Source organism: Pinus tabuliformis, chromosome 1_1 (assembly GCF_031772625.1).
Source record: "Pinus tabuliformis cultivar Carrire ecotype Pingquan chromosome 1_1, CPIR1, whole genome shotgun sequence".
Lineage (NCBI taxonomy): Eukaryota > Viridiplantae > Streptophyta > Pinopsida > Pinales > Pinaceae > Pinus > Pinus tabuliformis.
In genome coordinates, this window is record NC_142297.1 from 468,476,473 (window position 1) to 468,764,830 (window position 288,358).

A 288,358-nucleotide genomic window follows, 5' to 3' on the forward strand; every position below is an offset into this window, starting at 1 on the left:
TATGGATGATTGGTCAAGTTGGAAAAAATAGATGGACTTCTATTTTAGATCACAGCGGTTAGACTGCCAAGTCTAAATATAGAACGGTCGAATATTATTATCCCTTAATAATATTTGGACTATAAACATTATCTTATTCTCTTGGAGCACTTCAGGATGAGCTATGGATGTGGCACATGCAGATCCCAGAAGGAATCACGTGGTAACCTATGGGATGACTGAGCTATTGCATGAAGGACTTCAGGGATTGAGTTCTGTGGAGTTGGAGGAGCAGTTGATGGAGTTGTGTTCAGTTTGACTTTGTTAAACTAGTTGTATTTAGTCTAACTGGCAAATAGACTAGAGATGAGTTGGGTGAATTAGTTATTAATTAATTCACTAATTATTAACTCATAATGCAACTAAAGAATACATCAGTTAACTCAGTGCATGCACAGTTCAGTGGAGACAAGTGTTAGAGGTAAGTGAAAGGGTGAGACAGCTGTCAGTTGTGAGTCAGTTGTGCATGAGATTTGCACACAAATCATGGATTGAGTATGCCAATGACAATTGCGTGGTATATGCCCAGTGAGATAGCTTGTGCTCACGTGATTTTCTGGTATTGTGCAATAGAGGCAGGCAGAGCAGCGGAGGAGATTTGAACCAGTGATTGGAGCATATCTGAGCTAGTTTGTGTGTAACAGATGGAGCTGGTACTGATTACTTGCAAAGAGTATTGTACTATGTATTGTTACATGTTCTCAATCAATATAATATACAGATAGCAGGGTTTTTAGCGAGATGCTTTCCCCGGGATACATACTGTGTTGATATGTTTGATTGATGCTTCTATGTGTGCATATGATTGTTTTGTTTCCGCAATATTGATGATCAAAACGTAGAGGAGATTATGTATTATGCAGGTTCTGCAAATAATGTATGATCGGGATAATCTCTGTGAATATGTGTCATATTATTCTAAATTTCTACAGTTATTACTGCTAATTTCTTGCAGTCAGTTTCAACCACCCAACCGGGTATTTTCAAACTTTCATGTACCAAGCACATAATTTCCATTTGATTCAAAATAAATTGAAATAAATTCACATCATACCTCATCGGTGGCCTATCAATAAGGTACACTTGCGATTTTGTTCACTTCCTACCACAACAAGTCAAACTAGTTGTTTGATCAAATCATCATTTATAAACATATCACATCTAGTTAGATCAAAACGCAACCATCATAAATCACAAGTAACCATCATAAATCATAATCATATACCACATGCATAATTAAAAATTAAAATAAAACATTGATACTTATCCTTCAATCGATCCTTTACTTCTACCTTTGTCCTTTGTCCTTTTCGTACACACACCAAATCAGCTGCCACACTTGGCAAGCACCCAATACCTTTTCTTATCTTCAATCACATACACATACATAAAATGTACATCACGCACATACACCCACACATGCCATAGAACACCACATAGTACATGTACCTACACCTGGCATACAACACAACACATACACCTACAACCGATATACAACACAACACATACACCTACACTCGGTGTACACCACAACAAAATACATATGCCTACACCCGGTGTACAACACAACACATACACCTACACCCAGTGTACAACACAACACAATACATATACGTACACATAGTACAACACAACAAATACACATGTCATGATATCATGACTACATAATGCACATACACAGTACCACATGTGTGCAACAAAACATGTATGACATACGCACCATACCACATTGTTGACGGTGTTGGACCCGCCAACATTCAGGGAATCCCCCCGGTATGAAGTCCCAACTAGACTTCACACTGTTTGGTGTAGGAGTCCCATCTGGTACGATGGCCCGATTGTCATTGTCTTAAAGATATGCCTTAGCTCTTGCTTGTCAGCACGTGAGAGTGGTCTTCTTTGTCTTTGAACAATGAGTTTCATGTGCCTGGTGAGTTCTAGTGTTAATTGTGTCAAGGTTCTTTTACTAGAGGGAGAGGGTGGAAGTGAGTCTCTAGTCGAAAGGGAAGAGTCCCAACTCTGTCAGAGACACACAACATAGCAGGACATGCACAACTTCCGGCAAAGTAGTCCACACGGATGCGGCAGTCACAAACACACAATGAATGGATAGCATGTACAACACCCAACAGAATAGTCCACGTGAGTGCGATGGTCGTTATAATAAGTTTATGGGAATGGTTATGTCTAGTGTCTGGTGAGGTAGCCCACACGGGCAAGACAATGTTAATAACTTATAAAACACATTTTCATAAGCATATGTATTAGAACAACCGAAATAGTTCAACTGTCTTAACACAGGTTAAAGCAACATGCATTACAAGTGTTCAAAGAATAGTCTTACAAACAATTACAATACATGTGTGAAAACATGATGGACTGTTAACAGGCTTTTGAATTAAGTGAAAGTTCCAAGACACATCGGTACAACATACATCACTAACCCCGTAAGCGAGGTGTTGGAGCCACTGCTTGCTCCTCAAAGAAAAGATTACAGACTTAAGGCTATGTGGGAGGAGCCAAGGTGAAAAAGTCCTTTGCATGTACAAATGAGGGATATTTATAGCCAAGGGTAAAACTAGCCCTTATGATTGTTCGACTTCCCTCGTGACTGTTTGACTAACATGACTCTTCAACTTTGTATGACTCTTCAGATTTACATGTGGGTCTCTTGGACTTCCACGTTACATTACACTGATTTACAACAGTATGGCCCATAGTAGTGATGTGGCTGAGATAACTCATGACACGACTTGACGCGACAGTGCTAGTTTGTTCATGGTATTGGAGGTGTCCATGTCAAGCTGCAATGATGTTGAGTGATCGATGTGCTCTTGGTGTTTCATAGTTTCATCTCCGCATGGCAAGGTGTGTAAAGTCTTCAATGGTCTTGGTATTTTCTTGATGTTTGCATGTGCATGTTCCTCCTTCGCTTGTACTTTGACATGCTTCATGTGTTCGTCTGTTCACAAACAAATATCCTTGCATGCATTCCTCATTCGTTCATTTGCGAAACAATCTCCTCGCATGCATTCCTTGTTCGTCCGTTCGCGAACAAATCTCCTCACATGTGCTCTCCTTGTTCATCTCATTCATCGTCGCGTCATGTCTCATCCATGTACCTATATCTACAATCACTCATGACGAGACAACATCAAATCCAGAAATCTCCTTGTCTACCATGATGCATTATCTTTCTCTTTGGAATGAAGGTGACCAGGAGAAAGGACAGGGCTCTTGAAACTACACAAGGCAGATTTCAAGGCGACATGCAAGCTCTGGGCACCACCGATGAAAATTGGGCAGAGGTCACTGGGAGACTGAGATGGGAAATTTGGATCAGCAGTGACTATCTGCGCGATCTGGATCAGATGGAGGGTAGATCTGCACAATTTTTTGAGGGAAGCATTGCAGGCAATAGAGGGGTTGGCAGCAAAAACTGCGCAATTTCTTCGGGGAGCTGGCAGCAGGCTACAGGAGGCTTTGTTGGAAAATTTGCACAATTTTTATGGGGAGATGGCAGCAGGCTGCGGGAGTCTACTGGCAAAAATTGCACAATTGCTAGGAGGTTGGCCTGCTGAACATCCTTATGCAGTTTCTAAGTTGAGCGAGATGCTGGGCAGCTGGGTGACTGCTCATGAAAACTGCACAGTTTTCTGGGTGAGCAGCAGGCCGACTAACTAGGTGATTGGCTGGAAAAACTGCGCAACTTTTTTTTAGGGAGATAGTGACAGACACAGGGTGTCTATCTAGCATGTCTGCACAATTTCTTCAGTCAATAGAGCGAGTAAGCTTTGCAGCTTTTGCGCAATTATTTGGGGGAGTGAGTCCCACAGTCACTGCCCGGTCAAACTCTCTGGTTGACCAACTAGAGGCTTGGTTGATGTGCTTGCGGGAAGCACAAATTGAAATGGCTTGTTGGGAGACTTTTGCACTGTTCTGGGTGACAGTCAGTCTGGTCAATTCAAGGATTGCGCATTACAGGCTACCTGGGAGACAGCCTCAAGCTCTACACAATTCTAAGCAGTTGTACATGATCACTGAGGGCTGAAACTACGCAATGTAGCTCAGCAAAGGTCCGATTGTTGGAGGGTGATCCAATCGTTAGAATTTTAACAAAATGACTAAGTGTGTGAGTGAGTGAACTTGTGCATACATGACCTTGTGAACACACACTCAACATGACTCGACGACAGGACACCTCAAACCATGAAGACAATATATACTCAGTGTGACTGACCGAAGATGCGAGCAACAAGTGCGAGGCTTGTGATAGATCATTGAATGACCGCGACAATGCTTGCATGACAGTGCATACAACATCGTGTGTGAGTGTGATAGATGTGTACATGGCAGACACAACTCAAACACAACCTTCAACATCACTAGAATGAGGTCGCAAGCATGGCATAACAATCAACATGCTGAAGACAACAGTTGGTCGAACAAGTGAAAAGGAAGCAAGACATGTAGAAGAAACACATAAGATGACTTTTCGTGTTTGCACACATGCATGTTACTGAGGACAGGATGATATGACAATGACAAGCAGTCCTGCAAACTCAACTAAGAGGTGTACTTCGAAAGATGTTCTTTACTTACCATACTTACCCTCATGATGACCATGCATTTGACGAAGTTTGCATGCAGTCCTAATCTTTTCATTACTCGGTTCCTTGGTCCTTCTCCTCAACTCCTTGGGAGCGATTTCAACATGTCACCTTTTCCTGTAGTCTCTGAGAGGTAGCTCTACACAATTTCAGCGATAGTGATTGCTGTCAGAATGAGGCCCTAGGAGGCTCATCTGCATAGTTGCGGCATGCAAGACAAATAAGACAACTTCGACAACAATTGGCAGTTTTTAGGCTTAGGGCACTGCAGTGGGACAGTGGTCCTGGGAGGACACTTCTGCGTAATTTCTTAGTGCAGTGCAGCTGGACTGCTCTACGCATTTTTGGAGAGCAATGTTGGTTGGGGCCTCTGCAGGCTATGGGGTTTCAGCAGGCAAGGGAGGTTGGTGTCTCTGCACACTGTGGGGTTTCAGCAGGCAAGGGAGAATCTCGTTGGTTGCAGAATCAAAGCACACATTTATGGGAAGCTGGATGAGGCTAGGTTGCTTGGAAAAATGGCTAAGTGTGAGATCAATGAAACATATGTAAACATTGATAGGACTTGATTGTGATCGCACACAGACACTTAGTGACACAACGTAGACCATCCAGAATGCATAAGACATACTTTTGCTTGATGCAACAACCTTTGTGATAAGAGTGTGTGAGGTGAGTGTGAAACATGTCTATGTGATGACAACCACTCATACGCACACAATTCCCTTGAAGCAAGACAACATTCCCTTTGCATGACAAACAACAACCCCTATGCCCAAAGATGACACATGCTGCATAAAGATGAGAACGTGAACAACCGTTAAGATCAAGGAGGGGAGCTTGAAATCAGCATCTTACCAACAAGTGACCATGGCTGATTGATCACAGGATCCAAGGTAGGCTTCGAAATTTGCATGCAAGCCAAAATTTTGGAGGGTGGTTGTAGCTGCTACAACACACATATACAAAACACAACATGTACGACATGCACACAATACCACATGTACAAAATGTACACAATAGCACCTGTACTCAACACCACTTGCACGATGTTTACACAGCATCACATGTACATAACACCACATGTACATAGCACCACCGGCATAACATATACACAACATCACATTTACACGACACCACCTGCACAATGTGTACACAACATAACATGTACACAACACCACATGCACAACACCGCCTGTAGACAATGTCACATGTATAACATGTACACAACACCACACGCACACAACACCTCTTGTACAACATCTACATAGCCCCACATGTACACAACACGGTATGTACAACATGTACTCAACACCATATATACACAACACCATTTGTACAACGTGTACACCACACCACATGTACAAATCACCGTGTATACAACTTGTACACGACACCATATGTACATAGCGCTACATAAACGACATGTACATAGCACCATTTGTACCCATCATCGCATATGAAACATGCACACAACACTATATGTACACAGTATTGCACATGCAACACTCACACAACAACATATGTACACAGTACCACATACGCAATAGGCACACACCACCATATATACCACATGTACCGCATATACAACATGCACAACATATATACAATAGTGGTACTTCACATCCAGAGACCACAAAGACTCTACCAAGCAACCTTGCCTCCAATGTTCTTCCACTATCCATGCTTGTCCCAACCTGCCGCATATCACACTACTTTCGTTCCATTGATGTAGCCCTCAGCATTAATTGCCATAGAATAAATATAGACATAGTATAATCACATAATATCAAGTCATATCAACATGATACTGACCTCATAGATTTGTCAGGGCTACTCTTCCCACTTGATTCCTTGTAGGACCAGGAACCTTTTCATGCCATTCAACTACATAAGCAATCACTCCTCCGCAAGAACCATCCCTGACAACCTGTCAAACAATGGAATACATACATACAGGTATACGTACAAACACTAGCATAAAACAATCATGACCCCTAACAACCCTGTCAGACAACGACATACATACATACATACATGTACACATATATAGACATTAGTATAATCATAATCACAACACGATTATTAGATATCATAAGGTCAAGTTTAAGAGAACTTCCTTTATCCGTGCAATGCATGCATGATATTGAGAACAACAGTTCCCAACACAGCCAAGGCATATGATACCTTAGATCCATTCAATTTACCTTTCATGTTACCTTTCTCATAACTATCCTACCACCATCCATTTATCCCAATGGACCCAACCAATAGAACCGATTGTCATATTATTGCCTTTAGCTACCCTTATACATGCACCGATCTTCATCTGAGTCTTACATTACCTATTGGGTTTCATTCAACTCCCTCTATGCTCCATTAACTTTCTCATTCCCCAACCAATTCCCAAGACTCTCAAACATAAAAGGCAAGACCAAGAATTAAACAAGAGAAAACCATGAAAAGCCAATCGAAATATGACACCACAAGCAAAGTGATATGGCCATACACTAGACATAAACAAAACTGCAAATCAAGTGCAAACAAATCACAAAGCACCAAAAGCACAAGACTAGCAACAAACTGTTATGAAACCAGCTCAAGAAAAGATAGAAAAGATAGATCAACGTCTTAGAATTCAGCCTCTTCGAGGGGGCAACCTCCTTTACATTACATAAATGAACAATTCTTGGATGATACAAAGGAAAATACCTCCTTTCTATATGTAGGAGTCTAAGGGGTCATAACATAATCAGATACGACATAACAATAATAATGCAAGGGCACAATAATAATAATAGTGGGCTTCTATGGGGCACAAGAGTAACAATATGGGCATTGCATGGGTACATCAATATAATAAGTGGGTTGTACTAATAACAATAAGGGGTTACACTAGTAGTATAGGGGCCTAACATGCCCCTCTCCTTCAAAAAGCATTGTCCTCAATGCTTGAGAATTTCTTGATGCTTCTATATAAAATTCTTGTCCTCCCATGTGGAATCTTCAGCAGGTAAGTTCTTCCACTTGATGAGATACTTTGAAATTGATCGATTTCGTAGCTGTCGGGTTCTTGTTTCTGTAACTACTCCAGGTTCCAATATGATTTTTCCTTCCTCTTCAATAATTGGCAATATTGTTTGAATTGGGATCTTTTGCAGCTTTTGAATAAGTGGCCATACTTCTTTGTTGTTCTTCCATTCATCCCTTGATTCGTTTATCAAATCTGGTTGGATAATAGAAATAGCACAAAACAATGCTTCCACATCCTCATCCTTGAAGAGTCTTCCCATTCGGTAAGGTCGCCATTTTTTAAGTGCATGGAGTATTGCCAACATTTCCTTCTCTTAAATAGCTTGCTTTAGATGTAGCAGTAAAAATACCCAATCACCTACATCAAAATATTTTTCACTATGATGTTGATCTACCTGTTGTTTCGTTTGATTTTTCACCAAAGTGGCGTTATCCTTTAAAAGTTGGAGAACTTGTTGTTGATGCTTGATGTGATCTTTCATTGCTTGAACCTTTTTCTTCTTGATATGTCTTTCTATCTTTAGAGTTTGAGGAGTCGTAATTTCTTCCAATCCTTTACAAGATATGGTCGGATTCATTTCTTGACGCTCGATGTGATCTTTCACTTCTTGAACATTTTTCTTCTTCATATGTCCTTTTATCTTGATAGTTTGAGGAGTCGTAATTCCGACCAATTAATTAGAAGATATGATTGGATTCATTTCTTCTTTCTTGATGTGATCTTTCAATTCTTGCACCTTTTTCTTCTTGATATGTCCTTCTATCTTGAGAGTTTGAGGAGTGGTCATTCTTGCCAATAGTTTACAAGATATGGTCTGGTTCATTTCTTCTTTCTCTGGGATTGGGTCCTGGCATATATCCTCTTCTTTTGATGTTTCTTGATCCTTTTCTTCCTCCTCTTCATACTCTATGTAAAATAATTTCTTCTTAGCACCCTTATGACCTTTAGTGCATTTGCTATCACAATTGTAACAAAGCCCTTTTTCTCTTTTTTCTTCCAATTGTTGTGGTGTAACCCTTGTAGGTTGTGGAAGGCTAGGAGAAATAACACTTCCATATTTATAGTTGTGAGGGGTAGACTTCCTTATTGCCATAATTTTACTTTCCAATATGTCACAAAGCCCTTTTACTCTTTCCAATTGTTGTGGTGTTGCTCTAAAGAAGGTGTTGCTCTTTGTATCCTCATAATGTGCTATCATTTCCTCCGTGAGAATTGACCATGTAACAAGTTGTTTACGAGAACAAAGTCCTTTATACCATAAAAATTGATCCGGTTCTAAATATGAAGATGCAATACATACCTTTTGTAACAGTGGTACACCATGTAGATCAAAATATTGCTCCATCTGAAGTATCCAATTTACCGGATCCTTGCCATCAAACTTCCTCATCTTGCTTTTTCTTGATTTTAGGACCTCGATCTTGAAACAACTATAATTCTGTATTTTCATATATTTAAGTTCTGAAATTGCTACCTGTAGTAGCCCTCTATGTCCTATTTCCAATGCCACCAGTGTGATCCAAATTGGATTCTCCAAGAAAGAGTTATGCACAATCTCCCAAGATGACCTAATTATAGACCTTTCCAGAAGAGCGAAACTGTATGAAGTTCCACGTGTCAATTTTTCGACCTTTTGCTTTGAAAAAGATATACAAGAAACTATAGTCCGTCCTCTTTCTGTACCTTCTTACGAAATTTCAATCCTATGCTCAGAGAGAAAGTTATGACGATTTTCACCAGGTCACCTGTTTGGAATGTAATTCAGGAGTCTGCAAAAAGACCAACTTCCTCAAATCATATCTCCGAAAATATAACATGAAAAGATCTGAAATTTGGACCCAAGATCCAGTGTGATTTTTTCTCAAATGGGTTTTTTTTTGCAACTTCTGAAATGTCGCAGAAAAAAAGTTATAGCGAAAATGCCACAATGACCTGTTTGGAGCAGCGAAACCCTAGAATCCAAAGCTTTGATACCAAATGTTATGAAACCAGCTCAAGAAAAGATAGAAAAGATAGATCAACGCCTTAGAATTCAGCCTCTTCGAGGGGGCAACCTCCTTTACATTACATAAATGAACAATTCTTGGATGATACAAATGAAAATACCTCCTTTCTATATATAGGAGTCTAAGGGGTCATAACATAATCAGATCCGGCATAACAATAATAATGCAAGGGCACAATAATAACAATAGTGGGCTTCTATGGGGCACAAGAGTAACAATATGGGCACTGCATGGGTACATCAATATAATAAGTGGGTTGTACTAATAACAATAAGGGGTTACACTAGTAGTATAGGGGCCTAACACAAACACCAGGACTCAATCCCCATGGGTTCCCAATGCTTCCAAGGGAATCTCAACCTGATCCTTCTTCAAGATTTCAAGGTAGTCTCTTTTGCCATGCAGTTCCCTGCATCATTCTATCATAAACACATAATTGCCAATGCATAAATAAAGATAACAATATACCAATTACATTACCTCGTTGCTCCAAGCATGTTGCCTTGTAACTGAACTCCTATGCATATCATTTCTCAAGGAGCTCCAATTCCTTGACGAATCTAGCCATAAATGGAAACCAATTGTTATACATGTCAAATACATGTTCGTGAATATACCACATATCCACATAATGTCAAATAAAATCAATGTTAAGAAGACTTCTTGTATTCATGCAAAGCACTCATTCATTTGGAATTGTGGTTTCTAAACACAACCAAAGGAATTCTCACCTGATTCCTTCATTTTAACTTTTACCTTGCAGCAATCGAGTCTTACTATGTATTGTCACATCACCCAACCGTTAATTATATAAACAAATTAATTGTTACCTTTTCATGCTAATACCAAGCATGTTTCCCTGCAACTATTCACACATGTCAGTCACATGTTCCAAAGATCAAGACATCGTATCCATTAATTTGAAATCAACCTTTACCAAGACTAACAACCATGTCATAATCTACTCACAATCATTAGTCGTAATACTACAACTAGCACATACTTGCACTCAAGTACATATCTGTTGTCTCAACACATATCATGTTAGTACAATTGTCCTAAAACAATATCATTCCTTCATGCAATCTTATAAACGCACATACTCACATCACACAATTAATCAAACATTAAAACAGTCTATAAGCATACCATGTTAGATAAACCAAATAGACGACATAACAAAACTCATGCCTCAATGTATCTCAGGGTAGGCTATCACATCTGCACAAGTCAGTCCAAATTAGTATGCCACAATATCACAAATATATCAACTCATACCTGAATATCATAACCATAACCGTCTGCACAAGCCAATACATATTAGCAGATACATAAAACATCAACATCTTAAATGCAATGATCATAATCATCATGCATATGACTGCAATACATATAACAACAAATTAACTACCATGCATGATTAGCTGACACACGTGCACATGAATTCACTAATCAACTAGCATTTATCATGCATGTAACCACAACAACAATAGAATGTGTTAAAATTGGAAACTAGGGCCAAACTCCATGTGGGTCATCTTATTAATGGAAGCTAATATTTTTCTTGGATCCCTCTCATCGAGAGGTGTAGGATTGATCTAAAGATCATCTGATTCCGATAAGTATTCATGGAGATATGAATTTATTTGTGTTATGGGACAATTTGTCAAGGTCGGCCAGCAACCAAATAAACCCCACTTGTGCTCAACGTTTTAGTATAAATAGAGGTGGCCTTTAAGTCATTTTCAACACACTTGGGATCTCTTCCTCTCTACTTGTCTTTGGGTTTTAGTAAGAGGAGAGATCCTAAGAGATAATGTTTCCCTAATCTAGAGGGCAGAAGCCGGAACTGTCGAAACTGCTGGAACTATCGGGAATTCCGGAATTGCCGAAACTGCTAGGACAGCTGGAACTACCGGGCATTGTCGAGAACTGCCAGAATTGCCAAGAATTGCCAGGAACTACCGGGAACTATGGGAACAGCCGGGAACTTCTGAAACTACAAGGAACAACCGGAACTACTGGGAACTGTCGAGAACAACCGGAACTGCTGGAACTGCCAGAATAGCCGGAACTGTCAGAACAGCCAGAATAGTCAGAACAGCTGGAACTGCCAGAACTATCAAAATTGTCAGAACTACCTGGAACTGTCGAAACTGCGGGAACTTCTGGGAACAGTCGGAACTGCCAGAACTGCCGAAACAACCGAAACTATTGGAATTGCCGGAATTGCTGAGAACTACCGGAACTACCGAGAACAGTCGGAACTGTTGGAACTATCGAGAACAGCCGGAGTTTTCGGGAAATGCTAGAACAGCTGGAACAACCAGAATTGCCGGGAATAGCCGGAATTGCTAGAACTATCGGGAACTGTCGGATCATCTATCTCCGAAGGAGAGCAACATGCAAGGGACAACTAACTAACATTGGGACAGTTGTATGGTACTTAGCAAAAAATACACCAAGCATGCAATGTTATAGATATCATGCAACTGCAAGCATGCTAAGGACAACAAGCATACAAGGGACAATAAGCAAGCAAGGGACAACAAGCAAGCAAGGTGCAGCCTACACATAGGTCAATATGGCAACATGGTGCAGCAATTGCACATAATGCAGTACAATGATGGGTATAGTCATGATTAATGAAGCGTGATGAGATGCAACATAGTGATGATGGGTGCCACATGGTGCAGCGTGGTGAGGTGCAACATGATGACAAAATGCAGCACAATGATAGGTGAAGGAGTCACCTTGGAGAATCAGTTAAAGTCGCATGTCTTCAATTGATCTCATGTATCATCTTCCTAGAGATCATCTATGCTCTTATCTAGATAAGTCAAAGTGTTGACTTCTATTGTTAACGTACTATCTCTCTCTCTCTCTATGATGAACTATTGAAGAACATATAAGAAGAATTGATCAAGGGTTTCCCCACATTGGGCTTTGTCCCTGGCTAGCGCCACATCCTATGTCCTCTTGTCTTGGCTTGTCTTCTATGATTTATGTTTATGTTCTATCTGCAGTCTACTTTGATGTTGATGTGATTGCTAATCTATAAAAGATATTGAGCTAACTATGAAAATTGAAATAAATTGCTCTAAGCATAGAACATACCTAAAATTAACATGGAATCAAAGGTGAGGTGAAGACAATGCTCAAGCAAGAGTGAAAGAGCAATCACCAAAGACAGTTGGGAAAGGACAAAAGGATCAGTGGATTCCTCATCCCTCTTCAAATTCACCGAGGGTGAAGTCGAAGCAGAGAATATTATTAGAATGGCGTAGCGGAATTTTCTGATGGCCTACCTAAAGATCACTTCATTGGGAAGTCCAGATCTAAGGGTGGAAGGAAAGGCAGATGCCTCGGTTGCAATAAGTTCGGCCATTATGCAATGGAGTATCCGAATGGCAGAGACACATCTCTTGATGAAGATAACAATCATTCCAGGGAAATCTTCAATGATCAGAGGAATGACAGGTAATGCAGGTCATCAAGGAAATGACCGACTCTTCAGAGAAAGCAAGGAACCCTAGGTATGAAGAATCAAATGTTGTTTCTAATAAGATAAAGAAGTGTTATCTTGTATTGGCCCTCTCCTTCAGATTCTTTGGGAATCTGGCTTATTGATCGTAGTGCTTCAAGGCACCTCATCAGATAAAAGGGTGCTCTCTCGAATTTGGTAGAGACGGAAACAACTGTGGGATTATACTTGGAGTCAATGCCACCTATCCTGGAAAGGGTGTAGGTAATGTTACCCCTCAATTGAATGAGGGTAACTTTATTAATTTACAAGAATCTATTTTATGTATGTAATTGCAAGAAGAACTTGGTGTCCATCTCGGAAATGGAAGTCAAAGGTTTCAGGGTGGTATTCATTGATGGAAAGGTACGTGTTAAAAAATAGAATTTTCAAAGATGCTTTTTCTCATGGGTTCAAGGTTGCCAATTTGTATCAAGTTGCAGGATAGTTCATTGGGGATCATGTCAATTGACATATCACATCTATAACACCAGAGGTCTACCTATGGGCCCTACTCGACGTGAATCAAATGGTGATAGGGATGCCTGAATTCAAGAAGAGCATGAAGGTACATGTCTCAGATATACTGAAGGAAAATCTTATAAGGGGACCATTCCCCTCATGCAGCAAGTCCACAGGTTTGGAACAACCCATGGAGTTTGGGATTCATGATCGAGAATCTCATGTATACAGGTGGAAGAAAGCCCTCTATGGCTTGAAGCAAAACACCCTAGGCGTAGTATGAGAGGATTGATAGTTGTCTGATGAAGCTGAGATTCACTAGGAGTGAAATCGATCCAAACTATTACCCGAAGGTTGTGGAAGATAGACCTCTCATACCAGCACCTTATGAGGATGACCTATTTATGATAGGTGCAGACCCTCTCATTTGCAGAAGTAAGAGGGAGTTGGATTTGAGATGTGGAATGATAAACTGCAAGATTGTGACTACCTCGAGGATCTTAACTTTCAGAAGTTATATGGTCGTGATGTCAGACCAAATTTGGGAAATGCCTCTGAGTTTTATAAACTCATTTGCGTTGATGTTCTTGGTGAACTTCCGTCTGGACATATGTTTTGCAGTTAGCATGGTGAGCTCATATTTGGTTGAGCCTCATTGGATTTGTGCCAAGAATCTTCTGAGATATCTTCAGGGCACAATCTCTCATGGATTGAGAAACACTGCTGGAAATATGAAACTGCATGATTATTTGAATGTTGACTAGGCAGGCAGTGTGGAGGATCACTAGAGCACTTCTCAGTGCTGGTTCTCTTTGGATTCTACTTCGATATCATGGATGAGTAGGAAGTAGAAGTCGGTTGCTATAAGCACCGTTGAGACCGAATACATAGCTACGAGTATGATCTCGTGTGAAACTGCATGGTTGCAGAAGCTCTTAAGTGAGCTATTTGTACACACGATGAATACCACTGTGATTCTCTGTGACAACCAAAGGGGGGATTCAATTATTGAGGAATCCCGCATTTGATGATTGCTCTAGCAGATAGACATCAGATACTACCTTATCTGGGATATGGTAAGTCGATGAGCAAGGAGACTCCATAGCATTGAGACTGATGTACAGGTTGCAGACATTTTGTCAAAGCCCCAGGGAAAGGTCAAATCTGTGACTTTTCCAAATGACTTGGAGTCGTTGAGAGACCTTCTTATAAGGGTCCTGCATGTTGCATGCATTGAGCTCTGGGAGCTCTAGGGGGCTTAGGGTACTTACTGGAGCAACATACGACCATAGGGTGACTCACCCTCCCCTGGTGGTACGCTATGTACAAGATGACAGGTTCAACCTTCCCCTGTGATACCCCGTGGCGATTGTGGAATAGGATAATTAGTTCTCCTATGGGCCAGTATGATTATTTCTCCCGTGGAAACCATGGAATAGGATGATTAGTTCTCTTGTGGGTGGGATGATTAGTTCTCCCGTGGCAACTGTGAAACAGGATGATTAGTTCTCTTGTGGGCCGGGATGATTAGTTCTCCTGTGGTGACTGTGGGGCAGGATGATTCATTCTCCTGTGGATAGGATGATTAGTTGTCCTGTTGAGGCATCCTACCCATGCAGTCTGGGACTCATGGGACGTACCTCTCATCTGATCAATGAGCAAGGAAATGGGGTTAGGGACCATAGTAGTACTGTCGATGGACACATCATTGTATCTATTGTACTCCCTATGCTAGGATGACCTCCATTGATCTGGGATCAATGAAACTGATGTATGATTAGTATGAGTGGTTTGAGACACTCTCTTGTGATATTGATCTAGGATCAATAAAACTGACTTCGAGTCAGTAAGAGTGATGTGACACACTCTCTTCAGATGAAATTGACTTTGGGTCAGTAGAGAATGGTATGAGACATTCTCGATCAATTCTTCTTCTTCATGGTTCAACGTAGCAGAACTGAGCAAAGCAGAGCTTAGCAGAGCAGAGCAGTGCAGGGCACTGATGGCAGAGATAGTACAGTCGGACATATGGATCAGTGGATGGAGTTCTCCCTAGTTGAGAGGGAGTGTTAAAATTGGCAACTAAGGCCAAACTCCATGTGGGTAATCTTATTAATGGAAGCTGATATTCTTCTTGGATCCCTCTCATTGAGAGGTGTAGGATTGATCTAAAGATCATATGATTCCGATAAGTATTCATGGAGATATGAATTCATTTGTGTTATGGGACAATTCGTCAAGGTCAGCCAGCAACCAAATAAACTCCACTTGTGCTCAACGTTTTAGTATAAATAGAGGTGGCCTTCAAGTCATTTTCAACACAGTTGGGATCTCTTCCTCTCTACTTGTCTTTAGGTTTTAGTAAGAGGAGAGATCCTAAGGGATAACGTTGCCCTAATCTAGAGGGTAGAAGCCGGAACTATTGGGAATTACCGGAACTGTCGGAACTGCTGGAACTACCGAAACTGCCAGAACAGCTAGAACTGCGGGAACTGTCAAGAACTGTCGGAACTATCGGGAATTTTCGGGAATTGCCTGGAACTACCGGAACTGCAGGAATAGCCGGAACTGCCGAAACTGCAGGGAACTGCTGAAACTTCCAGAATTGTCGGAACTGCCAGAACTGTTGGAACAGTTGGAACAACCAGAATAGTTGGAACTACCAGAACTGTCGAGAACTGCAGGAATTGTCGAGATCTGCTAGAACTGCTGGGAACCATTCGAACTGTCAGGAACTGCCGAAACAGCTGGGAACAGCCAGAACAACCGGAACTGCTGGGAACTTTCGGGAACAGCAGGAACTACCGGAACTATCGGGAACTGACGGAGCATCTCTCTCTGAAGGAGAGAAGCATGCCAGGGACAACTAACTAACATTAGGACAGTTGTATGGTACTTAGCAACAAATACACCAAGCATGCAATAGCAAGCATGCTAAGGACAACAAGCATGCTAGGGATAACAAGCAAGCAAGGGACAACAAGCAAGCAAGGTGCAGCCTACACATAGGTCAGTATGGAAACATGGTGCAACAATGGCACATAATGCAGTACAGTGATGGGTACAGTCATGATTAATGAAGCGTGATGAGATGCAGCATAGTGATGATGGGTGCAGCGTGGTGAGGTGCAACATGATGATGAAATGCAACACAACGATAAGTGAAGGAATCACCTTGGAGAATCAGTTGAAGCTGCATATCTTCAATTGATCTCATGTATCAACTTCTTAGAGATCATCTATGCTCTTAGGCCAAAAAAATTACCATCGCAATGAATCCATACTAAACACATAAACAACTATCATGAATGCATAACAAACACATTCTGCCCATCCAGTCCCAAGAGTTGAACCATGTTATGATACCAATCTATAACACCCTATTCCCACACTTACCCAGGCTTCCCGGTCCATGGGGGTAAATATGTGACAAAGAGTTACTATGATATGATTCAACTCCCTAAGTATAGTTAAGGAAGTGGAATCGATGAATCGAGACCAAACTAACCTCCCTCGAGTGCTACAAGACCCCTAGGAGCTAACCAACTACTTGAGGTGCCCAACCCCTGAGCTAACTTGCTTTTTCACTAACTTGGGCTCTCGTTCCCACAAGCCTGCTTTCGAGTGAATGTAGTCTAATTTACTTAGTTATGTGTGAGTGACCCCGAGATCTAAGCCACTTTTTTAGGGCTAGGATCCAGACCTTTGACAATAACTTGATGAAACCCTCATAAATGATAAATAACATAGAGACAAAGCCTTTAACACAAAACTTGATCAAGGATTCATCCTAACCCGTCCTAACCATGACAGACATTTCGTCAAACACATCATGAACATGCAATGTATAGATCGTAATTACACATTTGAACATATGGATCTCATGCTTATCTGAGAATTGTCAAAAAGGTTTGATACCCTCTCACAATAACTGCAATATCATCTATTAGGTCATGAATTCATTAACCATTCATTTACTAATCAAAACATAATGAGAAACATAGCTAAATTCTGCCATAAAACCATGCTTATAACCAACATATAACTAGAATAATAACAATGATAGAACAATCATCAAAGCCACATAACAAGAAGTATAAATACTCATGAAATACAAGAGGAAAAGATATCTCATTAACATATGCAAATCCAACCAAGTGAGGGACTTCCACATACCACTTGACCATAGATTGGGCTTAACCAAATATTTCTTTCAACCAATCACCCTTGTGCCATATTCTAAGCATGAATGTGGGACTCACAACAAAACAACTAGGGCTTCCTCAAGCTAAACCGCATATATTATAGTTACCGATCAAGGGACTTCTAGTCCTAAAACCCTCATTTGTACAATCATTTACCGTATATCTTGCCATTATCAGTAAAGGGATTCCTAGGCCCAAATGATAAACATGCATTACCAAGCGTTACCACAATCTCGCCAAAACCGGTCAAGGGATCACTAGGCCCTAAACAAGCATGGATGCCTTCAGATTTCTTCACCAATACCTTGAGGAATTTTCCCATCTCCACGGATTTACCGTGTATCCTGCCATTACCAATCAAGTGATTCCTAAGCCCTTGGGGATTTTCCTGAGACCACCTCATCCGGTTCCAAAACAATCCTACAATCCAACTCAACCTAATGAAATAACCCCATCACATGATGGCTATTCAGAAATGGAAAGGCAAGGTTGAAACCACTCTCACACTTGGAAAAACCCATGCCAATGACAACAAGAGAACCAAATACACATATGCATGTACCATGCATGCCAAAACTAGCAAGGAAATCATACATGCAACTCGATACCTGCAAGTAATCATGTTGTAGCCGCTTGATCGAACTCTTCCTTTGCTTGATCTTTTCTTCCTTTTCCTTCCTCTTCCTCCCTTTCTCCAATTCCAGAGTGCTTAAAGAATGCTCTAACTGTGCAAGACTATGAGAGAGAGAATAAAGAGAGAGCTCCAAAACTAAATTGACAAAATGGTTGTGATCTGATCATCATAATCATTTTTATCAATGAGGCCTCTATTTTCCTTCAATTTCCTCCTCTCATGCAACCTATGACCTTTCACCTCCTTTTCTCCTATTTTCCTTTATTTTCATAAATAAATGCCAATTAATGTCTCTTTTCCTTTTCAAAGCCTTTTCCAATGCCTTTTCTAGTTTCCCTTAGCCATAATACACCAAATGAACACCCACTAGGTTTTTTTTCCCAATATTCAGCTTGGAATATGTGTCACATGACCATGATCTCATTTTTTTTTGCTTTTGTTAACTTTATTACATGAACTTTTAACCCGGGGTTGTTACAAATCTCTCCCCCTTAAGGGAACATCCTCCTTAGTGTTCTATGACACCTATGACCAGCAAGACCACTAAAAACCAAAACATACTGCCCATGGAGCTTTATAACACATCTCATTACAGTATTTACAATAATAGCCACATATACTTATACACATTTGCTTCAACCAACATATAAACATATTGTTTAAGGAGCTTTATAAATTTAGCTTGATACAATATTCACAATAATATACACATATGCACATTTGCTCAACCAACAAATAAAAGGATACGATGCTTGCATCCGCAACAAGGGAATCCAAAGGCTCACACCTCCACCCTCAAATTAATACCATGATTCACCTCTTTCTTAGGAAGCCCAAACTCCAATGCCAAAGTCAACCTCTAGCGCTATGATCCTTGCACTCCCTATCCTCTCAATGAACAGTTAATGACTCATTGTTCCAAGGCGCACTCCCAATGTGCATTTGATTCCATATAAAGATGTTAATAACCAAAACAAATCCATCGCTCGACCTTCCCTTCTATGCTACATAGTCCCTCAGGCAATCCGGTCACCACCTTCCGTGCAGTCACTCACCTTCCAAGTTCCCTGACATCCCCTTTCCCAAGCAATCAATCCCTTGGCAAGGTTTCCTTACGTTGGAAGGTCTAAAAACCAAGGCATATCCCTACCTCAAAACCATCATAGTGGTCATAACATGCTCATGGAAATCAATGGACACTATTAGGTACTACTGTCCCATAATGGCTCTACTCCTGAAGTCCTTTACCAACATATTGCTGCTTCTTGTTGTAATTTCTTGTAGTCAGTTTCAACCACCCAACCAGGAATTTTCACCCTTTCATGTACCAAGCACATAATTTTCATTACATTCAAAATAAATTGAAACAAATTCACATCATACCTCATTGTTGGCTCGTCAATAAGGTACACTTGCAGTTTTGTTCACTTCATGTCACAACAAGTCAATCTAGCTTTTTGATCAAATCATCATGTATAAACATATCACATCTGGTTAGCTCAAAACACAACCATCATAAATCATAATCATAATCATAAATTGGACCATCATAAATCATAATCATATATCACATGCATAGTTAAAAATAAAATAAAATAAACATTAATACTTACCCTTAAATTGGTCCTCTGCTTCTACCTTTGTCCTTTGTCCTTTTCGTACACACACCGGATCAATTTCCACACCCAGCAAACACCTGATACCTTTTCCTCTCTTCAGTTATGTACACATACATAAAATGTAAATCACACACATACACCCAGACACGACATAGAACACCACACAATACACGCACATACACTCGACATACAACACATACACCTACACCTGGTATACAACACAACACATACACATATACCACGTGTGCAACACAACACATACACATATACCCAGTGTGCAACACAACACAATACATACACCTACACCCGGTGTACAACACAACACATATAGCTACACCCGGTGTACGACACAACATAATACATATACGTACACATAGTACAACACAACGAATACACATGTCATGATACCGCAACTACACAATGCACATACACAGTACCACATGTGCATAACACAACATGTACAACATAAACACCATACCACATATACACAACACAACATGTACGACATGCACACAATACCACATGTACATAGTACCACCTGTACTCAGAACCACCTACACAATGTTTACACAACATCACATGTACACAACAACACCTGCACAACATGCACACAACACCCACATGTACACAACACCATCTGCATAACGTATACATAGCATCACATTTAAACGGAACCACTTGCACAATGTGTACACAACACCGTGTGCACACAGTACCACATGTACAACATGTACACAACACCGCACACACACAACACCTCTTTTACAACATGTACATAGCACCACATGTACACAACATCGCGTGTACAACATGTACTCAACACCATGTATACAAAACGCCATATGTACAAAGTGTACACCACACCACATGTACAAAGTACCGCGTATACAACATTTATACATCACCATCTGTACATAACACTACATATAGGACATGTACATAACACCATTTGTACCCATCACCGCATATGAAATATGCACACAACACTATATGTACCCAGTACCACACATGCAACATGCACACAACACCATATGTACACAATATTGCGTATGCAATAGACGCACAACACCATATATACAACATGTACATCATATATACAACAGTGGTACTGCGCATCTAGAGATCACACTGACTCTACCAAGCAATCTTGTCTCTAGTGTCCTTCCACCATCTATGCTTGTCCCAGCATGCCGCAAATCGCACTGCTTTCATTCCGCTAATGTATCCCTTGGCATTACCTACCATAGCATAAATATATACATAGTACAATCACATAATACCAATCCATATCCTCATGATATTGACCTCATAAATTTGTCACGGATACTCTTCCCACTTGATTCCTCAAAGGGGCAGGAACCTCTTCATGTCATTCACCTACATAAGAAAACATTCCTCCACAAGAACGATCCCTGACAACCTGTCAGACAATGGAATACATACATACATGCACACATATAAACACTAGAATAAAACAATCATGATCCCTAACAACCCTGTCAGACAATGACACACATACATACATTTAAACATATATGGATATCAGTATAATCATAATCATAACATAATTATCAGATATCATAAGGTCAAGTTTAAGAGAACATCCTTTATACGTGCAACACATGCATGATATTGAGAACAAAAATTTCCAACACAGTCAAGGCATATGATACCTCAGATCCATTCACTTTACCTTTCCTATTACCTTTCTCATGACTATCCTACCATCATCCATTTATGCAAGTGAACCCAACCAATACAACCGGGTGTCATATTCTTGCCTTCAGTTGCCCTTATTCATGCACTGATCTCCATCTGGGTCTTACATTACCTATTATTTTTCATTCATCTCCCTTCGTGCTCCATTAAATTTATCTTTCCCCAATCGATTCCCAAGACCCTCAAACATAAAAGGCAAGACCAAGAAGCAAACAAGAGAAAACCATGAAAAAAAATAGCAATATGACACCACAAGCAAAGTGGTATGGCCATACACTAGACATAATCAAAACTACAAATCAAGCACAAACAAAACACAAAGCACCAAAAGCACAAGACTAGCAACAAGCACCATGACTCAATCCCCATGGGTTCCCAATGCTTCCAAGGGAAAGCTCAACCCAATCCTTCTTCAAGATTTAAAGGTAGACTCTTTTTCCATGCAGTTCCCTGCATCATACTGTCATAAACACATAATTGTCACTGCATAAATAAACATAACAATATACTGGTTACGTTACCTTGTCACACCAAGCACGCTGCCTTTGTAATTGAACTCGTATGCATATCATTTCTCAAGGGACTCCAATTCCTTGACGAATCCAGCCATAGTTGGAGACCAGTTGGTATACCTGTCAAATACATGTTCATGAATATAGCACATATCCACATAATGCAAGACGAAATCAAGATTAAGAAGACTTCTTGTATTCATGCAAAGCACTCATCCGTTTGGAATTGTGGTTTCCAAACATAACTAAGGAATTTTCACCCAATTCCTTTCTTTTACCTTTTACCTTGGTGAAATCAAGTCTTACTAGATATTGTCACATCACCTAACTGTAAATTACATAAACAAAACAATTGTTACCTTGTCATGTTAATACAAAGCATGTTGCCCCGCAACTATTCACACATGTCAATCACATGTTCCAAAGATCAAGACATCGTATATATTGGTTTGAAATTAACCTTTACCAAGACTAAAAACCATGTCATAATCTACTCACAATCATTAGTCATAATACTACAACTATCACCTACTTGCACTCATGTACATATATGTTGTCTCAACACGTATCATGTTAGTATAATTGTCCTAAAACAAGATCATTCCTTCATGCAACCTTAGAGACACATACTCACGTCGTGCAATTAATCAAACATTCAAACAATATATAAACATGCCATGTTAGATAAACCACATAGATGACATAACCAAACTCAGACCTCAATGTATCTCAGGGGCGACTATCACATCTACACAATTTAGTCCTGATTAGTATGGCACAATATCACAAGTATATCAACTCATACCTGAGTATCATAACCATAACCATCTGCACAATCCAATTTAGATTAGCATGATACATAAAACATCAAGATCCTAAATGCAATGATCATAATCATCATACATATGACCGCAATGCACATAACAACAAATTAACTACTGTGCATGACTAGCTGACACACGTGCACATGACCGCACTAATCAGCTAGCATCTATCATGCATGTAACCACAACAACAATAGAATTACATGCAATGACATAATCATAATGCATATAACAATAATTAAACAATATACTTGCATACCCAACATACAAACTTGTATGACGATCTGCACTTACCCTCAGGTCTAGTGTTACAACCTCGCTTTGACGATCTGCATCTCTTACTCGATCTCGACCAACATATTAGCATCATAACCTACCAACAACATCATAATGCACGCATACCAAACACATCGACAACGACTATGCATGCATAACAGACACATTCCACCCATGTAGTCGAAGAGTTGAACCATGCTCTGATACCAATCTGTAACACCCTCCTCCCACACTTACCCAAGATTACCAGTCCACTGGGGTAAATATGTGATGAATAGTTACTATGATATGATTCAACTCCCTAGGTATAGTTAAGGAGTGGAATCGATGATCCGAAACCAAACCGACCTCCCTAAGGTGCTACAGGACCCCTAGGAGCTAACCAAAAACTCAAGGTGCCCAACCACTGAGCTAACTTTCTTTTTCACTGAATTAGGCTCTCATTCGCTCCCATGACAAGACAAGCCAGTGACTATAACCCTCCATTCGCTCCCACAAGCCTACTTCCCAGTGATTGTAGACTATTTTACTCAGTTTTGTGCCATTGACCCCGAGATTTGAGCCACTTTTTTAAGGTTAGGATCCATACCTCTGCCCAAAACTTGATGAAACTCTCAAAAATGATAAATGACATAAAGGCAAATCCTTTAACTCAAAATTTGATTAAGGACTCAACCTGACCCATCCTAACCATGACAAACATTTCATCAAACACACCACGAACATGTAATGTACAGGTCATAATTACACATCTGGACATAGGGATCTCGTAATTATCTGAGAATCATCAAAAAGGTTTGATGCCCTCTCACAATAGCTATAATATCATCTATTAGGTCACGCATTCATTTACTAATCAAAACATAATGAGATCCATAGCTAAAGTTTGTCATAAAACCATGCTTATAACCAACAACATACCAGAATACTGACAATGATAGAACAACCATCAAAGCCACATAATAACAAGATAAATACTCATGAAATACAAGATGAAAATAACTCTAATTAACACATGCAAATCCAACCAAGTGAGGGACTTCCACGTACCACCTGAGCATACATTGGGTTGAACCAAATCTTTCTTTCAGCCAATCACCCTCATGCCATATTCCAATCATGAATATGGGACTCACAATTAAACAACCAGGGCTTCCTCAAGCTTTACTGCATATCCCACCATTACAGGTCAAGGTATTTCTAAGCTCAAAACCCTCATCTATACAACCAATCTTTATCGTATATCCCACAGTTACTAGTTAAGGGATTCTTAGGCCTAAATGATAAACATACACTGCCAGGATTTACTGCAATCCCATCAATACCTTGAGAAATTTTCCCATTTCCACCCTCAAGCTTTATTGTGTATCCTGCCATTACCAGTCAAGGGATTCCTAGGCCTTTCAAATTTTCTTAAGACCACCTCACCTGGTTCCAAAACCATTCAACAATCTAGCTCAACCAAATGAAAGAACTCCATCACACCATGGCTATCTGGAAATGGAAAGGCAAGGCTGGAACCATCATCACACCTGGAAAAACTCATGCCAATGACAACAAGAGAACCAAACATCCACATGCATGTACCATGCATGCCAAAATTAGCAAGGAAATCATACATGCAACTTAAAACCTGCAAGTAATCCTGTTATAGCTACTTGATCCAACCCTTCCTTGTTTGATATTTGCTTCCTTGTCCTTTCGTGTCCTTCCTTTATCCAATGTTAGAGTGCTCCAAGAATGCTCTAAGTGTGCAAGAGTATGAGAGAGAGAATATAGAGAGAGCTCCAAAACTGAATTGACAAAAGGTTGTGATATGATCCTCATAAGCCTTTTTATCAATGACGCCACTATTTTCTTCAATTTTCCCTCAATTTCCTCCTCGCATGCAACTTGTGACTTTTCACCTCATTTTCTCTTATTTTCCTTTATTTTCATAAATAAATGTCAATTAATGCCTTTTTAAAGCCTCTGCCAGTTTCCTTTAGTCATAGTAAACCAGATGAACACCCACTAGGATGTTTTGGCCAACATTTAACTTGGAATACGTGTCATATGACCATGGTCTTATTCTTTTGCCTTTATTAACTTTATTACATGAACTTTTAACTCGGGGCTATTACAGACCCCTCCCCCTTAGGCAACACCATCCTCGGTGTTCTATGACACCTATGACCAACAAGACCACTGACCAAAACATACTGCCCATGGAGACTTATAACGTAGCTCGATGCAGTATTTACAATGACCACTACTGAAAACATGACAATGATACCATGTACTAGAGATTTATAACACAAGTCATTACAGTATTTACAATAACAACCGCGTATACTTATACACATTTGTTTCAACCAACAAATAAACATATTGTTTATGGAGTTTTATAAATGCAGCTTGATACAATATTCACAAAAATATACACATATGCACACTTGCTGAACCAACGAATAAAAGGATACGATGCCTGCGTCCGTACTAAGGGAATCTAGAGGCTCACACCTCCACCCTCATAGAAATACCATGATTCACCTCATTTCAAGGAAGTCCAAAAGCCACTGCAAAAGTCAACCTATATCCAATGTCCAACACTACGATCCTTGCGTTACCTGTCCTCTCAGTGAATAGTTATCGACTCATTGTTCCAGGGTACACTCCTAATGGGAATTCGATTCCATCTGGAAATGCTAATGATCAAAATAAATCCATCCCCCGACGTTCCCTTCTCTGCAACGTAGTCCCTCAGGCAATCTGGTCACCCCCTTTCGTGCAGTCACTCACATTCCAAGTTCCCTATCATCCCCTTTCTCGGGCGATCCATCCCTTGGCAAGGTTTCCTCACATCGGAAGGTTTAAAAACCAAGGCATATCCCTACCTCCAAACCATCATACCGGTTAAGTTGTGAAGTGTGACTTCAGTCACACTCAAGAATCATTCAGTTAACTGATCAATCAACCCAAAATAATTGATGCATGCAGAGAACTCGATTTACCTAGTTTAGATAAAGATTCAAGGGAAGTGTACTATTAGTTGTAGATTATTCCAATGTGTACAAGTGGTACATGCAATTAGAATAACAACCTAAAGGAATTGTGTAATTCAATTGAGGTAATTTCCTAATTAATATGGGCCTAATTCCTCAAGGAACAACGCAAGGAAATAAGAGCTTGGAGGGCTTGAAAATTGGCCAAAGTCAATAAGTCAGACAAAGGGAGAAACTATACACTTATAGGTTATGCTCCAGGTTTGAGCAAGAATATGTATTCATCTCTATTCTTTGGTTAATGCAATACAAATACGAAGGGATTTTGAGCGGTTGTTTTTCCCTAGATAAATCTCTGTGTATGTGTAATGTTTCCTTTTGCATGTCTATGATTTGTGTTGTAGATCATGAATTAAATTCGGCATATGATTATAGTAGCTTTAAGTCTTGTGATTTAGTAAATTTCATGAGTAGTTTCAAATCTACACATAATTTCTACGTATCATACATGCAAACTCCAAAATTGTGGCTTGGTGTTCAACTAGGAGATGGTTTATGGCGGCATGAATTTGATGTTGGTTTTGTGGTTTTTCTCCTTTTCTTTGCATCCTAAATGTAAATTTATCCTTGTGTCACCACTAACATTGGGAATTAAACTTAGAAAGTTCCCTCTTCCATTCTTTGGTGTGTTGACAAATAATTACCCTTTCTCCACTAAGGATATGTGTTCGATTCACACTTTTCTTAAACTATTGCCTCTTTATACCTTTTTTTTCTCCATCTCATCTAATAGTACATTTATTTATACTTTTTTCCCTTTTTTCCCCTCATCTCATCTAATAGGACATTTATTATCCTTTCACAGTAGTTTCACACCATTTTAAAGTATACATTTATTTCTTCCAATTTTGACTTCTATTGTAATCTCTTAGTTTGATAACTTATAATTTCTCCATGTCTACACTAAATAATTAGTGTTTTACTTACTTCCACAGGTTACCTAGACTAGTTTATCACATTATATATAATACTTCATATCTTGCCTCGGCTAAGTTGGTAGGTCTATACTATTATAAATATGTAATGGCTAAAAACTAATATATATAAATAAATAAATATATAAATCATGCCTGGAGCAACTCTCAAGCAGACATACATAGTCCTGCCTGGGATTGGACCACAAGACTTGTGGGGACCAAACCTCCCCACTTGACCGTCGGACCACATCCTCAGGACTATAACCTTTTTGGGGGGATTTGCTTCTTCCTGCTATTCACAAGAATCAAGGAAGAGTAACATAAACAACTCCCAATGGAACATTATAAAGGAAGCAACTCAAAAAGGAGCATCGTGTTAGTATATATGACTTGAACCTCGGAGTGGAAATTATCATTAAACTGTCCCAACCACTTGGACTACATCATATATAGATATATATAATGGAAAACTACTTATTACTCATCAACCTATTTATCACACTTATTCAATTAATATTTTTTATAATTATGATAATATAAAAAAAAATGACAATGGAAAACTCGTCCTTTCATTAAGTATAAAAAGGAGTATAGTTGCAGCATAGGCTTGAAATATATACCAGGCATATTGTTTTAACCAAATAAAACTGACCCGGTTTACAAGGAATGACAATGCTAGCAAAATTAAAAACTTAGCACTACATCATGAACATAATGAGGCGATGTTGACTATAAACTACAATAAGAGAATATCTACATAACCAGTTCCATGAGATATATGACCAAAATTTTGAGAAATGGAAACAAGAAATTCCAGTTTAATTTTTCCTTGAATTAAACTGAGAATTAGAATCGAATTCTATTCTCATATCAACTTGTAAATAGTTAATTAAGTTTAATTAACTTAATTAGCTTAATAATTTCGAGTTGGAAGTCTTTCTGTAGTCATGTATATGTTCTCCCTAAATTTTAGGGGTCCACTATGAGTTTAAATTGAGTTGGAAATTAGATCATTTAGTTTACTGAGTTAAGTTCAGTTATATTAGTTCTAAATTATTTTTGGAACTAATAGAGGACTAACAGTCAGTTGGTGCACTAGTGCATCCACTAGTGCTACTCCAGTTAACTGAAGATTCCCTCATATAAACTCATGCATGTCGATTCTGAGAAAGATCCAGTTGAGACTAGAGTGCAAGGAGAATGTATTATCAGTGGTATTATTTATTGGGGTGTAAATATCATGGATGCATAAGAGATTGATCCTATGTTCAGATTGTGCAGTTTTGGAAGCATGAATTTCCTTTAAATACGAGCTATTCATCCTAGGAATTATGCAAGGGATTAGGAGCTTGGAGTTGTTGAATAGGCTAAGGATTTAGCTTGAGCTAGCTAGTGAGCTGAGAGAGTCGAGCATACTTGTGCGGAATCGTTCTAGTGAGAACAAGCTTTGTATCTTCACTCATATTTATGATATATGCAATACAGATAGTGGGGTTTTAAGCAGTGGCTTTCCCAAGATACATCTTGTGTTATGTGCCATTGATTTGTCTTCTTCTTGTTCATATTGTTTTCATCAATCTATTGGCTTTCGCTAGTTGAAAGTAGAAGTAGATTCTTGTCCTGTGCTTTAGTACATTGCATGAGCTTTTGAATCTACAAGATTTTCTACACAAAATGTTAATCAAAGGATGATCAACCAACATCTAACAAAGACTCCCTATAGCATGAGAAGACAAGAGCAAATTGTCCTTAAAGAAACTAGATGAATTGGAGCTATTGGCAATAGGGAAGTTGAAGACTCTAGCTAGATAATTGGACTCATTATCCGGAAGTGGTTTATGATCAATTACCATTTAAATGTAAGAATTATCATGAATGTGGGAATTTGACTCCAAGGTAGCCAAAAGTGGAAGAAATCCGAAAAATAATGAGGAAAGATAATAATGGCTCCAACTAGAGATAAAAAAGGATGCCCCCCAACAAAATATAGCCACATGGACAAAAGAAGTAAATTGATTGGGAACTAAAGGCCCTCCCTCTCCAAAGAATTTGATTGCCAAAGGTGAAGAATTCTCCTCTAGTAAGAACAAAAGTTTATTAAGGAACCAATTTAATGCCCTCAATTAGGCAAACGAAGAAGGGGAAATCCTTGATCCACTACACCATGAGATCTAGTTGGTAAACTCCTATTGTGCGAGGTTTGAGGGACAAAATGACATGTCTCCCTCAAAGATGTTCCGACTCTAAAAAAATTAGCCTCGAAGGAAGAGGTTGCATTAGAAGAGGATGAGGTATTTTAATCCAGTAGAAACACCGAGTATCATCAAGGATCTTCAGTTTATGGATCCATAGATTAAAAATCATAGGGTGAAAATGTAATTTGTGAAAAAACACATAAGAAAGTTGACCGCAACACTAACGAAGATGTTAGAAGTGCACACATAGAGAAGGATAAAAACCTAGGCTTTCAATGGTCATTGGAAGTGGCCTTTTATACAATTCCTATATAAACCCAAGACAAGGACTTGGGGGCAGGAAAAAAAAGAGTGAAAGAAGGAAGGTGATTTTGCACCGACAAAAAAGTTGAAGGTCATAATGCCTCCACCTCTTCATACTTTTCTGAAGTGTTAAAGAAAAACTCATCCCCCTCCTCATTTGACGAGATGTAGGATTGATTGCAAGGAAAGAAACTCTAACTTCCATAAATATCCAAACTTCTTTGAATTACTGGGAGTGTCTTTTGATAATTCTTGATTATACTTTGTTTTTGTACCAGTTTGTGTGGAAGGCCCATATATGTAATTCCACATTCTGTCGGTTATGTGTTGTAAATTCCTAAACAAACCCAAGACAAGGACTTGGGGGCAGGAAAAAAAGGAAAGAAAAAAAAAAGGAGTGAAAGAAGGAAGGTGATTTTTCACCTACAAAAAAGTTGAAGGTCATAATGTCTCCACGTCTTCATCCTTTTCTAAAGTGTTAAAGAAAAACTCACCCACACACCCCAAGGAGAAGTATGCACTTGTCTAGGAGGTGAATCATGCAACATGGAACACTCATGTATGTATGCATGAGTAAAATAATTAGCTAATGGCAACCCAAAAGGGTTGTATCCAATGGTGGAAAGCAAGGAGTTTTTCACTGTTGAGCAATATTTAATTCCCATGAGGGTCTAGCCCTAAAGCCATGGGGGCACCTTGAGGCAGTGGTCGAACATGTGGTTACACCTAGAGAGACTATATTAAAAATGGTCTTTTGACTTGTGCACACATAAGTGGATCAAAGCCCACCCCCATGTCCTTTTTAAAAAAACACCCAAAGGTTTTGGATCCAATGGTGGAAAGTGATGAGTTTTTCACCATTGAGCAAGGTTCAATTCCTGTGAGGGCCTAACCTTGAAGCCATGGATGCACCTTGAGGTAGTAGACGAACATGTGGTTGCAACTAGAGAAACTGTATTAAAAATGGTTTCCTACCTGTGCACACTTAAATGGATCACAACCCGCCCCCATGTCCTTCTTTAAAAATGAATGTAGAAAGAATTAAAGAAATCCTAGCTTCCTTGTTGATGGTTTCAGGTTTTGAGGGTTTATATCTAGATCAATGGAGTCCAGATTTCGACCTAGAAAATTATGTTCCATTTGCTGTTCTTGTTTAGGTTAAATTTTCATATTTTACTCTTTACTGTTGAAATGAGGACACCTTTAGGAACATTGGAAATGCTTTGGGTCATTATATCATTTGGTTAGAGCCACGAGAAGATATGCAATATTGTGTAAAGATTTGTGTAGATATGGATCTTGATAAGAGACTCTTGATGTTAATAAATCTCTAGCTAGGTAATTGGACTCATTATCCGGAAGTGGTTTATGATCAATTACCATTTAAATGTAAGAATTATCATGAATGTGGGAATTTGACTCCAAGGTAGCCAAAAGTGGAAGAAATCCGAAAAATAATGAGGAAAGATAATAATGGCTCCAACTAGAGAGAAAAAAGGATGCCCCCAACAAAATATAGCCACATGGACAAAAGAAGTAAATTGATTGGGAACTAAAGGCCCTCCCTCTCCAAAGAATTTGATTGCCAAAGGTGAAGAATTCTCCTCTAGTAAGAACAAAAGTTTATTAAGGAACCAATTTAATGCCCTCAATTAGGCAAACGAAGAAGGGGAAATCCTTGATCCACTACACCATGAGGTCTAGTTGGTAAACTCCTATTGTGCGAGGTTTGAGGGACAAAATGACATGTCTCCCTCAAAGATGTTCCGACTCTAAAAAAATTAGCCTCGAAGGAAGAGGTTGCCTTAGAAGAGGATGAGGTATTTTAATCTAGTAGAAACACCGAGTATCATCAAGGATCTTCAGTTTATGGATCCATAGATTAAAAATCATAGGGTGAAAATGTAATTTGTGAAAAAACACATAAGAAAGTTGACCGCAACACTAACGAAGATGTTAGAAGTGCACACATAGAGAAGGATAAAAACCTAGGTTTTCAATGGTCATTGGAAGTGGCCTTTTATACAATTCCTATATAAACCCAAGACAAGGACTTGGGGGTAGGAAAAAAAAGAGTGAAAGAAGGAAGGTGATTTTGCACCGACAAAAAAGTTGAAGGTAATAATGCCTCCACCTCTTCATACTTTTCTGAAGTGTTAAAGAAAAACTCATCCCCCTCCTCATTTGACGAGATGTAGGATTGATTGCAAGGAAAGAAACTCTAACTTCCATAAATATCCAAACTTCTTTGAATTACTGGGAGTGTCTTTTGATAATTCTTGATTATACTTTGTTTTTGTACCAGTTTGTGTGGAAGGCCCATATATGTATTTCCACATTCTGTCGGTTATGTGTTGTAAATTCCTAAACAAACCCAAGACAAGGACTTGGGGGCAGGAAAAAAAGGAAAGAAAAAAAAAGGAGTGAAAGAAGGAAGGTGATTTTTCACCTACAAAAAAGTTGAAGGTCATAATGTCTCCACGTCTTCATCCTTTTCTAAAGTGTTAAAGAAAAACTCACCCACACACCCCAAGGAGAAGTATGCACTTGTCTAGGAGGTGAATCATGCAACATGGAACACTCATGTATGTATGCATGAGTAAAATAATTAGCTAATGGCAACCCAAAAGGGTTGGATCCAATGGTGTAAAGCAAGGAGTTTTTCACTGTTGAGCAATATTTAATTCCCATGAGGGTCTAGCCCTAAAGCCATGGGGGCACCTTGAGGCAGTGGTCGAACATGTGGTTACACCTAGAGAGACTATATTAAAAATGGTCTTGTGACTTGTGCACACATAAGTGGATCAAAGCCCACCCCCATGTCCTTTTTAAAAAAACACCCAAAGGTTTTGGATCCAATGGTGGAAAGTGATGAGTTTTTCACCATTGAGCAAGGTTCAATTCCTGTGAGGGCCTAACCTTGAAGCCATGGATGCACCTTGAGGTAGTAAACGAACATGTGGTTGCAACTAGAGAAACTGTATTAAAAATGGTTTCCTACCTGTGCACACTTAAATGGATCACAACCCGCCCCCATGTCCTTCTTTAAAAATGAATGTAGAAAGAATTAAAGAAATCCTAGCTTCCTTGTTGATGGTTTCAGGTTTTGAGGGTTTATATCTAGATCAATGGAGTCCAGATTTCGACCTAGAAAATTATGTTCCATTTGCTGTTCTTGTTTAGGTTAAATTTTCATATTTTACTCTTTACTGTTGAAATGAGGACACCTTTAGGAACATTGGAAATGCTTTGGGTCATTATATCATTTGGTTAGAGCCACGAGAAGATATGCAATATTGTGTAAAGATTTGTGTAGATATGGATCTTGATAAGAGACTCTTGATGTTAATAAATCTCTAGCTAGGTAATTGGACTCATTATCCGGAAGTGGTTTATGATCAATTACCATTTAAATGTAAGAATTATCATGAATGTGGGAATTTGACTCCAAGGTAGCCAAAAGTGGAAGAAATCCGAAAAATAATGAGGAAAGATAATAATGGCTCCAACTAGAGAGAAAAAAGGATGCCCCCCAACAAAATATAGCCACATGGACAAAAGAAGTAAATTGATTGGGAACTAAAGGCCCTCCCTCTCCAAAGAATTTGATTGCCAAAGGTGAAGAATTCTCCTCTAGTAAGAACAAAAGTTTATTAAGGAACCAATTTAATGCCCTCAATTAGGCAAACGAAGAAGGGGAAATCCTTGATCCACTACACCATGAGATCTAGTTGGTAAACTCCTATTGTGCGAGGTTTGAGGGACAAAATGACATGTCTCCCTCAAAGATGTTCCGACTCTAAAAAAATTAGCCTCAAAGGAAGAGGTTGCATTAGAAGAGGATGAGGTATTTTAATCCAGTAGAAACACCGAGTATCATCAAGGATCTTCAGTTTATGGATCCATAGATTAAAAATCATAGGGTGAAAATGTAATTTGTGAAAAAACACATAAGAAAGTTGACCGCAACACTAACGAAGATGTTAGAAGTGCACACATAGAGAAGGATAAAAACCTAGGCTTTCAATGGTCATTGGAAGTGGCCTTTTATACAATTCCTATATAAACCCAAGACAAGGACTTGGGGGCAGGAAAAAAAAGAGTGAAAGAAGGAAGGTGATTTTGCACCGACAAAAAAGTTGAAGGTCATAATGCCTCCACCTCTTCATACTTTTCTGAAGTGTTAAAGAAAAACTCATCCCCCTCCTCATTTGACGAGATGTAGGATTGATTGCAAGGAAAGAAACTCTAACTTCCATAAATATCCAAACTTCTTTGAATTACTGGGAGTGTCTTTTGATAATTCTTGATTATACTTTGTTTTTGTACCAGTTTGTGTGGAAGGCCCATATATGTAATTCCACATTCTGTCGGTTATGTGTTGTAAATTCCTAAACAAACCCAAGACAAGGACTTGGGGGCAGGAAAAAAAGGAAAGAAAAAAAAAGGAGTGAAAGAAGGAAGGTGATTTTTCACCTACAAAAAAGTTGAAGGTCATAATGTCTCCACGTCTTCATCCTTTTCTAAAGTGTTAAAGAAAAACTCACCCACACACCGCGCCCCCCACCCCCCCCCCCCCCCCCCTCTCCTTTGACAAGATGTAGGATTGATTGCAAAGAAAGAAACTCTAACTTCCATAAATATCCAAACTTCTTTGAATTATTGGGAGTGTCTTTTGATAATTCTTGATTATACTTTGTTTTTGTATCAGTTTGTATGAAGGGCCCATAGATGTAATTCTACCTTTTGTCGGTTATGTGTTGTAAATTCCTAAACAAACCCAAGTCAAGGACTTGGGGGCAGGAAAAAAAGGAAAAAAAAAGAAAGGAAAAAAAGAGAAAGAAAAAAAAAGGTGATTCAAAAAAGTTGAAGGTCATAATCCCTCCACCTCTTCATCCTTTTCTGAAGTGTTAAAGAAAAACTCATCCCCCCTCCTCCTTTGGCAAGATGTAGGATTGATTGGAAAGAAAGAAACTCTAACTTCCATAAATATCCAAACTTCTTTGAATTATTGGGAGTGTGAAGGGCCCATAGATGTAATTCCACCTTTTGTCGGTTATGTGTTGTAAATTTTGTCAAAATTTGCAAGTCTTATAATAGATTTACACATATAGGCATAATGGTTCAGATATTAAAGAAATTAGGCTTTTTGATCAACTAGGCATTCCAAGGAGTCATGCGTGTGAGTTAGATAGCTAGAAGACTTTTTTGTAATTTCTATTGCCACAATGCAATTTTTTATAAATATAATATTCTCATTATGGTTAAAAGAAAAAGAGTGATGAGTTAGTGGTGTTTGTAGAATTGGATTCCACTTGAGTGACTAAACTACAATTGATGCATAGCTCAAGGAGAAGCATGCACTTGTATAGGAGGAGAATATTCCCACCCAAGGAGGATTATCCAAGATGAAGTGCACTCTCTAGCTAGAAAAATGTGCATGTACACTAATAACTATGAAATTAACATCACTAACTGTTCATCCATGCATGGGTTGTCTTTGGCTTATAGTTGGTATTTATGCAATGTTGCAAATATCCCAGTACTTATTCATACTCATTTTCTGATTGCATGTTTGACAACAAATGAGCCTTCGTATCCATACTAGCACCTTTACCAATCTAGGAACAATTTTTTGTTTTTAAGTAAAGTCCCCTAATTTACACAATAACTTCATTTTTGACTCTAGTATTGACATCATTAATTGTTTCAATGTCATGACTTCTTATCTCTAAAACTAAAAAAATGAAGGATAAAAAATAATTTTCTTAAAATATTATTACAATACCATTTTTTTTTGAATTCAGTGTTTTGTGATCCATATTACATTAAGAAGAGTCTTTTCGGTAGAAATCACATAGGAGAAAATATTGCCAACGCATTTCCAACCAGCTAGTCTGGTTCATCATCACGACCAAATGAAGAAGCAGATCATGGCACAAACTTAAATAGAAGGCGATGTAGAGACCAAAATATCATATAACGACTAGTTTATGAAAATTAATATTTTAATAATGATTATCAAGATCAAATAATATTCCTATAATGACTAATATAACAACTAGTTTAATAACAATAATAATACTAATAAAATTAAAGAAAAATCTAAAGACGTAAATATTAATAAGAAACAAACAATCCAAGTCAACCAAATACAAAACATTGTAAAAAAAATAAAAATAAAAATAAATAAATAAATAAAAGTCAAGATTTGATTAATGAGTTAAAATCCTATAAAAAGAACTAAAATTAAAACAAAACAATATTTTTTTTTTGTTTTTTAGAAAGACCGATTTATGAAAAATAATATTTTAATAATAATTATTATAATTTATATATAAATTTTCACATATCAAAACTATAAAAATCTACAAAACTTTTTTTCAATATTTTAAAATATAAATAATTTTTTAAAATAATTTTTTTTTTTTTTTCAAAATAAAATTTACTAAAATAATTTAGTATTATTTTTTCATTTATAATATTACATTTTTATAAATTTATTAAAATTATTTTAATATTATAAATTTACTAAAATTATTTTAGTACAGATATTTCCTTAGTTGTTGATGAAGACTTCTCAGCATAGTGGGTTATGATAGTGGATTTTGCCCAATATTTCCATTGAACCCTTCACCCATCAAAAACTTTACGAATAATGATAATCAATTAATAACAAATCCCACAAACTCTTCATTAAAACTTTGGTCCACATTTAAACTCTGTCAATCCACACCCTAACTAATTTACTAATTTTTAATGGCATAAAATAAGTAAAGTCTATTTACTTATTATAAATTATTATGTTTATTAATTTCCATTTTATTTTTAAAGCCCTTCCGACTATTTATACCCTCTGGCCAAGCCAAGCCGTTCTTATTTTAAAGCTCTTTCCATTCCGCCCTTCTTACTCTCACCAAGCCGTTTGCAATTTTAATTTTCATTCGGAGGTTTCGCTCACAGCGCAGACGCAATGATGGCCAAAATTGTTTCAGTAGACGAGAATTCCACCCCAAATAACCCCAATCAGAATAGCCGGGAGAAAAGGATGGCCACTGCAGAGCAACTGGTTCTGGAGCTTACGATTCCAGAGCACAGGGAAAATGCTCTCCTCGACCTATCCAAGGTGCTTAACGTACACTATCTTATTTTTATTTTTTTTATTTTGAGATTTTAAATATAAGGGTTCTGAGTTTGAAACCATATATAAAGTGTATCTATTGTGAAATCATGGTTGTAAGATCTATTGTTTTGAGCAACTGTGGAGTTTCATTTGGTTATTTTTTCTTCCCTGTATCAGACCAAATTTTGTGGAAATATTAGGGTTATTAAATTGATTGTTTTGAGATTTTTTTGAAGCTTTTGGAAATGACAATATAATGTGGTTTGAGGGACTGCACGGAGGTTCTATTTTGTCAATCCTACCTTGTGTAACATGCTACCCTTCTCGTGGTGCATTTATTTTTTTGTGTTACCTTTGTTAATGGATGGTAAGTCCTGGAAGCACTGCTTTCCTGATTCCGACCTCCGATGATGAGCAAAAAAGTTTTCAAAAAGCATGGTAGATTTGAAGCAATAACTTGAAATATTAACTGTAGGATACTCCTACGTCATATTTTTTTGGATCATAAAGTGTCAGAATTACTGTGTCATTATTCTGTCGAACTGAATATATTGGTGGTTATGAATGCAATTGCAATTGATGACTTTAGTAGGACGTCTTTTTCTAGGATTTCTGTTTTTATTTTACTCATTTCAAAAGTATTATGAGTTTCTGTGTTTTTTTGGGAATCTACGTTTATATAATATTTTGATTTTAATCTCTCCCATCTTGGTAATATTAACAACTTTAAGTAGTTACTGGAGTATGCGGTCTGTATGTTTGTATATGATTTTAGCCTATGCAGAAAAGGCCATGAATTAGAAACATATAAACCTATACAGGAAGCAAGGGCTTGCTTGGTTAAACAACACTGTCCCAACAGATTGACAGATGGGAAGCTGTTTTTGACTGTAAATTTATTATTCTTGCATGTCGGATTTCAGCCAATGTAGAAAAACCCATGAACTAGAAACATAGGGAATTGCCCATATGATATACAGGAAATGAGAGTTTGTTTTATTAAACAATATTATCCCAGTAGAGTAATAACAGACGAGAAGCTGCTTTTCTTTGTAAAGTTAATATTCTTCGTTGTAGAATCTCAGCATATGCAAAAAAAGCAATCAACCATAAACATAGAAAATTTAGATCTTGAAATATATTTTGCTCCAAATTTCTCTCACCAACTTAGTAATTGAAACTACCACGAGAATCTCAGATTTGTGTGTTTTAGAGCTTGATAAACCTTCATACACACAATGTACTCCAAATTTTGACGTGCAGTACAACTGCTAAAGTTAGGATTATAATTAATTGCATAATAACTACTCAATTATTGTGTTAAGAACTCCAGATAACCCAAAAACACCCAAGTACAATAATCTTAAATCATATGTGTAATAGTGACTCCATTGACCTTTTATATATAGTAGTTCTGACTCATTGCAGGTAGATCTGCTATCAGGCTGACTACTGTCTAGTATTCACTTTTTTTTGATGACATGCATATCGAAGAAACCCACAAGGAACTTCTTCTCATTCTGATAATGGTACCTAGGTTAAACTTACCAGTTGTAGTTTGGACAAACTAACATGGCAGGGACATATAGTGAAACCCAGAATATTCATAGAGGCAGCCGCAGGTATTTGACCCCATAACCTCTTGCTTGTAATTCACAACACTCAACCACTGACTGACAGGGCTATTTAGTATTTTCCTGTATGTTTAACCCTCATATATACCCATTTGGGTCATTACATACAGCACAATAAGGTCTTTATTATATGAAAGTCGCTTTTTACAACTATTTAAATTTCATACTGTAAATGCCCAATACTATAACATTCTTACAAAATCATGAACATACCTACAAAGAGTCTAGAGTCTGCTATGTACCCATCTGTCTTTCCTTGGCCAGTGCAGTATTGAACTCAAACTTTCCCTCTTACAATCCATTTGAAATTTCTACCAGGGACGGATTTGTGGCTTAAAATAATTCTGAGTAGAATTCCAACTGCATGTGATTTCTGATGCATACTTTATGCAGAATTTATTTGCACCAGCATAAATCTCCATTTAAACTCGTTTATATTCGTTCAGTGATCTTTATATGCAGGGTTTGCACAAACACAAAACAACAAACAAATACTTCAACAATTACATATAAAATTGCACCATTTAACAATGGCAATCACATATTTTTATGACTAAACGCATGTTCATGAGAACTCATATATCATCTAATGCACCAAATTCCTATATAAATAGATTGAATGGAATTAAACATAGCAATATAAAATAGACATGAATATGATATTTTATTGAAACGTCTCCAAGAAAGTTGTTTTGTTGGTTGCCCCTAGGTGGGGCTGTGGGGCCACCAGGATGAAAAATCATTTTTTTGTTGCAATATTGAGCCAATTTTGGCGCCTACCATTGATTTGTCTGTATAAATTTCTAAGCACCTCAACCAACAGATTGATTAGTCACTGGACCTCTTCTTGTCAACCATTTACCAACATAGCTTAAGGATTCCCTTTTAGTGCACACATTCCCTGATTAAATCCATCCCAGCAATGATTAACAAACATGCGAGAATAGTACAGGTCTTGATTTTCTTTTGAGAGACTTGGGAGGTAGTGCAACCATAGAAATTCTCTTCCCCAACCTTTAGTCTGACTAAACAACAATATTCCCTTCTTTTAACCTGTCATTTATTATTTTATACAACTACTAAAACATTACGACTCTTTACTGATTCACACCATCTCTACCTCATGATCTATGGTGTAGATGGAGTATAGCAGAAAGCCAAAACTTTTGTGTTGTTGTCTCTTTTGTTTTGATAGCAGTTTGATGAAGTTAACAAACACATGCTAATAATGAAGTAATCATCAAGCTAATATATATTGTTTAAATGCTTCACAAATTGTTATCATGTAACGAAGAATCATCTTAAGTATGCATGCCCTAGATTCTTCAACATGGTATCAGAGCGATTGGTTCAACAGTCAAAGAAGGGCAGAAAAAAGACATGCCAACATCAAGATTCAAGTATAGCAAAGAAGATCAAGAACTATACCTTGATCAAACCCTAGATCAAAGGGTAAGTCTACAACAACAGTTTGTAAACACAAAGATGATCAAGGAGACAATCTACCGAAGAAGATCAAGGTCCAATAAACAGTTCACAGCTTCAGTCATCTTCAGCAAGGGTTTTGAAGGTCTGAAACAGCATTGGTGTCTCTCACACTCCACACCATGGCATGATCTCTGCATTACAGTGATTGATCTCTTCAGAGAGCAGCTCAGATTCCCTTTCAAAGAAGCAGATCAACTACAACATGATTTACATGAACAGGAGTCAAATCAAGATGCTGCGCAATCCTATCACATCATGGCAAGCAACCTCTAGTTGATGCTGCAAGGACCATATGTTCAAGGACTTGAAGAGAAGCTTCAAGCAAGGATCATATCCAGAGGAAACATCAATGCATCTACCTCAGCATCAGCCAACATGATGAAGGTGAAGATCTTGTCTTCACAATATCAAGTAAGTATCTTTTATTCTATAATCAAGTCTTGTTTTATTGACTTCATCAGTGCAAGAAGATCTATGGGTTAGACAGAGTTCTTGCAGTAGGATCCTTATGAAGAAATGAAGTCAGTATATTGAGTTCTCCTTTGAAGACATGAAGGTCCTATGAATTAAGAAAGGAGACATAAGAAGGTTACATAAGGATATACTATCTGAAATGCAGTAAAGAAGAATGAGGAAAAATCTTCATGAGATCTTAGCTACGAGATCTGGGAAAAATGGTGAGAAAATAATCATCATTGATATTGATAAGCAAGAAGGTTACCTCGATCAACAGTCTATGGTCTCTATGTCAGATAGAGAAAGGAAAAATGATGAGTCACATATAAGTGCAGGGAAAGTTGATAAGACAAAACAATGTTCTGGAAGAGGAACTCATATCGCCGGAAGGATGGAGGAAGCTGAGGAAAGGATCAGTGAAAGAGGGAGCAATGGATCTCCTATATGGATGAGATGGTATCCCTCTCAAAAGGATCCTATCAGAAGTCTCTGCAGATATGAACATAGTAAGATGCATCGTGGCATCATGGAAGCAAGAGCTCGTATGAAATCATGAAGAACATTGCTCTTGGGAATCTCGTTGAATATTGAAGGAAAGGAAGAAGTCATCAAGGTCAAAGGAAACATTTGCCAGATGGAGATATACCAGATTTTGAAGGATCTCTGATAGAGATCTCAGTGGAGGATCTCCTAGTTTGGGAAGGAAGCAAATGTCTCGTCAAAATTCCAGCTCTTGGAACTCATGAGATGGTGGTTCAATGACATGAAGAATGAAGCAGATCAAGGGATTGAAGAATTGTTCAATCAGGGAAGCTGCCGAAAGATACCTGAAGAAAAATAAGGTATGTATGATTGTACTTGTATTTGCATTTGATATTATAATGTCATGATATGTGGTTGCAGATAAAATGGATCAAGCATGATCAAGAAGAAAAAGATCTCCTCTGAAAGGATGCAGAAAGACAAAAGTCAGATTAGATGAAATCAACATAATATGTCCTCATAATGCAGTATGAGGTAGTTGATGACCATTGAAGAACTATGAGAGTTCCTGGGAATAAAAGATATGAGAATGGAAGAGATCGTGAAGCATGCAACCATGACGAAGGTAGTCAACATCCAGAGGATCAGGAAGACTTGACCAGGAAACCTCTCGGAATGATGTGAAGACTCTGATGGAAGTTTGAAAAGATCAGGACCCTTGACAACATATATCATTGGGAGATGTGTCAACATGTGTGCGGGATGATTGATGCCTACAAGAAGATGTCACTGAAAGAAGGCCATCACCAAAAGGTAATATGTAATTTGTTTTTGGTGTCTGACCTCTTGGTACAGTCTGGGTATGTGTGCAGGATCTAGGAAAGGAGAGTTGTGAAGGATGTCACAACTATGTACCTTGTGATCCATAGCAATCATTGTTGATGAAAAGTGAAGACAAATGAGTTGATAAAGGAAGCCCCAGATGTAAAGCCAAGGAGGATACTTTCCGAGAAAGAAGGAATGACATGATAGAGGAAAGTGATGGATGGTTGAACCCTACATGTGAAGAAATTGATGACATCGAGATCGTGGATCGTCAGTCAACTAGAAGACCCTATAAAGTATTGATGATAGAGTCCCTGTGTAAGAGGGAGCTCTGGGTGGTTCCTATGAGTAAAGGAACTCGAGCAAGTTTCTGAGTAAAAATAAACTTGGAACTCGTCCTTGGTTAAGAGGGAGAGTGAGACACGACATTCTTGTCTTCAGTTTGGAAGAAAGAATGGAGGATTGTGTAATCAACTGGCATCCGACACTCTTTGAGGATGTGGTAGGGCATCCAATATAAGAGTGGGCAAGAGGATTGATATTCTTGAGGGCTGGGAACCCAAGATGAGAAAATTCCTAGTAGGGCATACTCGAAGAACACCCGAGTGGGTATGACACTAAGAGAGACAATGATGATGTGTGTCTATCAATCATTGGTCTCACAAACATTGTCTGCTCTGATCTAAGTGAGAGATAGAGTTGTTAGTCAAGGCCTTGCTAAATGGAAACAATGTTGGTTGAAATGATGCTATAATAGATGGATTGCAAATCTGATTCTTCTTATGAGAAATTCTTTAGATTGAGAATGACCAAGTACCATTGTGAATACCTCCCTAGTTAAGAGGGAGTGTTGAAGAAAGTGTAACTAGGTTCGGTCTTCATAATGATATGATCTTTGTATTTGATGTAATAATAGAAAATAAATTATGTTTGTAATCTTGCTGCATGGGTTTCATGAGCAAGAAATGTCATTAGATGAAAGACTTCTTCTTAATGTATTTAGGATTTATTTCTATGTCAAAGAATCATGTCATGAGTCCATGTAAATGTATACAAGTCTTCATCAAGTGTAGTTACACTCGCATGAGGTGGAGCTGCAGTAGAATAAGGTAGCCGCAGTCATATCCGCAATGGAGCCACAATGGAGCCGCAATAAAGCAAGGTAGCCACAGTCAAGTGAGATAGCCATAGTCAAGAGAGGCGCAAAAGGGTATTGATTGCACCAATGTCTTGGGTTTAGGTGCAGTTATGACCATGGGTAAGGACGCAACAAGAAGTTGATATTCTCGGCATATCTATCCCAGTATAACAATGATCTAGCAGCAATAATGGCATACATAGATCTGGGTGGTACTCCTGTAGAAGACTAGACAGTGAACAACAGTGACAGAACTACTCTCTCGGCCCAATAACGATTATGTTAGATGTTGTCTCAATCATATATATATTACAGTCTTGCCGTAACTCTGAAGATGTAATGGGTTTCAGATCCTCGACATACCTGTGATGGGAGACATACAGTCTCACTAGTTATTACAGTATTCAGATCTAACGTAATGAAGGCTTGATGAGCTACAAGGTGCAACAACAAAGATCATAGTTTAGATCCTGACAGAACTGTAATAATAATAATAGATATGGATCATGACTTTGTATCTTTGTGGTCTCATGATGTCAAGGTACAACAATGATCTCAGATAAAGTACAATAGTAGTAAAACTATGATGCAACAGGGATGAAGATCATGGTGTTGCAGTACTGATGAAGATCACGATGATGATGACCTCTGTGGTGCAACGAAGATAGTGATCTCAGTAGTGACACGATGAGGATTGATGGCTTGGTCTTGGAGAGGCAGATTGTGTCAAGGGTCATGGTCTTGGTATTCGTCAATGGAATCTCTATGAGAAGAGTTTACCCATGGGTTTTTGTTAATTTTTGGTATGTTTTATCCTAGAGCAATTTATTTAAATTTTCACAGTTAGCAATCACATCAGCATTACGATAAACTGCAGATAGAACATAAATATAATATGCAGAAGACAAGCCAAGACAAGAGGACACAAGATATGGCGCAAGCCAGGGACAAACCCCACAGTGTGTGGGGAAACCCTTGATCAATTCTTCTTTAATTTTCTTCAAAGTTCAACAGAGAAAGAGAGAGAGAGAGATAATACATTTACAACAGAAGTCAACACTTTGACTTATCTAGATCTGAGCATAGATCATCTCCTATGACGATGAGATCAGTTGAATACATTCTGCTTCAACTGATTCTTCAAGGTGACGACTTCACCTATCGTAGTGCTACCTTTCGTCCATTTGCTGCACCTTACCGTGTAGCATGTATCATCATGCTGCTCATGATCTCATCACTATGCTGCGCATACATCATGTTGTACTCCAAGTCACTGCTGCATGTCACAGAGATCCATATACCAGATCTCTAATCCTCTTTTTCATCGCTGCTGAGATCCTCCTTATTTCAGCACCATTGGAGCCATCATTACGGAGATCTTCACTCTTGCTTCATATCAATGTGATCCACTCATTGTGATATCGATGCTTTCATTGATGCACTAAGACAGTCATTATTGAAGTCATCATTATGTGGATTGTTGCAATATATCTTTGTCGTCACTGTATATTTGTTGAGACAGTGAGTCTCATTACTGCTTTATTATGTAACCCTTGTCACTGTTATGCTGTTGAGACTATTCTCCACTGCGATGACATTATTCATAGCTCTTGGCATTGAGGTTGTGACTGCACCTAAACCCTAGGTGCAGTCAAACCCTACTGCAGCTCTTCTCTACGTGATTGCGGCTTCTTATCTCCATTGCAACGTATACCATATATGCGTATGACCTGCGTATATGTTCTGTAGAGTTGCTGCGTAAAATTTTCTCTTCATGAACTTTTATGAACAGCAGTATGTCATGTGGTCAGCGTGTATATATTCAACATTGGACAACGTTGATATATGTCATATGAAACAACGTGTATATATATGAACAACGTGTTAATTATTCCCAATGTATAAATGTCATGATCAACATTCCATGACAGCGCATAGGGTCCAACGTACAAGGTTTTGCATCCTCATAAGCCTGCGGCTTACTGCGGCTAGGGCTACCAAGAACAGCGTATTACATTTCTTCATTGTTGTGCGAACTTCCATACCTAACTGCTTTTCCCGTATAGACAGCGGGTTCCATATATCACTGCGTTTCCTAATTGTGGCTCCGTATATCTCGCATATGAACGTAACCATGAAGAATGCGGCTCTTCATCATCTGCGTGTAAGAATCTCCAGGACCTGTGTATCAATGACTAGCGTATAATGTTACTGCGGCTATCCTTCACGAGCGTATAATGTTATGTGGTCAACGTATTGAGTTTCCACTGCGGCTACCTGCAGCTATCCTTCACGAGCGTATAATGATATGTGGTCAACGTATTGAGTTTCCACTGCGGCTACCTGTAGCTATCCTTCACGAGCATATAATGTTAGGTGGTCAGCGTATTGAGTTTCCATTGCGGCTACCTGCGGCTATCCTTTACGTAACTGTGGCTACCCTTCACGTATTATCTCTATTGCATGTGGGTTCATGACTGCGTTATCATTTAGGGCATCATCTTTGGACCAGCGTGTGATTCTCTTGGTGTCTCACTCCTTCTCCAAAAACCCAAGACGTGGAGAGGAGGAGATCCCTCAAGAATTGTGTGTATAAAAGACTTCACATCCTCTCTTATTTATACTAAAAGCGTAAGGTTGAATAGACATGACGTTTTGGCTTCTAGAGCCTACATAAGAGCTGGTCGGCTTGATAATAATTACATAAACAAAATAAATTCATATCTCCATAAATACTTATCGGAATCGGATGATCTTTGGATCAATCCTACACCTCTCGACGAGAGGGATCCAATAAAATTATCAGCTGCCATAAATAAGCTGACCCACATGGAGTTTTGCCCTAGTTGCCAATTTAACACTCCCTCTCAACTAAGGGGAACTCCATCAGCTGATCCATATGTCCGACTATGCTATCTCTGCCATCAGTGCCCTGCACTGCTCTGCCCATCTTTGCTCAGCTCTGCTGGCTCTGCTCTACTCTACTCTGCTCAGCTCTGTTGGCTCTGCTAGCTCTACTCTGCTGGCTTTGCTAGCTCTGCTCTTCTCAGCTCTGCTCAGCGCTGCTGGTTCTGTTAGCTCTGCTCTGTTGGCTCTGCTAGCTCTGCTCTTCTCAGCTCTGCTGGTTCTGCTAGCTCTGCTCTGCTGGCTCTGCTAGCTCTGCTCTTCTCAACTCTGCTCAGCGCTGCTGGTTCTGCTAGCTCTGCTTTGCTGGCTCTGCTAGCTCTGCTCTTCTCAGCTCTGCTCAGCGCTGCTAGTTCTGCTAGCTCTGCTCTGCTCAACTATGAAGAAGAAGAATTGATCGAGAATGTCTCATACCATTCTCCACTGACCCGAAGTCAGACTCAGAGTGCGTACCACTGGTCCCAGACCAGTCTCAACCGACTCGAAGTCAGCGTCATAGTATGTACCACTCTCACTGGTTCCAGACCAGTCCTGCACTGACACGAAGTCAGTCACGGATTATGTACCACTGGTCCCAGACCAGTCTCAGCCGACTCGAAGTCAGTGTCATAGTATGTACAACTCCTACCATTGGTCCCAGACTAGTACTATTGATCCCAGATCAATGGAGGACATCCTAGCGTAGGGAGTACGATAGATACAACGATGCGTCCATCGGTACTACTATGGTCCCTAACTTCATTTCCCTGCTCATTGATCAGATGAGAGGTACTTCCCATGAGTCCCAGACTGCATGGGTAGGATGCCTCGACAGGAGAACTTAATCAATCCTGTCCTCATAGGAGAACACATCAATCCTGCTACAATCGCCATGGAGAACACATCAATCCAGGCCTCACAGGAGAACACATCAATCCTGCTACACAGGAGAGCAAATCATCCTGTTCCACAAGAGAGCGAATCATCTTGTCCCACAAGAGAGCGAATCATCTTGTTCCAGTGCGCACCACCAGGGGAGGGTGAGTCACCCTGTGGTCGTATGTTGCTCCAGTAGATTCTGTAAGCCCCACAGAGCTCCCAGAGCTCAATGTATGCAACATGCAGGACCCTTTTACAAAGGTCTCTTGATGACTCCAAGTCATTCGGGAAAATCACAAATTTGATCTTTCCCCCGAGGCTTTAGCGACCTATATATCATCTCAGTGCGATGGAGCCTCCTTGCTCATCGACTTTCCATATCCCAGATAAGGCAGTATCTGATGTCTGTCCGCTGGAGCAATTGTCGAATACAGGATTCCTCAATAATCGAAAACAGCTAAGAAATTCCGCAACCATGCAGCTTCATACAAGATCATACTCGTAGCCATGTATTCAGTCTTGGTGGTGCTTATAGCGACCGACTTCTGCTCCCTGCATCGAAGCAGAATCCAAAGAGAACTAACACTGAAAAGTGCTCTAGTGATCCTCCACACTGCCTGCCCATTCAACATTCGAATAATAATGCAATTTCATCTTTCTGGCAGTGTATCTCAATCCATGAGAGATTGTGCCCTGTAGATATCTCAGAAGATTCTTGGCACCAATCCAGTGAGGCTCAACCAAATATGAGCTCACCATGCTAACTGCAAAACATATGTCCGGATGGAGGTTCACCAAGAACATCAATGTGAATGAGTTTATGAAACTCAGAGGCATTCCCAAATCTGGTCCAACATCACTACCATATAACTTACGATCCTCGAGGTAGTCACAGGCTTGCAGTTTATCATTCCACATCCGGAATCCAACTCCCTCTGTCTTCTACAAATGAGAGGGTCTACAACTGTCAGAAATAGTTCGTCCGCATAAGGTGCCGGTATGAGAGGCCTATAATCCACAACCTTCAAATAATGGTTTGGTTCGGTTTCACCCCTTAGTGAATCTCAGCTTCATCAAACAGCTATCAGTCCTCTCATACTACGCCCGGGTGTTTTTCTTCAAGCCATAGAGGGCTTTCTTCCACCTGTATACATGAGATTCCTTGATCATGATTCTCAAACTCCTCGGGTTGTTCCAAACCTGTGAACTTGCTGCATGAGGGGAATGGTCCTCTTATAATATTTTCCTTCGGTACATTTCAGGCATGTACCTTCATGCTTCTTTTTGAATTCAGGCATCCTAGTCACCATCTGTCTCACAGACCTCCAGTGCTGAGTCAATGGACATGGTCCCCAATGGACTTCCTGCAACTTGATACAACCCTGAACTCAATAACATCTTTAAAAGATCTATTTTCAAACACGTACCTTTCCATCGATAAGTGCCACCTTGTAACCTTTGACTTCCATTTTCGAGATGGACATCAGGGTCAATCAGGTACATAAAAGAGATTTTGGGGTTCCTTGCTTTCGTGGAAGAGTCGACCATTGTCTTTGATGACCCACATCTCTGTCATTCGGGCACTCCTTCGCATAAGGGCCAAACTCATAACCAAGACATCTACCTTTCCTTCCTACCCTTAGATCTGAACTTCCCAATGAAGTGATGCCATCAGAAGTTTTGCTGCGCCATTCTAATAACATTCTCTGCTTCAACTTCACCCTAGGTGAATTATGAGGAACCCATTGATCCTTTTGTCTTGTCCCAACTGTATTTGGTGATTGCTCTTTCACTCTTGCTTGGGCATTGTCTTCACCTCAGCTCTGATACCATGTTAATTTTTGGTATGTTCTATGCTAGAGCAATTTATTTAAATTTTCACAGTTAGCAATCACATCAGCATTACGATAAACTGCAGATAGAACATAAATATAATATGCAGAAGACAAGCCAAGACAAGAGGACACAAGATATGGCGCAAGCCAGGGACAAACCCCACAGTGTGTGGGGAAACCCTTGATCAGTTCTTCTTTAATTTTCTTCAAAGTTCAACAGAGAAAGAGAGAGAGAGAGATAATACATTTACAACAGAAGTCAACACTTTGACTTATCTAGATCTGAGCATAGATCATCTCCTATGACGATGAGATCAGTTGAATACATTCTGCTTCAACTGATTCTTCAAGGTGACGACTTCACCTATCATAGTGCTACCTTTCGTCCATTTGCTGCACCTTACCGTGTAACATGTATCATCATGCTGCTCATGATCTCATCACTATGCTGCGCATACATCATGTTGTACTCCAAGTCACTGTTGCATGTCACAGAGATCCATATACCAGATCTCTAATCCTCTTTTTCATCGCTGCTGAGATCGTCCTTATTTCAGCACCATTGGAGCCATCATTACGGAGATCTTCACTCTTGCTTCATATCAATGTGATCCACTCATTGTGATATCAATGCTTTCGTTGATGCACTAAGACAGTCATTATTGAAGTCATCATTATGTGGATTGTTGCAATATATCTTTGTCGTCACTGTATATTTGTTGAGACAGTGAGTCTCATTACTGCTTTATTATGTAACCCTTGTCACTGTTATGCTATTGAGACTATTCTCCACTGCGATGACATTATTCATAGCTCTTGGCTTTGAGGTTGTGACTGCACCTAAACCCTAGGTGCAGTCAAACCCTACTGCAACTCTTCTCTACGTGACTGTGGCTTCTTATCTCCATTGCAACGTATACCATATATGCATATGACCTGCGTATATGTTCTGTAGAGTTGCTGCGTAAAATTTTCTCTTTATGAACTTTTATGAACAACGGTATGTCATGTGGTCAGCGTGTATATATTCAACATTGGACAACGTTGATATATGACATATGAAACAGCGTGTATATATATGAACAACGTGTTAATTATTCCCAACGTATAAATGTCATGATCAACATTCCATGACAGCGTATAGGGTCCAACGTACAAGGTTTTGCATCCTCATAAGCCTGCGGCTAGGGCTACCAAGAACAACGTATTACATTTCTTCATTGTTGTGCGAATTTCCATACCTAAGTGCTTTTCCCGTATAGACAGCGGGTTCCATATATCACTGCAGTCAAACCCTATTGCAGCGCTTCTCTACGTGACTGCGGCTTCTTATCTCCATTGCAACGTATACCATATATGCGTATGACCTGCGTATATGTTCTGTAGAGTTGCTGCGTAAAATTTTCTCTTCATGAACAGCGGTATATCATGTGGTCAGCGTGTATATATTCAACACTGGACAACGTTGATATATGACATATGAAACAACGTGTATATATATGAACAATGTGTTAATTATTCCCAACGTATAAATGTCATGATCAACATTCCATGACAGCGCATAGGGTCCAACGTACAAGGTTTTGCATCCTCATAAGCCTGCGGCTTACTGCGGCTAGGGCTACCAAGAACAGCGTATTACATTTCTTCATTGTTGTGCGAATTTCCATACCTAACTGCTTTTCCCGTATAGACAGCGGGTTCCATATATCACTGCGTTTCCTAACTGCGGCTCCGTATATCTCGCATATGAACGTAACCATGAAGAATGCGGCTCTTCATCATCTGCGTGTAAGAATCTCCAGGACCTGTGTATCAATGACCAACGTATAATGTTATGTGGTCAGTGCATTGAGTTTCCACTGCGGCTATCCTTCACGAGCGTATAATGTTATGTGGTCAACGTATTGAGTTTCCACTGCGGCTACCTGCAGCTATCCTTCACGAGCGTATAATGTTATGTGGTCAACGTATTGAGTTTCCACTGCGGCTACCTGCAACTATCCTTCACGAGCGTATAATGTTAGGTGGTCAGCATATTGAGTTTCCATTGCAGCTACCTGCAGATATCCTTTCCGTAACTGTGGCTACCCTTCACGTATTATCTCTATTGCATGTGGGTTCATGACTGCGTTATCATTTAGGGCATCATCTTTGGACCAGCGTGTGATTCTCTTGGTGTCTCACTCCTCCAAAAACCCAAGACGTGGAGAGGAGGAGATCCCTCAAGAATTGTGTGTATAAAAGACTTCACATCCTCTCTTATTTATACTAAAAGCGTAAGGTTGAATAGACATGACGTTTTGGCTTCTAGAGCCTACATAAGAGCTGGTCGGCTTGATAATAATTACAGAAACAAAATAAATTCATATCTCCATAAATACTTATTGGAATCGGATGATCTTTGGATCAATCCTACACCTCTCGACGAGAGGGATCCAATAAAATTATCAGTTGCCATAAATAAGCTGACCCACATGAAGTTTTGCCTTAGTTGCCAATTTAACAGTTTTCCTCTCCAAGAGGGGGAGGTTTTGGCCCTGGTAGAAAGCCAAAACATTTGTGTTTTTGTCTCTTTTGTTTTGATAGCAATTTGATGAAGTTAACAAACACATTCTAATAATGAAGTAATCATCAAGCTAATATATATTGTTTAAATGCTTCACAAATTGTTATCATGTAACAAAGAATCATCTTAAGTATGCATGCCCTAGATTCTTCAACAGTAACACCCCTAGGCGGGCCCACACGATGGGGCCCCATGCCTAATTGACTCAAGTGATAAAGTCTAACCTTGATGGACCCAAGGAGAATTGAACCCACACCTCAGGACAGAGGGCCAAAGACTTGGTTGGGGGGCTTCAATCAACTAGGCTACTCAATAGGGCTACCTAATTGACCTTGTTGCCCACTCTAGATTGCAAAAGAGAATCTGCCACCTTAGTAGAGATATGTTGCAACAATTGATCCTCTACAGGGTGTTGTTGCCACAAGAAATACCTCAACAAGACTCCTCATACCATTTGAGAGGATCTGTTGTCTTCAGTAGCCTCTTATTTAGGATCCGCGGTTACAAAGTAACCCCTAGAAGGGATTCATTGCTTCCGATGCTGTTATTCATGCCACAAACTAGGGCTTGCCATAAAATTGTCTGAGACAGTAAATTGTTGTTTTTCCATGGTATTGGAGATCTAGGTTAGGGTCTAAAAATCTCTGACACTGCCAATCCAAATACCACAACAAATTACTTTGCATAGTGGAATATAAACAACAATAAATCAGCACGTGCACAAATGTAGACAATTTTTTTACAATTTTCAACAACCCAAATTCATTATGTTAACGGACTGTAATACAACTGTCTAAGGCTCATGTACCACGGTTATTGGCCCTCATACATCCACTGATACAAGAAAACAAGCTAGGGTTTAATGTCACGAACTGTGACCACCAACCTACCTTAAACAGGATACAATATAACCTCCTAGCTGATCCAGTGCACTTCACAGCTGCATTGATCGTGCCCTTAACACATCTGCTCTGTCCTTTGGCTCTGATTTGCAGCAACACCATCTGCCTCTATCAATGATCCAACTCTTTTAGTTCATTAATCATGGCTCTAATCTGCCCTCTAGTTCATAATTTGTCCATCAATGACTCAACACTTAGGGTCTTCATCACGTGCCCACTTGTTGCTCCTTTGTCCTTCAAAAAGTCAACAATTTGGGACTTCTTTCCCACTAGCTGCGCAGTCCTTCAAGGACACAACTCTTAGGTACTTCTTCCCACTATTGACTTCATGTGTTGCTTGATGAAGACAAACTTAAGGCATGGAGGGCTACCCACATCTGCTGTAGATGTCCTTCTCTTACAAGCAATCTAGGGCTAGTCAAACTGTTCCCTTGACCTCCTTTTGTCCTTCAATGATTAGTCTTGAGCATCTCCTTTCTGCCTCTTCTAACAACTCTCTTTGTCCTTCAAGAGGTTGTACTTAGGGTTTGGAGCAAGACACTACAACCCTCCCAAAACTGTGCTTTTGGCTGCTCCAAATTTTGTCCTAAACTAGGACCTCCTATCTTCTAACAACAAAATCAATCTATGGAGAAGCATACCTCAAATTTTGAGGACTCTCCCTTTCTACTTTCAAGCTCAACTCTCGTGCTATCGCAGATTTGAAGCATTTGGTCTATTTAGGGCACTAGCCTAGCCCTTAACCAACCTCAAACAAGTCCAAACACTTTGTTGTCCGTTGCTAATAATCTTGCCCTTCTTCACTTCTACGTAAGTCACTTTAAGATGCTATTCCAACCCTCATTTGATCGCAAACCAACCCTAATCTAGGGCTCGGTCCTACTTGTAGCATTCCCGAAGATCTTGGCTTTGTTCCTCAGGTGAGACAACCTCAACGCATGCACAAAATTCTCTAGAATAGCCCTCAAACCTTACGGCCAACCTTTTGCACCACGTCAAACCTGCACAATTCACAAATTGACCCAAAAGCCCGTCCTCAATCACTTTGGCCTTGTCCTCTACGACTGCCTTTAAACTTAAGATGCTCTCCAAATGATTCGTTGCTCTTGGATGGTGTCTTTTGAGCCTCCGAACATCTTTTATTTATGTGATTTATGGGTGGCACAACTAGCCCTTTTCAAGGGTTGTCCTAAACCAAGGCTGACCTTATTTTTGTGCCACATGCACACTCAAAAATATTCAAATATTATTATCTCATTATCCACAAGACCTCTCTCGGTACTACAGGTGGCTCCTTGCTCTGTTTGGGATGCCCTACAATCTCCAAGTGCTAAATGTCCAAATCTCTCCTTAGTCTTGGCCCAACTCCTTTGGGTGCAAAACCCCCACACTTGGGGTTCTTAGCCCACAAGTGGCTTTGTGGTGCCAATTCCCCCACAACCCTATAACCTAGGGTTTGGAGTGCCTCCCAAGCTACCAATGTCAACCCTCCCTCTTAGCGAGGGAGGTACTTCCAACATTAGGAAATCTCCATCATCATCACTGATTACACTAGCCCATCTGGCATCCATCACTGCAGTAGACTCTGTAGAATGAACCATGTTATCTTGGTAGTGCCTCTGCCTTATCTCATATGAACATGAAGATCTCAACACTTCCATAGGGCTACTCCCTACGAAGCTAGACTCCCTTTGAGTTTACACGATCTCCACTAACTCAACCTGCTACTGATCTCATGTCCTACAAGGTCATTAAGAGTTGTAGTCGAACACAAGCTATCATCACTGCAACCTAGTCCTGCAAGCACTCATCCTCTTGGATCAAACACAAATCAGTGTTCCACGGGGACTCGCCCCCCACCCTAGGGGTCTAGTTTCCTCGCTCCCCCGCGCTCCGAGGACTTGGGGATGAGTAGGGGACGTTTCCCCCCGCTCCCAAAATGGAGGAAACTCAGGGGGACGTGCCAGGGAAACGTTTCCCTTCCCTGAGGGGGCGTTTCCAAAAAGGGGGATGTGGGGGGACGTGGGGGGGCATGGGGGGACGAGAGGGGGCGTGGGGGGACGTGGTACACCTTTAATGCATTAAAAACCATTTTTAATTTTTAATTAACTAAACGCTGAACTTAATCTTTAATTAAGGGGACAGAATTACATTCATGTATGACGTTGTTTGTAGATTCAATTTATGGTTGCAGAATCGGGGACAGAATTACATTCACGTATGACGTTGTCTGTAGATTCAATTTATGTAAAGTCATCCATAGTTTTGTTCAAATTTGATATAAATTCCCACATCTAGCGTCAATAGCAACCAATTACAATTCGAAAGTTCAAATAGTCAAAAAAATATTATATTTATACTGATTTTTTTTTATAAATTCGTACTTTCTACTTGAGGAAAATTGCAACAACACGTCTTCATTATTATGCCCTTCCCGACGCTTCCTTACTCATCCATAGTGTTCTGCTATCAAGTCCGAATTCATTAAGACACAAATATATGGGCTGGATTTGATTCCCCAATCCATGCTTGTCATTGCCAAATATATAGGCAACATCATTTGATACCCTGACCTCGGCGAGCATGAAATTGGACTGAGCAGTATATATATATATGCTGCAAGTGATATGTAACCGCAGTATATATATATATATATATATATATATATATATATATATATATATATATATATATATATATATATATATGCTGCAAATCTACAGACCTGCATATGCTAAGGAAGCCACGGTGCTCACTAACCTTCTCTCAAAAGTTTGACGGGTCGGAAACCATCTTTTGAATGGAACTTGGTGTCACTCAAAGCTATTGGATGTATGTCAACCACCTGCTGAATTATTATATGCATTATTAAAATAGTTATAAAATAATAATTGAGAGAATGGTTTTTTTTCAAGTCATTTCTATGGTTAATGGCGGTTTGTCCTCTAAGGATGATATAGAAAATAAAATGGTTTAGATTTTGATTTTCCAAAGCCATTCTTATACTAGTTTGTTAGGTTGATATGATTGATATAGGTTTATATTAAGGTTAATTTTTTGATAAGTTACACATTTATGTTTGTATTTACGTTAAGTGAATGTATATAATAGTGGTTGGAATATTTTAAAATATGATTTAATAAGTAAATAAATTTATTTTGTTTTTAATTAATTTTTTTTTAATTTAAATTTTTATTGAAATCATAATATTATTTAATTGATAATATTTTATTTTTATTTATTTAAAAAAATTGAATTAGAATTTTATGATGTTGTTACTATTCTCATGTCTATTCAATGTTATATATGCAAAAATTTGTATTTTCAATCTTGATGATTTGCTTTCCTAAGACATTGTTTTGGAATTAAAAAAAAAACAGCGTACCTTTTATAGTGGACTCAATTATTAATTAATAAATTATATTTTATATTTATAATTTTTTAAGACCCTGACGCTCCCCACGTTTCCTAAAAAATGGTAGGGAGCTTTTGCATAGGCCGCTCCCGCGCCCCCTCGTCCCGGAACCTTGGTGGAACATTGACACAAATCATGCACATCCCTCTAACCTCAGATATGCAACATCGTGATCCAAGGAAAAAGCTAACCTGCTAGCATCCTCTCCATCACATGAAGCAATCTCGCTCATACCAATCTCATCCATGCCAAAACAATCCTTGAGCTGTCCCAACGATCCATGGCAAATTAAAGGAATTCCATCATCAACAACCTGCCCTTCAACAAACTGTTGTTCACTAGGTTCACCACCATTCCACCAAAACTCCTAGTCAATCTCGGTGCCAAGCCAGTCATGACCACATCTCCACGTTTTTAGTTGAACCCTCTGCTCCATGTTCCAGATAATCTCAATTCCCTCTGAGTTGCTTCGCTGTGCACACTCTGATTCACTAGCCCTTCAAAATAGCTTTCATACTATGTTGTTTTTCCACGGTATTGGAGATCTAGGTTAGGGTCTTAGAATCTCTGACACGGGCAATCCAAATACCACAACAAACTACTTTGCAATATGAAATATAAACAATAGTAAATCAACACGCGCACAAATATAGACAACTTTTTACAATTTTCAACAACCTAACTTTGTTATATTAAAAACTGTAATACAATTGTTTAGGGCTCTCTTGTACTAGGGATAATGGCCTTCATACATTCACTAATACAAGAATACAAACTAGGGTTTAGTGTCACCAACTGTGACCACCAAATATACCTTGGACAAGATACGATCTACCCTCCTAGTTGATCTAGTGCATTTCACATCTCCATTGGTTGTACCTTGAACACATATGCCCGGTCCTTTGGCTTAGATCTGCAGCAACACCTGTCTGCCCCTATCAATGAACCAACTCCTTTAAATCACTGAACAAACCTCCAATTTGCCCTCTAGCTGATCACACATCCATCAATGACTCAACACTTAGGGTGTTCATCACTTGCCCACTTGCTGCTCCTTTGTCCTTTAAGAAGTCAACACTTTGGGACTTCTTGCCCACTAGTTGCTCCTTGGTCCTTCCAGGACACAACACTTAAGGACTTCTTCCCACTATTGACTTCATGTGCTGCCCGATGAAGAGAAACTTAGGGCATGAAGGGCTACCCACTTCTGCTGTGGATGTCCTTCTCTTACAAGCAATCTATGGCTAGTCAAATTGTTCCCTTGACCTCCTTTTGTCATTCAAAGATCAGTCCTAAGCAGCCCCTTTCCACCCCTTCTAACAACTGTCTTTGTCCTTCAAGTTGTTGCATTTAGGGGTTTGAACAAGCCACTACAACCCTCCCAAAAGTGTTCTTTTGGTTGCTCCAAATTCTATCCTAATATAGGACCTCCTATCCTCTAGCAACAAAATCAATCTATGGAGAAGCATACCTCTGATTTTGAGGATTCTTCCTTCTGCCTTAAAGCTCGGCTCTTGTACTACTACATATTTGAAGTATTTGGTTTGGTTAGGGCACTAGAACAACCCTTAACCAACCTCAAGCAAGTCGAAACACTTCATTGCCCCTTGCTAGTAATATTGCCCTTCTTCACTGCTACATAGGTTACTTTAAGACGTTGTTCCAACCCTCTTTTGGCCGCAGACCAGCCCTAATCTAGTGCTTGGTCTTACTTGTAACCTTCCTAAAGTTATTGGCTCTATTCCTTAGGTGAGACAACCTCAACACATTCACAAATTCTCTAGAATAGCCCTCAAACCTCACATCCAACCTCTTGTTCCACTTTGCATTTGCACAATTCACAAATAGACCCAAAAGCCAACCTCCAATCACTTCAGCTGTGTCTTCTACGACCGCCTTTAAACTCTAGATGCTCTCCAAATGGTTTGTTGCTCTTGGATGGTGTCTTTTGAGCCTTCAACCATCTTTTATTTATATGATCTATGGGTGGAACAACTAGCCCACTTCTAGGGCTGCCCTAAACGAAGGTTGACTTGGTTTTTGTGCCACAACCACCCTCAAAAATATTAAAAAAATATTATCTCACAATTGATAAGGCCTCTCTTGGTACTACAAGTGGCTCCTTGCTTCTATAGGGATGCCCTACAATCTCCAAGTGCCAGATGTCCAAATCTCTCCTTGGTTTTGGCCCAACTCCTTTGGGTGCAAAACCCCCACGCTTGGGTTCTTAGCCCACAAGTAGCTTTGTGGTGCCAATTCCTCCACAACCCTGTAGCCTACGGTTTGGAATACCTCCCAAGCTACCAGTCTCAACACTCCCTCTTAGCAAGGGAGGTACTTCCAACACTAGGAAGTCCATCATCATCAACGACGACACTAACCCATCTAGTGTCCGTCACTGCAATATACTCTGTAGAATGAACCATGCTATTTTAGTAGTGCCTTTGCCTTATCTCATATGAACTTGAAGATCTCAACACTTCCATAGGGCTACTCCCTCTGAAGCTAGACTCCCTCTGAGTCTACATGATCTCCACTGACTCAACCTGCTACTGATCTCGTGTTCTACAAGGTTAGTTCGAGTTGCAGTCGAACACGAGCTATCATCACTGCAACCTAGTGCTGCAAGCACTCATCCTCCTAGATCAAACACAACTCATGCACATCCCTCTAATCTCAGATATGCAACATCATGATCCAATGAAGGAACTAGCCTACCAACATATTTGTCCATCACATAAAGCAATCTCGATCATATTAATCACATCCACGCCAAAATAATCCTCGAGCTGTCCCAACGATCCATGACAAATCAAAGGAAGTCCATGATCAACAACCTTCCCTACAACAAACTGTTGTTCACCAGGTTCGCCACCAATTGACCAAAACTCCCAACCAATATCGTTGCCAAACCAATCAAGACCACATCTCCACGTTTTTAGTTGAACCCTCTACTCCATGATCCAGACAATCTCAACTCCCTCTGAGCTGCTTTGCTGTTCACACTCTAATTCATCAACCCTTCAAAAGTAGCTTTGATACCATGTTGTTTCTACCTGGTATTGGAGATTTAGGTTAGGGTTCTAGAATCTCTGACACTACTAATCCAAATACCGCAACAAACTACTTTGCACAGTGGAATATAAACAACAGTAAATCAACACGTGCACCAATATAAACTACTTTTTACAATTTTCAACAACCCAACCTTGTTATTATTAACAAACTGTAATACAATTGTCTAGGGCTCTTGTACTAGGGATAATGGCCCTCATAGAGCCACTGATACATGAATACAAACTATAAGGTTTAGTGTCACCAATTCTAACCACCAATCTACCCTGAACAAAATACAATCTAACCTCCTAGCTGATCTACTGCATTTCATAGATCCATTGGTCGTACCCTAAATACATTTGCTTGGTCCTTTGGCTTTGATCTGCAGCAACACCAATATGCCTTAATCAATGAACCAACTCCTTTAGGTCACTAAACATGGCTCGAGTCTGCTGTTTAACGGATCATTCGTCCATCAAAGACTCAACACTTAGGGTCTTCATCACCTGCCCACTTGTTGCTCCTTTGTCCTTCAAGAAGGCAACATCTTGGGACTTCTTGCCTACTAGTTGCTCGTTAGTCCTTCAAGGACACAAATCTTAGGGATTTCTTCCCACTATTCCCTTCTTGTGCTAGCCGATGAAGACACGCTTAGGGCATGGAGGGCGACGCACTTTTTCTGTAGATGTCCTCTTACAAGTCAAACTCATGTCCTCATCATCGTCATGTTGAATTGTAAATGTTTTAGTTTCTAAGTTCTAAAGAGATTCAAATCTTTGTCTCTATATATATATATATATTTTTTTTTTTTTTTCCTTTTTTTGTTGTCTTGTTTGTTTGTTTTTCTGTGTAATATATATATATATAGTAATAATTTGCATGTCTACATGTCATGAATGAGTGCTAGCCTAAGTCACCTGACACAATGACATAGAGGACACGAAAATACAAGTGTTCCGTGTTGGACACTTGTATTTCCATGTCTTCCGTGTCCTGTGTCATCTTCTTAGGTGACTTAGGCATGCACTCAATAATGACATGTAGACATGCAAATTATTAGAATTTAATTACATGCAATCCAAGGTGGAAGAACAGCATATCATTGAATTGGATGCCTGTTAAAGATGTGGTGAGGTACACAACTTATTTTTTTTCTCATGATCTTTTTGAGTTGATGCTTGATGGAATTGCCCTTTTTCTTGTTATGTAGATTACTAACACAGATTCTTGTATACATAAAATTTTCAATAATTTTATCCCTTCATGCAAAACAAATACGTTGAATATAGCTTGAGCTTTTGAAGTATTGTTACCTTTGGGACTTTGAGGAGTCCCCTGCCCCTGGTTCTAGATCCATGTAGTGTTGATTAAATTTTTTACCTTTCAAGCAAAAAACCTTTCAGTAGCAGGCCACCAAGGAAAGATAAAATGGTCTTGCCTTTATGATACATCCTGCTTGAGGTGTTTATTGTTTTATCCTCCCTAAATATATTCTTTTCAATTTAATCTCTTGGTCTTTTAATTATTGGTTACTTGTTTCCGTTACTTGGGTTTTCCGTTACTTGGGTTTCACTTAATTACTTCTTGCGGTGATTTGTAAATCAGTTGTCCCCATTCTCTATCTTTCTCATTTCCCTGTAGCTTCTGGGGCTAATTCAACATCAGCTATAGACTTTAGGCACTTTTGGACGGTATTGTTGCTTATAAGGCTCTACCCATTCACACTGACATTGTTAAACTCTATACTTAAGCCTTGTTTTGGAGTTCTCCTTATTGTATCATCTTCTTGGGCCTTCTTCAGCTTGTATGATTGTGAATGCTGAAAAGAGTCGATTTATAAGTTAACTGAGAATTGAGATTATCCTAGAAATTTAACTGCCATGACCAGAGTTCACTAAGATTTTGAAAAGTGACTTAATGTAAAGTACGATACAATTTGGGCAAAGGGCATACCATAAATGCTAATAAAAAGGTAGTCTGAGTTTGATTAAAGCCTTTACAATCACTGTATCTTAGTAGAATATTACCACGAATACATAAAGTTTGAACTGTATTTGAGGAAGGAGACCAAGTACATGTTGGATCATATAGTGTAGGGTTTTAATGCAGTAAGAGCAATGTGGAAGTCAAGCATAATTTGTGTTGTACATGTTCTTTACTAATGGCTGAAGAGACATTTTAGTCAAAATAAAAAGCTTAAAGAGGCAGATTGGCAGCAGATGCCTTCAAACCAAGGATGGAATTGACTTCCATGTAAATTGTAATGTTAAATAAAATTTAACCTACGATTATTAGTGGAAAGACAATAATGGGATTTAAAAGGAAACAATAACAAATCTTCCATCTGAGTTGTTTGTTGTAAAACTTGATTCTTTGACGAAAGCATACCCAAAAGATACCCTCTTTATTTTCTGCGTCACTTTTATTGTTTGTGACTCTTGATTCCTTAACCATTTGATGGGGCATTAGAAATTTGGAAGCATAACTAACATTCCTTAATTTTGTATGAATCTGAGTTATGCAATCATGTCATTCAAGGATAATAATTTATTATTATATATGAATCTTAATACGATATGTATATGCTGTAGGTTGGGGGGGGGGTGTTTGTATATTCTTTCGTAGACTAAACAGTCAAATTGCTGCACCCAGAGGGAGTCCTTGTGCCAAAAACAAGGGGGTTACATACATCAATTTGGGGTTTGGGTGGCTCATGGTCTTCAAATTAGATTATTATTATTATTATTGTCTTCAAAGATCTAAAATGATGTTATGCTTGTTTGAAATCCTCTAGCTGGGTTCTATAATGTTTTTGATGATGATTGGCCCTTTATCTTCTTGTATCTGGACTTCTGCTTTTGGCCATTTCACTTATTCAGTAGGTTGCTTCTTTTATCTTCTGGAAGATGCTTTGGCATGCACAAAGTTTGTCATTGATGTATCATGGTTTTGAGTTCATGGACCTACTTTTCTGGTCATTTGCTGACAATAATAAAATAATCTTATCTATATTATCTATAATCTCTTGATATTAGTTACTGTGGTAGAGTAGATAGTTTGATTTTTTGATATAGTATTGTAAGCCCAAATTTGTTTATTATTAATAAGTTGAGAGCATAATTAGCTGGACATGTAGCAATTAGATATTTTATTATGATATTTCAAAAAATTGACACCAGTGACCAGATGTATTCTTTTCACCCTTTGTTTACTTAAATATGCATTTTAAATTCCAAGCTGACATGGTTTGCATTTCTGCTAGAAACGTGAATTCTTTCAAGACCTCGCTCCAATGCTTTGGCATTCTTTTGGTACCATTGCAGCATTATTGCAGGTATAAGTCATTCAATTTTTTTCTTCTCAAAAGTAGTATCTTAGATGGCAGTGTACTTTAGAGCTTTTGCATTACAAACACTTTCATGAATAAGGTGTAATTCTAACTTGCAAGTCAGAATAAGGTGCGATTTCTGTATCTCGTCTAATTGCTTTGCAGAAGATCAAATTTCTTATTACTGAAGTCAATGAAATCTTATCTATTGATAAGTGTGTGTATATTTTCTACTATATAACTCATATGACATTTATATGAACAAGTAGTTAGCATCAAATACAATCAAGATAAAACATTACTGGAAGTTGGCACCTCTTCATGACCCTGTTATTTTAATACTGATCAACTTTACAAAGAGTCATATTTGAGGTCTAGTGAGGCTATAGAACTACAGTTAATGTCTAACCAAAAGGCCGTAACGCTAGCATATTTAGATAGACACCAAATGCAAGGGGATAGAAACAAACAAAAAGAAGTGCCATAGCATCCCCATTTGATTCAAAACTCAAAACACTCTCAAGAGATAAATTTATCACTTTTATCTTTTGAAGACTAGGACTTGTGTTAAAATTGGCAACTAGGGCCAAACTCCACATGGGTCATTTTATTTATGACAGCTGATATTTTTCTTGGATTCCTCTCTCCGAGAGGTGTAGGATTGATCTAAAGATCATCCGATTCCGACATGTACAAATAAAGATATGAATTTATTTATATTATGGACAAATTGTCAAGGTTGGCCAGCAAGCAAACCAGGCATATAAAAGGAGACCTCAAGTCATTTTCATCATCATCTCATCTCACATCTCTCTCTCTCTCCTCTTGTGATTGGGTACACATTTTTGGGTATTCTTCTCTCTCACACGTGCGAAGGAAAGGAGGACAGATTTCTGTTGACTGCATTGACCAGCATTGACCGAGCTGCAGGGAGGCTGTTTGGTTGTGTTGACCTCAAGCATTGACCTATTTTGACTTCGGTTTGGGTGAGGTATCTCTGTCCTAGCAGGCCGCAGATTTGGGTACTAAAATCGAGGCAATCTGACCTCTCTTTTGACCAGCGTTGGTTGTACTAGGGTTGGCTGCAGAGTTGACTTTTGTACCAGTTTTGATTGGACTTTTTCAGACTGTTTTGGGTTGATTAGACTTTCTGTTGGAGGCCGAAGTTGACTAGATTTGACCAAGCTGAAGAGAGGAATAATTTTGCCTTGTTGACTAGCGTTGACTTTTCTGGTTAGGGCTTTTTGCTGCTGTCATAAATTATCAGATTTGTAAATTGTACTATCTCTCTCTCTGCTGAACTATTGAAGAATATAAGAAGAATTGATCAAGGATTTCCCCACATTGGGGTTTGTCTCTGGCTGGTGCCACATCTTGTGTCCTCTTGTCTTGGCTTGTCTTCTATTGTTTATGTTTATGTTCTATTTGCGTTTTACTATCATGTTAATGTGATTGCTAAACTGGATATTGATATTGGGCTAATACAGAAACTGAAGTAAAGTTGCTCTATAACATAGAACATACCATTGTTACCTAAAATTAACATGGCATCGGAGCTGAGGTGAAGACAAAGCCCAAGCAAGAGTGAAAGAGCAATCACCAAAGACAGTTGGACAAGAACAAAAGGCTCAATGGGTTCCTCATCCCACTTCTCGGTTGAAGACAAGCTCCGTGAAAAATATGACTATCATGGATGGAAGATGTCTCTTGATTTGACCTTGGAAGAACAAGAAGTGTTGGATTATGTGAAGGGTAAAATCCCTGAGCCTCCTTCAAATGCACTGATTGCTGCGAAGACCAAGTACAATAGGGCTGAAGTCAAAGCAAAGAAGATTATCAGAGATTCCATTGACAAGCGTCTGGTGGCCTACATCTCCGAATTGAAGACCTCCAAGGAGATCTATGACAAGTTGATCAACATGTTCAAGGTTAGTGATGCTAATCAAATTTTATTTCTCAAAAATAAGTTGAAGGATATTAAGAAGGGCAAGGACGAGGATATTCAATCCTACTTCTTAAGGATCACTGAAATCAAGAATGATCTACTTTCGATTGGAGAGGTCATTCCTGACAGGGAACTTACTATGACTACCCTTGGAGGACTCGGAGTGGTATATATTTAGAACCATGATTCTCAATAATGATCGAATTCTAGGGTTTGAAGAATTGATGTTGAAATGCATTCAAGAAGAAACAAGAATGGTGGAGCAAGAAATGCCTTCTAATAGAAGCAACCCCATTGCATTCTTCGCTCATGCCAAATGGAGCAATAATGCAGGGTCTAAAGGTCATTTCAATGGAACACCTGGATCTAAGGGAGGAAGGAAGGGCAGGTGCTTTGATTGTAATAAGTTTGGCCACTATGCAAGGGAGTGTCCAAATAGAGGGGACACATCACATGATGACGATCACAATCATTCTAGGGGAAACTTCAACCATAACGATCAAAGGAATGGCAGGTACAATGGCAAAGGAAAAAGGAATGCTGGACATCAAGGAAATGGTCGATCCTCCAAGAAAGCAAGGAACTCTAGGAATGAAGAATCAAATGTTGTTAACAATAAGAAAAAGGAGTACTATCTTATATCGGTCCTCTCCACTACCTCTCCACCGAACACTTTGAAGAATTGGCTAATTGATAGTGGTGCCTCAAGCACTTCACCAGATACAAGGAAGCTCTCTCTAATCTGATAGAGAAGGAGACAAACTTGGAGATTATCCTTGGAGACGATGCCACCTATCCCGTGAAGGGAGTAGGCAATGTTACCCTTCAATTGAATCAAGGTAACTCTATTCATTTACACGAAGTACTATATGTCCTTGATCTTAAGAAGAACCTGGTGTCCATTTCAACAATGGAAGACAAAGCATACAAGGTGGCATTCATCGATGGAAAGGTACGTGTTTGGAAAAGAAATTTTAAAGATGCTTTTACTCTTGGGTTCAGGGTTGACACTTTGTATCAAGTTGGAGGAAGTCCATTGGGAGCCATGTCTTGTGACACATCTCTACAATTTGAATTATGACACTGGAGGTTTGCCTATCTTCATTATAAGGTTCTACCCGATGTGAGACAGATGGTGACAGGTATGCCCAAGTTCATAGTAGAGCATGAAGGTGTATGTCTAGGATGTGCTGAAGGTAAACTTAGAAGGGGACCTTTTTCCCCTCAAGTAATAGCAAGGCCACATATATATTGCAATTGATCCACTTCGACATATCTGGTATGATACTTGTAAACTCTATATTATCTCACCTTTACGGATGATTATTCTAGCAAGACCTGGATCTACTTCTTGAAATAGAAGGATGAAGTGTTCACCCGGTTTTGTCACTTCAAATCCTTGATCGAAAACCAATCCAAGAAGAAAATCAAGATATTGAGAATTGATAATGGGACTGAGTACGAATCAAATGAATTCCATGATTATTGCAGAGAAGCTGACATTTAGAGGGAGACTAAACACCATACACTCCCAAGCAAAATGGTGTCGCTGAAAAGAAGAATCGTATTATTGTAGAAGCTGTTCGTGCCATGCTTTATGATCAAGGGCTTCCGAAGTTCCTATGGTTTGACGTTGCAAATACCTCCGTGCATGTTCAAAACCGATACCCTCATCAAGCATTGGAATCCAAGACTCCTGAAGAAGTGTTCACTGGTAAGAAACTCGATATCTCTCATTTTAGAATTTTTGGATGTCCCGTATATTTTCATGTGCCGAAAGAGAAAAGGAGCAAATTGGGTGCATCAGGGAAGAAATGAATCTTTGTGGGCTATAGTGAAAATTCTAAGGGTTATAGAATTTATGTGGTTGGTCAAAGGGAAGTTGAGATAAGTCACGATGTCACCTTCGACGAAGATATGGCCCTCAGCAATATCTTCAAACTACTTATCCCAAGGAAGGACAAAGAAGTTGACACCGGAAAACAAAGTGCAAAAGAAGATGAAACGATGCCGAATGTTGATGAACCTATGGATCTTATTGACCCTCCTCGTCCAAGAGGAGACCCTCATGGCTTAGGGAGACTCTCGAAGATGTCGAGCGACATATTGCACCAAGGGGGACTTTCTGTGAAAGCAAGAAGCCAAACAGGTATCAAGGATACTTGACTGTCATGAGCACTATCATTCAAAATGAGCCTTCATCATTCGAAGAAGCCGTGAAGCAACAAGTATGGAAGGATGCTATGAATGAAGGATATGAGTCAATTATGAAGAATGATGTCTGGGATGTGGTTCCTAGACCCCAGAACAAATCGGTTGTCACCTCTAAGTGGCTTTATAAAATCAAGCATGGTGCTGATGGAAGTGCAGAAAAGTTCAAGGCTCGCTTTGTTGCTCGAGGCTTCTCTCATAAGGAAGGTGTAGGTTACGATGAGATATTTGCACCTGTTGCCCGACACACCACCATCCGCTCGATCATAGCCCTTGCTGCCTCACAAGGATGAAACCTACATCAAATGGATGTCAAGAGCGCCTTCTTGATGGTTCGATCAAAGAGGAAGTTTATGTGGAACAACTTGTTATCACTTCTCTGGATCTCCAAGGCTGAGGAAGAGTCCAATTTAGGTAACCACATACCAATATTTTGGCTTGGTAGCTAGCCCTACCAGGCCGGAGAGGGCTCTCTCCAAAGGATCACAACCAAGAGGGCTAGATGGATTAGGGTTTTAGGCTAGGTATAAAGTGCAGAGGTTGTTTTGATTTGATTTGATGGGGTTATTGCTTATGGAAAATGATGATTTGGACACCCTTGGGAAAAGACAACTCCCTTTGGCATTCACTTAATTTTTTGAAACATTACCCTTTCACTTGACTATTTCCTTTGACAAATTGATCTTTTGATGGTCTTTGAGAACTCTTTGAATTTGACTTTGCTTTAATGAAGTTGGCATATAGAGATTGAGTTGGCAGCTTAGGAACAATACTTATTACATATAGTGAACATAAAATTACATGATGAAATAAGCATTTCTCTTTACAAATCATCTTCACATGGTGAAGAGATGTTATTTGATCACCATTTACTTGCTGGTCTTATGCAATGGAATGGAGTTTTATTAGAACCTTGTAAACCCTAATGACCTAATGAAACCTTGAAAAACCCTAATAGACCTAATGAGACCTTGAAGGACTGAATTTGAAGATGACATGACTGATGTGATGGCATGATGTCATTAACTTTATGGACAATGGATACTCAACAAGGTTGAAATGAGTCAACAAGAAGTAAATTTCTAAAAGGAGTAAAGGAAACCCTAGTTCAACCTTCAGTGACCAAATTTTTGCGTGACGACCTAGGGGAATGACAAAAATTTCAGAATGGGACCCTAATATGATATGAAAAGAGGATTTTTGATCACCGATGGCAGTATCCAAATTCTCACACTAACACAACCTGAGGGGTTTGAGGTTCATGACCGAGAATCTCATGTATGAAGGTTGAAGAAAGCTCTCTGTGGTTTGAAGCAAGCACCTCGGGCTTGGTATGAGGATTGATAGTTATCTGATGACGCTGAGATTCACTAGAAGTGAAGCCGATCCGAACCTTTACTTTAAGGTTGAAAATGATAAACCTCTCATATTGGTACTTTATGTGGATGATCTCTTTTTGATAGGTGTAGACCCTCTCATTCACAAATGTAAGAGGGAGTTGGCTTTTAAATTTTAGATGAAGGACCTAGGACTGATGCACTACTTCCTATGGTTGGAGGTTTGGCAAAAGGCAGGAGAAATTTTCCTATCATGTTGTGAAGATATTGGAAAGATTTGGGATGGTGGACTACAAGCCTGTGACTACCCCGATGGAACTTAACTTTAAGAAGTTATGTGGTAGTGCTGATGTTCTTGGTGAACTCCCGTTCGGATATATTTTTTGCAGTTAACACATTGAGCCAATATATGGTTGAGCCTCATCATATACATTGGATTGGTGCCAAGAATCTTTTGAGATATCTTCGGGGCACAATCACTCATGCACTGAGATACACTGTCGGAGATGTGAGGCTGCATGGTTATTTTGATGCTGATTGGGCTGGCAGTGTGGTGGATTGTGTTGTAGTATTCTTTGGTTTTGATAAGATAGAATAAATTAGTCAAAAAATAAAAAATATTTTGAAAAATTGTTAAGTTAGGGTATGGACATAACAATATTGAAAAAAATGTTTTTGAAAATATCTTGATGATGATGTCCATATCAAAGAAAATGTTAGGTTAAATGTCCTAAAAAATCAAGACAAAAAGAAAATGTTAGGTTAGAAAGAAAAGAAAACAAATAAACTCTGAAAGTGAGCAAGTCTAAATGCCACTACTATTTTTTCACAAAATAACGGTTGTGTGCAGTTTGTCATAAATGCCACAACCCATGATAGTCAAATAGTTTAATCTTGACTTCTTCATGCTTTAAATTTGATGTTATAATTAGAGAATAAAGATCTGGCCAAATTGTTTAATCTTAGCAGATCAGTAGTTAGGTAGAGAATAATAAGGTGCTCATCAGTTTAATCTGAGCCCTTGGATGTTATAAGGTTAGAATTAGATAGTTTGCTTTTTAAAATAAACAGAAAGGAAAAGGGTTTGCTAGCTTAAATGCACCCATTAAGTGAAGAAAAAATGATAGGGTAAGTAGAAGAAAGGTTGCAGAAGTATGATAATTCATTGGACAAAATGTACATTTATCATGTTTTACCATATGTTTCTATGTCCATGAGGCAATTAACAAACCAAATGAAGGTCTACAAAATCAATTAACTTCCCTCATCTTCATTCATTCCTATATTTACTAATTTCCCCTTCCCACCTTCATATAATTCATATTCATTCATTTTCCATAAAAACCCCTTTTCCAAAGGTTAAAATCCTTTTTGCCTAGGAAAAGTGAAAACCCCATGTTAAATCTCCTTTTACCCAAAAACCCACAAAAAGATGTTTAGCCTAAGTATTGATGTATATATGTGAAAGGCAAATAATTCATGAAAATGCATTATACTTAGTGTATTTCACCTTTCCGCTCATATTTCATATTAACGCTAACTTAACGTATTAAACCCCTAAAAGTCTTTTCCCGTATATATTAACTCCTTTTATTAAAATATCCCGAAACCATTAGTTTTATTATAAAACTATGTATTCAATAAAACATCGCATATTGGCGGATCGCAAGCCTTTCAACATGAATGCACTCTCCTCCGCATTGCGATATGCAATGGACCCGGACCCGCCTCAAATTATTTCATAATTCATTGCCATTTCGCATCCGCCCCTCATCGCAAGTCCTGGCTGAAACAATAACCCTTCGCCGTTGTGATCTCTGATATGCGATAGGAACTCGGACCCGATCCCATTATTATCTATGATTTATTTCCATATCGCGTCCGACCCTTACGCATTCCTTGCGATGGGCCTTTCCTTCGCTAAACTGCGATTGCGATATGCGATGAACCCGGACCCGACGTCATTTATCCGCCCAAATTCATATTATTTCAAGTCCGCCATACCGTGTTTTGCAAAGGATTTCTTTGTTAAAATGTTTTTATGATTTAAACGAAGAATTAACCTAAACCTCTATTTAACCATAAAACCCTACTAATCTCAGTTTTTAACCCATAATAAAGCCCATACCGCCATAATTAATCGTTGGGCCCCTCTGCGCTGCTCTTTCGCTCCACCACCGTCCAATCACGTGCATTCAAATCCAATGACCCTCAACAATTTTAGGTTGGCTCTCTGTCCGAGCATTACCCACCCGAAAAGCGGTATTCCACTGACCTCCCCTTGCTACGTGTCAGGTTCAGATTGTATTGGGTGACCCCTCCCAAAACCACCCGCTCCTCCTAAGCAATGTGATGAAAATCAAAACCACCTGTGATGAAAATGACCACTGTTCACTTTGCGCCATATTTAAAAAAGAAAGATGTTTTTCCGTTTAAACGCAAAAATCATCATTTTTGCTTTGTTTCACCCGTTTACACAGTGAAGCCTTCATAAGCCTCTGCAACCAATAAAACCATTGTTTTACCTTTCGATACGCTCTGGATTCCTTCCAATATCCTTTCGAGCTTAATAAAGCCATTGATGTCCTTCTCTGTCAGCTATGTTTTCTTAACAATTTTTGTGTTTTGCAGGTAAAAACTCTTGTTCCAGGCTTACAAAGAAAAAGCCTGCATACAGTTTGAAGACAAGCACGAAGATCTTACTGTTGAAAAACTCAGTAAAAACCTGGAATGCACAGTAAAGGTAAAAAGGAACACAATAAAGGTTACTCAACAGTGTCAAAGGATATTCACAGAGTTTAAAAAATATCATATGAAAGATCAAATGAAAGAATCAACCAGGGTAAAGGATACAAACAATCAAGCAGCTTAAAGGGCAAAATATCAAACAACAAAGCTAACACAACCTGAATAAAAGGGACAACAAGAAGCAATTCAATAACTACCCCTATCTTCTTGCATGAAGATCTTTCATTTCCTAGAATAAATCTTAATCAGTTTTAGGATATTTTCTTAGTTTCATTATTGTATAAATAACTCTCTTCTCAAGTTGTTATGGGTTCAATGTTCAAGGCTCAGGGTTCATTACTTGTTAAGTTGCGACTGTTCATTCTACTTTGAACTTGGTTGCACTTTTGAAGGAATCTTTTCTAGACATTTGATGTACTCAGTCTTTCTGGAACCTTAATACAAAGCAGAGGATTCTGAATTTGGTTTTACACAGTTTGTGTTATCCTGTAAGTTTTTCCAGTGATCAATCATTATGTTTTTCTTCATATGCTTATGACTTATAAAGATATCTAGGTAGGAATAATTGTGTCTCAATTGATTCCTATAAGCTCCTCAAGTGATCATCTATTAAGAGAATGGATTAATGAACTATTTGTTTAGCTAATCCCCTCTAATCAATAAATCATTAGCATCTTTTGTAAGCTTAAGTATACTGCCTTGAATCTTTGGAACGTAGTTTAGAAGGTTTTCATACTTATGATTGTTCTGTTTTATAGTTTGGAAACTATGATAATCATATTATTTTCTGTCTTCTTCTCACCACTATTTGATCTATATCACTGTGTAAAGCTTTATAACAACCCTTTGCTAAGATATTAATATTATCCAAAGGATTAAGTATTTCAATTCTACATTTGTCTTCATTCATTGGTCTTCCAAAACTAAAACCAAAAATCCCAAAACAATTATTTTAGATGCTCTGGCATTGGTAGTTGACCTACTACTATCTTAGAGGTACAACAGATCGCAAGAGCACTTATGGATGCTGTTTTTCTTTGGGTTCTGCTTGAGCACTGTTGAGGCCGAATACATAGCTGCTAGTATGGAATCCTGTGAAGCTGTCTGGTTGGGGAAGCTCTTTAGTGAGCTGTTTGGACATGTGCTGGATACCACCGTGATCTTGTGTGACAACCAGAGTGGGATCCGATTATCAGAGAATCCCTTGTTTCATGATCGCTCCAAGCATATAGATATCAGGTACCATTTTATTTGGGATATGGTACAACGAGGAGCAATAAGGCTCGATCACATTGGGACTGATGAGCAGGTTGCTAATATTCTGACAAAGCCCCTGGGGAAGGTCAAGTTCTTGGCCTTCGGAGAATGACTTGGAGTCGTGCAGAGACCCTCTTGTGAGGGTCTTGTATGATATGGACATTGAGCTCTGGGAGCTCTGGGGGGCTTGGGGTACCTCTTGGAGTGATGAGCAACCATAGGGTGAGTGGTTCAACCTTCCCCTAGTGGTTTGCTATGTACAGGGTGAGTGGTTCAACCTTCCCCTAGTGGTTTGCTATGTACAGGGTGAGTGGTTCAACGTTCCCTTGTGATACCTCGTGGCGACATGTAGGCAAGATGAGTGGTTCATCCTTCTCCTGTTAAGACATTCTACCCATGCAGTTTGGGACTCATGGGAAGTACCTCTCATCTGGCCAATGAGTAGGGAAATGAGGATAGGGTCCATAGTACTGATGGACGAATCGTGTACTATCGTACTCCCTTTGCTAGAATGACTGATATTGATTTGGGATCAATTGGAATTGACTTCGGGTCAATAAGAGTGGTATGAGACACTCTCTTTTGATTGGAACTGACTTTGGATCAGTAAGAGTGGTATGAGACACTCTCTTTTGATTGGAACTGACTTCGGGTTAGTAAGAGTGGTATGAGACACTCTTTTATTTGGGACCGACTTCGGGTTAGTAGAGAATGAATATGATACATTCTCGATCACTTCTTCTTCTTCATAGTTCTGCAGAGCAGAGTAGTGCATTGGTAGCAGAGATAGTATGGACTGGCATATGGACTAGCAGATGGAGTTCTCCCTAGTTGAGAGAGAGTGTTAAAATTGGCAACTAGGGCCAAACTCTACATGGGTCATCTTATTTATGACAGTTGATATTTTTCTTGGATTCCTCTCTCCCAGAGGTGTAGGATTGATATTTTTCTTGGATTCCTCTCTCGAGAGGTGTTGAAATCATTGTGTTGTTTTCTGTGTGGCTGTCATAATTTTGTTGTGTTTTATTTCTGCAATTTCAACAGTTGTGAAATCTCTAAATTTGTGTTTTCAAAAGAATATTATTATTTCCAGGTTTTAGAATTTTTTTATGCCTGGATTTAAAACTAAATGCATGGAGTGATAAGGAAAACTGATAACCGGAGTGGGGGTTGAAATTTCTTCACATGCTAGGCTTTTTCCCACGTGCTAGTTCTTATTGTCCCAACCATCTTTTACATTTTGGAATTTTTGTTTTGTTTTGTTGTGGCCATGATATCCTCTTTTTGTTTCTTTTAGCTGCATGAACCTTCTAGGGAAAAGTTTCTGGGCCCTACTCAAGGTATGTGAACTTATGAATTCCAAATCCCCAAGAACTAATGATAAGCTGTACCTTGAAGAATGGAGGTTAGACATAGGACTCTTAATCTGGGATGGAAGGTGTTAGTTTTGATATGGGGAAGATGTAACACACTATCTCAATCATGGCTTTCCAGGTAGTGTCCCTCCTATAACACAGTGGTCCTTATGGGTGTCCCATTGGACTAGTGTCCAAGATTAACCCCCTGCTAACGTGAGAGAACAAAATTACAGTCAAGGTTTGTCAGTCGTCTAGATCATCCCAGTATCCATACTAAATGCCCCAAAACAAACAAGTACTTGATTGCAAAATGATCAAGGTATCTTTTGGATGGCTACCCACCTTCATCCAAGTGCTAATGCCGAATGAGTGAGAAGCACATAGCTGCTGTAAGTGGCGGAGGCGTATGACATATCATCGTCTAAGCCACCTTCATCCAAGTGCTAATGCCGAATGAGTGAGAAGCACATAGCTGCTGTAAGTGGTGGAGGCGTATGACATATCATCGTCGAAGGGTGGTTGGAAGGGGCTACTGGCTGACTGGCTGGTTGTCAAATGTAGGAGAAAAAATTCCTTCTATCGGGGTTACCCATTTTGGTGGGTAACATAGCCATGGGAGTATAGATCAAAGAGGGCAAGTGCATGCGAATGTAAGCAACAGGGGCTGCTCTGCATACCACAAATCAGCCTTATCTTGCTGATATTTATAGCAGAAAAGAACCTTGGAAGGCTATAGGTGCCATACTATTGAGGTTATGTCAATCTAACAAAAAATGGTTTATTATATGAAAGATCAACATAAAAACAAGAGAAATAAGAGGGATAAATTCTCACATTATCCTATCCAAATGACACGTGGTTCTTATGAAGACAATCACAACATGCTACAATTGTTTCCTAACACAAAACCAACACATTGCACACCAAAGCTACACTTCAAATGAAAATATACTTCCCATTCTCTAGTAGGCTCCAAGCATGTCATAGATAAATGAAATCCAAGGGGAGAGTTCATCAATCCCCAAAATCCCAACCATTACAATGGAGAGAGAGCTTCCTCTTTATAGAGTAAGTTTCTCCTCTCATACATTAAAATATTATCAAATGCCATGTCATAAATACCAATAAAATACTATCGTTGCCAATAAAATACTTTATCAAATGCCATGTCATAATTGTGTTGAAACAAACCCAACAGAGTGTGCCCTAGAGAATTGTGCCAACCTCTCTAAGAAACAAATAAAATGTTGAATGCCTTGAAATAATGAGAAGTAACCAATAAAGTAGGGTGCGCAAGCTATTAACCTTAATCTAGATACTTTAGATTAATTTACCCATTGACCAGTTAAATCAACCTGAATGAGCGTGCACAAAGGTTAATGCTGAAATAAAGCTATAGTCTTTGTCCAACTAGTCACCAACTAATTAATTCACCATGAACATGATTGCCAATAAGGAGTGCACCCTAAAGTGTTGTAACCATGTATACACAATATGTTCTCCCTAGCAAAACACCACCATGATAACTACAAAATATAAAGCCCAACCTATGGTGCACCACCACCACAGGATTATTACATCAAAAGTCACCATTAACTTTGTGAAAAGGTTAGAGCACCATCAAATCATATGAAAAGGTTAGATCACCGTTGATCTCTTGTTTGCTATTAAAGGCTCATTCTTCTACATTGTTATTTATTTGGGAACAGCAGTAGGGACTGCCATGTTTAGATTTATATGAACAAATGACATGGCATTTGTTGATAGACTAAGTGATGATCTAGTCAAGGAACATATGCAGATGAACTGAATAAGTGTTTTTCACTTATGAGAATGACTCTCAACACTAGCTTGCAGTTGCTGAGCTTCAATTGAGATATTTTAATACCACTAGTAGCAATCTAATACTTACATTTTATTATTTGTTTACCATTTTGGAAATTGACTATTCAAAATATTGTTGCAGGAAATTGTATCCATTTACCCCATGCTATCGCCACCAACTCTAACAGCAGGTGCCTCAAATCGTGTTTGCAATGCATTAGCTCTTCTTCAGGTTTTCTTCTGTTCTCTAAATTTTCTATGCACAATTTTAAAAATAGTATTTTTTTTTTGATGTTGATATCATTGAGGATGTGGTTGTTTCTACTTTGCGCAAATGTGATTCTCCTTTTTCATTACCATGAACTATTAGATACAGAAGTGGCTATACCTATCTAGGAGTAGGCACAACTATAAAGTTATTTATTTCAAATTTGTAATTAAACTCTCCTATTGATCCACATAGGTCCATTTCTTTAACAAATGTGGTAACTTTTCATATCACCATTGACGGGCATATTGAACCATTCCAATAATACTCAAACTTCTCAAATTCCCTTTTTTTTACTGTTGCATACATGTTCTTAATTGCATGATGTGCTTCTTCTGCTTGTTGCATTAATGCCTCTTCTAAGAAGCTAACATGGGAAGATGCATGGATTGAAATAAATAGTGAAAGGCACTATCGGTATACCATGCTAGCTATTATGCATTTAAGACTTAAATCTTTAGGCAAAGGAACTGGTCTTGAAATTGGGAAAGAAAAATGCTGAAATGCATTCAGGATTCATTAACACCTTTATAGTACAATACAGTGCTCCATTTGTAGGGGTTGTAGGATAAATCTATTGCAAACATGCAGGTTGTAGCCATCTTTCATATCAAATAAAGTAGGTTTTGGTCAAATTTAAAGGTTGCATTTCTGTTTTCATCCATTTGTTGTACTTTTTGTTGTTCTACAATCCAAGCATATAGTGCATTGCTGATTAAGGTGCCATTAATGTGGCTGCATCTAATTCCAACTACCTGGTCTTTTATCTTGTTAATTTTTCTTCTATTGTTCTATGCTGGAACTATTACTTAACAATATCCAATAGCATCCAATTTAACAATTTCCACTTTTAATTTAACCAATAACAGTAGAGCAATAGTAGATAGAACAATTATTCCAATGCACAATGAAAGACAGCCAAGAGACGTGATACAATAGTTGGTCAATGACCAGGGAAAAACCCTTGCAAATCTTCTTCTGTTAGATTGTCTTCAAATGTTCAGCAGAAAGAGTACATCATCCAAGAGTCAAAGTCAAACTTTGACTATCCAATATCTAATGTCAATATTCAATATCCAAATATGCCAACCAACTATTCAAATCAGAGACAAAAGAGAGAGATGAAGTTAACAATAATTAAATCTGAGCCTTTTGTAAATCTGTCTTGGTCAACAGTAGTCAACAACAGCAAAGTCAACCCTACCCAGTCAAGCCAACAGCTGTTAAATCATGGACAATTCTGCTCCAATTTAATTTGGTCAAAACCCAGTCAATGTGGCTTCTTTTGCTCGTCAAGGATCAGTCAAACAGCTCCAAATACTTTGGTCAAACTTGGTCAGAGGAGAGAGAAAATGTACAGCTCTGTTCTACCGTCAAACCTGTAGTCAACGGCAGTCAAACTCCTCAAAATGCCTCGGTCTTAGTGCCCAAAAATGCAGCCTGATGGGAAAGACCTCCAAGAAAATTGAAGTCAAAAGGCTCCTTTTGCCCCTTAGTCAATGCTGGTCAAACTTTCATTGTAGAAGATTCAACGCTGGTCAAAGGTGGTCTAACTGTTTCAGAATTTCGTCCTTCCTTCCGCACTGAATTCGGCCTCCTTAATTAGATCCAAAACCCAAGAAAACCAAGCCAAACCGAATGCTCAATCATCAAAAGTCAATGATGCCAAAGAGAGAAATCAAAGATGCCTCCAAACCCTTGCACATGTGAAGAAGAATAGAGCTGTCTTTAACTTGTACGAACCAAACAAATGAAGAAAGAAGAATGTGTGTTGTGATGTCCAAATGAGGCATGAGGGCACTTATATTTATATGCATCTTGAGGGGTGCCATTTTGTCATGAGATGTGTCATTTGACCCAAGGCCGATATTGACAATTTTGAATTTGCGGGCTTGACCTCAAAAATCCATTTCTCCATGTCCGATTTGAGTGAAATTTAGGTCAATTTTGGTCCTCTCGAAAAGAGGAATTCAATGCAATGATTATCTCCATCAAATGCGTTGTCTAAAGTGGAATTTGACCCTAGTTGCATAATTTAACACTCCATCTCAACTAAGCAGAATTCCACCTGTCAATATCTGACCATTGATCATAATGTCATCCTTTCATCATGTACCATTTCTGCTTGTCTCTGCTCATCTCATGTTGAACATTCTTGAATCCAAAGAAGAAGAAATGCTGCAGGGGAGCTCCAACTACCACCCTGCCTCTATCACCATCGAGGAGACTCTGCTACCACCCGGAATCATCATCATCATCATCATCGGGGAGCCATAGCTACCACTCGGAACCAAAGACAATCGCAAGACCAACATACCCCAAGCGTAGGGATCACACTCTATCCAAAAGTGAGATCAACTTACGGGAGGTAAGAATCACACTCTACCCTATTGTCACTGATCATCCATCTTAACCTTGAAGATCCAGATGGTAGAACACTTACATCCGCCAACTTGGGCGAGATCCACCTACTGCAAGGAGTATGGATCACACTCTATCCCAAGTCCCCCAACCCATTGGCCAGATGGGAGAGGTTATCCCACAGAGTGGGCAGGATGCTAACTGGGGCATACTCTGAATAGCGGAGATTCGAGGTCTCAACACCCTGGGAGCTCAACCAGGGGGAAGAGCACTGCTTAGTGTTCTTGATCAACCCAGACCCTTATTTGAAAGGGTCATCTCAACCAGTCCAAGCTGCTTTCTGAAGACCAAGAACTTCCCTTTCGGCAAAGCCTTGGTGAGGATATCGACTATCTACTCATTTGTTGAAATGTGGAGGAGTCTCATGACTCCTCTCTGCACCATGTCATGGATGTAATGTTATCTGATATCGATATGTTTGGACTTGTCGTGAAACACATGATTCTCTGACAAACGAATCCCACTCTTGTCATCGCAATAGATGATTGTCGTGTCAAGAACCTGCTCAAATAGCTCTGCAAAGAGCTTCCTCAACCAAACTGCTTCACAACTTGCTAGGCTGGCTGCATTATACTCGACCTCTGCAGTGCTAAGCGCTACAAATTTTTGCTTCCTGCTCATACATGATATCATGGTGGATCCCAGCCTAAAACAACATCTGAAAGTACTTTTCCTGTATATCCATGTAGTCTAACATCTCCAACAACATATCTCAATCCAAGGTCTTTCTACTCGAACTCGGAAGCCAACTCCCTCTTACATTCTAGAACGAGAGGGTCTTCACCTATGATGTATTAATATGTCATCAAATTATAATACCAAAATGAGAGGCATACCTTGGATCGTTTTGAAGTGCAAGTTTGGATCAACATTGCTCGTTATGAATCCCAACTTCATCAAGTAACTGTCGATACGATCATATCAAGCACGAGGGGCTTGCTTCTATCCATAGAGAGCTTTCTTCAATCAACATATATGGGTCTTCTTGTCATGAACTTCAAATCTTGGAGGTTGTTCAACATGCACTTCTTTTTGAAGGAAACCATGTAAGAAAGCAGTCTTCACATCCATTTGATGAAGAGTCTGTCCTTGACTTGCAGCAAGGGCTATTATTGAACGAATGGTAGGATATCGAGCCACCAGAGCAAATATATCATCATAATCCCCTCTTTTTGGGAGAATCTATGGTCTACAAACCTAGCTTTGTATTTTTCAATGCTTCCATCAGCCCCATGCTTGATCTCACAGAGCCATTTCGAAGTCACCACCGATTTCCCTTTTTGGTCTGGACACAACGTCCCATACGTCATTCTTCACGATTGACTCGTATTCTTCAGCCATGGCATCCCTTCAGACTTGTTCTTTTACGACTTCTTCAAAGGTATGAGGCTCAACTTGAATCATATTACTCATAGCTACAACATATGCTTGGTACCCGCATGGATTCTTGATTTCCCCGAAATTTCCACAAACAACAACATGTTTCTCGACATCTTGTAATGTGTCCTTGAGCTAAAGTGGTCTTTTCCTTGCAGGGGGATCGCATGGAGGAGGATCCAGAGGGTCCATAGGCTTCATGGTATCATCAACGATGTCCTTCTCAGATTTAGGCACAAAAGGACCTTTTAGAATGTCCATATCATCACTCTTGTCTTTAGGAGGAGGAGGAGGTAGAGGGAGGTCACTTGCTTTTCTAAGGGTAACATCTTCATCGAATGTTACATCCCTTCTAATTTCAACCTTCCTTTGACCAGAAATATTCAAATATATTCTAGATGCTCTAGAATCTTCAATATCCAACAAGCGTACCTTTTCTTCCTGTAGCTTCTAGCTTGTTTCGTTTGTCTTGTTTTCACTAGAGGGGAATGGTCCCCTTGACTTCTTTCCACTGGTGCACCCAAGGCATACTCCATCATGATGAGCCAAGTGAGCGCTTTTCCATTGATGAATGCAACCCTCATTCCTATATCCTCCAAGGCAGATATCGATACCAAATTCTTTTTCAATCCCAACACATGCATCACATCATGAAGCAAAATAGGTTCCCTAGAGTTCAAATGAAATTTGACAGAACCAATGTCCTTTACGGGATGGGTGGTATTGTCACCAAGAATAATGTTCAAATTCTTCTTCCTCGGGCCTCTTTACCAAATTAGAGAGAACTTCCTTATATCCAGAGAAATGAAGAGAGGCCCCACTATCAACCAGCCAACTATCCCAAGAATCCGAAGGAGATGAACTAGATAATGCAGAAATAAGAATATACTCATAATGATTAGTAGCATTACTTTCATACCTAGAGTTTCTAAACCTCTTTTGTGGATGATCGCTATCTTCACGATCATCGGGAGAGTCTCTTCTTCTTCTTTCGTTTCACCTTCCATCTCTTCTTTCATATGACCTGTTGTTGTTATTGAAGCCACGATTATTGTTGTAGGGACTTGAAAAGTTTCTTCATGGAGCATCTCTCTTTTCGGGACAATCTTGAGCATATTGACCCTTTTGATGACAATTGTGTAGAAATTTAATGATTTGCACCCTTAACCCAATTTACAAGTTTGCATGTGATTGTTTAGGCCCAACCCACACGTTTTATTATGCTATTATAAGTTTCCGTATGCATTTATTGCAAACATTAGAGAGTGCTTCTAGTAATTTTTCATTTTCCTATCAACTGATAACTAATGCAAAAATTATGCAAGCATTCAACCCCACAGCCTCTTGAGGAAAACCGACCTTCAAAGGAGGATTTTAGTGCTTGAGAAAATTATTAATAAGTACATAAAATAAACACAGTACTTATCTCCTTTTCTGCTGTAGCATCAAATGTACAAATTATGGAAATTTGTGCCAACTGAACAAATCAAATTTTCACAGATTTTTGTGCCCAGAGTTTCTGCATTTTTCCTCTGCTCAGCTCCTCAATTTCAGTGCCCAAAATATGCCTTGATTTCAGTGCTGAAATGATGTCTGTGGTTCCTCAAATTTCGTGCTAAATGCAGCATAACAGCTCCTCGAAAATTGTGCTTCCTGTAGTTGCTGTCCCTAAATTTGTGCCTCTAATTCCAAGCTTGGACAATGCTGTTTTCGCTCAAATTTTGTGCCTCCTGCCTCGAAATTCGTGCTGAATATTTGCTATTCCCTTGGTTTTCATGTTGCTGTTTCCTTGAAATTCATGCTGCTGCTGCTGCTTGTACAGTCTCCTTGGGATTCAAGCTCTTTTCTCTTGGCTGCAAATTCTCCTCATGCTCTCTCTCTAGTGTGAAGTGAAGAATGAGATCCCTTTTCCCTCTTTTGTCTCCTTGGAAAATATTGAATCCCTAAACCTTGGATCTAATGGTTGAGATTTAATCTCCAAATCTCAAGATGTGTGGTTGAAATCATTTCTCTCAAATGACCCCCCTCATACATTGATTCCATTGCTTAAAAGTCTCCTAGTAGTTTTTTCAAGTTGTGTACTCACTTCAATATTAGAAAAATACACTTCGTACTTTTCACATAAAGTCATTTATGAAGTACAAGTGACTTTAATATTAGAAAAAGTACATGGCTGAGATTTAATCTCCAAATCTTAAGATATGTGGTTGAGATCATTTCTCCCAAATGACCCCTCTCATACATTGACCCCATTGCTTAAAAGTCTCCTAGTAGTTGTGTACTCACTTCAATATTAGAAAAATACACTTAATACTTTTCACATAAAGTTATTTATAAAGTACGAGTGACTTTAATATTAGAAAAAGTACATGGTACAACGTTTCTAAGTACCTTTTCCACCCATGACATTAATATAACTCATAAATGTCACCAAGACAAATGTAATTAATGTGCTTACTAGGCTAAAATGGATAAAAGCCTAGTAACACCTCTCCTTGGTACTATTTTCAACACTTCCTCGGTAAATCATAAGAAGAGATTTTGTACCTTGGGCCAACAATAGCAATATCATCAACTGCGGGTTGGAAAAATGGATTGTTCTTAGCAACGCTGAAAGGAATATCACTCTAAAGAAGAAACTTGCCCAACAACTTGTCAACTTCTTCTTTCTCCCTTCTTTTAATAACTGAAGAGATAGATGGTTATGAACTAGGTGTGGTTCTAGGAACAAAAAATGATGAGGTAGCTACAAGGTTGGTTGTAGATGCTGATGGTGAAGTAGAACCAGTACCACTCTCATGTTCACCTCCCAATCCTGACACTCTACTCCCTGCTAGTTGACTCTTTAGAGCTAACTTGGACAATTTGGTTTGCTCTATTTCTTCCAATGATCTGAGGGCTCTTCGGATGATTTTTGGATTTGTATTTGTGGAAGGCCCTACCTCATGTCCAAGAACTTGTGCAAGGTGATACTTCAATCTATATACCCCCCTGTGATATGATGCCCACATAACTTGCAAGTCAAATTTGATCGGTCAAACCCTCTATCATGTTCACCAAATTCCCACAAAGGGTCCAATTTTCTTGGCATGTTTGTAACTTTGTTGAACTCTTGAGTTTTAATGTAAGATGAAGTTTGAATTTTGAAGTTGAACCTAGGGCACAAGAAAAGTTGCAAGTTAAAAAAATAAAAATAAAAATAACATGCAACATATTAAATTTTTGACCAAAAAACCCCTCAACTCAATGCAACAATAATGGCAAAAAATACACATTCAAACCCAAACAAAAATTATGGAAAAAAAGTAGGGCACAAGAAGAAATTAAACAAATCAATCTAACAATTAGGTTTTTGCATTTTTGACCAAAATAAACCCTCTCCACTCTATGCAACAAAAATGAAAAAAAAAACACAATCAAATCCAAACAAAAATCATTTAAAATAAATGGGTGAAAGAAACCCATGGAAAAACAAGAAAAAACAAAAAATAAATGGCCAAATTTGATGCCCATACCTGAAAACCACGTTTTGCTGAAGAAACTTGGTCCAAACTTGATTTTTTTTTTGCTTGGGATGCTAAATTCCTTCACTTTTCTCCTCTCTTGCCCTTGTAGATGAGTTCTCCTCTTCCTTAGCTCTCACTCTTGCCCTTCGTCTGAAAAAAATGAGGAAAAAAAACCAAAAATCCCTTTCTAAATTCGTTGCTCCGTGCCCCCATGATTTTTACGGGTTGGATTGCGATTTTTACTCTATTTTTTGAAAATAAAAAAATTGCTGAAAAAATCGGCGATGTTCGCAACGCTGATGGGATCTGATCCATTTATGGTGAGGCAAGATCCTTTTGGCAAGCAAATCTTGTTTGATCTGAATCCAAATGGTGGATTTGTATCTACGACATAGATTTGGGTATCCAATCTTAAGGTTCAATGAGGATTCCAACAACTGAAGTGCACTGAACTGAAGACAAGTCCACTAAACAACTATTGATGCTAAATGTCACCCCTTGAGTCTTGACCATGCTAAAATGTGTTGCGTCACTGAAATTTCAAAGTGCTTAGAATGTTTTAAAATCAAATGCCTATGTATCTCTTTATGTTGGGTATACCTAAAATTCTAGTTAGTGAGTCACCCTACTAAGAGTAACATTGTTAAAAATAGCACAACCTCAAAATCAGTTGAAACTCAAACCATAAGCAAATATCCCAATTGGGTCCTCAGGGATTTAAACGTGTAATTATCCTATCAATAGAACTTCAACAAATTGCAAAAATTAGAAAGTAATAGCTTTTCAGATTTGCCCCAAAATTGAAATCCATGCATATCTCCTTAAAGGATATGCACGACTATGATGAGATCCCAAAAAATATAATTATGCAAAAATTAACCTGACCATAGCCTTTTGGGATCTTTGACCTCCCATACCTTCTTCCAATACTTCATTGAACCCACGAGCATGGCACACCTGCTCTTTTGAATTATCTATCGACCTCCACCTGTGATGTATTGTCTCCTTGTCTATGAATAAGTTGTTCAAGACACGTCCAACCATCTATCCTTGAGTGACAAAAACATGCAACCATGTGCCAAGCCTGAAAATCGCTCCATGAACTATTGATGCTGTGTCAACAGACCAACTAACCAATCCATCTTTAAAGTTATAATATACTCATGAACCTTCGATTCCAAACGGTGAACTCTGTAACAATGAGCTCATCTCTAATGATGTCCATGAAGATATACTAGAGATCAACACACGTGTCAGGGAAAATTTGCTGTAAACAGGGCCCTTGCTAATTTCTTTAAATTTTGATCACTTTATTGCTTAGAGATTGCATTTCACCTGCAAACATGTCAAAATGTTTAAGCATATGATCAAACTTTTTCCACAATTTTTTGGGCATTGGAGGCACTCTCTAGCCTGTAAGCAAGAATGGGAGTGCTAGTGCATTGCCAGCCCCACACTAATACCTACAATTAACGACTTTCCAACATGTATACACCTTACCCCTTCCGGGATTGAACATGGGAACTATGAGGCGAAAATCCATATTCTTAACTGTTAGACCACTTATGATATACAAGCTTGTATGACTGCTGCTCTCATGTCCACTGATCTGGCAACAAACTAGTGGAAAACTAATTTTGAATGCCTGAGTGATATTAACTGTCACAGATATAAATTGTATGCATTCTGCTCCTAGTTTTCATTGTGTGAACTGACCATCACTGCTGTATAACTATCCTCCACCACAGAATAAACTCTAGCTGTAGACAGATTACTAATTTCGTGCTCCTAGGCATGTGTATCCCTGCACTTCTTCATTAATTGGCCAGAGGAAGAAATCAATGTTTTAACCAATGCACACAGACAGGATCATCAAAACATGGAATCTTGCCTAGATTTATGGTAAGCTGGGGTCTATCTTGACATTTTTGAACTGCTTTCTTTTGTTATGGCTTAGATTGTTTTCATGTGGATAGAAATGTTCATCACATATCACTTTTACTTCACTTATGTTATATGTGTTGGTTCTTTAAATTATTAATAACTTTCTAAGACATTCTATTGATTGTTTGTTTTATTTGCCTCTATTTGTCACTAATGTTATGTGGGTTGTTACTTTAAATTATCAATAATGCTCTAATTCATTCTGTTGATTGTTTGTGTTCTATTTGTCATGGATAGTGCGTGGCATCACATCCTGATACTAGAACCCTTTTCCTCAACGGTAAGCTTTATCAATTCCAATAATCTATTTTTGCCCCATGACATGTTGCACTGATTGATATGCTTATCTTTCAAAATGGTATTTTATATTATTTATTACAGATGCAAGCATAGCATTTTAGATGATCTCTATCGGCAGCTAAGAAATTTGATGTTTAGTAGGGAAAACTAGTTATGAAGAGAATTATTGAAGCGTTGGATTATATCTAGCCTTGTAGAAATTGGTTGAGATGCAGGACAATGGTTCTTTATCTTTCTAGGCCTTTCAAATAATTTGCATAAAATAGAAAATTAATAATCTTGAAGTTGTTCTGTTTCCTTGGAAATTTTTTTTTTACCATTTTTTAAAAATTTGAAATAGAAATAGGTAATGGTAAACTTTTATTATTCATTAATGGTTTTGACTGAAGTGACAATAAGGTTCTCCTTTCTAGGAAGGACTTAAAAAGTCTCATGATGGCCTGGGTATTTATCCATCATCATTTTTTCATTCCAGCATAAGGACATTATTTAGAAACCATGAAATATTTCCTATAAAAGAATTCAACCCGGGAGTTTTATGTTGAGAAAAATGGTACCAAGGAAGTGTTTCTTAGTGCATTGTCTTTTTTGCCTTGGAAAACACTTTAATGACCTTTTGTCATGGGACATTATGAGTTGTATTAATGTCATGAGGTGGTACATATGCTAGGTACCTTTTAATTAAAGTCACTTTATGTTTTAAATACGACTTTAGGGAGAAAAGGTACAAAGTGATTTTTGATATTCAAATGACTTTTATATTTTAAAAGTGAATTTATGAGAGAAAAAATGCACATGTTATTAAATTGACTAGGACATTAAGTGAGGGGGACTACATGAGAGAGGGGGTCAAGTGGAGAACTTGATCTTGTCTGTTGATCTCATGGGTTGAGATTTAATCTCAGCCCTTGATCAATAGGGTTAGGTTTTCCCTCTCTAATGAGAAGACAAAAGGAAAAGGCAAAGGGTTTTTCTCATTATTCTCATGAGACTTGAGGAGAGGAGAGCAAGGAGGACAAGTTTGCAGGTCTATGGAAGAGTTTGGAGAGCTGAGAAGAAGGAAATCAAATAGCACACTCAACCCGGAGTTTTCCAGAGCAGACTGCCACGTATCCCTAGAATTCCGGGCTGTTTTCTTGGGCCAAGCTTCTTGGATTTTCAGGCTGGATTTAAGCTGGAAAGTAGTGCTGGGCTAGGGGCTGAGTTTTAGAGAGTTTGCAGTGGCAATTTACAGCTGTTCGAATAGCCTAAATCTGGCATATCTCAGACCAGGGCCGAGAACCCAGAAAGAGACCAGACAGCGAAAATTTTAAGGTGTTTACAATCAGAATGTTAGGACAGAATTTCAGGGTTAAAGGCTGCTCTTCCAGCACAGAAATCAGAGCACTGTTGAGTGGTTTTTTTATGCACAGAAAACAAGGCAAAATCAGTCAAAGTTCATTACTGTATGAAGGCTTATTTTTCTATGTAACTTGGAAGTGACTTGAACAAGCTAAAAAGGGAATTCCACAGTGGGAATTCCACCAAAACTTGAGGATCACTAGAGGAGACAAAAAGGAAGCAGCAAGAATAGAAGCAGGTAGGTGGGACTGGGCTTAAGGGGAACACAGGGGAACAAAATAGATCTTGTTATCGTGTCAACTTGGCTAAATCAAAATCTATCTCGTCTGGTGTCAACAGGGTTAACATACCCGAAATAACGTATGTTAACAGCTTGTCTCAATCTCTTCTGGTGTCAACTTGAACTCAATCACTATCTCTTCTGGCACAAACTTGGGTAACATCGATATGTTCGTAAGGTAACAGCTTGTTTCAATCCCTTCTGGTGGTAACGATGGGGTCCTTTTTTCTCTTTCGTTTGGATCTAAATACATTGTGCACGACCAATAAAAATCTTCTGCATGACCAACCAGTTTGAATTGGTGATTTCGGGATACAGAACAAATAAAGGGGGGAGGCTAGGTTTGCTATTTATAGGGACACTACTATTTATCAATTATCCCTTGGAAAGAGAACAATTGCTCTTATTAGTTAATTATTATATTGTACTTTAGAGTCTAGACATCAAGTATCAAAGCATTCTTAATGTTGAAATCACCCTTAACCAACTTTAGATGCCATTCAATAGAATGCTCTTTCTTGAATAGTTTAAGTAGATGTTGTGCAATTGAGGAGACATGTATTAAATGTTCCTTCTTCTAAGGCCTGTTTATGACATGTTAGTTGTAGATATAAAAATAGCTTTATTAGACACATTTGATCAGGTCGTCCTTACATGTTTATTCTTTTTTTAATGCAGCTCATATACCTCTATATCTATATCCTTTTCTAAACACTGTCAGCAAGACACGACCATTTGAATACCTACGGCTTACCAGCCTGGGAGTGATTGGCGCACTTGTGAAGGTAAGAGTACAGCTTGAAATTAAATAAATAATTTTCTTATTGTCAAAAATTGTATGTATTTGTTTGCTTGTTTTAGTCCCATTTAAATTTTTTGTTTGTTTGGTTGGTTAACTGCCATTTGTGCTAAGAATACCCTGAGCTGTGCTTAATCTTTCAAAATCATATATGCTTAATATAGTTTCAAACTTGTCATCTCTATCAAGGATGCCAAGGCTCCTGCAATACTAACTCTAAGTAAATAATATATTGCGATTGCCCATGTATCTTGACTTGTAGTTAATTGCCCTGGATAAATTTCTGCGTGATAGCTAACTGTGGCATTCTAGGCCATTGGATAATCCTTGCTAATCTGTGATTTAGGTGGATAATATGAACACAATCAATTATCTTTCTACATAAATAATTCTACATTTCCTAGGAATGAATAAATTTCATACAATAGCATTTTGTGGCTTTTTATGCAAATTGAAAGATCCTCGCTAATCTGTATTTCACTTTTCCTACTTCCTATCATTTCTATGATTGTTGATACATTTTTTGATTGCTGCTGCTATTTTGTGATTTAGGTGGATGATACAGATGTCATCAATTTTCTACTTTCAACGGAAATAATTCCACTTTGCTTGCGAACAATGGAGATGGGAAGTGAACTGTCAAAGACAGTGAGTATTTACAATTCACAAAAGTTTCTATATTTAATCTAAAAGCTTGCAAATTTGTAAAAGAGATGATCACAACATGGCCAATGTAACTTTAATATGTTCAATCTACATCGTAAAATGTCTCTTGTGATTTTGCTTGGTGTTCGAGTCTAGTGCATGTTTGACATTTTTAGGCCTGACACATCCTATGATTTAGTCTAGTTTGAAAAGGACAGGGTTATTAGGTTTTCCACATTGATACGGAAAGACAGAGATGCTTGCTTTTGTATTCATGTTTGTGGAAATACGTCCTTGTGAATATAAGGTCTGTACAGAAAAAGGAGATGAAAAATAAGCAAAAAGATGAATCATGAAATGGTGGAAATCAGGAAAACAAAAGACCAACAGAAAGTACTAGGAAAGACTACGAAGGTGTTTCAGCAGCCAAGTAATTCAAATAGTTACTTTTTTTATTGCATTTCAAATAGTCACTCTTGAGTGTTCATTAGGAGCACCAGTTAGACCTGTTCATTGTCACAATCTTCATTTTTTAAACTCGAATTTAAGAGAACTCCTTGCAAAAAAATAACATGAAGAGTAATCACTATTTATGGTGATAATGAGTACATAGAAATTAAAATCAAAATAAGCAGCAATATGTTTATTGGGAACAACATTAGATGCACACTTGTATCCTATGAAATGAATCTAGGCACAGCTGGGGGTGGGGGCTGGAGAGGTGGGGATATATATATGGGTTTCAATGATGATCCCCTATAAGAAGAAATCAAAATAGGAAGCACTGTGTTAACTGGGAATGACATTAGGTGTGCACTTATATCCTATGAAATGACTCTAGGGACAGCAGGAATTAAAGTGTGAGATGGGTGGACAGATATAGCTTCCAATGATTACAAATGCAGGACTTTTTGGAAGGACATGACTATTGGTTCAAAACTAGGTGGATTAAATACTAACTGTTGCTACTCAAATACTCATCTAATGGTAAAAGTCCCGACTCCTAATCCTAGCAGGAGAGCCAAGGAGCAACTACTAGGCAAGCCAACCACTCTCACAAATTTACAGATTAATGCTGGTCTAGAAACTTGGCACATTAGGATCAAGGTTACTTGGAGGCGGGAGCGGGGAGTGACATTTTCAAAAGCTCTCAGGTCGGCAGTGGATTTTTATACAATATATATTTTGATGCATACATGTCAACAAAAGCATATATGTTTTGATGCATATATGTCAACAAAAGCATATATGTTTTGATGCATATATGTCAACAAAAGCACGTAGAATAAAGAATTAGATATAAAAAAACATAAAAACATGGATTAAAGTTTTAAACCATATAACATCAATCATCTAGAAGTTATAATCTTCATCAACCATGTCCACAAGCTAGAGGTTCTCATTTATATAGCATGTAAGGATTGCACATAACCAAAATAGCATCGAGTGCAGTCCATTTATGAATCGAAAATACATCAACAAATAGGCTCTAAATGGACTCTAGCATCCAAAAAAATCATACAACAAATAGCTATATATCATCAAAATCATTGCCTATCTTGAGATCTTTGTCATTAATATCACCCTCTAAGCAATTAACATAAGATAGAAAAACTGTAGCATGCCAAGTCAAGATTTTGCTTGAGTGGTGGGTACATTTTTAATAGGGTCATGATCAATGTTGCAGTTATTGTTATCCGGATATTATCGGCAAGGGAAAAAATCAGGAAGAAATAAAAAAAAATCGTAAAATACAAAAATATTCATTTTTTCCCAATTTTTTTAATATCTAAATCATCTACAACATAAAATAAATACATTGACACATAAATATGATAAAAGAACTAACATATAAGAGGTGTAATATCATTTCTAGTGCTACATCACACATAACAGTGAATCATGTCTTGAATAGTAAGTCCTGACTCCTGAGTCCCAACTCAGCCTCAAAATATCAACAAAAAATATAATAATGTATCTCATATCATGAGTCATAATGTCATATACAATGAAATGAACCAAATAACTAAAGTCTAATACCACTGATTTCCTCTGCCCCTCTTGTGAGAAAATGCAATAGCTTTCCCTTAACCTCTAGATGTAGATGCTGGTGGAGTTGGCAGTGGACTGTGCTGTGCTCTAGAAGTTGAAGAACTAGGAGCTACAAGAGGTAGACCATGTCCTCTACTGGTGACAGGGGTAGCCTGGGTAGGGTGTGCCACCTCCTCCTCCTATTGCTCCTCCTCATCAAAAAATATCTTAATTTTTTTAAAGATTTTTTTCGTAAAAATCGCGATTTTCTCAAGTTATAGCAATTTTTTGTGGAAAAAAATTAATGTAAAAGTCGGGCGATAATATCGCCAAACTCAAAAAATCCTGATTTTTCGATATTATTGCGATTTTCGCAACATTGGTCATGATAGAGGAGTTTGACAACCAATGTCGCTAACATCAAGGTACATAGAGGGCTTCGTGCTCTTGATTAAATATGAGTCCCATACCCTAGTACATGACAAAATCCAATGGGAACATTGCAATCCCCCAAGCCTGAAATATTGAAAAACTGATAAGTTTGCTAGGTTTTGAGTGAGATCTAAAATTCTACTTTCTCCATATCAAATCCAATGAGGTTAGAACCACTCTCAAACATCTTGAGTCATTTCATGGTAATGTCACTTTTACTTTAAGAATTTAACATTACCATGAATTGCGTATCAATACTAAGGCCATAAGCTTGAATATTAGGTTTTCCTACTCCAAAACTCTTGTTCCTTTGAAAAAAAATTGTGTTTGGAACATCTTTGTGACAAAACTTTTGTGAAAAAGATATGGAGTGATTTTTTTTTTTGGGAGCTCGCTCCTAGAGCGATTTGAGGGGGGGGGGGGGGGGTGTTGCTCCCCTGCAACCCTAGTTAGGATATTACATAACAGAATTAAAAGAAACAATGTGGTGTTAACCATGGTATATGAAGTCTAGAGCAAAAGCAAGATTGAATATGTATCTTTCCAAGTATTGAGAACTCATGACATAACTTAAATTGAAGTGCTTGAGCTTTTGATCAATTTAGGGTTTGAATGAAATTTATCCGAGTAAAGTACACAAACCCTTATCAATTAAAATATCAAACAAAGTAATAAATCATAGGATCTAAACAATCTACGTTAACATCTAACAATTGAAATCGTAGATTGTTAAAACAAAACCTAAAAATGGGAAAAGAATTGTTGGTTTTTTGGTTGGAGAAAAGTGATGGACTAGTGCCTTGGGCTATGGACTCTCTAGTTAAAATCCAAGTGAGATCTAGGATTTTAAAGGGAGATAATGTTGATGGCACCTAGAGGATTACCCTTGAAGTCCTATCTAGGGATGGATGGGGGAATTTGTCCAAGATGAATCCTCTTCCAGTACAACAAGGTGATCATAGGGAATGGTCAAGGCAAGAGGGAAGAGCCACTTGACATCCTGTGTTAGTGCAATGACTTAAAAAATCTAACGGTCAAGGGTGAAGGTAAGTATACCTTAGCGTTGCCTTCCAAATGGAGAATGTGGTAAACAAACACTGTAGTTGTTTGTACTCAAAAGTGAAATACACAAATGAATTGTAAATAATATATATACTGATAGAATAATAGGATGAATGAATGAATGTTACAATGAGGGGCCCCCTTATGAAGAGATGTCTCTTTAGAAAGACACCTTTACACCTTTACATTAATTATTAATTATTTTTATGTTTGTTACTATTGCCACACAATCTAGTAGGGGTCCCTAAGGAACAACTACTAGACCAAATGACAACAATGGGACAAAGTCCCACTGTGAACTCAATCAGTGTCCCCTACTCTCTATGGACTTTGAAAGATGGAAGGAGTCCTAGTATGGAGGAATTCACTTGTGATGATGTGATCAATGATAAGGTATGAAGTGATTCCCAAGGCCCATTCAAGGGGAGGCTCAATTAGGGCTCAATGTTTCAAGAGAAGCTAACAATTGTCCAAGAAAGACCTAGAAGGAAGACATAGAGCTAGGGTTAAGAGATATTCAATGATGATAGGTATGTCCCAGGTCAAGATTTCCAATGTGATATCAAACCTCTCTAGGAGCCTTACAAGATGATTTGTCACTCGAAAATGCAATTTCAGTTCACTAGAGAGAGTCCTAAAAAGACCTAAACAAGACCTAGGGTTTGAGAAATCGTGGGAGGAACTTCTCCAATGTGGTCACTAGGTCAAGATAAGATAGGGAAAAGGGTCTTGAATGCTATTCCTTTGAATTCTATGTGCAAATGACCCTTAATAAGACCACCAACCCAAGACGTCAAGAGGGGCTTCTAAAGATGCAATTAGGGCTTGAGTTTTCCTGCAAACCAACTGTGGGAATTTCTCTAAACTTGGAGAGTCACTAGAGGAGACACTAGTGCAAACACCTATCCAAATGAATTTGAAAGATCACTCCTCTAATGCAATTTGCAAGTGCCCCTAGTTGGCTGTCTAGGAAAGGGTTCAAAATTTTCGAATGGGACGACAAGAGAGATAAGGAGAATGTGACCACCAATTTTACTTGGATCAATGCATAATCCTTGGGCTGTGGAGTCTATGATGATTAAAATTTTGCCATAATTGCCTTGAAGGAGGCTAAAAAGTGATGCCCTAGCAACTACTCTTTAACATGTACCCAACCAAGACCTATGGAACTTTATGGAAGAAAATAAATTTCAACCCACTAGGAACATTCATCTATTGCCATACAATGATTAACATGTGCAATTGCCAATCAAATAAACTTTTGCAATGATATTCAATAAAAATAGGGAACAAAAAGCATTAATCAATTGCAACAATACCACACATTAGACATTATTTTAGAGAGATATTCTACAAAATAACACTTACAAGATGACAAGAGAAATATCCATCTATGGAACAAGAAATGGCTCCAAGAAAGAACAAAAAATTCATTCTCCAAAGATATCGAAATGTATCAATAGATGTTTCTAGTAGTCATCTAAGAAATGTGTGAAATTATTTCAAGAGAATAGTTCCAAGATGTGATGATGATTCTCTCACAAATGAGAGTTTCATCTATTTATATGATCCTCTAATATTTTTAATTAGCTTAAGGTGCCCCTAACATTATTTTAACTTGCAAAATAACATGTCCTTGGTGACAAGCCCACCGAGTAGCTCCTAAAGCGAAGAATAAACCATTGAAAGTGAGCCGAAATTATGAAATGATGGTGTAGAAGGGATGTTGGACAACTTCATTGAGTCCTTAAGGTGCCATAATGTGAGTGAGGGCTCCATGAATGATAGATAGGGGGTTGGCCCCTTGAACTCGAAGTAAAACATCATGTGGTGCTCCAAGTGGCTCTGGGCACAAGTAGTGGTTTCATGGGTATCTTGATGAGAAATAAGCTTGTAGGCTGCTCGAAATGAGGGCACAGAAAAAGTTGCTTTCCCTCCCATGTCTCAAAGATGAAACAAACCTCCTCTGAGCCTCAAATTAGCTGCCAAACCCAATATATACTACTAAGCCGGTTGGGGGCACTGCTTGTCCAAATACATCATCTTGCATATAATGTGGGGTAATTAACAAGTTGCTGAAGGTGTTGAGGCTTCCCATGGCATGAGGTAACGCTTTGTCACATGATGCAAACCCATGGCTCTCAACGCTTCCCTTACGAGTGTCAATACGATATCATTCTCCAAAGATATCGAAATGCATCAATAGAAGTTTCTAGTAGTCATCTAAGAAATGTGTGAAATTCTTGCAAGAGAATAGATTGATGAAGTGATGATTATGCTCTCACAAATGAGAGTTTCGTCTATTTATATGATCCTCTAATAGTTTGAATTAGCTTAAGATGCCTCTAACATTATTTTAATTTGCAAAATAACATGTCCTTGGTGACAAGCCCACCAAGTATCTCATAAAGTGAAGAATAAACCATCCAAAGTGAGCCGAAATTATGAAATGATGGTATAGAAGGGATGTTGGATGACCTCATTGAGTCCTTAAGGTGCCATAATGTTTATGTGAGTGAGGGCTCCATGAATGATAGTCAAGGGGTTGGCCCCTTAAACTCTAAGTAAAACATCATGTGGTGCTCCAAGTGGCTCTAGGCACAAGTAGTGGTTTCATGGGTATCTTGATGAGAAATAAGCTTGTACGTTGCTTGAAATGAGGGCACAGGAGATGTTGCTTTTCCTCCCATGTCTCAAGGATGAGACAAACCTCCTCTGGGCCTCAGGTTAGCTACCAAACCCAATATATATTGCTAAGCCAGTTGGGGGCACTGCTGGGCCAAATGCATCATCTTGCATATAATGTGGGGCAATGAACAAGTTGCTGAAGGTGTTGAGGCTTCCCATGGCATGAGATAACGCTTTGTCACATGATGCAAACCCATGGCTCTCAAACGCTTCCCCTACAAGTGTCAATACGATATCATTCTCCAAAGATATCGAAATGCATCAATAGAAGTTTCTAGTAGTCATCTAAGAAATGTGTGAAATTCTTGCTAGAGAATAGATCGAAGAAGTGATGATGATGCTCTCACAAATGAGAGTTTGTCTATTTATATGATCCTCTAATAGTCAGAATTAGCTTAAGATGCCCCTAACATTATTTTAGTTTGCAAAATAACATTTCCTTGGTGACAAGCCCACCAAGTAGCTCATAAAGTGAAGAATAAACCAATTAAAGTGAGCTGAAATTATGAAATGATGGTGTAGAAGGGATGTTGGACGACCTCATTGAGTCCTTAAGGTGCCATAATGTGAGTGAGGGCTCCATGAATGATAGACAAGGGGTTGGCCCCTTGAACTCCGAGTAAAACATCATGTGGTGCTCCAAGTGGCTCTGGGCACAAGTAGTGGTTTCATGGGTATCTTGATGAGAAATAAGCTTGTAGGCTACTTGAAATGAGGGCATAGAAGATGTTGATTTCCCTCCCATCTCAAGGATGAGACAAACCTCCTTTGGGCCTCAGATTAGCTACCAAACCCAATATATGCTGCTAAGCCAGTTGGGGGCACTACTGGTCCAAATGCATCATCTTGCATATAATATGGGGCAATGAACAAGTTGATGAAGGTGTTGAGGCTTCCCATGGCAAGAGATAACGCTTTGTCACACGATGCAAACCCATGGCTCTCAACGCTTCCCCTACAAGTGTCAATACGATCCTCTGGTGCGCTTGGGACCTAGTGAAGTTGCCAAACCCATGATGAAACCACTTGCCAATTCTGTATAAGATCCAATGCGTCTACTCACCTTCAAATACAATAATTCATTAGTGCATCTAAGTGAACCAACTTGTTAGTCAAGGGCACAACTGTGAAATTATAGTGGGTCTCCCTCCCAAATTATGGGCTTTGAGCATGTAGTGGTGTTACCTTCCTAGGTAGGAGTGGTTAATAAACAACCCAATTAGGTGTTCCCAACCCCTAAAGGGAAGGACATGCCCAAGGTATATCCTTCAAATGGTAGGTGTCATGTGGATGATGATGAGGTGGATTGGGACACAGGGGTCTCAAGGCCAAATGCCATGGGTTCAAGGGTGGTAATGATGAGGGATGTCCACATATTTGGGTGTATGGATGTAGGAGGGAGAAATCATGGTACATGAGTTACCCTGGCCTTTGTTTTTCCACCCTTCTCTTCATTTGCCTTTTGCCTATATTGGGGTATTGAGTCTATGATGATTTGAATTTTCGCCAGAATCGCTTTCAAGGAGGCTAAAAAGCGATGCCCTTGCAACCACTCTTTAACATTTAGCCACCCCAGATCTATGGACTTTTATGGAAGAAAATAAATTTCAATCCACTAGGAACATTCATCTATTGCCATACAATGAGTAACATATGTAATTGCCAATCAAATTAACTTTTACAATGATATTTAATAAAACTAGGGCACAAAAAGCATTAATCAATTGCAACAATTCCACACATTAGACATTATTCAAGAGAGATTTTAACAAAATAACACTTACAAGATGACAAGAGATATATCCATCAATAGAACAAAAAATAGCTCCAAGAAAGAACAAAAATTTCAACCTCCGAAGGTCTCGAAATGCGTTAATAGAAGTCTCCAATAATCATTTGAGAAAAAGTGTGAAATTCTTGCAATAGAATAGATCCACGAAGTGATGATGATGCTCTCACAAATGAGAGTCTCATCTATTCATATGATCCTCTAATAGTTTTAATTAGCCTAAGATGCCCCTAACATTATTTTAATGTGCAAAATAACATGTCCTTGGTGACAAGCCCACCAACGTGCTCATAAAGTGAAGAATAAGCCATCCAAAGTGAGCCGAAATGATGAAATGGTGGTGTAGAAGGGATGTTGGAGGGCCTCATTGAGTCCCCAAGGTGCCATAATGTGAGTGAGGGCTCTCTAATAAACCATACTATACCTATGCTCGGGGTTGATAGGATAAGAATACATACCTCATCATTATTAGACTTTGTAGGGTCAAACGAAGATATCCTTTTTCGACTGCTGTTCCATAGTTACAATGGTATGGGTTCTAAACTCCTTGGCGTTTGCATCAAATATCCTATGATTTAAATTTGGGCTACTGTGATGAGTTAGGGCTTTGACCTTCCTTAAGTAGACAAATGCTTTCACACCAGTTTTTTGGCCTTACGATGATTTGGTAGTTTTTCTTCAGGTAGGAGGGTAGATCTTGTTCTTTGATTTTTTGAACAAGGGCTTAATGAATTCAAGGTTGTGAGTGAGGGCTCCATGAATGACAAAGAAGGGGTTGTCCCCTTGATCTCTAATAAACAATACTATACCTATGCTCAGTTATGATAGAGGAAGAATACATACCTCATCAATATTAGACTTTGTAGGGTCAAACAAAGATATCCTTTTTTCGGCTGTTGTTCCATAGTTATAATGGTCTAGCTTCTAAACTCGACGTTTGCATCAAATATCATGTAATTTAAATTTGGGCCATTGTTATAAGTTAGGGCTTTGACCTTCCTTAAGCAAACCAATCCTTTCATACTAGTTTTTTGGCCTTATGATGATTTGGTAGTTCTTTTTCAGGCAGGAGGGTAGATCTTTGATTTTTGAACTAGGGCTTAATGACTTCAAGGTTGCTTATTCACTATAACCAACTGCTTTGATTTCAACCCTCTTTTTAGAGTGTGATCTCAAGAATGCTTCAACCTCTTAAACATACAGATTTGATAGTGTAAATACTCAATCTTTTTCAAGTTTCTCGGCCTTAGATTGAGGTTTATGAGGGATTCGTTATGAAGGCTAGAGTATGCATGATCTAGTTATAATTTGCAAGTTGACCTTATCTCAATAAGAACCTTGAACAAACTAGGTATGCGACTTAATCAAACAATATTCTCCTTTCCGAAATGATAGTCACAAGAATTTCAACCCTCCACAAACAAGTCTTTTGTTCTAATGCAAATTGACAAGGACTTTTCCAGACTTAGGCCTACTTAGGGATCCCTTAAAAGATGATCTCAATGCTCCTTTCTTCACCACATGTTTGATACCATATTGATTTTCTATTGCAATCAAGACTAGTACAATTTTTCAAATTGATAACTACTTCCAAGATACAATTAGACTTCATTAGCACTTTTCAATCACTAAGCAGTTATACATGAAAAATTTCAACCATTATTTTCTTCAATAGAGCAATAGATATCACAGTACACAATGAGACAAGAGGCACCAGAAATTAGGCCAGCGACTAGGGCAAAACCCACAAGGGGAAAGCCCATCAAATCTTTCCTTATGAGAGAGAATTTAATTCATCAAAATGTACATTAGAATATTCCAATCAAAACATCAATCTTTGAACTCAATATCAGTCAAAGGAGAGAGAAATAGTCAATGCTAGTCCACCGTTAGAGTCTGCAACAGAGGGCAAAATTTTAGCCTCTTCCTCAATCTTAGAACTCACATAAGCCATAAAATAACTAATGCCTCAGACTTGCATGATTCCAGAAAAGTTTAGTGCCACAAGTCTGTAAGGTTCCACAGAGGTTTAATTCCATAGGTCCGCACTGTTCCACGGAAGATTAGTGCCACAAGTCTGCACTGTTCCATAGGAGATTAGTGCCACAGGTTTGCAAGGCTCCTCAAAAGATTAATGCCATAGGGAAGCTCGCACACCATAGAGAACAATGCCTCAAAGAAGCTCACATACCACATAAAATAATGCCTCAGAGAAGCTCACATACCACAGAGAATAATGCCTTAGAGAAACTTGCATACCACAAAGAAGAGATGCCTCAGTCAACTAGCAAATGCCTCATTAGATGATGCAAATTCTGCCTTGAAGGAGAGAAAATAGGCTCAATATATAGTTGTTCGTCCATGCAAATAGATGTGTCTCCTGGGCAGGCTAACATGATCTAGAAGGGGGCCGACTTGAGCATTTGTGGGGTCATAAACCAAAATATAAATTCAAATTTTCTTCTTTGATTTGCATGATGAAAATACTCACTGAAGCTACCATTTTTCAACAATTTTGGTTGAAGAACTATGTTGCTAGGAAACGTGGGTGCGGGGACGGGGACAGGGACGGAGACTAGAACAGGGATTGCATTTTTGGAAACAGGGTGCGTGGGTTCGTCGGGTAATATAATAATATTAAAGTTTAATAACTATATTTTATAAATTATAAATTTATAATTAATAATATATATGAAATTTGAATTTGTATATTTTTTCAACTTTAAACAAGAAAACTTTAATGATAATCATTTAAACATGCACATCATTGAACATTCAACATTGACATTGAAATTTCAAAATTTATCACCAAAAAACTGTTCTTTTCAATCTTTTCCGTGTAACCATGACACTGTGACAACTATGTGAGAGAGCTCAAGGCTACTACTAAAACTGAAAATTCCAAATACATACTAGGATAAATGCTAGACTCAGCTATTTTGGTGAAACTTGGACAGATTTTGTCACACACAGGCTTTAAAATAACTATGCATCTTAGGTTCATTTGCAAGGATGCCTATCAATGAATCAGGCTGTGGTCGTACAGACCCTTCCTCCTACACAGCCAAGGAGTGTTAGCATTTCTGCCTCCTGCTCTAATTTCAAGACAACTTCTCTCATTATTGAAATTGCTCATTCTGGCTGGAGCTTGAGCTTGTAACTTTGCTTTGAATGTTTAGTCTCTCCCATATAAAAACACAATTTTTTCATAGGAGATTCTTCTCAACCTGATAGTGGTCTAGAATTTTCTTGATGTCTAATCATCCACCTACCCCATACATGGTGTGCTCTATGGTAAAGCAATCCCAAAAACAGTGGCAGCCTTACCTTTCCACAAAACATGCTTATCAGTCTTTGTTTCCCAATAAAATGCACAGCAGCCATTTGATGGCTTGAGGGATAGTTTGTCTTTGAGTGTGAAGCCCTGCCTGAATATTAATTATCTAAACATAAAACATCTTCGCAGTTTTTAGAGATTACTTGGTGTACAAGTCTGTAGAGACCATATATGATTTAGGCATATTTTACTAGTTTTAATCAGTGTTCCACGGGGACGCGTCCCCCAGGGTCGGGTGCGCGCACCCCTCGCACCCCACGCACCCGGGACGGGGAGTCTCTTGGGGGTGCGTTTCCCCACGCACCCTTTTTGGGGAGTCTCGGGGAGACGCAAGGGGGTGCGTTTCCCCAATGTGGGAGTCTAGACTCCCCAAGACTCCCCAAAAAGGGTGCTTCTGGGCGTCCCCCTTCAGTGTGGGAGTCTAGACTCCCCAAAAAGGGTGCGCCTGGGCGTCCCCCTTTAAATTTGTCTAATAAGATTTAAAAATTAAAAATTAAAAATAAAAAATTCAAAAATCAAAACCATTAAATTTTTATTTATTTTTACTAAAATTAAAACTAAATAACTAAAACTTAAAAGTCTAAAAAAATAATTAAAATTAAAACTAAATAACTAAAACTTAAAAGCCTAAACCTTAAAGTTAAAAGCTCATTTCATTTCAACCCAAAGTCATTTCCATTTCACTCTTAACTATTTTTGAGTTTGAACTTTGAAACTTTGAGTTATATAAATTTAGTGTTCAAACTTTGAAAATATACTAGTATGTTTTGCTTTCAATTTAGATTCTAGAATGATGAATGATGAATTTAGTTTTTAAATCAATGTAGATGGTAGAATGATGAACCATTGAATAATGAATGATATCGATCAATGTATTTGAATATTTTATTATTGATTTTATTTTTGTTTTTCGAATCTCATGGTATGTATGAATAATAATTAATTCAATAATGAGACTTGTCACTTGAGTATGTCATATGAATGATGTATGTTTAAAATTGAATGATGAGGATGGATCAATGATTCAAATTTCAATTGTCTATTTAATATTTTTATGCTTTCATTATTGAACAGTGAACAATGAATATGAACTTGAATTTTATATATATATAGATATACCTCGACGACTCCCCGCACCCCCGAAATTTCCCTAAAATTTGAGGGTACTCCCACACGTCCCCCTTGTGCGTCTCTCCGCACCCGCGTCTCCCCGCACCGGAGTCTTGGTGGAACATTGGTTTTAATATTAACATGATGTTATTAGAATGCTGTGGGAAATTGGCAAATTTTGATACTTAATTTAGCCATTTTCCAAAATAGCCCTTCGCCATTTAACAACATCAGCTGATTACAGCTTATGGCTGGTCTCAATCCTACTTTCTATTTGACCAAAAATGTCTGAACCTGTATGTGTGCATTTACAGTTTATAATTTGATGGTTATTTGGCTCGGGAATGAATGTTTCATTCCAAATTGATTTACAAGAATTCTTAAAAAACAAGACTTGTAAAAAACTTAAAAAATCGGGTGCGGGTACCCGTGCAACACAGGTTTTGATGGTAAGGACCGTGGAAGAATGTTCCATTCCAAATTGATTTACAAGAATTGATTTAGGGTTTTTTAGGTTCTGTTATAAGTTATTTTTTAAATTTCAATAAAAAAATTTATTTAAAAATTAAATTTTTAATATAGTTTTTTTATGAAGAACCCAAAGAACCCAAAGAACCCAACCCGAAGAACCCAAGCACCTGAAGAACCCAAGAACCCGTTAAAGGAAAAGAACCCAATTTTTTTTTTGAAGAACCCGGTTCTTCATGGAAGAACCCGGTTCTTCTGGGTTCGTCTGGGAAGAACCCGTACCCGAATCCGGTACTTGGGTGCGGGAACCCGGGACGGGTTCGAGAACCCCACCCCCGGGTGCGGGTACCCGTGCAACACAGTTGAAGAATTGTCTTCCTGAGGCAACAAACCATTTTTTTGAGGCAAGTGAGCGCTTGAATCTTAGTGGCTGAGGTAGGGAGGGTTGGACTAATCTTTCTGAGGTAGCGAACTAGATCTCTGAGGCAAGCGAGGGTTTAGATTTTAGTTTTTGAGGTAATGAGGGCTAGAAAGAATCATATTGAGGCAACACGTCATCTTTCTAAGGCGACGAGGGCTAGGAATAATCCTATTGAGGCAACATGTCATTTTTCTAAGGCCATCGAGTGTTGGAAAGAATCCTTCTCAGGCAACAGATCATCTTTCTAAGGAAAGCAAGAGTTGGAGCCTAGGTAGCAAGGGTTGGAAGAAGAACATCGATTAGTTGTTTGTGGTAGCGCAAGGTTAGCGGGCCGCATGAAGTTGAATACAAACCTACAACGTGTTGGAAATACTTGTGAATAATTGGTGACCCGATTTCTACTGCAACGAACTAATGATATTTCTCCTACTTGTTAAATTACTTGAACAAGTTACTTGCAATTTTCTGCGACAAATATTGAAATACATACATTGCAGCCTACACAAAATAAAATACTGCTGAAACTAAATATTGCGCTGGAGAGAAATAAACACACACACATACTCTGTTGTTTTTGGACAAATGTCCCCGGAAAAATCCAATGTAGGAAAATTGGTGTTGCAACTGAGGGTTTTATTATTATGCAGTGGTTTCTGAGTACAAATTGTTGGATGCCCAAATTGGCTATCCGATACAGTGAAAAACCGGTAAAGAGTTAGTGAGAAAAATCTCACACTGATTCGTGAGATCCAACACTGATCAGGGACAGGGTGGCTGGCCCCAAGCCGCCTCTGTGCAACTTCTATGTCACACTTGCTAGGCTATGCGTCACCTCCCCTTTTTGATCTGCCACTGTTTGGAAATTCGACCCTCTCGCCCTCTGGTCTCACACCTCAGCGCCTGGCACTAGATCTCGACTCTCCCAGCTGGATTTCGAACTCCCTCTGAAGCTCTGCGCTGCCTTTGCGTGGCACTGCGCTGCCTCTTTGAACTGCTCTATGCCTTCTCTGCCTTGCACTCTCTAGATCTGGAAAACTCTTCTCTAGACTACTATCCCTGCCCCTCACTGCAAGAAGATCACTTGATCTTACTCCGACAACTCAACACTGCTACTGTTGAGAATTCAATCTCTAATCTCTCATTCGATATGTTCTTCAAGTGCCCATTGAACTACTCCTCAGAATCTGTCATTGGAACTCCAACGACCAAGATTAAAACATAATCAAGGGCTAAGATGAAGTGGGAGTTGATCCTCATCTTCTTCTAAAAGATTCACACTTGATTTAATTAATACCCTTTAATTAACCAGATTTCTTAAGTTTAGACTTAGGGAACCTTTTAAAAAAGTTAATTATTTTAATTAAACCATCTCTAGGTGGAATTTTCCCAAACAGTTTTTGGGTATTGGAGAATGCATGTGTCTTAGCCTCTCTGCAAAATCTCGAGGAAAGAGCACATCCGATGCTACAGGAATCAACACTCCCTCTTAGCAAGGAATGTGCTCTATTGCTGCAACCTGCTGAAGCATCACTCTGTCTCTGCACCATTTCCTGCTGCACTGCTAATGTGTGGCTCTACTGCCCACCAACTACTATGCAACTTTGATATGAGTTGCACCTGCGTTGCTGACCCTGCTGAACTGCTATCAACTATTGCATCTGCATTGCGACCTTTTCTCCATTTGCTGCTACTGCAGCTGCAACATCTGCAACGAAAAAAATTCAAAATACTGAACCAATTGTGGTCAATATGATGCATCCGTCGTCTGAGTTTTGACTGTTGCTAGCCTCGGCACTGTCACTGAAGCCTCTGCACTGCTGCTGACTTTGCTCTGTGCCAACTGCACTGCTGCTAACTCTGCTTTGTGCCAACTGCACTACTGCCAACTCTGCTCTGCGCTGCTCAGTCTCAGACCGCTACTAGCTACCGCATCTGTCACTCTGGCACCTGACTGCACCAACTTCCACTGGTCCATCCTACTACTGCTAAATATGGGCTCCCGTAGCAAGGTCTTGATCCAAGATGTGGACTCCTCAAGGATCTTGCCCATCCTGTAGCTCTCTAGGGCTACAATTCCAGATCGCCCCACATCACCCCTGGAGGCATCTTCACAATCATGGAAAACTCTTCCTCCAGTCTGAAGGATAGCTTGTCGTTCTCAGCGGATGCAGCTTGCTAATCCTACTTCTCCTCTTTGTCCATATTTCTGAGATGACACTAAGTGCTGTAGTGGACCAGCTCAGCACACTTGAAGAATTTGATCTTCGAAATGTCCTCCTTTCTTCTGCGCTACTCCTGCTGCCCCTTTGATGCAAGGGTCACGTCCTCCTCTTCCTTCACTGTTTTCGCCCCATTGCTGCTACTGCCACTGATGGTGGCCTTCACTAGATCATGCCTCATTTCCTCTTGCTGCAACTTAGCCCATAAACGTTCCCAATTTGGTAGTTTTCTTTGCCTATGATACTTTGGATGAAAACTTGCCAATCTTCAGAAGCGCTATTCAGCGATAATCGTACAAAACCCTAAGGGTTGGGGCGCTGACCCTACTTATGCCAATTGGTCCCAAACATCCTGAAGCCTCGTAAGGAAGGTGTCTACACGCTCCCCTTTCTGCATCCTTGATCATCTCAACTTCTCCTCTAAGTACATCTTTCGTTGCTTGGAAGATCCTTCGTATAGCGTAGCTAAGGCTTCCCATATCTGTCGGGCAGTATCATTGCTGGCTTTATGGGATATTACATGATCTTGAACCTCGTCGAGAATGACCCTCTTAGTCTTTGCCATTTCAGCCTTGAGCGGATCTACATCGACAGGTACAACTACCACACTATTGACATAAGTTTTGAGATCATGCTTATCTAGAAGGCAGGAGATCCTAGCCTTCTAGATCACATAGGTGGATGCTCCGTCTAATCGATCTTGATCTCTCAACTCAACTGATGCCATCTTTCATGAAAAAATCAAACTAATCCCTGTTCTCCTTTGCATAGCCACTGCCCAACTGTTCACACTCCCTTCTGGAGTGAGAAATCCCGCACACAACTACTGCTGCTCTGCTTGGAAAATTCAAACTTCTTGGCTATAAGTCCTATGAGGAAGAAATTCCCTCAGTACGTGCTATTCTCTCCTGATGCTATTCTGCCAGCAATTGCTGCAAAATAATTGCGTCCCAGCTGAAGATCTGCTTTGCAAGGAAAATGTGTTGCTCCCTTCTGCCTCTTGAAAGCTTCGATCTGGAGAATCGAATCTCTGTCGACTCACTCGAAGAAATCAATCTCACTCAAAACTTTGACCTCCTTGGCCCAAGGAATACGCTGCCTCTGGGGTTTCGAACTGCTGCCAAGGCAGGTTTTGGAACCTCATTTTTTCCTTTCTGCTCTGAGCTTTCCTGCTTACGATATGTGCTATGGTACCATGTGAATAATCGGTGACCCGATTCCTACTGCAACAAACTGATGATATTTCTCCTACTTGTTAAATTACTTGAACAAGTTACTTGCAGTTTTCTACAACAAATATTGAAATACATACAGTGCAACCTACACAAAATAAAATACTACAAAAACTAAATACTACATTGGAGAGAAATAAACACCCGCATATACACTGTTGTTTTTTGGACAAATGTCCCTGGAAAAACGCAATGTGGAAAAATCGGTGCACCAACTCAGGGTTTTATTATTATGCAGTTGTTTATGAGTACAAATCATTGGATGTCCAAACTGACTATACAATACAGAGAAAAACTGGCAAATAGTTAGTGAGAAAAATCTCACACTGATTCGGGAGATCTGACACTGATCAGGGACATGCTCGCTGGCCCCACGCTCCCTCTGTGCAGCTTCTGCATCAGACTTGTTGGGCTCTGCGTCACCTCCTATTTTGATCTCCTGCTGTCTGGAAATTCGACACTTTGGCCCTCCGGTCTTACATGCCGGCTTCTGGCACTAGATGTCGATCCTCCCAGCTGAATTTCGAACTCTCTTTAAAGCTTTGCGCTGCCTCTGCGTGGCACTACGCTGCCTCTCTGAACTACTCTGTGCCTTCTTTGCTTTGCACTCTATGGATCTAGAAAACTCTCCTCCAGACTATTATCCCTATCCCTCCCTTGACAACCCAACGTTGCTACTTTTGAGAAATTTGATCTCTGATCTCTCATTATATATGTTCTCCAAGTGCCCATCAAACTCCTTATAATCTCTTGTTGGAGCTCCAATGGCCAAGATAAAAACATAATCAAGGGCGAAGATTAACTGGGAGTTGATCGTCGTCTTCTTCTAGAACATTCATACTTGATTTAATTAATACCCTTTAATTAACTAGATTTCCTAAGTTTAGACTTAGGGAACCATTTAAAAAAGTTAATTATTTTAATTAAACCATCTCCAGGTGGAATTTTCCCAAACGATTTCTGGGTATTGGAGAATGCATGTATCTTAGCCTTTCTGCAAAATCTCGAGGCAAGAGCACATCCGATGCTACAAAAATCAACAACACTGAGGGAGGGGGGGGGGGGTGGTTGAATCAATATTCCATAAATTTCAACAATTTAAAGATCATAGAGCATTAACCAATCACATCATGTCAAAGATACACAAAATTTATATTAAAAATTTATTTATATCTCGAAAGGAAGCTACAAATTCGAGTTTACTAGCTATAATTGGAAGGGCTACAATCCCCGTTTTACTAGCTCTGACTGGAAGGAGGGCGACAACCTCTTGAAGGAAGCTACAACTTTCTTGCCAGACACCTTTTCCACCCTTTATGATAAAAGATAGAACAAAAACCAAGTATGGTGACCTAAATACAATAACATTCAAACAATGCTATCTTGTCTAGGTCATTTACAATTTCAGGTTTGCGCCTTTGTCATGTCCAATTTGCAAGCTGTTGACTTTTAATATGCAATGAATAAAGATCTTCATAAATTATAGTCCACTGTGTATGTGCTTCCTTACTTACGGATATGCCCTGAATTTCTCCCTAGCTTTGCTCCAATCTCCTCTTCAATGGCTGCTTGTACAAGCTTAAGTCTGTCTTGAATAGGGCCTCTGTACAGACCTCAATTTGTCTCGGATATAAGGCCTTTTAGCAGTCTTGGACATCAAACCTTTTCTCCTTGAATTTAACCCTGAAAGGAAAAGGTAAAGTATGCACTTACAATCCCAAAATATCACAGGATGAACTGCTTTAGGATATGGCTTAGGTCTGCTTCAGATGGGGGTCAGATTCTACCTCAGGAACAAACTTGAAGGAAGCTAAATTTATGCCTCAGTAGGGACGAATTTGGGCTCAAAAAATGGCCTTTGATCATACTTGAGGAGACTCGAATTTTGCTCAAAAAAATAGCCTTTGATCAAACTCGTACATGCTCTCAACAAACCTCAGACAAGCGTCAGATATGTATTGCCTCAGGAGCTCAGATTGCCTCAGAAATTTGGATTGGCTTAGAATCTCGGATTGCCTCAAAAAGCAAGAGAAGGATGTGTCCAACGCTCAGAAAAGTTGCTTTAAAGGAGATCTCAGTTTCTTACATCAGATCAGAAAGACACATGTTCAATTAGCCTTGATCCTTGCTCTTCATATCTAGAGATTTCTTCTTTCAACCTCAGACTGCTTTATAGATGCAACGAATTCTTGATCTTTTGATGCTCGATGGGTAGGCTATTTATATGGTTTGGAAGGGGGCCCTATTTTTGAGCCAACCTGAACCAAAAGACATAAAATTTTCCTTTTAATAAGACACCACCATTACAAGAGCCGACAATAGAAGGATTAGGAATTAATTAATTATTTTGACCATGAAAATGAGGACAATCTTGATTGAATGAAGACTGACTTGAGCACTCAGATTTGGGTCAAAACAAATTTCAATATAGATTTTCTTCCAAGGGCAACTTGAATTATTAGATTTAGTATTCTTGGGGCATGAAATGGGGACACACCCATTCATGGCATCAAACTTCAAACTTCAATATCTCTGCAACAAGAGTACCCACAAGGCGTACTAGCTATGAAATGAAATGGCATGACGAGGGCTACCAATCCGGTGTGGTTTGATACACAAATTCATTATCGTTTGCATGCATATCATCAAACAATTGCTGGACCATTCACCCATTAACCTCAATTACGATTTCTTCTAACACACGAGCTGGCATAGGGTTAGATTCAAGGCAGCAAGTAACATAGGGAGTCCCGCTTAGGAATATGAGGCTGCGGCTGGTTGACAACGAGGAGCTACAGAGAAATTAGGGGCTGAATAACAATGTAGGTTAGCAACAAGGTCTGTTGGTGTGGTAACTATAGTCAGTAAGTCTAGAAACTTCATCCATGTTATCGGAAAAATTGTGGCTTTTGTAAATCTGATAATTGCTTGTTGAATTGGCTCTACTTGTAGTGTTGTTAGTGAAATTAACTGTTTGTGCATTCAATGATCATCATTGCGTTATAGATTGAAAAGGTATAGCAATATTATAAAATACAATCCTATATCTCAATTCAAATCAAGAAAGTGTTTCAGGCTATTTCTAATCCCAAGTCCAAGTCTAATCTCTCTGTGTCCTCCCCTACCCAGGGCCAAGTTTACGTCCCTTAAATAAAAGGAACTACTGATCTCATTGTTAAGATCTTGTCAAGAAGGAACATAAAATCCATTTCTAAACCCCATAAAACTCTTAAGTAAATATTCCAGTCAGCCAAAAATAAGTTTGACACCATGCTAAATTTTGGGGTTTATAAATAGAGGTGCCTTGCAAGTCATTTTAGACTCACCTCTTGTGATCTCTTCCTCTCCACTATTTTGGGTTTTAGTGGAAGGGGAAGTCCCCAAGAGGATACGCTGTCCTAAGAAGAGATTTGCCATGCCTTCAACCGCAATTCTGAAAGGGACTAGGACGCAGTCAAACGAGGGACTAGAACACAGTAAAGCAAGGACTTATATGCTGGTAGCAATATCCCTAAACGCTAAATTGAGGAAGCCCCACTTACAGTTAAGTAGAAGCCCAAATGCTATGCTAAATGAGGGATGCCCTAACTGTTGTTCTAATTGAGATTGAGGCACAGTCAATAAAGCATGCTAGATCCTATCGCTGTCATGGGGAGATCCTAATGCTGTCACCTTAATGCTGTCATGGAGGATCTATCCTTACCCTAGCCGCAATAAGGAAGTGTCTTAGCCACTGAAATTTGGCCGCTATCCTGGCCCTAGACGCAATCTTCTATCTGCAATCCTTGAATAAACCAGGCTGTAGTTGAAGGAGGGTTTTTATGTGCCCTAACTGTTGTCAGTGGAAGCCCTAACTGCTGTCAAAAGTGTCCTCAATCCGCTGTCCTAGGGAGAGACCTACTCGCCGTTACAATAGACCCTCAAATGCAACAAAAGGAAGACCCAGATGTGCACCATAGAGAGGTTTCTATTCAGGTTTTGACTGCTACCTCGGCTGGGTGCCCAGGTAAGTCTCATGGTGATCAACGTATGACATAAGGACGCAAGGAGGTCTGTGCTTGTATCATTCTTAGCATACCTGTAAATTAAAGACGTAGTCAAGATAGTCCTCGGATGGACGGAGCAGAAAACAGGAACTGTATCAATATGAATTCTGGGTTAGATTCATTCTTGTCATAGTCACAATTTGTGTGATATCAATCTCCTCATTTTTGTGTATAGAGCTTTATCTCACAGTATATGGATCTACCTCCTTCCTATATTAATATGTATATCAGTGATATCACAAGAGCTCTCGGTATATGTATATGTGTGTGTGTGTATCTATGCGCCTTCATGGTTTCTGTGCAATGAGAGGAAATAATATCACATGCATTTGTGATGTTTTGAAGATGTTGAAATTTCTAAGTATTACCCGTTATAAATTTTATCTGTATTCTCTGGTTTATTTCCCCTACTTGCTTAATTACTAACAAGTTATTTAACCATATAAACACTGAAATAAACACAATACAATCTCAACCATCTTCATAATAACAATTGAAAGAAATAGACAAACACACAAGTGACACCGTTATTTTTGGACAATCGTCCTCGGAAAAACCCAACTTGGGAAAATGGTGGAACAATTCTGAGGGTTATATTATTGTGCAGTCTTTCTGAGTACAACTGGGTGCCAAACTGGCTCACTCAACAGAGAAAATATTCTGCCAGTAATACCTCTCTATTCGGAAGCAGATATTCTGAAAGTCTGCCCCATGAAATCCTCTCCAGCACAATCTGAAGCTTTGCGTTAGCCCTCTTGGCCTCTGCGTCAGCCTGAGACCCTCTGTGTCATCCCTCTGAGGCTCTGCGCAGCCTCTCTGGCCCTCTGTGTCACTCCTACAGCCTCTACGTGGATGACGCAGGCCCTTCTGGCCTCTGTGCAGTCCCTGCTAGCCTCTGTGCAGTCCCTGCTAACCTTTGCGTGGCTCCCTTTGGCTCTGCGTCTGCCTTTGCACTAGTCTTCCGACACCATCTTTGCCTCTTTGCCTTGTACTCACTGCCCCTCGCTGCAACTCTGATCACTAATTCGATTTCTCTGAGCAAACCCCGCTCTAGAAAATCGAATAACTGATCACTCTGCTGCCTCTGCGCTACTGCAACCATCTCTGTGCCTTCCTGCACTGCTGCAACCACCTATGTACCTCTCGCACTGCTGCAACCCTCTCTCCGCTGCCAGGAACTACCTGCACTCTAGCACTGCCATGTCAATCCATTCACATCCGCTTTTACCGACATCCGTTATCCTGCTACCGTCTCTCGGGGTTCCCGTAGCCAGATATGATCCAAGAGTTTGGTTACCTCAAGGATCTTGCCCCTCATCTTCTGTAGTCCTCTTGAATACAACTCGATGTCTCTCCACTTCTTCTCTAGAGGTGCATGAGCACTCATGGCAACATCCACTGCCATCTCAGCTCCTTTTCTTGGACTCCCTCTGAGTCTCGACTTCCCTTCTGGAAGTTATTTCCTAGACTCCCTCTGAGTCTCGATTTCCCTTCTGGAAGTTCTTTCCAAGACTCCCTCCGAGTCTCGATTTCCCTCCTGGAAATCCTCTCCTAGACTACCTCTGAGTCTCGATTTCCCTCCTGGAAATCCTCCTGCCAACTATCGAACCACTCCTCTCCGATCCTCTTTACACTTGCAACAGGGATCTAGATTTCTTAGCTAGAAATCCCTCAAGGCAACGACTCCTTCTACCTTGGTTTTGCTCCGTTAGGTAATGTTCTGTCTTGGCATCAACAACACCCCACCAGCTTCACTCCCTGCAATCTGCTCACAGCTTCCTACGCCTTAGCAACTTAAGCACTGAGCCTCTAGGCTCTCCGCAATCCCGACACTGGTTCAATTGCTCCCTTGGCCACCTCTGTCAACCCTCCTGGCCTTTGCGTGGCTCTCCGTGAGCCTCTTCTGCCTTCCTCAACCTCTGTGCTGGCCTCTTTCTGGCTCGAACTGATGACACAGGCCCTCTGCATCAACCCTTCTCTGTTGCTTTCTGTTAGGAACAACTCCTGTCGCTCGGGGCAACTGTTTCTGCTGCAAATTCTTTGATTCAGCTGGTGCCTTTAGCTATCCGGTGATCTGCAATGCTCTGATACCATGTTGAAATTTCTAAGTAATCTGGCAGTAATACCTCTCTATTCGGAAGCAAATATTCTGAAAGTTTGTCCCACAAAATCCTCTCCATCACAATCTAAAGCTCTGCGTCATCCCTCCTGGCCTGTGCGCTAGCCTGAAACCCTTTGCGTCAGCCCTTTGAGGCTCTGTGCAGATTCTCTGGCCCTCTGCATCACTCCTGCAGCCTCTGCGTGGATGATGCAGGCCCTTCTGGCCTTTGCGCAGTCCCTGCTAGCCTTTCCGTGGCTCCCCTCTGGCTCTGCATTTGCCTCTCTGCCTCGTACTCACTTCCCCTCACTGCAACTCTGATCACTGATTTGATTTCTCTTAGCAAACCCCGCTCTAGAAAATTGAATGACTGATCACTCTGGCGTATCTCCAATTGACCCTCTAGCCTCCTCTTATACTTTTTCTGTTGAGCCTTCAACGACCAAGATTAAGTTTGAGTCTTCAACGACCGAGATTAAGTCTCTAATCAATGGCTAACATTAGATTTGGCTTGATCCATGTCATTTAGAACATTCTCACCCAGTTTTATATTAATACCCATTAATATTTTAATTTTCCTAAGTTTAGACTTAGGAACTTCATTAAAGATATTAATTATTTTAATATCTCTCTAACCGGGTGGAATTTCCCTAAACCATTTCCGGGTCTTGGAGATCTCATGTGCTTTAGCCTCTCCACCAATTTTCATGGCTAGAGCACATTCGATGCTACCCCAAATCAACAAAAGACACTCTCTTCAGCGTTGCTATGTGCTAGGCACCATAGCTAAGACTACCTTGGGGTTGCTATCTTAGGATTGTTTGGAGTTTGTTCAGATCAACCATTTAGAATAGTGATGGGGCCAGCGTGGTGTTGGATGCAACACAGTGATGGGTGCAACATGGTGTTGGATGCAACTTGGATGGATGCAACACAATGATGGGTGCAACATGGTGTTGGATGCAGCATAATGATGGGTGCAGCATGGTGATGGGATCACCTTGGAGAATCAGTTGAAGCAGTATGCCTTCACTTGAGTTCAGATCTGCTACCTCATGTGTCATCTTCTTAGAGAAGATCTCCGCTCTTATTTTGACAAGTCAAAATGTTGACTTCTGATGTATATGTACTATGTTTCTCTCTGCTGAACTATTGAAGAACATAAGAAGAATTGACCAAGGGTTTCCCCACATTGGGGTTTGTCCCTGGCTGGCGCCACATATTGTGTCCTCTTGTCTTGGCTTGTTTTCTAATGTTTATGTTTAATGTTCTATCCGCACTTTACTATCATGTTGATGTGATTGCTAATCTGGAATTGATATTGAGTTAAATGAAAAACTGAAGTAAATTGCTCCCCCCATAGAACATACCTAAAATTAACATTTGAACTGTGTTTTGCCTCCAAAAGGTTAGACAGGTAGTTCAGATCTGTTCGGTCAGGTTTTGATAATGTTGGTTGAGCACTCTTTTAATTCTAAACACCTCATTTGCTTTGATCAATCCAAAATCCTTGCCTCTATCCCTTCTTATAACTCTCAAATCATTAGAGAGGTTCTTGAGATCAAAAACACCGCAACAACTTCAGTATGAAAGATGGCTACACACTAAGCCATTCACGGAAGCTGGTTATCCATCAGCTCGCTCATTGATATGTGCCCCCACTTGCTATCTTCCTCTCCTTCCCTTTCTCTCCTGTCCTCTCTTTCTATTCCCTCCATGTTTATCCTTTTTGATCCTTCGGTTATATCAAATTTTTTCAGTAATCCTTTATTCCTTTTTAATTCTTTGAATAATTTCATCAATCTTGATCTCCTATTCCTTTCTCCTCCCCCCTTTTCATATATAGTTCATAATCATATCTAATTTCTAGCTCCTCATTGCCTCATTCCCCCCACTTTCCTTCTTTCCCGCCATGTATCCTTTCATCCATGCCCTCCTTTCCTTTCTTTTCTCCTCGATCCTTAGATTATACTGAGATATGTATATTTTTAGATAGATATACATGTACTTTTATAGTTCATATTTTCTTACTCATCTCATTCCCCTCTTACTTATTAATTGAATATCAATTTTTGGTTAAGTTTTACTATCTTGTCTCTCCCAATCCAAGTGCTCCATTTTATTCCCTATTTTATTTATTTTCAATTATTTAATAGTTTCAACCCTTTTGACTTGGTCACTTAACCTTTTGATTTGCTCCCTTAACCTTTTACCTTTAACAACTACCTTTTTTAATTTATTATTATTCCTTAATGGCTACTTTGAGTTCTTATCTAATTTTTTATTATTCATTGACGGCTACTTTGGTTTCTTCTCTATTTAAGGCTCCTTAGAACTCATTTGATATCATTGAGCTTTTTGGTCCTTGATGATGGGTGGAGTATCAACCCGAAATGTTGGATGGATTAGAAATCCTTTACACAGTTTCTTCCGAAAATTCTCTGCAACATGAACAACTGTGAAAATCTACACTCACTTAAATACAATCCTGTCATGTCCTTATTGAAAACCCTAACCCAGAATTTCATCCCAAGGTAACTTCTTAAGAAGGATATTACATAAATTTAGGATATACCTTTTATCCTAACCCAGAATTTCATCCCAAGGTCCTTGGATAAAAGTTATTAAGGAAGGATGCCCTTGATAACGAGTGGCAATCTGAAAGTGAGAGATTATTCATGGGAATTCTGTAAAAATTGATGTCCAAGAATGTAATTAGTTTGAGAACCAAGAAAGTCCTAGATGTGAAGGATTAGCAATTGCTGTTGGGTTGAGGAAACATCACTTACTTAGGTGGCTCTTCTAGAAAACTTGCAATCATTGCCACTGGTTATTGAGGGGACCTTGTGGATGGTAGTTGACCCATATGTTTGTTTTACAAATATGTAAATCCATGAATTGTATAACTTTTGAACATTTGTATTGAACGGAGTACAATCTTAGTAATATTTATTTGTGTTATGGTGAGGGGTGGCTTGTTAGGGTGGTAGCGCTCATAAATATTTAGAAGGCATTAATACTTGTGCCACATTATATGTTATATATGTGACCCATGTAATATTAGGTGTTGTGTTAGGTGGTTAAGCCTCCTTAACCACCTGGGGATATTATACTTTTTTAGTGAGACATATGGTGTATTAATAAAACTAATTAGTTGTTATAATTCTAATCTGAAATACTTGTTTACATTTGCTGAAATAGCTGAGCAAATTTGCCTGTTTATCTTGGAAGGAAGTTAATGGATTGACTTGCTCTTTAGAGCCCTTGTATTTAGAATGTTCAGAACCATTAATCTGACACTTTTTTCTGTTGAAGGTGGCAACTTTTATCGTCCAAAAAATACTCTTGGATGATGTTGGGTTAGCATATATTTGTGCAACAGCAGAGCGATTTTTTGCAGTAGGTCAGGTATTGGCAACCATGGTTTCATCACTTGCAGAACAGCCGTCCGTGCGATTGCTTAAACACATAATTCGTTGTTATCTTAGACTTTCTGAAAATCAAAGGTTAATCTCTCAAACTTATTTAATCCTTGTGGTTTGATTTTTGTAATTTTATTACAAAATGAATCTGTTGTATAGAAATATAGCAGATTGTCTATTTTCTTTGGGTTTGATTTTCTGTATGTACTAATGATTCCTCATGTTTTTCTGTACTCTCTTTATGTGATTAAACTTTTCTGGGAGGCTTATTAAGTGTCTTCTCTCATACCACTCGCTGCCTGGGATCCTTCCATGCTTTAGACCATTCCCGGTGAATAAGGGTTTGTCAGAGACTGCAAAGTTCTTAACTGCAAGTTTAGATTTGACTGTGCCAATGATTTTATTATGTAAATCAAGCACACAAAGAAACCAATATAACATGAAAGAATTTTCTGTATTGTATTCTTTAATTAGAAAGTGAAATCTCTCTTATATACGATTACAAGCAAGTTGAGTCAATCCATTGAGTAACAGAATAAAGTGAAATAATATGTTAAAGCATAAAATAACGTAAAGTAGAGTTGACCTTATTAATGCATATGTCTAAAATCTAATTGAACATTATATGCTAGTATTTACTTTAATACGTCCCTTAGTGGTCAATCTACTGACTACACCAAGCTTATCCTGAAACATAATATATTTATTGGGACACTAAAACTTGGTGAGAATGTCTGTAGTTTGGTCCTTTGTGGGACAGTGCTGCAGCTTGATAGGTTCCCATCCTCTAGAGGTTGTCTAATGAAGTGGCAATGCACATTAACATGTTTGGTACGTGTTACACTTGTCCCCTGTCACACACACCTAAGTTAGTATGAGAAAAGCCATTAACCCCACAAGGTGTGGTTGGTGGCAAGAACTAAGAGATGGGGCTGTCACCTATTTCCAACTCTCTTTGTTTAAGCTATCTCCTAGGTTAGCTAAGGGGGGTGATCCCTAAATGTAAAACTAAGTTAGAAAGTTTCTAGGAGATGTAAAATTTGGATTACTTGAGATTGTGAGCAAATAAAATGCGCAATATAACATGGAATGAACTTCAATAACCATCAACACATGAGATAATGATTAACAATATAAACCAGTGCCTTCAAATATTGCTTTAAGAATAAATAATACTTGCTCAAAATAAAATGAAGTGTTTCAAACTGAAACACAAGTAATACTGTGAATCAAACAAAAGATGTTAGCAAGATATGATACCAATGCAATCAAACAAAAAATGTTAGCAAGATATGATACCAATGCAAGATATAAAATATTCTTTCAAGAAGTGCCTTCAAGATTCATATAATCATTTACAAATTGAAAGCATCTATGGAAACAATATGGAGTTACTTGTAAAGGAAACAATTTAAACTTTACTTGCAAAAGTGAATGAAATGATACTTGCCTAAATAAGATAAACAAATTGAAACATTTGCATCAATGACAAGTACATGAAATCATTTGCAAATAAAATAGTAAAATGTGTTAGCATGAAATGCATCTGAACTAAAATTTGATGCAATTATCTTGGTTACTTTTAATCTAAAATGCTTAGTCTAAATGTGATCCTTCTTCCCACTGTTTTGAAACAAGTCTCTTATGTGAGTTGTGGAAGGGGTCCAAGAGAAAGACAACAAGGGATATTAATAATACCTTCCTTGGATAACCCAACGCATCGGATGCCTCCGGTGCTGCAAAGACTATGACTTTGACGACTACAAGGTCACTGTGTTAACTACATAAGAGGGTCAATGTACCTCAAGTTGATGAAAGGAAGGGGTTCCTAAGAAATCTCTTTCAACCAAGCTTATGTTGGAGGTAAATTATTAAAAAAAAATGCAACTATATTTAAAATGCTCAATATGTTATGCAAGTAAGGTTATAAGTGCTTTGTAAAAAATGGAAATGCTTCAAGTAAATATGCTCAACAAGATCACTTGGATAATTGCTCAAATTAATGCAAGATATGTAAGCTTCATAAACATGTAAGATTATAAGTGAAAGTATTTTGGCTTGTTGCCGTTTGGGTCTTAGAATTCCATTTCCATCACTTGGTAGTTCATTACGAATCTTTATATTAATTACAACCATTGTACTCGTAGCACCACATTGGTATCTGATAGTTCTATCACATAAAATATCATCAATGAATGTATAATTAGTAATTAGGCAATGTTCAATAAAATGTGGAACCACCTATGTGCATGTCATGTTATACCCACTAGCTGCCCTCACATTGAAACGTTCACATTCCTTTTTAGGGAATCAAGATGCTTCTCCTTACCACTACGACTGCATCAATGAAGTTGTACATCGGTCCACCATCAACCAATGCTATGATTAATTGTCCTCGTATGAAACCCTTGAACTTGATGGTGTAATTATTTAGAAAATCCAGAGAGAGAGGTGATAGTACCTCCTTCAATTCTTGGACATGGCTTCTTGTCTCCCTTAGCCTCCTCTAAGAATGGTTCTTCTCTAGAGCTAGGCTCCTTGCTTGGTGCCAGTGTTGTATCATCTTCATTGCCGCCATCAGACACTACTTCAATGTAGTGAATCTTTCACTTTCCCAAACATCTATGACCAAGTTCCCATGGTTCCTTGCAAGTGAAACATAGTTTCTTCCTCCTTAATTCATTTCGAGTCTCTTCATCTAACCGATCCTTCTTGGTTCCATCTTTCTGAAATGACTTCTTGTCCTTGTCCTTCAGAGGGATTAGTGGTTTGGGTGGAGACTTCACCTTTGGTGTTGCATCTCCCATATCTCGTGTCTTGATGATGGAATCATGCAATGTGGTATGTTTGAAAGCCTTGACCCACCCATGCAGTGGTTTGCCTAAAGTCTCTATGAAGTGCGTAACCAACCTCTGCGCATAAATATTCGTCACCATGACTATTATTTGTTGGAATTAGGAGATGTAAGACTCTGGTGTTCAGGTCTGCTTAAGTTGTGCTAGCTCTCTGAAGTGTATATGAGGATCCTTCTGGTCGAAATGGTCTACCAACCTTTGAGTGAAATCCACATATGAGGTTATGTTGGAGTGCCCCGAGGTGACCAATCCATAGGATCACCATTCATGTGCCAACCCTTCCAAGCGTAATGTGGCAAATTTGATAGTGTCTGCTTCCAACATGGGATTAAGTTGGTAGTAGGTATCTAACTTTTGTATCCAAGCCTTTGCTGAACACATAGATGATCCATCGAAAGAGAGAATGGATAGTTTACCTACCTTGCACATAAGATCATGATTATGTTGGCCCTTGGGTCAATTTTTGAGTTTGATGTTGCTGTACTCTTGAAAAGACAAGGCTTCCCGTACATTTTCCCCTAGTGTTGCATACTATCAAGAGTATTCTTCAAAGAGTCCATTCTATTCTGCTGTTCCTTGGGTTGCCATTATTTGAGTGTCTAAAACTTGAAGAAGTAAGGGTCTATGATTTCTTCCATTGGTTGTCCCTGTGTTAAGGATGTGCAAAGATATTGAAAGAGCCATGATTTTGGTTGCTTCTCCCTTTAGCAGAAATCATGTTACCTACATTTAGTCCATTAGCAACGTTGTTACTTATCTTGTTTAGATTTCCCATGACCTAGGCACAAAACAACATCATTTGTTGTTGCCCATGGATTAGCATATCCAATAGTTTCATGGGATCTTGTTCACCTTTGTCCTCCATGGCTAAATTGTGGATATCCCCCTTTCTTATGATTGTAATGTTACTCCTATTTTTTGGAAGCATACAATGCTCATATGCTCGCAAGCAGGTAGGATGCACAACTATGAAACCATTGTAGTAGTCTTGGAGAATTTACACCTTAGTTCTTTAAGAACCCAAGCAAATATTGGACCAAAAATAACAGTATCCTCTGCAACCCTTGTCGATGACAATTGAGATGCAACAATGAACAAATACGTGACATTAACAATATACATCATTTTGTAACCCTTATGGATTTACTTCCTAATGTAGTCATAACACTAAGCAATTGAGAACAATAGTCTGTTAGGAATTGTATTTCAGATCATTCACAGTTCATAAACATAAAACCAATCCTTCATCCATATGGGATTTGACCCACAATCCTTCAATTTTCTCACAACAATTGAAGTGCAAATAATTGCTAGATTACTAATTATTCTACTAGACTACTTATATGTCTTGACCTTATAACTAGCTACAAACATTAGTCCTCTAGTTGTGACTTGTCACTTGTTGTTTGCTGTCACTGACTCGGCCTGTAGACTAGCCCTTAATCCCTAGGGTGTGAACCACTCCTTCAATTACTTGAGATAACCTATTGCTACTTTGCGAAGCTACAAGAATGTGTTGTTATGTTCGTAGATCTTGAGTGAACTAATCAAAACCCTCAAGGTCGGCTGCAATGCCTGGATTTCTAGAGAATTTCCTTGAAGGTAGAACCATTGCCTTCACTCACAAATTTGGAAGGGCTACAGTGAGTTGGAGGAGATTTGCTGCCACTTATGATTGAACCCCAACCCAAAGGGGCCTCAAAAACCTCCCACACTGCTTGACAACCATACAAATATCTCATGCGATTGCTAGTAAATCCCTAAGAGAATCCTTTCTAGTTTCAGTCTTGTTACCATTGTATGAGCTGATGAATGACCTACCCACCTTGGAATGTTAACAACTCGGTCTGCTCAGATAATTCCTTCAAAACTAGTCACAGGTTTAAATAACAATCTTGGCTTGCCTCAAAGTGCTAGCCCTCACTCCACTCGTGATGATCTTTCACAATTTAGCATAGTCGAAAGATAATCGAGATATTTCCTATTAGAAAATCATAGAGGTCCCTTATTCCAAACCGCAAAATAGCCTTCGCTTGTAAGATCAGAATTTTGGTGGCCAATTAAACCACAAAAATAACCATCTTTTGCTTAGATTTGAATTTCATTGGCCAAGTAAACCACATAAATAACCTTCTTTTGCTTGGATTTGAATTTCAGTGGCTAAGAAGTTCTTAATCCAAACACCCACAAAGTATTTCGTCCTTCCTTTTCCAAACTAGGTAAGAGATGCCTCAAAATATTATGCTTCAATAGAATAGAGAAAGGGGGAAGACTAGCTATGGTGGGATCATCACCACTGAAACTAATCAAAGAAAGAAGGGGTCTTAAAACCCTCAAAGCTTTAGCTCAAAAAAGAAAACAAAGATATCCAACCAATCAATGATGAATAAAATGATTTCATCTCTCTCATATTTATAAATTCCTTATAGGGACTCTTTTCCGTATTTTAGTGAGAGGGGTTACGAGTTTAGCGACAATACTAGCTTCTTTCACCAGTTTTGCCCCAATTACCCCAAATTTACCCAATGTTGCCCCAAAACATTAGATAATGGGTTTCCTCCTTTATCATTCACTATAGCCTACGAGGTTTTATCTCCCTTGGGTAATTAATTGATAGAAAGAAGGGGTCTTAAAACCCTCAAAGCTTTAGCTCAAAAAAGAAAACAAAGATACCCAACCAATCAATGATGAATAAAATGATTTCATCTCTCATATTTATAAATTCCTTATGGGGACTCTTTTCCTTATTTTAGTGACAGGGGTTACGAGTTTAGCCCCAATACTAGCTTCCTTTACAAGTTTTGCCCCAATTACCCCAAATTTACCCAATGTTGCCCCAAAACATTGGATAATGGGTTTCCTCCTTTATCATTGACTATAGCCTACGAGGTTTTATCTCCCTTGGGTAATTAATTGATAGGGAACATTACAAAATGCATAAAAGGATGACTCTTGATCCGGTATATGCTTTGTAACCAGGGCTGCTTGGAAGTAGGAGTGGGTAGTGACAATTTTCAGAAGCTTTTGGGGTTGGGAGTGAATTTCAGAGGGATTTTTATATAATATTTATTTTTATATATTTTGATGCATATATGTCAACAAAAGCATTTAGAATGATGAATTAGTTATAAAAAGCATAAAAACATGGATTAAGCTATATAACATCAATCATCTAGTAGTTATAATCTTCGTCAACCATAACTCCACAAGTTAGAACATCTCGATTCTCATCAATCTTAAAGTTTCAAAATTTCAAAATTCAATATATAACATTTGTCATCACTAAAGTTGTACTTCTAACCATTACCAAACCGTAGCAAGGAATATCAAACATGAAATGAAACATTTCAGCTTTCACGAAGCATCATATTCATAATTCATGAATCATTACCAATGAATTATAATTGCCAACTTCAAACTTAAATTGTCATATATTGTTTACAAAAAATACCATAATAAATGTGAAAGAGTGAATAGAAACTAGAAAAGACAAGTAAATTAAAATTTCTTCTTGCCACGAGAAATTTCTAATTTCTTTTCTCGTGTTCTAGGAGCAATGGGAGTCTCCTCCTGCATAGTTGGATGACCACGTCTAGAACCAGAAGGCAAATGACCTACATGTGAGGCTACGGATAAAGGTGGCAGCAAATATGGTGCAGCTTGAGCATTTTGTTATGCTCTTGACCTGCGAGAAATTCTAGAATACCAAATATGCGAAGAAATACAACCCAAAACACAGAATAAAATGAGAAAAACAACAAGTATTTTATTATTTAGAGATGAAAGCAATGTTCACTTGCCTCTTTGAGGGGGCAACCTCCAGCAGAGCAGAGCTCAATTACAAAATAAGACTCGATGATCTTTCCCTTCTAACTATGACTATTTATAGCTAAATGACCTTCAACAACCTAATGGCTAGTGGTCCTTTGCATAACATGGGTTAACCACTTTATTTATTAATTATGGCCCATTTGCAACTCACTGTGGTCCCTTTCTTAAATGCGGGTCAACCACTTACAATTATTAATATGGGCTTTATTGAGTCTTTAACTAACTATGACTATGACTCGAACATATTGGGTTTATTAGATAAATAAAGGGGTTAGGGTTGAATGCTAACACATTGCTAGTTGATGATGGGGGTGGCATGGCTGTTGATGTTGTCGCTGACACTGCATCCTCATTGTTCAAAAGTTCTACTTCCAATTGTTCTAAATGTATGGATCCATTCTTCAAATTGTCCTCCTCTGGGGTTGTCCCAAGTGATATATGCTCTATCAAATCTAACCCACTTAGTGGATGAAGCTATAGGTGCTCCAACAACTCTTTGCAAAATAAGTATTAACCACTTTTTAATCACTTTAACTGCCAATATTTCCAAATTTCCGCTGGAGCCATACATGTTCCACCATTCAAGATGTTCCATTCTATCTCTATCATCAATTGCATGCAAATAACCAAACACTCCAGTTTGATAGAAGCAGTGTGGAAAAAGTCTGCAAAAAATCCCGATTTAATCCTAAAAATGCGATTTTTTGAACTAAACGATTTAATCCCCCGACTTTTTGGCGACTTTTTCACAAAGGAAAAAATTGCGATTTTTTCCTTATACTCTCGATTTAATCGGGAGTCGACCCAAAAAGACTTCCTCCCTTCCCAGGCTGCAGATAAAGAGGCCGCAAAGGTGAAAAAAAGTGTAAATTGAAGCTTCCATCCATGCATTTTCAAGTTATTGCATTGTATTGTTTGTCATACTTCTTGCGAGCATAGCAGTCTCATTTGTAATCTGTTAGTTTTGAGGTTAAGATATGTTTTTGTTTTCCAAGAAAAAACAAATCTTTATACTTCATATTTTTAGTTAGAAAGCAAAGTATACATTGGCTAAGCCTCTAGGCTTTCAGTGATCCAGACTCTAACAACCATTGCCCCTTCAAAAGATTACATAAGTACCAAAATGATAGGCATACAACAGTTTTCCGTAGAAATAACTCCACACCATCAAAAACATTGTTATAGTTGTTGAATGCTTCCAGGAGAAACAACAAAGAGGAGGCCATGAAGATCAAATAACAACAACCTATCCAGAAAAAACAAAACCAATGCCTCAAAAAGGAACCCATTTTTCAGACAGGAACAAAGTACCTATGAAATCTTGTGATAGCAAAGATCCTTCCTGCAATGAGAGCACGTTTTGAAAGGGAATCTTCTTTAGTGGTGAATTCCCTGTAAATGTGGGGAAAGGTTATGTATCAGAAGTGGATTTTACCTCCAAGAGTTTTTGAATAATAGATGCCAAGGCTAGGTTAATAATCTGACATCTACTGTTTTCTCAGAAAATAAGCAACTTGGATTCACCAAGCGTTAATTTTCACATCTACTGTGATACTCACTGTTAATTTTCATTGTACCTACCACCTGACACCTTATTAACCAAGCAGATTACAATCTACTGAATAAATGCATGACTTATTTCTTAATACAATTAGCAGAAAAAAAATTAAAAGGGGAAGAGGATCTCAGTGACTAATTACTTGATGACTTTTAGATGACTCATGATATACATTTATTATATTTTTTGTTGATATTTTGACTCTTGAGAGTTGAGACTTGGATAGGACTCAAAATTCAGGAGTTGATTCACTATTTTGATATGTGATGTAGCATAAGACTTCATATACATATTATATATTAGCTTTCTTTACATGTTTATGTGGAAATGCATTTATTTGATGTTGTGGATACTCTAGATGTTAAAAAAAATTAAAAAAATGAATAATTTTGTGTTTTTTTAATTTTGTCGACTTTTTCAAAAAACTCCCGACTTTGACGAGTTTTTCAACTTTTGGACCCTAATCTTGACTTTGACTTTTTCCACATTGGATAGAAGTATTTGCTTAATTTTCCACACAATTTGGCACACTCCTCCCTGTTAGGTGGCAACTTGTTTAATGCTAACATATATCCATTTTGTATCTCTGGATCTGTATGTGGCTTTGTCCTAACCCCACCTGTAGGTGCATGTTTGGCCAACTAAGATGGAGAGTAGTATTTTGGCGTAAGGATGTACGCCAAGGCATGGAGTGGAACATTAAGATTATCTCACCTTTTGAAGACATGTCTGTAAATATGATCAATACAAGATGGGATCGTTTGCCTGAACAATTACTTCTATTTGCCCTAACATGCTATCCATATGCTCATACACCTCCCTAATCACCGACGCATCTGTATCTGCAAAACGAATCATGTTATAAATGGTATTGGTGAACTACAAAACATTTCACACTTGCCCAAAACTAAACATCAAGAACAATGTCCTCCACCTCTAAAAAATATTTCCTATTAGATGCAGCTACAACCCTGTCCTTTAATATATGCCATGATTCACTTGATACCATGCTAGACAATGTATCTCTTACCTTCAAAAGGTGCTTGAAGGCGAGGTAATAACTAGCAAATCTAGTCTTTGCTATCTTCAATTGCTCCAACCTTACTACGGAAAAGGCCATGGGTAATGCTATGATTGGTAATGAATCTTGTCATTTTCTTGGCATTTTTGCACAATGAACCAATCCATTTGTATTGAGGTTCCTTTATTTTAATAATGTCATGCATCGAAAGGTTCATTGTGTGAACCAAACACCCACAACAATATTTGTTGGGTTATCTATCCTTAAAAATTGCTCCCGCTGCCTTACAATTAGAGGCATTATTTGTAATGACTTGGATAACATTGTATGGCCCAATACATTTAATTGTTTGAATTAATAGTTCTGCAATGTTGATGATGTTGGTCTTAAATTTATTTGAGTAGTCATGAGATGAAAGGAAGACTGCACGAGTAACAGAGACACCAAGAACACTTATCAATGACTTGCCTTTTACATTTTTCCAACCATTCGATATAATGGATATCCCATTTTCATCTTAAAAGTTTATTAATTTACCCGAAGTATTTTGTATTTTGGCTTTTTCCCGATCAAGTCCCATTGTTCTAGATTTGTCATACCTAGGGCTTTTGTATCCTTTAGGGGCATCATTGACGGCCGCAACCATTTCATGCCAATAAGGTGAGGGAAGAACATTGAATGGTATGCCACATGGAATGAGAAATCAAAAAATATTTGCATGCACATCATCCTACAACCTTGGTCAAGGAGTTCTGATATTGTTCTACGCCTTAAAGGGATGTATGTGCCTATGGTTGTGAATCCATTACCACGGGTGGGATGTTGATGGATTTCTTGCAATTGCTCTATGTGTGCTAATGTTGTCATGTTCAGCCTTTGATTTTTTTGATTGGTATTTTGCTTCCTCATGTGTGCTAATGTTGTCATGTTCACCCTTTGATTTTTTTGATTGGTATTTTGCTTCCTCCTCTTCCCTTATATATTTGGTTCTTTGACGTGTTGACACATTTGCACAGGCTTTGATTCCTATTTGTTTATTTCTACCCCATGCCATTTTCCCATCGAGATGCTTTCTGGCGCAGGTATATGAACCTATGTAAATAGATTTGCTATGGGGGCATAGAAATTTAGTGGTTCCATCCCCTTTTCGTCCTCCAAGCCTTGTAACATATTTCCACGAGGGTGTTTGGTCTACCCTAGTTTTCTTTCCATTATCTTAACTCCCATTATCCTCGTGCTCTTCCTCTTCGTACTCCTCTTCTCCAAGGTATCCGTCTCCAACACCCACTTCTTCATCATCTTGATCACTTATTCTACTTCCCACCACCATCATTAGAGAAACAAATGGAACCAACAAGATAAGGATAAGCCATATACCCATCATGGTTTCTTGAAGGTTGAGATTATTTCCTACAATAAAATGAGGGAGCAATGGGAAAGAGTAGGAGAAGAGAAGATGAACATCTAGATTCTAGATTCATTCAACATATTTTTACACAAATGTTACATGGAGAAAAAAAAGGATGGGATTAAACCCTACCACTTTGGCTCTCCTACAATCTCCCTTCAATTTCCCAAGCTTGCAAGCTCCAACAATCTCCGACAAGCTCCTCAAGCTCAAACTCTCTCTCACACATGGAACGCTCTCAATCTCTTCTCACAAATGAAATGATGATAATGGGGGAGGGGAGGAGGCCTTTTATTGTTTTTGGCCCGTCCCATTTCCCTCCAAAAAAGTCGCCCTCTCTCCCTTGGCTGCACGTGGGCTTTCATGGCGTGCGGGCCACTTTTTTTAAAGGGAGTGATCGCTCTCGTATTGCTCCTTGCGACCTTTAAAAATCACTCCCAGAGCGATGGGGAACGATACGGAAGTGATCACTCCCTCTCTCGCTACTTGGAAACCAATGAACAATTTTTCTTTACCAAAAGTGCGCTATCGAAATTCCCTCCCAAACAGGAGCAAATAGGTAGTGTACTCCTACTGTTGCTCACATAACACTTATGATTGGAGTGCACTTCAGGAGAAGATTCTTGGGGGGGGGATGCTCCCCCGTAGCCTTGTTTGTAACATGATATTGTTGGTTTGGTTGGTGTAATATGTGAACTAGTCTTGCTTATTGGTGAAATGATGTGTTGAACCTGAATCAATGAACTATGTAAATGACCTGGGTTAATTTACTTTTGTTGTGGCAATAAATGTATAGAACGCTGACTCCATATTTCTGCGACATAAGCATCTTGATGATGTTGAATTTTGGTAGTTGCGATCAGTATTCCTCAATTACATTAGCCCACAAAATTAAAAGAAGCAAAAAGTCAAATTTGTGTTCAAACTAGCTTTAAAATAAAAGGAGAAAATTTAAATTTTGAATTTTGAAATTGCCTCCAAAAGTCCAGTCGGCCCAACTAAGACACACACCCATTCGGGCTTCTTAAACGACTATAAATTGGTATTTGATCTCACCACTTGAGAGACAATTTGAATAACTTGCATGAAGCATCTAATCTTCTACTAACACGTGCGAAGAAGTCTAGGAAGAAGCCGAGTTTTTATGAGGAAGAAATTCTTCTTAGGCAATTGAGTTTCTGAGCAGTAGCAGGAGGCCGAAATTCGACCTGGGTGTGGGTAGTTGACCGCAGGTTTACTATTGGCATTTGACCTCACCACTTGAGAGAATTCAAATAATTCATAAGAAGCATCTAATCTTTTGCTCACACGGGGGAAGGAGTCTAGGAAGAAGTCGATTTCCTCTGAGGAATAAATTCTTCTGAGGCAACCGAGTTTCTGGGTAGCAGCAGGAGGCTGAAATTCAGCCTGTGTCAAAGTAGTTCTTCCTAGGTTAACTAAGGCTATTTTTAGACAATTTGACTAGATTTGACCTGTGTTAGTTTTGGTCTTGTTTGACCTAATTTGACTCAAAAATCAAATTATATCTCTTGTTGAAGTGAACAATTTCTCCTAAGAAAAGGTTGCTGGGTTTTTCCCTAGTTAGAATTTTCTCAGGGTAAAATGCTGTATCTCTTGTGTTTGGCTGTCTTTTTTGGACCCTGCTGTCATTATTGTTTTACTATTGAGATTTTCTATGTGTAATTGCTTAATGATAATATGGATTAATTAAGAAATCATTGGAAAGTAATTATCAGACTACATCTTGAAAAATCAACATGGTATCAACATGAGGTTTGAAGGGCAGCTAGATCAGAAGTGTGAGCAACAATCTATCTTTGCAGTTCGATGATCAAATTTGAAAGGCTTTGTGGTGGAAGCGAATGAAGATTGTTGCTTTAGTTATGACGAAGGTCAAGTCTTATTATTGATCATGGCTACGATGCCAAGAATAATGTTATGGTTTCATTCAGATGCAATATAATAAGACTAGTGGTTCTGTCGAAAAGCTCAGTTCTATTCATTCCATTGAAGTTTGGATTTGGTTCAGTTTGATTAAGTTTGAATGGGTTTGGCACTGGCAGAAGGCCGAGTTTAGTCATTGTTCGTTTGTTTAGTAGGATGTCGAAATTAATAATTATCAGTTTATATAAAGCGTTCAGTGGTTAAGTTCGAAACCTGGGATTATGGTCGTTGATCCGCGAACTTGTTAATACGGTATGGCAGAGTTAGTTGGTGTATATCCAGTCGATAATTTGGTAGAGGTGTAGTTCATAACAATAAGTTTTGGTTCTAGTTGGTTTCGCTCCCATGATACCATACCTGGTTACATCTGGTTTCATCAACTCGTGCGGTCTTGTTGTGATGAATTTTTGTTTGATTTTGTTTTAACTGAAGCTCATTTGGTGGAAGGACTATGGTTTTCTCTAGTAATATATACATAGTGCAACACTGTTGTATATAATTAATGAACACCACATAGACACACAACATATGGAAGTTTTATAATTGGTGGACCGAGCCACGTGGATAAAGTGTGGTGGCTATGACAATAATGTCCCAATAGCAAGGCAACATAACAGGTCTCTTGTTTGGCCATGCAAAGTCTGACACATAATTTTGTTGATTGATCGACGTGGTGGTCTTTAGGTCACGAATATAATCCAAGAGGCACTAGCTTTGTTGACCTCCATTACATAAACTGAGCTTTGGATTGAAGTGTATTCTTACGTGGTAAGTCATGCATTTTAGTGTCATGAATTAACACAATGGTGCCCTAGCTAACTAGTGGACCAAGGCATGTAGGTGCAGTATGATAGCTACGTAAAATATGGACTGTTTTCACGTTGAACTGAGGACAAAACTCAAACAAATAATGGAAGGTTGATTTAGCCACGTATAGAAATGTGATTCGGCTTCAGATTTAAGTTAGTTCACATTACAAGAGTAACTTGGAAGGATATTATGACAAGTGACAATGCGTAACACATTGGTGAAGTAGGCTCGATTCTTTGGTGGGAAAAGGTTAATTGTATTTTTATTTTCGGGGAAAATGCAAATTTGTCTAATGATTAACATTATCTGGTGACTGGTGTCAGAATCCAGCAAGTCACCTTGAAGGCGCTTGGTTATGTACAATATGTATAACATTTATTTTCCTACATGGTTTACTATAGTTATTTTTGACTTATGGCAGTGATATTTATCCAATTTGAAGCTCGAAGGAAGCTGGGCAATTAGGGCTCAGAGTTGGATGTAGTGAAAGGGGGTTTGACAGTGTTACATATCTTCAGAAGCAAGTTACTCCAGAACCAAAGGGAGATGAGAAGTCGTTTATTGATGTATTCATGCTTGTGTGATACAAGAATTAGAAGACTTGAAGGTTATGATATAGAAATCCCTAGGGTTTGTGAATAAAATTCTAGAGCTAGACCTAGAATGTTGAAAATTGATGAATTCGTTGAATGAAGAAACGCTAGCTCATATAATTCATGCAAGGAAGGAAAAGAAAGTAACATGCATTAGTAGTTGATGATGAGGACAAGGATGAGCATTTCTAGATTGATAAGTTTGCAGATGGAGAGTGAGTTTAATTCCTTAACAATCCTCGGATCAAAAAATAAGATAGGTCGAAGCATATTGAGATCATGATACCACTACATTCGAGATATGGTATAGAAGGGAGCAGTGTAATTCAAGGACAAGCTTGGAGTGGTTGAGGATGCTTCCCTTGGTTAAAGGGAGTGTTGATGTTATAGCACCAAGGGGTGGAGATTCTCCCTAGGTCAAGGGTATTGACCAGGAGCCATGTAATGTGGCTAGGTAGATTGGCCAAGATAGCATCAAGGCCTAAAGTGCTCCCCTAGGCAGGGGTTTCCTGTCCATATTGCCATGGATTTTGGCTAGTGGGTGACTAGATCCATTTGCAAAGGGTATTTGACTAGTGGGTGACTAGATGCCTTTGCATGATACTAATGTTGGATGTTTTCCACATGGTTCTAGAATAGAACATGAAGTGGATGAATTCATCGACATAGTTGAGGTCATTCAACCTTTTCTTGGGATGGAGAATTTTTTCAACAAGAGAACATCTGAAGAAGTCAAAATGAATTCCTCCTTAGTTGAGATGGGAGTGTTGAATTTTGGTAGTTGTGGTCTGTATTCTTCAATTACATTAGCCCACAAAATTAAAAGAAGCAAAAATTCAAATTTGGTTTCAAGTTCGCTTCAAAATAAAAGAAGGAAAATTTAAATTATGAATTTTGAAATTGCCTCCAAAAGTCAAGTCAGCTTAGCTAAGAGACACACCAATTTAGGATCCTTAAACCACTATAAATTGACATTCAACCTCACCACTTCAGAGACAATTGGAATAATTCACAAGAAGCATCTATTCTTTTGCTCACCCATGCGAAGGAGTGTAGGAAGAAGTCAAATTTTTATGAGCAAGAAATTCTTCTATGGTAGTTGAGTTTCTTGGCAGCAGTAGGAGGCTTCGGCCTTGTTCGGGCAGTTGACCAATAGGTTAACTAAGGCTATTTTTAGACAATTTGACCATATTTGACCTATGTTCGTTGCTGGTTTTGTTTGACCTAATTTGACTGGAAAATCAAATTGTATCTCTTGTTGAATTGAACAATTTCTCCTAAGAAAAGGTTGTTGGGTTTTTCCCTAGTTAGGGTTTTCCCATGGTGAAATTTTGCTTCTCGTGTTTTGCTATGTCTTCTTGATCCTATTGTCATTATTGTTTTACTGTTGAGATTTTTTATATATAATTGCTTAATTGATGATGGATTAATTAAGAAATCATTGGAAAGTAATTATCAGATTTGAAGGTCTTAAAAAATCAATAACTGAGGCCCTCCATGTTGATTTTTCTAGCTTGGAAGGTACTTTTAGCCATGTGTCTTGGCTAGAAAAACCTTGATTTTCTTCTTTATGAGCTTGCATGCGACATGCAGAGTGTGCAAGTGAGTTGCACACATGCAAATGTGTTGCATGTGACATGCATGAGATATTCATTTAAAGCAAGCTAAATTTATGACTTGTACTTGAGTTAAAGTAACGAAAGCTAAAGGTAGGAAAGTTAACCAAGGTTATGTCACTTATTTTCAGTTAACTTGACAAGCTAATTTTTGGTGCCAATCTTAGCTTAGGAAAGCTATAAGGTTAAGTCACTTATCTTCAATTAACTTGACAAGCTAATTTTTGGTGTCAATCTTAGCTTAGGAAAGTCATAAATTGAGCTAAGTGTTGAAGCTAAGACACAACAACGACACAAGATTGAGAGAGGCTTCTTAGTGAGCGTTTCCAGGTCCAAGAAAGTGCAATGAGGCTTGTGATCAGCGTTGTATTTTCTCAGTTGGGCCATTATCCCAAGATGGGAGCCCAAGTAAGTTTTGTGATTAATTTATTAATGAAGAATTGTTGATTGGGCAAAAATCTATCTATGTGTATGTGATTTAGAGCGAGTAATTTTGCTTTTGCTAAATATTTTGGTTAGGAATCTAGTTGTGTATTTGTTTAGTTAATAATCACTGTGAATTGAATATCGGGTGCTAGGCTCGGAAAATTTTAACATGGTATTAGAGCCCCGACTTTGAGTCGATCTCAGAATTATAGGTGTCGGGTTTGCGCATCGTCAGAGCCCGTTTGGTTGGGATCATAGAAACCATAATTTTTTTAAAGGGTTGAGAGGAATTTTCTTTTTATAGGGGCAATTTTTGAGTAGAAAAAGGGGGGATGATTCAAAAAATAGGGAAAAGAGGAAAAAGAGGGCACATTTTAAAAAATTAATAAAAAAGGGTAAAAATTACTGTTGGTCAGTGGGGTTTGAGATTGTTGGGTTGTGTTATATTCTTTCCACGACTAGCCCCTGTGGTTTTGTGCATGGATTTCACACATGGTTTTGGGCGCGATTTTTTGTCCACTACCCCCTTGTCATCTCCCTATGTTGAATCCTCAATGCCATTCCCAACTTTCCCACACATGCCTCTTAGTCCAAGTCAAACTCAAGGCTAAATGAATCCTCTTGCATTCAACACTGGAGGTGGAAACATAAACACCTTTTTTGCTTCGCACACAAAACTCGGTTCCCGACCTACCATAGATACCACTGGTTGGAAAAAAAAATATCCATAGTCAGGCAAGGAAGACCATTGCTAACTTTTGCTTCTATTCTGACATACCTTTCCATTGTGCCAGAATACCTTATTGGCAAGCTATTATTGATGCAGTTGTTGTTGCAGTTCCAGGGTTCAAAGCCCCTTTATCAGAGAGCCTCAGGACAAATTTAGAGAGTGTTGAAGATGTCATGCTTGTGCTATCTAGGTTTCGTTCATCATGGGTAGAAACAGGGTGCACCATCATGAGTGATGGATGGACAAATCAGAGGAATAGAACTTTAATAAATTTCCTTGTATCTTGTCCAATAGGCACAATGTTTCTCAAATCAATGGATGCCTCAAACAAGGTTTAGATTGCCCAACTTATTTGTGAAATGATGGAGAAGTTTTCAAGAAAGTGGGAGAAGAACATGTTGTACAAAATGTCACCGATAATGCAACTAATTATATGGCTGCTAGTAGACATTTTGAGATTAGGCACTTGATTATTTTTTGGACATCTTGTGCTGCGCATTGCATAGATTTAATGCTTGAGGACATTGGTAAGCTTAATTGGATACATGAGGTTGTGGAGAAAACAAATCCATAACCAAATACCTATACAACCACACTATTGTCCTAAACACCATGAGAAAATACACCGAAGGTAAAGAAATTGTTCGACCTGCAGTGACTAGATTTGCAACAAATTTCATATCTTTGCAATCTGTGGTTGAGCAAAAGATAAATCTGAAGAGGATGTTCTTGGGACCTAAGTGGATGGCATCTAAACATTCCAAGGCTATTGAAGGCATTGACATTGTTGCACTTCTGTTTAATGATGGTTTCTAGAAAGATGCCAAAGAGATTATTGTTGTGACAGAGTCCCTTGTTAGAGTTATCAGGTACTTCAAGTCTTTTAATTTTTTAATTTTTAAAATTTCATTTCAAGCTTCTTTTTATTCTCAATGTTTCATATTTCTTTAAATTTGAAAGCTTGAACTTTAAGGATGGTTGATGGTGACAAACTTGCTATGGGTTACATTTATGAGGCGATGGATCTCGTAGAGGAGGCCATCAAAAGAAGATATGAGGATGGGGAGGCAAAGTATATGCCTCTTTGGGACATTATTGATGCACGTTGGGATAGGCAATTGCATGCCCCCTTACATGTTGCTAGGTACTTAAACCCACAATGTTTTTATGATCAGAGAAAATTTAACGAGGATGGGGAGGTTGGCAGAGGACTTATGACATGCATTGAAAGGTGCTTCCCTGATCCGGATTTTCAAAGTCGTGTCTTTGCCCCACTACAAGATTATAGGACACCGGCTAAATTATTTGCCTATAGCAGTGCTATATGAGAAAGGTCTAAGATGTTGCCAAGCACCCTTTGAGGCTTGAAGGCTTCATCAATTCATTAAATTTGTTTAAACTTTATTTTGTATGTTAAATGTTTTATTAAATTTTGTTGTCTTTTTAAGTTTTTACTATTTAGTATTTAGTACTTCTACTCACGAACCCTTGCCACTTGCTAGGTCTTTGGTGGCAAAACTTTGGTATTGATATGCCAGATTTGAAGAGATTCACCATTCGAATCTTAAACCAAGCATGTAGTGCTTCAACTTGTGAGCGCAATTGGAGCATGTTTGAAAAAATACATTCTAAAAAGTGCAACCGATTGACACAAAAGCACTTAAATGACCTTGTATTTGTCCATTACAATCTACAACTTCAGAACAAGAAAATACTAGGTGAGAGCCTGAATTTGAAGGTTTCATAATCTGATTTGCACTTTAAAGTTCAAACTCTAATTCACATTTCAATGTCTCGACTCTCATGATAGTGACAAGTTTAGATCATTAACCAATCGATCTTGAAGAGATAGATCTACAAACTACAAATGCAACAAATTGGGTCCAATTAGAGGAGTCTCCTCCTTTAAAGCCTACTTGACATGGAGACTAAGTTGCACGATATAGGGAAACAAATACGAGTTTCCAAAACGAGTACGGGTATGAAACGTGACCCCCCCCTCCCCCCCAAATTTTGGAAACGGAGAAACACAATATATATATATATATATATAAGGACGTTTAAGAAATATGTGCAATCATAAAGCATACATGATACATAATAATTTATTACATTATGATTAAATTGTCTAATGTCAATGCATAAACTATAAGTCTCTAAATTTACATCACATTTACTCAAGAATGATCACATAATGAAAATAGTAATATCCAAAATCAACCATGAGAAATTTCTAATTTCTTGTCTTATGCTTGATTGGGAGTCTCCTCTTGCATAGTCGAACGAGCTTAGTGCTCTTGATTAAATACAAGTTCCATACCCTAATACCATAGGTGCTCTTGATTATTGGGAGTCTCCCTTGCATAGAGGGTTTGGTTCTCTTGAGTAAATACAAGTTTCATACCCTAGTACATGACAAAATTCAATGGAAACATTGCAATCCTCCCAATCTTGAAATCCTGAAAAAATGACAAGTCTGCTGGATTTTGAGTGAGAGCTAAAATTCTACTTTCTCCGTATGAAATCCAATGATGGCGAAACCACTCTCAAACATCCGGAGTCATTTCATGGTAATGTTAAAAATTTAAGTAAAAAGATGAAAATGAAAGATAAAGTAGAATATCAACACTACGGCCATAGGCTTGAACATTAGGCTGCCCCACCAAAAAAAAATGTTTCCAATCTTCAATAGCTCCCACGATCACTCCTGAATTGGCAGGGAGCGAAAATAAAAAATTAAAAACAAAAAAAAGAAAAGAAAAGAAAGCCACTTTATTGCTGAAACGTGGCTGTACGACTTGGAAACATGTTTCAGGCTGTACTGGGCCACGTTTCCCGCACATGAAACATGCCAGTACGGCCTGAAACGTGTTTCTAGGCCGCACCAAATGCGTTTCCACGTTTCCATACTGTTTCTGCCTAGAAACGGGCTCAGGCCCAATGTTTCTTGCAACATTGCTTGGAGAACTTTGAGAGTCAAGCAAGCCAAGGAATGGGAGGAATCGCTTCTAGTTTTCACTCTCAAGAGTCTTAAACTCTAAGTTATTGATTTTTTACTGATTCGTATGCTGTTTTTTGTAAACTTTTAGAAGCAGATGCTTCTGGTTCTATGTAGTCATTGGTTAGGAGTTAGGACTCAGTACTTTGGATCATGTTTGGACTCATAACGTATATGAGATATTTATTCTTTCATGATATTTTGGACATCTATTGATATTATACTTATTCTTTCATGATATTTTGGACATCTATTGATATTATACGTTGTTTGGACATCTATTGATATTATGAAAAATGTTTTTTGTTTTTAATTCAATATATGTGTATGTTAATTTAGGTTGTCATTGATGTCAATAGTTGATCGTTGATATAGCAGTGACTAGATGGCAAATATTCTTGAAGATGCAAGAAGATGACTACAACTCTTGTTTAAGTTGATGAAGTGTCAATCATGCTTCTTGATGACATGTCTATGATAAAAGACTACATAATGACTTATGTGGAACATAAACATGATGACATGCCCTACCTCCAATGATCTTCATGATGACACCACATGATGGCAGACCTCCAATATGTTGAAGGAAACAAGGTGATGAAGAAGGCAATCAAGGACATGATGGTGTCCCTACATTGAAGAAGGCAAGCATGATGATGACCCTACATTGAAGAAGGCAAGGACATAATAATGATGACCCTATGAAGACAAGGACATGACAAGGACAAGATTATTAACGAAAGAATCACCATGAAGAAGCCGTAGACATTATTTCACCTCCTTAGAAACATAATCTCACCATGAGACCTTCACCATCTTAAAGAGCATAATTTTTCCTTAACAACGAGCTTTTACTCAGCCCGAAACTCCAAGCGTTTTGGGAGAAATGAATTTTTGAAGTCAAGTTATTAATTCTGGACATGGAGCCAAACTGTGCTAGAGTCCTCATGTTGGCCTCTCTTCCAATAGACATGACTGTTCATTATGAGGCAAAACATGTATATATAAGGCTTCAGATCTATCATTTCAACCATCAATTCAGTCAAGCAATTTTAGAGAGAAAGGGCTTGGATTTGAGGTGAAAAAAGGAGAAAAAGGACAACGAATTATATCTGATTTCGGCACCTGCTACAGACCTCTGCTCAGTCCTTATTGCGGACTGAATTACAGAAATTGCAGACCTGCAATTTCGGCCAGCCACCACAGACCTGAAAGTCGGCCTTGTATCCTTTGAAACTCAGCGTTGAGGCCACCTGTAAAATTTGGCCTGCAACTCTGTGCAACCTTGGTCAAGTGGAAGCAGAATTTGGGCCTGCAATTTTATCATTTTCAGAGTCTCGCCATCTTAAAGAGCATAATTTTTCCTTTCCAACGAGCTATTACTCAGCCTGAAACTCCAAGCGTTTTGAGCAATGGAGCCGAACTGTGCTAGAGTCCTCATGTTGGCCTCTCTTCCAATAGACATGACTGTTCATTATGAGGCAAAACATGTATATATAAGGCTTCGGATCTCTCATTTCAACCATCAATTCGGTCAAGCAATTTTAGAGAGAAAGGGCTCGGATTTGAGGTGAAAAAAGGAGAAAAAGTACAACGAATTAGACCTGATTTCGGCAACTGCTACAGACCTCTGCTCAGTCCTTATTGCAGACCGAATTACAGAAATTGCAGACCTGCAATTTCAGCCAGCCACCACAGACCTGAATTTCGGCCTTGTATCCTTTGAAACTCAGCACTGAGGCCACCTGTAAAATTTGGCCTGCAACTCTGTGCAACCTTGGCCAAGTGGAAGCAGAATTTGGGCCTGCAATTTTATCATTTTCAGACTTGTGGAGATTAGATTTGGCATCAGAACTTGGCTTGTTGAAACCTATTTTGGGAGCAGTGAATTGTACAGTAGCCCTAGTCCTCTCTTGTGAACCAAGCTGAGTTGAAGTAATTTTTACAGTGATACTCCTTGGAAGTAGACTTTGGGCTTGTTGGATTTGTTGGGCTTATTGGGGAATAGCAGAACCTATAATTTGTTGGGTCCTTGTTGGAGCAGCCTCTAGTAAATTTGTTGTACAGATCTTGAGTGTTTTGGAAGGTTTCTTTGAAGGAGTTTTGGAACCATTCTGAAGACATTCCTTAGCATTACTTGGACAGGTCAGAGCAAACGTTTTGGACGATTTTGTGGGCATTCGGAAGAGAACTCTGGGACGTTGTTAAAGCATCCTTTGAAGCTATTCTTGAAGACCTTATCAAAGACAATTTGAAGATACCTCGCTGGAGCATTGTTGACTTGTTGGAAGACTGCTTAAGCAATTTATTAGAGACCATTTTGAAGATCAGTAGCTGAAGCTTTGAGCATTGCTTAGAGCATCTTGAAGACTTATTACTGAAGGCTTGTGGAAGCATTTATGAAGATACTTTGTGAAGATAGATCTTGAAGCAGACATTAAGACTATCTTGAGGACATCTAGTTAGAGCTAATGTTGTTGAACATCGATCTAGAAGCTGCCTTGGAGACATTAATGAAGACCTCATAATTCATTGATAGAAGTCCTCATGATGTGAACTTGAAGAAAATTGTTTGGGTGACATGAAGAGCTGTGGAGATAGCTTCTAAGAATCATGAAGTTGTCATTGATGAGCTAAGCGAGGACATTTTTTAAGGCTAATTTGAAGTTATTGTCAAGTTTGTTGAAAAAGTTTTGGGGAGCCTTGAAGAACCAGTGAATCTATCTTTAAGAACTGAAGCAGTGGGTTGGAGCCCGTACCAGTGAAAGGGTTGGAGCCTTAGAGGTTGGTGCCTCATAAAGATAAGGTTGGAGCCTTAGAAGATAGGGTTGGAGCCTGAGAGGTTGGAGCCTCACTAAAGTCCAAGTAGGTGCTTGGCACATCCTAGGTTCGAGCCGGGGCGTCTTCTTCTAGGGCTGGAGCCCTACCTATATTGTACTTGATTCCTTGTAAAGATTATATTAATAAAATAATTTATTTCTATTGTTCATATTGTGTTCTAAATATAAGTGATATAACTGGTACAAGTAACAATTGAAAATAAATACTGATTCACCCCCCCTCTCAGTATTTCCAACAATGTATATTTTTATTTATTGAATTGACCATTTTTCTTGATTTTTTGCCGATTTGATTAAAACTCTTCGCTCTTTTGCCTCGCCGATTCCGAGTTTGGTAACATTGGCCAAGATGTCTGAAACTGACATTGTTGCATTATACCTAACCAGGATCACTCAGATTAGAGATGACTTGGCAGTAGTGGGGGAAACCATTCATAGTGAAGAATTAGTTAGATTAAATAGATTTCGTTCAAAATGGGATGGCTTTGTTGATTGGATCTTTGCACGGGAAAATCTGCCCAGTTGGGATAGATTGTGGGATGATTTCGTACAGGAAGAGAAAAGGAGACATTCCAAAATTGTAGGCCAACATGATCAACATAGCTCCCCCGCAACATAGCTCCGGGATCACTAATTTGTTTGCGATTTTAGGTGTTATATAATATTTAACTTCTGCGGGAGAAATAGAAATAATAATATCTTTTCCTACGAGAGTTCCCTTAATCTTAAATAGCGCTTTACCGTCTTTGGGTAAGTTTTCTGGGAATCTTGTGGCCTCCATTTCCTTATTAGGCTCCATTTTGCTTCTGAGATGAACTTTCTTCAATTTCACCCTTCCCTTAATATTAGTACCCTTCAACTATTGGATAACTTCAAATAACCCTTTTCCTAATTCAAAACCTGAACTTTTAATGACTCAATTTTTTTTTTTTTAAAGTTTAACTCCCTTTCTTTTTCACCTTTAATAGTTTTTTCCTTGAATATATATATATATATATAATTATAATGTTTAATTTTTTTTTCTTATATATTTTATATAATTAGATACACTATATAATATATAATATAGTTAAATTATAATTTATATAATTATAATTATTAACTTTTAAATTTCACCCAACAACCAATGTTAACAAATGGAATGAGTCACATGCCGGTTCAAAATGGTGCGGAGGTTGGGACATAACAGTCAACGGGGTCGAGTGAGGTCATATGACGGTTCGAACGGTGCCAGAGGGTTTGGATGGCCCGCATATGGTGTCAGACGACGATTGATTGCGATAAAAGTTTGACACGACACACAAGCGTGGAGATAGGCGTTACGATGACAGGGCAGGGTGTCGGTTGGTTAACAGAAACAGATGCAGCGGAGGGAGAATCAGAGGGAATGGATAACGATGGCGTGGAATTCCAATTGGACAGTGGCTCGATAGGGCTGGGACGACGAATGTTATGGCGGAAGTCGATGTCGAGAGTTATAGCGGACAGAGACAGGGACATGATCGAACAGATGGGTGACGAAACAACTTCAGGGTGGAGGTTCGATGGATATTGCTGCTGGGTGGGATGGTTTTTCTGAACAATTTTATATTTTTCTTTGATTTCTTCACAGTGACATTGGCGGCGAATTTTCGAGTTGCTATGAAATTAGAAAATTCTAAAACTTTTATTGGGCAGCCAAATTGTAATCACTTTTTTATAGTTGCCTCTCTTTTATTTTTATTTTTATATAGTTCTCTCTTTTATTTATTTTTATATTTATAAAACTGTATAAATATATTGTTGTAAGATTTATAACCCTTTTTTTATAGTCTTTTTATTTTTATTAAATATTTGTTTCTTCTTTTTAATATAAACTATTTTTCTTTTATTTTTTGTATTTTGATTTTGATTTGATTTGTCTTTTTTTTTAAATGGCCAAAGGTCTAATTGGTGTTATGGAGAAACTCCAACTTTTTCTAGCGAAACGCTTCAAACTTGACGGCAACAATGTTGACGAAACCTTGATGGCCAAGGGCTTGGACCAGAGAGTGTGTCTCTGTGCAGTGGAGAAGCAACCACAGAATCGAACTTCTCTGATATCAAATGTAGTGAACAAGGTTCCTTCTTCAAATTAATTACTCTAGAAGACTTGGAATAAAAAGGTATCCATGAGGATACAAATATTATATATTAAATGTGTGAATAAGAATGATGATACAATGAGATCAAGAGGTTTGCTTATGTAGTATGCAGGTGCCTCTTCATGGAGAGTCATGTCTTATTTAGACATGACTCTCCAACCTAATTACTAGTTAACTAATCATTATTAATTATTATCATTTACATTATTTCCTATTTATTCATAACAGGAACAATGTCAACTACTGAGAGGGAGAAGGTGGCGAGGAAGAATGTTTCTTTAGGTGTTGCCAGGATCCTTAGCTAGTATGATATGACATTGTTAGACATTAAGGACGAGGATCGTAGGAGCATGGTTGGAAGGAATAGGTCTTGAAATCAGATTTTGAAGCAGGTCGCATGGAAGTCTTTTAGTTTAGAGGGAGTAAGCTACAACAACGAATGGCGTGGTGGTGTTGGGGACAGATCTAAGTGGAGGAGATTCTTCTAGGAGCATCGCCCTTGCTTAGAGGAACTGAACATATTTTTGAAGCTCGGAAGGTACTTCTAGCCTTGTGTCTTAACTAGAAGGACCTTGATTTGCCTCTTTAGGAGCTTGTATGCAACATGCAAAGTTTGCAAGTGAGTTGGTTACATGTGACATGCATGTGATGTGCATGTAAATCAATCTAAATTTGTGACTTGTACTTGAGTTAAAGTAACAAAAGCTAAAGATAGGAAAGTTAACTTAGCTTAGGAAAGTTATAAATTAAGCCTAAGTGCTGAGGTAAGACACAACAACAACACAATATTGAGAGAGGACTCTCAGTGTGCGTGTGTTGGGTCCGAGAGGGTGTAGTGAGGCTGATGGTCAGTTTTGTATTTTTTCAATTGGACCCAAGTAAGTTATGTGATTAATTTATTAATGAAGAACTGTTGATTGGGAATCCTCTATCTCACTGCCATTCCCAAACTATTGCTTCCATTTGTTCTACTGTGAGGGTTTAATGCAAAGCTCATCAAGCTTCAGATTAACATTCATAGAGGTGATATTCAGGGTCTCAATAAAGTGGTTGTAAGCATGTTGAAGATTTTTTAGTGTGATTACCACCATATCTTCTTTCTGCATCTTTCGAGCAATGGCCATCAACTGTTCTCGGATATCTTTGATCTTAAGCAAATGGTCCTACATGAATGCATTCTCATACATCTGTTAGGATATTCCGACACATAGGATATAGTTAAGTTCAACTTGGTCTAGTATAGAGTTAGGTAAAGTGTGTTTCTTTACCGTTGTACATTTTGTAACTTACAATCCGACGGTCACGATATGTAGTGATCCGACGGTTCACTCTCACCTCGGTATTACCGACACTTGATCCGTGGCTTGACACCCGATTGGTCCATGAGTTCTATTTAAAGCGCATGGAGGGTCATTGTTCGGGTAACCTGGGCATGAGAGAAGCTTATGTAAATTTTCATTCTTTGATTAATAAATTGCCTGTAGTACCCACGTTGGGACAGGCCGTGGACTGTTTCCCTCCTTGCACTTTGAGGGTTTTAACCACGTCAAAAATGCTGGTGTATTGATTTGAGATCTGGTTGTGAGCGGTGTCCTTTTGGTATTCTTTCTGAGGAACTTACCCTGTAAATTCCTACAACATCATCATTGAAAATGATGTGTTTTACGAAGAAGGCTCCGCCCTCGTCTGATGTCTCATGAAAATATTTCAAATGTTTGTAGATCGCTGCGGAAGCATTACATGTCTGGATCTTTGGAATGATCTCATTTTTGATTAACAACTTAGTCAGCATCACAGTTCTGACAATCTCATTTTTGAACTGTGATTGTTAATCTCATTTTGCATTAAGTTGAACTGTGATTGTCAGAACTTTGATGCTGATTAAGTTGTCCCTCAAAAATGAGATTCCAAGATTGACAATCACAGTTTTGACAATCTCATTTGACAAGGTCTCCCTTGGTTGCCTTAGTTGCCCCTTGCTCCATTAAGGGTGCCACACGTGCAACAAGGGTCACTTGGTTTCACGGCCACACCTTTGGGTGCAAAACGGCTTGGATACTTCGCCCACAAAGGTTCTTTTGTGGTGCCAACTCACACAAACCCAGTACCCAGGGTTGTGGAGTACCTCCCAAACTACAAATATCAACAGTTCATCCCTTGGGCCAATTAATCCCTTGGGGACATCACAAACACTGAGAAATAAGACTGTTGTATCGATTTACAACACTTTTTTGAGCAAGTCCATACTATTTCACAAGGACGTATGAATTCTGTATGTTTGTACTACTGTACTGTAGACTGTTCCGTTCCACTGCTGGAAATGGCAGCTGAAAACAATGGCTGAAAATTGCTTTATGTTGGCTGAAAATGAAGTTCCATTTAAAAAATGGACCTTGCCTCGAAAAGTGAAAAAAACAAACAATACCTAGTTTTAGTCAAACTATTTTTGACACTTTGATGTGCTACTCTATCTATCCTTGGATCTGTCTTTACCAGCATAGACATTTCATGGATCTGATACCATTTCATGGAAATTTAGCATATAAAAAAACCAAGATAACTTGAAAGAGTTCTCTGTATTGTGCTCTTTAATCAGAGAACGAAAGCTTTCTCAAGTTGTGTCAATCTACTTCATGAATGTGGGATAAACCAAGAAACACCATAAAGTGAAACAAGATGTAAAAGCATAAAATAACCCAAAGTCAGGTTGGCTTTATTAATACCAAAACCTAATATCTAATTGACATTATAAGCTAATATTTACTTTAACAGATTTGCTTTGAACTCATAATTACCTACAAAGAGTAATGATGCCTTTTTAAACAAATAAATTTATATTTTCTCTTCTTGTAACAGACTCCTGTTTCCTAAAGTTGCTTGAAGAGATCCTAAGTCATTCTAAGAACTGATTACTTAGGGAGTATCCATGCCATATTATAAATTTTGATGTTTGGGGCATCATGTAGATAATCTCTTGATGTTATTCTCAACGATTTGCTTATCTGAATTACTCATGAGAAGCTTGTCCACCTTTTGCGTTGTCTTTGAAAATAGACTTGTTTGTTGGCTATATATATATATATATTCTAATCTATGTTATAGAAAATGTAAAACATTGGAGGAATTGAGTCCAATCTTCAAGCATAGTGCTAGCCCTAGGATGTTAGTAGAGAGGTTCATCTACATTGTCAATTCCATGTGAGCATCTTCATCAGCATGAACTTGCTGGAGCATGAACCACTCTCTATTTCTTCCTTGGTTTTATCGTTAGCTCTTAAGAATGCACTGGCTGCTGTTTTTGCGCTTGGCTGTCTTCATACTTTTTGGTTGGTTGTGCACATAGTAGACTTCGTTTTTATTTATTTGTTTTTGAGAGTAAAGGCTGAAGTTCACATAAGCATGTTCTGAAATTTATGCTTTAAGCTCTTTCAATTTTGTCGATGAAGAAAAGGTGGCTGAGATGGTCTATTTGATAATTTTGTGTATCTAATAACTACAGGGCATGCGAAGCATTAAAGAATTGCTTGCCTGATATTCTGCGGGATGCAACCTTTAGCAATTGCCTCCGGGTAAGTGATTTGACATTTTTACCATATTTGAGTTGTGGGAGATCTTTCTTCCTTTCTAATGAATATGATAGCTCTTTTTTCCTCTCAATTTAGGCCGCCCTTCTTCTGTTCTCTTTTAAATTTAGTGAGTTTTTCACATTGAACATAGTATTCAGATGTTTTTCGTTTGTATTTTCATTTTCAGTATATCAATACTCTAGAAATTTCAAGTTCAGTTCTGTTTCATTTTACCATACAAAAGATGTCTCACTGCTAAAGCATAATATAGTGGTTAGGGAAAATGCTCCTTTTGTAAACAATCATGTGTCAATTTCTTCTAAAAATAAACAAATCCAGGATACGAGCCGGTATCTTTTCTGTGATGGATTAGTGAAGTCCATAGCCAGTTTCATATTTGATCTGATCCGTTAATCTGGCAGCCACTACTTGTTCTCCTTTTCCTTCTATACAACACAATGCTCTACTCGTGAAAATACTTTGAGGGTGTTTTTACAAATACACACATATTAAACATACAAAGTATATTATGAAAAAAAGTTCAGTTCCATTTCATTTTACCATAAAAAAAGATGTCACTGCTAAAGCATACAATATAGTGGTTAGGGAGAATGCCCCTTTTGTAAACAATCATGTGTCAATTTCTTCTAAAAATGAACAAATCCAAGATACAAGCCCGTATCTTTTCTGTGATGGATTAGTGAAATCCATAGCTAGTTTCAAATTTGATCTGATCCGTTGATCTGGCAGCCACTACTTGTTCTCCTTTGCCTTATATAAAACTCTAAGCTCTATTTGTTGTGAAAATACTTTGAGGCTGTTTTTACTTTTTACAAATACACACATATTAAACATACCAAGTATATTACAAAGACTTAAGCAAGCCACAAAAAGGATGCCTCAAAGTAAATCTAGGGTAAATCTCAAAGCAGCACTTAAACAAAACAGGAAGTTAACAAATTTCAACCATAGTACAACCTCTTAAAAACTGAGTAACATGCAGGGTAATGTTATGGCCTTGATTTTTTTTTTTTTTTTTTTCCCTTCACAAAGGCCAGGATGACATTCTCCTTTATTTTTTATTTTCATCCTTTTACTTAAATTTTTAACATTACCATGAAATTACTCAGGATGTTTGAGAGTGGTTCCAACCTCATCGGCCTTCATATGGAGAAAATAAAATTTCATATCCTATTCAAAATTCAGCATACTTAACAGTTTTCAGGAATTCAAGATCAATGGGATTGTGGTATTTTATTAGATTATATCATGTGTGAAGGTATCTGATTAGCATTTAGTCAAGAGGACCAAGCCCTATATGTACTGTAGTGTTGGTGGTGTTAATTGTTGAACTCCTTTGTCATGCCCTTAGAAAAAAATTACCTTTCAATCAAAACAAAATCATTGGTCAAGCATGTTAAGCTTTTTCTTCCATATTTTGAGGCTTGGATTAAGTAGTTTGATCAAAATTGGGCAATGTTGATGAATATCCCTTGACAATCAAGGTAGAGGCAAAGACTAGACAAGAGGAGAAGAATCTAGATTCTAAATGGTTGATGCATCTAAATGGATGATGCTCAAATAATTAATCATTAATATACAATGGATGCCATATTTATCTTGATTTATGCATGCTTCCATATCTTCTACAACTAATTTGGTATTTTGGATGTTTTTTCAATATAAATGCAAATATATATATATACATATATATATATATATATATATATATATATATATATATATATATAGTAGACGCTTTCGAGACACTTTGCTTCCTAGAATTTTGGGAAATGATGCTTCCGCGTTCCTGCTTTGTGCAACATTGTTCTAGATTCATTGGTAGATGTGTCTCTAGAAACAATGGAGTGCCAAACAGCACTTCCATGAGCTTTCAACTATGCTTCCATTTTGTATTCCCATATTTCATATTTTTCTTCATTCAACTCAGTCGCTGGATAACCAACTTGACTCTCTTCATTAACTATAATAAATTTGGAAACTATTGCAATACCAAAGACTTCATTTGATCATATGAATGCATGCTTCTTTGACTTTCCCATCTCTATACTTTTGAGATCTTCCTTCCAATTGTTAGGTTGCAACTGACGAAACCTACTTTGATACCACTTGTTGGAATCACGATTTCCATTAGACCAAACCCACAAGCATTAGTCTCTGCAATTGTCCCTCAAGATTTGACTTCATCCGCTGACATTGATCCTTTTGCTACTGAATACTGTGGGCCTCTATAGCAAGGGTAATGATCCATGAGAAGAGTATATGCAACTGCTGCTGCTCTCCTATGGACCCTGCCCAAATCTTTGCAACTCTGGGACTAAGGATCTACATTGCCCCACCTCACTCCTAGAGGTATAATTGCATGCATGGCGAAATCTACCTTTAGCTTGTAGAGATTTTTAACTCGAACACCAATTTGTTTTACTTTTCCGGCAACAACATGCCTCAAATAAACTTTCCCTTTCTGAACACCACATCATATCCTCTGTCTTCAAGTACAACTACAGAAACTAGATTTTTCTTTAGACCAGGCACATACATTACATTCTTTAGGTGAAGATGAGAGCTTGACTCCCTCTTAAAGGTGACAATGCCAATCCCTTTGGTACTTTATCTCCCCTCATCTCTAAGATCTATGTATAATTGTAGGTCCTTCTCCTCTAAGTTGTTGAAGAACTCTTTATTTCCTGTAATATGAAATGAAGCACCAGAGTATAAGTACCACTCACTTATACTCGAATTGTGATGTGAGAGCATCTCCTCCTGCTCCTGCCTAAGTCACTGGGTTCTGTGAATTTAATCCTTGGGATTCAAAATTCGCCGTACCTCAAGCAAAATCAAACTTGTTTGAATGTGTTCGCTGAATAAAATGTCGAACCCGAATGCCGAACCCGAACGCTGAATTTGAATGCCGAAAAAACCCCGCCTTGAAAATCGCATAAAAATTCATTTACCTTCGCTTTTATTCGGTTAAAAAGTTTGATTTGTTTGTGGGTTAAGTAACTTAGGGTTTCGTTGGCCATCGTTTAACAATTAAAAAAACATAAAAAAATAACAGTCTCTTGACCAGTTTATGTATTGTCGCGGCTTTCCTTTTGTGTTGATTCACAAATCATAGACAACAACATACGGGCCACGACATAGCCACATACCCATTGACTACGCTACGCCGTCTCCAGTCTCCCGCGACGCCCCGACTCCCAACTCCAGTCTCCACTCTCCTGCGACGTCGACTCCATTGCATTGTTTTAAAAGCTGGCCGGCTCGGAATCGACTCGGCTGAGTTGGTCCGAGCCAGGAAAAAAATTTGTAACCCGGCGTTTGAACTGGTTCGGCCGACCGGGTTAAGACTGAGTCATCACATGACTCGGACGGCTCGGCCGAGTCCGTATCAACCCGGCCGGGTCACGGACAACGGCCAGTAAACCCATAAAACCGTTTTTATTTTTTATTTTTTAATGTTCTTGCTGAGTGTGGGGGACTCCAAATGGTTTTATTAATTGTTTAGTTGGTCTTTGGGGTCCATTCCCCTCTCCCAAACCCTATTTAACCCACTCAACTCCTCTCATTCTCTCACCGCCATTCATGCATTTGAGTGAGAACTTCAGTGAGAGTTTGTGAGGAGTTATTGAGTTTGTTTTTGGAGCAGCAATGAGGAGTCTTGGGCAAGCATTATAGTTGGAGTGAGGAGCTTCTTGGGCAGCCATTTGGAGCAGCATTGAGGAGTTGATTTCTTGGAGCAAGCTTGAGAAGGCAGTTTGTGCTTGGAGGTATTTTTTTTCACTTGTACAAATATGTTTTTGCTTATTAAATTTTAGGTGCATATCAAGAAATCCTAAAGAGTGTTTTTTGTGAAAGAAATGAACATTGAATCAATGTTTTTTTTTTTTCATTTTTAGATTGTTTGCTTTCATTTCCAAGTCAAAAAATGGCACGTAGAGTGAAAGATGCTGCTTGGGCATATGTTGAAATGGTTGATAGTCAAATGCATTGCAAATTTTGCCATAGGAAAATTAAGGAAGGCCCTGGGGGCATTAATAGGCTCAAACAACACTTGGCCGGGATTAGAGGCCAAATTACTCCATGTACCTCACCAGAAATAGGGGAGATTAGGAAGGAATTGTTAGCCAACTTTGAGAAGTTTAAAGAAGATAAGGCTAGGCAAAAAGAGTTAGAGGATGAAATTGGGAGGAAGAGGGAGATACAAAAAATGATGGCTACCAACCCCCATTATAATTTTGAGGGTTCTTCCTCTATCCCTCGTATTGATGCATCCAACCCTTTTCGATATGTTCCTCCCTCTTTTGATTCTATTCAAAAAAACGGAAAGGGTAGAATGAAAAAGGGTGATATGACTATCAAAAGTTATTTCACTCCCTCCTCTCCATCAGATGCACATGGTTCTCAAGCTAGTAAAAGTCAAATGCAGCCCATTTTAGATGACCGTTGGAAGAAAGAATTGAGGGAGACTACTTATGATTACATAGCTAGATGGTGGTATGATGCTGATATCCCCTTCAATGCTTCCTGTTCACCATATTATGAGCCTATGTTTGATGCCATGCATGCTGTTGGAAAAGACTTCAAAGGCCCTACTATGCATGAGCTAAGGGGGTATCGTTTGCAGAAAGAAATTTCATCCATTGAGTATTTGAAAGATTTCAAGTACTCATGGGCAAGAACAGGATGTACCATTATGTCAGATGGATGGATTGATCAAAGAAACCGTACCATCATAAACTTTCTTATCTTCAGCCCACGGGGAACCATGCTTTTAAAATCAGTTGATGCATCTGATAAGGTAAAAGATGGGCAATTATTGTTTCAGCTATTGGATCAGGTTGTTGAGGAGGTGGGGGTGGCTAATGTTGTTCAAGTCATCACAGATAATGTCTCTAACTATGTTCTTGCTGGTAAACTGTTAGAGGAAAAACACAAGACCATCTTTTGGACCCCATGTGCTGCACATTGCATAGACCTCATGCTTGAGGATATTGGAAAATTAGAGTGGGTCAAAAACACTGGAGATCATGCAAAAAGCATAACAAAATTTATCTACAATCATTCATGGATTTTGAGCCTCATGAGGAAACACACTGGGGGTAGGCCTATTATTAGGCCTGCCATCACTAGATTTGCTACTCATTTTTTGACATTGAAATCTATGCTTTCCCAAAATAGAAACTTGCAAAAGATGTTTTCCAGTGATGAATGGAATGAAAGCAATTGGTCTCACAAACTGGAAGGCAAAGAATTGAAAAAGAAAGTTAATGAAGAAACTTTTTGGAGAAAAGCAACAAAGATTGTGAAGTTTGCTGAGCCACTGGTTAAGGTGTTGCGGTTGGTGGATGGGGAAAGATTGGCTATGGGCTTCATTTATGAGGCTATGGATCAAGCAAAGGAGCAAATAAAGAGGGCATACAAGTATAAAGTGGCTAAGTATGGGCCCATTTGGGCAATCATTGATGAAAGATGGAACAATCAACTCCATCGCCCTATATATGCAGTTGGGTATTTTTTGAACCCAAGTTATCATTATAAAGCTAAGGAGTCAGGAGCTTTGAGGGGGGAGGTTAGAGATGGACTGATTGATTGCATTGATCGCATGATCCCATTGGAGTCTGATCAGTTGGAGATACACCGACAGGTCACGACCTTCAGCAATGCCTCGGGTACCTTTGGGAAGAACCTAGCAAAGATTGCAAGAGAAGCAGATGAGCCAGGTAAACAAAAATTTCAATTTTGAAATTCTTAATAGTTTTTTTAAATTTTGTTAAATCGTTTATAATTTGAAAGCTGGATATAATTTGTAATTTTGTTGAGATAACTCATTACACTCCTATGTTTTTTGCAGCACAATGGTGGGAGGCTTTTGTTGGCCATTGTCCTGAATTGCAGAAGTTTGCAATTCGTATTTTGAGTCAAACTTGTAGTGCTACTGGGTGTGAGCGCAATTGGTTTGTCTTTGAGAGGATCCACACAAAAAAGAGAAACTGTTTGGATAAAAAACGGTTAAATGGTCTAGTCTATGTCCAATACAACCTCCGGCTCAGACGCAACCAAATGCTAAACAAAAGCCCTGATTCAGATCCCATTGTGTTGGAAGACATTGTTCCAACATCAGATTGGGTAGTGGAGAGTCATCCAACAGAGTTTGATCCTGATGAGGATCTTGATTTTGATTTAGATAGGGAGGCATCACTTGAACATGGTGTTCAGTTGAATTTAGATCCCGATCCACTTGTACTACCAGCCTCGGCCTCACAGCGAACAAGGACTTCAGTTGCAGGCGCTTCCTCTGCTCAGCCACGACAGAAGCGCAGCCGCATATCTTCTCTATCTCAACTTGCATCTGTTGCACAGCCTGCTAGTGCTACCACTTCTACAGTTGCAGTTGGAGATGATGATGATGAGGAGCCATGGGGCCCCCTGTCTGACTCTGATGATGATCCAGAGATTGATCCACATGATCTTGGCTCCTCTGGCAGTAGCTACTAGCTAGTGGCCTAGTAGTACTGGTCACAATTTACTTTTGTTGTAGAGGCCATTTCTAGCCTCCTTGGTTATGTGTTTTTGTTTTGAATCTTTGATCATGTATGTATTGGACAGTGCACTGGGTGCCATTTTGATATAATGGATATATTCATGAGCCTACTTTGATCATATGTTGTCTTCCATCTATATTATAATGCTGTGTGTTTGGAAACATGAATGAAATCTTTAAAATTATGTTTTTTTATAAAATAAAAATAAATATTTAATGTATTTTTTACAACGACTGAGTCATTGAAATCGTGCCGGCCGAGTTGATACCGAGTCGGAGTTGGAGTCGACCCTTGATCGAGTTGGACTTTTAAAACATTGCTCCATTGTTCAGTCTCTCGCCCGATCGGTTGCTCGAGCCTCACAGTCACTTTTTCGCTCGTCGATCAAGTGGTCGCTCTCTTGCTCGGCTCAGTGGAAACATCAAGCCGCAACCCCCAACATGACAAGAAGTTCGCTACTTGAATGCTTCTTGGTTCTCGGCGTCACAGGCTCAGTGAGCTGCACTGTCCAAGTAAGTTAAAATGAATATTTTTTTTTCAGTGAAAACTTAATAAGTTAATATATACAATTTAGTAGTTTTTTTTTAATATAGTGTCTAGACTCTTAGGCTTTAGCCTGAGAGATCCAGACTGTTCAAATTTATTTTATAAATTATAGTTTCATTCTGCAAAAAAAATATAAAACTAATTAAAAAGTAAATTAAAAAATCCTGCAAATATTTCAGGCTTCAAGCCTTCACCTCAGTGTTGAACAATCAAAACCTTCAAATTTCAATGGCACCCCAAAATCAACTACTATAGCCTAGAATTTTGTCAAAAAAGAGGGGAAAAATCTTTTGTGTCAGCTGTGTGGACATCAATTCACTGGCTCTTTAACTAGAGCAGTGATCACCTTCTCAGTGTTAGCAATGGAAGTGGAGGTGGTGTTGAAGGCTCCACTAAGATCCATGATGAACAAAAAACCGTAGTGGAGAAAGACTTTCACTTCAAAGATGGAAAAGGAGAAAAGGGAAAATAAGAGTTAGCGAATTGAGAGGGAGATTGCCATGTCTTCCTCAAACACCATTAATTCAATCTCAACCATTGGTGGATCAAGTTCTACTCAAGTAAAAACATTTGGAACCAAAACATTAAAACAATCTTGAAAAACTGTGGAAAGACAAGAAGTTGATGATGTTGTTGCAGAATTCTTTTATGCATGTGCGATTCCCTTTAATGTATCGAGGAGTCCATATTTTAAAAATGTAATTAAAAAGGCCATTGATTTTGGGAAGGGCTATGTTCCTTTTGGATCTGAAGCTTTAAGGACCACTTTGCTAAAGAAAACAAGAGACAGAGTGATAGAAAAGTTGGTTCAGATTAAAGAGTCATGGAAGCATACAGGATGCACAATTTTGAATGATGGTTGGTCAAATTTGTGTCATCGCCCATTGATGAATGTGCTTGTTTATAGTCCTCAAGGGGTACTTTTTCTTGAAGGAAGTTAATGTAGTGGATCAAGTGAAGACATCAGAATTTGTTCTTGGAATTTTGGATGAAGCAATTCAAGAGGTTTTGGAGAAAAATGTGGTCGATGTTATTACAGATAATGCATCAAATTGTGTTGGTGTAGGGAAGATGATTATGGAAAAGTATAATCACATTTATTGGAACCATTGTGCAACTCACTGCTTGGATTTAATGTTGCATGATTTAGCCAAATTTCCTTGGGTCAATGAGACAATTCGAAGAGACAAAAAAATTGCAAACTTCATCATCAACCATCATCTCACTTTGAGCATATATAGGAAGAATGCATCAAAAGAGTTGTTGACGCCATGTGATACAAGGTTTTCCACTTTTTATATTACTCTGAAAAGAGTTGTTGAGGAAAAAGCAAGCCTAGGAGCAGTTTTCTGCAATATTGAGTGGGAGAGATCTCCCCTTTCAAAAGAAACTAAGGGGAAAAATGCAATGTTCCACCAAGTTTCTGCGATGAGGAGGCGAGGGAGTGTGTTAAAATTGGCAACCAAGGCAAAACTTCATGTGTGTCATCTTATTCATGGCTGATAATATTTTTATTAGATTCCTCTCGTCGAGAGGTGTAGGATTGATATAAAGATCATCCGATTCCGATAAGTATTCATGGAGATATGAATTTATTTTGATTATGGAATTATTATCAAGCCGACCTACAACTCATGTAGGCTCAGAAGCCCAACAGTCGCATCTATTCACCCACCAACGTTGTGTATAAATATAAGAGGACTTTTCCTCATTTGGACTCACTCATCTCATCACATCTCTCTCTCTACTGCGCAGATATGAGTCTCTTCTCTACTACGCTGAAATGGGTCTCTCTCTCACACGTGCAAAGCCGGAAGCTGTTGAATTTGAAGCTGCAACTGCAGAAGTAAAGATTGACTTGCGTGGCCTAGAAGATCTCCTCATCTGAACTGTGCTGTAGGTTCATCTGAACCTCCTCTGAAAGCCGCAACTTTTGGTGGTGAAATGAAGTCAATCCGACGAACGGTTTGCAAGATATCGACTGCCCTAGTTTGAAACCGGAAACTGCTGAAGCTGCAACTGCAGAAGCAAAGATTGACTTGCGTGGCCTAGAAGATCTCCTCATCTGAAATGTGCTGTAGGTTCATCTTAACCTCCTCTGAAAGCCGCAACTTTTGGTGGTGGAATGAAGTCAATCCGTCAAACGGTTTGCAAGATATCGACTGCCCTAGTTTGAAGCCGGAAACTGCTGAAACTGAAGCTGCAACTGCAGAAGTAAAGATTGACTTGCGTGGCCTAGAAGATCTCCTCTTTGGAACTGCGCTGTAGGTTCATCTGAACCTCTTTTGAAGGCCGAAACTTTTGGTGGCGGAATGAAGTCAATCCGACGGTCGGTTTGTGAGATATGGTCTGCCCTAGTTTGATAATGAAGCCGCTAATGCCGATGCTGCTGATCTAGGGTTTGCTACTAATCAGATTTATTATACTATTTCTCTCTGCTGAATTATTGAAGATAAAAGAAGATTTGATCAAAGGGTTTCCCCACACATTATGGGGTTTGTCCCTGGCTAGCCGCCACATCTTGTGTCTCTTGTCTTGGCTTATTTTCTGTCGATCGTTTAATGTTCTATCTGCACTTTACTTTATGTATATGTGATTGCTAATCTGTGGAATATAATAAGAAAAAGAAGTAAACTATTATAAGCATAGAACATACCATAACTTAACAGAGTGGGGCTATGCAGGAGCGACCTATGCAAAAGCTCCCCACCAATTTTTAGGAAATGTGGGGGGACGTCGAGCTCTTTAAAACTTATAAATATGAAATATAAATCGATGAATCATATAATTGAAACAAATTTAAAATGAAAAGCATGATCATTGATATCATTATCATATAAATTATAATCATACATCATACATGTAAGTTTGTAACTGTACAATGTAACTACTAGTCTACTAACTTACTAGCAATGCACAATGAAAAAAAATTGTAAAATTATAAATGTTTAAAGTTTTAAACTTTAAACCATATTGATGTTCCACTTCCAAGTATGAACATTGAATATTGAATAATATAACAACATAGTCCATTACATGCAACAACATGCTATTTGGACCCTAGATTGTTTGGGTTATCAAGACATAGGGATGAAGAAGTCATGAATGGAATTATCCAGGCTATTGAGAAGCTAAATCCAGATCCAGTAATTGCAGGTTTGGTTAGATGTCAGTTGAGGTCATAAAGGTTAGAAGAAGGGTTATTTGGAACACAATCAACAAAGTATGATAGGAGCATAAGTGATCCAACAGTATGGTGGGAATTTTATGGTTCAGGGGCACCTGAATTGCAAAATTTTGCAATTCGTATCTTAAGCTAGGGATCAAGTGCATCAACGTGTGAAAGGAATTGGAGTTCCTTTGACCACATTCATTCCAAGAAAAGAGATAGATTGTTATCTGGAAGATTAGAAGATCTTGTTTATGTTCGTAGTAACTTGCGGTTGGCTTTGAAAAATGTGGCTAAAGAGTCATCTAATTCCTCTACCTCGTGGATCAATCCTGTTCCAAATGCATCAAGGGATGAAGCTGATTTTTACATTGATAGTGACATTGACAGGGAATTGAATGATGAATCTGATGCTGAAGCATCGAGCGGATTCACAGCTTCTACTCTTGATGATATAGAACTTTTTGATATAACAAGTGGGCCACACGAACATCAAGAATAAAACTTGTGTTCCTGTTTTAGACTTCTAGTTTACTTTTTTGCATGAACAATTTTCTAAAACTGCCAAGCTACTTTAAAAGTTTAAACTTTCGAGTTTATATATTTTGAATACTTTTTTATCAAATTGTTTTGTTGAGTTTGATATGGGTGCCAATGTCTATGATGAATTTCTCACCTTGTTTACTATGTGTGGAAGTTGGTTCTTTATTGACACTCACTTTCATGGTTTATAAAATTATGTGGAAATTATTTAAATGTTTGCGCAATAATCCCATGTGTTTGCAATGTGCATTATGGACTTTGAAATTTGACTTTAAATTGATTTTTTTTATATATATAGATTTTTTTTAAATTTCTATATATCAAATTTTATGTTGAACTTTATCGGCAAAATTTTAGGTGCCGAACTTTATTCGAATTTCAAGGTCGCCGAACACGAACACGAACACGAACACGAACACGAACACGAACACGAACACGAATACGAACATGGTGACTGAGGCTCCTACTATAGGCTTCTTACTGGATTTCTTGTGTGGACACCTAGGTTCATAATGTCCATACTCATGGCAGTGAAAGCATTTAATTTTACTGAGGTCTTTTTTCTTGCCATGGTTTTGGCTGGATTTTGCCTCGCCTTGGGCCTTGCCTTTGGCATTATTTCCTTTGCCACCTAGGGCAACATCTTCTTACTCATTAGTTCTAGATGAGACTCCATCTCTAGCGTTTCTTCTAATCTCCTCCTGCACCAAGTCAGACCAAAGTCTCTCCCAATTTGGGAGCTTGTCTCTTCCATTAATTGAATCCTAATAGCTGTGCCAGGACTTTAGAAGACCAAGGAGCGTTAAGTTCACTAGTTCAGATGGTGGTACAATCTCTCCAACTCCTCTTAGCGAGAAAGGTGTTCCTGGAAGAACCTTGTCCACTTCAGTCTTCAACTCTACCAAGTTCTCTGCTGCTGCAATTGCTCCCTCTAAACTAGAAGACTTCTTTGCTTCCTTCTACGAAACCTGATCTGAAGACTTGTTCTTTCCCACCATGCTGTTGGAATTTCTAAGTCTAATGTTAGAAATCCTTCATGCACTTTTCTGATTTATTTTTGCCTACTTGTTCTAATTAATTAACAAGTTATTTACCATGTAAATACTGAAAATAAATACAAGTACATGCTCAACACATTACAGATCATCAACTGAAGGAAACAAAACAAGCACACAAGTGACACCGTTGTTTTTGGACCAATGTCCCCGGGGAACCAAATGCGGGAAAATCGTTGCAACTATTTGAGGGTTTTAATTATTAAGTAGTTTCAGAATACAATCTGGGTGCCAAAACTGGTTCACCCAACAGAGAATAATCTCGGCAGTAGTACCTCTCCTTCAAAGACAGATATTCCGGCTTAAACCTCGGATAAACACTTCGACAATTCCTAGCTCCAATCTGCCCCACGAAAACCCCAGTGTCAGCGTCTAGGGAATGTGTCAGCACTTTTTGGCCCAACATCAGCCTAGCGTTACCCTAACTCACCCCGCGTCAGCCTCTTGAGGCATTGCGTGAACCCTTAGAGCCTTTGCGTCACCCATGCTGGCTCTCTAAGGCACTGCGCAACTCCTTGCTGCCTCTGTGTGGGCCCTGGCTGGCTTTGCGTGAACCTCTGGCTGGCTCTGCGTCCCTCTCTCCTAGCTTCTGCGCTGATCCTCTCGGTACTATCTTTGCCTCTCTGCGTCTGTATTCACTGCCCCTCAGCTGCAACTCTGATCACTCCTTCGATTTACTCAGCAAGCCCAACCCCAGAAAATCGAATTCTTGATCAACTCGGTGTATTCTCCAAGTGACCCTCAAGCCTCTTTTTATACTTTTCTCGTTGACAATTCAATGACTGAGATTAAGTCTCTAATCAACGGCTAAGATTAATTCTGACTTGATCCATGACTTTTGGACCATTCTAACACAGTTTTATATTAATACACATTAATATTTTATTTTCTTTAAGTTTAGACTTGGGGACTCCATTAAAAACATTAATTATTTAAATATCTCTCAAACTGTTTAGAATCTGTCCAAACCATTTCTGATATTGGAGATCTCATGAGCCTTAGCCTCTCCACCAAGTTTTGAGGCTAGAGCACATCCGATGCTACCCCAAATCAACACATGCTCTGTGAGTCCATCACTTCATTCATAAGTGCCATGTACCCTCACATCTAGTCCAAAAGCTGTTATACCATGTAGAAATAACTCAAAATTTGCAACTGCTAATGAAATCAGACTAAAATCAAGAGATGCAAATTTTTTCTACTAAATTCTGCAGAAGGAAAATTGACAATAGAAACACATGCAATCATGCAATCATAATGAACACAATTTTTACCGGGGAACCCAACTGGGAAAAACCCCTCCTCTGTTTGTATTATATTAGATAAGAAAAATTGATCTATTATAATGACAAATTCAATCCTTGAAGCTCAATCTGCACTAGGATACTGATCTCCTCCTCTTGAGTCTGCTCTAGAAAATACTGACCTTGCACTCGCTCCTATTTCCTTGCGCAATTCCTGATGAAATTAGCTCATCTGCTACATCCAAACCTTGTACACTCATTAGTATACAATAATAAATACAATTATGTCTTTTCCCTCCACTAAACTAGACAACTCGAATTGCATGCATGACTAGGGCTATTTTTAGTAAATTGACTAGTTAACCGAGAGATCAATGAGTTAACAACAATTACAACTACTCAATTGAACTCATACTGACTCGATTTTAGATTAGAGTTGATATAACCAAGTTTCACTAAATATAACTCCACTAGATAGCTAGATCTTAACAATCAACTTATGCACAACTCTACTTCTTTCCCACAAACTTGAATTCACTGATTTAATTGAGTGACTAGGCCATGTCACTCTTGCTAACTGTTTGACAACTCATCTCGCTGAAGTGCAAATTCAAATTTCTCCATTTGACTAAGGCATAAGTCAAATGAAGTTTTTTCTTGCTACAATTTAACAGGATTGGTGTATAATTCCTTCTTCGTTAAGGAGTGTTTAGAAATAACAATCGAGCAAGATCTTCTTGCACAAATTAGGTATGATATGTAGGAAGTAGTTCGAGAGAACTTATAGTGACCTTTTAGTAAATTTGGGAATACCATCTTGTAAATTCATTTAATTAAATAAAAATGAAAGCCAAATTTCTTATATTCTCGTAGTCTTATAAATCTAAATGAAATATTCTAGAGATTCTAGAATATTAGTGAATTATATTTGTTCTAATCTAAGTCATACATCTCATTGTTGAGATAAGGTGGTTGATAGGATTAAGGAGATTAGTTGCTAAGATTTGAGAAATTAGTTGCTAGGGTTGAGGTGATTAGTTATCTCTCTCAAAGCATAAATAAGACAAGACGGGAGAAGTAGAATCTCACATTTTTTACACAAGTAGACTCAAGAGAGATTAGTCAGATTCAAAGCATAGGAGAGGAGCCAAAGTTGAGAAGCAAGGCAAAGCAGGCACATTCTCAGTTGTCAAGCAGGTAGACTTATCTTGGTAAGTGCATATCTGATTTTTGAGTATAATGTACAGCTGTTGGTTTTGCACGTTGTGGAGTTTTCCTTGTAAGCCTGGAATATTTAAATGAAAAATTGATAAAGGTGTAACTATTGGTGTATCATGTTTATGCTTCCATGTAACTATTGAGCTATACATCTGATTGTTGCATGTTCAGAAATATTTATTACTTTGCTTAAATAAATTCAGGTCTGTTTTATTTAATTAAGAGAAATATAAGACAACTGTCACTTAATGCTTAAAAATTGACATTTTATATCCTCCTGCTTCCTCATTCTATTTTTCTCATTGATCTTTATAAAAGGAATTTGAATCTCTGCATAAAGAAATACTGTCTATGCTAATGTGTATTAAGTATACTTAAAAATTAATGAAACTGACGACAAAATGGAGATGCTAAATTGAAATTTACTCCATATATGTCCTGAAGTTGTGTTCTGAACTATTTTCATATATTCACAGAATTCGGTTGAATTAAGTTTTGAAATGAGGGTCTTTTGGTGGGCTGCAATGTTGGAAGGTGCTTAGTATTAGGGGCAACTTTCATTTCAACGATCAAGAACTAATATACAAAATTTTCTATGGCTAGGTGAATTGATGAGTAAGCATTAGATCCTGGATGAAAATTGTGGTATACTTAGCCTTATCTACATGTTTGGACAATCTTCCGTCTAATCTTATGGAGCACCACAATTTTCTCAATCTTGCTCTTTTCATGCCATGACTCAAAACAAGGAAAAGCGTAACCATTAGATAGGAAATTTCCAGAATTCTCCAAACTGGATCTAATAGCATATGTCTTGTCCTATCGTGATGGATAGCTTAGAAGCTAAGAAACCGGATTTGTTCCCTTGGCCCCATGTGTCCTGAATCGGACAAAACATACACGATTCGGTGGGACACATTTCTTCCAAATCGTGTCTAATCGTGTCCCGATCATGTCTCGATTCTAGGACATGTGTCATGAATTTTTGCCCTCCGCATAAAAGTGCGATTTATACCATTCTAACTTCACCAAAGTCATTCTCTCTTGCTGTGGGTTTTCTGTGGGTGTGTGAGAGCTAAGAGCAAAGAGTGTGGGAGCATTTTGGAGACGATTCAAGCAACAAGTAAGTGCATTTTCTCTCTATTTTTTTGCATTTTTATTACAATAGTTTGCATGTGCATTTGTTTTACAAATTTGTGCATTTTTTCTTTATTTTTTTATAGCATTCGTGGCTCAATCAAGGGCAGCGGGGAAGGGGCAAAGGAAGGGGAAGAATGCCCCCATTGGAGATGCCCCTCTTCCAATTTCATCAGGGTCTGTAAGTGTTCCCTCTATTGCAAGTGGGGCTACAACAACAACTTCAAATGTTGAGGGAAGATAACAACCTCAAGATAAAAAATATCCTTTGTGGAAATATGTCACAAGGGAGCAAGGGCCAGTGAACTAGATGAAGGGAGGAGGCAATGTTGCTTGGAAATGCAACTATTGCAAAACTCATTTCATGAGCACATATTTCCGTGTGAAAGCTCATTTGTTGGCTTTACCAGGTTGTGGAATTGCAGCATGTACATAGGTGTATTTAGCTAAGAGGAAGGAAATGTTAAAAGAGGCCAATGTTGGTATGGCAAAGGTGGTTGCAACATCTAAAAAAAGGAATGAATACCCCCTTCCATTCTTGAGGAAAAGCTACAACAAATTTCCATTTGAGAGTTTTGGTGGGGGACAAGCAATAAAAAGAAAGGCAATGGCACTTGGTCTGCTAGACAAGATTTTTCAGAAAGAGAAACGGGAAGAACTTGATCTCACAATTGCATTTTTTTATATCAAAACTTCATATCCTTTAATGTTGCATGCTCACCTTTATTTATTGAGATGTGCTGAACTCTAACTCAAGGGGCTCCATCCGGGTATGTGCCTCCTGGGTCAGAGAAACTTAGAACCACATTGTTGACGAAAGAGGTGGACAAAACGCTTGAGCCTATTAAATCAACATGGCCAACATCTGGGGTTAGCATTGTTTCTGATGGATGGACAGATCCAACACGTCACCCACTCATCAATGTCATGGTGTCTTCCTTGAATGGTCTAGTTTTCTTGAAATCAGTGGATGCACTTGGACAATATAAGGATGCATAATATATGGGTGAATTGTTTATTAAAGTTATTGAAGATTTAGGTGTTGATTCTTGTGTGCAAATTATTATAGATAATGCACCTGTTTACAAGGCAGCTAGCATGATTGTGGAAGCTAAATATCCACAAGTATTTTGGACACCTTGCATTGTCCATTCTTTGAATTTAGCACTTAAATCTATTGCATCTGATGTGCTTTGGATTGGAAGCATTAATGAGGATGCACGACATATCCGCAACTTTGTACAAAATCATACAAATGCCCTCACTATCTACAACGAGTACACCAATTTATCATTGTTGAAGATTGCGGATACACGGTTTGCCTCTTCATTCATCATGTTAAAGAGGTTGAGGGAGGTCAAGACCGCTCTTGGGGCCATGGTTATTTCCTAGTTTTGGACTTTTTGGAGAAAGACAAATCAAGCAGCCTAAAAAAGAGTGAAGGACACAATGTTAGATGATGCTTGGTGGGAGAGGGTAGATCTACTTATTCAGATCATGGACCCTATCATTTCTTTGCTTCGATTTGCAGATACATACCAATCCATCCTAGGAGAGGTTTATGAGGGATGGGATTCCATGATTGAGTCTATGAGGAGCATTATTTTACAGAGTGAGTGCCTAGAGTATGAGACATCATCAGAGGCCTTCTTCATCACCATATAGGATATTCTTGTCAGCAGATGGGAAAAGAATTGCACACCTTTACATTGTTTGGATCTCTCATTGAACCCAAAATACTGCAACCTTGAGTGGCTAAATGATGGACTTTCCTATAGATTCCCTCCTCACATGGATGGGGAAATTTCACAAGGGAGGAACGCTGCATTGAGGCGAATTTTTCAGGATAGAGCATCCCTTGATGAGGTGGAGTATGCCTTTGCAGAGTTTTCCACTGGCACTGGTCGATTTGTAGGATATGATTTGATTAGAGACAGGGGGGCTAAGAAGCCCTATTCTTGGTGGGCAACTCATGGGGCAACAAGCCCTCATTTACTCGCGAGAGGAATTGGAGCACATATGGGAATTTGTATAGTGTCAAGAAGAGCAGGCTTGAGCAGTCCAGGGCAGAGACAATGGTGTATGTGCACACCAACCAACCTTCATCTTATTTACAGGAATAGGGATGAGTGGTTGAAGGGAAAGACAAAGATGTGGGATGTCTTTCCTGATGATATGGGTTTGGATATCAATGTTGAGTTGGCATTGGCCAACATGGATCTTAATGAGCCAGTGTTAGAGCTTGTCACTTTTGATGATGGTGATACTGTAGAGGGGTCATCCTCCACACCAACAGATGCAGAGATGGCATTGGATATATAGGAGGAGGATGCAACAGAGGAGAGCAGTGGTGACCATGATGATGAGTATAATGCTGCTGATTTTGATTATGAGGATTGATGACTCATGAGCTACCTACTGCCTTCAGGCTTGTAGTTGTTTTGTATTTGCTATTTCTATTTGCCATTGGCATTGCTACTACCTATGTAACATTGTACACATTTTGATTTTGATGACTTAATGAGAAAACTACAGTATCTTGTCTTTCTCCTATTGGATCATTGATGAATATGTATTATGATTTATCATTTATGTCACAATTGTATTTGTATGCATAATGTTTGTAAAACTTACATTTAGATGAAGATCTATGTTTGAATCAATGAATTTGAATCATGAATGAGAATTTGTGTAAGAAATATCTAATTTTTAATAATAATAATAATAATATATAACGTGTCCTATTCCGGGGGGTCAACGTGTCCGTGTCCGACACTTGAATCCCTGTATCTTTCGTGTCCTGAGTCCCCGTGTTAGGTGACTTAGATGAGAAGGAACGACTTCATGTCATTCCCAATCATCTTTACCTACCTATTAACATTGTCCACATAACTCCAACCCCAAGTTATGAAGCATTGAAACTTGATATTACAATATGTAGGTTGTTGGCCCAAAGATGTCATTTGAGTCTAGCTTTTCTGATAATTATGAACTACTTTTGAAGACCAAAATTATTTGGACATTTTAGTGAATGTTTATCACTCACCAAAGTCATTGGAACTTTTTTAAAGCTATGCTCCCCCAAGGCAATAAGAGGACATGGTTGTGGCCTTAGAAGGCCTGCCATTGGCTAAGGAACAAAGTGCGTAACACATGATCCCAGGGGCTTATAACGCTTGGGATTAAGGCTATCAAGGGCCAAACTTCATTGAACATAAGGTAATGCTTAAAAGGCTAAATATTGTAAAACACAATGGGTCCACTGGGCTTAACCAAGATCACCACCTAAGTTTATATATTGGAAATCCAAATTGCACATGAAGGTAGCTTAACCATTATTTGGAGAGAGACTAAGAGTCTAGGCTAGCCATCCAACTTAGATTTTCAGTGCGATATGCTTTTCATAATGAACATTTACTAAACTTAGCTTCAGATGTTCTGTGAAGGCTATATTTATCATGTCCTTTTCTATCAAAATCAGGGAACCTTCCCATGAAAGTTTGCTTGTGTACAAGCCAAGATAGGGTAGTTTGTCCTTGTGCAAACTTATCTCCACTTCATTGATCCAAGACTTGTTGAGGGCATGGTTTCTACAACTTGCCTTCATGTCAGTTCAAATATAATGAAGGCTAAGAACTCCACTTTCCTAGCAGAGACAATCTTTCCAAGAGTTTGCTAAAACACAACCTTTAAGGCCATCAAATCGATCAACTAACTTATTGCCTATTAACATCATCAAAATCATTGATAATTCATTATCCTTAAAATCATAATAAACCAACATTATTCATTCAACCAATACACTTCACAATTATTGCCCATATATCATGATAGGAAAACTTTATACATTAAACCTAATGTTTATTGAAATCTGACTGGAATTGTTGCAATTGGTTAGTTTGACCGTTTTGATGCCTAAGCTTGTCCAACTAATGGCACAAAATTAGAAAAGTCCGGTTTGGCACCAAACCGACCTTTTTTTACCAAACTAGCCAATTTTGTATAGAACTAACTAGTTTCATACAATGCAACCAAGGTTTCTCCAAACACATAAAAAAATCAATAGTCTATGAGTGGCAGCGTAATATTCAACCCAAGGGCCATACTAACACTATGTAATTAATGGTAATGTTAATTTCTCAAAGTAAAAGGATACTGAAATTTTTAACGTTACCATTAATTGTTTCATGATGTTTGAGAGTGGTTCTGACCTCATTGGATTTCATATGGAGAAAGTAGAATTTTAGATCCCACTCAAAATCCAATATAATGAACAATTTTAAGATTTCAAGATTGGAGGGATTGCAAAGTTTCCATTGGATGTTGTCTTGTATGAGGGTATGGAACTAACATTTGATTAAAAACACCAAGCCCTCTATGTTCCTTGATGTTAGTGGCATTGATTGTTGAACTCCTCTATCATGAATCTAGTAAAACTGTACCCATCACTCAAACAAAATCTTGATTTGACACGTTAAGCTATTTCTATCTTATTTTAATGCTTAAAGGGTGATATTGATGATGGGCATCCCAATATATGATAGATTTCATTAAAACCTAGTAAACTGACTTTGAAAATAAGGGTATGAAGGAGGTGTTTCCTAGTGCATTTATCCTTTTGGCCTAGGAAGACACATTATTGTCTTCTTGTCATGTGACATTATGAGTTATTTTAATGTCATGGAGGAAAGTTATTTTTTATGCGTTATGTACTATATACTTTAATATATTAATGTCACTAGTGTTATAAAGCGACTTTATGAGAAATGTAGAAGGTACACTTTATTATTAGAGTGATCTTTAAGTTTTGAAAGCGACTTTATGAGAGAAAAAGTGCACATGGTACAAAAAGGTTAAAAAATGACTAGGAGACTCATTAATTGAGGGGGACACATGTAAGAAGGGGTAAAGAGAGAGAATGATCTCCACTTTTTATCTAATGTGTTGAAATTTAATTTCAACCATTAGATCTCAAGGGTTGGGGTTCTTTTCAATTTGAGAAGACAAAAAGGCAAAGGAAAGGGTTTTCTTTCATTCATTATTCTCATGAGCGTTTGAGAGGAGAGGGCCAAAGGAGGAGGCTGCTACAACAATTGCAGGAGGATAATTCTACAACGAACAAGGAGCTTGAATCGCAAGGAAGAGGGAGAGTAAAATTGCTTGCACGTTTTTCTAGACAACCCAAGTTTCTTGGCAGAGAACTCAGGCCGTGTGCACAAATTTCAAGGCAACTATAGGAGCTTATTTGGCCTGGAATTCGAGGGCACTTTCAGTTATCAAAGCACACAGAATAAAGTGGGAATTCTAACAATATCCAAGGTCTATTCTTGTAGTAAATTTGTGGACAGAAAGCATGGGTTTCAAGCTAAGTTACTAGTGTTCGGATTCGGATACGGATCCGGATCCAGATTCGCTAGATTTTTGTGAAACATGAAATGATGCATCCTCCCTCGTACAAAAAGAACAATAGAAGTACAAAAATGAGTGTCTCATCCAGGATCACTCAACTAATATCATAATGTGCAGTAGGTTTAACTACATATCCTCAAATGGATCTACATTCTCTTCTGCATATTGCAACTCTACATCATGAATAGATGATGGGGGTCCTAGAATGTTGGAAGTTGCAAGATCCTTCATCGATGGAAATCGATTCAAATTTTATAATAAAAGATTGTAATATATATTATGTAAAGTATAAATGATTCAAATTTTATAACAAAAGAATATAATATATTATATAAATTAAATTTATGAAGAATAAAATAGGTATAAGAAAAAATGGTTTTCAAAGATATATATTGTTGTATGTGTTATTTTTTATATATTTTTAATTAAAGAATTTAATAAAATTATTCATTCATTTTATAAATTCATGTATTATAAATCTATATATTGATACAATGGTATTGTTATTTGATAATTGGTATGTTATTGTTATTGGATAATTTGTATTATAATTTTATAATTGTATTAGATTATGTAAAAACTAATTAATATTTAAAATTCTATTAATATGTTAATAGAATAATTAGATTATACCACTATCTTTTATTTATAAGCATAAAATAAAAATTTAAATTAAAAAATATATAAACCTCTTCAGCTTCAATACCAAAGTGTGGTCTCCCAACACATCGGGATCTCTCTCGATCGCCCACGCATTCATGATGAGCCTCGTTTTAGCAAGAATGAGGTATCCAACTATTGTGCACGCCTCCATTGACTCGTGGGGAAGCAACAATGGTACCATTGAATGCAGTCTCAAAGTTTTCTTCACAACACAATGTAGGTAATCTAGACTCAGCGAATCACACAGCTTCACTCACCTAGCTTTTCCCACAATCGACTCGATCTCTTCTGGTTGCTATCCTATGGTCGACAAACTCGTAGAAAAGAATAATGAGGGACCACACATCCAATTAAGCAAAAAAAACCTAAAACTAAAGTCCAAAAACTAAAAATCATGTTGAATAAAACGCTAAAATCTGGAATTCTACATGGGATTCGTTTCCAAATTGAAGGATCTGTTTCCAAGGCGAGGGATATGTTTCCATCGATCAGGGATTCCCCATGCTGCCGGTTCTTGGATGAATCTAGGTGGATCCGGATCCGGATCAGATCCGTGGATCCTGGACTCCAAAGGGCCGGATCCAGTAATGTAGGTTTCAAGGCTCCTACAACATGAATCCTGAGGCAGTTTGGTTTGAATCGAGGCACAAAATTTCTGGTTGTTTTTTGTTGAGTTTGGCACAATTCCTGAGGCACTATCAGTGGATGGTAGGCACTTAATTTGATGCGAATCACAGGTTGAGTTAAATGACTGTGTGGGGCACGGACTTCCATGCAAATTTGAGCAGTGACATCAACGACTAAAGGGAGGTAAGTTTTTTGTGTAATTAATTTTCCTAAGAGCAATATAATCCTCCTTGAAGACTAGTTTTCCCCTTGTGGGTTTTTCCAGGGTCATTAGATTGAAAATACTGTTTAAAATATTCTTTGTTTGTGTGCTTGTCTTTACCTTTATATCAGTTGGAAAGAAAAGAGTAGAGAAATGTTGGGTTTGGGCATTAATCCTCATGTAAAACCTTAAAATTGGGTTGGGCTACAACATTCAAAATTTTACAACTAATTCGTAATTTTCAAAGTGTAGAAACCCAAAAACACATATCACTGATATTTTGAAAACTTAAATCACAAATATACTAAGTTTTCTAACTTAATATGCACTACAGAAAATAAATCGAAAGACAAACGCATTAACAAAGTATACAAGATATACTCAGGAAACTCCAACTTCGGGGAAAACCTATGATGTTGTGCGTCTTTATTATTTTCTTCAGCAAAAGATTTTCTTTTGAACATTACAACAAGGGAGAAACTTCCCTTTTATCACAAGAAAAAGTGATCAACCCTCCAAGATGAATAGACCCCCTTGCCTATGCACTAGATTTGCAAAACCCTTGTGCAAATCAGCTAAACTAAGCACACGTGTGAGCACAAAGCCTCTCTCTTGCGTGCATGTGCGAATGTATGACTGTGCTAGGGTTGTAAGAGCTCGACCGTCACTCAATTTCTCCTCTAATTGTGTGTCAATGCGATTTGTTGAAAGCCTAGGCTCTTCCTTCATTCATCTGACACAAACTGCTTGTGCTCAATTGAATTGCCACTAACTTGCTCCATCTCCTGTTATAATTTCAGTCTCAACCTCAATCTCCCTTTCAATGGTTGAGATTAAATTGTGAGCAATCACTGAGATTTAATCATAAGTTAACTTAGGAATTTTTAATTTTTCCTAAGTAACTTTAGGAAATAGTTAAATAAATTAATAATATGCTAAAGTGGCAATGTTTTGTGTTCTTTTGCTAGTCTTTGCTGAAAATTGATAGCTAAGGGATGAATTTTCTTAAATAAAATCTCATTTCTCTGGTGCGAATTTCTAAAAACAGAAAGTCATGTGTAGCATCTCAATTATGTCTTTCCAGAAATAGTAAATATAACCTTGCATCATTTACTAATCAAGTATAGTTGAAGGAAAATCATTTAACTTATCATTAATAATTCCTAATAGTTCAATCTTGACTTAATTATCAATATTATTAGTATTATTATTATTAACTTTTATGATTCTAGGATAATATTATTAAAAGGAATTACAAGTCACTTTACCTTTTTCACCTCATTCACTTCGCACCTCTCTCCTTGATGACTCACATGGGACTTCGTAACTCTCTCTCTCTCTCTTAATGATACATTACACTTTATCTTACACATTAAAAACATGATATATTCCTCTTACATTCATTAAAGACATGTCATAAAAGATTCCTCTTACGCTCTCTTTAATGCATATGTTACACTTTCTTTAACTAAGACATGCGTTCCTCTCTTGATGGCAGAAGTTACTAAGGCATGCATACCTCTTCTTAATGACATAAGTTACGAAGGCATGTGTTTCTTTCCTTAATGGCATGAGTTACATTACCCTAAATGGCATATGTTACTCATCCCCAAGGCATGTGTATTGCTCCTTTATGACAAGAATTTCTTGCTCCTCCTATATATGTGTCTCATGTTTTCTTACTTGACTATTACTACTTGTACATTGTGAAAGAAGAATTTGAACTTGAGAGAGGGAGAGTTGGAGAGATTTAAAGAAGATTGTGAAAGTGAGAGACTTGGAGAGGAAGGGTAGAACATGGTGATCCAAGGTTGATTCAGTGCTCAAGTGTTTTAGTGTTGATTCAGTGTTTGCATCTGCTGCTGCCACGTTGATTTTGGGTAGCATCGCATGTGCTCTAGCTCCAAAATTTTGTGGAGGGGCTAGAACACATGAGTTCTCCAAGACCTAGAAATCGTTTGGAGAAATTCCACCTGGATTGTGAGTTACAAAATAAATAATATTTTTAATGGGGTTCCTAAGTCTAAACTTAGGAAAATAAAAATATTAATGGGTATTAATAAAAATATGGGTGAGAAGCTTATAAGAGACGAGGATCAAGTCTGTTTTAATCTTAGTCATTGATTAGGGACTTAATCTTGGCCGTTGATTCATCAAAAGGAAAAGTATAAGAGGAGGCTTGAGGGTCAGTTGGAGATACATCAAGTGATCAATTCAGTTTGATTTTTTTGGGTCGTGGTTTGCTGAGAAAATCGAACCAATGATTTGAGTTGTAGTGAGAGGCGTAGAAGCAGAGATTTGGATCGTAAAAGGAGTTTCGAGCCAAAGAGTTTGTGGCAGAGAGGCAGCAGTAGCATCAGAGAGGTGGAGCAGAGGCCTACGCAACCCAGGAAGGGGCTCAAGCAGTGCTGACACATGCTAGGAGGGTTTTCTGTAGTGGCAGTGCAGAGTATTCGTCAGAAGTTCGAGATTTTGTCGGAGAAGCGAGGTTCTGAGCCGAGAGGGGCAACAGTCTTCCTCCAGCGAATCGATCTAGTAGAAGGGGTGACAAAATCTCCTAGAGGCAAGGCGCTGGCCCAAGCAATGATTGCACTGGGATTTTGCAGTGTTTTCTGGAGTGAGGCTACTCAGTGGATCAATTGTGACTTGGAGAATGAGGTAAACCCTCGTATGTATTTCTTGCTGCCGTGATTTCTCTGAAAGGTTAGCCAGTGTGAGAGGCAACCTGTTGTATTCAGAATCTGCTTGCTTAATAATACAAACCCGCTATCTGCTGCACCGGTTTTCCGGCATTGGATTTTTCTGGGACGTGTTGTCCAAAAGTAACGGTGTCCCTTGTGTGTTTGTCTCATCTATTGTTTCGGTTTATGATTTGTATGTCAGTATAGTCTGCAGTAGTGTTTTTCATCACTGTTTATAAATTAAATAACTTGTTGAATGAAATAACAAGTAGGAGATGCTAAACCAGTAACTTCCCCTTGCTCCCATTGCTGTTCCGCAAGAAAAATTTAAGTTTTGCTCCCGTTCCAAAGCTTCCGGGAACGCAGGAACAGCTGGAATGGGTTTCCTAAATACCGGGAACGGTTCCTGTGTAACTAAGGTTTACTGTGAATGATACCATCATTGATCATAACCTTAAGGATGGAGAATGAAAAAATATTAAGAATGATCTTTGCTTGCTTTTTCTTTGGGGTTCTGTATACTCGTGAAAGAGGACTCACAGATTTGCTTTTTCTTTGGGGTTTTGTATACTGGTGAAAAAGGACTCAAAGATTCCGTCACAAGCCATTGCCTGAAGTGTGTACCAACGAAGGCATACTTAAGCTTTTGATATGTGGAATTGCCCCTCTAGCAAGCTGGTATCACTGTTACAGAAATAGCATGTTAGTTCTTATTGATATTCCATGGGAACTAACATTTTCGGTGAATTTCCCAATGATTAGAGTTAACTTGTGAGATTCAAAGATGATAATATTTAATTGTTTTAAGCATGAAGTAAAAAGAAACCACAATAAGGTGCAATTTATCCTTTTTTTAATGTATTTGAAGTATGTATTACTTAGTTCTTCTTTCAGCTGTATAAGACAATTGATCAATGTTGCACGAAGCGGGAGCGAAGCGGAAACGTTTTTTGGAAGCGGGGACGCTGAAGCGTCATTTTCCAAAAATCTAGGAAGCGAAGCGTTCGCGGAAGCGTCTGCTATATATATATATATATTTTATATTTTTTTTGCATTTATACTCAAAACAAACATCCCAAATACCAAATTAATTGTAGAAGACATGAAAACATGCATATTTTTGCATAAATCAAGATAGATATAACATCCATTGTACATTAATGATCTAGAATCTAGATTCTTCTCCTCTTGTCTAGCCTTTGCCTCTACCTCGATTGTCTAGGGATATTAGTCAACATTGCCCAATTTTGATCAAACTACTTAATTCAATACTTAAAATATGGTAGAAAAAGCTTAACATGTTTGATCGATGATTTTGACTTGATTGAAAGGTAATTTTTTGCTAAGGGCGTGCCGCGTGACAAAGGAGTTCAACAATTAACACCACCAACACCAGGGTACATATAGGGCTTGGTGCTCTTGATTAAATGCTAATCGCATACCTTCATACTTGATATAATCTAATGAAATGCCACAATCCCATTGATCCTGAATACCTGAAAATTGTTAAGTCTTCTGAATTTTGAATAGGATATGAAATTCTATTTTCTCCATATGAAGTCCAATGAGGCTGGAACCACTCTCAAACATTCTGAGTCATTTCATGGTAATGTTAAAAATTTAAGTAAAAGGATGAAAATGAAAAATAAAGGAGAATGTCACTTTTACTTTAAGAATTTAACATTACCATGAGGGAGCATCTGCTATATTTATATTTTTTTTTGCTTTCATTTGTCACCCTAACCCAAGGTGGACCCACCCCCAACAAGCAAACTCACCTAAAATTTAAAAAAAAATTGAAAAAAAACGATTTTCTAAATGGTTTTCCGGAAGCTTTTCTGGAAGCGTCTGGGAAGCGCGCCTGGGAAGCGCCGTACGAAGCGCGCTTCGGAAGCGCCATCGCTTCCAAATTTCCAGGAAGCGTCTAAAAAAGCCGAAGCGGCGCTTCCGTACGGGACGCGCTTCGGGGCTTGGAACCCGGGGGGGGGGGGGGGCGCGCTTCGTGCAACACTGCAATTGATTCCTGAATGATCAAAAGATAAAAGGAAAAATTACTTTTTCCTCCTACGAACCTGTTCAAAATAATTTTAGTCACCTCCAGCCAAACGGATAAAAAATACTAGAAAGAAACTAGGTGACCTGTCCATTTCTAATTTAGAACAGTGCACGACCATGAACATTGAAGGGGTCCTGATTAAAATATAGATATCAATGTTGCTCTTAAGGAATCTGTGAAGATTTGCTAAAGAATTGAAACTAGAATGTTGGTTTATTCATTAAGAAATTTTAAAAAGTATAAACGGCTTCTTTGATGTGTGCGGTAACCTGTGGTGGTTTTATAAATTGTGATGACCGAAAGCTATTTTGCTATTTATAAATGTTGTGCAAGTTATAATTTCTGCTTTAAATCTGAAACAGCATATATTTTGCAAAGTGGACATCCATTTTTAAGTTTTTACATTGCAAACTGCAGTTGTGACAGATTCCATCACAAGCCATTGTGTACCAATGAAGGCATACTAAAGCTTTTGATATGTGGAATTGCCTCTCTAGCAAGCTGGTATCTTTTTTATAGAAATAGAATGTTAGTTCTTATTGATATTCCATGGAAACTAACCTTTTCGGTGAATTTCCCAATGATTAGAGTCAACTTGTGAGATTCAAAGATGCAAATCTTTAATTGTTCTAAGCATGAAGTAAAAAGAAACCACAATAAGGTGCAATTTATCTTTGTTTTTTAATGTATTTGAAGTATGTATTACCTAGTTCTTCTTTCAGCCGCCGTATAAGACAATTGATTTTGAATGATTAAAGGATAAAAGGAAAATTCACTTTTTCTTCCTACTCGAACCTGTTTAAAACACTTTTAAGTCACCTCCATCCAAACGGATAAAAAATACTACAAAGAAACTAGCTGACCTGTCCATTTCTAATTTAGAACGGTGCACAGCCATGAACATTGGAGGGGTCCTGATTAAAATATAGATATCAATGTTGCTCTTAAGGAATCTGTGAAGATTTGCTAAAGAATTAAAACTAGAATGTTGGTTTATTTCATTGATAACTTTTAAAAAGTATAACCGCTTCTTTGATGTGTGCGGTAACCTGTGGTGGTTTTATGAATTGTGATGACCGAGAACTGTATTATTATGAAGCTATTTTGCTATTTATAAATGTTGTGCAAGTTATAATTCTGCTTTAAATCTGAAACAGCATATATTTTTCAAAGTGGACATCCATTTTTAAGTTTGTACGTTGCAAACTGCAGTTGTGACAGATTTGATTAGTTGCATCCTCTGTTGCCATTTGTTGTTAGCAATCTAAAGAAAAACGTTTCTAATTTGTGTGTATGTAAATTTGAAATCCTGAACAGTGTTTAATGGCCTACTAGAACAAACTAAGTTTCCCCTTTATCCAAACTTGTATGGAATCATTTTTCGTTATATTCTTCAGAACACTATATCTACCTTATAGCTACCGTATCACTGTACTTTTTCGTTTACTTGATATTATTCCATCTTTTTTCAAAGCCATCGTTACATTTATTGTATTCCCCCCAGGCATCTTGTGATTATAGGGAATGTAATAGAGCAATTAGTTTTTTGTTTTGTTTTAACCATTCCCTGCTTAGCTAATGATCAGCTATATTGTAAAGAAGGCTATCAAAGGGATTAGTCTCCTAATATTTTGATAAACTACAATTACTTGTCTTTGTTATAAGTTTAGCTTACTCCCGCAATAGTTTTTGGCTGAAAATGACTTCTGTTACAACCAGCTATACAGAAATTTTGGCTACAAAAAAACATCATTGTTTTCTTTCCTGGTTCTCTTTCTATACAGGAGGACCCTGCAACTAGAAAATGGCTGACACAACTCATCATCAATGTTAGCAGTGGAGGAACATCACAGCGTGTACCTTCTTTGCAAGGTGGTCCGCTTTCTGGAGTAGACCGTTTAATGTCGTCACAGCAATCCATGTAGATAAAGCTATCTGGATATGCTGCCTTGAGTTGCAAATATTTTGCACCGTGGCATAGCTTAGTGGTTTTAGAATTCTTTTGGAATCGGTGGCATTCTTATGATGATATTTATCAAAGGTACTTTTGAGTTACGGTTCTCTTAAACAAAATCAACTAATGATTTGTAAATCTGAAATGTGCCTTTAAGGTTATATTCCTCTAAGTGAGGAGTTCAATTTATTTTTTTTGATTACGAGGTATTAGCAAATGGAAGCTTTTCTTTGATGCCTGGAGGAAAACAGCTTCCCCATTATGTGCTGGGCTTCGACTTTTGCTATGGTTTAACTGGTCCAGAAGTTTCAGGCTCATATTTTTTTGTCAATATCATAAAGGGCATATCCTGCCCCTCTGTATGCATATATTAAAACCTTAAAGAATGGGAATAACATTAAAGTGACTGTAATACTATTTAGACAGCACCTTCTCGTATGTGTTACAAATGAAAGGTACTGAATTTATTTATGTCCATTTTTTCCCCTTCTAGTGTATTTGAAGCTTTTTTAAGCTCCAAGGTTTCCAACGCAACATGTGTTTTCAAAGTGCAGATCAACATGTAGTTTCAATGTGCAGATTAATGTGGAATAATGATCTACACTAAAAAAATTGCTCCTATTCAACCTATTTGTTGTATTTCATATATTGAATACCTACCCTTATGTGCTAATGATTTTCCCTATATTGCTTTCATGTGGGTGCTAACAATCAGCCTTTGTATTAAGGATATTTCGTCTCTGTTTTCGTGTAGGTAATAATAATCAGCGATTGGTTGATTGGTATTGGTATTTGGTCTTTGTTACGACATTCCATCCGCTAACAGTTTTATGCTGGTTGGATATTGTACTTCAAACCTCTCTAAATGGAACATTGAAGAAGGATTGAATTGTTTGATTGTATTACATTTGTCTTCAAATTTTGGTTGTATTATTTCCATTCCTTTGCAACATCTTATAGGGGCCATAATAACTTGGTGCTAATTTATTGTCTTTTTTCTTTGCAACATCTTATATGGGCTATAATAACTTGGTGCTAATTTATTGTCTTTTTTAGTTGCTTAGGAGGCATATTTATTGATATGTTTGTAGTTTCACAAATGCTCAATCCCTCGCTTCAAATTCACTTTGATTGTGCTGTTGATCTGGTTGTTTCATCCTATTTTGTGCTATGATAAAGTTGCCTTTCAATAATTCGAGAACATCTTGTTGGTGCTATATGTGGTCCTCTATTGCCTGAACATTTATAGTTGTTTTCAAGGGTAATGTGATGCATGGAGGATTATATACAGAAAGTGCCATAAAATGGTTATATTTTTGATGAAGTATGGAAGGATGTGTTGGACTACCATTCTGCCAAAGAGCAACCACTTGATCCATTGTGTTTGTTTATCATATGCAATGCAACATTTATTCACAATCATAGTTTTCCCATTAGATTGGGGTTATTAAGATGATTTGTGAACCAATTGAGTACCCAAAAACGAAAATAATTCAATCCAAAAAATTTCCAATGAAAATTTGATGTGGCACTTGAAAAGGTATTCCATGTAGCTTTTGGACTATTTCCATGAGTGCTTCTGCTAGTGAAAACAAAAATGAGCATTTTTATCCTATTTTGTGCTATTATAATAAAGTTTCTTTTCAATAGTTCGAGAACCTCTTGTTGGTGCTATATGTTGTCCTCTATTGCTTTAACCTATATAGCCCTTCAAGGGTAATGTGATGGATGGAGGATTATGCACATAAAAGTGCCATAAATGGTGATATTTTTGATGAAGTATGGAAGGATGTGTTGGGTATCATTCTACCAAAGGGCAACCACATATCCTGTGTTTGTTTATCATATGCAATGCAACATTTATTCACAATCTCGATTTTCCCATCAGATTGGGGATATTAAGATGAATTGTGAGCCAATTGAGTACCCAAACAAGAAAATAATTGAATCTATTTTTTTTCAATGGAAATTGAATTTTTGTCACTTAAAATAATCTTTGGTATTCCATGTAGCTTTTGGACTATTTCCACGAGTGTTTCTATCAATGAAAACAAAAATGCACATTTTTCTGTTCACTTTACCACTACCATAATGACTTTCCCTTAGATATGGGTAAACATGTGATAAAATCCATTGGAGCTTCTTCCCAACACTGGCTAGTATGGCTAATGGTTTTAGGAAGTTTGGGATCCTGACAATCTCTCTCTTATTTTGTTAGCATATAACGTTCAGCCACAAACTTTTGCACATATGCTTTAAGACCTTCCCAAAAGCAAATATTTCTTGATCCTATAGTACAAATTCATAACTATGAATGTCTTCCTATAGGAGAAGTGTGTAACACTATCAGTGGAAATTCATATAAGCAATCTTGATACCACAACAAATCATTCTTTCACTTGAACTTTTTTGATGCATCAAGTTCTCCTTTAGCATTTTGATGATCTTGTGTACCTTCTCATCTTGCTTTCATTCTATCCTTGCTTATTCCATAGTTAGACTGTGCAATGAAAATAGCAGATAGTACACGCTTTGTGTCTTCCATTCTCCTTGAGGTTGCCTCTGCTACAATATTTTCTTTTTCTTTTTTTTGTAGATAAATTCAAAGTCATAAATTGACATCTTTGTAATGCATTTTTGTTGCTCTTTTGAAGACAATCCTTCTTTCAAAAATTACTTCAAACTATTATGATCTGTGTTTTGCTTTGAAGTGTCTATTAGGTATGAACACTATTACTTAACTGCATGTAGTATGACTAAATGTAGTTTGCCATAGATGGGTTTGAGATTATTTCGTTCAAGTTCACTACTTTCAAAGGCAAGGGAACTTCCTCTTGCAACAAAACTACACCAACGGCATGGCCTAATACATCACACTCTATAATGAAGGTGTCAGGCCAGGGTAACTCCACATTGAACGAGAGACAAAACTGATTGATATTATTCATTAGGTAACTCATGTTTATATATACAAAAATAAAAACGGATCAGTTCATCTTCTAGATGACTGTCCAGTTCACCCATCCGTTTCGGATTAGGTGTCAACATTCCCCCCCTTAATCTGAAGGGATGTTGTTGAGTTCAAGCATCGTTCTGAATCTTTCAAGCTTTTCTCTTACAAGCGCTTTGGTGAAGATGTCTGCAATTTGCTCATTTGTGGAACAATGACGGAGATTGATTGTTTTGGCCTCAACATGATGTTGGATCAGATGATATTTAGTATTGATGTGCTTAGTACGATCATGGAACTTTGGATTCTTGGCCAACTTTATTGCAGATGTGTTATCAATCATGAGTGGAGTAGATTATATTTGTTTTACTTGCAAATCTTCAAGAATTTTCCTGAGCCACACAATTTATTTTGTTGCTTCAGCTGCTGCCACGTATTCTGCTTCTGTTGTGGAATCTGCTGGTACTGATTGTTTGCGTGATCTCCAGGAGACAGCTCCTGATCCAAGACTCATAGCATATCCTGAAGTAGATACCCCAGTTTCTTTGTCTCCATCGAAGTCTGAATCAGAGTAGCCAATCAAGTTGAAGTCGTCCACCTGTGTATACTTGATTCCAAGGTCTTGAGTTCCCTTCAAGTACCTTAGAATTCTTTTTGCAGCAGACCAATGTCCCTCACAAGGGTTTTGCATAAACCTGGAGAGGATTCCAACAGCAAATGAAATGTTTGGTCTGGTAGTAGTGAGGTAGATGAGACTTCCTACAAGCTGTCTATACTTTGTTGCATCCTCAAATTCCTTTCCTTCAATAGATGTGAGCTTCAAGTTTTGTTCCATTGGAGTAGAAAGGGGATTGCACTCTGTCATGCCAAATCTGTTTAACAAATCTCCAATGTATTTCTTTTGAGAAAGAAATATGGACTTTGGATGTTGGGTTACTTCAATGCCAAGATAGTAATGAACATAGCCCAAATTAGTCATTTCAAAAAATTTTCCTAATTCTTTCTTTATGGATGCAATATAGCTTTCATTGTTCCCTGTCATTAAAAGATCATCTACATATACCACAAGATATACAACTGTTTTGCCAACTTTTTTGACAAATAGAGTTGCATCATCAAGATCAAAATGTTTGAAGTTGAGTTTTAGAAGATGCTCAGTTAGTTTTTCATACCAGGCTCGTGGTGCTTGTTTGAGGCCATACAAGGACTTCACAAGTTTGCGTACTTTGTGTTCATGTCCTTTCACAACAAATCCTTCAGGCTGGGACATAAAAATATTCTCTTTTAGATCTCCATTCAAGAATGCAGTTTTTACATCCATTTGATGGACTTTCCAACCGTTCTGAGCAGCTAGTGCAAAGAGTGTCCGGATGGTGGCCCATTTTGCTGTGGGAGCAAAAGTTTCCTCATAATCGACCCCTTCCTTCTGTGCAAAACCTTTTGCCACAAGCCTAGCTTTGTGCTTGTCAAGTGAGCCATCAGCTTTGTACTTGTTCTTGTAGACCCACTTGCAGCCAATTGGTTTGGTTCCAAATGGAGGATCAACCAGCTTCCAAGTGCCATTCTTTATGAGGGCATCATATTCCTTCTGCATCGCTTCTTTCCATTCATCATGAGAAGCAGCTTCTTTGAAGGAAGTTGGTTCAAAATCTGTAGACAAGTTCAATTCACAATCATAAGTAACATCCATATCAACAGGTGAATTAGAGTTATCTACATCACCTCCATCTTGTCGGTTTGTATTTATGGTTCCTGTTTTTCCAATTTCATCAGGATGAACACTTTCAAGTGTCTTTATCAGCCACTTTGGGGGACCTTTCTGAGATGGTCCAGGCTGTTCTGTTGATTGAGTTGGGACTGAATCAAGATTAAGTCTCCCAATTCTATCAATTACATCACTTAAAGCATCATCCGTTGTTGGAGTGTCATGCAGGGGAGATTGTTCTTCAGAAGGAGATTCCACATGTTGATCTAGTATAGGAATCCCCCTTCAAGATGTGGAATCTGATTATCAAACTCTTGGAATGATTTTGGTTTTGTGAATCTATCCAAGCGATCAAGTTGCCGCTCAACAACACTGTCAGATTTGGATGATTCAAGAAAAATGACATCTCTAGATAAAACAAACTTTTTATTTACTTCATCATAAAGGCGGTATGCTTTAGATGTGTTTGAATACCCCAGGAAGATACACTTACGACTTCTAGCACCAAGTTTGTTTCTATGTACCTTTGGTATTAAAGCATAACAGGTGGAACCAAATATCCTGAGATGTTTTACCGAAGGAACATGTCCATACCACAATTTATAAGGAGTCTTGTTTCTTATAGCACTAGATGGACATCTATTCTTTATATATGTAGCACATAGAACAACATCAACCCAAAACATTGTCTTTACATTTTTGAAGAAAAGCATGGATCGTACCATATTCAAAATTGTTCTGTTCATTCTTTCAGCTACACCATTCTGTTGAGGATTATAAGGCACAGTTGTTTGATGTTTAATCCCATGTTGGCGAAGATAGTGTTCAAATTCATTTGATGTATATTCTTTTCCATTATCAGTGCGAATAGACCCAATATGAGATTGTGCATCATTTTCAATCCATTTATGAAAATTCTTGAATGTTTGAAAAGCATCAGATTTGTTCTTCAAAAAATAAACCCAGCACATTCTGGTGTAATCATCAATAAATGTCATGATATATTTATTTCCATTTGCAGAAGAAACATGCATTGGACCACATAAATCTGAATGAATAAGTTCAAGCTTCCTATGTGCTCTTGAATGTGAATCATGAAAACACTGTTTGCTGTGCTTTCCTAGAATGCAAGCATCACATTGTTTATGTTTTCTAGGAATTGTAGGCAAACCAGCAACACCATTTTTCTTCAACAAGCGGTGACTATCATAGTTTAAATGTCCAAATCTAGCATGCCATAATAAACTTGATGGAAGTGCACCTTCTTCATGATGAAAAATATATGAGAAATGTTGTGCATGAGCAGAGGTTCCTTGCAGTTTAAGAAGTCTTTTTTCTTCTATACCCCTCATGACAAGTGAGTGGTCAGATGCCTTTCTTACCTCAAGCTTGCCATCAAACATGTGAATGGAGTGACCTTGCTGGCGGATGTGGACCAGGGACAACAAGTTTCTCTTGAGCTGTGGGAGATATAGAACATGATCCAGAAGAAAGTCTGGAAGACCAGGCAGTTTAAGCCTGATTGTGCCAAGCCCTGATGGCTTGATTTTTGATTGATCTGCAAAGTATACTGCTCCATCAACATTGTCAGTGAAATCTTCAAAGAAATCTTTCCTATGAGTCATATGACAGGTTGCTCCTGAATCAAGCAACCAGTCATTTTTCGAAGAAGCAAGTGAAGCATTAAACAAATCTTCATTTACTCCAATGTTACATTGTGCCTCAATATAGTGAGCGGATTCAGGTGCTTTACCTTTGTCTGTGTCATCAGTTTTACCTTTCTGCTGATTTCTTCTCTGTTCAACCTTGTCCCATGGTAGCTTGCATGTAGAAGCATCATGTGATCCATTTCGTTTGCAGCGAATGCAATGCAGATCTGCCTTTTCTGCTTGAGGATGTCTGCCCCCCCTGCCTCTGAAGTATCTTCCTCTTCCTCTTCGTCCACCTCTTCCTCTTGTAGAATCTTGAGCAGGATGCTTTTCTTTATGAGAAAGGAAAACAGTCTCTTCAGAAGATTCAGGGACTGTTTTCTTTCCAAAGGCTTTCTCTCTTTCAGCAAACTTTTTCACAAGAGTGTCAAAGGTTATATCTTTAAGATTTCCATTTGCTTGTAAGGACTCAAGATAATTAGAGTAGGTAGGATAGAGTGCTTTGAGAAAGGAAATAAGAGAGATATCCAGCTCAACCTTAGTGGATTTAATATCATGCATTATAGACTTTATGTCAGATGCAAGAGCAAGAGGATCATTATTTTTCAGTTCAAGAGTGAAGAGTTTAATCATAAGCTGAACAACTTCAAGTGCAGAATGTGTATCATAGAGTTCTTTCAGCTTTTGTAAAGCTTCAAAGGCATTGGAATAGGATGAAATATGACGACTTACTTCCTCATTTACAGATGCTGCGATTAATGCATAGGCTTTGCTGTTCTTGTTTTCCCAAATAACAAGTTCTTTATCTGATGTAGGCTGCACAGGGTCTTTGTCTTCTTCTCCGACACACACTCCTTTCCACAACTCATTGTAGATGAGGGTGTGTTTTACTATCCGAGACCATTCTGAATAGTTCTCCTTGCCAGTGAGAACTATTCCTACCATAGAAATGATTGAATGCATTCTGTAAAAAAATATCTCTGCCAAAAAACTTCTGTTGAGAGAAAAAAAATCCTTATATGATAGCCTTATGCATTTTATTTTTCTTCTAACATTTCATGAGCATATCATCAGCATTTCTTATATCACCATTTCTTTATATCTCTTCAACATATATCACTGCTACAATATTATGTTTTGAAAAAAGAGGGCGCTCAAATATCACTGCTACAATATATATATCAATGCAATTGAAAAAATGCGCAATGATGACTTCACTTCACTGTATTAATATTTCAATTCCTGCGATTTCAAAGGCCACTTGCAGCCAGGTCACGCACAGATCATAAAATAAAGCACAAAATTTTTGAAAAAATATCTCTCACTGTAATTCGAAGCCAACAATCCCCGCAGCTTTGTGTCACAGCAATTCCATGGGAAATCTTGAGTATTACGATACCAATAGATGCGCTTCAATAGAATCTCATCAAAAACGCAGCGATACCACAGTTCTGAAGTGGGAAATCTTGAGTATTACGATACCAATAGATACACACGCATGCGCTTCAATAGAATCTCATCAAAAACGCAGCGTAACCACAGTTCTTACAAAAACGCAGTCGATACTACAGTTCAAAAAACGCAGCGAATAATAAAACTGAGGGTATGGTTTTTGAATGGATCGATGGAGGACGCAGGGACATTGAAATCATCCGAAAAACCCAAGAATGCAAATCAGCATTCACGGATTTTACCACAGCTATCAGTCGAGCACTCAAGGCCGCGGTCTCTCAGATAAGTGATGCTGAGTTAACCAATTTGGGAGACACCGTAGAAGAAATAGCAGAGCGGTTTATTCAGAATGAGCGAAGGACATTCAAAGGGACGGAATGGCAGTGTAATCCCTCAAACCCAAAAATTATTGAAAGAAAATTTCACTTGAAGGCGGCACCAAAATGCAAGTAAACCATTTCAAAGCCGAAAGATTCTGGAAAAAAAAATCACACAGTTTAAACACCTCGGACTCAGGCTATGGTAACGGCTCTCTGTCTGGAGATGCATTCAATTAGAAACGCATCAACGCTTATGCGCATTCAATATCAATCACTGAGAACAACGCACATTCAACAACATAATTATGGATAGTGCGCAGTCTTCAGGACAGAGGCGCAGTCTCTGGCAGTCAGAGAGCGCAGGGCATTCAATAAAAATAAAAAACGTATTGCAGTCAGGGAATCGCTCAGGATGAGGCAACGCTCAGCAGGAGTTACACTATTTTGGGACCTGTGCTCTGATACCATGTCAGGCCAGGGTAACACCACATTGAACGAGAGACAAAACTGATTGATATTATTCATTAGGTAACTCATGTTTATATATACAAAAATAAAAACGGATCAGTTCATCTTCTAGATGACTGCCCAGTTCACCCATCCGTTTCGGATTAGGTGTCAACAGAAGGTTTTTGTGAAGTCAAGTGATGCTAGGGTGAAAGTTGTACACATTCTCTTTAAGATTTTCAAAATCTTTGGTTGCTTCTTTATTTGAAAAGAAATGCTTGCTTCAATAATTTTGTTAGAGGTGTTGTTATTTGACTACAATTCTTGACAAACTTGTGGTAAAATCCTTTCAATCGTAATAATTCTCTGAGTTTCTTCAAAGGTCTTGGGGATTGGCCATTATAGTTTTAACTTTTTTAGGACTTGTGTTGACACCTTATGGGATACAATATGACCCAAATTTTCCAATTCTTGAACCCCAAAGGAACAATTGGAAGGTTTGCATATAGTTAAGACTATTCCAATGATGTTAAGACCATATCAACACGTTTTGTACATGCACTTCTCAAGGTTTGTCGCTGATTAGTATGCCATCAAAAAAATACTATTGCAAGTTTTCCAAGGGTTTGAAAATAGAATTAATCAAACTTTGAAATGTTGAAGGTGCATTTGTAAGTTCAAATGGCGTAATCAAAAACTCATAATGAGCTTAATGTATTATGAAAGTTATTTTGGTATGTCTTGTTGCTCGTTCATTTAATAAATCTTCAATAACACAAATACAAGACTTATCCTTGGTTTTCATTTTGTTGATCAATATGTAATTTGAACTATCATTTCTTATAACCATCAACACTGGCGAAGAGAAAGCACTTTGACTAGGTTGAATGATGTCAACGTCCAACATTTCTGGAACCATACACACATTATCACTCTTCTATGCATATGGATACTTGTAAGGTCTAATGTTAGGTGGTACAATTCAAGGCTACAAATGAATAGCTTGGTCATGATTTCGAGTAGTTGGAAGATCTTTATGCTTCTCTCTTATCACCTTGGAATGATTATTGATAACCTTTTGGATATCCACAAGAGCAAATGATATACATGTTTGAACATCCAATAAATACAGTTGTCATGGTATTAAAGCTTATCACTTAGCATGGTATTTTTTGGATATCAAGTCCAATTTCTTTTTCTTCCTAGGAAAATGACACGAAAATGTATTGAAAATTAAGAGCCATTGTTCCTTATTATTTTAACCATTGGACACTTAATACAACATTAGCACCAACTGTTTGGATTGGAACATGGGACTATTTAATAAACACTCCCATATTCAGCTTAATACTACAACACTTTTCTAAACAATTTATAATTTGTAATTGATGAAGTTATGGTATTACTCGATTCGATCAACATTATTACCTTTCTCTTTTTGATATATCCTTTCATTTTGACGGTTTGTGGAGTATTGAAGTGGGGCAATGCATTGCAAGATAATGTTGGAGCAGTCTCTTTTAGCTCTAGATTTTGTGATAGTTGCACTTCTTGATTTTCTTCATTATCACAATATATGTAGAATACATTTTTTTCACTATATTTTTTCCCATTTATGCCCCATAATGTACTTGTTGTCACAGTATGAACATAATCCAGTTGCTGAGGTAGCAACCTTGTTGGTTTAAAAGAGAGCATGATTTTCTCTATAGTTATTAGTGACTAATTTTCTAGTAGCCATATTTTTACTTTCAACTTTTTTGTTGGATTGAAAACATACTCTAGAGATTTAAGTTTAAGAGGGCTTTCCATAAATAGGTTTAACAAATTATTCTCTGAAATGTTCTTTACCCTGAGAATCAACTTTTGTAATTGTTGAATGTGCCTTGTAACTAGTGTTTTTTTGTCAAAGATTTACCAATTGACTAAAGAATGCATTGCTCTTAGTATTCCCCATATTATGTTATCAATTCCTTTGTAAAAATGGGTCAAGATACAATAGAATCCTTTGTCTTTTCACAAAGTCATTTATTTCATACATGTTGATCTCCTTCTAAAATCATGGATACAATATTTACCCTTTGTAAGAGTGCCACATGGTTTAGATCAATGTATTACTCCTAGAATATCCATGTTATAAGATTGTTACCATAAAATTCCTTACATTAATCTTTGGAATGTAGGAGTTCATTGATGATGACTTGAAGACCCTTTGATGTAGATTTTGGATTCCAAATTCATGATTGTTTCTGCGATAATATTTGTGCTCTCTGATTGTGATAAAATACTCTACATGTGATTGAATCTTGACATTATGTTTCTCCTTATGTTCATGACTTTTTGGATCTCCATATTCCTTTTAGGGAGATACTTTATTAAAATGGTTTTATTTCCTTTTTGATGGATTTTTGTATATCTTTCTTGACATTTTGCATTTTTTCTTTATTTTCATTTATCTTCTTTAGTATTTCATGCATTATTTATCTTTCAAAGTTTTCTTGAGAACATCATAAATCCACATTTTTCAACATATTACCATCCATTTCATTAGCAATCTTCTCTAACTAGTAGAACTTAAATTCAAGGTCTTCAATTTCTTGATGAGTTTTGGATGAGTCTTAACGAGGTTTTATTTGTTTTTGGAGACATAATAGTAGTGCTCCTCTTTATCACAACTTCTAGTGACAAACAAAATTGAATCTTCTAATAAAAAATTGTCACTTGTAAGTTACGTACTTTTAAAACCTTAATTTGGAGAACATTTGAATGACTAACACTCTTTTTTGATATGTTTTGAGATTTGACCCTTTTGAATTTGAAAATTTGGCTTGTAATACTTTGATATGTCCTCTTTGCAATTTCATAGGTTTGATTAGAATATGACATGCCAAGTTATGGTAACTTACAAAAACTTGTTGATTTTATATCCGAGAAAAAAAATAGTGAAAATGCCATGATCACTCATTTGGAATTGATTTTAGAACCATTCACAAACCATAACGTCCACATATCTTAGAAATGATCATGAATCAAAATTTAATTTTTTTACAAAATGTATGATGTGATGCATTTTAAATAATCTCAATAGAAGGACAATTATAGCGAAAATATCTTGATGATTCCTTTGAAACAAATTTTAGGACCAATCGCAAACACTAACTTCCACAAAGTATATTTCGGAAAGTACAATGAACCAAAATATGAAATTTTAATTAGATATTCTCCGAGATCTTTCAATGTGGTTAAATTTCACCTTAGAAAATGTAACTTTAAATAGTTATAGTAAAAATGTCGAGATGACTGGTTTGAAGCAGTGAAACCCTATGTTATGTTGAAAAATGTAGCTAATGTCGGTCCTCATAATTGTATTTAAGTCATGATGTAATGTATTTGTCAAAAAAAAGAAAAAGAAATTTTATTGTAAAAGAAATTGACTTATTAAAGCATGGGTTTCATGCTTGAGTCAATGGTTAATAGGTCAAAGGATCCATTGCAGGCTTTTAGAGTACAATGTCAAGAGTCGTTGTCATAATGCAATAGACCCTTCTTGGGCTTCTTGAGTTAAGATATATATATATATATATATATATATATATTTTCTTCAGTATAAAATGAGTCATTTAGGTCTCCTCCACTAATTCGCCCTCAAATAAGGACAAGTCAGCCTCATTTAGGGAATTTGACCTCATAGAAGCAACATACTCTATTCATTTGGAGACACACTCACACAAGTTCGATCTATAGTCGCTGGAAGTAGAAAAAGGGTATGAAATTCAAGGAAGAAGAGGGAAAACCTAACAAAGGAGAAGGAATTCTTTATTAAGAAAAATAATTTGGATTTTATCTCTCTTTGCCTCACTCATGCAAAGGAGTTGAACTTGCAGGAGGGCCGAAATTGTAGAACTGAAGCTAGGTCGAAATTCTGAAGTAGATGGGCTGAAATTATGTCTTTGATGCAATATTGATATAGTATTGTTGCAGTTGATCTTTGGAGTTTGGAAGGATAGTTTGGGGGTTGACTTGGTGGAGCGAGAAGAGTCTTTTGTCAGGTCTAAGGTCTTGGTCTATCTCAATTTGATTAGTGAAAGAGTTTGACTAGGGTTTCCCCTAGATAGGAGTTTTAGCCTTGGCTGAGTACCTTAATCTAGTGTCGTTGATATTCATGTTTTGATTTGATGATTGCATGATGAAAAGAAGATAAAAGAAGAATATATCAAAAAATAATAAGAATAAAAGAATATCACAAGTAATTATCAACATGAGAAAATCTTTCCGCCTTTCTGATTTTCTAACATGGTTTCAGAGCTAAGGTAAAGGAGGAAAGACAAAGGCAGTTTGAAGGTCTATTGAAAGGAGGGTTAAGGAGGAAGGAGCAAAAGAAGAATCATATAAGAAGGAAAAGCTACTATCTATATCAAGGAGATATTATAAAGTCTAGGGCAACCTCAATGAAGGCAAAAGAAAAGCTAGAAGGAACCTTCAACTACAGGGCATGGAAGAAGAGAATGGATCATTTTCTTGCAAAGCATAAAGTTTTTGATTTTTCTCAATAAAAAATTCAGAGACCTACAAATGATGCAAGAGAGGAAAATATAGGGAAACTGATATCTTGGCCATGAATATTATAGTAGATGGAGTAAAGGACAATATAATCCCATAATTATTCAATATAGATTCTGCATAGGAAATGTATGAAGCCCTCTCCAAGTTTTTTACCATCAAGAACATTGGTCAAATAACTAGTCTCAAGAATGAACTAAGAACAATAAAGATGAAAAAGGAATCATAATACTTTGTAAGGATCTCTAAAATAAGAGATGAACTCCAAGCTATTGATGAAGTTGTACTAGAGAAAGAACTCGTGATCGCTGCAATACTAGGTCTACCAAAATCATGGAGCTCTTTTGCATAATGAGTTAGCAGTTGGAAACAAGTTCCAACCTTTGAACAAATGTGGAATGCATGCAATCAAGAAGAAGCCCACATCTCATTAGTAAGTGACAAAAGGGAGGATGAAGAAGACAACACTTCAAATGCCTACTCTGCTCATCATAAGAAGAAGAGGGTATACAAGAAGTTCAAGGGACCAAATAAAAAGGTTGATCTATTAAAGAATGAATGCTACAATTGTCATAAGATGGGACACTACAAAAGTCAATGTCCTAAAAATCCAAGGAATAAGAAGAGAGAAAGAGAACATGCAAATGTTACCGATGAAACTCCACCTAAGAAGAACAAGATTGAAGAATATGAAGTCAAAGACTTATACTATTAACTCTTCTCTCACATATCCTTCTAAGTCTACTATTCTAAGTTTTGTAATGTTTTATGTTTTGATATTTAGGATTCAAAGATCTAATATGCATTGCTAGAAATTCGTGAATTTGTTTTGATAAGTTGTAGGTATCCCTAAGAAAGATTGGATTAAGAGGGAGCCTTCACCATTTTACCAAAAGATAAGTATATTCTTCTTTGTTTCATCTTTCATGATTAGTTTCCTCCCCACATCGAAATTTGTTTGTATTATATACTCAAACTTTTTCTTTATATTTTCCTTGGTATGAAAGCTAACAAAAGACAAAAAAGTTGTCGAGGAGCCTTCAAAGGAAAGAATTGAATTGTGAAAGTTCTATTGCAAAAGAAGCCCTTCAATAATTGATGTCCTACAAGGTTTGTTAAAGAACAACTCAAGGTATGTCTCAGATTACAAGATTTGTTGCAAGATTTTCTTCGTACACCAAGGTATGGTCATTCTCATTTTTTTTAATATTACTAACATCTTCATGTTTAGCATTTTGAATCATTAAGATTCTTGTTAGGGTGATTAAGCATTAGATTGAATCTACCATTGTTATACTATCTCTTGTCATTTGATCATTCTTGTGAAACCATAACCTTTAGGGTTCATGGTAAAACCTTAACCTCTTAATGCTAAGGGTATGTCAATGTTGATTATGAAACCCTAGTCTTCTTAGGGTTTGTTGATAAAGTCTAAAACATATGATGAAATCCTATTCTTTTGAAGTTTAGGGTTTTGGTAATGTTGTGATAAAATCCCTAGTCCTTTAGGGTTTGTTTAAGTTATATACTGAAACCCTATATCTTTAGGGTTTGGTGAATTAAGGTTTATGCACAAAACCCTTGAAATAGTTATAGTATGATCTAGGAATGAAACCCTAGGTGTATATTTTTCTGTATGATTGAAACCCTAGTCTGCTCAAAATTGTCGTATATCTAATTTTGATGTATTGATGCCTGTATCTAGGGTTTACCTAATAGATATTGATATGAGATGCTAGTGCATAATAATGAAACTCTAGATATGTATATGCAAGTATGCTATCTTGATTTTTGATGAAATCTAGGTTAGAGATTGATATTCTAGGGAATTATTGGTAAGATTTAGTTTTGATGATAAAATCTAGGGTTTGCAACAAACCTTAGTAGAGTTTGACATGCAATTCTAAAAGCATATCATTGGATTCTTATTTTATTATATCACTGATATATAAGACTTTATGTCTCGAAGATGGAGTCTAGGGTTTGTGACAAGACCCTAGCAAGATGTTGAATTCTAGTATATACAAGATGTAAGCCTTGCTAAACATGAAATTAACTAGGTTTAAGTATTTGATGTCTAAAAGCTAGAATGTTTTGATGTTTCCATTGCAATGACATGATTTTGATACAATTGACTTCATGCTTTTATATATTTGTATTTGGTTGTACTTGCTATTAAATTTTTGTAGGTACATAATCTTCAAGCTGTTGAAGATGTTCATAATTGAAGATGATAATTATAAGCATGATGAAGGAAGCTATAAGAATGATGATGATCAAGATGACTTTGATGCCATGAGAAAGAAGTGAAGCCTTGAAAGAATGAAGTTTCTCTGATGTTATGAAGTTGTTGATTTTCCTAAGTTGAAAGGGAGATTGGATGAAAGAACGTGTATTCCTCTCCAGTTTAGAGGGAAGGCATATTATGACAGTAATAATAAGATACCTTGAAGAAGAAATGAGACAATAGAATGAATGAAAGTACTATAGATAGCTGTTCATGAATCATGAAGTTACAAAAAAAGACTTGAGAAGCAATAAGGCTGTATTTGGTGCTATTGAAGAAATGAAAGAAGAAAGCTTCTGACAAGTTGTATATGGATAACTTGATATAAGTAGCATTAGAACAATTGAGGACCCTAAAAGTTTGTGTTTACTTGTATATATACTTGAAGGTTTATTACTAATTGGGGTCATGATTATGTAGGATCTCTCCGTTAAAAGGTTGAACGTTTGAATCGTGCTTAGATGATGGATATATATTGATTTAGTTGATAAGGAGAGATGAGGCATCTTGTGGAAACAAGATTCTTGGGAGGAAATCTGATTGACCTATGCGTTTATGTCTAAATCCCCAAGTAGGGAGGGTGGCATTGGTCATGGAGCTTCGACTTGGGATACACACCTAGATCCCCAGGTTGGTGTCAGAGCTTAAAAGCCTGTCAATGGTACCAAGAGTGGCTAAAGCTTAAGTACACCTTAGTCCCAACTGATTAGAGTACCCTATTCAAATATCTAATATGTGGCACTGCGTGTGTTGTAACTCTTCATAGAGCATACCATTTTGAGATCTTCCATGTACCTCTATATGTGTAATTATGAATACCTCAGTTAAGAGGGAGTGTTGAAAAATGTAAGTAGTGTCAGTCTCCATAATTGTATTTAAGTCATGATGTAATGTATTTGTCAAAAGAAAGAAAAATAAATTTGATTGTAAAAGAAGTTGACTTATTAAAGCATGGGTTTCATGCTTGGGTTAATGGTTAATAGGTTAAATCCTCCATTGCAGGCTTCCAAGGTTTTTGTCAAGGGTCCTTATCCTTGTTATAATGTAATAGACCCTTCTTGGACTTCTTGAGTTAAGAAAGAAATTTATTTTAGTGTAAAATAAGTCAATTAGGTATCCACTAAGTCAGCCTCATTTAAGGAATGTGGCGTCATAGAAGCAAAACAAATAGAGAGAACTCAATTTATTTGGAGACACACTCACACAAGCTCGATCTATAGTAACTGGAAGAAAAAAAAGGGTGCGAAATTTAAGGAAGAAGAGGGAAAACCTAGTGAAGGAGAAGGAAGTCTTTATCAAGCAAAATAACTCAGATTTTCTCTCTCTTTGTATCACACGTTTGAAGAAGTTGAAGTTGCAGGAGGGCTGAAATTGAAGAATTGAAGCTGGGCCGAAATTTTGAAGTAGCTGGGCCAAAATTATGTCTTTGATACAATATTGTTGCAGTTGATATTTGGAGTTTGGAAGGACAATTTGAGGGTTGACTTGGTGGCATGAGAAGAGTATTTTGTCAAGTCTAAGGTCTTGGTGTATCTTAATTTGATTAGTGGAAGAGTTTGACTAGGTTTTCCCCTAGAGAGGGGTTTTAGCCCCGGCTGAGTGCCAAAATCTAGTGTTGTTTATCTTTATGTTTTGATTTGATGATTGCTTGACGAACAAAAGATAAAAGAAGAATATAATACAATTAATAAGACTATAATAATATCACAAGTAATTATCAACATAAGAAAATATTTCTACCTTTTTGATTTTCTAACAGGTTCATATGCTTTGATATCAAATGTCATTATCCTTGCGCCTTATAAATGATAAGAAACCAATAATTATAATCAACTTCAAGGGCAATAATTCCTTTTATAATAAACACAATGTATAAGACAATATTTGATGATCCTAAAACTAATTTTGCTTCACACACACACACACATAGGGGAGATAGTACAATTATAAACAAATGGTACAATGAAAGGTTCTAGCCTACATAACAATATAATGATAAAAATGTAATCACTCAGTATTTAGGGCTTAGTAAGGGGTTTTATAGTTAAGATATGGTTTATATAGTGCTTAACATTTCATAGCACAAACTTGTGGCTCCATCAAATACCTAGCTGATTTCAGGCAAAATTGACAACACAATATGCCTAGAATGTTGGAAAATACTGAGAGGGGTGGGGGGAATCAATATTCCTTAGCAATTAGAACTTTTAAATCTTTTCAGAGCAATAGTTAATCTTCAATTATTATTAATATTTATGCAGTAATAACAGTGAATAAAAGAACATAGGAGGCACAAAAGTTTTAGGTGGAAAACCCCCTCTGGGTCAAAAACCACCGAATGCTTTTCTAATAAATTTTTTAATCTTCAGCCCCAACTGAAATGAAATCAACAACTTCCTAGAATTATAGAAAAGCATTCTTCTCCAGCTCCCACTGGAAGGACACCCCAACGCCTTGGTTTCTTCAGTAATCAACTAAATGGATGCCCCAACACCCTAGACCAACCTACCACCCTGAAGTGTTCATAGACCCCGACCTGCAGGAAACTTCATGCACCTGCCTAGCACCTCCCTGCCACCCTATAATGACTGAATTGAGACAAGAGCACGGATTCCCGTACCAGGGACAATGATCCATGATACAATATGATTTACAATGATTTTGACCGAACACCGAATCACACTATGACCTGCAACGCAACCATGACATCATCCCAACAGAGACTCCTATACCTCCCAATAATGCCTTTTCGACTCTAGGCAGATTGACTCTTTTACAATAATGACTCTTCCAATGATGACACTTTTACAAATGACTCTTTTAAAACTTTACAAATGACTCTTGGCCTTGACACTTCTTCACAATATACAGATGACTGTCATGTCTTCAAAGGATGTCCCACTGAAATGCTTCCTTTGATTTTATACTTCTGCTCTTGAATTCTTGCTTGAATTTGTACTTGAATCTTCTTCTATCTGCATGTAAAATTTTCCCGCCAAAACTAATCCCGAAACAAAACAAAATACCCTTCAACTTACCTCTGCCTACAAAACACGTGTAAGTGCATAATAATGAATAAATACAAATTAAAATTACAATGCGTATTTAAAGTGTGCTTGTCACTTTTGTTTTTGACTTGCTGCAGCAGTAGACAAAGACTCCCACTCTTGATATAGGTCTAGACTCTATGCAATACTATATCCAAAACTGACCTAAAGATATATACAATAAAAAGTGATGACATACCCTAGACTTGTGATGGACCAAGTTCTAAGTACAACAACAGAGACCATTCTATCAACTATGACAAGACAAGCAACATGAACTTACAACATCATATAGATTTAGCAAACTTGGTGTAGCATTAAGAATATGTAGCATAGAATGTGTAGTATCAAGAATAGGACATCTGAAAAACTAATTGTGACATATAGAGACACAATGATATAACCGAGACACTGTATATACTTATGTTTTCCTGCAAAAACATATGTCAAAGATGATACTAGAAATTCAAATGTAAACACTAATCATACATACCTTGCTGTAGGAGGCTTACCCTTGACTATTGATGTGTGGTCCTTACTGCAGTGATCCTTGAATGCATGTTTTTTTGTTTTTTGCCTTCTAGGAGCTTGATATTGAATCTGTTGTATCTATGTAAGTTCAGATCTCCAGGGTTTACAATTTAGTCCTATGGTAGCCCTATGAGTCCTCTTTTCAACCCCATAGGTTTGATCAAGATTGGATTCTTCAAGAAAGAATTATGCCCAATTTCCCATGATGACCTGATTATAGACTAGTTCAGTAGAGCGAACTTGTACGAAGTGCCATGTGTCACTGTTGCGACCTTAGGTCCTAAAAACACTGTCCATCCTCTTTCTGTTACTTTTTATGAAATTTGAATCCAATGCCCAAAGAGAAAGTTATGATGATTTTCCCAATGTCACTTGTTTCACATGGAATTTGGGAGTCTGCAAAAACCTTAATTTCCTTAAATCATATATCAGATATATAAAGAACCAATTTTTGAAATTCATTCACAAGGCTCATCGAGATTTCGGCTCAAATGGGTTTTAATTTCCACTTCTTAAGCTTCGCAGAAACAAAGTTATAGTGAAAATTCCACGATGACCTGTTTGAAGATACAAAATCCCTACAAGAAGAGGATATGAGGGTCATTATTTATATGAATGTCTTGAGTTGAGAGGGTCCTTAACAAGTGAACGTTGGAGGGATTTTGGGAGCATTTATTATTATTATTAATTATTGACTATTCAATGACCAAAACGAATTATGAGTGTTATGCCACAACTCCATAGGTTTTTAGCCCACTAATTGGGGTTATTAACTTCAAATATGAATATCTCTCAAACCGTGAAGAATTACTTGGCGTGCCATATATCAATGGAAAAATATCAACGAGTAGAATACATATAAAATATCCTTGACTCAGAATAGAATAATTTGTCAAGTCAAAATGCCAATGCAATATCGAGGTAGCCCTTGGTGCTTCTTGGGTTGACATCAATGACAACCACTGATCAACAATCTCCCCCTTTGGTATTGATGGAAACAAAAGTGCCCCCCCTGCAATCATGGCACCTCTTCCTACTGCCTTCTCTCCCCCTTTGTCATCAATGGCAAAGGGAAACTCCCCTTGAAAAACAACCATCCAGTGGACTTGTACACACCTCCACTCCCACTTTCTACTCTAGTAGATAAGAGAAAGAGTCTAATGAAAACTTGGAGAATCCCAAGCTTTTGGTGAAGATACTCAAATGCTTCACGAGGTAATGGTTTGGTAAATATGTTAGAAATTTGTTCCTTTGTGCCAACATATTCAGGCTTGATATTCCTTTCGGTGACCTGCTCTCTAACGAAATGATATTTAATCTGAATGTGCTTCATTTTGGAATGCATCACAGGATTCTCGGAGATACTGATGGCGCTGGTGTTATCACAAAATATGGGAATAGGCTCATCAAAATTGACTTGAATACCTTACAAAGTTTGCTTCATCCAGAGAACTTGTGTACAACAAGCTGCTTCCGCGATATATTTTGCTTCTGCTATGGATAAAAAGATTGAAGACTATTTTTTACTTAACCATGAAACAAGACAACCACCTAGATAGAATGCTGCTCCAATGGTACTCTTATGATCGTCAACATTTCCTACCCAATCTGCATCTATATAAGCTTGGATAACTAGATCATTTCCTTTGCAATACCATAGACCATATTCCGTTGTGCCCTTAAGATATTAAAGAATTCTTTTGACAACAATAATATGAGATTCTTTTGGTGCTACTTGGAATCTTGCTACTTGTCCAACTGCCTGCATCACATCAGGCCAAGAGGCTATCACATATAGGAGACTACCAATCATGGATCTATACAATCTTTAGTCCACATCCTTTGACGAATCTTCTAAGATTAACTTGCAACCTGTTATCATGGGGGTAAGCACTGGCTTGCAATCTTCTATCTGGAATTTTTGAGCATTTCCTTAATGTACTTGGTTTGATATATAGATATTCCTTTATCGTGCTAAGAAATCTGAAGCCCCAAAAAGTATGTCAGCTCGCTAATAGACATTTCAAACTCACTTTTCATTTTTGTGGCAAAGTATTTACTTAATCTGCCATCACTGCTTCCAAATATTATGTCATCCATATATACTTCGATAATTGTTAGGTTATCTCAATCTACTTTCACATAAATATTGTTGTCAACACTTCCTTTCTTGAATCCTTGTTGATGTAGATATCCGTCAAGACAAGCTTACAAAGCCCCAAGAGTCTGTTTGAGACCATATAGAGCCTTCTTTAATCTGGAAATAGTCTTCTTTGTCAGAGAGCAGAAAAACTTTGGGTTTTTTAATGTAAACTTCTTCCTCCAATTCACCATTTAGAAAAGTTGACTTAACATCCATTTGGTAGACCTTGATTTTTCTCGAGCAAGCATAAGCGAGAACATCCTCATAGCTTCCATTCTGGCAACGTGAGCAATTGTTTCTTCAAAATCGATTCCTTCAACCTGTGCATATCCTTTACAGACTAATCTTGCATTGTACCTGGTAACCTATAATCCTTCAACTATTTTGATCCCACTGAACCTGTAATTAAATTGACATCTTGTTCAAACTACCTTCCTGTCAATCGTAGAATTGTGCCATATACTGCTGCATAGACTCCTCCTCTACAAACATTAAGGAGTCAACAAGCCAGATTGTTCAAAATAGCGAGTCACCTAACGGGCCATCTTGACTTGAGTCATTAACCAAAGCAACTAATGATTCCTCACAATCCATTACAAATCGTGAAAGAATAATTGTTGCTACCTTATTATCTTCTTGCTTTTCTTGGCATCTTGTACTTGTTCATCCTGTACCTGTTTTCCTTTCCAAACCTTCTTATTCTCGTCATGAATCTTTTCATTCATGGTTGATTCCATCTTGTACCTGTAGTTACGAGCTATGTGTCCATAGTTATGACATTTGTAACATTCGATGTTATTCATAGAAGATTCTGTTTTGTGTTTATCTCGTGATCTTGCAAATTTGCTTCTACTAAGGGTTTTGCCGATAATATTTGAACCTGTCTGGAAATTCACAATCCCTAGCCATATGCTCAAAATTGTTACATTTTTAACATTCAACATCATCTCTCAAATGATCAAATTTGTGGATATTATGTTGAGTTATGGAATATCCATTTATGAGAGATCTCCTGGAATTATATTCATTCCAAACATACATGTGACATTCTGAAGCTCTATGTCCAAACCTTCCACATGAATAACAATGACCATAAAAGATAGGTTGATACCTGGGAGGAAATCTTCTTCGAGGAATTGTCTTCCAAGGTTCTTCCTGTGAGTCTTGATTTCTTGATCTAGCTGGGATATATACCTGCTTGGTAGATTTTGCATATCCATATTCTTTAGTTGTCATAGAAGGACTTGACTCCTTTTCGATTTTTTCTTTGTAAACAAGACCAATCTTGTCCTTGCATGATCATTGGTTGTTGATGAGTTTGTCCAAAGTCTTTGAGTTATTGGCATAGTTTTGAAGAGTTTTTCCATTTTTTACTTCCTTTCGTAAAGAAACAATTTCAACTTCCAATGCTTCTCTTTCCTTGTTGCTTTCTTTTAATTCTTTCTTGAGCGATTGTTCAATTCATTTGCATTCTTCAACCTTGATTTTAAGATTTAGGACCTGTTCCCTTTCTGTCTTTAATTCATCTTCAAGAGTGTTGACGTGCTTCTTCTCGGCCTTGAGCTCTTTGATAACCCTGATCACTTCGTTTTGAAATTCAACCTCAGCCATTTCTTCTTCTTCGTCTCCTTCTTCATCAGGTGACTCTTGATTATTGTGCTTGGCCATAAACAATACTCTTCCATTGAATTCTTCTTTTTTATCACTATCTTCTTCAGATGAGGAGCTATCTTCTTTGGAGAAAAAACTTTTCTTAAACCATTTCTTCTTGCCTTGCTTATTGAACTTCCTAGGACTTTTATTTCCTTTCGTAACAACCTCAATTTTTTGAGGACATTTGGCTGCAAAATTCCAAACCTCACCACAATCAAAACATATTAATGGAAGTTTACCTTTAAATTTTCACATACCTGTTCTCTTTTTCCGGGAGAAATAGGAAAACTCTTTATCTGAGAATTCTTCTTCATCTTCTTCCTTTTCCTCATCCTTACAATTGCAATTTTTTGCTTTTGGAGTCTGCTTTTCCTTACTATTCTTCTTGGATGCGGAAAACACTGTTTCTAAGTTAGATGTGCCATCCTCTTATTCAATCCTCATTTCATTTGCAGTAAGAATTCCATGCAATTCATCTATGCTGAGATTGGTCAGATTCGATCTATCTTCCAAGACAGATACCTTAGGGTTAAATCTTGCTGGCAAGGTTCTAAGGATATTTCGGACAACAATTTTTGTTTCAACAGGTTCTCCCAAACCTTCCAATGTATTTGTTGTTTCATCAACATGCTGAAAGTATGCAAGAATATCTTCATCTTCCCTCATTTTGAGTTGCTCAAATTTTGCCCTAAAAATATGAAGTTTTGCTTCTTTAAGCTTTGAGTCACCTGCATATATATTTTCAAGCTTTCCCCATACCTCTTTAGCAATTTTGCAACTCAATACCTTAAGATAAACAGATTCGATAAGCCCACTGATAATAAGATCTTTAGCCTTTGCATCATATACCATATTTTTCTTACCTTTTTCATCCTGGGTCAGTGTGAAGCCTTTGTCAACGATTTCCCATACTTCGTATCCTTGCACCAGCAAATGAACCTGCATTCTTCCACTCCAAAGTGCATAGTTATTTCCATTGAACAAATGAACTCTATTCTTAATTTACTCCATGATCTCCTTCCAGTTGTTAGATTGCTATTGAAGGAACCAAGCTCTGACACCAATTGTTAGAAAATACTGAGAGGGGGGTCAATCAATATTCCTTAGCAATTAGTAGCTTAAATATTTTCAGAGCATTAGTTAATCTTCAATTATTATTAATGTTTATGCAGTAATAACAGTAAATAAAAGAACACAAGAGACACAAAATTTTTAGGTGGAAAACCCCCTCTAGGTCAAAAGCCACCAAACGCTTTTCTAATAAATTCTTTAATCTTCAGCCCCAACTAAAATGAAAGAAACAACTTTCTAGAATTCTAGAAAATCATTCTTCTCCAGCTCCTACTAGAAGGATGCCCCAACACCCTGGTTTCTTTAGTAATAAACTGAATGGATGCCCCAACACCCTAGAATAACCTACCACCATGAAGTGTTCACAGGTCCCAACCTTTAGGCGACTTCATGCACCTGCCTAGCACCTCCCTGCCACCCAATAATGACTGAATTGAGACAAGAGTGTGGATTGTCGTATCAGGGACAATGATCCACGATACAATATGATTTACAATGATTTTGATTGAACACCCAATCAAACTATGACCTGCAACCCAACCATGCCATCATCCCAACAGAGACTCCTATACCTCCCCATAATTCATTTTCGACTCTAGGCAGATTGACTATTTTACAATAATGACTCTTCCAATGATGACACTTTTATAAATGACTCTTTTACAACTTTACAATGATGACTCTTGGCCTTGACACTTCTTCACAATATACATATGGCTGTCATGTCTTCAAAGGATGTCCTGCTACAATGCTTCCTTTGATTTGATACTTTTGATCTTGAATTCTTGCTTGAAGTTGTACTTGAATATTCTTCTACCTACATGCAAAATTTTCTTGGCGAAACCAATCCAAAACAAAACAAAATACCCTTCAACTTACCTCTTCCTACAAAACACATGTAAGTGCATAATTATGAATAAATACAAATTAAAATTACAATGCGTACCTGAAGTGTGCTTGTCACTTTTGTTTTTGACTTGCTGTAGCAGTAGACAAAGACTCCCACTCTTGATATAGGCCTGGACTCTATGCAAGACTATATCCAAAACTGACCTAAAGATATATACAATAAAAAGTGATGACAGAGCCTAGACTTGTGATGGACCAAGTTCTAAGTACAACAACAAAGACCATTCTATCAACTATGACAAGAAAAGTAACATGAACTTAAAACATGATATAGATTTAGCAAACTTGCTGTAGCATCAAGAATATGTAGCATAAAATGTGTAGTATCAAGAATAGGACATCCAAAAAACTAATTGTGACATATTGAGACATAAAGATATAACTGATACACTATATATACTTACGTTGTCCTGCAAAAACATATGTCAAAGATGATACTCAAAATTCAAATGTAAACACTAATCATACATACCTTGCCGTAGGAGACTTACCCTTGACTATTGATGTGTGGTCCTTACTGTAGTGATCCTTGAATGCATGTTTTTTTTTGCCTTCTAGGAGCTCAATATTGATTCTGTTGTATCTATGTAATTTCGGATCTCCAGGGTCTAAAATTTTATCACGTGGTAGCCCTCTGAGTCCTCTTTACAACCCCACAAGTCTGATCAAGATTGGATTCTTCAACAAAGAGTTATGCCCAATCTCCCACGATGACTTGATTATAGACTATTCAGTAGAGCTAACTTGTATGAAGTGCCATGTGTCACGGTTGCGACCTTAGGTCCTGAAAATGGTACTCAAAAAACTACAGCCTGTCCTCTTTCTGTGACTATTTATGAAATTTGAATCCAATGCATAGAGAGAAAGTTATGGTGATTTTCCCAACGTCACCTGTTTCACATGGAATTCGGGAGTCTGCAAAAAACCCTCATTTCCTCGGATCATATATCTGAAAATATAGCACACCAAGATATGAAAATACGTCACAAGGTTCATCAAGATTTATGCTCAAATGGGTTATAGTGAAAATTCCACGATGACCTGTTTGAAGACACAAAATCCCTGCTAGAGTAGGATATGAGGGTCATTATTTATATGAATGTCTTGAGTTGAGAGGGTCCTCAACAAGTGAACGTTGGAGGGATTTTAGGAGAATTTTTGTTATTAATAATTATTGACTATTCAATGACCACAACCAATTATGATTGCCATGCCACAACTCCATAGGGTTTTAGCCCACTAACTGGGGTTACTAACTTCAAACATGAATATCTCTCAAACCATGAAGAATTACTTGGTGTGCCATATATCAACGGAAACATCTCGATGAGTAGAATACATCTAGAAGATCCTTGACTCAGAATAGAATAAGTTGTCAAGTCAAAATTCCCATGCAAGATCGGGGTAGCCACTGGTGTTGCTTGGGTTGACATCAATGACAACCACTGATCAACACAAAAAGGGCCAAAATGTAGAAGATTTACACAATGACCACTTTTTATGAAATGTTATATTTTTAATTAAATATTTATTTTATTATTAATTTATTTAAATTCCGTAATATTATTATTATTATTTTTATTTTACATGACATTGCATTCCCTTTTAGAGATATTTTATCCTCAAAGCAAGGGTATTGAAGGATGATTTTGAAGATTGTTTTTTCGTCTTCTACAAGGCATCCTGTTTTGATAGGTTTTTTTATTATTTAATGAGATTTTATTAATTACTCTAGAGTATTTTCTAATTTCTTCTTTGGTGGCCATGATAGCTTTTAGTTATAAGACTTTTCCTTCGTCATCCAATGTAGGAAGTGTTCCATGTTCGATGATTTTTGTGGATACAACTTTTGTTTGGAAATTCCAACCCATATGCTATTTGATTAATCTTTTTGATAATGTAACATGGTCCACAAAGAGTTAGGCTGTTTTTTATTTGCTGCTTCAAACACAATTTGTTATAAGATTGGAGTTTTACAAATACCCAATCTCCATCTTCAAACTCTCTCTATTCTATGTTGGTTGGCTTATTGCTTCATATGATTTATTGCAATGTTTAAGTTTGGTTTTTGTATAATTGATCCCATATTGTTGGAACTTTGTTTCATTCATGGAAAACTCATTTTGTTTAGGGGGTTCATAACCGTAAAAAAAATGAAGTGGGGTCATTTTAGTTGAAGTTTGATATGTGGAGTTCTATCACCACTTAGCGAGTCGTAATGATTGAAGCCACTAATTTTTTGTATTAATCACCAAATATGGAGGTAGGTTTTTAAACAATTATTTACAATTTTAGTTTGGCCATATATCTGAGGGTGGTAGGGATAAAATCACATGGAGGATTGTTCCAATTCGTTTGAAGAACTTTTTATAGAATTTCTTTTTAAATTTGATTTCTCAATCACTAATAATGATCTTTGGGGAACCATTAATTTGTAAACAATTTTACAAAATACTTAAGCTATTTCTTTTTTGCGGAATACAATTTCTTCACTCCTATGAAATGTTCATATTTAGTGAGTCTATCAACTACTGAAAGGATTTTGTCTTTGCCATCTAAAATAAGAACTCTTCAATGAAGTCCTATGATATTTTTTTTTTTTGGTTTGGAATGTGTAGAGGATGGAGCAACCCTGGCATCATAATATTTTCATTTTTGGCATTCCCTTTTAGAGATATTTTATCCTCAAAGCAAGGGTAATGAAGGATGATTTTGAAGATTGTTTTTTCGTCTTCTACAAGGCATCCTATTTTGATAGGTTTTTTATTATTTAATGAGATATTATTAATTACTCTAGAGTATTTTCTAATTTCTTCTTTGGTGGCTATGACAACTTTTAGTTATAAGACTTTTCCTTCGTCATCCAATGTAGGAAGTGTTCCATGTTCGATGATTTTTGTGGATACAACTTTTGTTTGGAAATTCCAACCCATATGCTATTTGATTAATATTTTTGATAACGTAACATGGTCCATAAAGAGTTAGGCTGTTTTTTCTTTACTGCTTCAAACACAATTTGTTATAAGATTGGAGTTTTACAAATACCCAATCTCCATCTTCAAACTCTCTCTATTCTATGTTGGTTGGCTTATTGCTTCATATGATTTATTGGAATGTTTAATTTTGGTTTTTGTATAGTTGATCCCATATTGTTGGAACTTTGTTTCATTCTTGGAAAACCCATTTTGTTTAGGGGGTTCATAACTGTAAAAAAAATGAAGTGGGGTCATTTTAGTTGAAGTCTGATATGTGGAGTTCTATCGCCACTTAGCGAGTCATAATGATTTGAGCCACTAATTTTTTGTATTAATCACCAAATATGGAGGTATGTTTTTAAACAATTATTTACAATTTTAGTTTGGCTATATATTTGAGGGTGGTAGGGATAAACTCACATGGATGGTTGTTCCAATTCATTTGAAGAACTTTTTATAGAATTTCTTTTTAAATTTGATTTCTCAATCACTAATAATGATCTTTGGGGAACCATGTAATTTGTAAACAATTTTACAAAATACTTAAGCTATTTCTTTTTTGCGGAATACGATTTCTTCACTCCTATGAAATGTTCATATTTAGTGAGTCTATCAACTACTGAAAGGATTTTGTCTTTGCCATCTAAAATAAGAACTCTTCAATGAAGTCCTATGATATTTTTTTTTAGTTTGGAATGTGTAGAGGATGGAGCAACCGTGGCATCATAATATTTTTATTTTTGTTTGTATGGCATTGATCAAATTTTGATATATATTTTTGAATATCTCTATTTATCACCTTCAAAGAAAAAGATTGACTTGCATTGTAAGTCTTAAAAAATTATAATATCCCTTTTTGAGTATATGCCAATTTTACTTAAGACTTCTCTTTTGGGCAATTTCACAAGCAATTTGTATGTAAAAAACATTGGGACACTTTCAAAAACATATTGCATACACTACACAACAAAGATAAATCCTTTCATCGTTGAAACAATTAGACAAACAATTTGCATGCAAATGAACTATCAAAACCTTGCTAAGCAGCAAATACGATAAAACCCACACATAGATAGCAATAGCTCAGATTATTTTATTTCTTAACCTGAATAAGAAAATACGTGCCAATTAACCGTCTGCAAAACTTTAGATGTTGATAATTTGTGAATATAATACAAATGCAAAAACCTCTTCAAGATTCTATGGCTCCACAATAATTCAAATTGCAATAGTAGTGACCATGACCTTCAATTAATTCTTCTCGTCTCCTCTCAATGGTAGACTCGACCTCAAATACTAAAAATCACTTAGCTTGCTTCAAACAATAGAACTCAACCTTTAATTGCAACACAATCTTGACCCTTGCTGTCAGTCATCTCTATCTCCAAGTTGCAGATAAACTTGACTACTTCAAGAGTGATCTCGACTTGCTGTAATAACTTAAACTTCTTGAAAAAAATGATCTATAAAAACTCTGCTAAAGTAGCCTGATTTGGTTGTAGTTTGAAGATAAATATGTTGAAAAAATATGTAGTCTCCCTTGGACAATACTTCGCCTCCTAAAGAGTTTATAAGGCCTACCCCAACAACACAATTTTCTTGATAAATTTGGCTTGTTGTGGATGAGAAACTCGACCTTCTCCCAATGCTTATTTTGGCTTGCAAATAAGTTAGAATTCAACATCCATACACAACCTTCTCAAGAATATAATGTTGAATTTTAAACAAATTTGATCCTTTCACAATGAAAGCATTCGACCTGTCAAATGAAGCGGAAATATTGGCCTTCCAAAATATTAGGAAACTTCACTCTTTAAGGAGATGAATATAGTCCGTAGAAAATGATAATTTTGACCTCCATTTAAGTAATATCTTGGCCTCACATTCTATGAAGAAACCCTCTAGTAACTTGACTTACATATAATATCTAGTTTCTCGCAATACTTCAAATTATTCCAGGCTATATCATTTGACCTCTTAGAAAATGCCACAAACACCTATAATAATATTCAATTAAACATCGATGAAAAACCTGTCTGGATCCTCCTTATTCTCAATGCAAATAAATTCTACAAATTAACCCAGTGAGGAATTTGAGTGATCCCTCCAAATGACTAGTTAGGGTGTATCTTGTAACACCAAAATTAGTTTTGATCCATAGAGAGGATAGTTTCACCCGTGAAGAAGATCTACATTTAGGGTTACAAATTGTCACATAACTCTCAAAGAGCCCCTTGAAAACAATTCACCAAATATTCATTCACGTCCATGAATGGGCTCCTACCTTTCTTTTATTATGATGGCTTATCAGAATACCATGGGTCATCTAAATACCATGGGTCTCCCTTTCCTTCATAAATAAAATTATTTTTAATATGATTTTCTTGAGTCATCTTAATTAATTAATCCCTCCCCTAAGATTCCCCAATTTATTTCAGCCTGTAGTCTATGGAATGGTTAGGCTATTTAGATGGTCTCTACTTCCCATGTCTAGGAAAAGGGACATTACAATCCTACCTTCTAGAAATTTCTTGTCCCCAAGCAACCCAACCACCAATACCGAGATCCGAAACAAGTATGTGGAAGGCTTCAAAGCATATATGTTGTATAATCTCAGTGCTGCTAGACTCCCCATCACTTCCATCCTTTTCCATATCACAATGATGTAGGCCATGTTCAAGAAAAATCCTTGAGAAAATTGAAGAGAAAAGCCCCTCATGATTTACTCCTCCAACGTACTTCCCACATCCTTCAAGAATAATTAGACATTGATGCTTCATGATGTCAGCTGCAACTATAAGACCTCCTGTGAAAATCCATATCATGCTACTTCATAATTAATTATTGGCAAGTGTGAAGCCCTGGGGGCACAGTGTACTAGCTAGATTACCATCCGAGGAACTTGCTACTACATGCTATTATTTTCCTTGACCCCTAAAGCATCAACTTGGCCCATAATTTCTTCCTCTATTCTAGCAATGATCAGATCTTGTTGACCCATCTACTGTTGTATGACTAACACGAGGATATATTCAGGAGATGAAATCATGGAAAAATATCTCATCCACCTGAAATACCAATTTCTAATATAATGATAAACAAGATGATTCCATGTCTTGTTTGCTACTTGGTACTTTCCTCATGAATCATATTGTTCTAGAAGCTCAATCCCTGTTGGCGTAATCTCCAATATCTTCCCTTCCATGTCCCATGCCTATTGCTTGACAACATCTCCAAGCTGCTAGTAGCTTTCTTGCTTTGCTTCACACAACTTCCTTAAGCATATACCTTTGGGAAGAACTGTTGCCTTTGGTTTCTCAACAAAGCTAGAGAAACCTTGAGATAATTTTCCCATGCTACGTTTCTTGTGGCTCCCTTGGTCTAATGATGTATTGATGTCATTAAGATCATTGTCATATGATGTAGCCCAATATTCCCATGGAATAATAGGAAAGTGCATAAGCTTAGTCAACCATTCAACTACTCTACGACGATAATTATTGCCATGCACCACTGATAGACTGGCTAACAAACTCTTAGTTGTGCTTCCTCGAAGCTTCTGTTGCTCCAATTTGACACGAGCTTAGTCTAGAAATTTTCTATCAGGGAATTGATCTCTCATGCTACTACATTCATGTCCAAAATAAACCACTGCTTAAAGTAGCTTTGATCTTCGGTGCTCACTAGAAAACATGTTCTTGGAGTTTTCCCCCAACAAGTATGCTGCTAGTTCCTCAAGAAGGGTTTTTGCCATGTTGCCTACTTGTTCCTCCCAATTGTGCTCACCTACTTTCTCTAACCCTACTATGTGTGTTATAGACATTTTTGCACCTCACAACATTGAGCATGAAATGTCCATAATCTAAGGGATCCAAAGTCCCTAAACATGTTGTTCCTACCCCTAGAGGAACAAGGCTAACAAACCACAGCAATTCACAGAAGTTCTCCACCAGAAACTGCTCAAAAACAAGTCAAATCAGGATCATGTCAATGGCTCCACTGACCATCTACGCTGAATGTCAACTGCAACACTGGCTACCTGCGCTGAATGTCAAAGCCAACACTGGCTACCTGCGCTGAGCGAGAGTGGACATGTGGCAGGCTCATTCCTCAAGGTGTCAAAACCCAGGAAGCTTCCAAAATGACACTTGCCTCAGGGAATTCGACTGGTGATGAGTAAGAGGTTCCAAATCTCCAAGAGAACCTCCAGTTGGAATCAAGAACTGACAGAGGGAGAGGAAACTAGTCAGATCTCAAGCTGACTCATCCTCTCTCCAAAACATCTATATATGGATCTCTCCTCCATGAGATCTGGAGGCTGGAATTTTGTTATTGCAAAGAATTGCTGTTGGTTTGAGACTGGAATCATTGGGTGATTAATGCTTTGAAGGGAGGTGAAGATAGGAATTCCATTCTACTGGGAAGGAGATGATGGATTGGAGCCCTCTGGGTTGTATCTCTTCCTGAACCTTGTTATTTATCAATAAAGCTATCTTGGTTTTCTCCTATATACTGATGTATCTTTGATGTATGATTGCATTAGTGTATTTGATTTATTTCTAATCCTGAATCATTTATGAATATGAATATCTGTCTTTTTGTTGTGTTCTTCTCTCGTCGCAAGTAGCTGTTGTCTTGTCGCAAGTAGCTGTTCTCTTGTGATCTCGCAGGAATCTATTGAAGCTGGGCGAGCGAGGAGGCAAGTAGCTGTGAAAACCCAAAGAGAAGAGGATTTGGATCGAGGGACAAACGGAAGACACCGGTAAGTCTATTGATCTCTCTTCTTTCGCATTTCATAAAGGAAGAAACCAGAATAGCTGTCTCTGTTTGTTGCTAAGGCACTGTCACACCTTAGGTGGATAGGATCGTCCTGCATAGGCATTTTTCCCCACAACAAATTTGCGACTCCGCTGGGGAGATTTGTTTTAGTCATTTTATTTGTGTTTCTATCATTGTTTGTTTCATAGACTCAACAGCAACAATCGAACTGCTTCTGCTCTTCTCAGTTGCAAAGTAGACAGTTGCTGCCTTGATCCAATCACTGATTTTGTCTATGATCTGAACAATGGACTCACAAATGATTTGATGATCCTTTGTGATAGATCTTAGTACCCCCTAAAAGCATCCCTTTGATTGTACCTTGCTTGTGTTTCTGATTTGGCCTGAAACCGTTGATTATTGAGCAATCTGTGACCCAGAACCCAGTGAGAAACAAGAGTTTCTCCTTCAGCGCAACTGCTGTGAAGGCATTCTGCATTTAAACGTAGGTCCCGTGAAGGCTACCTGCGCTGAATGTCAAAACCACAGTGTTGAGGTTGCGCTGAACCAGTTTGGCCTTGTGCAGCTGGGGTTCTCTGCTCTCTGTTGCCCTGTTTTGATCTCTGTTTTTTGCAGCCTGTAACCAGCATAGGTACCAGTCTGATAACTCCTTTTCTCTGCTTAAATTCCGCCTCCATTTGTACAAAAAGACTGTGAGTGTTTTTATGTGTTTTTGGTGTCATTTACAGTTTTCCTTTGCATGAGTGAAATAATCATCCTGTAGCCCTTGATTCAGATCTGTTGACTGTGATCTTAGGAGAGAGTTCATTGGCTGTTTACAGTTGATTATACATTTGCTTTTGCTTATTGGTTTGAGTTTGTCTCTTTTAAGTGTCAAAACAAGTGTTCATTTCGAAAGTCGCAAAGTGTTGTAATCTCTTCTGCCCTTGTTGATTTCGAAAAAGTAAACTTGTTTGTACTAGTCATTTAAAAGCAAATTCAAAGTTGTACAAAAAGCTTTCTTTGTAGGCATCAATACTAAGAAAGCAGAAAACAAACACCTGCATTGTGCATTTGCATTTTGATAGTTTTCATGCTTGATTTAGGAAAACGTGCATTAGAGTGTGCTGATTGCTCTTTGGGAAAAGATGGTGTCTTTCTTTTCCCTTAGTAGCTAGGATTTTCAAAGTTGAAAAGATAATAAAGCTTGCTTATCATCTTAGACTGCATTTAGGAATTGTACCATACATCTCGTGGTGATCCAGAAAGGAAAAATTCTAAAACGATCAACTTAAAATAAACTGAATGAACCTAACAACGCTTTGCAACATAACGCACAACATAGAGGTCTAGGCTAGAGACGTGTTCCGACGTCGTTAAGCCTGGTGACTGTCGATCTCGTGGAAGGTGGGTGATTCCTCCTGAGGGATGATAGCGCCAGTATGGATTGTGCTCCCACGTACCGTCGCGTATATATTGGGAGACCCCTATAGGAATATAACCTTTATCCTTAGGAAGTCGTGTCGACCGCCCTACTGATCGCAATGCACTGAACACAACATTCAGGAAGATCGACCGCCCGTACCTTAAAAAGTATTCTGCGGTTTTGCGAAAAGTTTGGCACACCCTCTGCCTAGAACTCCAGAGCAGTTTATTTTGGCCTTTTTCAGACTCTATAACAGAAAAAGTCCATCCGAGCATTTGTCACTTCGGGCTCATTAAAACATCGAAGGAGACTAGAGTCATCTTTAGATTTTTCTCGACTCTTTAAAAGTGAAAAAGCAAGTTGTGTCTAAAGCGTCGTTAACAATTTATTTTAAACGGAACAATCACCCTGTATTCCCGCATTGATCTTTAAGTTGAAAAGATGGAGCCCACTAACCAAGGAATTCCCCTTGGAGGAAATTCTAGTCCTTTCTCCTCTTGGGGAGATGTTGGTGCGCCCCACATGGCCACGTTGTCGCTTCCAGGGCTGACAATTGGCCTACCAGTCTGGCTCTTTTCAACCAATGTCGTTCAGAACACCACCATTCCTGAACAGTCGAGTCAACAGTTAGACCAGACCAGAGTTTCCCACCGGCCTTCTACTTCATCTTCCTCTCCTCCTTCCTCTTCGCTTGACGGAACCGGTAAAACAAAAAACTGAGTTCCTAAGGAGAAGAAGGAGAAGAAGAAGAAAGAGAAGAAGAAGAAGGAGCCAAAGGCGACTGGGGGCAAACAAGTGTCGTCTGACAAAAATCCACACACAGAACTAGCAAGGCCTAAATCACCATGCGTCATATGCAAGGGAGACCACTTCCACAGAGATTGTCCCTGCATCCCTCGGATACTAAGGGACTGGTCCCCCCGTTTGCACAATTCGGTAGCATCGACCTCTGATAGCCATTTTGACTGCTCACCGTCAACTAGTGGGAGTGAAGCCCCAGGACAGAGAGGGAAAGCTAAATTTCCCTGCATACTGTGTGAAGGCGATCATGCCATCCACCGTTGTCCCTTCTTAGACGAGGCAAAAAGAGTTCTGGAAGATCGCCCGATTTTGCGAGCACAACTTCCTCCTGGATATCAAAGACTCCTGCCAAGTCCTTCGCTAGTTGAGAACCCGGCTGGCCCGCTCAGGTGGTCAGCCGAAGCACCTGTCATTGAAGATGAACCGTCTGAATCCATACCTGACGAAAGTCTAAAGGTTGAAACGACAGTTGACCCGGTTTTGCCTTCAGAGGCTCTATCTTCGAATGATACCATCACAGAGGAGAATAAAGACGACACCGTCCAAATTCTCTTCATCAACACTGACTCTAATGAACAAGGGGGCAATGCCACCATTCCTTTATCGCAGGAAGGAAGTTCGTCAGAGAGATATCCGGCCGTCTATTCGGTCCCACCACCAAGCAACCTAGTTGTCTCGTTCGACTGGAACCAACTAGGCAGACCCCGGTTGCCAGCCAGTATACCATTCAGAATTATCGTTCAAATATACAGAATGGTAATGGCTGGCACTATCATTGATGAAGGGGCATCTGTGAGTATCCTTTCCTCTATTGCTTGGAAAGCGCTTGGTTCGCCAGCGCTTTTGCCTGAAATGAGAAATCTATCATATGACTGGGTAATCGAGCAGTTTTAACGCGGACTTCATGCTCGTTAAAAAATAAACATAAGCATCGAGCAGTTTTAGCATAAAGTTCATGCTCGTTAAAAAATAAACGCAAGATCCGAGCAGTTTTAACGCGGACTTCATGCTCGTTAAAAAATAAACATAAGCAATGAGCAAGTGCTCTACCCGGTAAATAACCACTGTGAATGTAACCTTATCAGCCATTAAAGCCTTGGTCGTGTTTGCACCGTCACCTCCACTTTTCATTTGGCCGATCGTTCACCTCCATATGATTGTTTACCCATTTTGAGGAACAGCTGCGAAGAGTGATTTCACCTAGCCATCCTTGTGACACTGCCGTGATTGGAAAATTCCAACCTGTACCTGGAATCAGCTGCTAACCCTGTTTATCACTCGTTCCTCAAAAGACAAGTCTTCTTTAAGCTCTTTTCAACTGACTCGTAAAATATGAAAAGATTGCTGAGTCCTTGGCCTTCCAGCTCGTTAAAGGGACAGGAAGTGCTATCCCTCCTCTAGATTTTAATCTTTTTGGACCTGAGGGATTATTGCACAAAAAGATCGAGCGCTTGTTTTGTTTGGCTCGTTAAAACTATCGAAAACTCATCCCTTTTGTATTGTTTTATACTTTTTCAGACTTAAGGGATTAGATGATGAAAAAGGACTTTTGGAGTTAAATTTATGTATCTTTTCAGACTCTCTAAAAATGAAAAGGACCGAGTTATCTTTGTCGTTAGACTCGTTAAAATCACTAAATAGCGACAAACTTGTCTTTAGACGAGAACGAGTTTCACTATCGCTAGGCTCGTTAAAACATAGCGATGGGCTTGCCCGAAGGGAAGGTTATAGAACAAGCATATGTTATCCTCCTCAAGCTTGACAAAAATAAAGAGGTACTGGTCAGCAATGACTGGGGAAAAATTGGGAGAAACTAAAGAAAACTTTGATGGTAGCAAGTCGCTCTTGAACATGACACTTTTCCTCCGTACCACAATCGGGTTGGGTTGTTTCATTCACCGGTCACATCACCACGGTCTCGCCATACCATTCATAATTGGGGTAATGCTACCGATCCATCGCATCAATGTCACCATATGTTCAAGAGAAGTCGTTCAGAAAGAGTCAACCGTGTCCCATCCACTGCCATACATTATCCTTCATCCATTCATGACCGCCACCCTGAATCATATGTCACAGATCATTTAAAATCATTAGCTCCGTTCCGTGTCATTGATGTGGGATTCATTAAGGCGCTCCTTTGACGGATCACTTCTTGTCGACATCAGCTCATTATCCAAGAAGTTGATCTAGGAACAACCCCTTCAGTACTTTGAAGCTTGCATGCCTCAATGGCAAGTTTCTCACTTCCGGCGACAGGTATACATCAATGACCTTCGACCAGAAGATTTTGCGTGGTGTTCGACACCAAGTCCTTTATTCACACCACGTGAATTGTACTGCAGTACCTTGAGGGTCATTATCATTATCGGTGATTCCTCTCGCGCTTGTTAACGGTTTACCTCATTGACCGGTAATCAAGCGATGTCCTTCCATGTTCGACTTCAGAACAATTCTCACATGGATCGACTTGTACTTAGAGTGAAGATCGAACGAGTTTGAAGACCCAGGATCTAGTTTCATCCATCCGGGCTGCAATATATAATCAGGAAAGATAAAGACATTTGACATGTACATCCTTGCAGCAGATGATCATCCTACTCAAAGGATGATAATTTCACCAAAATTATCAGTCTATCATCAGACGATCGTCTGTTCCATCTACAAAAAATGAATTTATAAAGCTGAGCATGGGAATGCCCGCCTCAGCTAGATCATGAAAGCAGTATGAAAAATAATGTATTGTATTGTATCTTATTACAGGTCTCCTCCCAGCAAATGGATGAACTTCGGACCCTCCTGGATAAAGCATTTCACCCGATAAACGACCTCATACTTTAGGGGGCAACTGTTATAGACATTTTTGTGCCTCACAACATTGAGCATGAAATTTCCATAATCTAAGGGATCCAAAGTCCCTAAACATGTTGTTCCTACCCCTAGAGGAACAAGGCTAACAAACCACAGCAATTCACAGAAGTTCTCCACCAGAAACTGCTCAAAAACAAGTCAAATCAGGATCATGTCAATGGCTCCACTGACCATCTGCGCTGAATGTCAACTGCAACACTGGCTACCTGCGCTGAATGTCAAAGCCAACACTGGCTACCTGCGCTGAGCGAGAGTGGACATGTGGCAGGCTCATTCCTCAAGGTGTCAAAACCCAGGAAGCTTCCAAAATGACACTTGCCTCAGGGAATTCGACTGGTGATGAGTAAGAGGTTCCAAATCTCCAAGTGGAAGCAAGAACCTCCAAGTGGAATCAAGAACTGACAGAGGGAGAGGACACTAGTCAGATCTCAAGCTGACTCATCCTCTCTCCAAAACATCTATATATGGATCTCTCCTCCATGAGATCTGGAGGCTGGAATTTTGTTATTGCAAAGAATTGTTGTTGGTTTGAGACTGGAATCATTGGGTGCTTAATGCTTTGAAGGGAGGTGAAGATAGGAATTCCATTCTGCTGGGAAGGAGATGCTGGATTGGAGCCCTCTGGGTTGTATCTCTTCCTGAACCTTGTTATTTATCAATAAAGCTATCTTGGTTTTCTCCTATATACTGATGTATCTTTGATGTATGATTGCATTAGTGTATTTGATTTATTTCTAATCCTGAATCATTTATGAATATGAATATCTGTCTTTGTGTTGTGTTCTTCTCTTGTCGCAAGTAGCTGTTCTCTTGTCGCAAGTAGCTGTTCTCTTGTGATCTCGCAGGAATCTGTTGAAGCTGGGCGAGCGAGGAGGCAAGTAGCTGTGAACACCCAAAGAGAAGAGGATCTAGATCGAGGGACAAACGGAAGACACCGGTAAGTCTATTGATCTCTCTTCTTTTGCATTTCATAAAGGAAGAAACCAGAATAGCTGTCTCTGTTTGTTGCTAAGGCACTGTCACACCTTAGGTGGATAGGATCGTCCTGCATAGGCATTTTTCCCCACAAAAATGTGATGGGATGATCTACCCGGATCTCACTACCAAATAGGGTAGTCAAACTTTGGCATATGATGGGATGATCCACTTGGATCCCACTACCAAATATGGAGTTTATCATTCCCAACATCCTAGGTTTCCTCCTATGTTTTACCCTAACTAAGTGTTACCCACTTAGTGGGATACCGACTCATAACCTATCTCTAATCCAAGTGACATATGCTTCTATAATAGGGTATGCCAACTATAATCATAACACCTATGGATTCAATGAAGTGCTAGAGAATGTCTCTCCCACTAAGTATTAACAAGCCTTAAGAAAGACCAACACGTTGACACTACATGATCCATTAATGAAAAAGGTATAATAGACTATGTGTGAATTTGCATAAGTTACTTAATGCAATGGATCGAAAATATTGTGAATAACATAAACACATAAACAAGTTGAAAACATATTCAAACACATCAACACAACCAAATTTAATAAAGGAGTTCACCAGATTTTCTAGCTACGTCTCCTGGTCCTTTCGCTTCTAGTGCTGACCTCTTTATTTTGTCTTCAAATTGCTGTTACAGGTATGAGCTCGAAAATAGAGTCTCAAATAAGAAAATGGACATCACCACTACATTCAACTCGAGATTTCGAGTCAAACGAGTATAAACTTGACCATATTTGGCCACTGTGACCTCCAGACCCCCTGGAATTGTCCAAAACCACCTCTCTTCAACATGCTGGTTCTGTTTTAGTGATATGGTATGGACATACCACATATAGTTGCAACTTATGGTGAATGTGGGACAATGAGATAACATAAAATCAAAGGACCAGCAGTTGTGGGGTTGACCTCGACCGTCCGACCTTTTTCCGGCAGAGATCCCGACACCAAAATAAATAAAAGTTCATCATATCCATTACCAAGTCCTATCCGATCCAATGGCTATCGTGTCACCTGCTCGCCAACTAGCTTGGCCGATCTCCACCATCAATCAATCTTGTGTGATCCAATGACTATCGCGCAATCTTGTGTGCATTCGTGCACGACCGATATCAGATCGAGAGCGCACGAGAAAAGTGGTTTTCTCGTGCTACGTGTCACCTGTTAAGGTTAATCGTGTGAAATTGAGGAATACTGTTTACCATTTTATAAGTGCACGAGATATTTCTTACCGCTTACGAATACTACTCCTTTTAACCTTAAACTCTTTTTAATAACCACATCGCGTCTGTTTACAATGTTAACCTGCTTGCATGTTCTGATGTGATATGGGTCGATCTAATCTGATCGAACGATCACCACTTCTCCGCGACTTCTGTCACTCTCGTTCATTGATCTGACTGATCCAACGATTGTGGTGTGAACCAATCACAAATTTCCACATCACCTTCTCTGCTGACATCACCCAGAACCCGTGACTCATTCCGAGGTTGCCACGTGTCCTGCTGACGTAGGCATTGACTGTTGACCTTTGACTGGCTCTAACTTCTCCATTCGGACTCATATTTACACTCCATTCACATTGTTAGAATCGTATCGACGAGCACTTCGAATTGATCCCACTTTCATTTGCATTTGAAGAATTTGATATGGAGGCAAAACTGAATCCATTTTTGACCACTCCTCACCACTGGAAGATTTTGGTCCACCAAAAGTTAGTTTTAGTTGTCGAGTAAGTGAGGATAAAGTTCCCTCTCTTTTCCAATCTCTATCCATCGTGCTTTACTTGGATTTGTATCTTTGAGTCCAACTCGAAGATACTCAACATTTCCCCATCGCGAAGTTCTTATCCTCCTGTTAAGAACTTTGTCCTCCTATAGCTCATTGAGATGCTCGGGCAAAAGATATTTAATGGAAGGTAGCCTACCTTGCTATTCGGGATCTTAAATCAATGAAGGTTCATACAATCACAAGTTTTCAACATTTATGACAGAATAGATCTGCATATAAGCTGGTAGATCTAGGTGGAAATCATTTTCACCAATTTTGTCAAGTATTTTGAAAGGACCATATCTAATTGGTTTCAATTTTTTACCTTCCCCTTACAGTCTTTATTTTTTGATGTACAACCAGACTTGATCAACAACTTGAAAACTATGCTCAACTCGATGCTTGTCATGTCATGCCTTATACTTTGCTTGGCTTCTTTCTGGCTGTTCCTATACTGCCTGGTGAATTTCCTGGATTTGTTCAATGAAATTGGTTGCTTTGTCCACATCACTGTGTCCATCAACTGCTATGTCTTTACCAAAGAAAAATTCGAAGGGAGACTTTGGTATAAAACCAAAACAAGTCTCAAAAGGAGATCTCTGAGTAGAAAAAAGTTTTGCATGGTTGTAAGCACGCTGCACATAACACAAATGCTCATCCCAATGTTTGGGTTGCTTGCTACAATATCCTCGAAGCAACTGTATCACTGTCCTGTAGACCACTTCTGTCTGACCATCTGTTTGCAGATCTAATGCCGTGCTCTTCTTTAACTTTGTGTCCATTAACTCCCATAGTCTTGACCAACATTTCCCGACAAATCGAGAATCTTGATCGGATATAATAGAAGTGGGTAACCCAAAATGAACCCATATATTTTGAAAGAACAAATTTGCAGTTTGTTCAGCTGTGACTTCCTTATTACATGGTGTCAAAATACACATCTTATTGAACCTATCCACAACTACATACAAATAATCATGACTCTTTCTAGACTTTGGCAATCCCCCAACAAAATCCATGGAAACACTTTCCCAAGGACAAGAAGGAATTGGAAGTGGAGTATACAAGCCTAATTTTCTATTACTTGGCTTGCTTGTAGCACACATAGTACATCCTTTAATACATCTAGAAAGTGTCTCATTAATTCATGGCCAATAGAAAAATCTTTGTAATTGTGCAACTGTTTTTCTTACACCAAAATGACCTAATATGAGAGAAGTATGTGCTTCTCGAATTATATTAAATCTTTCAGTTTGTGGAATGCATAAATTTCCCAAATGATATAAGATTTTGTCCTTTGTGAAATAATCCAATTCTTCTACTTGCTTGCCATGACTTAAAGTTGCATATACATCCTTAAAATCCGTGTCTTGAGCATATTGTTTGTTCAATGTAACTTTCATGAATTACCGAATTATGCTTAAGTATTGTTGATGCATTTATAATTGGTCTTGATAACATGTGTGCAACCATATTATGTATGCCCTTCTTATATATGATAACAAGATGAAATTGCTATAGAAAACCCATCCACCTGTAATGTCATGATTGTTGCAATTTAGTCCGTGAGTGTAAGTATTGCAGTGGTTGATGATCTATATGTATGATTGTTTATTTATCCATTATGTAATGTTTCCATTTTTTAACACTCTAGACTAATGCATACAATTCTTTATCATATGTAGGATAGTTAACTGCTGCTAATGTGAATGTCTCAGAATGAAAGCATATAGGCTTCCTGTGTTGCATCAACATTTCCCCCATGGAATATTCACTTGCATCTGTCTTGATCTCAAATGGATGCTGAAGATCTAGCAGTGCTAGCACTGGCGCTATACTGATCCTTTCTTTCAAAGTATCGGAGGATTTCTGCAGTTTGCCTCCCCACTGAAACACCTATTTCACACTTGTCAAAACATGTAAAGGAGCTGCAATCAAAGAAAAGTTAGCAATAAACTTTCTCCAATATTGCGCCGCCTCTATGAAAATTCTAACTTCTGTAGCTGTATTGGGCTTAGGCCAATTTACAATGAATTCGACCTTAGAGGGATCTATCTTCAATTCACCACCCCCTACAATATAACCCAAATAATTCAAAGATGTTCTGCCAAATTCACATTTTGATAGTTTTACATAGATATTTTCTCTTTTCAAAACATCTAAAATCTGATTTACATGTTCGTCCCATGTTCTACTGAAAACATGAATATCATCTAAATAGACTATTACAAAATCATCAATGAATGGTCTAAATACATCATTCATGACTTGCATGAATGTAGATGGAGCGTTAGTTAAGCCAAAAGGGATAACCATTCATTCATAGAGTCCTTGCTTCGTTTTGAAAGCAGTCTTTGATACATATTGTTCTACAACTCTGATCTGATAGTAGCTGCTTTGCAAGTCCGATTTAGAGAAGTAAACCGCATCTTTTAACTGATCTAACAAATCACCAATACGAGGAAGAGGATAACGATTCTTTATTGTGGTTTTATTTTGATGCTCTAAAATCAATGCACATTATCCATGAACCGTCTTTCTTTCACACTAACACAATAGGTGATCTGCACAGTGATGTGCTTGGTCGAATAAACCCTTGATCGAGCAACTCTTGTACCTGCTTCTTTATCTCTGCATTCTCTAAAGCTGATAACCTGTACATTCCAATGTTAGGTAGTGGAGCATCTTGCTGCAAATAAATCTCATGTTCTATCTCTCACTTGGGTGGAAGCCCTTTAGTCTCTTGAAACAAAATATCATAATCGGAAACAACTTTAACTAGATCTTCTTTCTGTTTAGGATTACAACCTTCGAATGCGTCAGATTTATCAATTTCCTTTGCTTTTACAATCATAAGTAAAAATTGTTTACTTGAATTTACAATTCTTTTCATTTGTCCTGAATTTATGAGAGAAAATTTATCTTTGAGGTTATGAGCCCTTACAATATATTCAGTTCCATCCTTAGTGAGCTGATACTTATTTTCAGTTCGATAGAAGATAGCATTTCTATCGTACAAGTATGGACTTCCTAATACAATTCCACATATGTCTAATGGGACTATGTCTAACTCAACCTCATCTACAAACTTTGACCCAATAGCAAAACGAAGTTTACATTGTTTCGTACCTTGTAGCTTAGTTTTATCACACACCCAACCTAATGGATATGACTTTTTATGAGGTTTTGTTTCTAGACCCAACTTCTTTACAATTGCTTCAGAAATCAAATTAACTTGTGACCCACTATCAAATAATGTATCAATTTTAGTATGCTTGGAAATGAATCTAATATGAAATAGCTCATTTCTTTTCCTCTCATCATTATCATTATCAACAGAATGCGAAGAAGTACTTGTAGATGCTTTAGAATCTTTACCTTTTATACCTATAGCTGTAACCATTGTCTCGTCACCTGAATCTGATCCCAAGTCCTTTTGAATAGTAGCAACATTCTTTCGCTCTTTACTCCTAAACTTATTAGGCTTCAATTATGGATGCAATGACCAACAATGTGCCTCATCGTGTCCTTTCTTCTTACAATGAGTGCATGAAGGTTTATCCTTCTTCACAGTGTTTGTTTTCTTATCCTTCCATTTAAGTTTCTTCTTGCCTTTATTCTTTCTTTCAATAGGTTTGGATGATTTCCCAACATCTTGGGTTACATTTTTACCTCTAGCTTGTAGATGAGTTGCTTGAACTAATACATCATCTAAGCTAGTTGGATTAAACATAAGTATGGTATGCCTCAAATAACTATGAAGACCACGTATGTATTTCAACAATGTCTCTAGTGAGTCCAATGATATGCCTAATGTTAAAGTTCTCTTACGGAATTCCTGAGTATAACTTTGAACACTTTGACATTTTAATTGACGTAGTGTTTGCCAACTGATCATTGCTTGTTGCATGTAAGCCAATGGATAAAATTTCTTTTTAATAGCAGAAACAAATTCATTCCAAATTGAAATGATTTTACCATGCTTTTGGAGATCTACTTGTGTCTTGCCTTTCCACCATACAAGTGTGGTTCCTCCAAGTAGAAGGCTAGCAAGTTGGATCTTCTTCCTTTATGAAACAACATTTTGGACCCTGCAATATACTTCAATTTGTCTTATCCAATTATCAAGCTTTTCAGCATTAAGTTCTCAATCATAAATTGGCAAATCAAATTTTACATCTAATTTTATCAAAGAGGATTTCTTTTTCTTCTTCTTATAAGAACTAGTTTTATGAGAAGAAGATGACGATGACGATGATGGTGATGATGGAGGAGATGGTGGAGGAATGATGCAGGAGCATCCAGCTAGGGCACCATGACCGGGTGTTGGTCTCCGCCAAGGTGGAAGTTGTGTTAACAAATTGGTTTCTTTATGTTTATTTTGTCAAAGTAGGATGTAAGATTTTGTTTACTTTTAGTTTCAGTACTAGTTAGGAACAATTTGGTCGGTTAGGGTCATTAGTTTGTCTATATTTAATAACCAGAAATTTAATAACTATTCTGTCATTTTGGAGAAAAAAAATGTGTTTAATGTAAAATATTGTCATAAAGCAGAACTGAATACAAGCATCGTTATGTAAGTAAATAGAATTACAACTGAAAACAGTAACTACACAGTTCAAGTCACTGTGAACAGAGACTACAAATGTACATGAAATATCCATTGAAAGGGTTCGACATTCTTAGCATTCAAGCATTGATAATAAAGAAGCAGATTTATTCGAATCCATCTGTGTAACCATTTTTTTTTTTTTTGCTTCCTAATTTACCAAAAAGTCAGAGCTATCGATACAATGCATTCATACTAGTTTGTTCATTTGTATTTTCCTAAGAAACAGAGCCCAGACATCGAGACTGTAATGAAGTTCCAGAATGAGGGTTTGTAACCCATGAAAAGAAATCAATAGTGAATGTACCAGAATAAAAGCAAGCACAAGCCACATATCATTTTTTTTTCCAATTTTGAATCCATCCACCAGAATGAATACAAGAGCGACCACAACGCTTTCTACTCATTGAAGAAATTGCGAACACAACCACAAATTAACAAGCATAATTCAAGAACGTTCAAGCCAGAACGAAAGGAACGACAATCAACAGTCACCATTAAAACAGAGGTAATTCGAGCCTACATTTCTCTGAAATTTCCTTTTAAATATCATATGAAATGTCTAAGCATACATAGCAAAGTTCGAAAACAATCCACGAATAATAAAAAAACTGACGGTTGACAAAACCTAGGTGAGGGTTTTGGGAAACGACTCCCATACTATATAAATTACAGTTATCGAGCACATAATCGAGGAAGCCTACAATAAAAACGACCAGGACGCTGGACTACAGCTAAGACACATCAACGAAAAGCGTTGAGGAGAACCAGACCCTCAACTCACAGGACCTAATTCAAAAATTGAAAATTGATCACGTTGACAGAGCCTACCAGGTAGAGGCCGAAGAGAATGTTCCAAACACGCTAAACTGCAAACCCCATATCCTGCAAAAGAACCAAAACATAAATGTTAGCAAACTGTCGACAGAGAAAGGAAAAAATAGTGCAAGAACGTAAGCAAAAGAGGGACACATTTCCCTACCTGAAAGGTTCGCAGCAAGAACAAAGCACAAGCCATTGAGCCACGAACCCCATACGATGATTGAGACAAAGGAGCAGCTACATTAGAAGCAGAACAATGGAAAGAGCAAATTGAATCATGGATGGACGAAGTTACCTGCAGTGAAGCCGAAGACCAGAGAGCGCCATTGTTTTGCAACCTGAGTGCATGCCAAATCACTGAGATTTCCCAAGTAAGACGACCTCATACCAGAACAGAAATTGTGGAGCGAAGACCACTTAAAAAAAAGTTGTAGAAGAAGCATAGGAACATACTCACCCAGGTGACAGAACCATCCTTGGTTGCATAAAGAACCAGGACCAAAAGTTAACCAGGCGAATGTAAGAGCCAAACCCTCGGACATAAAACCTGAGCAATGCACCGAAGAGTTGCAGCGCGGCTGCATATCTAGGCAGCATAACCCTACTAGAGAAACCCTCGACAACAAAGAACTAAGAGAAAAAATGACCAAGTGATAAACGGAGGGAAGGTTTTGGCGTGAAACGAGGAGCGGGAAAATGCAACCCAAGGCACAATACAACACAATAAATGCACACATAATTGCCACCACATCATATTCCAAAAATATCCGAGGACGAGCCATTAATCATATCCTAATCCACAGTTAATCATTGTTTTATATCATTTAATTATTGATTAATCTAAATAGTGCTGGGCTGGTCCCATCATAGTGGTATCAGAGCAAGGAATTGAAATTCGCTGAAGAAATGGAGGTAGGAAGGAGAGGTCATGGAAGAGGTGTTCGGAGGATAGCAGAGGAAGGACTGAGAGAGGAGATCAAGATTCTTACTGCCCATTTGGAGGCAGTAGAAGCTGGGAGAAGAAGGGATCCAGAGATAGGTGATGATAGCGAAGAGGAAGCTGAAGCGACAACAGATGGATCGGATGGAGAGGGCCTAGAAATGAGACTGTTGAGATCGGTCTTAGTGGCAAGCAGTAAACCCAAACCAGAACTCCCAAATTATGATGGTAGCTTGTCCACAGAGGTTCTGTTGGACTGGATCAGTGAGTTGGATAAGTATTTCGAGTGTGAGGAGGTCAGTGAAGACCGCAGAGTTAATTTCGCTGCGACAAAGTTGAAGGGACACACAACCCTATGGTGGGACAATGTCCAAACAGAGAGAAGGAGATTGAACAAGTTGTCGATCAAGAACTGGTCAAGGATGGTGGCCAAGTTGAAGGGTAGATTTCTGCTGAAAGATTATCAGATTGCACTACACAGGCAAGTGCAAAATCTGAAACAGAAAGGAATGACAGTAAGGGAGTACACTGAAGAGTTTTATCGAGTGAACTTAAGGGCCGGTTATATAGAGGATACCTCGGAGAAGACAACCACGTATGTAAATGGTTTAAGGCTAGAAATTTTAGATGAAATTAGTATTCTGTCTCCAAAGAACATTGAAGAAGCATATCTGAATGCTATGAAAGCTTAAGAGAAAATTACTAGAAAGCAGAATGCCAGGAGAGGATGAGGAACCGGTAGAGGAAGAAGCCAGTCCTATGGTAGAGGGCGAACTTTGAATAGTAATGAGGAAGGAAACAGTTCTAAAGCTTCTGGATCAACAGAAAAAGGTGACAATACAAGAGGTGGTAGGCCATATCAGCGAGGCAGGGGAAATGGCCGAGACAGAGGAGCTAATTACCAATGTTACAGGTGTCATAAGTGGGGACACAGATCATTTGAGTGTCTTGAGGCAGACCAAGCTGGACAGAGGGGTGCGTATGTTGCACAACCAAAAGAAGCAGAGAATGCTCCAGAAACAGGGGAAGCCCTGGTGTTGAACAAGGTGTTGTTAAAACCAGCCAAAGAAACCACCGAACAAACTCGGCGGAAGGCTTTGTTTCGAACGGTTTGTAAGTCACACGGTAAGTGCTGTAAGTTAATTATTGACAACAGTAGTACAGATAACTTGGTGGCCATAGAGATGGGGGAGAAGTTGGGACTGAAGCAGTTGAAACATCCCACCCCTTACAAAGTTTCATGGCTGCAAAAAGGCCATCAGTTGCTGGTAGATGAGCAATGCGAAGTGGAGTTTCAAATAGGCAGATATAAGGATAAGGTCATTTGTGACATAATGCCGATGGATGTATGTCACATACTGCTAGGCAGGCCATGGCAATATGACAAAAAGGTGGTACATGACGGACTGAAAAACTGCTATAAGTTTGTCAAGGATAGAATCAAGCACACACTTGTGCTCATCAAGGAGGAAGGAACAACAAGAACAAGTGAGACAAGAGTATTGTTGGTCAGCGGAAAACAGTTTATGAAACAAGTTTAGGATGGTGAGGTGAGTTATGCAGTTGTAAGAAGAGAAAAAACAATATTGTTACATATAGAGGTGTTAGATTTACCCCCAGAAATTCAACAGATGTTGCAGGAGTTCAGAGATATAGTGGTGGATGACTTGCCAGATAAACTGCCCCCTAAAAGAAGCATAAGTCACCATATAGACTTCATACCCGGAGCAAGCTTGACGAATAAGGAAACATATCAGACGAGCCCCAAGGACAATGAGGAGATTAGAAAGCAGGTGCAGGAACTGCCAGACAAAGGATTGATAAGGGAGAGTTTGATCCTTGCACAGGTCCAACAGTTCTCGCTCCCAAGAAAGGAGGAGAATGGCGGATGTGCACAGACTCAAAGGCCATCAACAAAATCACCATCCAGTATAGGTTTCCACTGCCACGGATGGATGACATGATGGATTGCCTAAGTGGGGTAGCATATTTCTCTAAGATAGATTTGAAGAGTGGGTATCATCAGATCCGAATTCGCGAGGGGGACGAGTGGAAGACAACCTTCAAGACGAATGAGGGACTGTATGAATGGCTGGTTATGCCATTCGGACTGAGCAATGCACCCAGTACATTTATGCGGTTAATGAATGAAATGCTGAAAGAATACATCAGAAAATTTGTGATAGTGTACCTGGACGACATACTAATTTTTAGCAGGACAAGGGAAGAGCAGCTTCAACATGTTTAGAAAGTGCTGGAAAAATTGCAGTAGAATAAGCTGCTGATAAATATGAAAAAGTGTACTTTTCTGCAATAAGAATTGATTTATTTGGGCTTTGTAATAGCAGAAAATGAGTAGAATATGGATTCGGAGAAGATTGCTACGATAGTTAATTGGCCATCCCCGAAAAGCTTATTTGAGGTACATAATTTTCATGGGTTGGCGAGTTTTTACTGGAAATTCATAAGAAATTTTAGCGAAATTTGTGCACCTATGTTGGACACTATTAAAAAGGCCAGTCAGCCTTTTCGATGGACTAATGCAACAGAGAGGATTTTTTAGCTACTAAAGAAGAAGATCACAGAGAGACCGATCCTCAGATTGCAAGATTTTAAAAAGCTCTTTTAGGTTCGTTGTGATTCTAGCGGTACGACTATTGGAGCTGTACTCAGCCAGGAGGATAAACCTGTTGCATTTTTCAGTGAGAAGCTAAATGAAAGCAGACATAAATATTCGTCCTATGACAAGGAGTTCTATGCTGTCATCCAGGCATTGAAGCACTGGAGACACTATTTGCTGGGAAATGAATTTGTGTTGCTTTCGGATAATTCTGCACTATACTGTGTGATGCAACAACACAAGCTAAATAAAAAACATGCCAAGTGGGTGGAATATTTGCATAGTTTCACCTTTGCATTGAAACACATCAACAGGTAGGCCAACAAGGTGGCAGATGCGTTGAATAGGAGGGCCTTACTTTTGCAAGAGAGTATTGTACAAGTGCTGGGTTTTGAGCACTTGAAAGATTTATATTAGACTGACACAGATTTTAAAGAGGCCTATGAGGCATGTCAAAATCCCTTGGTGAGAGATAATAGTCCATGGTTGGACTACAACTTGCAAGAGAAACTGCTATTTAGAGGAGGACAGCTATGCATTCCTGACTGCTCGATGAGAGAGAACATTATTCGAGAGAAGCATAGTGGAGGTCTAGCCAGACATTTCGACATAGACAAGACACTCGAGCAGCTCAATCATTTCTACTTTTGGCCAAAGATGCGAAGGGGTGTACATGATTTGTGACCAGATGTAAAGTGTGCCAGTTGGCGAAAGGTCATAGTCAAAACACGAGACTGTATACACCATTGCATGTTCCAAGCAGACTGTGGGATTCAGTTAGCTTGGAATTTGTCTTTGGTCTACCCATGACACAGCGGGGTTATGACTTGGTGATGGTAGTAGTGGACAGATTCTCGAAGATGGCTCATTTTATCCCTTGCAAAAAAACCAGTGATGCCACTCACGTGGTCCACTTGTTCTTCACAGAGATTGTCAGGCTACATGGTTTGCCAAGGTCTATTCTTTCGAACATGGATGTGAAGTTTACAGGGCACTTTTGGCGCACCCTATGGAAGAAGATGGATACATAGTTGAGTTACAGCTCTGATTATCACCCGCAAACAGATGGACAAACAGAGGTCGTAAACAGAAGTCTAGGAAACCTACTACGAAGCTTGATTGGTGAGAATTCACAGATGTGGGATCGAGTGCTTGCCCAGGAAAAGTTCGCTTATAACGACTCGCCTAATCGCAACACAGGTTGCAGTCCATTTCAGATCCTGTACGGCATGCATCCTTGCGGAGTGCATGAGTTGCGAGATCTCGAACAGCAAGAAAGGTGAAGCACAGATGGAGAAGATTTCACTAATGCGATGAGAGATTTGCATGAGCAGGTAAAAATTAAATTGCAGGACAACAGCCAAAAGTATCAAATTTGAAGAGAAGGGAAGTACAATTCAATGTGGGAGATGAAGTCCTTGCGCATTTGTGCAAGGAATGATTCCTTAGAGTTGCACACAATAAGCCGAAGTATAAGAAGATAGGTCCCTGTAAAGTCCTCTGGAAATTTTCAGCGAATGCCTATGAGATATAGCTGCCACCAGGGATAGGCATTTCACCCATTTTTAATGTGGTAGACCTGTTTCCTTACACTACTGACTCAGAAGAAGAAGACAGGACCACACTGTCTACACGGAATACCCAGGATGGAGGAGAAACTTGGATGAGACAGATGCCTTACGTTCAGCCTCCCGAGATCGAGAGCATCCTCGACACTCAGGTGGCCAAACGAACTCGGTGGAAGGAGTATTTTCAATACCTGGTCAAGTCAAAGAACCTTCCTATTGAGGACAGTTCATGGCTTAATGCCAGGCAGATTGAGCAGGCAGGTTCTTTAGTCGAGAAGCTCATGGAATGGAGTCACGATTTCTTTTTACCCCGGGAGCCTGATGTAGGAGCATCCAGCTAGGGCACCATGACCGGGTGTTGGTCTCCGCCAAGGTGGAAGTTGTGTTAACAAATTGGTTTCTTTATGTTTAGTTTGTCAAAGTAGGATGTAAGATTTTGTTTACTTTTAGTTTCAGTACTAGTTAGGGACAGTTTGGTCGGTTAGGGTCATTAGTTTGTCTGTCTTTAATCAACAGAAATTTAATAACTGTTCTGTCATTTTGGAGAAAAAAAACAAAATGTGTTTAATGTAAAATCTTGTCACAAAGCAGAACCAAATACAAGAATCATTATGTAACTAAAATAGAATTACAACTGAAAACAATAACTACACAATTCAGAAAATTGTGAATAGGGACTACAAATGTACATGAAAAATCCATTGAAAGGGTTCAAAATTCTTAGCATTCAAGCATTGATAATAAAAGAGCAGATTTATTCAAATCCATCTGTGTAACCAAATTATTTTTCTTTTTGCTTCCTAATTTACCGAACAATCAGAGCTATCGATACAATGCATGCATACTAGTTTCTTCATTTTCTTTTCCTAAGAAACAGAGCCCAGACATCGAGACTGTAATGAAGTTCTAGAATGAGGGTTTGTAACCCATGAAATGAGATCAACAGCGAATGTATAGGAATAAACGCATGCACAAGCCACATCATTTTTTTTTTCCAATTTCGAATCCATCCACTAGAATGAATGCAAGAGCGACCACACCACTTTCTACTCATTGAAGAAATTGTGAACATATCCATAAATTAACAAGCATAATTCAAGAACGTTCAAGCTAGACCAAAAGGAACGACAGTCAACAGTAACCATTAAAATAGAGGTAGTTCGAGCCTACATTTATCTGAAATTTCCTTTTAAATATCATATGAAATGTCTGAGCATACATAGCAGAGTTCGAAAACAATCCACGAACAATCACAAAACTGACGGTTGACAAACCCTAGGCGAGGGTTTTGGGAAACGGCTCCCATACTATATAAATTACAGTCAACGAGCATAGAATCGAGGAAGCCTACGATAAAAATGACCAGGACACTGGACTACAACCGAGACACATCAACGACAAGCGTTGAGGAGAACCAGACCCTCAAACTCACAGGCCCTAATTCAAAAACTGAAAATTGATCACATTGACAGAGCCTACTAGGCAGAGGCCGAAGAGATTGTTCTAGACACGCTCAACTGCAAACCCCATATCCTGCAAAAGAACCAAAACATAAATGTTAGCAAACTGTCGACAGAGAAAGGAAAAACCAGTGCAAGAACGTAAGTGGAAGAGGGATACATTTCCCTACCTAAAAGGTTCGCAACAAGAACAGAGCACAGGCCATTGAGCCATGAATCCCATACGATGACTGAGACAAAGGAGCAGCTACATTAGAAGAAGAACCACAGAAAGAACAAATTGAATCATGGACAGATGAAGTTACCTGCAGTGAAGCCGAAGACCGGAGAGTGCCATTGTTTTGCAACCTGAGTGCATGCCAAACCACTGAGATTTACCAAGCAAGACGACCTCATACCAGAACAGAGACTGTGGAGCAAAGACCAGTTAAAAAAGTTGCAGAAGAAGCACAAGAATATACTCACCTAGGCGACAGAACCATCCTCGGTTGCATAAAGAACTAGGACCAAAAGTTAACCAAGCGAATGTAAGAGCTAAACCCTTGGACATAAAACCTGAACAACGTGCTCAAGAGTTGCAGTGCAGCTGCATATCCAGGCAGCATAACCCTACCAGAGCAACCCTTGACGACAAAGAACCAAGAGCAAAAATGACCAAGTGATAAATGGAGGGAGGGTTTTGGCGTGAAACGAGGAGCGGGAAAACGCAACCCAAGGCACAATACAACACAATAAATGCACACATAATTGCCACCACATCATATTCCAGAAATATCTGAGGACGAGCCATTAATCATATCCTAATCCACAGTTAATCATTGTTTTATATCATTTAATTATTGATTAATCTAAACAGTGCTGGGCTGGTCCCATCAAGGAAGCTTTTCCTTCGTCTCTTTATTTGGAGGGGAAAAAAGAAAAGGTTCCTCTACTGCTTTGTTTGGTTTAGGTAATGAAGTGCCTTCACCTTTACCCTTTTTAAACTCATTATATATCTCTTCCACCATTTCACATATCGTCATGAAACTATCCAATAATTGGGATTCTAATCCAAGTGGAGTTTCATCTGCCATCCTTCTTTGTGAAAATACCCTTCCAATCTCTGGATTCACCTCAACAAGTTCACCTTCACCCTGTTCGAGCCTTAACCTAGTAAGCATTCAAATCTCCACACAAACTTGTCAAACCTTAAAAACCTTGCTGCTTTGATACCACTTGATCCATTAATGAAAAAGGTATTATAGGCTATGCGTGAATTTGCTTATGTTACTTAGTGCAACGGATCGAAAAGATTGCAAATAACATAAACACATAAACAAGTTGAGAACATATTCAAACACATCAACACAACCAAATTTAATAAAAGAGTTCACCAAACTTTCTGGCTACATCTCCTGGTCCTTTCACTTACAACGCCGACCTCTTTATTTTGTCTTCAAATTGTTGTTACAGGTATGAGCTCGAAAACAGAGTATCAAATAAGAAAATGGACATCACCACTGCGTTCAGCTTGAGATTTCGAGTCAAATGAGTATAAACTCGACCATATTTGGCCATTGTGACCTCTAGACCCCCTGGAATGGTCCAAAACCACCTCCCTTCAGCATGCTAGTTTTGTTTTGGTGATATGGTATGGATATACCATATATAATTACAACCTGCGGTGAATGTGGGATAATGCGATAACATAAAATCAAAGGACCGACAGTCGTGGGGTTGACCTTGATTGTCCGACCTTTCTCCGTCGAAGATCATGACACCAAAATAGATACAAGTTCATCATATCCATTACCAAGTCCCGTCCGATCCAATGACTATCACGTCACCCGCTTGCCAACTAGCTTGATTGATCTCCATCATCGATCAATCTTGCGTGATCCAACAGCTATCGCGCAATCTCGCGTGCATTCTTGCACGACCGATATCAGATTGAGAGCGCACAAGAAAAGTGGCTTTCTCGTGCTACGTGTCGCCTGCTAAGGTTAACCACGTGAAATTGAGGAATACCATTTACCATTTTATAAGCGCGCGAGATACTGGTTACCACTTACGAATACTACTCCTCTGAACCTTAAACGCTTTTTAATAACCGCATCGCGTCCGTTTACAATGTTAACCTGCTTGCATGTTTTGACGCGATATGCGTCGATCTCCTCTGATCGAACGGTCACCACTTCTTCACAATTTTTTTCACTCTCGTTCATTGATTTGACTGATCCAACGACTGTGGTGTGAACCAATCACAAATTGTCATGCCAACTTCTCTGCTGACATCATCCAGAACCCGTGACTCATTCCTGGGTTGCCACGTGTCTTGCTGACATAGGCATTGACTGTTGACGTTTGACTGGCTCTAACTTCTCTATCTGGACTCGGATTTACGCGCCGTTCACACCTTTGGAATCATATCGATGAGCACTTTGACTTGATCCCACTTTCATCTGCATTTGAAGACTTTGATCCAGAGGCAAAACTAAATCCATTTTGGATCATTGCACTACTCTGATCATAGTTGGGATATTAATATGCCAAAGTCATGTCTTCTAATCTTGCACCCTAATATACTTTCCATCCTATAAAAGCAACTTGGAAGTTTGATACCATCCATTCATCTGACTCCTATGAGTCCTCAAATAATCAATGTGTGGCCTAAAGAATATATTAAAAATAGTAAAAATGGAAAACGTTTATAATATCTATCTATATATATATATATATATATATATATATATATATATATATATATATATATATATAAGTTAATTCTTGAGTTAAGTGAATATATCACTCAATACATTTTTATTAAATGATTTTTAATTTTGTTTTTACTTCATAATACAACATGGTTGAGTGAACTTCTAACTCTTATTATTCCAGCCGCAGGTAGGTAATAACTTAATTGACTTTGAATTAATTTGGAGTTGACTAAAAATTAAACAGTGTTTCACAAGGTTTTACATTTGAAATTTAATTTAATTTTTGTTTATTAATAAATTGATTCATTTATATACATTTTGATTGGCTAGACTCTTATTTTTCCATCATTATGTTTTGTAAAAATTTACTTATGTAGTATTTAACACTGTACTATTCCTACTGATGTACTGTTAGTCATGTCAATTTGTAAAATATTTCCAGGTCGTGCAATTGATAGACCGAAGTCTGGGTGCGAAATGGAATTAAAATTAAAATTTGTTTGTATATTTTAACAAAACAAGTCATGTCGCTGCTCCTAAGGAAATCCAATTGGCAAGATTGTGCTTTGCCTTTTGTTACCAAGTCTCAGAAGCAACACATTTTCCATTTTCCTTGCAATGAGGTGCCATGCCAAATAAACCAACTATTTAATTGACATGCCAACCAAAACCGCATTTTCTTGCAACCAACAACCTAGACATCATAGAGAGAGATGAGTCAAAGAATGGGTTATTAGCCAAACCAATAGAACATGGTGAAGATTTCCAAATGGATTGCCAACATGACACAAAATTCGAACCATTTCATTCTTTCAAATCAACCATCACCATCGCTAATGAATATAACATATAAAATTATGAGTCAAATATTACAAAGGCTATCCATTATTTAATAACTCAACTGTAATTATAAACCTTAAACAAAAAACAACAACCATCTTCCAACAACAATCAGTAATTTTAAGCGACAAACCAATGTTAAACTCTCAAAACATTTAAAACTATCATAATACTATACCACATAAGTCACATAATATACAAACCATATGTAACCTATATTAATGTCTCAACATAGCATTGTAATAAACCATATGTAACCTATATTAATATCTCAACATAGCATTGTAACTCTAGCATTGTAATAAACCATATGTAACCTATATTAATGTCTCAACATAGCATTGTAACCCCAAAACATTCATATGTATACCTCATGACACTGCGAATAGCATTGCAAACAATCATGTTACATGAGGTTTTGTATGGTTAACATAATACAACCCATGAAATTTTGTTTCGTATGCATTTACCCTAAATACCTTTCAACTTCGCCTAGAAACCTTTAAAATAAAGCTCGAGACTATAATAAATATTTTTGAGACTTTTCACATCATATGTGAATAGTGTTATACAATAATCAAAGTCTTTTTATGTATATCAAACCAACACGCAATGAATATTGATCGAAGTTTCGTAACTAAAATCTTAATATAAAAATTAATTTATAATCCATAAATTTTTTACTTGTTTATAATAGTTAGTTTAATTTCAAGAATTATAATAGTTTTGATGTAAATGTTTTGTTTGCACGCATTAATGAATATTTATATTTAATGTACTCAGTTTGATATGTTTTTCACATGTTTGAATTTCATTTTTTTTATTAAAAATAAAATTTTATTAATATAATTTTAATAATAATATCATATTTTATATACAAATTTATACATTAATTATCTATACTATATCAATATTTGGTTTTTTTGGTTTTTTAAAAATATTTATAATTTAAAAGATTTGATTTTTTTTCAATTTTTAATAAATATTAGATTTAAATAAATTTATGTTTAATGCAATTTTAATTAAGGTAAGTATCGTATATTATCTATACTTCTATAATATGGTGTAATTGTCATGTCGTTCAAAGTATAATTAAGTTATGCAAATCGAGACTTAATTTTATATAAGCTTATGGCTTATAACCTTGTGCAAAACCAGTTGTAAAGATAGATTAATATTTATTTGATTTTGGAGAGAAAACTTTTGATGGATTCAGCCATGGTGGGGCAATTGTCCTAGATTTTTATGCTCAAATTTTATTAAACAAATCAATAACAACAAAAGCAACCGACCAATAAAAGCATTTAACTTAAAAAAAAAAAACATTAAATAACTTCAAGATTGTCAGGCCACATCAAAAATACAACTTTATCTACATCTATGGCATAGTCCCACAGGACACATTATTTGGAAAAATGGCTATTTTCACATTACAATAATCAAAATACCTCATTCACTCACACTTAATAAATTCAATGGTAGAATATTCCAATTTTGCACACAATTTTCAACTTATTTGTCCTATTATGTTGTTTTTTTCTTTAATTTAATTATATTTAAACTAAGATAAAGAAGATAATAAATATTCATACAATTCATTTTATAATTTTATCATTGATGGGAGCACTTCTTACAATATATCATGACATTAAAATATTTTATTTAAATTAAGCCGTAGGAAATACTAACTGTTATTAAAAAACATAAAATTTACTCATACGAATTTAAAATATCATGACATTAAAATATTTTATTTAAATTCCGCCACAAGTAACACTAACTATTATTTAAAAAAAACATGAAATCCACCCGTACAAATTTAAAATTTCATAAAATTTAACAAATTGATTTATGTAGTTAAAACAAACCGAATAAAATTTAACAAATTGATCGGCCTGGAGTATGCCGTAAAACTGCTTCTGCTTGGCTAAGAGCTCGTCTTCCTCGGACGTAAGGAAACAGGTTAACGGCCCAAGACCCAGAGGCATCTGGCAGGAGTGAGAGCCTGCTCCCGATTACGGACCACCAGCAGGGTTATGCCAGGTGGCGTGGTTTTCCTATTTAACAGTGATGAGTCAAACCCAGCATTCGCGGATAGCAGCCAGAGATGGCTGTCCTCACTGTTGGTTTGACACCTGAGTTGATAGGTTTTACCACCTTCGAAAAAAAAATAAAAAAAAAAAAAAAAAATTTAACAAATTGATTTATGCAGTTAAAACAAACCGGAAATTTAGGGATGCACATTTACGACTCATGCCATTCCAATTGTGTGGCACTGCCAACGTGTGATGTGTTTTTTTTAACACATGATTTTGCGGCTAAGTTCTCATACGCAACCTTTGCAACATTTATGAGTTGTTAATATATAATTTTATTGGATATGATATCAATAATTGATTTTTAATTTTTAATTATATTTAATTTGAGATCTTGAAAAATTATTAAAATTATAAATATTAATGATTGAAATTGAAATGTATCAAATTTTTTTTAAAATGTTATATCTAGTTATATATTTAAGATTTTTTTTGGGTGAAGGTTTCACCTTATATTATTGTGTCAATAATATAGTGTTTTTTTAGTGGGCTACCTTGTTAGGAAATTGGAAATGTTGAGCTTTTTGAGTTTGTACATGTTTTTTTTAACTAGTTTATCTAGCAAAAAGTACTGATAATTCAAGCCAAAGTTACAAAATTGTTGATTACAAAATGGAAAACTTCCCTTTGATGGGTCAGCCAAAATTTGACAAAATTGAGAATACATCTCCATAACTATGCAACTACATGACATAATTCTTAGTGAGGCACTAGAATAACCATATGCTGAGAGTCAGAGGGGAGTTGGAAAGCTTTGATTGGTGCACCTTCTACCCTGAACTTGCCTGCCATATGCTAGTCCAGGTTGACCTCTGAGCATTTGCAATCCCAACATGAAGAGTGGTGCACGAAGCCTTCAACTGAGCCCACCATTGATGTCCTTGAGCCTGTAATTGAACACGTCATGGAATTCCTTGAGAAGGATGAGTGGAATTGCAAGTCCGCTGAGATTGATCTGCCATCTTGAGAGGAAATGTGACCAACCCCCAAACTACCTGCAGGCTTTGACAAGGCTTCTCAGAGAGGCAGAGTAAATTAAAGCGATGCCATATTAGTCAAATTATCATCCTTAAAGGTATCACTAACTAATTGGGTTTCATGGTGATTAGGAAGGAGTGTATTAAAGCTCTTCAATAGTGAATCCTGAGTTGAGGCCGCACTGCCATACCAGGTACCCCCGAGCATACAAAAAGGGATGAGCTTGTGCTAATTTCCATGAATTTTGTGCTGGAATAATACCTGCAGACCATGGTGAAGCAGAGAAGTCAACTGGAGGGTGAAATGAATGTTGTAAGACCAAGGGGCCATTGCAGATACCATGATCACCCTGCAGAGTGAGGAGGCCAGTGATGTCTGAGGGCCGATCCCACTGCAATGGATGTGTGGATGTGTTCCAGTGTTGAGACAACCAAAGAAAGCTTACAAACATAAAAAATAATTAAAATTCCAATAGTTTTCAATAGTACATTGATGATAAAATATCACAACTTTAAAACACCTAAAAATTCCAACAATTTTCAACCATGACAGTAAAGATAAAATATCACTACTCCAAAAAACTTTAAAACTTCAACATTTTCATTCATGGAATTAAAAACAAATATCATGACTATAACAAATCTTAGATTTTCAACATATTTCGAGACCAAATATCATGGCTAAATTAAATCTTAAAAATAAATTCCTAAATCAAAAAGTCATTATACCAAATGCTAAAAATTTAGTTCTTTTAAAATTTTAGTCTAAAACAAATTGCCACATTGTAACAGAAACTTAAAAATCAACTATCAAATTGACACATATTGGGGTTGCGTTGCTAGTCAACATTAATACAACTCTCAAGAAAAAAAATCACTAAAATTTAAAAGCAACACAACAAAATTTAAAAAATATAAAATTAAATCATAACAATAATAATAAGTAAAAAAAAATTAAAACCTTAAAAAAAATATAAAATTAAAAGTGATAAAAAAATCAAAATTAAAAAAATCTCATATATATATATAACCCAATAAAAAATCAAAGATGAAAATTCAAACATAAAAAATAAAAAATACAATTATATATATATATATATATATATATATATATATATATATATATATAAAATAAAATAAAATTATATTAAATTATATATTTAAAAAAAAATAATAAATAAACCATAAAACAAATTATACATATATATTAAAAAAAACAAAAAAAACAATAAAAAAATAAAAATAAAAATGTCTCCACGAAAGCCCCGCCCATCCACCAAGGAGCCATCCACTAAGGCGCTGCAAGCGTGCAACTCCTTTCACCATGGCCGTGGGGAGGAATATTCATTATATATATATATATATATATATAAAGTTATTATTTTTTAATTATGTTTTTAGTTTTTTTAATATTTAAAAAATTATATATTATTTTTTCTAACTTTTTCAACATATGTGTTTTTGACTTTTTATTTTATGATGATGATAATGATGGTGGTTAACGTCCATTGAGACCAAACTTTGGTTTATCGGACCTAAAGAAACAAATTATTTGGTTTGATTTAAGATTTTATTTCTATGCTCAAAAAGCTTGGAGAGAAGCCTCTTGAGCTCATTGTAATTTTGACAATGTAAAAGGCTAGGAAGGTGAGTGTTGCAACAAATATTTTGAAACTGAGATCTAATGTGGTTGTACGTGGGGCACTCTAAGAGAAAGTGATTTTAATCCTAGATGTTTGTATTCTCACAGAGATGGCAGAACCTTTCCATCCATGGAGTTTTAGGAACTGCCCAACGTCCCGTTTCACTATGGAGCTCATGAGAGTTCGTTCTAATCTTGGCTATATTAATTTTCTTCTTTGAGCTAGTTAAAACAGAGAGATATTTTTGATCTTCTAGGGTGGGGTTGATGACCTCCTTATAGTATCTTAATTTTCTTTTAGCTGCTAAATCTTTCTCACACCACATTTTTTCTTTGAACTTAGAAGTAACAATATTTTTAATATTATTAATGTTTTGCAATGCAACATTCTCATCGATCTCCCAATGGTTTAACCAGGCCATGGTGTCTTTATACCAACCTTGTTTGAGCCTTAGGTGGTTTTGGCTAGAATTTAAAGCTAGCTTAGGAAGTCTATGGTCTCCTATGTTATTGAGTTTGTGCTTGTACAACAGAAGCCTAGTCATAGCTAGGCTCTTGATAGGGGAAAGATCCACTTCTATAAGGAGAATAGGAGAGGGTGTGTTGCTTTTAATTTTGAGGTTAGTTATAAAACGCTTTTGGATTTGCTCAATCTTTCTCCAGGATTCTCTAGAGATGCTACAACCCCAAACCTCACATCCATATAAGATAACCAAGTGACTAAAGTTTCAAAGAGGAACTTCTTTCTATCCCACATTACGAGGTTTGCCATTTTACAATTATTTTCAACAGCAAAATAAGCTTTCCATCCCACATTAATCCTTTTCTCAATGCTGTAGTTCCAATTGAGCTTGTGATGAATATCAATTCCTAGGTACTTGGAGGAAGACACTTCCTCCAAGTTATATATCTATTTATTTATTTATTTGTGGTTTATATATGTATATATATATTTCAAGTTTTTAAACATTTTATAGTTATTTATTTATGTATTTTATAGTTTTTTTAATTTTCTTATTTTAATATTTTTTAATTAATCTTGATTTTATTTATTGATAATGTTTTAGTTTTTTTATTTTATTTTTAGATTTAATATTTTTTTCCCAAATATTTGTTTTAAATGTATACTTTTTAAACAATTTAATTTTAATTTGACACTTTAATTTATTTTTTAAAGTTGTTTTCTTTTTTGAAAAAATATTCAAATATTATGATCTCTAGACACATAATTCATAAAAGTTTCATTAAAATTGATATTTTTTTAAAACTGTTTTCGGTGCAATATTTCCATAAAAATATTTTATTTGACATGTTATTTTAAGCAAATTTTGTTTTTGAAATATATATTTTTTTAATTACATCTATGTGCAAAATGTATATTCTTTTAATTATATCTATGTGTAAAATGTATATTTTTTTGTCAAATGTTTAAAAATATTATATTTTTATTGACAAATATTTTATGTGCATTGAAGTATTAATTAACGATACATCAAATATAAAAATTGGAAAGAAAAATAAAAAATACAAGCTTGAAAAACTCTTAAAACACAAGCACCTTAGGATGAAAAAAAGAAGAATACAACATCTTGAAAAATGTTTAAATAACAAACATACTAAAAAAATCCAACATTTTAAAGAAAATGTGCTACATAATTTTTTTGAAGTGTTAATAATATGCCCTAGAAAAAAGAGGGTTTAAGGTTTAAAATTCACATGAAAAACACCAACATTTAAATTTTTTAATCTATACTTAATATATGAGAAAATTTAAAGTGTAAAAAATAAACTCCTTTCATTGGCAACTGTGTTTTAACAATTACATAAATAAATTTCAATAATAATTATTTTGAATATTTTTACTTTTTATATTTAAACGATTAATTTTTATTAATATTCATTCATTATTAATTTTATTAGAAAGGTTTAACTTAATTTATATATACTACTCTAAATTCATCTTAACTTTTTTTTTTTTAATTAATATTCATTCATTATTAATTTTATTAGAAAGTTTTAACTTAATTTATATATACTACTCTAAATTCATCTTAAGGCATGGAAAGGGATAAAATCTTTTGAAGTGTAAACTTTTTTAGAGTTAAAAGAGATTTGATCCCTTTTGGCACTTGGTAAATCTAGAGTTAAGGTAGATTTCGGTTGGTTTAATTATTATTATTATTATTATTTTGTGACTAGAGAAATCAACAATTGAGTTAGTCTTGTACTCATGTGGCACATGGTAGATTCCGGTTGCTACCACTATACTTTTGAGGCCTCCAATCTATCCTCCTCTTTGTAGATTGGGTTACAACAAGGGGACTGGACCTTGGATATACCTTTGAGGCCTACAATCTATCTTCCTCTTTGTAGATTGGGTTACAACAGGGGGACTAGACCTTGGATCTCTTAGTTTCCATGATTTCATATCACTTTGATCACCCATTGATCTCTTAGTTTCCACGATTTCATATCACTTCGATCACCAATTGAGTTGCCCCACCGAGACTTCTTTTCTTTTTAATTAATTAATTTATTTTTAAATATTTATGTAATATAATTTTTTTTAAAGTGTTTTTATGTTTATTAATTTATTAATATTATTATTTTTATGTAATTTGATAAGATCAAAACGTTTATAGAACAAGAAAGAACATTACATCTCTTCCATAGTGAGTTGGAGAGGGCATCTTAACACAATAACATAATAAAAACTTAGATATATATTCTCAACTTTGGATTGATTTTCCACTTATCTATCATCACACCATATGCTCATATTTACTCGTTAAGTAATTACCTATTGTAAAGAAAAGAAATAATCCAACCCAACTTTGTAGAAAAACATGTTTTTTTTATTGGGATAAAAAATATCAAAATATGTTGTCTTCACGGGGTTTTAGTATAAATAAATATAATATTGTCTAGAACTTGTTTTAACAACTAGCACAACCACATTAGTAAATGTGGTTGATATACACCAAATGTCAACCATGGTTACTCATTTTGTTACTCATCCAAATGTCGTCTCCATTTGCACCACAATTGCTGCCTCGACGTTTGAACTTACTAGTGTACTGCGTCCCATATCATACCATCAACACCCATACCATCCATACATCACTCATTTTGATTCTTTTAATTGGGTTTGAATTTGGAAACCCACCAAAATACTGGAATTTGAATTTATATGTTTAACATCGGCTTCGAGAAGCGTCTATTAGATGTCATTTTGGTGGTGCATGAGTCTCAAATAAGAAAATTGACATCAACACTACGTTCAACTCAAGATTTCGAGTCAAACAAGTATAAACTCGACCATATTTGGCCACTGTGACCTGTAGACCCCCTGGAATGGTCCAAAACCACCTCCCTTCGGCATGCTGGTTCTGTTTTGGTGATATGGTATGGATATACCATATATAGTTGCAACTTGCGGTGAATGTGGGATACTGCAATAACATAAAATCAAAGGACCAATGGTCATGGGGTTGACCCCGACTGTTCGACCTTTTTCCGGCGGAGATCTCGACACCAAAATAAATACAAGTTCATCATATCCATTACCAAGTCATGTCCGATCCAACGACTATAGTATCACTTGCTGGCCAACTAGCTTGGCTGATCTCCACCATTGAACAATCTCGCGTGATCCAATGGCTATTGCGCAATCTCACTTGCATTCTTGCACGACCGATATTAGATTGAGAGCGCATGAGAAAAGTGGTTTTCTCGTGATACGTGTCGCCTGTTAAGGTCAATCGCGCGAAATTGAGGAATATTGTTTACCATTTTATAAGCGCGCAAGATATTTCTTACCACTTACAAATACTACTCCTTTGAACCTTAAACTCTTTTTAATAACCACATCGCATCCGTTTACAATGTTAACTTGCTTGCATGTTCTGACGCGATATGCGTCGATCTACTCTGATCAAATGATCACCACTTCTTCGCAATTTCTGTCACTCTCGTTCATTGATCTGATTGATCCAATGATTGTGGTGTGAACCAATCACAAATTTCCATGTCACCTTCTCTGCTGACATCATCCAGAACCCGTGACTCATACCTGGGTTGCCACGTGTCCTGCTGACGTAGGCATTGACTGTTGACCTTTGACTGGCTCTAACTTCCCCATCCGGACTCGGATTTATGCACCGTTCACATCGTTGAAATCGTATCAACGAGAACTTCAACTTGATCGCACTTTCATCTGCATTTGAAGACACTGATCTGGAGGAAAAATTGAATCCACTTTTGATCACTCCTCCCCACTGGAAGATTTTGGTCCACCAATAGTTAGTTTTAGTTGTCGAGTAAGTGAGGATAAAGTTCCCTCACTTTTCCAATCTCTATCTATCGTGCTTTACTTGGATTTGTACCCTTGAGTCCAACTCGAAGATACTCAACATTTCCTCGTCGCGAAGTTCTTATCCTCTTGTCAAGAACTTTGTCCTCCTATAACTTATTGAGATACTCGGGCAAAAGATATTTAATGGAAGGTAGCCTACCTTGCTCTTCGAGATCTTCAATCAATGAAGGTTTATACAATCGTAAGTTTTCAACATTTACGATGGAATAGCTCTGCATATAAGCTAGTAGATCTAGGCGAAAATCATTTTCACCAATTTTGTCAAGTATTTTGAAAGGACCATATCTAATTGGTTTCAACTTTTTACCTTCCCATTGTAGTCTTTCTTTGTTGATGTACAACCAGACTTGATCACCAACTTGAAAACTATGCTCAACTCGATGCTTGTCATGTCGCGCCTTATACTTTGCTTAGCTTCTTTCTAGCTGTTCCTGTATTGCTTGGTGAATTTCCTGGATTTTTTCAATGAACTTGGTTGCTTTGTCCACATCACTGTGTCCATCAACTGCTGTCTTTACCAAAGAAAAAATCCAAGGGAGACTTTGGTATAAAACCAAAACAAGTCTCAAAAGGAGATCTCTGAGTAGAAGAATGTTTTGCATGGTTGTAAGCATGCTGCACATAACACAAATGCTCATCCCAAAGTTTGGGATGCTTGCTGCAATATCCTCGAAGCAACTGTATCATTTTCCTGTTGACCACTTCTGTCTGACCATCTATTTGCGGATGAAATTCCGTGCTCTTCTTTAACTTTGTGTCCATTAACTCCCATAGACTTGACCAAAATTTCTTGACAAATCGAGAATCTCGATCGGATACAATAGAAGTGGGTAACCCAAAATGAACCCATACATTTTGAAAGAACAAATTTGCAGTTTGTTCAGCTGTGACCTGCTTATTACATGGTGTCAAAATACACATCTTATTGAACCTATCCACAACTACGTACAAATAATCATGACTCTTTCTAGACTTTGGCAATCCCCCAACAAAATCCATGGAAACACTTTCCCAAGGACGAGAAGGAATTGGAAGTGGAGTATACAAGCCTAATTTTCTATTACTTGGCTTACTTGTAGCACACATAGTACATCCTTTAATACATCTAGAAAGTGTCTCATTCATTCGAGGCCAATAGCAAAATCTTTGTAATTGTGCAACTGTTTTACTTACACCAAAATGACCTAATATGAGAGAAGTATGTGCTTCTCGAATTATATTAACTCTTTCAGTTTGTGGAATGCATAGCTTTCCAAAATGATATAAGAGTTTGTTCTTTATGAAATAATCCAATTCTTCTACTTGCTTGCCATGATTTAAAGTTGCATATACATCCTTAAAATCTGTGTCTTGAGCATATTGTTTGTTCAATGTAACTTTCATGAAATTACCGAATTATGCTTAAGTATTGTTGATGCATTTATAATTGGTCTTGATAACATGTGTGCAACCTTATTATGTATACCCTTATTATATCTGATAACAAGATGAAATTGCTGTAGAAAACCCATCCACCTGTAATGTCGTGACTGTTGCAATTTAGTTTGTGAGTGTAAGTATTGCAGTGGTTGATGATCTATATGTATGATTGTTTCTTTACCCATTATGTAATGTTTCTACTTTTTAACACTCTGGACTAATGCATACAATTCTTTATCATATGTAGGATAGTTAACTATTGCTAATGTGAATGTCTCAGAATGAAATCATATAGGCTTCCTATGCTGCATCAACATTGCCCCCATGGAATATTCACTTGCATCTGTCTCGATCTCAAATGGATGCTTAAGATCTGGCAGTGCTAGTACTAGCGCTGTACTGATCCTTTCTTTCAATGTGTCAAAGGCTTTATGCTGTTTGCCTCCCCACTGAAACACCTGTTTCACACTTGTCAAAACATGTAAAGGAGCTGCAATCAAAGAAAAGTTAGCAATAAACTTTCTCCAATATTGCGCCGCCTCTAAGAAATTTCTAACTTCTGTAGCTGTATTAGGCTTAGGCATATTTACAATGACTTCGACCTTAGAGGGATCTATCTTCAATTCACCACCCCCTACAATATAACCCAAATAATTCAAAGATGTTCTGCCAAATTCACATTTTGACAGTTTTACATAGATATTTTCTCTTTTCAAAATATCTAAAATCTGCTTTACATGTTCATCCCATGTTCCACTGAAAACAAGAATATCATCTAAATAGACTATTACAAAATCATCAATGAATGGTCTAAATACATCATTCATGACTCGCATGAATGTAGATGGAGCGTTACTTAAGCCAAAAGGCATAACCATCCATTCATAGAGTCCTTGCTTCATTTTGAAAGCAGTCTTCCATACATCCTGTTCTATAACTCTGATCTGATGGTAGCCGCTTTGCAAGTCTGATTCAGAGAAGTAAACTGCATCTTTTAACTGATCTAACAAATCACCAATACGAGGAAGAGGATAATGATTCTTTATTGTGATTTGATTGAATTCTCTAAAATCAATGCACATTCTCCATGAACCGTCTTTCTTTCACACTAACACAATAGGTGATCTGCATGGTGATGTGCTTGGTCGAATAAACCCTTGATTGAGCAACTCTTGTACATGCTTCTTTATCTTTGCATTCTCTAGAGTTGATAACCTGTACATTCCAATGTTAGGTAGTGGAGCATCTTGCTGCAAATAAATCTCATGTTCTATCTCTCGCTTGCATGGAAGTCCTTTAGTCTCTTGAAACAAAATATCATAATCGGAAACAACTTTAACTAGATATTCTTTCTGTTTAGGACTACAACCTTGGAATGTGTTAGATTTATCAATATCCTTTTCTTTTACAGTCATAAGTAAAAATTGTTTACTTGAATTTACAATTCTTTTCATCTGTCTTGAATTTAGAATTCTTTTCTTCTCCTACTTTTCCTTATTGAGTTAGCTTCAGGTGTTTTAGGTGGGTCCTGAAAGAATTTTCTAATCAGGAATTGTTCCCATGTGTCTTTTCTTTCCCTCAATTGTTTTTCAATCAGAATTTTGACAAGGCCGTGATGATAAAGGTGAGGCTATATGTCATCCAGATTCTTTTGTACTGTTGTGGACATCTTCTTCAGGCTACTCAACAGGAAATAAGACAAATTGATGGTTTGATTATCCAGAAAATTCATTAATAACCTGATGTGGTACATGTACATGGACCCAAACCTTCCTTCACATGTAATAAACTTCTGAATTATCAATAACAAACTAGTCCACTTTTCCTCTAGAGCAGAAACAAGGATTCCACGCTTAAAAACGGTTATATCCATACTTGGGTTACGCAAAATAATCCTCTAGGCCTTCTCATCAAAGTCTTTGTTTTTGAACCACCATTCTCCCTCCTATGGGAGTTCCGTTGCTGCTGCAATGGATGCCTCTGTTACTGAAAATTTGACATCTCCAACCTCAACTTCCATGCCGTTAAAAGACCTTGTAAATGTCTTCGTGACTTCTTTATTGTGACCTCTGAATTTTTGGATAATTTGTAGCCACTGTGATTTCCTTAATGTGCTCTTTAACTGTGGATAACCATCCATGAATTTAGGCCCGTCCGGCTCTGTTCTTACCAGAAAGCCCATTCCTTCGTCCTGCTTTGAAAATACCTCTGTAAGTGATAGATTCACGGAGGCAGAGCAATTGTATGAGCGGAAGATGGAGAAGGATTGCGGAGAAAACCAGTAGTTATAAAATGAAAGAATATAGAGCATGTAGTGAAAATGAGTTCATGGAGCAGAGGCTTGCATAAACAGGCCATAACTGACAAATGTAAACTCAATGGGACAGTATGGAAACAGAGTGAGTCTGGCAGAATTTTGAATTAAAAGGCTGCAGAGTGGACGTTAGCACATTCATAAAATGACTGCGGAGTTGTGCGGCAGAGGAGAGCCGTGGTCAAATAGGTTACGTATTCATAATTAATTGGTTCAACAAGTGGAATGCAGACGTACAATTAAGTACGAGTTAGATTCGGAAGCGGATCATGAGGCCGTTGGAAATTGATTCCGAGTTTGTGGTGGAGTTATGCAAAGGTCATGGAAGAGTTATGGAAGCTATCAATTCGAATCATTACACATAATGGAGCCAGTGGTTTTACAACTATACAGATTATGTGTTTTAAAATGCTATTTGAAATTAATTTTTCTCATACCTTAGAACTTTACCACTTCCGTTCGCTGACCTTTGATTGGTTGCTTCTTGTTGGTGCTTTAGGTGCTAACATCTTCAAAATATCTTCCTCTTCCATACCTGTACTTGGTATTCATCATTACTTGGCTAACATTTGACTGTCACTGCAGAGTAACAAAGTATTAGATGCAGAATCAGTATTTAGCTACGGAATCAGAATTTGGCTGCGGAAACTGACATAGTGAACATAGGACCTGGGAAAGTGAATGGAGATGGATGGAAATGAATGATGACTGAATGAATGATATATGAAAACTGGACATGAAAGAAATTTTATTGGTGGAATGTGATGGCGAAATGGAATGAAATGAAGTGAAGTGAAATGACATGAAATGGAACAACCATGAATGAAATGAGAGGGATTTTTTTTTTTTTGGAAAATATAGGGCGCCAGAAGTTTCTGATTTTCGCCTTGTATTTTTTGTATAAGACTGCCAATCAGTGATTGTTTTTCAGGCTTATACATTTTATTTTATTTTTTATTTTTTACTTTAAAAATAAAAATAAAAAATGAAAAGAACAAAGACTAGGCTGGTGGAGAAGAAGGATTCTTCTTCACCAGCGTTATTGCAGAATTATCTTGAAAATTTTTGACAAATTCCTCCTTTGAGAGTGGCATATGATAGATCTTCAATCTGTGACCATTCAAAATGAGAGATGTTTGATACTCATCAATGGTTTTGATTCTTACTGCTCCATTGCTAAAAACTTTTTCAATTTCATATGGCCCAAGCCAATGAGTCTGAAATTTACCTTTGAAATCTTTGAACTTGGAATCAAATAGCAATGCCCAATCTCCTTCTTGAAACTTTTTCTCCTTGATGTATTTGTCATGCCACTTAGCTCTTTGATATTGAACTAGATCAGTTCTTAGGATTGCTTCTTGTCTGATCTCATCTAGTTCAGTCAACTGCTCCATTATATGCTTTTGAGCTTCTGATAGATCCATTCCCAATTGAACTGCCATCTTGAAGGTCCTAGCTTGGAAATCAATGGGGAGCAGAACTTCTTTCCCACAAACAAGTTCATAGGGAGAATGTCCTGTTGTGTTCCTCCATGTAGTTCTGTAGGCCCATAAGGCTTCAGGAAGCCTTTTTGACCAATCTCTTCTGTGTAGATGAATAGTCTTGGTAATGATGCCTTTAATTACTTTGTTTGTGGACTCTACTTGACCATTTGCTTGTGGATGGTAAGGAGTAGATTTTCTGTGCTTGACCTTGTACTCTTCCATAAGCTTCTCCACCAGTTTGGATGTGAATTAACCTCCCTGATCTGTCACAATTTCTCTTAGAACACCAAAGCGAGTAAAAATATCCTCATAAAGAAAACTAACAACTCAATGCTCAGTAGCAGAAAATAATGCTTTGGCTTCTACCCATTTAGTGACATAATCAGTACATACCAATATATACTTCTTCTATTTAGATGGTGGATTAATAGGTCCAATAAAATCTAAAGCCCATTTTTCAAAGGGTTCGATGAGTACCTGTGGTTGTAATGGCATATCATTTGAGAGGGTAGGTTTCCCTACTCTTTGGCAGCTATCATACCTTTTGACATATTGTTTTGCATCTTTGAAGAGGGAGGGCCAATAATATCCTAAAGAAAGGATTTTATAGGTTGTTCTTTTGTCAGCAAAGTGTCCACCGCACAGTTCATCATGACATGCTTTGAGAATATCAGGCATTTCACCTTCCCTGACACATCTTCTGATCACAAGATCTGGCCCTATTTTAAACAATTCATTAGAAATTCATGAATATTTTGAACTCTCCTGAATAATCTTTCTTCTTTCACTAGGAAATAAATGTGGAGGTAGTTTCCCTGTAACCAAATAGTTAGCTATATCTGCATACCAAGGAGTCTTAGTAGTTATTGCAAATAAATATTCATCAGGAAACTTGTCCTCTACAGGAGAATCTTCTTTAGTATTCTGAATCCTAGACAAGAAATCAGCTACTGTGTTTTGTTTCCCTGGTCTATCTAACACAGTAATATTGAATTCTTGTAAAAGTAGGAGCCACCTTGTAACTCTTCCATTAGTAACGGTTTTTTTCATTAGATATCTAATTGCAAAATGATCAGTATGAATAAAAGTTTCATAGCCTGTTATATAATGTCTGAACTTATTGATTGCATGAACAACAACTAAGAACTCTTTTTCAGTCATAGTATAATTCAACTCAGTGGGAGTTAAATTTTTACTGGTATAGTAAATGGCATAAGGAACTAAGTCTTTTTGTCCCAACACAGCCCCTAGAGCTGTATCTGAAGCATCTGTAGAAATATGGAAAGGAAGTTTCCAATTTGGTCCTCTCAAGATAGGCGCTTCAGATATTCTTGTTTTCAAAGCTTCAAATGCTGATTGGCAATCAGGACTCCATTTGAATTCACAGTCTTTTGTAAGTAGTTTAAAGAGTGGAGATGCTATTTTGGTGAAGTTTTCTATAAATCTTCTATAATATCCAGTAAATCCCAAAAAAATTCTAACATCTTTTTGACAATTTGGAATAGGTAACTTGGAGATGACTTCAACTTTTGATTTATCAACTTTAATCCCATCCCCTGAAATATGATGTCCTAAAACGATACCTTCAGCAAACATCATAAAGAATTTTTCATGGCTTAATGAAAGGTTTGTTTCTTTACATCTTATAAGGAATTTTTCCAAATTTTCTAATGCCTCTTCAAATGAATTACCATAAACTGTAAAATCATCCATATATACCTCTACAATTTCACGGATTAGATCAGAAAAAGTTCCTAGTACTGCTCTTTGGAATGTTGTGGGTGCATTACATAATCCAAAAGGAAGCATTCAATAAGAAAAAGTTCTCCATGGACAGGTAAATGTGGTCTTATCCTGATCCTCCGGTGCTACTTGAATTTGATTATAACCACTAAAACCATACAGAAATGAAAATTACTTTTTGCCTGCTAATGTATCTAATAATTGATCAATAAAGGGCAAAGGAAAGTGATCCTTCAAAGTTTATTCAATTCCCTATAATCATTGCACACCCTCCATTTACCATTCTTTTTGGGTACTATAACCAAGGGAGAAACCCATCAGCTATCTGAAATTGGGTAAATGAAGTTTACATTGAGTAGTTTTTGGAGCTCTTCTTTCACAATCTCCCTAAGATTTGGATTCATCCTTCTATGAGGTTGTCTGATTAGTCTACTATTTTCCTCAATATAGATATGATGGATGCAAGTCTTAGGGTCAATACCTTTCATATCAGTATACTCCCATGCAAATGCAGTAGAATGTTTTTGCAAGATTCTGGTTAGCTCTTCTTGTTGTAACTTTTCCAAATTTTTGTTGATATTCAATGTTTTACCTGGAAAAATTTCAACTGTAGAACTACCAAACTCTTCCATAGAGTAAAGAGACATTTGCCTTGATGACAAATATTCAATATCAGAATCTAACTGAAATTGTGTGTGGTCATATTCTGAAGATGTTTCAAAATTTTCTAATGTGTTCAAAATTTGACTATCTTCACTAACTTCAGAGATAGTAAAGACAGGTTGTATAATATCTTCATCATTGACCCATTCATTGTCTCCTATTTCCGTAATTGCATTTGCTGGAGGATACAAATTGAATTTTTTTGTTGAACTACCATAAAAAATGTACATATCCCCAGATTTACAACTAATGAAAGTATCAGTTGTGGCTAGACAAGGTCTTCCTAAGATGAGTGGGTGCCCTCCTAGATTATTCTTGGGAGTCAAAATCATGAAATCTACTGGATATTCTCAAGAATATAAGTAGAGTAAAATATCTTCTAATACACCATTTGGTTTGATTACTGATCTATCTGCAAGTTGCAGTAAGGTGGATGTAAAAAGAAGATTAGAAAGTTTAAGCTGTTCCATAGTTTGTCTACTCATAATGTTTATAGCAACCCCTAAGTCAATCAAAGTATTTGGAATTTCTATCCTATTTATGTGCGTCTTGACAATTGGACTACCTGGATCAACATATTTCTGCATGGTAATCTTTCTCATCATGATATCTGCAATTTTTCCTACGAGGTGGATTCTTTTTGTATCTCTTGGTTTCCTACCTGGTTTTTTGAAAATCAACTCCTTTATTGTTTTTGCTAGAATAGGAATCTCTCTAATGGCTTGTAGCAAGGGAATCTTGATATAGACATTCTTTAATTCATCTAGGAAATCATAGTCAGGCAACAAGATTTGTTTTTCCACCCCTTTGTCAATTTGTAATCTTTTAGGGAAAGGAGGTGTGGATGAAGATGCAGGTTGATCAACTATAGGAGTTGTGGGGGTTGACTCTTTTTGTTTTTTTTTTGGAATGATTGGGTTTTGAAGGGATGCTTCCTCAGAACCTTTATTGACTTGAAGAGAATCCTCCTCAGAGGCATCTTGCTCTTGAACATCTATAGAAGGTTTTTCATTTTCTAAAACTCTACCAGATCTGAGTTGAACATCATTAAGAGGAACAATCATATAGGTAGGAAATTGTTGTCCTTCTACCATGTAAGCATTCTGAGGATTTTTTTTGTTGGGATTTGGTAATGGCTGGGCTGGTAGTTGATTTGGGTTTTGTTGAAATGGAAGCAAAAGTTGAGAATTTTGATTTTGTTGAGGAGTTTGTTGTTGTGGAAATGGCAATGAAAGTTGTGGGTTTTGATTTGGAAGTTGTGGATTTTGTTGTTGATTTTGAAAAGATGGAGGATATTGATAAAATTGAGCAAATCTCCCATAAGGATTTTGTACCCCTTGTGCCCATGATTGATACAGATTTTGAGGTTGGGGCCAAGGTTGTTGCCAAGAATTCCAATTTGGTGGGAGCTGAAAATTCATAGGATTGTTAAATCCTTGATTTTGTTTTCCTTGCGAAGGTCTTCTTGAAACAAAACAAAGGGATTCTACTGAATTTGGATCTTCCTGAAAGACAGCTTTGAGCCCAGGAATTGAAGGACAATCCTTGGTCTCATGAATTTCTGAGCAAATCATACATGTTTCTACAACTTTTGCATCCAAGGGGCATTCCCTTAAAGCATGTTTCTTTCTACATTTTGGGCAAAAGATGGCTAAGGCATCAGCTTCTGCTTTCTGCTTGTTTTGAATTTTAAGGGTGTTTAGTTGTTCACTAAGGCTCCCTAGAATATCAGTTTTGAACTCATCAAGCGTATTGCCAATCTCTGCCCTACTTACTAATCTAGTTGCGGATTTGTTTGCTCTAATAAGAAAAGGATCTCTAGGCCCTTTTCCGGTTTTAGACTTTCCCCTTGAGAGATGGACACATAGTTTTGCTATGTCATGTAGTGGAAGTTGAGAAATGTCTCCCTTCCCCATCATGTTTAAAATATCTATCCACTCATCTCTAATGGCTTTCAATAGAAGGGCTTTCAAGGTTTCCTCATCTAAATTACTCATTTTCGCTCTCTTTAAGTTGTATAGAAACCTTTCAAGTAAATCCTCCAAGTTCTCATCTTCTTTTTGCATCATTCTGAATACCTCATCTTTATGATTAGTGGGCATACAATAATCCAGATATCTATCCAAAAATGTTTGTTTCATATCATTCCAAGTCCTAATAGATTGAGTGACTAATCCCATGAACCATTTCAAAGTAGCTCCTTTCAATGTTGAAGGAAATAGTTTGAGTTTTTGAGATTCTTTCATATAGTCATAGGTTCGGCACAAGACTTCAAACTCAAATAGAAATGTTTCAAGATCCTCACTTTGCAACCCATAAAAGTTTGGGAGGACAGATGGTGAAATGTTTTTCATTGTTGTATGGGTTTCCTTATCGGCTATAGGGAATCCAAATGAGTTATCTCCTTCCCTATTTCCCCCATTATTACCTCTACCTCCTCCATTGTTTCCTCTACCACCACCTCCATTATTTCCTCTACCTCTACCTCTACCCCCTCCTCCAAATAGAGAATATTCTCCATCTAGTACTTCTTTTGCCATGATAGTTTCCTCAGGGTCTTCTGATTCTTATATTAATGGCCGATGAGAGAGAGTTTCTTCCTTTCCTTCTTCTCCAGGTCATTCTACTTCTTCAACTGCAATATGTTCCCCTATAGAAGTGAAGAAGGGTTCTTCTCCTAGATCAGATTTAGTAGATAGTGTGGGAGAATTTTCTAATTCAGTGGCTACCCCTTGAATTCAAGGAATCCTAAGGCTGGGAGTATGAGTCTAGGATGGAGGTGTATCTTGTTTATGCATTGAAGTAGCTGGAGTTGTAAAAATCAAACTTTCGGCCCTAGCTATAAACCTTCCCCTAGAATCTCTTGCTCTATGCATGTCATTTTTTTTAATTTTTTAATGATTTTTTAAATTGGGCTAATAATTTATTTATTTATTTATTTATTTTTTATTTTTTATTTTCTGATCTTCTAGATCACACTAGGTGTAGGAAGAGAGCATACTCAAGAAATTATTGAACTAATAACTCTCTTTTCAGATCCTCCAGATCACACTAGGTGCAAGAGGAGAGAATACTTCAAGAAGTTATCAATTTTTCCCTCTTTTTTTTTATGTAAGAGATCGGCTACTTAGTTACACTTCCCCGGCAACGGCGCCAAAATGTTTAGTAAATTTAGTATGTCCTAAATTGCTACATTAATTATCAATCCGAGAATCGTAAAATGATGAAGTGTGGTGCATTGTATGTGCAAGACAACCTCTTTCTTACTTTTATTGTTTTCAATTTTATTTTGTTTGTGGGGTTTTGTCTTGGTTGGTCTCCTAATGCAAATGGAAATCTTATTCCTAAGTTTGAAGAGTACTTTTAGAGGGCAAGTATGGATGTAGATTTAAGACAAGGCTTATGTCTCTTATGATAACTTCCAGAACTTAGCACTTCAAAAAGGTCTCAAAACTTGCTAGTGATAAGATTAGTACTTAAACAAGAATGTAAATGTGTAGCTACTTAAATCAAACAAAAGATGAAATACTAATCATGAAATCACTGTTTCTGCTGCCCATCTAAATACAGAAGTAAAATCTAAACTATTGCACTCAAACAAGCTAAAAATTGTAGACTAATGAAAGCAAGATCAATTGACTTCACTTATAATCCGATAGCTCACCAAGTAGATTTTTGGGGTTAAGCCATGGCACCAGAGATAATGTCAAATAACATGAAGAATTGATATCTAAATTACCTACTTGAAAATTAATGAAAGCAAAATCAAATCACTTCACTTATAATCCGATAGCTCGCCAAGTAGCTTTTTGGGGTTAAGCCATGGCACTGGAGATAATGTCAATAATATGAAGAAATTGATATCTAAACTACCTACTTGCAGATTAAATGAAAGTAAAATCAAATCACTTCACTTATAATCCGATAGCTCGCCAAGTAGCTTTTCGGGGTTAAGCCATGGCACCGGATATAATGTCAATAATATGAAGAACTTGATATCTAAACTAGCTAACAACAACAAATAAATATGACTGAAATCAAATCACAACTGAAATTGAAAAGCTTAAAAAAAAGTTCAGCAGAGAGGCAAATCTCATGTCACTATTTAATGCAAAAATTATATGAAAAATCTCGAGCATAACCTATCCTGAAACACACTGATTAGTGTTAGTAAAAGTATGCAATGCTGAAAGTCATGTACAGGAGTAAAAGATTAACACCATAAATGAATTATGAAACATATACAGTTAAACAAATTAGAAAATATATAAAGTGAAAATAAGGGAACGATGCATGAAAACTTTACAAAAATGAAGAACAAAACCTCAGCCAGCAGGGGCCCTCTGCACAGCCTTTGGTTAATACGCGGTCAACCCAAAATCACGCTTACACAGTTATAAGAAACAGAGTTTTATATTCCAAAACAAAGAAAATGTCTTCTTGTTACAACAACAAGGCTAATGCTACAACAACAACATAAAAACTAACAACAAGACTAACTATTTGCGTTTGCAAAATGCGTTATTTACAGAGGAAATTACATAACTGTTTTTCTGTGAGGAATCTTTGGCAGAGGACACGTAAAAAGACAGAACCCGTAAGCTCAGCGTCTTTTTTGCCATGATCATTCAATCTACAAAAGGTGGATGTTGGATTTGCGTCGTGGAGACGACCTGCAGCTGTCAAGAGGGATCCACGAGTCTAGGAACGGTCTCGGACCTTTCACGTGCTGAAAACAGAGACCAATTTGCTGTAGGACTCCTTGTTTGAACGTCCTTTGACCAAGGCTTTTTTTACGAATTCGATTGAACAAATAGGACCTGGTCCATGTCCAGATCATTCCTGAGCTGCCCACATGCCTCGTTTCACTTGCCGACACCTATAACGTATAGAACAATAAAAATAGCTGCGGAATCGCGAGTCAGCTGCGAAAAGTGGCGACATTCCGCAGCTGATGAACAAAATCTAAATCAAAGATCAAACACAAAAATATAGTTAGAAAACCACTTAATTGCACTCCTAGAATCAATATGTAATGATCTTTGATAGCATATGAGGCACTGGTGTGGGAAAAAGGTCTAGGAAAGTATGTATAAGAGAGGTAGTTTTAGGGCTCAACATACCCCCACTGTGAAGATGTTGCATGTCCTCATGCAACCAAAACTGTGACCATCCTCCCTTCAGTTCATTTGTTCTGAGACCTCTGCTAATACATCTAGCCTTGTTTTCTTCTTCCTTTGTGTTACTGTCATCCTGGGCTTCATCATTAGGCACCTGTATTTGAGGTTGATGAGGGCTCTGCTAAACCTCCTGTTCTTTTTCTTCAATATCTTATTTTTCTTGTGCCACAATCCAAGATGCAACATGGTGTTGTCATGGATAATTTTATCCAACCTGCTCTATTCTTTCAATGTTTCATTTTCCTTTTTGATGTGTCTATTCAGGACTTCTAGTTCAAAAACTTCCTGCTTTAGTGATTGGATCAAAACTCCTTGAGCTGTATTAGGCTGATTGGATGAAGTGCCTTGGCCTGTTGTAGTCTTTTCCAATGATTCAATAAAATCATACATTTCTTGATGAGTTGGATCTATTTCTGGTGTAACCTTTCTTGGACTGATCTCAAAATTTGGTTGAGAAAAAGGAGAATGCTGTGGGCTATGGTCATGAGGGGTGATTTCTGGTGACTCTTCTGGTGTTTCCCATCCTAATTCTATTAAATGAGCCCCTTTAGTTTGCACTTTCTTCAATTTACCTTTAAGTCTGGAGCTCCTTCTTAGATTCTGTGAGCTGGTGTCTCCTTTTTCCACACTGTGTTTTTCCTTACTTTTTTCCTTGGCTTTAGCTGATTGTTCTTTAAGGTGGATTAGTCTTTCAGAAAGTATCTAATCCTCTTCCGAGGAAGGTTCTGGGGTTTGATAGGCATATTCAACATTTATTTTCCCCTTTTGTTTCACTTGCTTCCTAACCTCAGTCAAAGTTTCAGATAGTATTTCTTCCTTACTAGTTTCTTTAGCTATGCTAGTAGGATTATCTTGAATGTTTATACTTGTTTTTATTCTCCTACTTTTCCTTGTTGAGATAGCTTCAGGTGTTTCAGGTGGGTCCTGAAAGAAGTTTCTAATCAGGAATTGTTCTCATCTGTCTTTTCTTTCCATCAATTGTTTTTCAATCAGAATTTTGACAAGGCCATGATGATAAAGGTGAGGCTCTATGTCATCTAGATTCTTTTGTACTTTTGTGGACATCTTCTTTAGGCTACTCAACAGAAAATAAAGCAAATTGATGGTTTGATTTTCCAGAAAATTCATTAATAACCTGATGTGGTACATGTACATGGACCCAAACCTTCCTTCACATGTAATAAACTTCTAAATTATCAATAACAAACTAGTCCACTTTTCCTCTAGAGCAGAAATAGGGATTCCAAGTTTAAAAATGGTTATATCCATACCTGGGTTACACAAAATAATCCTCTAGGCCTTCTCATCAAAATCTTTTTTTTTGAAGCGCCGTTATCCCTCCTGTGAGAGTTCCGTTGCTACTGCAATGGATGCCTCTGTTACTAAAAATTTGACATCTCCAACCTCAACTTCCATGTCGTTAAAAGACCTTGCAAATGTCTTCGTGACTTCTTTATTGTGACCTCTGAATTTCTGGATAAATTGTAGTCACCATGCTTTCCTTAATGTGCTCTTTAACTGTGGATAACCCTCCATGAATTTCGGCACGTCCGGCTCTGTTCTTACTAGAAGGCCCATTCCTTCCTCCTGCTTTGAAAATACCTCTGTAAGTGATGGATTGACGGAGGTGGAGTGGTTGTATGAGTGGAAGATGGAGAATGATTGCAGAGGAAACTAGTAGTTATAAAACGAAAGAATATAGAGCATGTAGTGAAAATGAGTTCATGGAGCGAAGGCTTGTATAAACAGGCCAAAACTGACAAACGTAAACTCAATGGGAGAGTATGGAAACAGAGTGAGTCTGGCAGAATTTTGAATTAAAAGGCTGCAGAGTGGACGTTAGTAGATTCATAAAATGACTGCGGAGTTGTGTGGCAGAGGAGAGCTGTGGTCAAATAGATTACGTCTTAATAATTAACTAGATCAACAGGTGGAATGCAGACGTACAATTAAGTATGTGTTAGATTCGGAAGCAGATCATAAGGCTGTTGGAAATTGATTCGGAGTTCGTGGTGGAGTTATGCAAAGGTCATGGAGGAGTTATGGAAGCTATCAATTCGAATCATTACACATAATGGAGCCGATGGTTTTACAACTATATAGATTATGTGTTTTAAAATGCTATTTGAAATTAATTTTGCTCATACCTTAGAATTTTACCACTTCTGTTCGCTGACCTTTGATTGGCTACTTCTTGTTGGTGCTTTAGGTGCTAACATCTTCAAAATATCTTCCTCTTCCATACCTGTACTTGGTTTTCATCATTACTTGGCTAACATTTGACTGTCACTGCAGAGTAACATAGTATTAGCTGTGGAATTAGTATTCAGTTGCGGAATCAGAATTCGGATGCGGAAACTGACATAGTGAACATATGACTTGGCGAAGTGAATGGAGATGGATGGAAATGAATGATGACTGAATGAATGATATATGAAAACTGGACATGAAAGAAATTTTATTGGTGGAATGTGATGGCGAAATGGAATGAAATGAAGTGAAGTGAAATGACATGAAATAGAACAACCATAAATGAAATGAGAGGGATTTTTTTTTTGGAAAATATAGGGCGTGAGAAGTTTCTGATTTTCGCCCTGTATTTTCTATATAAGACTTCCAATTAGTGATTGGTTGTCAGGCATATACATTTTATTTTATTTTTTATTTTTTACTTAAAAAATAAAATGAAAAGAACGAAGACTAGGCTGGTGGAGAAGAAGGATTCTTCTTCACCAACCTTATTGTAGAATTATCTTGAAAGATTTTGACAAATTCCTCCTTTGAGAGTGGCTTATGATAGATCTTCAATCTGTGACCATTCACAATGAGAGGAGTTTGATACTCATCAATGGTTTTGATTCTTACCGCTCCATTGCTAAAAACTTTTTCAATCTCATATGGCCCAAGCCAATGAGTCTGAAATTTACCTTTGAAATCTTTGAACTTGGAATCAAATAGCAATGCCCAATATCCTTCTTGAAACTTTTTTTCCTTGATGTATTTGTCATGCCACTTAACTCTTTGATATTGAACTAGATCAGTTCTTAGAATTGCTTCTTGTCTGATCTCATCTAGTTCATTCAACTACTCCATTCTATGCTTTTGAGCTTCTGATAGATCCATTCCCAATTGAACTGCCATCTTGAAGGTCCTAACTTGGAACTCAATGGGGAGCAGAACTTCTTTCCCATAAACAAGTTCATAGGGAGAATGTCCTGTTGTGTTCCTCCATGTAGTTTTTTAGGCCCATAAGGCTTCAGGAAGCCTTTCTGCCCAATATTTTCTATCTAGATGAACAGTCTTGGTAATGATGCCTTCAATTACTTTGTTTGTGGACTCTACTTGACCATTTGCTTATGGATGGTAAGGAGTAGATTTTCTGTGCTTGACCTTGTACTCTTCCATAAGCTTCTCCATCAGTTTGGATGTGAATTGACCTCCCTGATCTGTCAAAATTTCTCTTGGAACACCAAAGTGAGTAAAAATATCCTCATAAAGAAAACTAACAACTGAATGCTCAGTAGCAGAAAATAATGCTTTGGTTTCTACTCATTTAGTGACATAATCAGCGCATACCAATATATACTTTTTTTGTTTAGATGGTGGATTAATAGGTCCAATAAAATCTAAAGCCCATTTTTCAAAGGGTTTGATGAGTACCTGTGGTTGTAATGGAATCTCATCTGAGAGGGTAGGTTTCCCTACTCGTTGGTAGCTGTCACACCTTTTGACATATTGTTTTGCATCTTTGAAGAGGGACGACCAATAATATCCTAAAGAAAGGATTTTATAGGCTATCCTTTTGTCAGCAAAGTGTCCACCGCACGGTTCATCATGACATGCTTTGAGAATATCAGGAATTTCATCTTGCCTGACACATTTTCTGATCACAAGATCTGGCCTTGTTTTAAACAATTCATTAGAAATCCATGAATATTTTGAACTCTCCTGAATAATCTTTCTTCTTTCACTAAGAAATAAATGTGGAGGTAGTTTCCTTGTAACCAAATAGTTCGTTATATCTACATACCAAGAAGTCTTAGTAGTTACTGAAAATAAATATTCATCAGAAAACTTGTCCTCTACAGGAGAATCTTCTTTAGTATTCTGAATCCTGGACAAGAAATCAGCTACTGTGTTTTGTTTCCCTGGTCTATCTAACATAGTAATATTGAATTCCTATAAAAGTAGGAGCCACCTTGTAACTCTACCATTAGTAATGGGTTTGTTCATTAGATATCTAATTGCATAATGAACAATATGAATAAAAGTTTCATAGCCTGTTATATAATGTCTGAACTTATTGATTGCATGAACAACAGCTAAGAACTCTTTTTCAGTCACAGTATAATTCAACTCAATGGGAGTTAAATTTTCACTGGCATAGTAAATGGCATAAGGAACTAAGTCTTTTTGTCCCAACACATCCCCTAGAGATGTATTTGAAGCATCTGTAGAAATATGGAAATGAATTTTCCAATTTGGTCCTCTCAAGATAGGCGCTTTAGATATTCTTGTTTTCAAAGCTTCAAATGCTGATTGGCAATTAGGACTCCATTTGAATTCGCAGTCTTTTGTAAGTAGTTTAAAGAGTGGAGATGCTATTTTGGTGAAGTTTTCTATAAATCTTTTATAATATCCAGTAAATCCCAAAAAACTTCTAACATCTTTTTGAAAATTTGGAATAGGTAACTTGGAAATGACTTCAACTTTTGATTTATCAACTTTAATCCCATCCCTTGAAATATGATGTCCTAAGAAAATACCTTTAGTAAACATCATAAAGCATTTTTCATGGCTTAATGAAATGTTTGTTTCTTTACATATTATAAGGACTTTTTCCAAATTTTCTAATGCCTCTTCAAATGAATTACCATAAACTGTAAAATCATCCATATATACATCTACACAATCATGGATTAGATCAAAAAAAATTCATAGTACCGCTCTTTGGAATGTTGTGGGTGCATTACATAATCCAAAAGGAAGCACTCGATAAGAAAAATTTCTGCATGGATAGGTAAATGTGGTCTTATCCTAATCCTCAGGTGCTACCTGAATTTGATTATAACCAGTAAAACCATCCAGAAATGAAAAGTACTTTTCGCCTGCTAATGTATCTAATACTTGATCAATAAAGGGAAAAGGAATGTGATCCTTCAAAATTTCTTTATTCAATTCTTTGTAATCAATGCACACCCTCCATTTACCATTCTTTTTGGGTACTATAACCAAGGGAGAAACCCATCAGCTATCTGAAATTGGGTAAATGAAGTTTACATTGAGTAGTTTTTGGAGCTCTTCTTTCACAATCTCCCTAAGATTTGGATTCATCCTTCTCTGAGGTTGTCTGATTGGTCTACTGTTTTCCTCGATATAGATATGATGGATGCAAGTCTTAGGGTCAATACCTTTCATATCACTATACTCCCATGCAAATGCAGTAGAATGTTTTTGCAAGATTCTGGTTAGCTCCTCCTGTTGTAACTTTTCCAAATTTTTGTTGATATTCAATGTTTTACTTGGAAAAATTTCAACTGTAGAACTACCAAACTCTTCCATAGAGTTAAAAGACATTTGCCTTGATGACAAATATTTAATATCAGAATCTAATTGAAATTGTGTGTGGTCATATTCTGAAGATGTTTCAAAATTTTCTAATGTGTTCAAAATTTGACTATCTTCACTAACTTCAGAGATAATAAAGACAGGTTGTATAATATCTTCATCATTGAACCATTCATTGTCTCCTATTTCTCTAATTGCTTTTGCTGGAGGATACAAATTGAATTTTTTTGTTGAACTACCATAAAAAATGTACATATCCCCAGATCTACAACTAATGAAAGCATCAGCTGTGGCTAGCCAAGGTCTTCCTAAGATGAGTGGGTGCCCTCCTAGATTACTCTTGGGAGTCAAAATCATGAAATCTACTGGATATTCCCAAGAATCTAAGGAGACTGAAATATCTTCTAATACACCATCTGGTTTGATTACTGATCTATCTCCAAGTTGCAGTAAGGTGGGTGTAAAAAGAAGATTAGGAAGTTTAAGCTGTTCCATAGTGTGTCTACGCATAATGTTTATAGCATCCCCTAAGTCAATCAAAGTATTTGGAATTTCTATCCCATTTATGTGTGTCGTGACAATTGGACTACCTGGATCCACATATTTCTGCGTGGTAATATTTCCCATCATGATATCTGCAATTTTTCCTACCAGGTGGATTCTTTTTGTATCTCTTGGTTTCCTACCTGGTCTTTTGAAACTCAACTCCTTTGTTGTTTTTGCTAGAATAGGAATCTCTCTAATGGCTTGTAGCAAGGGAATCTTGCTACAAACATTCCTTAATTCATCTAGGAAATCATAGTTAGGAAACAAGATTTGTTTTTCCACCCCTTTGTCAATTTGTAATCTTTCAGGGAAAGGAGGTGTGGATGAAGATACAGGTTGCTCAACTATAGGAGTTGTGGGGGTTGACTCTTTTTGTTTTCTTTTTGAATGATTGGGTTTTGAAGGGATGATTCCTCAGAACCTTTATTGACTTTAAGAGAATCCTCCTCAGAGGCATCTTGCTCTTGAACATCTATAGAAAGTTTTTCCTTTTCTAAAACTCTACCAGATCTGAGTTGAACATCATTAAGAGGAACAATCATATAGGTAGGAAATTTTTGTCCTTCTACCATGTATGCATTCAGAGGATTTTTGTTGTTGGGATTTGGTAATGGTTGGGCTGGTAGTTGATTTGGATTTTGTTGAAATGGAAGCAAAAGTTGAGAATTTTGATTTTGTTGAGGAGGTTGTTGTTGTGGAAATTGCAATGAAAGTTGTGGGTTTTGATTTGGAAATTATGGATTTTGTTGCTATTTTGAAAAGAAGGAGGATATTGATAAAATTGAGCAAATCTCCCATAAGGATTTTGTACCCCTTGTGCCCATGATTGATACAGATTTTGAGGTTGGGGCCAAGGTTGTTGCCAAGAATTCCAATTTGGTGGGAGTTGAAAATTCATAGGATTGTTAAATCCTTGATTTTGTTGCCCTTGCCAAGGTCTTCTTGAAACAAAACAAAGGGAATCTACTGAATTTGGATCTTCCTGAAAGACAGCTTTGAGCCCAGGAATTGAAGGACAATCCTTGGTCTCATGACTTTCTGAGCAAATCATACATGTTTCTACAACTTTTGCATCCAAGGGGCATTCCCTTAGAGCATGTTTATTTCTACATTTCGGGCAAAAGATGGCTAAGACATCAGCTTCTGCTTCTGCTTGTTTTGAATTTTAAGGGTGTCTAGTTGTTCACTAAGGCTCCCTAGAATATCAGTTTTGAGCTAATCAAGCATATTGCCAATCTCTGCCCTACTTACTGATCCAGTTGCAGATTTGTTTGCTCTAATATGAGAAGGATCTCTAGGCCCTTTTCTGGTTTTATATTTCCGCCTTGAGAGATGGACACATAGTTCTGCTATGTCATGTAGTGGAAGTTGAGAAATGTCTCCCTTCCCCATCATGTTTAAAATATCTATCCATTCATCTCTAATGGCTTTCAATAGAAGGGCTTTCAAGGTTTCCTCATCTAAATTACTCATTTTCGCTCTCTTTAAGTTGTATTGAAACTTTTCTAGTAAATCCTCCAAGTTCTCATCTTCTTTTTGCATCATTTTGAATACCTCATCCTTATGATTAGTGGGCATACAATAATCCAGATATCTATCCAAAAATGTTTGTTTCATATCATTCCAAGTCCTAATAGATTGAGTGACTAATCCCATGAACCATTTCAAAGTAGCTCCTTTCAATGTCGAAGGAAATAGTTTGAGTTTTTGAGATTCTTTCATATAGTCATAGGTTCGGCACAAGACTTCAAACTCAAATAGAAATGTTTCAAGATCCTCACTTTGCAACCCATAAAAGTTTGGGAGGACAGATGGTGAAATGTTTTTCATTGTTGTATGGGTTTCCTTATCGGCTATAGGGAATCCAAATGAGTTATCTCCTTCCCTATTTCCCCCATTATTACCTCTACCTCCTCCATTGTTTCCTCTACCACCACCTCCATTATTTCCTCTACCTCTACCTCTACCCGCTCCTCCAAATAGAGAATATTCTCCATCTAGTACTTCTTCTGCCATGACAGTTTCCTCAGGGTCTTCTGGTTCTTCTATTAATGGCTGATGAGAGAGAGTTTCTTCTTTTCCTTATTCTCCAAGTGATTCTACTTCTTCAACTGCAATATGTTCCCCTATAGAAGTGAAGAAGGGTTCTTCTCCTAGATCAAATTTATTAGATAGTGTGGGAGAATCTTCTAATTCAGTTGCTGCCCCTTGAATTATAGGAACCCAAAGGCTGGGAGTATGAGTCTGGGATGGAGGTGTATCTTGTTTATGACTTGAAGTAGCTGGAGTTGTAAAAATCAAACTTTTGGCCCTAGCTATAAACCTTCCCCTAGAATCTCTTGCTCTATGCATGTCATTTTTTTTTTTAATTTTTTAATGATTTTTTGAATTGGGCTAATAATTTTTTTTAGTGATCTTCGAGATCACACTAGGTGCAAGAAGAGAGCATACTTAAGAAATTATTGAACTAATAACTCTCTTTTCTGATCCTCTAGATCGCACTAGGTGCAAGAGGAGAGCATACTTCAAGAAGTTATCAATTTTTCCCTCTTTTTTTATGTAAGAGATTGGCTACCTAGTTACACTTCCCTAGCAACGGCACCAAAATGTTTAGTCAATTTAGTATGTCCTAAATTGCTACATTAATTATCAATCCGGGAGTCGTAAAATGAGGAAGTGTGGCACACTGTATGTGCAAGACAACCTCTTTCTTACTTTTATTGTTTTCAATTTTATTTTGTTTGTGGGGTTTTGTCTTGGTTGGTATTCTAGTGCAAATGGAAATCCTATTCCTATGTTTTAAGAGTACTTTTAGAGGGCAAGTATGGATGTAGATTTAAGACAAGGTTTATGTCTCTTATGATAACTTCCAGAACTTAACACTTCAAAAAGATCTCAAAACATGCTAGTGATAAAATTAGTGCTTAAACAAGAATGTAAATGTGCAGCTACTTAAATAAAAAAAAAGATGAAATATTGATCATGAAATCACTGTCTCTGCTGCCCATCTAAATACAAAAATAAAATCTAAACTATTGCACTCAAACAAGCCAAAAATTGCAGATTAATGAAAGCAATATCAATTTACTTCACTTATAATCTGATAGCTTGCCAGGTAGCTTTTCGGGGTTAAGCCATGGCACCGGAGATAACGTCAAATAACATGAAGAATTGATATCTAAATTACCTACTTGCAAATTAATGAAAGCAAAATCAAATCACTTCACTTATAATCCGATAGCTCGCGAAGTAGCTTTTCGGGGTTAAGCCATGGCATCGGAGATAACGTCAATAATATGAAGAACTTGATATTTAAACTACCTACCTGCAGATTAATGAAAGTAAAATAAAATCACTTCACTTATAATCTGATAGCTCGCCAAGTAGCTTTTCGGGGTTAAGCCATGGGACCAAAGATAACGTCAATAATATGAAGAACTTGATATCTAAACTAGCTAACAACAACAAATAAATATTACTGAAATCAAATCATAACTGAAATTGAAAAGCTTAAAAGAAAAGTTCAACAGAGAGGCAAATCTCATGTCACTATTTAATGCAAAAATTATATGAAAAAGCTCGAGCACAACCTATCCTGAAACACACTGATCAGTGTTAGTAAAAGTATGCAATGCTGAAAGTCATGTACAGGAGTAAAAGATTAACACCATAAATGAATTATGAAACATATACAGTTAAACAAATTAGAAAATATATACAGTGAAAATAAGGGAACGATGCATGAAAAATTTACAAAAATGAAGAACAAAACCTCAGCCAGCAGGGGACCTCTGCACGACCTTTGGTCAATATGATGTCAACCCAAAATCACGCTTACACAGTCATAAGAAATAGAGTTTTATATTGCAAAACAGAGGAAATGTCTTCTTGTTACTGTTAGCGTTGCTACATGCTTTAATATTTGATGGTCGAAGAACAGGTCTGGCCGTGTTGGTGGTGCTCGCAAAGGGTTCATATTTGTCGTTCTTCTCCTACCCCTTAAGCCCGTTCATACCCCCATAATCTCCTTGCTTTCCCTGTTTTCCTCCAAACTCCGCATAACTTATATTTCCTAAGCCCCTGGGCACTAATAGTTTATAACTCATATAACCAGGCGCCTTCGTAAAAAGCACTACCCGCCAAAGCCTCCCCCGTCACATCAGTCACAAACATGTACATTTAACCCCCACCATCAGATTGTTTGCCACACGATCCGACGACGTTCGCACTTCCCAATCGCGTGAACTGTCCACTTGATAACCCGCGGGAAAGTGGTTTCTCCTTGGTCCCATCTGCCACGTGTCACCCTTTTATTCCATTGCTTCTCCATTTACGTAAACCACTCACCTCCCGTAGATGGTGCAGGGAATACCGCCCAATAGTAAAACCACCCTTCTCCGCCCGTTAACTTCCGCCCTTCTCTCCCGCACGATCGCCATCGGATTTGTCTGACCACGATCAGACGGTATACGTTTCTCCAATCCGCCTGTTCTCCTCATACCCACTGTAAGTTGATCCCCACCATTCATCTGTTTCATCCAACGACCGATTTTAATCCTCCACCCATTGACGTCCACAGCCATTCTTTGCTCCCGAAGGACAAAGGCGACCAACTTCTTGTAGCCGGCATAGTTATTCTTCACCAACTGCATTCAAGATCAGTATGGCCGAGGAACAAAAGGACACTCCTCGAGCAGTTCACAACATTTATCAGTTATGGATCATTCTTCCATAGGACATTCTACCTGCTTAGGAAGGACAACCAAGAACCACAAACTGTCAAATGTATTCATTAAAGCAGCCGATTGTAGCTGAGATTTTTACTAGATTGCAGATGTGTTTGGTGGTCCATTATGACCCCTCCACGCATAGGATAGCGGACTTTTTTTTGTATCAACCTCTATATATATCAAGAAATCAGAATGTAATAGGTTGATGAATGTTATTTTGATGTAAGGTTCAACTTCTGGAGACTGTAACTACTGTGATACCTGCAGCGTCTGGTCTTCATTTTCATCTAATACAAGCTTCTTTTGCTGTTAATTGCTCACTTTCTGCTTCTTCTCTGTTCTAGGTTGTGCCTGTGTTGCATTTGTTTAAGTGCTCTTGTTATTTGGCATTTGAGGGGTTGTCATCCCACCTCTGTGTTAGATACTTGTGTGTATTATTGAATGTGTTATGAAACTTTCTATTTATTTAGTGCCAGAGAGCTGTCATCCTGTCTATGCATTATTAAGTAGATTTACAGACCTTTACTGGTTGCAGCCGGCCATCACTGAGTCTTGTGTATCTGTTTGTGTGGTCAGTATTCTCCATACTCACCTATTCCTTAAACTGTGAGTAATTGGTGGTTACAAGCCTTGTAGTTTGGGGGTGTTCACCCATGTCTAAGGTTAAGCATAGTAGAAGTGGTTATCTGGCTTGAATATGCATCATTTCTGCCATTCATCCACCATTTTTCCAACATTTTGTTGAGTTTGTAATGTTCCCGCATCTCCGATATACAACCTAGGAGAGTTTCTTGGGGTGATAACATTAATTGGCGCCGTTGCCGAGGACAGGAGGTCGAAGCTCAACTTCCCTGGGAGACGACACAGTTCCAGATTTTGATGACAGACAAGGTCTGGACACATTGCTGGTTGTAATCATCCGTCTGGTGACTCTACTGGAGGAACTACCTGGTGGCGACTCCACATTGCAGTTCTAGCTCAGTTCGTGAGACATACTCGAAGAAATCCTCAGAAATCACCAGCTGAACTAGTGCTTGACCCTGAGAAGATTATCAAAGAGAAGAAAACTTCACAGCAAGGAGCATCAGGATCAGGTAAGTCTAAGAAGTCTTATGTATCTCTGCAAGAAGAGGCTATAGTCGAGAATGTATCATCTGAAGATATAGAACCTAATATTGTTAATGACAAATCAGCTGCAGAGATTATTATAGCTCCTTATTCAGTTAGTTCCCTTTTGGATCTTAGTCCAAAGAAACCTTCCCATTCAGTCCATCATACTCCATCATTTTTTCCATCTACTCCATTATTTTCTACCATACAATCTGCTACTATCATTCCACATATCTCAGTTATGGCAGGCCAGGAAGTACCCACGAAGATGGAAAGAATCATAGCTGCTAGGTATGGGCCTCTAGTCTTGCCTATTCCTTTGAATTCCATGCCTGCTGGAGAGTATCAAAAATATATGCCTAAGTTCACTGGTACAGATTGGGTAACTGCAGAAGAACACCTTGAAGCTTTTTACAGTTATGCTGATAAATTAGACATTAGTGAAAATGATGTGTGGATGAGAGTTTTTGTCCAGAGCCTTGATGGAGAGGTCAGAAAGTGGTTCAGAGAATTGACCCCTAGATCTATTGCTGATATTGAAGCCTTAGATGATGCATTTTTGAAGCACTGGGGAGATAAGAAAGACTTGCTGTATTACCATACTGAGTTTGGTAACCTAAAGAGAGAAAATGGGGAAACTTTGCCTGATTTTAACAAGAGATTCAATCGGATGTCTAGTAAAATACCAGCTGAGGTAAAGCCAACTCCTACATCAGCCAAACTCACCTATGCCAATGCTTTTGACTCTGATTTTTGCCTATTACTAAGAGAAAGAAGATGTCCTACTCTGTCTGATATGCAAGATGCAACACTAGAAGTAGAATCTAATATCATGGCTGCAGAAAAGCTAAAAAGTCATGCTGACAGAAGAAGGAGAGGAGGTGAGGCTTCTTCTTCCTCTGCCACATCTTCAGAGCCTAAATTAGATAAAATGACCAGAATTATAGAGTCATTAGCTGCTGAAATATCTAAGCTGAAGGTTGAGCAGAATGCAGGAAAAGCAAGAACTCAAGGCACATTTGCTCCAAGAAATTCAAATACATTCAGAAGAGCAAATGAGTAGTTACAAATTATGCAGAGGGGTGAAGAATCAAAAGAAGATCACAAAGTTAAAGCTCCTTTCCAAAATGTAGTCATGGAGGAGGAACAATTTGAAGAAGATGAGGATGAAATTCACTACATGGAAGATAAAGGCAGTGCTGCCTTTTTGACATTGGATGAATATGAAGAATCTTTGCTGCTGGAACAAGGTAGTCAAAGGTGGGACAGAGAGGCTGTTCTACAAACCGAGGAGCAGCGAAGATATAACCTGAGGTCTAATGCAAATAATGTCAAGGAGAATCCTTCCCAAAGAGCTGCTGTCCAAATAGAGTCTCAGAATATCAAGCAGAAAAGGCCAGTAGCTGATCCAGTCATCCTCAAAGCACTAGTTCAAGAGGTAAGAGGTCCTGACAAGTCCCCTTCCCCTTTTAATCTTGAAGCAGAAGTTCAGAAATTGAAAATAGCTGTACCTCTGTTAGAGCTTGTGAAGAGTGAAGTGTTTAGAAAGCCTATCCTTGAAGCTCTTGAACCGAAAGCCACAAAAACCTCTACTGACTCTGTCAATTTTCAAGATGACAAACCCGCAGTTGTGCTGAGCCCAATGGCTGAACCTAATGATAATAATTCTCCTTCTTTTTATGTCTCCTTGACCATTCATGATAAAATTCTCCACAATTGCCTGCTAGACACAGGGGCTAGCCACAATCTCATGCCAAAAGCTGTCATGGAAGAGTTGGTCCTTGAGATCACCAGACCATATCAGGATTTGTTCTCTTTTGATTCAAGGAAGGTGAAGTGCTTAGGATTAATTAAAGACCTGGCCATTACCTTAACTCAGTTGCCCGTGAAGAGCATGGTGATGGACATTGTGGTAGCAGATGTCCCTCCTAAGTTTGGCATGCTGCTGTCAAGAGGATGGATTAAGAGACTTGGTGGGACATTACAAAATGATCTATCATATGCCACGGTCCCTGTCTTTGGAGGAGAAAGCAGGAGATTATACAGAGAAGCACAGCTGGCATACATCATCAGTGATGATAGGAATCCTACAAATCATCCTATATATGCTGTGGACACCGATTTTGGAGCATGTATACTCCAAATAGAAGAATCTCAGAAGGCCTCAATGCAGATTAGGAAACCAATAGTTCAGGCCGAGGAGGAGCAAGGAGGTCAAGTTTGGGAGATGTTCTTTGATGGAGCATGTGTTGGAAATAATACTGAGAGGGGGGGTGAATCAGTATTATCAAATTCTTTTCAATATACCTTCCAGATTTATAATTTAATTTATTCTTTAGATGTTGACCATTAATTTGTATGTCAGTACCATATAATAATGAACAGGAACAAGAAAAACAGACAGTCACACCAAAGAACACCAGATATAAGGTGGAAACCCAATGTGGGTGAAAACCACCTGCTACAATATGTCTCTATCTTCTTTCAATTAGAAACTTCTTTTTACAATGATTCTGTACTGGTGCAGTCCTTTACCAGTACGCAGGCTGCAACCTGCAGAGAGCTACAACCCTCTCTTGTTTTCCAGACTCTCCTAGAAGGGAGCTACAACCCCCTTAGCTCTTGTACTAGCTGAGCTACTAGTACGTAGGTGCTCACCTACTGAAGGCTTCAACCTTCTCTTTTCTTCTAGGGACCACATTTCATAAATTTTCAGACTGGATCCATGAACATCAAACAAACATCAAGTATATGTGCATCAACCAATCTCCTTTCTGTTGGATACCTATACCAATAGGTTTCATATTTCATGATTGGCAAGAGAAAATCCAAATATGCTCTGCTTTGAGTTCACAAAGATCCCATATTCCCTAGAGAGAAAGAGGGTGTGTAAAGTGTTTCAATGTTGATGACCTTACTTCAATTTTGATGGATGATCCAACAGTTTAATCTGGATCATGCCATGTGTTCAATTTTATGCTATAGACTAGAGAAAGAAGTCTGTCCAAACAGCTGAATCTTGGCAGACAACTAGTTTAGATAGAGAAGAAAAGGATCCCAACAGCCTAATCTGGGACCTTGGAAGAGATAAGGGTCGAAGTAGATAGAGCAAGCAAAAGAAAAAGCCAAAGAAAAGAAAGGGCAAGTAAGGGTCTGCAAGTCCAAGTGCACCCTCCAAGAAGAAGTAAAAAATGCTAGGTAAGTAGCTGGGTAGGTAGTTGGGGTTGCAGAAAGGTTATCCCTATCATTGCAAGAATGGTGATGGTGGGCAGCAAGGCAAAAGATCACAGCAGGAAGCATGACTAATTTCCCTCACTCCCCTCCAATTTCATTTCTAACATTCCCCATCAGCTTAGATTCTTGGAAAAGACTAAGGTTTCATGGTGGTTCTTAATCTTTAAAAAGCCACATTTCTTGTCTAAAGATCTTTTCATTTTGATCTACTCTCAAAACCAAGTTTGTTCCATATAAACTTAATGGTTTCTCCCTCCACTTACCCCCTCCTCCATACTAACACTAACCCTACTATATAAATCCCTTATATCACCTTTTTCCCTAATATTACTAACACCAAGGTGTATAAATCCCAAAATCTTATAAATACCCCCCCCCTTGGCATTATAGCCAATAAAGTCTCGAGTCAGGGATCAAATGACACTTGGTCATGTTGATGAACCTATGCCAACTACCCCTTCCCCTTCATAAGCCAATTCCTCTATTTTTACCCCTTTCGCACATAAAAAACCCATAAAAAGCCCTAAATCCCCACCTTTACCCGCTTCAAAGGGCAAAAAGCATCAAAAACCCACTTTTCGCCATATAACCAAGGTTAAGCGCATATAATTGTTTTTTCAAAATACATTAGAAATGCGTTCAAAACATGTTTTATTGTCTCCGCCCGCTTCCGTATATGCCGCCCATGTCACCTCCCTGACGACCGTTAGATCAGGCCCTCCAGATCTGACGGCCCTGATCGCGTCGGAGCCCGTCCGACGCCTGACAGTTAGGCGTACTATCTCCCTGTCACCTCAGTCATCTGACCACCGTCCGATTATCCGCTGCAGATCCAACGGTCACCCTAACGTCGGAGCGCATATGCTGTACGAAGCTTATCTCCCGACGTCCGTATTTTGAGGACGTCACTCCGCTGCCACGCGCCCTCACCACGATGCGTCGGAGGTACAACTGACGGATACCGCCCCCGTACAGGGAGCGGTGCGATACGAAACCACTGTTGGTTTCCGGTTTCCCCATCCCGCCTGCTCACGTCATCGCCGCGTCAGCAACCTGTCATCGCTCCGTCACCCAGGTACGCTGTCCCGTCAGTCTCTTGCCCTGCCATTGGTCCACCTGTCCTGCCATGTCACTGCCCCTGTGGACCAACCAGACCCCGCCACGTCACCCGATGACGTCAGCATGACGTCATCCGACCTTGACCCCACCAATGACGTCATGCTGACGTCAGCACGGATTCGCGCCAAAAGCACCAAAAGGTCTATTTTAGCCAAAAATTCGCGTTTTTTGCCATTTTTGTGCGTTTGTCGTCGTTTTACTCTGCATGCAAGCTACGTCTAAACCTGCACCAGCCGCGGAAAATTGTTTCCTGACCACCAGAGCGTCCATTTCTTCAGCGCCAACAAGCTCTAACCGATCCAAATCTACAGGTATTCCTCATCCGAGCTCTGAAACTCCATTTTCGCTGCATTTCGCATATCAATGAGTAGCAGACCTTAAGAGCAGAAATTCACCGTTAAAAACCACTGAATTGCCATTTAAACTCGACCAGAGCCGTCACTAAGCTTCTGCCAAGACAATTATAGGCAATTCAAAAGAAAACTGTCACTGGTTCGCGCAATCGTGAAACCGTCACATGCAGGAGACAAATACACCGCAAAAGAGTATTCTCTGAACATTTCCGCCACCCACGTAATCACACAGAGGCAGTATTTCAACTGCTGCAGCCTTACTTCCACCTTTCGCTTACAAAACCATCATTCTTTGCAAAGAAACCTTGTTGCTGTTACTCTGCATAAAAACACAGGCAGAAAATCCTAAAGAAGAGCCATGGACCCCCCTGTAGCTCCTATAGCCCTCAATGTGGCTCCCCTGAATGTCCCTAACAGAACATTGGACACCAGAGCATTAGCAGACTTGGACTACAAGATAACAGAGGAGATGTTGAGCAGAAGCAGGTTCCATTTGCAAATCTTAAATGAAATAAAGATCAAACATGAGAGGGGGGCAGACATTCTGGGAATTTGGGATTCATTTCTCCCAATATTCAAACTTCCTCAAGTTAATCAATGCCCTGAATTTGTCTACTTAGTTGCTGACCACTATGATGCATCCCAGAGGGCAGTGCTAGACCCTTCAGGCTCAATTCTGTTCCTCATTACCCCTGAAGCCATCAAGGAGATGCTGCAGTTCAACACAGATCAAAAGTTGGTCCCTCTGTCTTTAGCTGATTTAATAGTACAGGGAGCCAGAACCACAGAGGCCCAAATTACTAAGATCAACCAGCTGTTCATCAAGGCTGACACTCTACAAATTCCTCCTATCAACTGTGTTTACCTCAACCAATTGGGCCTAGACCTGGTTGACATGATCAGTCCCATCCTGGGATATGACTCAATAGAACATGTGGATGAAACAGTTATACAAATGATGCTTATGTTTTCCCCAGGAAAGAAGCCAATCCCCTATGATTATGCCACATACATATCAGACAAGATGCATGAGCAGTTGATGAATTTGTCAAGAGAAAGGGTGTTTAGATACACCTCTTACCTATATCATCTGCTCCTTTACTTCCAGCATGATAAGTTCTCCTTCCCAAAGAAGAGAGTAGATGCACAGGGTAATCTGAGATCAGTTGTGTATTGGACATCCGTTTTTCACATAGTAAGCTGCTCTCCATACACCTACTGCGAATTTATTGATCTTTTCATCCATCCAGCCTTGACTCTACTGTTGGGTTCACCTCCTCCCAGATTGACAGATGAGATGAAAAGACTCCTTCAGCTATCAAAAGCATACAGTATTGGGGATTGGTACTTCTACCAACACCACACCGTCATTAGAATGTATGGGTGTGAGGTGCCTCCATTTAGATTACCCAGATATGTGCCTATGAGGCTATTTGCCTTAGAATACTTCAGGCAGTTTGGCTTTGTGGATATGTTCCACTTCTCAGGCAGAGGTAAAAAGGCACAGCTAAAGGTCAAAAGTCAACTTGGCCATTTCCTCTATAATGAAAGGGATGAAGGGTGGAAGGAAGCAGATAGAATACTTGGGGGGTTGCGTCTCAAATACAGTTTCCTATGGAAACCTTATGACCCTAACAACTTCATAACCATGAGAAGGCTGAAATACAAACTATCTGCCTATGATCATTGCAGCCTTCCTCACATAGAAAAATATGCCAATCAAAGCAAATGGAAGAGAGGCACTCTGGAAGAAGCTGTTACACAAGAAGAGCTTAATCAAAGAGCTCTAAACAACCAAAAGAAGATGGCTGACCTTGAGTTTTATTCACAGGTCCCCTCACTGCCAAGCACACAAATTGGAGCAGCAGCGTCCTCTTCAAACACCCCACAGCAAACTACAAGAGTTGCTGGAAAAGTATCAGAAAAGGGAAAGGAAAAGGAAATGGAGGCAGAGAAAGAGATGGAGCAGGAGCAACAGCCGGAACAGCAACAAAAATAACAGCAGCAAGCAGAAGGGCTGCAGCAAGGGCAGCAAGAAGAATCAGAACAGCAGAAGCAACAATAGCAAGAAGAACAAGGGCAGGAGCAGCTTGCCCAACAAAAGAAAATAGTGGAGACTACTCAAATCACTGAAAGAACAGTGCCTACAAGACAAGACACTACATTCGATGCCTCGGTCCTCCAAACCCCTCAAAAGGAGGATACATTTGTCTTCAGAAAAAGGGACAGAGAGACTCCCTTGACATCCTCTATAGACCAAGGAGAGAAAAGGCAAAGACTCAATGACTTTCCAGAGGAGGATATAGCAATAAGGGAGGCATTGGGCATGGGCCCACCCAGCAGAGAAACTTCAGCAAGTTCCTTCCAGCAGGAACAAGACAGGACCATGGGAGGGGAGGTCAGCTCCTCTAGCCAGCAGAAAGAAGGACAAGTAAGCATCAAGTAGTAGTTTATAGACATTAAGAGGAGGAGTGATCCTTTCAAGGTACAATTGTACAATCACCTGCTGAACATGGCTCCTTCCAATCAGCAGAGACTTATGTCTGCTTTTGATGTAAGTGAAGGCAAATTGACAATGAGTCACTTTATGCCTACAGCACTCCGGCCACAATCCACTGCTGACTACCTTAGGACCAACCTAGAGGTACTTGCCAAAGACATACACCCTATGGACAAAATTGAGTTGCATAAGCAAACTGGAGAAATGGTGTATGCTTCATTGGCCGACAAGACTTTGGACAATTACAAATTAACAAGCAGTCTGAATGCCACAGCTTCCCAGCTAGAACTGGAGAGGGCCTCTTCTCAGGCCAAAGACAACAGAATAAGAACCCTGGAGGAAATCATTGTAGAAATTGGGCACAATCCCAATGACATCAAAGGGATACAAGAGATCCTGAAACTTAGAGATGCTGACATGGCTGCACTGAGAAAGAAGATCAAAATTCCAGCCACCATCCATCCACAGACTGATGAGGTAGCAAAGCAAAGGTATGAGCAGGATTCTACTGACCTGCTAATTTCAATTTACAAAGAGCTTGTGAAGGCACAAGAAAAATTGGGGCAATATGAAGCTGCACAAGCACCCCCACAAACATCATCAAAACAAGCACAAGAAGGGCACACATCTCAGCCCCCTCCACAGGTCATAAATCTTGAGGAGACTGTTCCTACTATTGTACCTCCACCTCAGCAGGCTGAACAACCAGCCACATCTACTTCAGCAGCACCCACCAGCACAGATCAGAGCCTAGACATGCAAAAGCTAAAGAATGAAATACAAGTGTTGGAAGCCCAGATGACACAGCTGAATGAAACTAAGGAACAGCTGGCCAAGGTAAATGAAAGGCATGATAAAACAAAAAGAGAAATGGGAGAGAAGGCCAGGGAAATCAAAGCCCTTAAAGATAAAATCAAGGAGCTTGAAAATGAGCTCAAGCTAGATAAAATTAAAGCTGAGATCAGAGCAATGATATGGTCCAATATTGGTAAATCCATCAACAACCAATGGCCATACATCGAGACAATCCATGAGCAACTAGAGCTCATTCCAAAGGCACAGAGGGAAATCAGAACATCAAGGGCCTTATTGGGAAATATGCCTGAGATTGCTACAAGAATGATCAATGTGCTCAATCACAAAACAAGTTCTCAGTTGGTCACTATGGGAATTGCAAATAGGACTGAGACTATTCAAATGATCAAAAGGGTTCTTACTCTTAGAAATCTGGTGCAGACATTGGACAGGAGAACCCAAGATATGCAGACAGAGGTAAACAGGTTCATGGAGAGATTCCAAGTGTTGCAGAATAGAGGACTCCCTAGCTTACTGAACAGCGGAGGGAAGTTATTCACCCATGAACAGTATGCTAAAAGAGTGAATGTCTTTGCCACAACACAGGTCAATGAGAAGGCCAGCACTTCAGAAGACACAGGGCCTATTACAGGGCAGATTTTCTATGGTAAGATAGAAAATCTATTTTATATAATGAATGAAATTAATCACTTATTTGATGTGGCCCCAATTTTTTTCAAATATACTGAAGCAGAAGAGACAATAGAGGCCATCCTCAGGCATCAGCTCCCTACACAGGAATGGTGGACAATTGCAATCCAGAGAATTTTGTAAACAGTAACTCATGCACCAACTTCTGTTTTTTCTACAAATTTTGGCGAAAAGAACAGTCAGCAAAGTCAGCAGGCATCATAAAATCAAAGCTGAGCCAACTCAGCGGATGTAGCGGCCAACAAAGCAGAAAAAGAGAAACACAGCTGGCAAATCTGAAAACTCACTGCACAGGCAAAAGTAAATGCGTACCTCCAGAATTAATGCAGAATAATACAGCCGACTCAGTGACTCTCAAAAGTCAAAACAACCATCTGACAGACATAAAAGGCATTTACGCTGCATTTAACATTGTAATAACTTCTTGCCTACTTTCTGAACACCACCGAAGATATTTTCTCTCTCTCAGATGACTCAATACCTGAGATATTTTGTATACATATTACTATATAAACCCCTTCGCATGATATAGCAAGGGTTGTTGGAAATTTCTCCTAAAGAGTCTCTTATGCTGTAATTGTTTTCTGAAAGTTAATAAAGGAAAGCAATGGAATTTCATGGATGCTTGATGTGTTGAAGATGTTCTGTGCCTGTTCATGACTGCTGGATCCCTGCGTATCTTACCATGCAATAAGTCTCTGTAACTTTCTCCATGTTTAGTTTGTTTTGTTATAAATCCATATACGCTATCTGGTTTCCAATATTAAGCAACAGAGAAAAAGAATAACTCCCAGGATTTGCTCACTGAGCACCCTGAGTTCAGTCTATGTTGTTTACTAAGTGTTTTCTTCAGATGTGATCTATATAAAGTGTGATTCTTAGTTGCTGCACTTTCAGAATACATCTTTCACATTAACCACTGTCACAGGAATTCATACTCTGCTCCTGTGCTCTGCGTCCTCTTTCATCTCACCAACATAACAGAAAATTCTTAACAGATTTCTGCTGTTTGACACATATCATCACTCAAATTTAAGCTTGTCTGTTAAGTACACAATAGGCCTTGCAGTTAGAACACTACTAAACATATGAAACCATCTCACAGCATCTAGACTCCATTGCCCAATGGAAACTCACAATCAGAGCATTACCTCATAAGACCTGAAAGAAATCCTTCAACCAAAACATAAACAAAACCTGAGCATCATAGCTAGCCTAAAACACAATTATAACAAAGATAAATCATATAGAGAGAGCCCTCTCTGGTTGCAGTTAGGCTAGGAACTGTAACCCAAAGATTGGTTAGTGGTTACCCCGGCCGTATTCCCTTGGGAGTCATAGGGAACAACCTGGGTGTTAACACTTTCCACAATCAACTACTAAATCAACCACTCACTTCTTAGAATGCAGTAACCAGAAAACTATACCAGTAACCAGACACTAATTCTGAACCCAGAACACTGTAGTAATAGACAAAAGCAGCTAAAATAAGTTTCAAGAAAAGTCCGGAACTTCACCAATAAAAATCTGTGGATATCCGCACTTCGTCTGAGTCGAGCCTGCGAACCTCCGCACCTGCATCTATCTATGAACCGTGCACCTCCGCACCTGCACCCGTGTCTTGCCTGTGCACCTCTGCACCTTCTGCTGTGGATCGTCTGCGCACCTCCGCACCTTCTGCTGCGGATCGCCTGCGCACCTGCGCACCTGCGTAGTCTTCTAATATGTGGGTATCCGCACTTGTGTAGTCTACTGATTTGCGAGTCTCCGCACCTGAGCGGTCTTCTGATCTGCGGTTCTCCGCACCTGCGGCCGTGTCTGGATTGTGGTTCTCTGGGTATAGAAATTTTTTCAGACTTCAAGCATACCCCAGACTATCAGATCTACAGATCTGATCATGCGCCAAGGATATCTCGACCCACTAGTCGATATGTCTATAATACTAAGATTTATCCTTGATTTAGATCTAGCTATCACTCACCAAAAGATCACCAGAATTTCAGATCTTTCTCTTCTTCAGATATTCAACACACATGACTTTCTAGCCAAATGATCTCCTTTCCTTTTTATAGACTAGCCCTTACTCAAACCATAGAAAAAAACCATAGATATCCAATACTAAGGACTCAATACCAGGGATCAATACTTTAGATGAAAAACCACGGACCGAAACCGTAGGATCAAAAGCGTAGGACTAAATACCATGGATCACCCATAAGAATTCCCACATGCGCGTTTTTCTCTGCATGAAAGTGAATGAACTTTAGGTTCACACTTTTTGTTCGGAACACCTGCGTCCATGTCCGCACTTTGTTAACAGTGAACCTGCGGAACCTGTAGAAGTCCACATCTTTATGAACAGGAAACTGTGGATATCTCATTTTCTTCAATTTTGAACCTGTGATCTGCTATTTGCGAGAGTTGCCATCAAGGACAACACTGATGTCATCGAGCCTGTGCCAGTCCTGTGTCATAATGCCAACAATCTCCCCCTTTGGACTTGATGGCAACCCAAAGTCACTCAAAGTCATTCTCCCCCTTTGTCATCAAGGGCAAAGGGTTATGCTCCCCCTGAGTACATACTGAAATCTCTGCTCTGTTGTGCTGACCATGCTCCCCTTGACTATAGGCTAGATCTGCAAAAAGATGTTCTTCAAAAAGAAACATGACTTATACATCATAAAAGACCTTCCTATCACCAAAAGACTCTATACATACATCCATCACCCAACCAAGTGGGGATACATCAGAAATTTACATATGACAACCAAGTACATTATATCAGTCATCCTAGGCATAGTGGGGAAACAAACATAGGCCATTACATGACCTTGACAAAAGAAATATAAGACAGAGACAAAACATCAGTAGCTTTATTCAGATCAGCATCCATGTTCTCCTTCTGTACTTTCTCCTCCAAGATCTTCTACAATAATGCCAACAATGCATTATTAGAAGAATATATGCTCCCCCTGAACCTGTGCCAGTTGGTCTATGAAACTCGCGTACAACCAAAAATCTCTAAAATAGACAAGATTCAACAGCAAGATGATGCATCAACTACCCCCAGCTTTTGTCTGAGGTATTCAAAGGTCTCCCTGGGCAGTGGTTTGGTGAGTATATCAGCAACTTGTTCCTTAGAGGGAACATACTCCAACTTGACCTTTTGTTCAAGCACTTGTTCCCAGAGAAAGTGATATTTGATAGGTATGTGCTTGGTCTTTGAATGCATGACTGGGTTCTTTGAAATGCTGATTGCACTTGTATTATCACATAAGATGGAGATAGGTGGTGTACAAGTGATTTGAAAGTCCTGCAAGGTTTGCATCATCCAAAGGAGTTGAGTGCAACAAGATGCAGCAGCCACATATTCTGCTTTAGTTGTAGATAGTGCAATTGAACTCTGTTTCTTGCTGAACCAAGATACTAATCTGGAACCCATAAAGAATGCACCACCACTAGTGCTTTTTCTGTCATCCACGCTTCCAGCCCAATCTGCATCTGTGTAAGCATGAAGTGTGAGATCTGTATCTCTAGGATACCATAAGCCATAGTTTTGAGTTCCTTGAAGATACTTGAAAATTCTCTTCACTGCCTGAAGATGAGTTTCCTTTGGATTTGCCTGAAATCTTCCAACCATTCCTACTACATGCATGATGTCTGGTCGGGTACCTGTCAAATAAAGCAGACTTCCAACCATGGATCTATAGGTTGGTTGATGCACTGCTGCTGATTCATCATTTGCAATGAGGCTGCATCTTGTAACCATAGGGGTACATACTGGTTTCGAATCTTCCATGCCATATTTCTTCAAGATCTGCTTGAGGTACTTGGTTTGAGATAAAAAGATACCGCCTTCATTTTGTTGGATTTGTAGACGAAGAAAATATGTCAGCTCTCCAAGCAATGACATTTCGAATTCTTTCTGTATCACCAAAGCAAAGTTTTGACTCATAGCTTCTTCATTGCTGCCAAAGATAATATCATCTACATACACAACAAGTATTAGCAATTTGTCATTTTCAATTTTTATATAAAGATTGCTATCTGCTGATCCTTTTGAAAAACCTTGTTGATGAAGGTTTTTGTCCAAAAGATAGTACCAAGCCCTTGGAGCTTGTTTAAGACCATAGAGAGCCTTCTTGAGTTTGCATACAAGATTTGGATCATTTCCGAGGATGAATCCATCTGGTTGCTCGATATACACTTCTTCTTCTAAATCTCCATTCAGAAAGGCAGATTTCACGTCCATTTGAAATACTTTGAACTTCTGAAAGCTGGAGAGAGCGAGGAACATTCTGATGGCCTCAAGTCTAGCAACAGGAGCAAAAGTCTCTTCAAAATCTATTCCTTCTTGTTGAGCATACCCTTTACAAACAAGTCTGGCCTTGTTTCTAATCACCTCCCCATTTTCATTCAACTTGTTTTTGAAGATCCATTTTGTTCCTATGACATTCTTATCTTTTGGTCTAGGAACCAACTCCCAAGTGTCATTCTTTTTGATCTGCTCAAGTTCTTCATCCATTGCCTTGACCCAGCATTCATCTTTGCATGCATCTTTTACATTTTGTGGTTCAGTGGAGGAGAGCAATGCCAAATAGCTTGAGGCTTCTGCAATTGTTCTTCTTGTTTGTATACCTGCCTCTTTCTGCCCCAAAATTTGAGATTCTGGATGATTCTTCTGAACGTATCTGGATGGAGTCTTCTCTTCTATCCTTATCTGTTCCTCTGGTGCCTCTTGAGCTTCTTCTTCATCATAAGTCTGATTTGATGTTGAAGGATAGTCCTCATCATCTTCGAAATCTTCGGAATTTACTTGCCTAGGAATGTTTCCTTCTTCATCAACCACTACATCAATGCTGTCAACAATTCTTCCAAGTCTTTTATTGTAACACTTATATGCTTTGCTGTGGGGAGAATAACCAAGGAGAATGCCTTCATCTGCTCTAGGTTCAAACTTGCCAAGATTTTCATCATTATTTTTAATATAGCATTTGCTTCCAAAAATTTTGAAATGTTTTACCGTAGGAGTCTTACCATACCAGAGCTCATGAGGAGTTTGAGTGCTGTTCACCCAGACATTTGTCTTGTTGAGAATAACAACTGCAGCAAATGCAACTTCACCCCAGAAAGTTGCGGGAGTTCCAGACTCATCCATCATAGCATGAGCCATTTTTTGAACTGTTCTGTTATCATCCTTTCTACTACTCCATTTTGCTGAGGAGTCCTTGCAGTAGAGAATTCTCTTCTTATTCCATGTTCTTCACAAAAATCGAAAAATTCATTTGAGGTAAACTCCCCACCTCTATCAGACCTGAGGAATTTAATTTTGTGATCTAATTTGTTTTCAACCAAGGCTTTGAAAGATTTGAATTTTTCGAAGGCTTCGTCTTTGTGCTTCATAAGTCCTATCCAACACATCCTGGAAAAGTCTTCAATGAATAATATAAAGTATTCTTCTCCTCGAGGTGACCTTTTCCTAGATGGACCACATACATCAATATGGACAAGTTCAAGTGGCCTGCTAGTTGATCCTTCCTTTTCAGGGAAGTTAGTTCTGGTTTGCTTACCAAACTGACATGATTTGCATATTGTATTGTCTGGAATTCTGATATTTGGAAGACCACGAACTGCCTGGTATTTGCATGCTTTCCTTATCTGTGAGAAGCTTAGATGCCCCAATCTCTGGTGCCATAGCCAGTGTTCATCATTCTTGCTCAGGTAGCATTGTTGTTGTCCTTCTTTGAATATGTATAAATTATTTGGAGTTCTTATGCCTTTGATCATTGTTTTTCCTGTATCAAGATCACGAACACTACATCCATTTGATCGAAATATTACCTCAGTTCCTTGATCGCACATATGACTGACACTCAATAGATTGTGCTTTAAGCCATCAACATACATAACATTTCCAGCTTTGACCTTTTCTTTCAACTGAACAAAACCTTTACCTTTTAAGAGCACAGGGGTGTCATTTCCAAATGAGACCTTCTTCTCCTTCTCTAAAGCACTATATGACTGAAGTTTTTCTTTATCACCCGTCATATGTTTCGAACATTCACTGTCGATGTACCATTGATTTTCTTGCCCTTCCGCATATAAGGCTATACCACATCTTTCTGGTTGCGGTTCTTTCATTCTCCATGTTCTGGCATTTGAGGCTTGTTCCTTTGTTTGCTGAAACCTGCTCCTGCATCCAGAATCTTCATGACCGAAGTTGTTACAAATAGAACATTCAATTTCATTTTCAAGGGAAGAAAAGTTATTGTAAGTCCTTTTCATGATCCCAGTCATACTTCTTTGTTTTTGAGCTTCTCTAGTCATGATTGTCTTATAGGCAACACATTAAGCTGCTTTGTGACCAAAGTTATGACAAGAGAAACATTGGCCATTGAAGAAACTCCTGCGATTATCAAATCTACCAACCAAACGATTGTAGTTTCTACTGACATCCATTCTTGAGGCAAATTGAGAAGGTTTTACCTGTGGCTAGTTGTAGCTTCTGTTCATCCTTAAAGTGGATTGCCCCTGATTTACCTGGTAGTCTTTGTTCATTCTTGAGGTAAATTGTCCCTGATTTACCTGGTGATTTCCATTGGGCCTTTGCTCACTCCTCCTTGCTGCATCAAGATAACTTTTGGAGGTGGATGGTTTCTGCGCTTGAGATGCTTCTTCATTATATCCCAGACCTGTCTTGATTAGTGGAGAACGCTACACATTGATAATCTCATCTAGAGTTTTAGATCCCTTAACAAATCTAAGATTAAGAGCTTTTGTTTTCTCAATCTCTTTTCTAAGACCCACAATTTCACATTCTAACTTTTCATGATGTTTTTCCTTTTCAGCCAGTTGGAATTGCAGAGTATCAATAATCATATTTTTCTCTTCTAAACAAAATTTGAGTTTAGAAATATCTTCATACCGACCTTCTTCATCTATAGCATCCATGAAATCATCATCTTCAAAGGCCATTAAAAGTCTATAATTATTACCTTGTTCATCTTCATCACTATTTGAAAGTCCATCACTGTCTTCAGGAGTGTAATAGCTTTTCTTATTTACATTCTGTTTCTTGTTCCATCTAACAGGTTCCTTACCTTTGTCAAGCTTATCTTTATGAGGACACTTGGCAGCATAGTGACCGACTCTTCCACAACCAAAGCATTTGAAAGGTAACTTACCTCTGAATCTTCCAGCACCCCGTTGAAGGTTCTTGACAAAATTTGATTCTTCGTCTTCTTCTGATATGTGTCCTGACTCATAGTAATCTCCTTTGCCTGAATCCTTGAATGAAGCTTCTCTCATGTCTGATGATCCTCATTTCCTCATTTCATATGCAGTTAGAATCCCGTGCAACTGTGACATGGTAAGTTGTTGTAGATTCTGGTTTTCTTCTATTGCAGAAACTTTTGATTCAAACTTAGAGGACAAAGATCTTAGTACCTTTTCAACCACAACAACCTCTTTTATTTCTTCACCCAAGTTTTTCATACAGTTAACAATCTCATCTATTCGTAGAAAATAGTTAGCCACACTTTCATCATTGTACATTCTGAGATTTTCATATTGAATTCTGAGGGTTTGAAGTTTTGCACGTTTTACCTGTTCATCTCCTTCATAGCTCAGAACGATCTTGTCCCATATTTATTTTGCGGATTTATACTGCATAACCTTGACGAATTCTGATTGAGATAGACATCCTAATAGAGTATTGACATCCTTTGCATTTGTTTCATATTGCTTCTTACCAGCAGGATCTGTAGGAGTTGTTGACGGAAAAGTGTACCCTGTATCTATGATATCCCAGACTTCTGTACCAAGAGATTGAAGATAGGATGTGACTCTTACCTTCCAATAGACGAAGTTGGTCCCATCAAAAATTGGTGGCCTGATTGATGCTTCTCTCTCGTAGTTGCTCATGATGATAGATCTTCCTTCAAGCGATCAAGCTTCTTCTGAAGGACTTGCTCTGATACCAATTGTTGGAAATAATACTGACGGGGGGGGGGGGGGGGGGGGGGTGAATCAGTATTATCAAATTCTTTTCAATATACCTTCCAGATTTATAATTTAATTTATTCTTTAGATGTTGACCATTAATTTGTATGTCAGTACCATATAATAATGAATAGGAACAAGAAAAACAGGCAGTCACACCAAAGAACACCATATATAAGGTGGAAACCCAATGTGGGTGAAAACGACCCGCTGCAATATGTTTCTATCTTCTTTCAATTAGAAACTTCTCTTTACAATGATTCTGTACTGGTGCAGTCCTTTACCAGTACGCACGCTGCAACCTATAGAGAGCTACAACCCTCTCTCATTTTCCAGACTCTCCTGGAAGGGAGCTACAACCCCCTTAGCTCTTGTACTAGCTGAGCTACTAGTACGTAGGTGCTCACCTACTGAAGGCTTCAACCTTCTCTTTTCTTCCAGGGACCACGTTTCATAAATTTTCAGACTGGATCCATGAACATCAAACAAACATCAAGTATATGTGCATCAACCAATCTCCTTTCCAAAATCAACTACTGAATCAACCACTAGCTTCTCAGAATGCAGTAACCAGAAAACTATACCAGTAACCAGACACCAATTCTGAACCCATAACACTGTAGTAATAGAAAAAAGCAGCTAAAATAAGTTTCAAGAAAAGTCCGCAACTTCACCAATAGAAATCTGCGGATATCCGCACTTCGTCTGAGTCGAGCCTGCGAATCTCCGCACCTGCATTTGTCTATGAATCGCGCACCTCCGCATCTAAACCTGTGTCTTGCCTGCACACCTCTGCACCTTCTACTGCGGATCGTCTGCGCACCTCCACACCTGCTGCTGCGGATCGCCTGTGCACCTCCGCACCTGCTGCTGCGGATTGCCTGCGCACCTCCGCAGTCTTCTGATATACGAGTATCCGCACTTGCATAGTCTACTGATCTGCGAGTCTCCGCACCTGAGCTGTCTTCTGATCTGCGGTTCTTCGCACCTGCGGCCGTGTCTGGACTGCGGTTCTCCAGGTATAGAGAAATTTTCAGACTTCAAGCATACCCCAGACTATCAAATCTACAGATCTGATCATGCGCCAAGGAGATCTCGACCCACTAGTCGATTTGTCTATAATACTCAGATTTCTCCTTGATTTAGATCTAGCTATCACTCACCAACCGATCACCAGAATTTCAGATCTTGCTCTTCTTCAGATATTCAACACACATGAGTTTCCAGCCAAATGATCTCCTTTCCGTTTTATAGACTAGCCCTTACTCAAACCATGGACCAAAACCATAGATATCCAATACTAAGGACTCAATACTAGGGATCAATACTTTAGATGCAAAACCACGGATCGAAACCGTAGGATCAAAAGCGTCAAACTAAATACCATGGATCACCCATAAGAATTCCCATGTGCGCGTTTTTCTTTGCATGAAAGTGAGTGAACTTTAGGTCCACACTTTTTGTTCGGGACACCTGTGTCCATGTCCGCGCTTTGTTAACAACGAACCTGCGAACCCTGTAGAAGTCCTCATCTTTATGCACAAGAAACTGCGGATATCTCATTTTCTTCAATTTTGAACCTGTGATCTGCTATTTGCGAGAGTTTCCATCAAGGACAACACTGATGTCATCGAGCTTGTGCCAGACCTGTGTCATAATGCCAACAACGTGTTCCAGGGATACTGCAGGAGCAGGGGTGGTGCTAGTGTCTCCAAAGGAGGAGAGCACACAACTGTCTTTTAGGCTGTCATTTCAAGTCACCAACAATATAGCAGAATATGAGGCTCTGATATTGGGCCTGAATGCAGCTAAAGACAGAGTAATCAAGAACATAAAAGTGTTTGGAGATGCTGATTTGATTATTCAGCAGGTAAATAAAACATTTCAAGCAAAGCACCCAAGGTTGAAAGCATACAGAGATGAGGTATGGAGACTTAAAGATTCTTTTGATTATTTCTGTATCTCATACATTCCTAGAGCCAAAAATCAGCTTGCTGATTCTCTTGCTGTGTCTGCTAGCATGTTCATCCCTCCCATGCCTGCCAGACTAGTTTATGAAGTCCAAATGAAATACAAACCATCCTTGCCTGATAATGTCTAGCATTGGAAAGTTTTTGAAGATGATAATGAATTGAATAGGTTCCTGCAAGTCATTGATGAATTTTCTGAAATGCAATTTGACCAAGAAAATGAAGCCTTGGAAGAAAAACCCCAGTTCCAGCTTAGAAATAAAATTGGTAAAAACAACATTGTCCAGCTTCCTAGTAACCATATTCTTAAGGGTCTAATTCCTCTTGAAAGACTGTTTGACCAGAATGACGTGCCTTACAAAGCTGCTCAAAAAGAAGAACAATCTGCAGTATGTAAGCATGATATAGGGAGTCCAGGTCATCCTAGATACGTAAATCTGTCCACTCATTTGTCAGCTGACCAAAGTGCCGAATACTGCAGATTAATGAAGCAATTTGCTGATGTGTTTGCCTGGGAGTATAGTGACCTCAAAACATATGATAAGAACATAATTCAGCACAAAATCCCTCTGGAAAAAGACACCATCCCATTCAAACAGAAGCTGAGACCAATAAATCCCATGCTTCTTCCTCTAATTGAAAAAGAAATCAGAAAATTGCTGGCTGCCAAGATTATAGTACCTCTTAGATATTCGAAATGGGTAGCCAATCTAGTGGTGGTGAGGAAGAAGAGTGGAGAAATCAGACTTGTGTTGATTTTAGAAATTTAAATAAATGCTCAAAGAAATATAACTATCCTTTGCCAAAGATGGAGCATTTGTTGCAGAAAGTCTCAGGAGACAAATTGATGTCTTTCTTGGATGGATTTTCAGGCTTCAATCAGATTGTTGTGCACCCAGATGACCAAGAGAAGACTGCATTCACTACTCCTTGGGGCACTTTTATGTATGCCAAGATGCCTTTTGGACTAATGAATGTTGGAGCCAATTTTCAGAGAGCTATGGATATAGCGTTTGTGGGAGAGAAGGATAAATTTGTCCTTATCTACCTTGATGATATAACAATATACTCCAGCATCCATCATGACCATTTGCAGCATTTGAGAAAAGTGTTTTTGAAGTGCAGGAGGTTTGGAATTTCAATCAATCCCAAGAAGTCACAATTTGCTTTAGAAGAAGGCAAGCTGTTAGGACATATTGTGTTTGCTGTAGGTGTCCAAATTGACCCAAAAAGAGTCAAAGCAATACAGACTTTGTCTTTTTTGAGATCAAAGAAGGATATCCAGCCCTTTCTGGGTAAGATTAATTTTGTGAGGAGGTTCATTCCGAATTTTGCAGAACTTGTGAAGCATATTACCTCCATGTTGAAGAAAGGATCAGAGATAAAATGGACTGAAGCAACAAGAAAATCATTTGAGTCCATTAAAAAGGCCATTATGGAAGCTCCCACATTAATAAGTCCTGATTACAGTAAGGAGTTCCATATATTTTCTTTTGCCTCGAAAGATACCATTGCAGCTGTTTTGTTGCAGCAAGATGAAGAAGGTTCAGAACATCCAGTAGCATTTTTCAGCAAGAATTTGAGGGATGCTGAACTAAGGTATGATATCATTGAAAAGCAGGCATATGCTCATATTAAATTCTTGAAGGCTTTCAGAGTATATATCTTGCATTCAAAAATAATTTCATATGTGCTCTCTGCTGCAATAAAAGATGTCTTAACTCAGCCTGATGCTAGTGGAAGAAGGGAAAAGTGGATCACAAAATTAATTGAATTTAATATAGAATTTAAACCCACCAAACTTGTCAGAGGTTAGGATCTTGCCAGGTTGTTAGCTGAAGAAAATTGCATATCACTGGACATTGATTTCCTGAACATAAATGCAGAAAACGATCAAACAGAAGAGGAAGAAGTAGCTGAACCATAGAGGAAACACTCAGTGGCCGAGAATCTAGCTTCATGTGATTGGTATTCTGCAATAGTTAATTTCTTGCTGAAGCTAGAAATCCCTCCAGAACTTACTCAAAGTCAAGCTAGAACAATTAAGCTAGGGCAGCAAAATATTGCATTATTGAAAATCTGCTCTATTGGAGGGATCCATCTGGAGTGCTTTTAAGGTGTCTGGACAAAGAATAATCAACAGAAGTCATGCAGTAGTTTCATTCCAGCATGTGTGGAGGGCACCATTATTGGAAGACTACAGCTCACAAAATCCTAAGAGCTGGATATTATTGGTCCTCTTTATTTTTTGATGTATTTTCATTTGTTAAGTCTTTTAACAGGTGCCAAAGATTTGAAGGAAAACAGCAATTGAAGTCCCTGCCCTTAAAGCCAGTACATGCAAGAGAACCTTTTCAGCAGTGGGGCTTGGATTTCATTGGAGAGATCAATCCACATTCCAGTGGCCAGCACAGATGGATATTAGTAGCCACTGATTATTTTACTAAGTGGATTGAAGCAATCCCGACCAGGAAGGCTGATCATAATGTGGTCATAAAGTTTTTGACAAAGAAAATCTTCACCAGGTTTGGTTGTCCACATAAATTAATCACAGATAATGTAGCAACCTTTAGAGCAAAAGAATTGGTGGAAATGTGTGATTCAATGGGCATTAAATTGGTTCATTCCACCTCATATTATCCTCAAGGAAATGGTCTAGCAGAGTCTTCCAACAAAAGTTTAATAAGGATAATTAAGAAATTGTTGGATGATAACGAAAAGAACTGGGATTCAAAGCTCAAGTATGCACTGTGGGCTGACAGAGTGACCATTAAGAGATCCACAGGGAATTCTCCATTCAAGCTGGTGTATGGCATAGAGGTAGTATTTCCAATTCAGCTTACCCTCCCTGTGGCAAAATTCCTTCAAGGAGAGCAAGATGAGGAAGAAGACATGACACGAAGAGTCACTGATTTGGCAGAGTTACATCAGATTAGAGAACAACTGGTTGAAAAAGCTGCAGCACATCACAAAAAGATCAAGGAAACCTTCAACAGGAACACAAAGACAGATAATTTTCAGGTTGGAGATTTGGTTTTGAAGTGGGATGCATTGAAGGAAAAGAAGGGAAATCATGGGAAATTTGATGCTTTTTGGACAGGGCCTTTCATTATTTCACAGGTTCAAGGGAACAACACCTTCATACTGAAAAGTATGGGAGGAGAGACAGTTTTTCATGGCCCAGTTAATGGGCGGTTTTTGAAAGTTTATGTTGTTTAAAGTCTTTGGTCTTAAAAGTTGTAAATATTGTGTTTTTATCAGTTTTAGTACAGATACAACAGACTCCATGCCCAATGGAACACTGGAAATTTTGGTTGGTTTGTTTTCATCAGGAAGGCATTGGTTTGCAGGTTCTTGAGACCTCACAGGGAGGATCTCATCCCCAGAAGGAGCCAATGTTAGCGCTGCTACATGCTTTAATATTTGATGGTCGAAGAATAGGTCTGGCCATGTTGGTGGTGCTCGCAAAGGGTTCATATTTGTCGTTCTTCTCCTACCCCTTAAGCCCGTTCATACCCCCATAATCTCCTTGCTTTCCCTGTTTTCCTCCAAACTCCGCATAACTTATATTTCCTAAGCCCCTGGCGCTAATAGTTTATAACTCATATAACCAGGTGCCTTCGCAAAAAGCACTACCCGCCAAAGCCTCCCCCGTCACATCAGTCATAAACATGTACATTTAACCCCCGCCATATGATCGTTTTCCACACGATCCGACGGCGTTCGCACTTCCCAATCGCGTGAACTGTCCACTCGATAAATCGCGGGAAAGTGGTTTCTCCCTGGTCCCATCTGCCACATGTCGCCATTTTATTCCATCGCTTCTCCATGTACGTAAACCACTCACCTCCCGTAGATGGTGCGGGGAATACCGCCCAATAGTAAAACCACCCTTCTCCGCCCGTTAACTTCCGCCCTTCTCTCCTGCTCGATCGCCATCGGATCTGTCCGACCACGATCCGACGGTATACGTTTCTCCAATCCGCCTATTCTCCTCATACCCACTGTAAGTTGATCCCCACCGTTCATCTGTTTCATCGAACGACCGATTTTAATCCTCCGCCCATTCATGTCCACAACCATTCTTTACTCCCGAAGGACGAAGGCGACCAACTTCTTGTACCCGGCATAGTTATTCTTCACCAACTGCATTCAAGATCAGTGTGGACGAGGAACAAAAGGACACTCTTTGAGCAGTTCACAAAATTTATCAGTTATGGATCATTCTTCCATAGGACATTCTACCTGCTTCGGAAGGACAACCAAGTACCAGAAACTGTCAAATGTATTCATTAAAGCAGCCGATTGTAGCTGAGATTTTTACTAGATTTCAAATGTGGTTGGTGGTCCATTATGACCCCTCCACGCATAGGATAGCAGATTGTTTTTTGTATCAACCTCTATATATATCGAGAACTCAGAATGTAATAGGTTGATGAATGTCATTTTGATGTAAGGTTCAACTTCTGGAGACTGTAACTACTGTGATACTTGCAGTGTCTGGTTTTCATTTTTAGCTAATACAAGCTTCTTTTACTGTTAATTGCTCACTTTCCGCTTCTTCTCTATTCTAGGCTGTGCCTGTGTTGCATTTGTTCAGGTGCTCTTGTTATTTGGCATTTGAGGGGCTGTCATCCCACCTCTGTGTTAGATACTTGTGTGTATTATTGAATGTATTATGCAGGTTTCTATTTATTTAGTGCCAGAGAGCTGTCATATTGTCTGTGCATTAGTAAGTAGATTTACAGACCTTTACTGGTTGCAGCCGACCATCACTGAGTCCTGTATATCTGCTGGCGTGGTCAGTATTCTCCATACTCACTTATTCCTTAAACTGTGAGTAATTGGTGGTTACAAGCCTTGTAGTCTGGGGGTGTTCACCCATGTCTGGGGTTAAGCATAGTAGAAGTGGTTATCTGGCTTGAATATGCATCATTTCTGCCATTCATCCACCATTTTTCCAACATTTTGTTGAGTTTGTAGTGTTCCCGAGCATCTCTGATATACAACCTAGGAGGGTTTCTTGGGGTGATAACAATTACAACAGCAGGGCTAACACTATAGCAACAACATAAAAACTAACTGCAAGACTAACTATTTGCGTTTGCAAAACACATTATTTATAGAAGAAATTACATAATTGTTTTTCTGTGAGGAATCTTCAGCAAAGGACACGTAAAAAGATAGAACCCGTAAGCTCAGCGTCTTGGTTTCCATGATCATTCAATATACAAAAGGTGGATGTTGGATTTGTGATGTGGAGACGGCATGCATCTGTCAAGAGGGATCCACGAATCTAGGAACGGTCTCGGACCTTTCACGTGCTAAAAACAGAGACCTATTTGCTGTAGGACTCCTTGTTTGACCGTCCTTTGACCAAGGCTTTTCTTTACGAATTCGACTGAACAGATACGACTTGGTCCATGTCTAGATCATTCTTGAGCTGCCCACGTGCCTCGTTTCACTTGTCGACACCTGTAACCTATAGAACAATAAAAATAGCTGCGGAATCGCGAGTCAGCTGCGGAAAGTGGCTACATTCCGCAACTGATGAACAAAATCTAAATCAAATAGAAAACACAAAAATATAGTTAGAAAACCACTTAAATGCACTCCTAGAATCAATATGTAATGATCTTTGATAGCTTATGAGGCACTGGTGTGGGAAAAAGGTCTAGGAAAGTATGTAGAAGAGAGGTAGTTTTAGGGCTCAACATACCCCCACTGTGAAGATGTTGCATGTCCTCATGCAACCAAAACTGTGACCATCCTCCCTTCAGTTCATTTGTTCTGAGACCTCTGCTAATACATCTAGCCTTGTTTTCTTCTTCCTTTGTGTTACTGTCATCCTAGGCTTCATCATTAGGCACCTGTATTTGAGGTTGATGAGGGCTCTACTCAACCTCCTGTTCTTTTTCTTCGATTTCCTATTTTTCTTGTGCCACAATCCAAGATGCAACATGGTGTTTTCATGGATAATTTTATCCAACCTGCACTGTTCTTTCAATGTTTCATTTTCCCTTTTGATGTGTCTATTTAGGACTTCTAGTTCAAAAACTACCTGTTTTAGTGATTGGATCAAAACTTCTTGAGCTGTATTAGGCTGATTGGATGAAGTGCCCTGGTCTGTTGCAGTCTTTTCCAATGATTCAATAAAATCATACATTTCTTGCTGAGTTGGATCTATTTCTGGTGTAACCTTTCTTGGACTGATCTCAAAATTTGGTTGAGAAAAAGGAGAATGCTGTGGGCTATGGTCATGAGAGGTGATTGCTGGTGACTGTTCTGGTGTTTCCCCTCCTAAGTCTATGAAATGAGCCCCTTTAGTTTTCACTTTCTTCCATTTACCTTTAAGTCTGGAGCTCCTTCTTAGATTCTGTGAGCTGGTGTCTCCTTTTTCCACACTCTGTTTTTCCTTGGCTTTAGCTGATTGTTCTTTAAGCTGTATTAGTCTTTCAGAAAGTATCTGATCCTCTTCTAAAGAAGGTTTTGGGGTTTGATAGACATCTTAAACATTTCTTTTCCCCTTCTGTTTCACTTGCTTCCTAACCTCAGTCAAAGTTTCAGACAATATTTCTTCCTTACTAGTTTCTTTAACAATGCTAGTAGGAGTATCTTGAATGTTTATACTTGTTTTTCTTCTCTTACTTTTCCTTGTTGAGCTAGCTTCAGGTGGGTCCTGAAAGAAGTTTTTAATTAGGAATTGTTCCCATGTGTCTTTTCTTTCCCTCAATTGTTTTTCAATCAGAATTTTGACAAGGCCGTGATGATAAAGGTGAGGCTGTATGTCATCAAGATTCTTTTGTACTGTTGTGGACATCTTCTTTAGGCTAATCAATAGGAAATAAGGCAAATTAATGGTTTGATTTTCCAGACAATTCATTAATAACCTGATGTGGTACATGTACATGGACCCAAACCTTCCTTCACATGTAATAAACTTCTGAATTATCAATAACAAACTAGTCCACTTTTCCTCCAGAGCAGAAACAGGGATTCCACATTTAAAAACGGTTATATCCATATCGGGGTTACGCAAAATAATCCTCCAGGCCTTCTCATCAAAGTCTTTGTTTTTGAACCACCGTTCTCCCTCCTGTGGGAGTTCCGTTGCTGCTACAATGGATGCCTCTGTTACTGAAAATTTGACATCTCCAACCTTAACTTCCATGCTGTTAAAAGACCTTGCAAATGTCTTCGTGACTTCTTTATTTTGACCTTTGAATTTTTGGATAAATTGCAGCCACCGTGCTTTCCTTAATGTGCTCTTTAACTGTGGATAACCCTCCATAAATTTAGGCCCGTCCGGCTCTGTTCTTACCAGAAGGCCCATTCCTTCCTCCTGATTTGAAAATACCTCTGTAAGTGATGGACTGTAAGTGATGGATTAATGGAGGCGGAGCAGTTGTATGAGCAGAAGATGGAGAAGGCTTGTGGAGAAAACCAATACTTATAAAACGAAAGAATATAGTGCATGTAGTGAAAATGAGTTCACGGAGCGGAGGCTTGTATAAACAGGCTAGAACTGACAAACGTAAACTCAGTGGGAGAGTATGGAAATAGAGTGAGTCTAGTAGAATTTTGAATTAAAAGGCTACGGAGTGGACATTAGCACATTCATAAAATGACTGCGGAGTTGTGCAACAGAGGAGAGCCGTGGTCAAATAGATTACGTCTTCATAATTAACTGGTTCAACAGGTGGAATGTAGACGTACAATTAAGTACGAGTTAGATTCGGAAGCGGATCATGAGGCCATTGGAAATTGATTCGGAGTTTGTGGTGGAGTTATGCAAAGGCCATGGAAGAGTTATGGAAGCTATCAATTCGAATCATTACACATAATGGAGTTGGTGGTTTTACAACTATACAGATTATGTGTTTTAAAATGCTATTTGAAATTAATTTTGCTCATACCTTAGAATTTTACCACTTCCGTTCGCTGACCTTTGATTGGCTACTTCTTGTTGGTGCTTTAGGTGCTAACATCTTCAAAATATATTCCTCTTCCATACCTGTACTTGGTTTTCATCATTACTTGGCTAACATTTGACTGTCACTGCAGAGTAATAGAGTATTAGCTGCGGAATCAGTATTCAGCCGCGGAATTAGAATTCGGCTGCGGAAACTGACATAGTGAACATATGACTTGGTGAAGTGAATGGAGATGGATGGAAATGAATGATGACTGAGTAAATGATATATGAAAACTGGACATGAAAGAAATTTTATTGGTGGAATGTGGTGGCGAAATGGAACGAAATGAAGTGAAGTGAAATGACATGAAATGGAACAACCATGAATGAAATGAGAGGAATTTTTTTTTTTTTTTGGAAAATACAGGGCTTCAGAAGTTTCTGATTTTCACCCTGTATTTTTTGTATAAGACTGACAATCAGTGATTGGTTTTCAGGCTTATACATTTTATTTTATTTTATATTTATTTATTTAAAAAAAATGAAAAGAACAAAGACTAGGCTGGTGGAGAAGAAGGATTCTTCTTCACCAGCCTTATTGCAGAATTATCTTGAAAGATTTTGAAAAATTCCTCCTTTGAGAGTGGCTTATGATAGATCTTCAATCTGTGACCATTCATAATGAGATGAGTTTGATACTCATCAATGGTTTTGATTCTTATCGCTCCATTGCTAAAAACTTTTTTAATCTCATATGGCCCAAGCCAATGAGTAAGAAATTTACCTTTGAAATCTT

At 38.1% G+C, this 288,358-nt stretch overlaps 1 protein-coding gene across 1 annotated transcript; it reads left to right on the forward strand.

The window, feature by feature from the left end:
• Positions 1-36,773: 36,773 nt before the first annotated feature.
• On the forward strand, positions 36,774-171,664 carry LOC149213778 (uncharacterized). Its single transcript, XM_089392118.1, has 9 exons — positions 36,774-37,045; positions 61,869-61,940; positions 74,757-74,846; positions 84,368-84,410; positions 86,730-86,836; positions 87,403-87,498; positions 113,744-113,934; positions 142,103-142,172; positions 171,070-171,664. Exons 1-9 carry the CDS (start codon positions 36,893-36,895, stop codon positions 171,208-171,210), a joined length of 963 nt encoding a protein of 320 aa, XP_089248244.1. The 5' UTR covers positions 36,774-36,892; the 3' UTR covers positions 171,211-171,664.
• Positions 171,665-288,358: the final 116,694 nt, after the last annotated feature.

What these genes read in the sequence shown, in the direction of transcription:
- LOC149213778 (XM_089392118.1), top strand. Translation starts at nt 36,893, where the DNA reads ATGATGGCCAAAATTGTTTCAGTAGACGAGAATTCCACCCCAAATAAC. An exon ending in CTCTCCTCGACCTATCCAAG is followed by an intron (nt 37,046 to 61,868) that starts GTGCTTAACGTA and finishes CATTTCTGCTAG; the next exon opens with AAACGTGAATTCTTTCAAGA. An exon ending in ATGCATTAGCTCTTCTTCAG is followed by an intron (nt 74,847 to 84,367) that starts GTTTTCTTCTGT and finishes TGTCATGGATAG; the next exon opens with TGCGTGGCATCACATCCTGA.